The sequence below is a fragment of the Spermophilus citellus genome (assembly GCF_964194105.1).
Source record: "Spermophilus citellus genome assembly, chromosome: 15".
Taxonomy (NCBI): domain Eukaryota; kingdom Metazoa; phylum Chordata; class Mammalia; order Rodentia; family Sciuridae; genus Spermophilus; species Spermophilus citellus.
In genome coordinates this window covers 63,376,180-63,664,537 of record NC_138195.1, presented here as the reverse complement: position 1 = coordinate 63,664,537, position 288,358 = coordinate 63,376,180, and the positions used below count along the sequence as shown (strand labels likewise).

At 41.5% G+C, this 288,358-nt stretch overlaps 2 protein-coding genes, 1 long non-coding RNA gene and 1 pseudogene across 8 annotated transcripts; 1 reads left to right on the top strand and 3 right to left on the bottom strand.

Annotated features, from left to right (window-relative positions):
• Positions 1 to 2,538: 2,538 nt before the first annotated feature.
• LOC308634664 (small ribosomal subunit protein eS6-like) lies at positions 2,539 to 3,270 on the bottom strand (annotated as a pseudogene). The gene has a single exon. The product of its transcript is annotated as a small ribosomal subunit protein eS6-like (transcript).
• A 14,497-nt stretch (positions 3,271 to 17,767) lies between these two features.
• Positions 17,768 to 39,283, bottom strand: CEP55 (centrosomal protein 55; the record flags this gene model as incomplete). The annotated part of the gene is made up of 9 exons (XM_081267377.1): positions 38,331 to 39,283; positions 35,647 to 35,841; positions 32,902 to 33,177; positions 30,101 to 30,169; positions 23,595 to 23,745; positions 21,963 to 22,267; positions 20,669 to 20,740; positions 19,569 to 19,694; positions 17,768 to 17,968 (listed from the first exon to the last, which is right to left on the bottom strand). Exons 2-9 carry the CDS (start codon positions 35,827 to 35,829, stop codon positions 17,768 to 17,770), a joined length of 1,383 nt encoding a protein of 460 aa, XP_081123503.1. The 5' UTR covers positions 35,830 to 35,841; positions 38,331 to 39,283.
• Positions 39,284 to 51,443: 12,160 nt separating this feature from the next.
• On the top strand, positions 51,444 to 201,778 carry MYOF (myoferlin). 5 transcript variants are annotated; one of them, XM_081267373.1, is made up of 54 exons: positions 51,446 to 51,721; positions 71,419 to 71,474; positions 73,718 to 73,809; positions 92,844 to 92,952; positions 95,708 to 95,795; positions 107,819 to 107,985; positions 108,872 to 109,000; positions 109,480 to 109,542; positions 109,632 to 109,682; positions 110,772 to 110,802; positions 111,298 to 111,413; positions 112,153 to 112,279; positions 113,504 to 113,607; positions 116,196 to 116,264; positions 116,360 to 116,403; positions 119,105 to 119,187; positions 122,005 to 122,043; positions 126,240 to 126,364; positions 127,886 to 128,002; positions 136,247 to 136,424; positions 137,965 to 138,089; positions 140,709 to 140,815; positions 143,010 to 143,202; positions 144,714 to 144,869; positions 147,860 to 147,991; positions 150,753 to 150,916; positions 153,116 to 153,230; positions 155,105 to 155,210; positions 156,329 to 156,474; positions 157,933 to 158,106; positions 158,991 to 159,099; positions 160,742 to 160,819; positions 163,207 to 163,388; positions 163,481 to 163,639; positions 163,753 to 163,851; positions 164,782 to 164,943; positions 166,814 to 166,979; positions 169,869 to 169,945; positions 173,277 to 173,288; positions 175,043 to 175,141; positions 176,793 to 176,918; positions 178,777 to 178,932; positions 179,423 to 179,514; positions 182,855 to 183,025; positions 183,707 to 183,855; positions 185,886 to 186,025; positions 188,418 to 188,506; positions 188,594 to 188,689; positions 191,824 to 191,965; positions 194,537 to 194,636; positions 196,898 to 197,088; positions 198,964 to 199,073; positions 199,453 to 199,600; positions 201,130 to 201,774. In XM_081267373.1, exons 1-54 carry the CDS (start codon positions 51,634 to 51,636, stop codon positions 201,166 to 201,168), a joined length of 6,186 nt encoding a protein of 2,061 aa, XP_081123499.1. In that variant the 5' UTR covers positions 51,446 to 51,633; the 3' UTR covers positions 201,169 to 201,774. The 5 variants fall into 5 exon arrangements, 4 of the variants coding, with proteins under 4 accessions (XP_081123499.1, XP_081123501.1, XP_081123500.1 ...); XR_014018918.1 differs by lacking the exon at positions 198,964 to 199,073 and having other exon boundaries at positions 51,444 to 51,721; positions 201,130 to 201,778; XM_081267375.1 differs by lacking the exon at positions 109,480 to 109,542 and having other exon boundaries at positions 201,130 to 201,775.
• Positions 51,887 to 121,948, bottom strand: LOC308633951. The gene is made up of 3 exons (XR_014018919.1): positions 121,369 to 121,948; positions 54,363 to 54,466; positions 51,887 to 52,041 (listed from the first exon to the last, which is right to left on the bottom strand). It is a non-coding gene; the product is annotated as an uncharacterized lncRNA (long non-coding RNA).
• Positions 201,779 to 288,358: the final 86,580 nt, after the last annotated feature.

Genomic DNA, 288,358 nt, shown 5'->3' with positions numbered 1-288,358 from the left:
AAGAAGGAACCTACTCCATGCCACTCTGACCTGGCTGAGGAGGCTACTCCTCTATGAAAACTCAGGGCAATGGGGTCCAGGAGTCTTGAGGAGATGCGGAAGCAGAAGCAGGAGGGGACTTAAAATCTTTACAGAGAGAAGAGTATCCTTGGCATTCTGCTGGGTAATAGATCCTGTTTAGTTTTGAATATGAAAAGGAACTGAAACGCTAGCCTTCCCTTTCGCTCACAAACCAGACTGTCCATATTTACACTTGGCGGGTCCTCGTCTCTGTTTCTATGGTTTTATCTAAGAGTGGAAGAGGCAAAGGAGCACAGTAATAGGAATTAATGACCATGAGAGATAAATACGACTTTCACAATGAAGGCTCAGCCCTCCGCTGTCTAGTCTCGGAGGAACATGTGAGGTCGGTCTACCCTCGTGACAGTGTTTAGCTCTGGGGATGAAGAAGGATTGCAGATGTGAAAACTGGACCCACGTCACAAAGCTGAGCCTGACCTGGCAGGTTAAGGGGTTTACAGAGGCAGTGTGGAAACCTATATGGGAAAGATGATAACAAATCTAGCTTTTGCTTCTAGATGTGAAACCACAACACAGTAAGCAGTAAGAGATAAAGTCATGTCTCTAGAGTATAGGGTTTCTCAACATAGTGAGTTAGACAGTTTTTTTTTTTTTAAATAAGAAACAGGTTCTCACTATGTTACCCAGACTGGCCTTGGATTCAAGATGTTCCCTGCCTCCATCTCCCAAGTAGTTGGAACTATCTGCAAGCATCACCATGTCCAGCTCTGGACAACTGTTTGTCTGGGGGTGCTTTCCTGTGCTCTGCAGGGTATTCAGCAGCATTCACTGGATACCTGTAACAATCCCCCAGAGTGAAACCAAAAGTGCCTCCCGGTATTATAAAATATCACCCAGTGAACCTCAAAGTTGAGAAGATGAATATTGAACTTTTAAAGTGGTGAACCTATACTCTACCTACCTATTGGGAGATAACCAGGTAACTGGGGGTGCTGCCCTGAGAGGGAACCCTGTTTTGTTCCTATGAGAGTGAGTTGTTGTACATAGAGCAAGCCTGGCCCTGAATGCCTCTGGCCTCCCGTCTCACTACATGATCTCTTCCACACTCTTCTGCCATTGTGATCCCATCTTCCATGAGGCCCTCACCAGAGGCTGAACAGATGGGACCACCTGATGTTGGACTTTCAGTCTCCAAAACTGAGCTTAAAAGCTCTTTTCTTTATAAAGTACTCTTGTGTTGAGGCAGACTCATTAAAATTGACTGTCCTGGAAATATGAGGGGTGGTGGTGGTGGTGGTGGTAGGTTTTAACTCAGAAAGGAAAGTGGTGTCAGCATGGTCTCCCACTGAAGTGGCAGTGTTTCTCTGTAGGCTCCTCTTGGCCAGGAGTCACAGTGGCTGGCCTAGTTAGGAAAGCGGATCACTCAACACGCACCACCTGAGCACGTACTGCATGCCACCAGGCACCGGGCCCAGCCCTAGCAATGTGAAGATAGTAGGTAAGTGACGCTAGCACAAGCCTAGCAATGCCTTCTGCAGCCCAAGATGTGGCGTCACTGAAATTCTGCAAGTCCCAAGGAGACCACTGGCCAAGGTCTTGCACAGTATTACGCCATTTCTTGGGTTTTTTTTCCCCTTGGCTTTTTAAATCTATTCTGTTTCTGATTACAAAATGTAAGAAGTAACTCGGAAAAAAAAATAAATTTACCCATCATTCTTCCATGTAGAAATAACCTTGTGGGATTGTGTTGTATTAAACTTCCGGTGTTTTTTCTGTGTATCTGGGACTTATGGGCATTTTACAAAATGGGGGTCATGGTGCATACATTATTTTGTAGTAGGCTGTTATGGTTTGAATGTAACCTTTGCAAGTTTGTGTTTTAGATGAATTTTTGGTCCACTTCTCCAAATTTATATGTTGATGGTAGTAGGAGGTGTGGCCTTTGGGGAGGCCTAAAGTTGGGTTTCCACAATGGCTGCTATGAATTCATAAAAAGAAGAAGAGACCCCCACAGTAGACACTTGTTTTATCTCGCCATGTGATACCCTCCACCATGTTATGATGTAAAAAAAAAAAAAAAAGAAGGCCCTTAAAAGATGTTACTGCCCAGAACTGTGAGCTAAATTAACCTCTATTCTTTTAAATCACCTGATCTCAGGTATTTTGTTATAGCAACAAAAAATGGACTAAGACATAAGAATTTAAAAATATTTTTCCCCAACATATTTTATCTTTCTATTTCATCTTTCAGTTTCCTAGATGCACATAACTGTCCCATGACATATTTAGCCTATCTCTTACTGCCCAGGGCTTGGCGGCAAAGTGGGAGGAAACAGGTGCAAACATACAAACCCTCCAGCAGTGGTTCCCAGATGTCAGCCTAGGATTGCTTCACTTTTCTCTGGTCTAAAGTAAAATGAGAAAGGTAGAGACCATGTAGTTTTTCCCAAGGCTAATCATCATATCCACTTTTGTTTTTTTTCAAGGTCTGATCTCATTTGTTGCTCTTAAAAATTTTTATTTTTGACTGGACTCAGAAGTAGACATTTTCAGAGGGGACAGCCTGCGTCTCTAGGCCATCTGTTCCTGGCATTTTTCTTTGACTTCTTTCATTCTCTTGGCCAAAAGTCTGGCATATTCTGCTGCTGTTTCTCCAGAGCAACACAAGCCTGAACTTGTGTTGTAGGGCACATGGAGTAACAAGATGCTGAATCTTCTTTGGTGCTTTGGTCCTGGATTTTTTACCTTCCTTGTTTAAGGTTTTTCTGACCACATATTGGTGGAATCATCTCCCTCAGAGAGATTGAAAAGTTTGAGGGTCCCAGGAGCTCTTTGGGGTCTCAGCCAATAAGGCCCAGTAGTATCCGTAAGTACAGGAATAGCTTTCTCTCCTTTTTTTTTTTTTTTCCTCACAATAACCAAGTTGAGAATGCTCAGATTGGCATCCACAATGCAACTTTGAACAGATTTTTGCTTTCTCTCTCCAGTTCGCCTTGGTCTATAACAGGCATGCCCCTTACTCAGTAGCAGGTGAACACGGCCATGGGTCAAGACACCCTGCTTCATGGAGAAACCTTGTTTGTTGCTTCTGCTGGCTTTGGACCACATAACCCTTCCATTATTCACCCTGAGCATCAGTAGGAACTTCTGTGGCCATACACTTCTCATAAAAAGTATGAAGTTGCGTTTATCATCCACTTCGATGAGTTTCTGGCAGCCAATGGCTGGGAAGGAGATATTCAGCTTCATCTTGGTGCAACTGAATGCCTACCCCACATCCACTTTTTTTTTTTTTTTTTGGTACTGGGGATTGAACCCAGGGGTCCTCAGCCACTGATCCACATCCCCAGCCTTGTTTTATATTTTATTTAGAGACAGGGTCTTGCTGAGTTGCTAAGTGCCTCACTAAGTTGCTGAGGCTGGCTTTGAACTCACAATCCTCCTGCCTTAATCTTCTGAGCTGTAGGGATTAGAGGTGTGCACCACCACATCCAGCCCCACATCCATTTTTAATTGCAATATTATGTCCTGACTTTTTGTTAAACTCTTACTTTTGGGACAAGTGTTCATGGAAATTATTAAGGGAAAAAAAAGGAAGGAAGGAGAGAAAGAGAAAGGAAGGAAGAAAAAAGAAAGAAAGGGAAAGAGATGGAGGGAAGGAGGAAGGGAAGGAATGAGGAGAGAGGGAGGTTGACACCTTGACACTCATTGAGTTTTATAATAGAAAAACTGATTCTAATCTGTGCTTGTGGCCTCCAGGAGAACTCGGTCAAGGCACAACAGCCTGGCACATGGTTCTAATAAGGACACATATATTTATACAAAAAGACCTCAGAACTTTAAAACCCTTTCACATTCATGCTGCTACCTCCTCCTGAATTCAGAGTCTGCCATTTTATAGGTGAAGCAGTGTTAGAGTTGAGCATGGCTGGGATAGATGGTCCAGCTCATATGGCTTGTCAGGCCCAAGGCAAGCTGACTCAGGCTCCTGCCTCTCAACTCAGTGACTTTGGAGTTCATCCCTGAGCTGCAAGTTTATGGTGATGCTGCAGCTGCAGAATTGAGCTAGATGGAACATTCTGGAATTCCACTCCAAGACTCTCAGCTATAATGCATTTAAGGGACCAGCAACCCAGGCCTAGGGGCGTGGGTCTCTGACTTCTTGCTCATCTCTTGGCTCTTGGGGTTATGTGCTGTATCACTCTGTTGTTACCTATGAAGGTGCAGATGAAGGGAAAGAGTCCTGAGCCATAAGCCTAACATAGGACATTTGTGGAAGGGCCTGGTCATGTGAGTGGCAGCTCTTTGGTGGGATTCCTTGTTCTGTGGCTTACTAGTGCTGCTGCTCTGTGCAAGGGACACCATATCCCCAGTTTTCTGTTTCTTTATCCATAAAATGGATAAAGAATCAGTGTACCTACTTCCAAACCTGCGTAAAGATAATATAACAAATGTCAAGCCTTTAGTGTAGGAAGAGCTTCATAAATGTAAAATTGTGTTGTTTAGCATCTGACACATAGCAGGTGCTTAAAAACATTTTTAATATTTGAATAGAGTTAAGCAGATGAATGAACAAAAAGGAAAATTTGCAGTTATGTGTACCTGCCAGATGTCTGTCTGCCATGAACGGCATGGCCCTCAGGATGCTGCTATGAGGACAGACAGGGACAAGAAGGGGAGGGGGAGAGCCACCACCATACCATCACTCCCTCCCCCATTCTCCCCCCAAAGACAGTGGAAATTAAAAAGTAGGGCCAGATGAACAGTATGCAGGAGATAAAAATTTTGGGATAATTTGTTGGGGGACATGTTCTGAATCTTTCCTAGAAAGTACGAGCTCAAATGATAGAGGTCCCAAAGGAGAGGAGACATGTCATGGGAAGGTCTTAACCACTAAGGCTGCTGGGACCCTGTGAGGCGCTGGGAAGACATCCAGTGATCAGGCCTTGCTTCTGCCCAGAAGGGAGCACTCAGTGGTCCATCTCTTCTATGCTATCTATGTGCACCAGCCAGTGGCCAATGGGCAGCCTCCCAGGAAGGGATCTGGCTGTACAAAAAGCTGCCAGAGGCTTGGCTGCATTGGGACCCTCAGACCCCATGGCGGTGGGGTAACTGTAGTAGAGCAACAAGGATCAGCTCAGGAACTGTGAGACTCTGGAGGGGATATGAGGAAGCTGGGGATATACAGAATCCATTTTCCTCACAAATGAAAATTTCAAACAAAATAAGCTCTGAAAGTCCGCCAAACAGGGTCTGGGGAAGTGTAGGAAGGCCTTGAAAAAGCTTCTCTACACTGCCCCCTGGTGGCATTTGGCTACCATAACCATTATCGCTGGAAGCTCAGGTGTTTTTCCACCCACCCATCCATCCACCCATCCACCCACCCATCCATCCTTCCTTCCTTTTCACTCAAAAACACTAATAGGTACTCTGCTAGTTGTTGAGGGCACCATGGCAAATGGCACACTTACAAATATAGATAAATATGAGACTACAAAGCAAATATTCCAAAGTGATGTCGGATGAAATGTCCTGGCAGGCAGGAAGAGATCATAGCTTACTCCTGGGGGACTCAGAGCAGGATGCAGAGGACCTGGTCATTTAACAGACAAGCACTGAGTAACATGCAGAAATGAATTAGGAAATGTTAGCCTCCCAGGGTGGAGGCAGGTACAAATACAGGCAATGCTTCATGGCCATGGAAATTGCTAGAATGGCAGGTGTACAACCAGGAAAGCTGAGGAAGAAGAGCATCACCCACCACCTGTTTTGCCTCCTCTTTTCCAGGTCTGTGGGGCAGGAATGGCTACCTAGTTCTCTGGAACAGGGACAACTCTGGGGCATTACCTTATTCTGCTCCCTGAGTTTTTCTGAGCTAGGAGCCTGTTGGGAGCAGTTTCTCAACTCTCACCTCAAATGGGATTTCATCTGGGGTTAGACTAAAATGCAGTGATTTATATTTATTATTTTTTTTCCTGTCCCTTGAGTTACTGGTAATGGCACTCAGGGGCACTCAACCACTGACCTACATCCCCAGTCACATTTAATCTTATTTTTATATTTTGAGTCTTGTTAAATTGCCCAGACTGTCCTTGAATTTCTAATCCTTCTGCCTCAGCTTCCCAAATTACTGAGATTACAGGCATATACCACCAGGCCCAGCAAAACCCCATGCCTTAAAACATTATTTGTCCCTGTGATTTATGTGGGCTAGCTGATTATTAGTATCATGGTGCTGGGGATTAATCCCAGGACCTCACACATGCTAGACAAGCACTCTACCGCCAAACTATACCCCTAGTCCTTCAATGGGTCCTCAGAAACCAGGGATTCTATAGACCTTTAATAAGGCCTCAGGTGAAACAGAAGGTTGAATCCTAAGGGAGAGGAAGTGACTAATCAGAGCCAAACTACCCTGTCCCACCAGGGGCCGTCTTCCCCATGGGCCTGCTAGATCTCTGAAGCATGTGTCAGCTCTTCCTTTCCCAGATGGAGAAAAGGACCCAGTCCATGTCTGGGGCACAATGCCAACCTGAATGAGCAGGGCCACAAGAAGAGGGGCCAGATGGTGCTTGGAGCAATGGTCTGAACTTAGGACAAGTGACACCCAAAGGTGGGGACTGGGCTTCCTGCTGTCCATGACAGGCTGAAAGATGGTTCTTCGAATATTTAAGGATGAAAGCATCCTGGAAGGGGGATGGTGAGACATGGGTCACTGGGTCGTGTGTTTACTTCACACGTGCACACACACATATACGAACACACTAATGTAGAAGTGTGATTGTGGAGGTATATATTATACTTGATGATTGCCCATTTGAACTGCAGCCTGGGTCCTGCCTTCCCAAGGTACAAAACTTCCCAGCCCTCTTGCAGCAAGGCTTGCACCCTAAACTTAACCCATCAGACATACTGTAAGTCTTGGCTTCATGGGAGAGGATCTGAGGAAGTTGGGGGGTGTAGAACCCATTTTTAGACAAGGGTTTAAGGCACAATCACAGAGTTTCTGGCACCCAGGGTCCAGTACCAATGGTGCAAGTTGTGCATGGTGTCAGTGCTGTGGGGGAGCAAGAATGGGGGTGCACTGGAGCCTCCCTAGGGTGGACACTGTCAGGCTGGGACACCTCTAAGACCATTCTTGGGGCCTCCTGTGGACAGCCTGTGAATTATATAATGCCCTTTTCTGTTTAATCCAGGGCATATGTGTGTCTATTTCTGTGTGTGTTTGGGGGAGTCTTGCTCAGCCTCAGGCCCCTCCAACCTGGCAATATCAGACTCCTGATTTCCTGGCCCAACAACAGCCTTGACTGAATGTGTCCTGAGTGCAGACACCATGTCCTCTTTTTCCAGCCCACACAGGACCAACGCTCTGAGTTCCAGCTAACTTTCTCCTAGTTTACTTTCCCTCTCCCCAAACTGCATTGCAAAATCAGCATTTCTGTCCTGCCAACCACTTTATCTTCCCTTTCTCCTCCTCTCTCAATTTCTGCAGTTCCTAATAATTGCTAACAAAGCAGTTCCGTTTTCCCTTGGGTCATGTATCACCAGCATCACCTGCCATTTAGAGTGTGTGTGTGTGTGTGTGTGTGTGTGTGTGTGTGTGTGTACGTACACCCATGCCTGCATGCATGTGTGATAGAGAGGGAGGGAAAAAGGTGTGGAGTTGGTGACTCCTCTGCCATAAATTCTGGAATCTCGATTCCCTGATGAACTCACCAACAGTGCTTTCTCTTTTCTTATAGCTTGTGCTATAGGAATCTAATCTCCTATTTTCTATATTTTTATGCATGAGGGATATTTTTCACTTCTTTTCTTTGAGAGAAGATGAAACTGTTTCTTAGAAATAATGGGTAGCATTTACTGACCACTTGCTAAGTGACAAGTGCTCATACTGACCCATTAAGTCCTACCACAATCCTGTGAAGGTGGTGAGCATCATTATTATTATTCTCATTTTACAGGTGAGAAAACTGAGGTTGGAAAGCATAATTGTCAGGAGTCTTGTTTATAACTAACAGGAATTTGACTCAAATAAAATAAAAAAGAAAAAGAGGAGAAAGGGGAGGAAAACCAAGGGAAAAAAGATGTACAGTAAGCAACGAGTCCAGGAGGCAGACCTACTTTTGGCACACCTGGACCCAGATATCCAAAAAAATTGGCTGGACACTATCTTCATCTTCTGACCCTTTTCTCTGAATTGGCTTTGTGTCGGGCAGCGCACCCTTCCCCTGGTGGAAGTGAAGAAGTCACAGTGACTCTTGCCTACTTCCCCAACTCAGCAAACTCTTTGCTGATGCTGTTGGCAAAATTTTCAAGCATGGCCCTTGCTGGCAGGGCTGGGGTCATAAACTTGTCTGGAATCTGCACTGAAATTGAGGGAGGACGGATTCCATAGAGAAAAATCTGAGTTCTGAGACCAAAAGACAGGGCAAGAGATTCTGGATGGGCTAAAGCAACAGGGAGCCACACCAGGAGATGAAGTAGCACAGGCAGTGGGCTTTCCAAACTGAAGCCAGATGTGACTTCAGGGTCTGCTGTGATTCCATCTGAGGTCCATGAATGACTCAGGAGATCTGGCTCTTGCCTTAAATAGCTGGGTTGACCTTACAGACCCTACTTTTTTCCATTTGCAAAATAGAAAGAATACCTGTCCAATCTCCTTTACCAGGTCGTTATAGAAATTAAATTAGACCTTGAATTAAAAAGCACTTTGAAGATTCAAATATAAGGTTTTATATTATTTCTCCCTCATACTTCCTCTTTTGCTCTTTGAAATAATCTTAAAATTCTCTACATTTTCCCTAATTCTCTTTCATATTTTCCTTTTCAATTCATTACAAAAGCAATACATTGCTGGGTGTGGTGGCCCATGCCTGTAGTACCAGCAGCTTGGGAGGCTGAGACAGGAGGATCATGAGTTCAAAAGCCAGCCTCAGCACAAGCGAGGTGCTAAACAACTCAGTGAGACCCTGTCTCTAAATCAAACACAAAATAGAACTGGGAATGTGGCTCAGTGGCCGAGTGCCCCTGAAGTTACCCCTGCCCCCCCCCCAAAAGCAATATATACTACAAGCAATTTAAAAAATATTTTTAAAAAGTGAAATAAAAGAAAAGCCACTCATAGTCCACCATTTTGAAATAAAATCAGAATTTCAGAACTGTAATTTTTTTCCCCTCTTCATTGGTAATGAATGGTCATGTGTACATCTTTAATAAAAACAGGGTAATATAATATTCTCTCAAAACATGCTTTTTATCTATAAGTAATGTTGCATTAATTATAATGCAACGTTTTATATAGCACTAAATATTTTTCTATAACATCAATTCAATGACAGAACAGTCTCTCATTGTTTAATAAAAACCCTATTAGACATTTAAATCTTCCTACATAGCATACATTTCAGCCATACTGGTAGTGAAAATCCCAACTCAACACGTGCTTCCTTCATGCACCTCACTTATCTGTCTTCCTTAATTACATTTCTAACTACTGTGCACTTTTTTAACCCTGTATCAGCCACCATTACATTGATGGCTTCTGTGGACACATAAGGGAGTCTTAACACTTTCAATTATAGAGACGTAGTTTTTATAAATTGTGAAGCTAGGCATTTTAAGTGGACTTCCAGAAGTCAGCTTCCTTAAAATAATGTTTTACCTAGATTGATGTCACTAATCAAATATTGACCTTATTTATGACCACATTCCTGAGGTCTGCTTTACAGTCTTGTTTACAGCCGTGTTTGTTTAAAGGTTGAATCATAATTCTCGTTCCTCAATGTTCTACTGGAAATTCTAAAAAATGCCAGGCATTTCTTAGATACAAATGGTCAAAGATCATTATTTCTTAATGACCCTCACTCATTTGGTCTAAAATCATCTGTTGAGGACTTACCACGTTCCAGACAAAGCCTAGGGATGAGAGATGGAAACACACCTTCTCTGTAAGAAGCTCACTGTCTGTAGGGAGGAGAGGGGAGAGAGTGACAGGCAAGTGGCAGACGGCTAGAATATTGAGAAAAGGGCAACAGAGTGCATAAGAGGCCATGAACCCCAGAGGAGCCCCTTCCCTGCCACATTTTTTTTTCCTGGTTGTAAGACCAGGCTTCCTAGTTTGATGGAGGAGCAGGTAGAAATGAGTTGGGGGAGGGGGAGAGATTCCCATCCAGTAGCCATTCCCAAGCACCTTCTTTCATGACTCTAAAGGTGGCCATAGGTGGCACATGGTATCAGATGTTCATCAGACTGTTTCCTTTCCTGGGCAAGTTGCTCTTCTCAGCCACCTTTGTAGAAGGTGGGGCCATGGGACTAAGTTCTGACCAATAGGAATGAGAGCAGAGATGTGTCACTTCTGGTCTGGAGTGTACCGCTTTCATCTCTCTCTTCCCCTTGGAAGCCACATGTTCCAGATGGCATAACTACAAGTTGATAGAGGGCCACCAGCCCACAAGAGGCTGTGAGGCAAGCAAGAAATAAACCTATAATGTGTTAAGCCTGGCTCACCTGAATACATCATGTGTGTAGTTCTAGTCAGTGAGATACAAGGGACATGTGTGTGGAGTTTCTACACAAATATTACCATTTCTAGTAAGTAAACTTTCTACTAAAAAGATAAAAAGCCTTAACAGTACTCATCCATTACCCTGGTTAGCTGTCTTCTTCTGGATTCTGAGGACAAATTTATTAGATTGATTAGTATTTGGGACTGTAGCAGCCCTGATGTAAGCATGAAGAAAGGACCAACAGAATCAGAGATGAGCACCCAGAGCCCTCACACTGTGAAACTGCTGATTTAAGGTAGGATTGTCTGATTCCCTTTTTCTTTAAAAAATATTCTGATGGTGTGAGTCTTTTCTGTTATTTGCATTTGAATACTTCTGTACTGATACTAGTTGCAAATGAGGATAAAGAATGTGGTTTCGGGGCAAGCGGTAGCGTGCTCGCCTGGCGTGCGTGTGGCCCGGGTTCGATCCTCAGCACCACGTACAAACAAAGGTGTTGTGTCCGCCAAGAACTAAGAAAAAATAAATAAATGTTAAAAAAAAAAAAAAAGAATGTGGTTTCCATGGGCTAGTAAAATAGAGGTTCCTGGGGGCAGAGAATCTCACTCTCTTCTCTCATGTTTTCTCCACCCTCATCCACATGTTAGTTATTGCTGAAAAAATTAAAATAATCCTGGACAGTATTTCTCATCTGGATTGTTTATGGCATTGTTTCTGGGTTTGTGGTGATGGAAGAGTGGTTGTATAATGCAGAGTTAATAGCTCAGTCCCTAGACACAGATACACACAGGTTCACATACTGACTCTGCCGCTATTTCTGCTTATGGCACTTTGAACAAGTGACTTAAGCTCCCCAAACACAGCTTTCTCATCTGCATAATGGAACAATTATAGAAACTCCAATATAGCATATCATGAGAATAAAATGGCACAAATCATATGAAGACACTAAAAACGATACACTAAAAACAATACCCCTGAAATTAAACTGCATTGGATATTCATAACATTCTAAGATGACAGCCGGGGTAGGCACTACTATTCCAATTTGGGGGTTCAGGAAACTGAAGTTCAGAGGGGTTAAGTGACTTGTTTAAAGTCACTTAGGTAGGTGGCTTTCTCTCTACAGTGCTGGGCTTCCCTGATGTTGCCAAAGTTATAAAACAAAAAGAGCATTTAAAAATTGAGTGCCTCCCTTCTGATCTGCAATATATAGAATCATTACCATAAAGTTTGCTCAAGGGAAGAAATTATTACTACAGCATATACACCACACAGGGTAAAACTGATTTAACAGAATTGAATTCTATAAATTGGGGATAATATACTCTGCAAGGTTTTTTTTCTTAATCCTCCATTATCCACTTTCCCAACTGACCCCCACTTTATAGAGATCAAGTGGGGTGGATACTATCATCACCCATGCAAAGTGGCACGTGCTGTTCTGCATAATTTGGAATTCGAACAGCATTTGGCTTTTTTCCCCAAGTTTTTTCTTCTTCATGAAAACCTTTATTTATCATTTCCTCTAACCTTTATATACCATTTCCTAAAACTTTGGCATTCAAAATTTTATTTTAGCTGGGCATGGTGGTGCATGCCTGTAATCCCAGAAGGGAGGCTGAGGCAAGAGGATCACGAGTTCAAAGCCAGTCTAAACAAAAGTGAGGTGCTAAGCACCTTAGTGTGACCCTATCTTTAAATAAATACAAAATAGGGCTGAGGATGTGGTTCAGTGGTTGAGTGCCCCTGAGTTCAATCCCTGGGCTCCCCCACTCCCCAAAAACCTTTCCTTTTAGCATCTTTGAGGCTATCTGGTTCTCAACGTCGAGTTACTAGGATATGGGAGAATGCCTTTCACCGGATTGGAATCTGGACCAATGCTATTTCCCGTCCCTTAAGACTTCAGACTTTGTCATCAGAAAGTGACCTGTATAACACAGGCTGTGTTTTCTTTTAAGCTTCACTTAATTATTTACTTGCAGCATAAGTTAGGAACAAACACTATTCATACTTGCATTGTCTTGTTTGGAAAGTATGTCCTCTCTCAGCCTTGGGGTGACTTCTGATGGGGCCTTTATCTCACTGTGCTATCACTGATCTGGCCTTGGCTCTGCTGAAGACAGGTTCTGCCCTACTCTTTGTCATCAGAGCCTACACGGCACCTTGCCTGCTGTGGATGTGTTAAATATTTGCTGAATCGAGTGATGAGATCAGTGTGTGGCATATTCTCTAAAATGGGTGAGATTTCTTCAGGAAGTGTGTTAGTCAATTTTAGTCACTAGAACAAACACTTAAGGTAATCAACTTATAAAAAGATTTATTTTGGCTCAGTTTCAGAGGTTTCAGCTCATGAATCCATGGGTTCCTGCTTTGGGCCTCATGATGGGGAGGATGCAATGGAACAAAGCCATTCACCTTGAGATTGAGAAGTGAAAAAAAGGAAAAAAAAAAAAGTGATAAAACAAGAAAGCGAGGGGGGTGAGGGGGAGGGAGAGAGAAACACCAGGGTTCTGCAAGCCCCTTCAAGGGAATGCCTTCAGTGACCCAAAGACCTCCACTAGGCCTTACCTTTTAAAAATTTCCATACCTCTAAATATTGCTACTCTGGGAAATAAGCTTTTAATACATGGGCAATTAAGGGTATTCCAGATCCAAGCTGTAGCAGGGAATTTACCTGTAATGCCTGTTAAAATGTTTTAGCGGGAGCTGTGCTGGATCTTGGGGTTAAATCAATATAGTGAGCCTAGCAGACCATTACCAGATACTGACTCGTTCTTTTTGGTCCATACTATTCCTTCTCTGGTTGGTTGGTGTGGGTGACACTACGTGAATTCAACTCCTTCTTCTGGGCCATGGAACACTCCCCAGGGCTCAATCCTTTCTGCACTCCATGCAAATCTTTGCTTGGTTCTGATGTCTCACCTTGTTTGGGTGTTACCACTAGACTGGCAGGTAGTAGACCCCCTAGATGCCACCCTAATGTTTCCTACACAAACATTCAAATTCAAAATATCATTAGACTCAAAAACAGAGAGCACAGGATAGAAGATAAAGAAAAAAAGAGAACTAGGCCAATAAGCCACTAACTAGACTTGCCTTAGAAAAAGAAAGCACTGGGGATCTTGGAAAAAGCAATTTTGCTAGAATAATGGCACACAAGCCATGATGGAAGGGGCTCTAACCATCACTGTCTTGGAGAGCTTGGGCCTTCCTCTCTCGCCTGCAAATCCATTATGTAACTGGGGTAAGTTACTCCCCTCTCTGGGAGCCCTTTGTGTCAGTAAGTCAGTATTGGATTACATCAGCGGTCCTCAAACTTCAGTTAATACACCAGAATGCTCTAGAGAGATTGTTAAAAATACACATGTTCCCTTATACTCTGATGTAGGAGATGTGGAGGAGGCCAAGGAATCCACATTTCAAAGAAGTTCCAAGGGTGAGGGGAATTCCTGGACCGGACCAAAGACACTAGAAGGTCTTGTGATTAGTGGCCCCCCACCCCTGACACTCCGTGTTGCTGGCCTGGAGCAGCAGAAGACAACCAGGAAATGTGAGCAGCCAGCTCTTTGTCTGAGAAGTATAGCCATTAAAAGCAGCCAGATGGCAGGTGGAAGGGAAAGGTCAGGGAGGGTCAAATTCACTGTGTCACCCAGACAACGCCTGTTCCGCTGAACTGGATGTGGGGAAACCTCAGCTGAAGATGGCAGGCAGGGACTGGGGGCCTATACCAGCTCTTTATTACTGGAAAAGGGTCTAAAGACTTTCCTGGGTTTCCTCCTCATCTCAGGCTGAGTAAGTCACTCTTTTGCTCCATTCAGATGCTCCAAAGGCAGGCCACAAACTGGAAATGTTGTAACGCACACTGCTAAAATTTTGTTTCTTTTTTTTTTTTTTTTTTAAAGAGAGAGTGAGAGAGGAGAGAGAGAGAGAGAGAGAGAGAGAGAGAGAGAGAGAGAGAGAGAGAGAGAGAGAGGAAATTTTGTTTCTGACATTAAGAAATTGTGGAGAATTTCACATTCAAAATTCCATATTGCTGAGCAAAGCTGGCCTTTCCAGCCTCCACAGTCAGCACCAGCCTGCCTGACCTGCTTAGATTACTTGCCAGGCCCACACCAGAGGGTGCTTTTGAGGTGGCCCCCCTCACTCTAGAATTTACTCTGGGATAAGCCAAGAACAGCAGAGAACTGAGCATGACCTGGCCCTGAGTGCTAGCGAGTTATCTCCGGGCCAGAGGTTTTTCACCTACATGGAAAGATTAAGAAATCAACAGTGTGGAACTCAGTGCTGTATTTATGGCAGTTGTTGAGGTTAGGGACCATCACATGGTTTCTTCCCGTGGAGGCACCTGGAGAAATGAGTTTCTTTAGTCTCTGGAAAGTGCAGTCTGAAGATAGGTAACACCTATCTTATGACTCAGCATTCTCCTTCTAAGTGTTTCTCTAATAAACAAAAATATTGTCCCACAAAAATACTTGATTAAGGGGCTGGGTAGGTAGCTCAGTAGTAGACTGCACATCTAGCCAGATCGAGGTCTTGGGTTCTACCCTCCACACTGCAAGCAACAACAAAAACCTTATGCAAGAAACAATACAAATCCCCTTCAAAAGAATGGGAAACCAAATTATGTTGTATTCATACAGTGGCATAGCTATCATTCAGCTTTTAAAACAGAATGAATTTCTTCACATGCAACATGGAAGAGTCTCAAAGCACTGATGTGTCAAAAAGTCAGACACCAAATCTATAATCCCATTTACAGGAATTTCAAGACCATGCAAAATGAGTCTGTGGTAATAGAAATCAGACTGCCTCTGGGAGGAGACACTGGACTGGAAAAGGGACTAAAGACTTTCAGGGATGGTGATAGAAATAGTACATAACTTCATTTGGCTGATGTTTACAAAGGTTTTTATATTGGCTAAAACTCATCAATTTGTATATTTTACTAAGTGTAAAGTATTCTTTAAAAGACAACACAGCAGAGAAGAGAGAAGTAATCTGGTATAGCAGCCCTAGTATGGGGGTGTGGTGGGGATAAAACAGTAAAGTGGGTGAACTATCCTCACTGGGGACGCACTGAGCTCATGTTCTATCCTTTCTTTACCATTTATTATGGTGACCTTGGGCAAACTGTTTTATCTCTATGCCTTTTTATCATCTGAAAATGGAGCTGCTACCAGCACTGACTTCACAGAGTTGTAATAAAGAGCTGGTATAGGTAAATTAAACATTTAGCAGTTTCTGGCACACAGTTTATAGTCCTCCAGATCCAAACATGCCTTAATGGTAGGTGGTGATCTTCCATGAGAAAAGATGGGCAGTGAGGGAAGGAGAACCCCATCTTTGATTGTGAAGACCTTGAGGATTTTTGGGTCTCAGAAATACCCTTTATTGATCCTTGCTTCAATAACATGATCCAGGAAAGAAGTATTCTTCCTACTCTAAACTGTCTATTTAATCAGAAATGTATAAAAACTTGTACATTGGGAGTGCGTCACAGGAGAAATACCCCATTTTGAGATTTTTCCAAAGTACATTTTTTATATTGGTGCCCAGATGTTGGTGGTTGAGGTGGGCAGGGCAAGTGCCTACCTCTAGCCCTCTGGTAAACTGAGGGTGAGGATATTGAAAACAAGCTCCAGGAGATCACCCTGGAGTCAGATTTGGGGGCTGTCAGGCTGGAGCTTCCAGATGTTTAAGTCCTGGCCAGGTGCCCATGAGACACACCCCTTGATCCCTGCAGGCCTGATCACAGGCCTGGACCTCGCAGACTCCACCCCCCATTGAAAAACAAGGCATTTTTCACACCTACAAGCTAGAGACTCTAAGGGAAACAACTTCCTTACAGCGTATATTAATAATTAAATACTAAGGTCTTTGCTGCAACATTGTGGGTTAGAATAAGAACTCTCTGGCTGAAGAGTATTTCTATCTTTTGTTCATCTATGGTTAAAGATATTGTAAACCTGGGATTATTAAAATAAGGGCAAAATTTTATCTCCATAAACAGAGCTAGACAATGTCTGTGGTCTTTCCCAAACTAAAAAACTTAGCACACTTATTATTCCACCCTTGTAACAGATAAAATCATATTTATTGATCATGAGTTGTTACCTGTTCAGCAAAAATGCCTGAAAGCACAGGCATCTTTAACCTCTTTCACAGAGTTGCTAGTTCTGGAGTTTTCTTAACTCCCTTATCATCATACAGCATTTGTTAATCTGAAACTCCCAAAACTCCTCCTGAGGTAGAAATCTTAGCATATCAATGTATGTACATATACACTAGACAGCAAAACTTATTAAATAATTTTATTCTTTTGTCCTTTATATTGCTAACAGTAGCCCAGTGTTAAGCATATTGAAAACCTGAAGAAATAAAAAAATTTTTGGTTTGCATAAAGCATATATAAAAATCTATTCAGAGAAACAAACAGCTGATAATTATATTGCCCAGTTTCAAGAGTGACAAAAATAAGAATCAAAATAAAATATATTGATGGTTTTATTAAAATTCATTTGCACAATTTTAGCTAACCAATCTGTGCTAATGAAATCCAAGTTAAAGTTATAGCCAGACAATATGAGAGAAGACACTGTGTGTGGCTACTTAAGAATATTTCTCAAAGAGAATCTGCTTTGTGCTTAGAACATATCTAGGTTTACCATTTCAACAATGAGCAGCAATGAACATTCTCAACTTTTCTAATAACCGTTCTATAATAGCAAGGAAAAACTGAAAATAAGATTACCACTTTTAACAATGGACATAGATATTGGAATTGCAGCTGTTCTAGGTGCTTAGATTTAAAAAAAAATTTAAAAAGTCAACATACTAAGATCCCTGGTTAATTATCTTTGATTTTTTTAAAAATCACAAAATATAAAATATTTGCTTGCCAGTGCAACAGGTTTAACCCACAAGCAATAACCTGAATATCTTTTCTTTATCAAATACTTTAACAGTGCAAATGTTAGTAGTCTCAGTACACACTGCTCACCACATTCTGTCTTTGTAGCCCGATGATGAATCCTCCTAGGAAGTGTCTCTGCCAAGAAAGATCTACAACCGCCAAAAAAAAAAAAAAAAATACAATGATGTGCTCGCATACCAGAGTGTCAAAGGTAGAGAGGCAGTTTTTTATATGCAAGCAAGAGGTGAAATGTATAATCCAAAATGTCATCAAGGCAATAAGATACAGTATTAAATCTTTCAACACAAAAACAAAAAATAGTTTGCTACTTTGAACAGTACTCGACATGGACTAGCAGATCTCGATGCTCAGTGGCTGGATACTGTACACTGCACTTGGGACATTCCACCAGGCTTTCGTTCAGTGCAGCAGAGGGACTTTTTGGTGAGGCAACCTTTACTCTGTTTTCAGTCTCTCCTTGGAAAGCGACTAATGGCTCTGTGAGGGCAAACTCATGGAGATGTTTCTGAAAAATAAATTTTAAATGAACACCATCTGTATATAAGGCACACTGTTCAGCAATTTTAACTGTTTCATAAATTCCCTAGCTACCTCAGCCCAGACTTTCTTCTGAACCTCTGCTCATCAATATTTTGGTGGTAATATATAAGGTGGTTATAAATGACTAAGATAATGACTATAATTACTCAAATTGCCAAGAAGAGTACTGGGGTTGGGGGTTCATATAAATGGGAGGCCCATGTGTGAGGCTGACTACATTTGCTAGTTGGGTAAATTGGGAAATGTCAGCAACAAAGAACTATATAAAATTAAGAGCAGCAAAGAATTTTAGTATATCAAAGAGACTATACACAGAAATGAATAAAATATTATATAATACCTTTGAAACTTTCCTATTCCCTATTTTTTTTTCCTGAAGAACTTAGAATAGTTCAAGTTTAAGGAGTATTTTTATAGCACACTATGAAAACCGTGGATAGTAGGAACATGAAGAAAAGTACAGGAAAATTACAAACTCACATATCCTCTGGTTTCCTATACTTTAAAAACAGGCATTAACAGAAATGATTCTAACCTTTAATTTTAAATATTATATAAGTGCCTGAAATCAATGGCATACTAAAAAAATAAAGCCAGATATATATTTTATTTTATTAATATAGAAGCTACAAATTACTTGTTTTTAAAAATCTATTGTTTTTCTCTTTCGAAAATGGAGAGGTTATATTTGTAACATTTCACCTTCTCCAAATATTTTGCAGTATTACGATAAACTGTGACATGTGCATTAAAGGGACCTACACACACAGAGGTGCAGATACACTCTCCTATCAGGTTTGATCTAAAAGCTTATTAGTAAGATGAAAATAATTGAAAAACTATTTCCTCATAGTAACAACATTATTCAAAAGGTTTATGTTTTTAAGTATTATGTTTTAAAGGTAATCTCCCAAAATATGCCTAACCTATAACATACCTAAAAAGCATATTAACAATAACAATCCATTATCCCTAAAATCAGTCTGTCTGTCTCTCTCTCTCTCTCTCTCTCTCTCTCTCTCTGTCTCTCAAAACATAATTTCAGTTCAGGATTCTACAGCAACCCCACCTTCCACCCTCTCCCCTAAATTGGGTGCTATTTAGTGCCTCTAGAATCATAGCATCTGGAGTGGGTGAAGAACAACAGTAATGTAATTATTATTTTGTGGCACTGGTATTGAGTACAGTGCACTACACCACTGAACTATATCCCCAGCCTTTTTTATTTTTTTGAGACAGGGTCTCACTAAGTTGCTGAGGGTGGTCTTAAGCTTCAATCCTCCTGCCTCAGCCTCTACAATAGTGGGAATTATAGGTGTGTACCACCACATGGGGCCTGTAATATAATTATTACCAAGAGTTGCATAATGTCTCTCTTTCTGAGCTCTGAATTGATGTTCTATGGGTAGTTGTTTCAAACAAGGCAGGGGCTTGCCTATTTATTTGAGTTAAAGTTAGCTTTTCCTTAAGCTGTATCCCATTGGATTGGGAAATAATTTCACATACAAATAGAAAGACAGCAGAAGAGAAAGAGAGAAATGTTGTGTTAGCCATTCCAAACTCACCAAGGATTCCAACTGTGTTATCTGATTTCTTGCTTTTCGGAGTTCCTTAAGAATTATATGCAATTGATGCTGCATATTTTGACGATCAAGTTTTTCATTTTCAAAGTCTACAGTACATGCCTGCATCTGGCCAGGAAAGACAATTACAACTGAAAGACATTGTCTAGATGCTTGCATTTTTTGTTTTGTGGTACTGGAGATCAAATCCACAATTGTGTGAATACTAGGCAAGAGCTCTACAATCGAGCTACATTCCCAGTCTTAAATGCTTACATTCTGTATTAGTACAAGGAGAAAACATTTTTGTACCACCATAATAAGAAACTTATCAGTGCACAGTGAGATGTTACTAAATGTGGCTGAGGACTGGGTTTATCCAAGAAGCAATGCCAAGGCTTGAGATACAGGTAATAAAGAGCAGCCATGGAAATTGCTGGTTGAAATTATCCCATCCCAATCCTCTCTGTGGGGCACTGGGGGAAGAGTGGGGGAAAGGAAGGAAATGGCTATTCCCTGTTTTGGAATATACTAAGAATCTCTGCTCTACATTTCTAGAACAGATAGTATATTTTTTAATTCTGCTTGAAGTTATAAGGTGGCCTGTGTGTGTGTGTGTGTGTGTGTGTGTGTGTGTGTGTGAGTGATACTGGGGATTGAACCCAGGGGTATTCTTCCACTGAACCCTACCCCCAGCCTCTTTTATTTTTTATTTTGAGGCAGAATCTCAATAAGTTGCTGAGGCTGGCCTCAAGCTTGCAATTATTCTTTCTTAGCCTCAAGAGTAGCTGGGGTTACAGATGTGTGCCACTGTTGCTGGAAGAAGGTGGTCTAATTAAGAGACTTTTAGGCTACGTAGAAACTATGGTCACCGGGAAAGAGCAAAATTTACTAAGGTCAACATCAACTGGTTAAATAAATTGCCATTTCACCTCAAAGAATCTGGTTTGGCTACCCATAGGAATATATGGGTACAAAAGTTCAAGTCATTTTAGAATACTTTTCACAACTTTCAAACAATTCTCTATCAAACAGTGGAAATATGAGGGAAAATTCCATTTCCTAACAATTGAACTAAATTTAGAAGCAACCCCAGTGAGTACCTGTTGCTCCAACAAAGCTACCCTCGTTTGTTCCTCTTGCTGCTTTAACAGAGACGTGTAAAGAAACTGGACCTGTTGGATGCAAAGAGAACCAACACTGTCTCAGCTAATCTTTCATCACTTGACCAGGGAAGCATGAGAAGCTCACATCACAAGTCACATCTCTAACCAGGACACCTGCTAGGTGGGTGACTCATTCCAGCTGGTGGTTTGATGGCTCTCTACCAAGTACTTCCGTGGCTCCTGAGTTCCCTGAGTCAACAGACTGGCCCCTGCAAACAACACCCAACTCTGCGGTGGCCACACCCCTTTCCTGGAGGTTCTGACATCCGCCATCATTTCAGAGTAGAAAAACACAGTGGGTAGTGCCTGGCCTCCGTGGCTGCAGAGCTGGAGCCACATTTAATCCTATCTGAGGAATCTTTCCCAAGTGTCACTTGTTGCTCACCCCATAGACAGAAGTGAGAGCAGTAAAGGTGGAAAATGTTTGACTATTAATTTTCCCTCCCCCGAGTCTTAACCTCTGGAGGATTTTTTATAATTAGCTATTATGATAGTAGTGTTAACACTGACTTTTATTTAGTTTACAGAGCACTTTTATGTTCCCTCCATTGCCCCTCACAAGAGCCCTATAAAGCAGGTAGAGGTTATTATTCATTTGACCTATGAGTCAGAGAAAGAGAAGGTAGGTGATCTGCTTAAGACCATATGTCCAGATATGGACTCCAAATGTTCTATTACTCTATGCTTCCAAACAAAATTTAAATTAATGACTTTCTGTCAAAGTAGTATTCAATTCTAATAATTTTAACTTAGTAACTCCAACATCACCAAGACATACTGGCTCAAAACTGTGAGTATAATGAGACTATGGCAGGCACTATGTGGATTTACTTGAGCACAATCTATCAAGAAGCCAGGATCAACCTTATTCCTTTCCCTACTTTACATCTTCTTTTGGCTTCTCACACATACCTACTTCCTTCTCACTCAGAGGGAATTTCCACAAAGTTACCTTGCTGGTCTTTCTCCAAATACCATTTCCTCTAACAGGCCTTACTCACCCCAATTTCTGTGTCATATCACCTAGTTTTATTTTCTTTAGTGTACTCACTTACTTGGGTCATTCTTTATGGTCTGTTTCCATGTCAGAATGTAAACTCCCATGAGGGGGCAGGATGTTATTTCAGTCCTTGCTAACTGGCTAGTGGTTAAAATACTCCCTGACACTTGGTAAGTGCTCAATGAAAACTTTGAATTATGAGTAATGAAGAAACTTTCTGGTCAAGTTTACCTGAGATAAGAGCTCTTCAGATCTCTTCCTCTCTTCCTCAAGCTTTTCCCTGGCAATATCATTCTCCTCTTTGAGTCTTTGTATTTTCTCTGTTTTATGCCTGTCATCTTCCAGATCTGCCTTTCTTTGTGAACACAACAGCTGATTTAAATCTTGAACTTCTTTTTGAGTTTCTTCATATTTTCTTCGAAATTCACTAAGTTCAAAACTCAACTGAGTTATGGTTTGTCGTTCAACCTCAAGATCTTTTTTGGCATTTGCCAAGAGGTGGTTGTAGTATTTTTGCTTCTCTTCTTGGAGGTAACCTATGATGAACAACATCATGGCAAAACTAATTTCATAAAACCCATAATATTCCTGAGAACTTAAAATTCAATCATGTTTCTATAAATGAGATCATACCATTTCTTCAGCTCACAAAATGAAGAGTCAGGAAAGGGAGCTATGGATGATATTTGATGAATTAAGAAACAGTAGTTCAGATACTTTATTTGAAGTCACAAAGAAGCACTAGAAACAGTTATATTCTGTAGGGAGATGAAGTCCCTGATGTCTAAAGATAAGTCAAAAATAGGGACAAAAGCTCATAATTTAGCATATGGAATTAATTACCAAAATTAAAGACAGAAGTATGAAGATGGGATGGAAAAGACAGGGTAGGACACTTCTGTACTGTCACTAGATTATTTTAATAAATGCTTATATTACTTTGAAAAAAAAACAGAAGGCAGGAGGACAAAGGGAGAGAAAGCGGGAGTAGAGAGAGAACAGACTCTATTACCAAATGAAAAAATTAGACTTGGCCCAGAACGAAAATCCTACTTCCATGTGCATATATAAAGGTGCCACAGTAGTAACCTTGTCCCGTTAGGGCTCAACACCTTGAATTACCTCTAGAGATGTTCCCTTGATATTTTCCTTTTAGCATTAGGTTCATTTTAAATATTCAGATGTGAGACTTCAAGATGAGGCTCTGGCATCCCTTGCTCTAGGCATCTCTTTACGTAATTCAAGGCTGCATTTCCCTCAGGGCTGTCAGCCTTTTAAGCAGTGCTTCTTTGCCTGGGGCATCTCTTTGTCCTGGCCTGTCAGCTAGAACTACAGGACCTATTTCTTCATTGGTAAAAAGAAACTAATGGCCCTTCCTACCCCACCTCTTAGAGCTGTTGTCACACTCAACTGGGATCAGTGTCAAGTGAACTGCAAAGCACTTGGCAAAAAGATAGTACCATGAGTAAGAAATTTCATCTGAAGTCTGTAGTGAGGGTCAAACGACTAGAGAATAATCAGGGGTTGACATGAATTGGTGCTGAAGGGAAGCAATGTAAAGACAGCTGGTGACCAGGGCAACTCTGAGGGAAATCAAGCTGGAGGACTGTGAAGGGGGCCAAGGCATGCACAGGCAGAGGAGACATCATGACTTCAGAGGTGCCAGTCATGACCCTCCAACCCTATCTTGTGCCCTCTTGTCTGAAAACACAAGGCCTGGAACAGACCTGCAGAATGGGATTTCTTACCTCAAACTCAGAAGACTCTTATTTTACTTTTTAACACCTATCTATAAAAACCTAAATTTGATGAATCACTCCTTTTGGAAAATGTCAGGCCTGTCCCCAAAGAACATTTTTGTACCTTCTGATTCAGTCTTTTTTATCTGTTGTGGGAGTGAAGGAGCAGCTGTTTCCGTTTTGTTTTCCAGCTCAAAGATCTTTGCTAAAAGTCCTTTAACGTAGGCCTCTCGTTGCTGATCATACACAAGCCACTGCTGATTTTTCTCCAGAGCCTTATAGTGAAGATGAAAGAAAATCAATGGTATAATAAAACCCAAAAATCTTCAAATGGACAAGGGGGTCTACCTGAGGTAATGTTAGTCTTTTCTAACACTTAAAAATTTGTATGGCCCATAGAATAATTATGGTCAACCATTATGTCACACACCTTGAGAATCCACAACAGTATGGCAAAGTCATAATTTACATGGGATTGAGTCCTGTTAATTGCTACTTCCTATATACAGCTCACCTTATGTCTGTGGACAGACACATCATGCTCTGTAAACTACTATGCTTTTGCAGCAGACAAAGAAAAGCTGCTCAGACCCCACTTCAAGAAAAAGCTTTGCCTGGCTGCAGGTAGAGGGGTTAGCTGGCCACCTCTTGCTATTAACTCCTTCAAGTCTCTCTGTGCTTTGGGGCTGAGCTTAGCCAACAGCAAATCAAGGACCTGGTGATTTCTGCCCAACATAGGACATTGCTCGGGAGTAGTTTCAGGTCTGAAGTTCCTATGGAGCTGATAAAGACCTTGTCAGGTTTTTACCAGATTGGATGGTCCCCCGTGTATTCCGGCCTCCTTCCTTTTCCTGTTACATATATTGCCCCACAATAAATCACCTGCATTTCTAACTCCCCTTTAGTGTCTACTTCCTGGAGAATCAAACTTCAATTGCTCCCTTCTCTTTATTACCAATTTCACCCTTTATATCTGTTAGAACTCAAGTAAAACCCCCAAACTGGGATTGTTCGCCTTTCATACAGGGGCTTCTTACTTGCAGGAGATTGAATAGTGTCCCCCCAACCTCATGTCCATCTGAAACTGTAGAATGTGACCTTATTTGGAAACAGGGTTTTTGAAGATACAATTGGTTAAGATGAAGCCATACTGGAGAAGAGTGAGCCCTAAATACAATGACTAGTGTCCTCATAAGAAGAGAAGACAGACATCCAGTACTCTAAGAGGGCCATGTGAAGGCAGAGGCAGAGGCTGGCTTGCTGCCACAAGCTCAAGGTGCCTGCAGGCACCAGAAGCTGCCAGAGGAAAGGAAGAGTCTCTTTCAAAGCCTTCAGAGAGAGTGTGGCCTTGCTGACACCTTGGTTTCACACTTCTGGCCTCCAGCCTGAGAGATAACACACTTTTGTTATTTAAGACACCAATGTTGAGGCCATGGTGTTATGGCAGCCCTAGGAAACTAATACATGCTTACTGATGCAGATTTTAGTAAATGTCTACTTACTTTTAAAAATGGTTTTTACTTTATCAACCATCCTCATCTTTTTCTCTGTTGTTTCTCTCAAAAAGATAATAAGATCATGCTTCTCTAAAAGAATCCTCAATCTTCAAGTACAACATATACTCAAAAGTAATGAATACTAATAAAACTAGCAGAGTCTGTTTAACTGAGCGGGGAAATGAGAAGCAATTCACTTGACAATTACTGCTAATATTAGTTTTTCATTTCCATCATATCATCCCCTCAAGAAACTGGAGATGCTCTCACAGCCTAGTGGATCACCTAGCTTAAGATTCAAAACTTATAAATCACAACTATGCTTGTCTGCAACAAGATATTGGGAAATACCTAAGAAGCTACATTAACCTTTAGTGGCTGGAACAGAGTGGAATGGATATGTAGTTTTATGAAGCACCACACAAGCCCCAACTGTGAGAGTGAGCAAAGGAGGCAAGAGAGTCTATGAAAGAATCTAGCAGTTCCTCACACACTCTAGAACAATAAATTTGGAGCAGCTCAAAAAAACTGCCCTCAGCAAGTTCTCTCTTCTTACAAGCCACCAGTATTTTTACTGCCAATCCAACCTACTGGGCATGTAACTAGTGACCTTAATTGTGTCCCAAAGATACATCTCATCTTAACTAGATCATGAGTCCCATGGAAGGTGGGGTCCAGGCTTGTTTCGGTGTTTGTTTTGTTTTATATTTCCATGCAAGCGTTCACTGCTTCCCCAGCAAGGGACTGTTTGTGAACAATGATGATAACATTAATTGGTACACAGTGGCTACAAGGACCAGCAAGCAGGACTGCACCCTTGAGTCTCCAACTGAAGTTTGAGCGTTCACAGGAGACAGGAGAGGCCAAGAATGAATCTAGCAGTTCCTCACACACACTAGAACAATAAATTTAGAGCGGGTCAAAAAGAATCAAACACTTTCAGAAGTCTATTAAATCGTCACTGATTAATATACCAAAAATGCAATAAAACCCCTTTGTAATGAAATTAAGATAATTGGGGCTGAGGATGTGGCTCAAGCGGTAGCACGCTCGCCTGGCATGCGTGCGGCCCGGGTTCGATCCTCAGCACCACATACAAACAAAGATGTTGTGTCCGCCGAGAACTAAAAAATAAATATTAAAAAAAAAAATTCTCTCTCTCTCTCTCACTCTCTCTTTAAAAAAAAGAAATTAAGATAATTGTTTCTAAAAGCTTACAAGTGTTTAATATGTACTTCTTGTGTCATAATTTGTCTTAGATCTGTTGTACTGCATTATTATCAGGGGACATGGCAAACAGGATGTACAACTCATATGCTTCAGGGCTGCCAGAAAGAGATGACACAAATACAAGGGTCTTGACAAAAGAGTTGCATGGTGTAACTTTAATCAAATAAAACATACATACTGGAATGCATCTTCAAAAGGGTTCGATTCTTTTTGAACCACCCTGAATTTGTATTAGGTATACCAAGGAGGAGGAGCTCCCCCAGCCCACAAGCTTCCATCTCACTCTGAAGGGATAAGGAGGGACAAGTGGTTAGTACTATTCTTTTAAAAAAATTTTTTTTTAATTTGTTCTTTTTAGTGGTTAGTACTATTCTTTAACCTCTACATATATAACCAGACTTTTCCCCCAAAGAACACTGGCTTTGTACAGCAGGAATTGGAACCTATTCATGTATATGGATTGGGATGGGCTATAAATCCAGGGTTCATGGTAGTTCACACCTTGGAGACCTATGACAGAATTCACAGACCTCATTATTAAATATGGATGTCAGATTACTAACTATTGGAAGAACTATACAAATAGCCCTCTTGATCTTAAAATGACCTATCATGCATGGATAAAATTCTATTTTAATCTCAACTTGAAAATAGAATAATCATGTTTCCTTTGAAAGTAGCCACTCATCCCAGGTCCCTAGTTCCAGGATGAAGCGTGCTAAGGAACGTGAAGGTTTTAGTTGTGGATCAGGAACTCTGCTTTCTGGTAAGAACTTTTAACTCTTAAAGACACATGCAGTTGAGATTCATACCCACAAAGATCTGCATACATAGAAACTCTCAAGTCTAGAGGGTTCTCTACTGCTTTGTTAGGCTTCTTCTACAAGTCCAGGTATGTGGACTTAAAGGACTTGCAGTGTTTGCTTTTTGTAGGATTAGGAGAAGGGTTAAGTAAACAGAAGCCATCTCCAGAATCAAAGACTTAGTCCAGGCCACCACCCTGTGATACTCTGCTCTCTGTACTCATAAGGCAACTTTAACAATGGTTCTTTTTGCTTGGCTTAAGAGGTCACTATCAGGGTGGAGATATTGTATACCCATTCTGTATTATAACCTCAATGATGCAAAGTTCCATGAATGGATGTTTTCATTGTAGTAAACTGATTTAATGAGTCTGTCTCTGTAGTGAAACTTAGTGATAGATGTACAATTGTCCAGTGTACTTTCTTTCAACTTTTCCGTGTGAAAGATTTCATAATAAAATGTTGGAGAAAAATAATCAGCCTCAAAGAAATATGAATACTAACATCTAGACTTCATAATAAACTTAGTATAGTTGAGAAGATGGCCAAGATTCATGGCTTATCTCAAAGTAGGCTGCAGTAATCACTTTCTTATTTAGATACACTGCAATTCCTAGTGAAGTTCTTGTTCATATTCTATGCATCTTTCAAAGAAAAGACTCACAAGGACCTTGGGTTCATGCTCAAATTTAGTTGCTACGAGAGGTAGCATTGTATATTGTGTATATCTAAATAGCTATAATTTACAGTATGTTCAACACTAAAGAAACCTAATTTTACATCAAAATTTACAAATTTACGCCCTTAAGAAGGAAATAATTTAAATCAACATCAGATGATTATGAAATATTTTTCTTTTAAAAGAACTGGTGGATACTTAACTGAAAAATAAAAGACAAAAATGCGCATTGGTATAAGATTTAAGAGGCTATATCCTAAAAGGCCACATGATGGCGATGTTACTTCAATAAAGTAAATGTTTCTTTATTCCACACTCTGCATCTGTTCTTTCTTCTAATAGTGTCAATAAATGGATATCTATCAATAAATAAATATTGATGTTATTAGTTTTTAATCTCTAATATCAACATTGTATTAGTTATCCCTGTGTCATTTACACATTTGTGCGATATGTACTTAACATTTTCATCCAATCAATAAAAACATACAATATGGGCAAAAGTGAAGTCCTGTGGAATACTGCTAATGTTCTCCCTCCTCTTTTAACAGGGATCCACTAAATATTCTGTGGGCAAAAATTCCAAAGTAGGTTAAATATGTTACCCTCTACTGGAGGAATTAAAAAAAAATGTGGGTCAATTGATAAAACTGAATTAAGGATGGTAGATTAGATAGAAGCACTATGTCCATGATAAATGTACTGAAGTTGCATTTCAAGCTAGTCATGTAAGAGAGTATCCTCCTTCTTAGGAAAGATACATTGAAATATGTCAGCTTAAAGGATGATGGATATGTGAATCCTCTCAAATATTTAAAAAAAAATACTATGTGTCTGTGTGTGGGTGGAAGTAAAAGAGAAAACAAGAGTACAAAATGGGGCAAAATGATAGTAATAGTTGAATTTTGATAAAGAGGATATGGGCATTATATGTACCATTCTCATACTTGGAACTTCTCTGTTCATTTGAATTTTTTCAGATTTAAAAAAGTTAGTTATTGTTTATTTCCCTAAATTCTGTTTAAAAATCAGATTGTTAAACTTAAGAGGAAGAAATACTTATTAAAACTTTCTTTTAGCTATTTGTTCTATCTAGCTGGGACATTTGACAATGTTTACAGCATTAACTCCAGGTAATGCATTATTTCAAAATGTTGGTCAGATCTAAATGGTAGCTGAGGAATGATACAGCTAGACCTTAAAAAAGGTATACTATTTTTAAGGGTTGTAAGTAAAACAGATTGTAAGCTTCAGTAATACAGGATTGGGAGAGGGGGCAGAAAAAGGCAATAGGAACTATCTGAGAGCTATAATCTTAGACAATGTAGCATTAAAAAAACCCTGTCCCAGCCTCCCCCTAGAAAGTGATATTACAGAAACTTCATGAAGTTATCTGGGGGAAGAGCATCCCTGTCAGAAGGAACAGAAAGAAAAAAGGTAATGCTTTCAAGGAGTAGCTGAAAAACCAGCATGGTAGAATTAATGGGAAACAGAAGGTGTATAAAGTAAATCATTCACAAATATGCACATCTAGCAGGACTAATACGCATAGAATGTGATAAAGTTCAGTGTGATATATAACACAAAAAAGCCTATTTTTACAGTTTAAAAATTATATTGCTTCTTTATTTTAGTTACCTCTAGGTAAATCACTTTGAGAAAGGTACAGTAGTGCCCTGTCAGACACTCAGGAGATCTAAATTCTTTTAAAGATCAAATAGACTTCAAGGGACACTTACCAGATGAAATAAAGCAGGAATCTTAAGAGCATGCTTATCAGGGTAGACATGCCAGTAACATTTCTGCAATCAAAATATCTACCTACCTTTAATATATCTATTATTAAAACTTGAAGAAACATTGATAGCAGTCATATGTCCTCAGTTTATTCAACTCCTCGAAAAACTTACCTATCCATTTAAGATGTAAGTTTGAAATAACACAGCTTTACAAATATACTTAAAAAAAAAACTCATATCAAATTCTAGAGAAAAGAGTACTGAGTGTACACAGAATGTTTTTCCTTTTCAAACCATAAAAAGCAAATCCTGGTTCCAAAAGAAAGATTTCAAAAAAAAGAGAGTATACCTTGCATGGATAAACAAAGAGAAGAAACCATAAATTAAATTACATTATAATAATAAAATAGTTGGGCAAATTAGATTTAGGTGGAGAAGAGATGTTGTTGAAATATGTATTAGCAGCAGGTAATTTCTAGGGCTTTCTAAACTAAACAGAGCACTTAAAGGAAATGATTTTCTTGAATGCTTGGGAAGAGACTTAGGCAACGACCACAAACCACTCAGTTCTCCTGTTTTACAACTATATTTTTTTCAATACTCATGTTTCAATTTCTATGAAATTTAAGAAAAGATGAATAAGTCCTCTTTACCTAGTAATTAACAAAAAGAAATAAACTTACATCTTTTAGCTGTACTTCCATCTCATGAATATTACTCATTGATGAGTTGAAGCAGTTTGCAGCCACAGTCTGTAAATAACCCAGTTATTAGTTAAAGGTATACTTTTAACAACAGAAGTTTCCTTATTATATTTATATTTAGTTCCATAAAAATATAGTATACTTCTCTGGGGAATCTCAAAATCCAGATCTGGTACGTGATGGTAAAACATCAAGTGATAGTTACCAGAGCACTACTGTCAGAATTAAGATCTCCTGGAAGCTTCCTAAGCAAGCTGTAAAGCCTGAGATTTCAAATCTCATTTGACTTCCAAGATGCTCTGGACCCCAGGATCACCACAACAGCTTTTCATGCATAAGAATAAACTAGTGGTTTTTACCAAAAACTGTCAAAACAAAACAACTGCGCTATTTCAATGAAACCTGGAAAATATAAATTGTCAAACAAAAAATTAAAAAGTATTTTTATTTTTCAAGAATTATATTTTGTAGGCTGGGCACAGTAGTACATGCCTATAATCCTAGCATTATTGACATGGGAGTCCGAGGCAGGAGGATTGCAAGTTTAAGGTCAGCCTTAGCAACTTAGTAAAACTCTGTGTCAAAATATAAAAAGGATGGGGATGTAGCTCAGTGGTAAAGTACCAGGTTAAATTCACAGTACATAAAATAATAATAATAATAATAATAATAACAACAACATTAATAAAATAATATTACTATTTATAATAATCACAATAATTAGTACTAATATTTTAGATTATTACAGGTTGAGTTATCTCTTATCCAAAAATGTTAGGACCAGAGGGGTTTTGCATTTCATATTTTTTTAGCATTTGGAATATTTGCATATACATTATAAGATATCTTGGGGATGGGTCTCAACTCTACACACTAAATTCATTTATGTTTCACACACACTTTACACACAGAGCCTAGGGGTAATTCTGTACAAAATATTGAGTGTGCCCACATTCTGACTACCACCTTAGTCACAAGGGTTCAAGTGTGAGAATTTACACCTGTAGTGTCTTGCTGGTGCTCAAAATGTTTCAGATTTTGGAAGCATTTTGGATTTTGGGATTAGGATGCTCAACTTGAAATAATATTAATTAGTATTAGTTCATACAAATTATATAAAACTCAAAAACCTAATTTCTCTCCTCTTTTTTTCTTCATTTTCTCATACAGGAAAAAAAAAAAAAAAGATGGGAATGTACCCAGGCTAGCCTACAAACTAAAAAAAAAAAAAAAAAAAAAAAAACAACTATATTTTGGAGTGTTTGGATTTTCTTTGGCTTTTTTTTTTTAATATCATATATAAGGAAGCCCCAAATATTTTTTTTCCCTAAAGATATTCTATTTGCTCACATTAATATATAGCCCTTTCTTGTTCAATTTAGCCTTCCAGGTAGGAACTATGACAGAGAGGTTTCACTAAATACTTTTCTTTTTTTCCTTAAACAAACTGTAGACTAGTTTCCCAGTCATCCCTGGGGTTAGTGGAACCATGTGATCTAATCCTGTCTAATGTAGTGTAGGCAGAAGTGAAATACGCCACTCCCAAACCTGGCCCCAAACTCTCCCAGGCAATTCTCTCTATATCACAGCTGCACACAGAGCATCTAGTGGAAGACTCCCTCCCAAAGGACAGTAGAGCCACTAGAAGCTACTGGATTTCTGAATGATTCTGTGGAGCAAAGCCTCCTACATTCCAACCTGCCCTGGATGGTGACAGGAGGAAAAACAAAAATCAACATTTCCTGTGAAAGACACTAAGCTTTGAAGGCTATTTATCACAGCACCTGAACATACTGATGAGGAGAAATCAACACCAGACAACCCACAAAATTATTTAAGAATACATCTTTAAAAGTTAAGAGTTCTACTAATGTTCACATCTCATATTAAAAATACAGAAAGAAACTAGCTGGGTGCGGTGGCACACACCTGTTATCCCAGCTACTTAGGAGGCCAGCCCTGGGAACTTAGCGAGATCCTGTCTCAAAATAAAAAGGGTTGCGGAATGGAGCTCAGTGGTGGGGGTTTCTAGGTTCAATCCTCAGTACCCCCAACCCCATCACCGAAAAAAGGGAGACGAAGATGGGTAAGGGACTAATTCTTAAACTTCTAAAAGAGATTTTAGAAGCATTTCAAGTCTGACTATAATGTTTCATGAGTTTCAGGTCTGTGGAGTTCTCTAGAAAACTTCAGCTCTTTGCACTCTTATGGAGAAACACTCAGTTACCTATATATGAAAGTATGCACAAATGTATAGGTCAGATTACTAAGTCCACTCCAAAGGTGAGATAAAGTGCAAAGACATGACCATTAATAGCATTGAGACATTATATATTCGAAAGCTACAATTATCTTCTATAGGTGGTATTAATAGCTTTACTAATATTAATCAAATTTTCAAATTTCCAAAAGAATCAAAAGTTTGATCAATAAGTAATCCTTTACAGAACACTCAGTATTGCCAGGTACTACGGTAGGCACTTTACACTGTCACATTTAATCAGTATTCTTATCTGGTTTTACTAATATGGACACTGAGGCTTAAGAAAGAGGTCTGGAGAACCCTGTCATTGTCTCTAAGGTAGAAGTTAAGGAATTTATTCAGTCACACAGCTAGCAAGTAGCAAAAAATCTTCTGGACCCAAGTAAGTGACCTGTATGTTTACTATGCTATCTCATCATCTAGCAATTATACTTTAATAAACTCACTTTTCCTAAGAATTACAAATTGTATTCTTATAATTTAGAAAAACCCTTAAGTTTAAAGAAATTATTAGCACCTGTGATACACGAAGTGTGCTGGCTTTGCTTTCAAGTTCAGCAAGTCTTGCTGTTGTAGCAGACAATTGTTTTTTCAAAACATCTGTTTCTTCAGTTAAGGACTTCAACAACTGTTCCCTCCTTTCACCTTCTTTTGTTTTCTCTTCCAGCTGTTCAAGCAATGCATTTGTACTATATCTGGCCTTCAGCTGGTCTCTGAGTCGATGTATTTCTTTGTCCTTCTCCATGAGGTGATAAGCATTTTTCTCCCTCTCAGCTTCAAGAACTCGAATTTTCTAGATATAAACTAAGAAGACTCTTAGAACAAAGCCAGGTCAAACATTCAGTGAAACAATGTAATTCAACAAGCATTTATGAAATGTTTATTATATGTCAAGTTGGTTTTATGATACCAGGATCAAAAAGGAAGATAAAACCAAGTTCTATGCTCAGCTCCAAGAGATAAGCCAATACATCAATTTATGCTCTAGGTAACATACATATACAATGAATGGGCACAGACACAGAGAAAAGAAAAACCAAGGGTGGGGAGAGAAAGCTAAAGGAAAACTGGCACTCATATGAGTATTTTAGAATCTTCCCTCCAAAATATCAGCTTTTATAAACCTAAATGCCAAAAGTGGGTCCCCCGAGATATACATGTTTTTTAGTGAACTTGAACCAGAAGAGTTGAAAAGTTATGGACTACAACTTAAAGATGAATTAATTAGCCTACTTATGACAGGTAAATGATCTGGTATTAAATCTAGAAAGTGATCTTTAAAGAAGTGTTCAACATTTTCCAAGATCTGAAAGTAAGTACACTATTATACTGCTGCTGGCTTAAGGGGGAAAAGCCAATAGAAAGATGATAGAAACAATTGTTTGAATGACTAAGCAAAGAGTCAAATTAAAATTTGCATTTAAGGAGAAAAAAGCAATTATTCAAATAAAAAACAGGGAAATTAAAGTTTAGGTAGAAAATTAAGAGGGGATTTTAGTTGGCCACAAGCTTAAATCAAATAAGTAGTATGATATAGATACAGAGCCAGACAATTTCTGGTTTTAGTAGAGTAAGGTATTCAGTAAGTACATATAATAGTACCATTTCAATTTGTTTGCCAAAAAACATTTGGGGACTGCTCTCAATTTGGGGTGCATAATTCAGAAGGGATACAGACAAACCACAAAGTGTTGAGGATGGTAAGCCAGAGAACGTGTTTTCTGCAGAAAAGCAAAAGGAAGCAAGATTTCTTCAAATGTCTGATAAAATGTATATTTGGATAAAGGATAGACTTGTTCTGTTTAGTTCTAATGGGCACAATTACAACATATGGGAATAAGTAACAGAACTTGAATTTCAACGGCTTATAAAGGAACAAAGCATTTAGTGCTTGTCAAAGGAGCAATGAACCAGAAAGACATCTCTCAGGAAAGCTATAATATTCCTTTACCAGAATGCAAAATAACATTTGTTTATAAAATGGTGATAGTTCATTTCTCAGTGCTTAAGTAATTTATGTTGTATAAAAGTCAATAATAATTCAGTTCTATGATGTGCCTATAAATGAAATTTAAAAGAATCAAATGATACTCTTTAATCATTTGTTCACTAAATTTGAACAATAAGAGCACTTTTGTAAAATAGATGAAAACCAAACTTATGATTTTTAGATCCTCCCAGATCTAATAAGTTCCCTGTGCCATACAAATTAAAAATTAGAGAATCTGAAATATAGTTAAATAGCATGCAAAATGCCAATGTGTGGAATAATTTTATCTCAAAGCACCTAAAAGCAAAGGTTACATGGAAAACAGCCAATATGCATGATAAAATAGGTTTTTAAACATTTACAAATAAATTGGAATACTATTTAACATTCTGAAATGAATAGAGGATTTAATATCCTAAATGGATAAATTTGATTTTTTTTACTTTTAATGAACTAATAGAAAAAACAGATAGTATGATTATTGCATAAATAATCCTATAGTAAAAAGAGATATAAGAATGGTACAGTATCCTTAAAGTATACATCAATGAATAATAGATCCAGTATTCCAAAAAGCATGAAAATACAACACTTATAGACAATTAAAAAACAGGGGCCTGAAATGTTGCTCAGTGGTAAAACATTTGTCTAGCATGCGTAAGTTCCTCAAGGAGGGTTTGGGGAGTGAAAACATTTATATTTGAATATCTTAAATACATTGTGCCATAGTTTGAATGTGTCCCTCCAAAATTCACTTAATCTTCAATGTAATATGTTGGGAGATAGAGCCTAATAAGAGGTGAAGGAGATAAACCAAATAAATCTTTTTCCTTTTTAACTTACTCAGTCTGTGACATTCTATTACAGCAGCAACAACAACCAAAACAGACTAAGACACAGCAAAACAAAAATTATCAAGAATATTCATGTCATTAAGCTAAATAACCAAAAAGCTATAGGAGGAATTATGAATTAGGTTATAACTTTATTTTACGTAACTGAAAAAGAGACTACAGTATTGTGTTGAAGGTGCAGAACTATTCTTTATTTCTGAAACAAACTTAGTATGTGATAATCTCAAAACACATAAGCACTGAAGTATGTCTAATAGTTAGCAAAGTCGAACTAGGAATTTAAGATTCTAAATCCAAGGGTCAACTTTCTAAAACTAAAGAACTGAGTGGAACAAGAGTAATGGTGGCATCAGAAAATCATAATACATCATTTTCTAAGAAAGCTTATTACAACCTAAAGGGCTAAAAGATCATGTACCTCCAAAAGTCTGTGTTTGTCTTTATCAGTCAGTTTGCCTTTTCCACTTGCGATTTCATCCACTGATGTTTTTAAAGCTGCAATTTCTCCCTTAAATTTCTCTAATGCAGTTTCTGATTTCGAGTTACCAGGCTTTGTTCCCCATTTACTCTTCATCAACTCTTTGGGACTTTTGGAAGACATCTCTGAAATGGTCTATTAAAGACAAAATTCAATTGTATTTTATAAGTCTAAGAATTTAAATCTCAGGTTTGAAATTAAGTAGAATAACCTACTTTGGTCTAAACTGAAATAATATATCCAAACCAGTGGAGTATGAAATAAAAGATGGAAGAAGATATCTGGAGTGTTAGGATTTTTTTTTTTTTTTAAATCTCAGCAGACACACTCAGAGTAGTAACCTTCTAAAAATATCAATTTGCATACTTATGTTTTATGCAGTATTCTGCACATGTGGTAGAGTATAAGTTTTTGTTTGAAAAACAATGGAGGGGTCCCCACAATCATTACAATGAAGCCTGAAAGAAGTAGGCCACAATCAAGGACATATCATATCCAAGTATAAAAAGCGGTAGTAGGGCTGCGCTTGCCTGGAATGCATGGGGCTCTGGGTCCGATCCTCAGCAGCACATAAATAAAATAAAGGTGCTGTGTCCATCTACAACTAAAAAAAATTTTTTTTAAAAAGCTGGTGGTAAATTATCTATTTCTGAATTTATTGGTATTGAAATACCTTTACTTAACATAATGGTATATCCTCTATTTTAGAAGATATGATTAATTCAGCTCTATCTTAATAGCCATTTGAGAAATCATAGAGGGAAGAATTGAGGAGAATCTAAGAGGAAACATTTATAGGAAAAGAGGCACAATATTCAGGGATTTAGGCAAAGAAAGGAATTAAAACAAAGGGTCAAATTAAGTCTGATAACCCTTCTAGATGACATTTTAGAAGGCCAAATATATAACACAAACTAAACAGGCAAATATATTGTGTAACATACTATACATATAAATAGTACCTAAAAATGGCTTTAGGCCTGGGGGTATAACTCAGTGGTAGAATGTTTGCCTCAAAAATGCAAGGCTCTGGGCTTGATTCATAGCATTACGAGAAAGTAATTCTTCATTAAGGAGATTTTCAAATGCCATGTATCTCATGGTAAAATAATGGCAATGTGATTAAGGAATCTAGAAGAGTATAAGATCTTTAATCCATTGAAAAATTACTATAGAATATTCTATTTATTGAGTAGCCTAATGATACTAGGTAAAAATAGACAAAAGAAAAAAAGACATGTTTCCTGTTCTTGTGGAGCTTATGATGCAGTAAAATAAGCAAACAATAACGGGAAACAAACAGATTAGCAGATTCTTTTTTTTTTTTTTTTTTTTTTTTTGGTACCAGGGATTGAACCAGGAACACCTAACCACTGAGTTACATCCTCAGCCCTTTTTATGTTTTATTTTGAGACAGGGTCTTGTTACATTGCTTAAGGCCTCGCCAAGTTGTTGAGGCTGGCTTTGAACTTGGGATTCTCCTGCCTCAGTCTCCCAAACTGCTGGGATTACAGGCATGTGCCACACACCTGGCTAAATTCTCAAGTTGTAATAAATACTATACAGGAAATGAACAGAGTGAAAGTGCAGTAAAAAAAAAAGGGGGGGGATCTACTTAGAAAGGATGGTGGGGAAGTGACTTATAAAGTTGTTCTGGGTGAAATCAGAAAGCCTAAAAATACCATAACTGTGTTGTCCACTTAATTGAACAAACCACATATCTAATGGTTGGTCCCAGACTTTTGCCCATTATAAGGTTTAAGACTAAGGGAGCTAGTAAATCTGGTGTCAAATGCAAGGTTATGGTGTCTCAGGAACCTGCTGTCATGTTAGTTCCTTCTTATGTGCTTCTGTTGATATCACCCTTTGAACTTGATACACTGGGTTACAGGACAAGTCATTAGAACAGAAAAAAATATGATCAGCAGAACTTGACTGGAGATATTTGCTTCCTAACCTTTAAACACGGCCTGCAGTGAATGACTATAGTTTCCAGCCTCTGGCCTATCCCCACTAGCATCTCCCCAACCATCTACAACTACCAACCACCTTTCCCTGAATTTTCTCAACAGGGTCCCCGGTTCAGACCTTGCCTGGCAGTGTCATCTTCTTCAGGAACCCCTCCCTCTATTAACTCTAATAAGGGATGCCTCCCACAAAGCAATCTGGCACCCAGTAGTATCCTTCCCCAGCCCTTTTTTTTTTTTTTTTTCAGACTTCAATAATTACTTCAGGGGCTGCATTTTGAAAAATAATAATAATAATAATTAGGTTATCTATGTAGCCTGACAGCAGGTTCTCAGAAATAATTTGCTGAATGGCTGAAGTGATCTGTATCAATCTGGACAGAAAGGTAACCACAGAATTTCAATCCAGTAAACTGCACAAGGCATGTATTACAGTACACGTATTGCACAATTTAAAAAGTTTGTCACAAAAGATCTCACGTGGACAGAGAGACACGAAAAGCAAAGCTTCAAAAAGACACTAGTTTTCTCATCTCTAAAATGAAGGCGTTTGTAGAAGGGACACGAAAGGGTTTGCTGATCAGTAAAAGCTGTATACCAACAAAAAAACCTTGGCCAAGTCACTTGGCCTCTCTGTAAGGACGTGATAATACGCACCGCAAAGTCCAAAGGAGAAATCGATAATACGATGGTCGAGAGGCGCCCACCCGGGTGCCAGGCACTAAGCCAGCAACAAGAAAAGGGGTACAGATCAGAGCCGGCAGAGATTGCGTCCGGGGGCCGCGATATGCCCACCAACCCCGCCTCCCTCACGGTCTAGCCCGGCCAGGAGGCCTCGGCAACACGCCGCTACAGCCACCCTTCGCTGCCGACGCCCGGGGCTCAGCTAACACCTGAGGGGAAGTGCAGCGCTCGCGTCTGCCCCGCCACACCCTGCGGTGCGAACGCTGCTTCCGGGAGTTTGAATCCCGCGGCTGAGGGGCGGGGCACGTCACTGCCGGCGGGTCGCGGCTCCCGGATTGGCTGAGGCTCCCCGATCGGCGAGGGGCGGGACCTGAAGTCTGAGGCCGGCAGAGGCGGGCCCAGGCCGAGGTGAAGCGGCATGGGCGGAGCCGAGGCCGAGCCAGGGGGCGGGGCCTAAGGCGGAAACTCCTCCTCCCGGGTACGCCACCCAATCAATTCTGCCTTTCAGTTCTCTGCGGACTCAGGAATTACTATTCTTAATGGGATAAATCTAGTAAAGTTGGACTGGTTCAGTGCGCTTGAGCTTTATTCACTCCCAGGACCGGCTCTGGGAGAACTGGATTGCACAAGGTAGCATAGCCTCCCTGTCTATCGCGTGGGCTGACCCCTTATTCTGCTAAAAATCCGAGAAGAGCAATGGAGAGTTTAACAATAAAGAGCTGATAGGTAACGCCCAGCTTGAACGCTTAGATTATGAACCCCGGAACGTCAGAGCATTAGCTCCAGATTCCTGCCCGATGCCGCTCTATTGGTCAAGTCTGGATCTTGGTTAGCCGCCTTGAGAACTTTGTTGCTAAAAGAAGAAAAGAAATGGGCTGGGGTTGTGGTTCAGTGGCAGAACGCTTGCCCCTCCCATGTGAGGCACTGGGTTCATTCTCAGCATCAAAGTACTGATATCGTGTCTCTCTCTCTCTCTCTCTCTCTCTCTCTATATATATATATATATATATATATATATATGCATATATATATATACATATATATATATATATATATGCATATATATATATATATATATATATATATAAAAGAAAATGAGGCACAGGAAAAAGACCAAGCATAAACTCACCAGAAAATTAAGACTGTAAATACACAGTAGTAAAGCATCCTAGGAAAACTGTGTTGTTACAGGGGTTAAACTCTAGGACTATCTGAGTTTAGTTTCTGACTGCTTCTTACTAGTTATGTGAACTTGCTATTTTATTGAACCTCTCAGAACTTTTGTTTCCTAATCTGTAAAATGACACAAATAATATCTACTTCATAGAGTGGCTATATGAATTAAATGAGATAATCCAGGAAAAGTGCTTAGCATTTAGTAAATGCTCAGTTGCTGTTAGCCATTATCATACAAAAGACAACAGACTCATGTTACTGGATAGAATGGATGAAAAACCAGGTAGTGAATTTTAAAGGATAAAAAATGCAAGAAGATGTTGGTACCTGCTTCCAAGGAATTAAACATCTGGTGGGAAAGACAACACTCTTGGATTTGCTTTATATCTATTGCATTCAAGTATCAGATGGAATTGAAATGGGAGAAAGCCTGAAAAAGTTAAATCAGGTTGTGAACGTTTTTCATTGCCCAGAGTGGCAAAATTTGTTTCCAGAGAAATTTACTAAGAGAAAGAATCTCCCTGCTCACCTTAGATCTAAATGGGGAGCAAAGAATGGAGAAAGGGGAGTGGAAGGGAATGTGGAGAGGGGTGGTACCAGCAGTCTGACAGCTAGGCCAGGTGACATGCCCACTGGGCCAGACACTCCAATTCCACACCTGCTCTCCAGAAACCTTCTTTTTTGGCTCCCTCTGTGAGTAGGGACCCTGAAAAAGAGGAGCAAACAGGAGACTCATTGGCCTGGGAGGCTTTGTAAAATTTTGTAATTACCCTATTTAGACCATATTTGCTCTTTCAGAGGCATGCTGCCAGTCATGAACTTGTGTGAAGTTGGTGGTTTCCATGAGGTCTCACAAGGCCATTGCACTTTGATGTTGACATTCACTCAGGGATATTCTAGGACAAGGATTCAAACTCATCTTTATTCATGAGAGAAATGGAACAGTCAAGAAAACTAGGTCTTTATCTCAGCAGGTGAGCTCATTATCTTCCCAGCAGGAAAGTATTCTTGAGAAACCCAAACAGTATCAAAGAGCTGCTGCATGGGCATAGAATTATTAAATGGAAATAGAGAGGTTGTTGTGATTGAGAGTGCCTGTCACCTTTAAAGGGTTACATCTTCCAGAGGGATGCTAATAAATGCACAGGGCCTCATCAGCTAATAGACCTGCATGTCCAATAGAACTTTCTTCAGTGATGGAGAGCTTCTTCCTGTTCTATTCAATATGGTAGCACTCACTATTCATATATAGCTAATGAGTGCTTGAAGTGTGTCCACTGTGATTAAAGGACTGAGTTTTAAATGTACTTAATTTTGTTTTAAAAACTGGTAGTTGATTCAGTTGCTAGAAAACTTTTAAGTATGTTTAACAACTTGGATACCTACATTTTTTTTCTAATTTTCAATTTTATAAAATCTAAATATAGATCAAGTATTTCTAATGAAACTTTTTGTGTCCAAATTGAGCAGATTTCAAAGATTTAGTATAAAAAGGAATATAAAGTATTGCATTAGTATTTGATTATATTATTACATGTTAAAATCATAACATCCTAGATATATTAGATAAAATATATTGCTGTAACCAAAATACATGATAATAATAACTTAAAGAGGAAAAGTTATTTTGGCTCACAGTTTTAGAGGTTCAGTTCATGGCTGGCCAACTCCATTGTTCTAGTGAGGCAGAACATCATGGTGGAAGGACATGGGAAGAGAAGCTATCGGCTCCTTGCAGCAGGAAGTAGAGGGAGGAAGGGAGGGAGGGAGGGAGGGAGAGAGAGAGAGAGAGAGAGAGAGAGAGAGAGAGAGAGAGAGAGAGAGAGAATCCCTAAGAGTATACCCTTAGAGACCTACTACCTCTAGCCCTGAGAGAGAGAGAGAGAGAGAGAGAGAGAGAGAGAGAGAGAGAGAATGAGAATCCCTAAGGGCATACCCTTAGAGACCTACTACCTCTAGCCCTACCCCACATCTCCAGTTACCACTAGTTAGCCCATTTTAATCTATCAAATGGTTTAATCCACTGATTATGTTACAGCTCTCATAATCTAATAATTTCAGCTCTGAACATTTCTGCATTATCTCACACATGAGCTTTTGGGGGACTTGGCATGTCCAAACCACAATACTCCCCTATTGTGTTTTACTTTTTTAATTGACTGCAAGAACATTCAAAATGATAAATGTGATTTCTGTTGCATTTCTTTAACACAGCTCTTGAATGCACACAACAAAATTTCTTTAGATTCAGAACTGGTTTTTTTCTAGGTTTATTTTAGAACACATGGGTTGAACGTGTAGTTCAGTGATAGGTAAATGGGTCCAATCCCCAACACCACCACAAAAGAAAGAAAGAGGGGAGGGTGCAGGGGAGGGAGAGGGAGAGGGAAAAACAAAGGAAGGAAGGAAGGAAGGGGTGAGAGAGGGAGGGAGGGAGAAGGTGCATTAGTAGCTCTTTAGAGAAGGTCGTATTTATTCCTGTCTTGTATTTAGCTCCTTCAAGTGCTGAGAGCCATTGCCAAGTAGGAATGATGCATCGAAATTTTCTTGTCAGCCTACCCCATGTTGCTTAGAGGAAGGACTTGCCTTGGACATTGGCAGTGACATTGCATGTATGTTTGAGTAAGATGACCTTGCTCAAGGACCAGAGCAGATCCGGGTTTAGGGCGGATCAGGTTTTAGGGAGTATCCTGTCCTTGGGTTTAGGGCGGTTCCAGGTTTAAGGTGTATCCTGCTGATTAGAGCCTGGTGGAGTACGTGGATTTTGCAGAGAACGTGGATTTCCCCAGAACGTGTGTAGAATGCTGGTGTGAGTTTGGGAATAAAGAATTGCTGTTTGAATCTACAAGGCTGTGAGTGGCTCGTGATTTTGTGCCCAGCCAGACTGCAGCATTCAAGTACTTTGAATAACAGTGTGATGAGGCCAACTGTCATGAAATATTTTGTCTTCTCCCATACTTTGCCCTCTTCTCAGTCACTGTCAACCACATTTTTAAAGGAAGGACATTCAAATACAGTACATACAGTCAGCCCTCCATATTAACAGGTCCCATATCCACAACCAATTGCAGATTAAAACTATTTGAGGAAAAAAAAAAACGCATCTATACAGAACATGTACAGACTTCTTTCCTTGTCAGGTTTTCCTAAACAATGTAGTATAATAACTATTTACATAGTATTTACATTGTTTTAGGTATTACAAGTAATGTAGAGATGATTTATAGGAGGATGTTTGAGTGTTATATCTAAATAGTACCTGATTTTATATAAGGGACTTGAGCAGCTGTGGATTTTGGTATCTGAGGTGGATTTGGAACCAATCCCCTTGGATACTAAAGGACGACTGAATGAAGACTCTTAAAAAATATTGTCTACCACTGTGAAAAACCCTATAATTAAACTACTAAAAAATAGTATTTAGTTCTACAAAGCATTTTAATTGTCAACTGAAATAATTCTTGAATAAGTGTTTCAACAATCAGATCTTGACAGTGGACCACCTATTTGTACCAGTTTGAAAATTGCTGTTAGGTAACACATCCCTAAAATTCTGTAAAACTGGAATTGGGATAAGTTGTTATGAAGTTATATTCATTGCTTTCCACTAAATCCTCTTTGTTACCCCTGTTACTTTACTCCTTGTGTCTAGATTTTTGTGTGTTGCATTTTCCTCCACGTATTTTTTTTTTCTTTTGTTCTCTTTTGCTCCAGTGTTCCAGGGCAGGCCTAAGACCTCTCACAGAGGGTTAGTGCAGTTTATTTAATTCATGGAGAAGTGAGGAATAATGAAAGAGAAAATGAGATCTCAGCTTCACCTCAGCTGAGATCAGGAGGATTAAACTCAGTTAAACTCAGAAGACACTGAGTTTGAATCCTGGTTTAAGATTTTAAACTGGGTGCACTGTGATCTCAGGCACTTGGAAGGCTGAGGCAGGAGGATCACAAATTCAAAGTCAGCCTCAGCAACTTAGCAAGGCCCTAAACAACTTAGCAAGATCCTGTCTCAACATAAAAAATAAAAAAAGATGGGGATGTGGCTCAGCTTAAGCGCCCCTAGGTTCAATCCCAAATAAAAAAAAAAAAAAGATTTAAATTCTTCTGAGCCTCAATTTCTTCAGCTGTGAAGAAGAGTTCAGGGGTCCTATCCTATGGAATTGTTAAAAACATTGACTGATAAGCCTTGTGAAAGTAAGGCATGTTGTCTCCATTAGCTGGGGAGCTCCATCGAGGTAGAACTTCATCTGCCAGTTCCTAACTCATGGTCTATCTCAAGAATTTGTTGAACAAATAAACCCCATTATTGATGAATAAATGATTGATGTTCACTCTATATCAATGTATTCTTTCATGATTTTTCCAAAAGGAAATACTTTGGCAGCCTCTGAGCACCTTGCTCATCCTTAAACACCATCTATGACTTTTCCTGCCATTGTCTCCTACTCTTTGTGTGTTTCAAGGCCCCCCAGCCCTGCTTTCAATGACACACAGCTCTGAACTCCTGCTGAAGTCTTGTATCTTAATCCTCAATATATTCCTGCAGAGCTCTCCCCTATCCTGAGGTCAGAAGCTCTGACTCCAGGACATATCTCTCAACTGTCATCTTTTCTGCCCCTTGGCTTTAAGTCACTACTTTCCAAATATCTTAAATTTCTCCTCATGTATTAATCCCTGATGATGGAGATGATGGTTTTTTCCACAGCATAGCCATTGTAAAGCTTTTTAAAAAGAGGACTGGTGCTTTGGCTATGTCTTACCTGTCTCCCACCTCTGTTTATTGAGGGCTATATAAATCAGTGCCAAACAGAAGACTCCAGGAAATACTAGGGATTGGGGAGTGAATCCTTTTGATGATTTACTTAACAATTTGACAGGATCCTGCTTTTGGATATATCTCATCAAATATACTTAAGTGTACCTTATGCCACATTTAAAATAATATTTTTGCTGTAAAACGTTTGAAAGGATTTTAAATAATTATGCTGTTGAAAATCTGGATTATGATTACTTATAAAGAGCTGTTATTTCTTGATAGTTATGCATACTCTGGACTTCTTTCACAGTTTGAAAATCTAAGTTCTTTTCAAATTAAATGAAATCTTTATGAATACAAAAAAAGTTACTAATTAATGAAGCAGTCTTTCTGGTTTTGTTTTTTCCATATTTTTTAATAGACTTATTTTTTTAGAGTGGATTTCAGTTCACAGTCAATTGAGCAGGAAGTACAGTTTCCACATATATCGAGATCCCTGAAAAGGTCCCTTAAACATCCCCCCCCACCAGAGTGGTCCATTTGTTACAATCAATGAAACTACATTGAGGGCTGGGGATGTGGCTCAAGCGTTAGCGCGCTCGCCTGGCATGCATTCGGCCCGGGTTTGATCCTCAGCACCACATACAATCAAAGATGTTGTGTCCGCCAAAAAACTAAAAAATAAATATTAAAATTATCTCTCTCTCTCTCTCTCTCTCTCTCAAAAAAAAAAAAAAAAGAAAAGAAAAGAAAAAGAAACTACATTGATACATCATTATCATCCAAAGTCTATAGTTCATGTTAGGGTTCACTCTTGATGTTGTTATTCTATGAATCTGGACAAATTTTTATAGACATTGACCCACCATAATGATATTGCGCTAAACACTGTAGTTTTACTATCCTAATAAAAAATCCTCTGCGCTCTGCCTATTCATCCTCCTTCACTCTGCCCCTGGCAACCACTGGTCTATTTATTGTCTCCATAATTTTGCCATTTCCAGAAAGTCATATAGTTGGAATCATGTGACCTTTTCAGATTGGCTTCTTTCATTTGATATGTATCTAAGTTTCCTCCATGACTTCAAAACTCACATATTTTTAGCACTGATTAATATTCCACCACTTAAATGTTTCACAGCTCATTTATCCATTCATCTGACACCTTTGTTAGGCAATGTTTTTTGGAAGGAGCATTTCCTGTGAAAGGGAAGGGAACATACCCCAGAACTCATATTTTCCCCTTGCTGATTGAGGCCCTATGATGGTATGCCAAAGACCAGGTGCATGTCTCTTACAATTATATATCCAGGGACTGGGGAGATGTCTCAGGTGTGTCTGTGAACCCAGTATATCCACTGTGAGCCAGACCTACGTAACATTCCATTTAACACTGGCCCCCATACGTCCCACTCTAATGAGGGGAGTCAAGGTGACGTTTTGGGTCTCTAGATATGAATGTTAACTTGAGTCTTGTATTCAAAAGTCCTCAAAATGTTTGAGTATTCCCTTGTTTTCCTATACAATTACCTGAGTAGATGTCCATAGGTCCCTTTGGAGATCACTTTACGTTTTCTTTAGTTAGTGAACTCCACGTCTTGTGGCTGGACCATGGGCAAGGGAGCCTGATTTCTTTTTCTTTTTTTAAGAGAGAGACAGAGAGAGAGAGAGAATTTTTTAATATTTATTTTTTAGTTGTCAGTGAACACAACATCTTTATTTTATTTTATTTTTTTATGTGGTGCTGAGGATCGAACCCAGAGCCCCGAGCACGTGCCAGGAGAGCGCGTTACCGCTTGAGCCACATCCCCAGCCCGAGCCTGATTTCTTAAAGGGGTAACTGTCCTCAGCCTTCTAATTTATTTGGATTATATTGAGCAGGACGCTTGCTTGCCGTCCTCTGCTTCATTCTGGGATTCTGTGTTCTGCTAATTGTTTCCATCATTTTGCGTGTACTGTAGCTCTCCTCCAACCTGGATGTTTATTATAAATGCTCCTACCTGGCCTCTGACAGTTATGTACCTGCCTTCTATTATTCTAGTCTTCTTCTTGTTATTATTCTCATTGCTACTAGCCCAGCTCTGTACCAGAACCTCTGACCTTGGTCCTGGTCTACAGTGGACAGAATTTCTTAATGAAGATGATGCCCCTCCACCATCATGTTCTCTATTGCCTTAATGAATGATTATCTTCTAAGCCCCAGTAGGGAAAGCATAGGCATCTGGATACCTACCCTACTATGCTCCTTTTGGAGCATTCTAATCCCTACTGTCTGCCAGAGCAAGCTAGGTATTTCTTCCTAGCTTAAGACTGACCTTTGCTGTTTCCATGTTTCTATGAGCCATTCTAGAAGCATACTTAGACCATCATCAGGATCCTTGCAGAATGTGAAATTCAGTATCCTGGGGAGTGCCCATATCCATAAACTCTTTTTTACCAAATTTATTTTCTGTATTTCTTCTTGATCCACCACTTTTAGAATTCAGCCCCACATGTTTTCTTCTAGCTCCTGTCTGTACACGTTGGCTCTGCCTTACAATTTATTTAGGGTGTTGTTCCTTCCTGTCTGTAGGAGGCCTTGCCCATCCCCCAGGAGATAGGTTGGGATTTAATTCTGAATATTGTCCCAGTGTCAAGCCCCAAATCCATATTAGAATCTATTTTCTTGATCCAAACTTTCTTGAACCACTTCTGGTACCAACTGTGACAGACTGAATTCCCCAGGGAAAAATTCTGAAATGTAGATTAGTCATATAAGACATTTCTTAGGACATATTCTTGAGATTGGCATCATAGAAGGGAGGAAAAGGAAGAAGGATTTGAAATGATGCAGTCCTGACACCAGCCTCATGTGGGGTCAGGGTCTAAGATGGCCCTCAGATAGTCACCACTTGGGATAAGGGGGACAAACCTTTATGTCCCTGCGCTGATCAGCCTTGGGAGGTAGGCTGCTGCTGGAGGGAGACATGATCTTGGGTGAGACAGCCGTTATTCAGGACTGGTAATCTCCAAAGAGGTCTAACAGCTGAGATATCTGGCAGACTTCCCAGCAGCTGGGGATAAAAATTCTTAATTCCTGGAGGGTATGTGGGTGGTGTACTGTGGCATCTATCACACTCTCAAATTCCACTAAAGCCAGTCCCACAGCCATGTCTGCCACTAATGGGGTGGAGAACAACATGCTTCTCATAGAAAAACAAGCAAGTCACAGAGCAACAGGTGGAGAAGACATGTGATATCTCCTAGAGATGGGGAGCTACATGGGAAGCCAGAAGACAAAAGAGCAATGCTTTCAAATAATGGGAGGCAATGCTTTTGAACTTGGATTTCGGTGCCAGCCAAACAGTTGATTAAATATGAGAGAATGATGCTGTTGAGACATAGAAGGTCCATGCTTCAGCAACACAAGAAAATAGAAGACATAGAACCCCAAATAGGGAATAGACAATGGGGAAGGGAAGACTGGGGACAGTAGCCATGCAGCGGCTCAGAGCAAAACCACTCCAACCACAGGAGTTCAGAAGACTCTAGGAGAGGATTCTTCAAGAACATAAGATTGATATGATTCCTAACGAGCTTAGACATGTGGGGAAATTTGCACAATTGGAGAGAGTTTAAGTTATTAAAAAAAAAAACTTCAGAAAGAAATAAACAGAAAAAAAACATGAAGCACATCATAGTATACTTCTCAGCTTAGTTGTGAATAGTGTTTACAGATTCACAGTAATATAAATATTTGAGGGCTGGGGTTGTGGCTCAGCAGCAGAGCTCACCTAGTATGTGTGAGGCGCTGGGTTCCATCCTCAGCACCACATAAAAATAAAATAAATAAAACAAAGATATTAAATATATATATATATATATATATATATATATATATATATGCATTTGATCTAAGCAAATTTGTGATATATCTACTTAGGGGAGAGAAGATACAGGAAAGGTAGGCATACATGGGCAGATTAAGGAGAGGTGGCAGAAGTTAAGTAGGTCTTCACTTTCTTTATTAGGAAACAAATAGATGATCCTGAAAGGGAAAATTTTTTTTAAAGTAGAGCTGGGCATGATGGCTCAAGTCTGTAATCCCACAGTTTGGGAGAGTGAGGCAGGAGGATCACAACCTCAAGGCCAGCCTTAACAATTTGGCAAGGCCCTAAAGCAAATTAGCAAGAACCTGTCTCAAAATAAAAAATAAAAATTAAAAAGCGCTGGGGATGTGGCTCAGTGGTAAAGTCTCCCTGGATTCAATCCCCAGTACCAAATAAATAAATAAATAAAATATAAAACATATCAATACCAAAATGATCTGAGGAAAGAGCTCAAAGTAGGGAACTCTGGGAGTGGAAATAGCTGCCAGAATAGAGGAACCACTAATTTTGTAATAACCTGGTAGGATTTCTTGATTCTTTAAAATAAATACATGTACAGCTCTTATAAAATAACTTAGAAATAATTCCAAATTCAAAAACTCTCCCAAAGAATAGAGGAAGGAGCAGCACATGCCAACTCATTCTATGATACTAGCATAACCTTGATTGATGTCAAAGCTTGACAAGGACAAAAGGAGGGAGGGAAATTACAATCAATCATATTCATAAACACAGATGCAAAAGTTATAAATAATATTTAAATATATTAGGAACCCAGATTTAGCAATAGGAAAGCATAAGATAAGAGAACCAAGTTGGGTTTATCTCAGGAATGCAGGTTAGTTTAACATCAAAATATAAATGTAATTCACCACATTAAACACAAAAATAATACGACCATCTCAATATATTGAGTAAAACCATCTGATAAAATGCCACCTCACTTATTTTATAAAGTTTTAGCAACCTAGGAATAAAATAACTTTAGCCTTAAAAAGGCTAATTATGAAAAGCCTATTGCAAACAACATGCTGAATAATGAAATGTGGATATCTTTCCCTTTGAAACAGGGAAAAAGTATAGGATGACAGTAATGAGAAATCTCACCCAAACAGAAATAAAAGGGAAAAATAGAGTAAGCATGAGGATTGGAAAGAAAGAAGCAAAGCAGGCATTATTTGCAAATTACATGATTATGATGAGAGAAAATCTGTAAGAATCTACTGCTGATTGCACCACTCACCAGCAGTGTGTGAGACTCCCTGTGGCGCTGCATTTTGTGGCACTTGGAAGTGTTGGGCCTTCCCATATTAGGCCATCTGGTGACTATAGAATAGTATCTCTTTGGTGTTGGAATTTACATTTTCCTGATTACTAATGAGGTTGAGTACCTTCTCATATTTTCATTTACCTATTTTTCCATTGAGCTCTGAGTGTTTTTCTTACTAATTTGCTGGAGTTGTTTATGTGCTCTAGACACTGGCCCTTTGTAGTTTGTGATTTTAGTATGATTGAATTTATCATTATTTCCTTTATAATTTTTTCCTATTAAAAAATACTTTCCTACCCTGAGATCATAGATGTTCTTCTGTATTATCTTTCAAGTTTTTATCTTCCTTATTTAAATTCCAACTATAATTTATTATATATCATGTAAGGTTAGAGATCATGTTTCTTTTCCCCACATGAATAGGTAAAATGCAAATTAAATATCCAATGAAATACTGCTATATGCTCACCAGATGACCACATCGGTAAAAATCTAACATTCTTTAGTGTAACAAAGGTGGAAGAACTACCAGAAGGCTCATACACCACCTGCGTTAGCATAAACACTGCAAGCACACTGGAATACAATTATAATTGCCCAGTAAAGGTGAAGAAATGCTTGCACTCTTTGCTCAAGCAATTCCACTAAAACTCTTTATGTGTCCACTAAACTCAGTAATGTTTAATGTGTTTAGCATTGGATAATTGGGTTCTTGCTTTATGTGAGGGTTTTTTTTTTTTTTTTTTAATCAATGCTAGGGATTGAACCCAGGAATGTTTATCAGTGAAGGACTACATCCCCAGCCCTTTTAAATTTTGAGGCAGGCTCTCCCTAAGTTGCTAAGACTGGCCTTGAATTTTCAATCCTCCTGCTTCAACCTCCAGAATTGCTGGGATTACAGGCACGTATGCCACCATGCCCAGATTGTGTAGGGCTTTGAGAAATTCACTGAGACAGAATTCTGTAGGTTAAAACATAGTTTTTCAGCACACTAGAAATGTTTGCTTACAGATGGGTCTTAGGTGTATGTTCATATGAAAAGAAATGAAAAGAAGTTCTATGTTTCTTTACCATGATTTGTCCTTTTAATCAGTGATAACCTGAGTTAAAGCCAACTTGCATTAATGATAAGGCTATGAAAATCATGAATAAGCATGGACTTCCAGGGTTTATATGTATAATTGACTGCGTGCTTCGTGCCAGTCCCCTTTATCTTACAACTTTATGTCTATATTACAGACAGGGAAACTGAGGAAGAGTAGTGGTTTTGAAACTTGCGGAAGTGATGTAGCTCCAAGAGGTAAAGTGGGGACTCATGTGTTAACCCCACATCTTCTCTTGTGACCTTCAACACCAGAATGTATTGCTTTACTGCTTCCTCTGGGACTGAAGGCACTACTCTACTCGGGGTAGGTCCAGAAACAGCTCCAAGAGCCACTTCCTTCATTTCCATTTTCATAGAAGACTGTTAGCAGCATTCAATGGGCCAGGATTTGATGGACCTTCTCTTCTGAAAGTAAATCCTTTTGTAACGCAAAGGATCAGCCCCGCAAACACCAATTTTTGTAATCCCGTACACCCCTGTGCCTGGATTGGGTTTATTTGCCATAGACAGTTGTTTCTTTGCCATACTGCAGGGGGCGACTTTTAACTGCTTTTCAAGAGCTGTCTGTAAGTGGTTGCCGAGTGGGTGTGTCCAACACTACGAGAAGAAATGGCAAAAGTAAGAATTTTTTTAAAACGACTAAGCAAAGTTTGAAAACTGCATGAAACTCAGTGAAGAATGAAAGAGGTGACAGAAAAGCAATGAATTCTGTTTCAAGATTTATTATTAAAAAGCAGCAACATTTAGTGGTTTCCTGACCTGCCTGCATTTATTAGCCAATTCCATTGAAGTTTCATTTGCTGCACAAAATTATTTTTCATTGAGGTTTTGTCCATTTCACTTCCACATTTTCTGAATTCATAAGTCGGTGCCTGCGGCACTGCGCAGACCCGGGGAGCGTGGGTATCAGTTTACACACACAGCCTTCAGTAAATATTCCGTCAGAGATCCACCCATTCGCTTTTCCCGCTTCGCTCTTCTCTGGGAGAAACCCTCCCTTTCCTCTGGGAGACAAATTCTGTCTCGGGTGGAGGGGCCGGAGCTCCAGCGCCGCGCCTTCCTAACTTCGTTCGCTGAAACTTACTTTCTGCCAAGCAAGAGCCATGCTCCGGGTGATCGTGGAATCCGCCAGTAACATCCCTAAAACGAAATTTGGGAAGCCGGATCCCATCGTTTCTGTAATTTTTAAGGGTAAGGAAAAGTTTTCTTCTCTTTCTGAAGCCCTGTGCCTGGGTCACATACTTTTAAAAGTCTGCCTTTAGTTGGCTGAGAAAGCACAGCCTGGGTAGGTCAGGGGAGAGGACTGTCTGCTGTGAAGGTTTTAGATTTTTCCCCAGGGCTTTGAGGCTCATTGAATGACCTGATATCTTAGTTTTAATAGTGTGATTTCGGTAAACCCTTGGGAGAAAATGCTTACTTGCTAATCCCTTAACTTCAGGTGTCAGTAAAGTCTGCGTGGGTTCAAAGTGAGAGTTTCAACAGTCTTGCATGCATTTTTCAGTTTTCTCTGCCTTGGAGAAAGGGATAAATAGGAAAAAGAAGCCATTAAATAAACTGTTGGAGGAACCATTACTCTATTAAGCAGCCCCATGCTATTTTTATTGTCACTGGGCTTCTGGTGGGTTAGGTGAAGTTAACTTTTTGAATTAGTTTGTTTTTGCCTTATTTTGTGCCTCTTTGTACTTGTTCTCCATTTCTAAGTGGTTTTGGGGGTTTTCATAGGTTCTGTACCTTTTAAACTGCTTAGAGAAGGAGCTTTGAACAGCACGTAGGTGGCTTGGGGATCTGGTTCTATCTTGTTGAATGACCTTGGGCAAGTGACTTCATTTCTCTGAGTTTTTCTTCTGCAATACCGGAGAGGAAAGTTTAGACTAGATCATCTTAAAAAGGCCCATTGTACTTGCAAGCATATTTTTCTGTAACATTTAATAGTGATGGCAGTGAAGGGGGTCGGGTGTGGCTGGTATGATGGCCTGTCCCCAGGCAGTGTGATTTTTTTGGCTTTGGCTGGAGAGGTGTGTCTAAATCTGGGCTTGGGGGCTTTACACTTTTTCTGTTTGCCCATTTCTGTTTGGTCATGATAAGATTGCCAGCTCACTTCTTGGCAGGGGTCAGGGATGAGGCAGAGAGAGTGGGAGTTTTGATAGGCACATTTCCTGACTGCTCCTCTACCATTTTCCTCTTCCTCTAGGAGCTTGCCTACTTCTCTCTTATAATTTCTGGATAATGGATCCCTTTCTCGGTTCTTGTTTCCGTTATTTATCCCTAGTTTTATTCTTAAACCTTTAATTCTCAGGATGAGCAAGAAAATGAAAGATCTGAAGACTTTCCTCCTCCTCCTCCTCCTCCTCCTCCTCCTCCTCCTCCTCCTCCTCCTCCTCCTCCTCCTTCTTCCTCTTCTTCCTCCTCCTTCTCCTTGGACAGGAGACTGAAGCCAGGTTCTTGCACTTGTTAGGCAATCAATCTACCACTGAGCTACATCCCCAGGCCTTTTTAAATTTAAATTTTATTTTGAGATAGTATCTGACTGAGTTGCCCAGGCTGCTTGAACTTGAGATCATATTGCTTCAGCTTTCTGGGGAGCTGGGATTACACATGTATAATGCTGTACCTGGTCAAAATTTGTATTCTTAAACTAGGATGTGGTTTAAACATCTGGCCAGCGAATATCTTGTAATCATGTTATGTCAGAGTTCATTTGCATGTATTAGTTATTTTCAAATCTTTTTTTTTATACTAGGGATATAACATGGAGTGTTTGCATCCTTCACCATTGGCATGTAAAGACATGTAAAAATATATTGGGCTCAATCTGGTGATGTCATTGTTTAAAGCAAACGATATAGATTATAAAGGAGTTAGAACTAACGTTATTGAAATCTGATTTGTCAGATGTATATGTCTTAGTTAAAATTTTTAAATGACTAAACCTATGTCTAAGGCTCTGAACATAAAAAACACGTAGTGGAAAATGGAAAAACTAATGGGAAAATATAGTCTATCCAAACAATTGCATTTGCTAGATTATTTAACTTTAATGTCTTTTCTGGTATCTTTTGGTTGTATACATGGAAAGGTAAAGTCATTCATTCATTCATCTAACAAGCAATCTGACACATGAAAGAACATTGAACTCAGTGTAGGAACATCTGGACAACAGCTGACTTTTTAGCTAAGTATATGATGACCTTAGTTAACCCAGATTTAACAGCTGGATCTCAAATTTCTCAGCTATGGAATAGAGGGGATGGATTCCATGTATTGAACCTAAGCTCTCAGCAAGACATGGGAGATGTTCCTTAGGTGCTGGAGGGGTTATAGCAATGAATATGGCATTTTTCTTGCTTTCAATCTTCCCCAGTGGCTTACAATACTAGTGATAGCAAATCCTTCCCAGTTGTGCCCCTCACAACTTTGAGCATTGTATAAAATTAAGTAATATTAAGTCTTAATAGTTCTGAGGATACTTACATTATATCATGATAATGTTTATCACCGGAACTTGGAGCAAAGCCAGATGTGCATTGTGGTGTGGAGTGGGGTAGCGTGTAGTTTGGAAGATATAGAAGCCCTAAGAGAATATCAGTGTGTCACCAAAGAAAGTCCATGTGTTAACTGAAATGTGTAAACATTTTGCCTCTTGAGTACATAAAGCAGACAGATCCGAGCAGTAAGCAGCTCTTCTCAGACCATAAGATGACAGGAAGCACAGCCAAGAGGTGTGTTAGTGCTTGTGTAGACACTGTGGGGCTGTGTTAGTCATTTTTCTGTTACTTTAACAACTAACCCTAGATGATCAACTTATGAAGAGACCAGATTTATTTAGACTTACAGTTTTGGAGGGTCCAGTCAATGACTGAGCAGATCTATTACTTGTAGACCTTTAACGATGGTGTCAGAGAGTACATCATGGTTGGGGCAGGTGGCAGAGCAAACCTTCTTACATCATGGGGAAGAACAAAGAGAGAGAGAGAGAGAGAGAGAGAGAGAGAGAGAGAGAGAGAGACAGACACACACACACACACACACATTCAGGGCCCCAACAATCTCTTCAAGCGCATACCACCAAAGATCTAAAACCTCTTACTAGGGCTTACCTCTTAAAGTTTCTACCTTTTCCCAATTACACCACAGAAAACAAACCTGTAACATGTGCTTTTTGGGGGACACCTGTCCAAACCATAGCAGAGACTGTAGCTACACTGCAGCTGAGAATGTGCTGTACTGACAACCAACTGATTTGGAATTGACCTCAGTCTTTTGTGTTCAGGCTCATCTGAGGCCTGAACACAAAAGTTGCTCAAGGTCTGGTATGAGCCAGGAGGATTTGGGGGCTACTGCAATCTCTGTTGTGCAACTGTCATTGGTATTTAGTGGGGCCCAAGTAGATTATGGAAGCCACCAGGCTTCTCTCTCTTTTTTTTTTTTTACTTCCTTGTCCATGCATCAGGTCAATGAATCAGCTCTGATCTTAAGGCCAGAAGGCCTATGAGCCAGAGGTGGCCTTTCTCTCTTGAGTTCCACGTAGGTAGCTGAGCTACAAAGCCAAATCCAGCAGGAAGTAGACTACACAGGCTTCTGGGACCTCTATCAACCCTAAGACATTACTATTTTCCAAGACATGACAGGTTTAAAAATTTTTTAAACTTAAATAATACAATATTTTTGAACCTTTTAAAAAAATTTGCATTGTATTATTTTTCTATGATTTCAGACTTACAGAAAAGTTGCAAAAGGTTTATACACATATACATAGAGAAAGAGGAAAAACTGGAACAAAGATTCCTGGTTTCTATGAATCCTGCAGATTCCTAACATGTCAAAATTTTACTACATTGTCTTTATTCTCTCTCCCATGTTCACTTTGTTATACATATCACATACACATATTCATACATAAATGCAAACTTACATATATAGAGAGAGAGTCTGAAGCATTAGGGTAAAAGGACATCATATCTTCAAGCTATTCTTAAAACAGTCAGAGAAAAAAACTCACACATCAGTTAACAATGGGGACATATTCTGAGAAATGTGTCACCACTCAGCTATGAACACAGCTATGATGTCACTACGCAAGATTATCTTATGGGAACACCATCATATATACAGTCTGTTGTTGGCTAAAATATCATTACTGACTGGGCATAAAATCATTTTTTAAGTAAAAACTAATGCGTGTAGGGGATAGGAAAGGTAGAAGAATACAACAATTACTAATAAGGCATTATGTAAAATTGTGGATGTGTAACCGACGTGATTCTGCAATCTGCATTTGGGGTAAAATTGGGGGTTCATAACCCACTTCAATCTAATGTATGAAATATGATATGTCAAGAGCTTTGTAATGTTGTGAACAACCAATAAAAAAAAATTAAAAAAAAACCTAATGCGTGTAAAAATAAAGCAAATGAACAATCCAAAAGGGATTATATGTTCCCACCCCATCCTCCCTACGCTTTCTGTCTTCCACAATTACTACCTGCTGACTGATTTGATTTAAATATTTCTCAGTCTTGTGCTATAGACATGCAAGTCACTGCTACCTGCTAGCAACAATACAGCAGTGGATGTCCGTGAAGTGCCATTTTTGTGAATGTTTGCCTTGCTGAAGGACTGACTCTGTTGTCTATGGTCTTGCGTGAGTGGATATTGCCATGAACTTCCATTTCCCCTTTGGCTCCTCCTTGTTCTGTGTCAAATCTCTTGAACAGTTGGTCCAGAGGAACTTTCTTGTATACTTTATATTGTTGTGCATTCATGATGTGGCAGCATGTGGCAACATTACATTCATAAACAATGTTCATTTCCTGGAGAAAGTGGTGGTTGCCACTGTAGCAGTTTCCTCATTCTGTCTATTCCATCTGCCAGCATTTTCTCTTGCTTCTAGCTTCCTGCAGATCTTTTCTTGGAGAGATGACTGCTGCTACTGTCTAAATGGCCACCAAGTGTTAGGTTATTACTTATTTTTTGAGATTCTTATTATTTCATTTGGACTTTTTTGTTTTTAAATATCAGGGATCAAACCCAGGGATGCTTTACCACTGAGCATCCCCAGCTCTTTTTATCTTTTATTTTGAGACAGGGTCTCACTAAGTTGTTGAGGTGCTCACTAAATTGCTGAGGCTGGCTTTGAACTTGCAATCCTCCTTCCTCAGCCTCCTGAGCCACTAGGATTACAGGTGTACACTACCATGATTGGCTTTACTTGGACATGTTTTGGGAGTGCAAGCCTAGATATTTCTATAACCTCCTTCTAATTAGTGTGTCAAACTTTGTAGTCTTCAGTAAACCACTTTACCTTCCTGAGAATCCTTTCTTCTTCTTTCAAAAAATGGGGCAAGCCGGGTGATGTGAGTGCAACTCAGGAGGCTGAGGCAGGAGGATCTCAAGTTGGAGACTAAGCATGGCCTCAAGCAACTTAGTAAGATTCTGTCTTAGAAAAGAAAAGAAAAGAAAAAAGGTTGGGACATAGCTTGGTGGCAAAGCACCCCCAAGTTCAATCCCCAGCACCAAAATATATGGGTCAGTAATGGCTTACCGGAAAGGGAATAATTCTATAGAGATCCTCAAAGGCTGTGATTTATCCAATAAAGACTTATCACTTCTCTATTTTTAATTAAATTATCATTTCTCTATTTTTAATTAAATTAACTAAATAATTTATTTGTGGTACTTGGAATTGAACCCAGGGCCTCACTCATGCTAGACAAGTGTTCCAGCACTAAGCTTACATCCCCAGCCCTGAGACTTGCCTATTTTTAGCAAGAATCATTTTATTATTTGAAATTGTACAGTTGATTTTTTTTCCACTTAAGGACATTAACACTGAGAGGAAACAAACAAACCATATATATATTCTTATTCCCTATTTTAAAAAATTGGTTTTGAATGTGCTTGTTTTGGTTGACACACAATAATTACGTATTAGTGGGGTTCAGTGCAACATTTCAGTATATGCATATAATGTGTAATGTTCAGATCAGGATAAATGGCAGATCTATCACCTTGGACATTTTAAAATTCTGTGTTAGGAATATTCAAAATCCTGAATACTTTTTGGAAAAAACACTTTCATAGAAGCACAAAAGCTGCCAGATTCCATCTAGAACCATTGGAGTATGATGGGAGAAAGAGCTCATGGATCTCGTTCACTGTGGTCTGTGAAGGCTCTCAGTGAATTACCCACATAGAAATTTGGTTACCCAGGACACCTCAAGGAACTAGTCCAGAAAATTTCCACAGCTCAAATGAGAGCCACGGCATTCAGGTACTTTAGTAGGACCAGCGTATTGTATTGACAAAACACTCAGGAAGGCAAAAGTGTTTCATCTACTGAGTCATTCTGGTCACTTCCGGGAGAACAGGGCTTGGAGACTCACCGCTAAAGGACAGCGGCCCCACCCTGTCAAAGAATAGAAACTCTCAAAGGTACACTTCCCAAAGGCACATTCTGAGACTCTCAGCCATTTACAAAGTCCCAGTAGCCTTTTAGAAATTGATTAATATGCCTTGTTTTCCCTTTCCTCCTCCACAGCATATTTTACCTTCATCTTCTCAGCCAGAGATGTTGATATTTTTCGGGTTTTATGTTTCTTTTCAGATTATTGATGAGTTTTTCCATCCCCCTAGGATCTGGCCCTGTCACGAGGCATGGTGTTTTTATAATTTCTGCAAACCTGACACATCATTGATGTTTTATATATATATATATATATATATATATATATATATATTAGGTATCGCCCCTGAAAGCAAAGAGCTGGCTGGAGATTGGAGACATCTTGGTGTAATAAAGTCATTGATTCTTAGTTGTGAAAGGGACCATGGGAAGCTAGCCAAGCTCCTCATTCAGCCAGAATTACACTTACTGTTCTCTCAGGTGCTTTGTGGATGAGACTTGGCAAAGAGCCACTTCACACATTCCTGAACCCTGAACACAACCAGTTCCCAGCACCTGCTATCCAGGAGCAAACTAGTGTCTTAACACTTTGCATTCTTGTTCCCAGTGAGAAAAATGTGTTGAAAATTCCTGTGTGAAGCATTCAATGGTCTATAATACACACACTACTCATAACGCCATGATATGACACTAGTTACCTTACCCACTGTGTGATTTCCATTCAACAGCTGTTCTGTTGGACAAGGGTGTACTCTGAACACAGTTCTCACTAAGAAATAACTATGGGACATCTGGTAACGTAAGCCTTATCAGCTAACTTCTTATTGGGCGTTAGAATGCAAAGACTCTGAGCTTTGGAGCCTGGGATGCCTGCATGAGGATTCTAGTTGCTACCTCTTGCCACCTAGTTATTCATGATCAAATACAATCTCCAGCCTCAGTGTGTTTTAATAAGGCTTCCTATCTCCAAGAGTTGTTTGAGGATCAAATGAAGATACATGTGACTTTACACACGGGAATCCCTAAATTGCCCTAAATTTATTTGATAACAGTTACTTCAGTATGTAAGGAAACCAAGGCTTGAAAAATACTCATGACATGATTCTAGATCCAGAAGACCAACTAGTTAGAACTCTTGGATGAATTAGGAGAATAGACATGCCAAAATTATAATTTAAAATTAGATGGAAGAGTGAAGAGCTTTGTGAAGAAAGTGTCATTTGACTTGGTCTTAAAGGATGAAAAGAAGACATAAAGAATGGGGAAAAGAACTTTCCAGGTTTGGGAACAGCACAGAAAGTCCAGAGGCCATGTTCCTCTGTGGTGAGGTTGACCATGGGGCCTGGTATGGCCACGGCTTGCACTGGACTTGTCAACCACTGGGGAGCCCCCAGGCAGTGATATATGAGTAACTGATGAGAAATAGTCAGGGAGACAACTTAGAAAGTTTACAAGTTGAGACAAATGTTTCCCAGGGCAGAGGGAGGTCATTCTTGGGCTGGAATCAGAAGGAACTAATAAAGGAAAGTTACCAAGGAGGAAGCTGATTGAATTAAATCAATAAGAAAACATATTAGGCAGACTGAGCAGGCCCTCCCTCCTCACACTGCCTGGCCTCCTCTCAGTCAGGTGGGCGGCACTGTAAGAGGTCAACATGGGGGCTTTAGCCGCCTGAGACAGGAGGGAAGGAGGCCATCTGGAGATAGAAGAAAGGCTTAGAATTTGACAGTGATATTTGAAAACCAATTTTCTGTCTTCCCAAAGGTCAAGCTAAGATGAGGGTCTCATACATAGAAGATCCTCCTCTCTCTCTGCCACTGTTGGACCCAGGACGGAAGGTGTCATGGTCTGGAATTGTTTAATGACAAGGGACACACTCAAGCTGGTTCAAGAAAATCTTGGGAGTTTTTCTAAAGTTAGAGAGAAATCTCTCAGAATCCAAATCCTGGGCCTCACGGGAGACATCATCATGTCCGGCAAGAAGTCATTAGTACCCTCTCCCTCTCTCCCAGAGACTGTGTAGCCTCAGGCCTCAGTTTTTCTCTGTACGGGCAGCCTTTACCTCTCTGCACATTGGCTACCTTACTGAGGCCTCTTGTGTGGGTTTTGGGTCACCACCAGGTGACTTGATCCTGACTGGACCCTAACTACACTGTTAGTGTCTCCTCATTGAGGTCTTTGAGAGACAGACTCTAGTTGGCTCCATTTTGATCATATGTTCATACCTGGTCCAATCAGCTGTGGTTAAAGGACATGGAAGCCCAGGACAAACAGGTATACCAGATGTGTCTAATGCACAGGATGAGCTTCTGAGGGACTAGAACTCAGTCCATCTCCTAGTTCAAGGATTTGACCTGTTCTTTGCTCTGTTTTTTTGTTGTTGTTGTTGTTGTTTTTTTGTACCAGGGATTGAGCCCAGGGTTACTTTACCATTGAGGCATATCTCCAGCCCTTTTAAATATTTTACTTAGAGACAGGGTCTCACTGAATTGCTTAGGGTATTGCTAAATTACTGAGGCTGGCTTTGAACTTGTGATCCTCCTGCCTCAGCCTCCCGCCTCAGTCTCCCAAGCTACTGGGATTACAGGTTTGCACCACTGTCCTGGCTCTTTGCATCTTTAATCTGCTAATTGACCTAACATCCCACATGAAGAGACTCCTTTTTTTCTATGATCAACACAATATATGGAAAAGGATGACCTTAGGAATAGGCAGGTTAAATATCATTTCTGGTTTTATTACTAGGAAATTGTCACTGGGCAACTGTATTTCTGAACCTTCATTTCCTCATCTATCAAGTGGGGGGGATAGGATATAATTCACAGAAATAATGTAAGGACGGGGCTGTGGTTGTGGCTCAGAAGTAGAGCAGCCACTTGGTGTGCATGAGGCACTGGGTTCCATTCTCAGCACCACATAAAGTAAAATAAAGACATTGTGTCCACCTATAACTAAAATTAAATATTAAAAAAAGAAACAGTGTAAGGATCAATAGAGAGAAAATATCTAAAGCTCTTACCATAGAGCCTGGCACATAATTGTTATATGACAGATGCTCCTTTTATACCCATTCCTTTCCCACTGCTAGGATCATACAGAACCCTAACGGACCTTTCTGAGCAGTGGCCCAGGCTTAGATTTCAAAATAAGTGGGAAGCCCTTTGGTTGTGGCTGCACAGGCATCTTGAAGGCAGAGCCCATGTCTTATTTATTGATAAGAGTGCACCATGGCCTCTCAAATAGGCACATAGTGGGTTCTTTGTTTTTAGCTGTGGTAAAAGATGCATAACATTTATAATCTTAACCATTTTAAAGCATACATTTCAACCATCAACAACACCATCCATTCACCAACAGAACGCTTCACCTTGTAAAACTGAAATTGTGTCTGTACCCATTAAATAATAACTGCCCATTCCCATTATCCCTAACCTCTGGCAGTGACCATTCTTTTTATCCCTATGAATTTGACTACTCTAAGCACTTCATATAAGTGAAATCAAACAGTATTTGTCCTTTTGTGCCAGACTTATTTCACTGAGCATAATGCCTTCAAGGTTCATTCATGTAGCAGTATCTCTCGGAATATTCTCCATTTTTAAGGCTGAATAATATTCCATCGTAAGTATATAGCACATTTGGTTTATCCATTCATCCGCTGACGGGTGCTATAATAAATAATTCTACTACAAACAATGGTACAAGTACCTGTGTCCCTGATTTCAGTTCTTTGGGACATGTACTAACATCCTGAAGAGCTGCTCTACTGTTTCCCACAGCTGCAGCACCATTTTACATTCTTAGAAGCTGTGCATGCACAAGAGTTCCAATTTCTCCACATCCTTGACAACACTTTTGTTATTTTCTGGTTTTAATAATGGCCATCCTAATGACTATGGGCACAGTAGATTCTTAGCAAATCTCCACTGACTTGGACTTTCAGCTCACACTTGCCTTGTTAGCTCTGAGTGACAATGGCTGCAGTTTAGCCGGCCTTTTGAGGTCCATGTGACCAAAGTTGTGCTGGGTACCATAGCACAGCTGAAGGCATGTGGGAAATAGCCTTGGTCCCCTGAAGTACCAGGTCTTTTTGTTGGTCTGGGCTCCTGAGGACAGGGCTGGAACCAGAGTTCACCCTGCTCCTCCCAGAAGCACATTGTGGGGAGATCAGTTTTCCTAAATCAGTTGCCCTGACATGCTCTCTCTCCTGACATCCTCTACTCCTTTGTGGCTTATTGAATTTACACCGACCCTTTCCATTAGACCACAAGCTTTGTGAGAACAGGGCCCATGTCACTTTCCCTAGCACCTGGCTTGATGCCTGGTATACAGTAAATAATCAATAATAAGTTACTGAATGAATGATTGTGGCTCTTCTACTCATTTGGATCAGGGATTCATGGACCATAGGCACCATATGAGACCAGATCTCTATGCCCACAAACTACAAAACTGATCTTAAGTATTTAAGACTTCAGGTTTCCACCGGCTGGTTGGAATCCATGAGCTGCATCTCAACAAAAGCTGAAAGTCAGAGGAGCCCCAGCCTACCTCTGACCTTGACATAGGCTTTGGTCTTAATTAATGGCATGGAACCTGCAGTGGGGATATGATCTTCCTCTAAAGGTTATAAAAATAAATAACATGATGTACTTAAGGTGTCCAGACTTAAAGTAGATGTTTATTCTCCCTCCACTTCTTGAAGTCTGCCTCCCTTTGCACATTGCCAAATGAAAAATTAGTGCCCCTGGTTATGTGCTAAAGAAATAGAAAGATTACAAATCTAGTTAGGGTAGCCATACAGGACCTTTAAGCTCCTGTAAAGGGTGAAGCTGTAAGTCTGGAAAAGAGGTCTAGACTGGGTTCACATTGTGTCTAAACAACTAGTCAGTTTGGTGAAAATAAAACAGACTTTTTAAAAAGCTTTATTCACCAATCACTTTCTATATGTGGAAGATTATTAGTGCAACATGTTCACAAGAACCTCCTATGATGGGGGAAATGGTCAAGATCTGCCCTGTCCAATGTGGTAGCCACTAGCCACATGTGAATATTGATCACTAAAAGGTGGCCACTGTGACCAAGAGACTGAAAATTTAATATTAGTTTTAATTAATTTTAATGCACATAGCCACATGTGCTTATTGAAGACCTAAGCAGGCAGCACAGATAGCAACAGACAGCCACAGTAGCCCAGTCCAGGCTGCCCACTCACTGTGGCCCAGCACCTGTGGACCTCACTTGCCTTATCTGTAAAACGGAGTGGTAATAGTCCCAACTGCAAGCAAGGTGCAGGGATTGGCATGAGTACAGTGTAAGCACATAGGAAGGTCTACGCAGTTATTTTGATCTTCTAGAGACTGTGGGCTGGATGCACAACCCGAGTAATAACAATTACTTGGCCTTCCACCATTTATTCAGCTCTTACTCTGTGCACACACCTGCATGTAGTACCTAACCCTCATTTCATTCTTAGGAAGAAGGTGTTGTTTTATCGCCATTTTTTCTATGGGGGAGCTGGGGCAGAGACAGGGCAGGGTTTTACTAGATTCCAGACTGTATTTGCAGAGCTCAGGATGAATGAGGAGATGGCACAGTACCTGGACCACAACCACCACCGAGTCAAGTGAATGCTTCCGCCCCCTTCACTGATAGAGTTGTTCAGTGTGGGGGACATTTGGATCCAGTCTGCAGGAGGAAGAAAGTGCACGAAGAACAAAAGAATTCTATAAAAAGAAAAGAAAAACAAAACCCAACCCTCCTGGGCTGAGCTTGCCACAGGGTAATGAAACCTTTATGGCTTGCAGTGACTCAGAGGCTCAGAGGTGACATAGCTTAGGAGTGAATCAGTTCCGCTGGTAATCACATTTGAGCCATTTTATCAGTGGGAACTAAAAACCTAACAGTGTATGTAAAGTATTAAAAATCTAATATTTAACTGTCAGGATGAGGTGTCATTTCATTTTACGTATTTGCTGGTTTGTTACCTTGATCATCTTTTTCATCCTAATAGTAAAGCTTAGAAATTGGAAAAAAAATTTCCCCTTATCTTTCTTTCTTATGCAAATAACATAAAAAGTTATATTTTTTGCTTATCCTTCCTCACTGTCTGAATTCACTGCCTAGCTACTTCCTGTCTCTCCCTGATTTGTGTTGTTGCTGCTTTCTCCTTTCAAACATGCATCCATTCAAAAAGCAATGATGGAGGCTTAGGCACAGGCCCCAAGAATTTAACCCAGGGACGCCCAACCACTGAGCCACATTCTCAGATTTTTTTTTTTTAATTTTTGAGGCAAATTCTCTCTAAATTGCTTAGGGCCTCACTAAATTGCTGGGGCTGGCTTCAAACTTGTGATCCTCCTGCCTTAGCCTCTGAAGTCACTGGGATTACAGGCATGCACCACTGCACCTGGCTGAGCTAGACACCCACCTTATGATGGCTTCCCATAGTGACATGCTTTGTGAAAGTCACCCCTCTCAGACCCCTTACATTGTATAAAATATTTTCATAGGATTGATCTTCCCAACACCAGGTGGTGATGAAGACAGGTATTTATACCCCCTTATTCAGGTGAGTGTATTGAGACTCAGAAAGATCAAGGGAGGTCAAAGATGCATAGCCCACAAGAGGCAGGGAATAAACAGAACCTGGGTCTTGAGATTCTTAGTCCAATACATTTTACCACTGCTTAGAAAAATGCATGGCTCGCTTTCCCTGTGCTTGACATCTCTCTTGCTTTAGTTCTACCCTCTGTCCCTGTCCCAGGCTCCACTGACAGACAACAGCCCACAAACACTCCTGACTCCCAGCACTCCTGCAGGTTTGCAGCAAACAACCAGCTCACTAAAGAGCCCAGAGGTCAAAGCCACTTACAGCATAGGAGGGAGGTCTGAGGAGAGTGGAATAAAACTGCTGACAATAGCGAAAATCCTGTTTAACAAGATTATGGAATGTCAGCATCTTAGGCCCAGGGCCCATGGAGCTCGTCCTTTTCTGCTTAAAAGGGATGGGATCTAATTTTCAAGATTTTTGACTCGTTCTTTGCTTTCAGAATTATTTTGTGTGACTGTTGAATCATGCTTGTCTGATGGAAGCCATTGCAGGTTGTGCTTCTAACCCAACATATAGCAATGTCCCTTGCATCCTGGGCACTTTCTTGCTTTCTCACTTGATCCTTCCTCTGCCAGTGGACTTTTTAATCCCCTTGTTATAGGACGTTCAGGCCTAGAAATGCCTTCTGGACCTCATCTCCTCTGTGGAGTTAGCAAATTTGTCAAGAACCAGCCTTAATTCATTCTCTATAAATTAGGTCTCAGAAACATGCCACCCAGAAGCTGGAGTGGCTAGGAGTCTCAGGAAGCAGAACGCCTACATTCAAATTCTGGCTTTGTTTCTTGAGAGCAGGTGGCTCTGGACATGCAACTTAACCTTATTATGCCTTGAAATAAGAATAATGATAATAGGTGACATCTACCAAGCTCTTAGAAGAGTGTGTGGCAGATTACAAGTCCTATATATGGTAGCTATTATTCCTGGCATTAGATAGCAATTTTTATTAATGAATAAATCTGGACATAGGAAGTAGCCCAAAGTCACACAGCTGATAATGACTGAAAAAGCCGCAGGTGGCCCTGGAGTTAAGAGGACAATGGGAAATGAAGCAGACTTGGGACTAAAGCTCGACTCTGCCACTTAGTAGTTCTGTGATCTTGGAGCAAGTCAGTTAACACCACTGAGCCTCAGTCTCTTCATCTGTCAAATGGGCATGCTGACACTTCCCGTGTTTAAAGTACCTGGCCCAGAATGGATGCTCACACACAAGATCATCACCGCAGCAGCCAATTCAGGTGTCTGGCTCCACCTGAGCCCTGCAGGTGGCACAGCCAGGATGGAACTGCTCCCTAGGGTTGGCTTTCAGGGAATAGCTTCCATGAGTCTTTCAAATTGACAGGCCTCACTGCAGTTGCCTGGGAGGATCTGGGTTTGATTTGAGAACTTGCTCTCCTGGAAGGGTATCTCCAGAGGCCTGTGGGGCATGGGGTGCAGAAAGGGGAGCAGGAACCTCGCCTGCCTCTGCCTGGGCGTTCCTCTGTATCAGCGCTATCAGCAGCTGCTAAAGAAATGTACAAAACAGCCTTTCTTGGTATCATGGGTCCCACTTGGCCCAAATGTTTTTCTCCTGGAACCCGTTTGGCAACATCGTTCCAGAGCACTGGAGCAGACAGGGTTGGAAAGCGTGAAGTCAGAAATACTACTCCAGTAGGTTCCCCTGGGTAGTCCACATGACTCTGTGCCCTTCCCCTCCCCTGTCCCTCTCAAGTCCTGAGGGATGAGACATCTCCTGCTTACCCTTCCCAGAGCCATCTCTGGGCCCTAGTTATTGTGGAAATTACCCCATGGTCATGGCTGCCAGGCTATCTGCCAGGGAGGACGTCGCTGCCCACATGCCAGCTGCCCCAGGCAGCCTCTGAGGCCTGGAATGGAGCCACGTGGAAATTATTCCATTAGGGCAGTCCCTGCCTCACTGGGCACACCCTTTTATACAATAGGGAACCCTGCAGTATGCAAAAGGAGGCTGCTCTGTTGCCATAATGAGAAATCATCTAATAGCTCATTTGTTTAGTGCTTTCTGTAGGCTGGGGGTTGAGCACTTTGTATTCAAGCTCTAACTTAATCATGAAAGCAACCATGGTCATAATACTTATGTGAATTTGTAAAGTCCAGTTCACTTAAATCATGGAGAAATTATCTAGTAAGCATTGGCTGAGGGCTGGGGGTGGATAACAATATTAATAAAATATACTCCCAGTCTTCAAAGAGTAACTGCTTAGCCTTAATCCTCCAATGTTGGAAACTGCTCTGTGTCTCTTATCTGCCAGGTTTGAATTCCAGCTCTGTCACTTTCTAACTGGAATAAGTTACTGAATCTCTCTGTGCCTTGGTTTCCCCCTTTGTAACTGGGCATGATCATCATAGAACTTAAGTTGTTGTGAAGATTAAATGAGATAACTCATGGAAAGTACTAGGAGCTCTGACTGGTTCAGAGCACTGAATAAATGCTAGCCACATGTGGATGGGCTTCAGGGGGTCTGTGAAATTTTAGGCAAATGGTGGATGAATTGATGTGTGACTGTTCATCTCTCAGAAGAAAGAGGCCTTGACCTGGGAACCTGAAAAAGGTGAAATACTCCTGACATCAAGTTCAGATGCACGGCTGATCCTGGAGACCCGGTTGATTCACTTTACCTACTGAGGAAGGCTTTGAAAACAGCACTCGCTTCTTTTCCTTGAGCCATTTCAGAAAGACACCACAATCTAACCACTCAGGATTTGGGGACACCTCCTGAGTTTCATGTCGCACTAAACTTGGAGGACACTTTAGATATTATCTCATCTAAAGTCACCAGTTTACACATAAGAAGTCTGAGCTGGTGATTGAGTTTTACTTCTTCCAAAGACAATAGCTCAAAAAATGGAGAGTTCACTGATTTCCAAGTCCGGTCAGGAGAGGTGGGCCAACACCTGTCCTTTTCCCTTCAGGATTATCAGAATCAGAAGGATATGGTGTATTTGAAAGGACATAAAAATGTGTTACCATTGTAGGTGTTATTATTTCCATGGGCTCCTGCTGTTATTGGTTAGGTTAGACAGGATTCTCCAGAGAAACAGAACGAATAGAATGCATCAGTGAGTGTGTGTGTGTGTGTGTGTGTGTGTGTGTGTGTAGAGAGAGAGAGAGACAGAGAAGGGAATGAGCTTCTGTGGGGACTGGCAAGTCTGAAATTTGTGGTGCAGGCCAGCAGTCTGGAAACTCAGGCAGGGTTTCTATGTTAATGGTGTTGAGGTGGAATTTCTCCAGGAAACATCAGCTTTTACTCTTAAGGTCTTTGACTGTTTGTTTGAATGAGGCCCACCTACATTATAGAGGGAAAATCTCTTACTGTAAATCAGCTGATGGTAAAGTGTTAGTCACATCTCTACATCATAGCTGGCCACCTGGCACAGAAGTGGCAGTTAGTCTTGGGAGACCTGAACTGCAAGGCTCTTGTGTACTGTCTGGTCGGTGACCAGCAAAGGAAAGGGCTCCGTGAAGAGGGTGAATTGGCTGTTCAGTCCCCTGGGGACCTCATTCGGGTTAATCACTGCATTTACGTTAATCACTGCACTGTTGACCTTCACAGAACCTAGTGAGAGGCAGGCGTAGCTAATCAGAAAACAGGAAACGTCCCGAAGAATGCCCTCAGTCTTGGTCCAAAGTTTCTGCATTTGAGTCAGTTGTTTTGTTCAGGGCTGTAAGTACTTAATTCCTTTCGATCCTTTCCATCGGAAGGAACAGTCATCTTAATAAAATTAGAGGTGGCGGCAGAGGAGGTAGGTGATGCAGAGAAGGGAGGAGGGTTTCCTGTGGTTAATCAGATGTTTGGTACCTGCATCTTTGACCTTGAAGCATTTGACCAATCAAATAATTGAATAATAGTAATATCTGACTCTGTGGCTGCTGATAAGGAACTAATTCATCAATTTTTTTGTTTGCTAACTTTTTTTATGTGTGAGAATAGGATTTTAATAAAAGATAATGCATTCACATTTTTAATTCTAATCAGGGACTCCTCCTTGGAAGGGTTTGGGCTGGGTTTCCCCAGAAGGGGAGGAGCTCATGCTAACTATGTTTTCCTTTCTAGTCAAGGAAATAGGAGTGTGCAGGGGGCAAATATAAGGGCTTGGAGTGAGACTAGACCTGGTTAGAGGGCTTCCTCCTAGCCCTATGATCTTGGGCAAATTACTTAACCATTCTGGACTCACTTTACTTATCTGCAAACTGGAGATAATAACAGTGCCTACCCAACAGGTTTGCTAGAAGGAATAAGTGAAATGAGGCATGGAAAGGGCTTAGCAAAGCCTGGCTTACAGTGAGCATCTCCTAGAGGGTAAGACCTTCAGCAGCAGCACCCTGCACCTAGTGCCTGGAGCTACAGGAAGTTGCTCCTTAGTAGCTCCACCCAGTCTGTGGTCAAAGGCTTCTGCTGAGACTTGACTTCTCCCTTTTGTTCTTAATACAAAACTGAATCATATGTCCAGGAAATGTATTAAGAGTCATTGGCAACTGGGTTTTTATCATTGAATTATGAATTTATTGAATTTTCTTAAGCCCATACTCTAATATCCTCCTCTTTTGAGAGACTCCTATCAGTCAAATGAAGCTTAGTGGAAATTTAAGACTTTACAGTATGACCATTACCTCTCCCGTAGCCCTCTACTCCTTTCCACAGCCAGTTGTGTGTGCAGAGTCCCCAGACATAACCAGCTCTCCCCTCCTCCACAGCTAACCCACCCACCTGGTGGCCTCTATCTGGAATGAGCTTTTCTTCTTAGATCTGCATTTTCAATCCCTCCTTGTCAATCATTCCCAAACTCCGCCTCTGCTTCTTGGGTACCCAGGTTGGATACATAGTTTACTACCTTCACCTTGAAGGGAATTTTTGGATTTGCCCATTTCTCTCTTTGGACCTTGAAGGTCCAAAGACCTTCTTTATGACTTAGTTCTCACCCACCAGTCCCTGGTTAGTGGTACCATTTTATGGTTGTTGAATGCAGGGATTCCTAACCTTTTTCAAAGGTCACTAACTCACTTGAGAATCTGTGAGAACAGCGAGTTCTCTCCCACGAAAAACTCAGAGGCAATATTTTGTATATTAGAACAAATACTCTTTAGAGAGTTTCATGATGCCCTGAAATCTGTTCATGGGCTTCCCTGTGGTCCCTGCCCAAGAATCCAGGTTCCTTATATTATATGCACATATCTTCATTATCCAATATTCTGACAGCCTCCAAAGAGGTGCTGTGGTGTGTGGAAAACCCTCAGGTGTTGGAGCCAGAGAGATGTAGTTTCAAAATCTGACTGTTTCCCATTAATTGTGTCATCTTAAGCAGGTTGATTGCTCTTGGTTTTCTTGTCTGTAAAATGAGGGTGACCTTGAATGTATCATAATGAATAGACACTGCAGCAGACACACAGCCTGGCACCTAGAAATGATTACTTAGATGGAGTTGCTACAATTATGTGGAGAAATCATTTTGCCCAATTCCACTGTAGTTAAAAATACTTTGCATGGCTCCTCTTTCCTCTCAAGAACATGTTCTCCTCCTGTAACCAGAGGAGAGAAGAGTTTATGTCAGATGAGAAGAGAGATGGGTGGGTCCAGTATGGAAGTGTGGGAGGGATAATTTCTGGACAGCTTACAGGTGGCAGCAGAATCAAATCCAGTGAGAGGCCCAGTTGACCTCATAGACAGACCACAGTTGGAACTAGCCAGTGAGGTCTAGGCACGAGCCCATGAGTAGGATCATGCTGAAGCTTAGAAAGGGAAGCCCATTGGACTATATGATGCCCACTCAAATGGAAAAGTTAATGCTTAGCAGAGTGAGGGTCATGACTCATGGCCTTGCAATGTTGAGGTCTTGGAAGAATGAGGTGGTTAGTCCCACAGACAGCTGGGAGCCAAAGCAATGTGACATTCAGATGAACAAAACCATCTGCCTCCTATACTCCACAGTGGCAGAGGGGAAGCAATGGCCCAAGCATGGTTCAAAGTGTCACCACTGATGTGACACTGCCTGGGTTCAAATCCTAGCCTTGCCCCTGACTGATAGGTGATTTTGAATATGGTATTTTAACTTCTCAGTGTCCTTAGCTGTGAAAGGGGAGTGACAATAGTAATATATACCATTTTAAGAAAATAGAATAATACTTCTAGCATTTGTCATGCAGAGATTAGCTTTTATTTTGGTAAATCTTTTAGAGACAGGCTCCCAGGGCTCCCAAGAGAAGCCCTTGCTCTTTGGACTTTGCTCCAAGGAAACTTGAAGCACTGGCTACATTTACTTATTTACTTCTCTAGGTAGGGTCAGGAGTAAAATGATCCCCAAATCCATCATGCTGGTCCTAGATAGTGCTCCTCTTCTAATTCCCTTGATTTCAGGCCTGTGGGAGGGAGTCCTATCTCATCTTTAAGCTGTGTTGAGGTTTTGTAACTCTGGAAGTCAGGATGGGCTTCAGGGCTGAAATTCCAGGTTTCGGTCAGGCACCCTTGAGCTCAGACACATTTTGTAACTCTGAAACTCAGTCTCCTCATCTATTCAGTGGTGGTACCAGCATCTCAAAGGTCATCTCTGTTGGCTTCTTTCTGCAGCAGGCAGGAGATACAGAGGCCCCAGGAGACCTGCTTGAGGGAGGAGCAGAACATCACAGCACTCCATGATTTTGAATCCCTTGAAGACCAGGGGATGCGAAAGATGTTTTAAGCCAAAATAAAATGTCATTTCATTGGGAAGGCAGATAGATATCAAGTGGTCCCCATCGCAGGCAGATGAATGAGGAAATGTAGGCACATATTAGGCTTTCGGCTAATGTTCTTTGAAGGAATGAATGAATTTTACATGCTCTTTATTTTTCATTGATTGAATCTGTAATTTTTTAATTTGCAGATGAGAAAAAGAAAACAAAGAAAGTCGATAATGAACTCAACCCTGTCTGGAATGAGGTGACTTTGTGATTTTTATTTTTTTTTTCAACTTTGCTTTAATGGATAAGCTACTTCTTTGGATCAGAAGCTAACTCTTCCCTTTGGAAAGAGAATTTCCACCCTATCACTCCAGCTCCCCTTCTTTCCCCAAGACAGTAGCACACTTCAAAGAGGTTGGCCCACCAATGACTGTCTCCTGCATGGGGTGGTGTGGTGACTAATCCTGGACTGGGAATCAGGAGGGAGGAGGCCTCTCCTGGCTCAGCCGGGAGCTTGCTTGTGAATATGGTCCACTTCTGTGGCAAGAGGGAGGACTAAATCATCTCCAGAATCTCAGGAAAAAAGCTCATAATTAAAAACATATCTGCGTGTGATAATCAAGAGCATATCACATGATACTTTTTGTGTATCTAGCTGAGTAATAAAGTTGATTTTTTTATATTGAAAACAGTGATGTATAGTTAGTATAGAAATTTTGAAAACTTCAGGTGAACATTATAAAATTAACTTTGATCCCACCCTCTAGAAGCAAGTAGGTAACATCTGTGTGTATCAATAAGTGTTTTTGAGTAAATACAGTTAATGAAATATGACTTCTGAAATACAAACTATCAAATACAAGTTCCTATCCTACTTTTTCTTGCTATTGTATCCCAAGCATATGCTTATATCATTCAATTCAAAAGCATTTTTAATGATTAGGTAATATTCTATTGAAGGGATATAATATAACTTATTTGTCTATTCCCCACCCCTCTGTTGACTTTATATCTATTTTCTAAATGGTTCTGTGTTTAGTATTTTCATAGATATGTGAAATTTTTTATTTTTCCTATTGAGTAGGATTTTCCTACTCTGAGTAATTTTTCAAAAGTTGATCTTCGGCACCATTGTTTATTTCAAAAGCTGGGGCCAACCTCCCTGCACAAGATCAGTAATAAATGTCTTTGTTGGTTTCACTGAGTCACCAGGCTATAAAAACTTCCCCTCCACCCACTCTGGATCCCTTCTTCCCCCAACTAGTCTCACTATCTCTCCAAGACTAGCGGAGCATGCTATCACAGAATGAGATAAAGATGAAAGCTTCTTACTGCCTATCTGGAAAGCCCTGCTTGCCTCAGGCATGTTGCAAGGGAAGTCCACATCTCTGTGATTTCACAGGAACCCAGAGCAGCCAAGTGGACCCCCAGGTGCCACAAGAATAAGAGACCTGCCTGGTCGGTGGGTCACTGTGAGTCCCTAGCACTTGACACAGAGCTCCAAGAATAGAACAAAGACAAAATATGTTTATTTTGTGTGTTTTTATTGCTTCAGGTTTTGAATCATCCTGACATGTCTATTTTTGAGCTCAATCCACATGACCAGTGGCAGAGAGATGGGTTGTCATGTGAACTGGCATGTCTTCTACAGACTTCTTCCATCTCATTCCATTTTGCTTTCAGCATGGTTTTTGGTTTTGTTTTTTTGCTCATATTGCAAGTTTACTTATCAAGTAAACTTTCCAACTACATTTTATAACTGAAACCAAACCCAAATGAAATGCCAACCTCAAGCCCATGGGGATTGGTGTATGTGTTCTCATGTTAAGTTCAACACAAGTTTTCCTTCCATTCCAAACCCACTACAAAGAGCCTCAAACCATTATTTGATTTATTTAATGTGTTTATTACCTAGCCAATCAGAGGCATCAATGGTGTCTCCTGATTTTCTTTGCACTTTTATTAGAAAGCAATCCATTGCATTTAAAACAGGAAACTTGGAAAGGTCTTAACTACAGCATTGACCACAGTGGAACTTCAAATAAGGGTCTGATGAATTTTAGAAAATGCTTTCTTAGATTATTCCTCTTCCTTGTGTGATAATGATATAATTAAGACCAGCAAATCACTTTAAAATAAGCTTTGAAGAAAGTATTTTCACAGATAATATTCCATCTTATTCTTGCAACAGCTGTGGTAGGTGTTAAGTCCAGTTCTGACCATGAGTCAGGGGTTCAGTGACCTGTCTGAAGCCACAGAACCGAGGACATGGGAAAGTTGGAGCCACCTGCAGGTTCTCTGAGTGGAAGGCTGGTTTGAGTCTCATACCCATCAGCAGCCTCCAGGCATAGAATTTAATAGTTTCTACCTAATTATAGAATTGAGTAATTTGAGACACTGTTGTGGATGAAAATATTGTCCCAACAGGCAATACTGTGCATTTTATTATGTTCTTTGATGCTCTCAACAGCCTTTTTATTTTCATAACCTTTATGTGAACAGATTTTGGAGTTTGACCTGAGGGGTATACCATTGGACTTTTCATCTTCCCTTGGGATTGTTGTGAAAGATTTTGAGACAATTGGACAAAATAAGTAAGTTACTTTCAACAGCTTTTTCCATTCTACATATCATCTCAATATTGTTCATTTTGTTGACAATCACACTTGATAATATTTCCAATGTAACAGTGCTTTAATTCCATGTTCCTACTCCCTTAGGAGCCAATATCAGATATGACTAATCAATCACAGCACTTTTTTTCCAATGACTGAAGTATGTCAAAGAGTCTGCAAACACCATGAGTCTATCCTGCAACTTCTTTGTTAACTGTACATAGTTGCTTCTCACTTCGGGTTGTTTATCTGAGCTGTGGCTATATTGGACACAACACCAATTCTTCCTTCTTCTGATTATGTGTCGCCTATATACATCATTATACTGTATCTTTCAGATTCATATGGGAGTTATCATGGTAGTGCCCAAGGTGACATCAAGGATTGTCTTCTGGGTAAATTTGGGTGGGGAAGTTCCAACACTGGTCCCCATGAGACAGAATGACCTTATTAAATTCAAACCAGTCCTGGAGCTGTACTTTGGTCATGTAGACTTAGAACCTAGACTTATTACCAGTTCAAACTAACCAAGTTCCCAGGAAACTAATACTTATAACCAGAATACCTACTTGTTGTTTTGTAATGGGAATCAATTGCCTGATGGGTGGGCGTGGCTACCCTCTGATTCATGAATTTTTTTTCAAGCCATACTACATAATAAGCTAGATTACTCTGTATCCTTGATTGTAAGTATCATGGTTCATAAGATGTGCTATTAAATTAATAACAGGTTTGGGAAGAGAAAAAAGGATGAATATTTAATACCTACATCAATTTAAGAAGCATTTCAGGTTTTTATAATTAGTGCATTTAAAAATGCATGTCTTATGGGCTGGAGTAGTGGCTAGGTGGTAGAGCACTTGCCTGGCATGTGTGAGGCCCTGAATTCAATCCTCAGCACTGCATATAAATAAATAATATTCATTGACAATTGAAAATATTAAAAAAATATGCATGTCTTAGTTCAGGCACATTTGGTACAATCAGAAGGCTGTAATGAGAGCAATAAAGTAGGATGAGTTAGTTGAGTTAGAGTGACCATATGCTCTAATTTGTTTGGGACAGTCCTGGTTACTGTCACAGCTCAAGGATTAATAATGTCCCTTTTGCTGTCAACAGTAGCTTGGTTTGGACAGGAAATCAGGTGGTCACCCCAATCACTGGGGTCTTCCACTTAAGGGTGTCAGACTCAGCCTGGTCAGACATCTACTCCCTAGAAAGTACACTTATAGAAACTGTCATATTTGTCTTTGATGTGATCCTTTCTTCTGTGTTCAGTTGCTGGCCAATGCCTTTTGTGGCTGATTTGTTGTTTTTTTTCCTTAAACTATACATTCTGGGAAGTTCTTGTCCCATCAGTCTTACAACGAAAACTACTCTAGTTTTTTAAGGTTATATTGCACATCTCAGCTTTGAACCATTATGTGATTTTTTTTAAATCTCCCACCCCAAAACCCAGAAGACAGTTTTATTTCCCATATTTCAAAGTTCTGGGGAAGTGGGCACTAGAGCCTCACAATAACCTCTAATTGTTACTAATAATAGTCTTTTCTCTTCTTTGCTTTCCTCTTTCTGAGAATGGAACCACTGTTAATATGCTAGGCCAGCCCTCTCCAATAGAATATAGGACAGAGTGTACATGCAACTCAAAATTTTCTAGTAGCCACACTGGCAAAAATAAAATGAAAACAGGTGAAATTAATAATAATTTTTGTTTGTTTGTTTTGGTAGTTTTAGGGACTCACCCATGCTAAGTCACTGAACTACATACAACCCCAGTCCCTAATATTTTTAACCCAGTATATCAAAAATATTATCATTTTTTGATGAGACTCAAAGATGCCAAAGATCATATACTGTAGGATTCTACTTATATAAAATGTCTAAAAAAGGCAATTTAGAGAGTCAGTGAGCTGATTAGTGATGGCCTGTGTGGAAATAAGCAATGACTGGAAATGGACAAAAGAGAACTTTATTTTGGTGGTGAAAATGTTCTTGCATCAATTTTGGGGAAGAGTTGCATAATTGTGTAAATTTACTAAAAATCATTGAATTGTACACGTGGAACCGATGAAATTTATGGTAAATAAAGTACTTCTTGGTATATCCATTAAAAAAATATTATCATTTCTACATGTATCCATATTTTTAAAATCATCCAAAATATTTTACATGCTTTCTTTTCCTTATTAAGTCTTTGAAATCTAGAATGTGTTTTACACTTACAGCACGTCCAATTTGGACAAACCATTCTTCAAGTTCTGCATAGACACGTGTTTGGAGGCCACCATATTGGGCTGGTTCCCTACCACTGGGCTCAAAACTCAGACCTCTCTGGATCCTCTCCCTTTTGCTTCTTGTCCAATATGTTTCCAAATCTTATGCTTCCTTCCTTTCTGTGATCCGTGCCATGTGTTTTTATCCCTGCTCATAGCTGGCAGTTTCTGGTTCAGATCTCCACCATTTTGTGTCATGGCTATTTAGCATGGGAGCAGAGCCTAGTGGTCTGCCTCCCAGCTCCTATCTGTCTTCAGCTAAGTCCTTGCTTTCCTGTAAGTTACACATTTGAGGGAAAGACAGAAACAAATAACATAAATATGTACCTAGTCAGGTATACTGTGAAGTGCTATGAGCTTAGGAGGAAGCTGTTATATCCTATAAAGAAGAATAAAGCAGAGTAAAAGATTAGAGAGTGGTTGAGGTTGGGAATCAAGGGGGATGCAATTTTATATGAAGTGGTGACAAGGTTAAGCAGAGACCTAAAATGAAGGAATGAGCTGTGTAGCTCTCTGGGGGAAAATAATATTCCAGGCAGTGGGAATGGCAAGTACAAAGGCCCGGAGGCAGGAGAATATTTGAGAAACTTGAAGAGTCCAGTGAAGTTGAAACAATGAGCACAAAGGGGTGGAGTTGGGGGAGGATATGAAGTCAGCAAAGCTATGACACCCATGGCTTTGTGAGCCCAGCATGGGCTTTGGATTTCATTCTCAATGGAATGGAAATTGGGACTCCATTGAAAGGTTTTGAGTACAGTCTGACTTACATTTGTAAAGGGTCATTCAGGTCTTGTGTGTAGAGACTGGATTTATAGGAACCAGTTAGGGAAGAGGGGAAATAATACTGGGAGCCCGTTAGGAATTTATTTTACACCACATGGAAACAGTGGGGCGCTGGATGATGGCAGCGATGGGGAGAGGACAAACCCAGCTGGGCTCACCCTGGCACCCTTTCAGGTGCTGTGTGCGTTTCTGGAGAAAGAGCTGATGTGCAGTTGCTCAGAACCTGGACATTTTCTTTTTCATTCTGAACAAGAGCAAAAAATACTATCAGTTCTATTGTAAGAGGGTCCTTCTAAAGTTTAGGACTGTGCATCCTGGAGAGACACCACAATGTCTGCTGAGCACAGGAGACCAAATGAGCATGTGGTCACCAGGGTGCTACGATGACGGAGGAATTTTTAGGTGTAACAGAAAAAGGTAAATTCTAGGCAAAATATAAAGTAGATTTCCGTCACTCTTTCAATCTTTCCCTCCCCACCCCCTCTTCCTCCCACTGATTTTTCCTGGGCGCCCAGTGTCCTTATTTTCCAGGGCTTCCTTGGGGACACCTGCTCAGCCTGCTCTCTGAGCCATGCCCAGCACTCTCTGCCAGTTGCCTTTCCCAGAAAAACTCACTTGTCCTGTGGCCCAGCCTTCAAGGTCCTGTTTTAAGGTGCTGAGAAGTCAACCTGAGGGAAGGTGTAATGGTTGCTAATAGTTAACTGTGTGTTTCTTTTCCCACAAACACTGGCTTTTGGACTGAAGCCAGTCGCTTACCTGGAGAGGTAAACAAACAGGACTTGTAGGCCCTGTGGCAGGGTCGCTGGGGCAGGTGTTTTTTGCTAAGAGATTTATTCTCTGTTCTGCAAATTTCACTGCATAGTGAAAGCCTGGCCCCAAGTCAGCTCTGTGACGAACAGAGCATGATGGCACTATCACTCTGTCACCTCTGTCTTTACTGTACCAAACAAAATGCCTCCATCATTGGAGGGGTATCATGACCTTTGGCTTTGTTTCCACCAACTGAACACTTCATAGACCTTGGCCAAATTACCTGCGCATTTTAGAAAAAAAAAACAAAAAACCTCTAGGAATAAGATATATGTTTGTCTGAAATATTTGTGTAGTTTGGCCCTTTGGCTCCAGATTGTCTTCTGGGCTTTTCTGCTAAAGATTTGGCCTTGAGGCCTCTGCCGACTGTCCAATGTGGGAATGCTTCTGTCACCTGAAAGCCTGGGGTGGAATGAAGCATTTTTCTTCCAGCTTAAGCAATGTCCTGCTTGCTGATTAGCCTGTTGCCATGGAGACTGGCTGCTGCAAACACTTCTCTCACTTGGCATCTGTTTGCCTGTTAGCAAACAGGGCCAGCGGCCTGGGTTGGCCTGTGCACCATGACTACACCTTGGACAGATTGGTCCCGGGTGGTCCCTGCACTCACAGCCCTGGTGCCGTGGCACTGCCCCTTCTCAGGTGCCAGGAGACAAGTGGGTTGTTCAGTGCCACTGCAGCTGTCTCTCACTTTACAGTTATCCAATCAGCTTTGCAGACTGAAGAAGGGTGACAGAAGAGTCAGAGGAGCTTCTTGATCACATGATAAACAAAAATGATATTTTTGGCTATAATGACAGAGTGCAAGAATTTTCTCAGTGACTGAAGAATGAGAGTCCCCTTAGCAGACAAGGCTGTCACTTAGGACTAACCTATTAACTCATCTTCACACACACCCTCTGACACAGGTCTGTTTTTCCTCAGAGAGGGTTAGTAACCTGCCCAAGATCATACAGCAGCACATGTGTCAGTCAGATAGCTCAGGTACAAGCCCGTGCTCTTGACTTATGTTATACCGGAAGCCTCTGAGCACCAATAGGAACCAAAATGTATATTGAATGGTCAATGATCTCTTTGCTGAAATAGAAGTAGTTTTTCTTCCTAATTTTGAAAATAAAAAGCTATTAATATCAGCGTATAGGTTCCTCTCCAGGTTAAAATCCGCAAAATTTTTGTTGTGTTGAATAGGAAGTCACATATGCTCATATTCTACATTGGACATGGTTTGTTGAGAGTTTATATCTCATCTCATTTAATTTCACAATAACCTTGAGAAGTGGAGAGGAGACTTGAGGCTCAGAGGATTGAGGCTGGGTCTCTGATTCCTTGGCACCCTGGATTTGCTGCAATCCACTTGAACTCCTCAAGAAGAACCACTTTCAGGAGGCTGGACATGTAGGAGTGAAGTGAATGTACAAGTTTGTATGTGTTTGCACCACATGCGTGTGAATGCATGCACATGTGTGCCTGTGCAGGGGAAGAAAAGAGGCACCGAGCAGGGCTTCTGCATGTGGTGTTCTTTCCCTCACGCTGCAGTAGATATAAAATCTTTTCACTGGGCCTTAGCATCTCTGATCACCCAGCCCAGAACAGCCCCTCCTGGCTGCTATCCCTCTCATACCCTATTTTATTTCTTCAGAACCCTTCTTTCTGCGAAGTTCTAATGAGCACAGGAATGATGTAGGGAGTCTCAGTGGGTAGTTGGATGTTAAGGCTGGGGCTGGGGCTGAGACAAGTATTCAGAGTATGGGCTGGGGATGTGGCTCAAGCGGTAGCGCGCTCGCCTGGCATGCGTGTGGCCCGGGTTCGATCCTCAGCACTACATACAAAACAAAGATGTTGTGTCCGCCGATAACTATAAAATAAATATTAAAATTCTCTCTCTCTCTCTCTCTCTCTCTCTCTCTCTCTCTCTCTCTCCCTCTCCCTCTCCCTCTCCCTCTCCACTCTTTCAAAAAAAAAAAAAAGTATTCAGAGTATGTGTTGGTTTGCATATCTGTATCCAGCTCAGTGTTGGATCTGCAACGTTCTTATCTAGTTACTTCATCTGTTCCTGCTTTGCTGGACAGTAAACTCCACACCCATGTTGCTCAATGCTGTACCACCAGTCCTGAGCAAGGGCCTGGCATATGGAAGGCTCTTGGTAAATGTTTGTTAAATGAATGAATGAATGAATGCTCTATGATACCACCACATGAATGAAACTTAACATTTAAAAATCACTTCATGGAGAAAATATTTACCACATGCATCTCAGATACAGCATTAATCTCCAAGATATATAAAGGACTCAAAAAACTTAATACCAAAAAAACAAATAACCCAATCAATAAATGGGCTAAGGAACTAAACAGACACTTCACAGAAAAAGAAATACAATTGATCAACAAATATATGAAAAAATGTTCAACATCTCTAGCAATTAGAGAAATGCAGATCAAAACTATTCTAAGATTTCATCTCACTCCAGTAAGAATGGCAATTATCAAGAATACAAGATACAATAAATGTTGGCAAGGATGTGGGGGAAAAGGCACACTCATACATTTCTGGTGGGATTGCAAAGTGGTGCAACCACTCTGGAAAGCAGTATGGAGATTCCTCAGAAAACATGGAATGAAAAACCATTTGACTCAGCTATCCTGCTCCTAGTCATATACCCAAAGGACTTAAAATCAGCATACTATAGTGATGCAGCCACATCAATGTTTATAGCAGCTCAACTCACAATAGCTAAACTATGGAACCATAGTGCCCTTCAACACATGAATGGATAAAGAAAATGTGGTATATATACACAATGGAATATTATTCAGCCTTACAGAAGAATGAAATTATGGCATTTGCAGGTAAATGGATGGAGCTGGCGAATATCTTGCTAAGCAAAATAAGCCAATCCCCAAAAACCAAAGGCTGAATGTTTTCTCTGATGCACATGCTAATTCACAATGCGGGGTGGGTGCTAGGGAAGAATAGAGGAACTTTTTCTTTCTTTCTTTTTTTTTTTTTTTTTTTTTTGAGAAAAAGGGAAAAAAAAAAGGTTTATTGCTTTGCTAGCAAAAGAGAAACACCGGGGACTCCTGTCCCAGAGGCTAAGATGACTGTCCCCATCAGGAGAGAGGGTGGGATGTTTAAAGGAACTCTTCAAGGGCTAACATTCCAGGTGTGCTCAGGTAGGGGATCTCTGGGCACCCTGATGGCCTGTTAGGATTCACTTGTTAATTTGGGAGTTACTCACTTCCCAGATCCTAAGCAGGCATCTCCTTCCTGTACTGAGTGTGTTCAAGGGCAATTAACTAGGGGAAGAAAAGATAACACTGTCTCCCTAATCTTGTTAGGGAGGAGGAGAGGGAAGAAGAGAGAAAAAAAAAACCATTTTTTGAAAAGATAAACTTTTGAGCAATGAGGGCTATATTCAGAAGGTGAGGGGACAACTGTTACATTTTCCCACTGTCAATTCTACCTTCCATTTCTATGGAAAAGTGGGTGACCAAGACGTCTCCAAGCTATTTTCTGCAGAGAGAGCAAGTTGGGGGAAAGTGACCCAAAGTCCTTGCTTTCTGTCAGGTGGGGCATGGACAGTTAAGGGTATTTACCATCACAGCAATCCAAAGGCCCATTGTGGCAGTTGGCAGGTGACTGGACAAGGATACCTAGGTCAAGGTTTATGCTAGTACTACAATAAACAAGACAGCAAAGCATTACTTTTTTGGTAAACAATTTAAAATGAAAACCATTAGTATTTCAGCCAGTCTCTGAAATTCAGGACAAGCTTGTGTTTCTAGAGTTCTTTGTGATAGATAAATATTAGGCACTCTCATAATTACCCCTCCTTTATAGACTCCAGCTTTACTTACTTTGGTAGGGCTGACACAAGTGTCCATCTTAAGTTACATTAAAAAGCAACAACAACATTGTCTTTCCTTTTAGAGGTCCATGTGGGACTGTGCTCAGGTTATATTCTCCTGCCAGGGGTTTAAGACCAAGTTGTTCAAAACTGACTTTGTTCCTATCTACTCTTAAGAGTCAGCTGAGATTCTAGAGGTACTTTGAATTAGGCAGAGGGGAGTGAAGGGAGGGAGGGGGTATGGGGATAGGAATGATGGTAGAATGAATCGGACATTATTGCCCTATGTGAGTATATATATGACTACACGACCAGTATGATTCTATATCATGTACAACCAGAAGAAAGAAAAGTTATATTCTATTTATGTATGATGTGTCAAAATGTATTCTACTGTCATGTAAAACTAATTATTACAAATTGAAAAAAAAAAGTAAATTCTAACAAGGAAAAAAAAATCACCCTATGGCTGTCACATTAGAACTGTTTCTGGGGGCTGGGGTTGTGGCTCAGAGGTAGAGTACTCGCCTAGCATGTGTAAGGCACTGGGTTTGATCCTCAGCACCACATAAAAATAAAATAAAGGTATTGTGTCCACCTGCAACTAAAAAATAAACATTGAAAAAAAAAGAGCCATTTCTGAGGAATCTGCCCCCCTTAGCTCTCAGAAACAGTTCTGATTCCAGCTTGGGTTTAAACAGCAAGCAAATGCCTCTCATAAAGCTCCTGTCCCTTGGTAGAGAGATGTGAAACATCACTGAGCTCCCAGGAAGGTGGAAGAGCATGGTGGCATGGTGGGTTCTGGAGTCAGACAGAGGCTGTTTAGAGACCCAGTTCTACCATCCTGTGTGAGTGATCTGGCGCAAGTTACTTCACCTCCCCAGGCCGCAGAATTCTCAGTCACTGTAGTGTAGCAGTTCCGCTTATGCTAAGATGACAAAATGGGGATAAGATTTGCCCACCCACTGACATGACTTAAAAATTAGACCAAATGCAGTCATTTCCCAATATCAGATGTGACTAGCAGAGACAGTGCTTCCTGAAGCAAATGAGAAGAGCCTATGAGTTACTCTGAATGCCTAGCGAGACTGGTTCCTGAGCCACAGTGTGAGGAGAGGGCCCTGATTGTCTTCCAGAACTGGAGAGAGATGGGGGTGGGGGGACCTAGAGATGCCCAGGTGGCTCAAGGACCAAGAGGAGAGGGCTACCTAGAGAAGGGGGGACAGAGGGACAGAGACATCCAGAGAGACACAAAGCAACAGAGAGACAGAGACAGAGCTCCCCAGAGATTGGCAGAGAGTTCCCCTTGACTCTTCAGCTGAGAGCTGATCAGTGAGGAAACTATTGATACAGGGAAAAGAGCCACCTGCCAAGAGGCGTAGTCCTCAGGACTCGCACAGGACTGGAAATAGTTTATGTTCTTACCACCCAGAGTGGAAAAACTTTGTCATTCATGGAGAATGATTTTATCTCAGTAATGTGGAGGGAAAAAAATCCCTGAAATGGCACAGAAGATAACATTAGTAGGCGTGGGAGAGTGAAGAGGCTGTGTATTACATTCCACATATTCAAGTGCTTGAGCATGAGACGAGGAAGATATAAGAAAGTTCTAAATTGAACTGATGGAGATGAAAATTATAATGTCTGAGATAGAATAACCATAATTAGCTCTCTAAGAGTTTGCATTTCTAGTATTCCTTCCCACCACATGTTTGTGCTTGTGCATGCAAAACCATCATCCCAGGCACCCACACACACGCAGAGAAGTCAACAACAACATCTGAATCTAAGACACTGTGCATGACATCTGGTATATTGTATGTAAGAGGGAGATAACACAAACCTTAACAATATATCTACAAGGAAAATTATCTAAGTTCTGCATAAGAGGTGTGGGCAAGGGTCCACCTGTTGATCTTGAGATTAGGTGGGATGTTGGTTCTGCTACTTACTGGCTGGGTGAGTCTTGGCAAGTTTTTTCATCTTTATAATGGGGACTATAATACTTCCTCAATAGAAGCTAGACGGAAGAGCCCATCTGATATAATTAAGGAAACATTTCAATTTCCTGATGAAAACATAATAGCAAATGTTTTTGTGGGTTTACTAAGTACGAGCGATTATGCTAAAACTATTCTACACATAACCACATTTAATCTTTATGACAACACTCAGTCAGACAGTCGTATCCCCAACTTATAGATGAGAAAAACGTGGCTAAGAGAGGTTTGCCAAATGGGACAAGGCCACTGAGCTCTATAAGGGAGAGATCAAGGAATTAATGTATATTCAAATCATCATACACAGAGCCCAAACCCTCCAGGTAAAATCCTTCTCCATGAATGACAAGGTTTTTCCACTCTGGGTGGTGAGAACATAAACTATGTTTTCCTTTCGTGTGTGTGTGTGTGTGTGTGTGTGTGTGTGTGTGTGTGTTAAGGTTGAAGACTAGAGTACCAGAATGTGAGAGGACAGCATAATAAACACACAGAGACATATGTAGCAATTAGGGAGCTATAAAATAGAAAGTGAAAAAGTGAAAGATTAGATTGTGGAATATGGTAACTCCTTGGGTCAAGGTTTTTCTTTCTCCTCCTCCTCCTCCTCCTCCTCCTCTTCCTCATTATTATTATTATTATTATAGGAAACACAGAGTGGTTGAGAATGAAATTAGCTTGCTGGGGTGAATTGTGGTACTACTTGTAAATTTCCATTTGCTGGTATGCCATAGATCTTGTCTTCCAACTTTTATTGCTATTATTCCTCCTAGTTCTGAGACTCATTCCTGACCTGGCTATGAGTCCACGTGACAGTGGGGTTTATTTAGGTGTCCCCTTCCTCTGTGGGGTGTGGTGAAGAGGCAGACAGCCGCGGCTGCTTTTCTGACTGGAGCAGCTCTCAGGCTGTGTACAAATCTGAATCAGAAGCAGATGTTACTGTGCGGCAGAATTCTCACTTCTTCTGATTTCTTTTTCATTCCATATTTGCAGCAGAGCAACAAAACTATGAAAAGATCATGGCTGGTTAGGGCTGGCTATCTCTGGAGGCTGGAGAGGTTGTACTGCAGTACCTGGGGAGCCCAATTAAGTAGCTGAGGTTCTGGGGCATCTGTTATACTCTCGTGAGTGATGGGGACCACATACCCAGAAAAAGATGCCCAGGGAAAGAGAAAGGAATTTCATAATGACAGACCTGTAATTCTCTTTGCATTGAGGAAGCTTTGTTTTGACAGTTATGGGGGATTGAACCTAGGGGCACTTAACTATTGAGTCACATCTCTTGCCCTTTTTATTGATTTATTTTTATTTTAAGACAGGGTTTCCCTAAGCTGCTTAGGGCCTCCCTAAGGCTGGCTTTGAATTTCCCACCTTCCTGCCTCAGCCTCCTGAGTCCCTGGGATTACAGGCATGTGCCATCACACCCAGCTACATAAGTTTTATTCTTTTATTTTTTGTAGTACTGACTGAACCCAGGGCCTTTCACATGCTAGGCAAGTGCTCTATCACTGAGCTATATATCTGTAGCCTCTAGGACAGAAAGCTTTTATAACTTGCAAGGTCATTGGACATCTTCAATGATGTACCAATTCATTTATTCATTCTATAAATATTTACTAATGCCTATTCTGGCTCATGAATGGCTTTGAGAACTCATTGGGGGAGCCCTATGTCTTTCATGGAACTAATATCTATTTGGCATAACTACACATCTAATAATATCAGATGGTGATAAGTGGTAGAAAGAAAATAAAGCAGAGTACAAAGAAAGAAAATGACAGGGTAAGGTGAATGTATGCTATTAGATAGTTTTTTTTATTGTTTTTAGTTGTAGATGGACACCATATCTTTATTTTATCACTTATTTCTATGTGGTGCTGAGGATCAAACCCAGTGCCTTACACATATGCAAGGCAAGTGCTCCACCACTGAGCTACAACCTAGCTTCTTTGTTGGGTTGTATATTATATAAGGATGATTCTTCTATAATGAAACATTTTATGAGACCTATGACTTGAAAAACTTTATTCAGATTCCAATAAATTGGATTTCATGAATTTTCAGCTGCTGCTGAAATTTTTGCCTCTGTCTAACTCTGAGGGAAATAAAAGTTACATCCCAGACAGATTTGTGGTACCCGTGACCCATGCGTAGGGCGGGGGCTGTCTGTTATGGGTAAGAGAAAGGGCTGGTCCTAAGAACTTGACACAGTGCTTGTACAGAAATAGATGTGGGCGGTTACAAAGGATTCTTGTGTGTTCATTCATACTCGCCCGCCCCCTGTGTGATGAGCCCCGCCCCCTGTGTGATGAGCCCCGCCCCCGTGATTGGGGCTGGGCCTGGGTTCAGATCCGCTTTCCCTGAAAGTACTGGCCTGAGCCACATCCTTCTATGCTTTTTAAAAATGGCTTTTCTAGAATGATGTTGGAAGAAATAATAAAAGGTGGGTGTTAAACACTTGCCATATCATCCTTTTAATCCTTATATTGATGCCATCAAGTAGAAGCTGTCACTATCACCATTTGCAGACAAGGAAACGGTGGTGGCTCAGTCAAGTTAACAGGTCCACAGCCCACAGAGCACAAGGAGGAGCTGGAGCTGGTCAGGTCTGCCTACCTCCACACCCAGAATCACTATGCTGTGCTGCCCCCTTACCTCAGAAGGCTCAGGGGCATGAATGGATCAATAAATGCTCCAATGAAGGAAAAGCTATGACTGTGATTGTGATGGTTGTGGGAGCTGGACTGACCCCTCCGAGCGGGCAAGCGTGGATTGAGAACACTGAGCCTGACTGAACAGGGGAATTGGCCAGACGGAAATAGCAAAATTAGCAGGGCACAGTCCTTTTATTTACAAAATACTGAACCAGGTGTGGTGGCGCTCTCCGGTAATCCCAGCCACTCAGGAGGCTGAGGCAGGAGCATGGTAAACTCTTGGCCAGCCTCAGCAGCTTAGTGAGACCCTGTCTCAAAATAAAAAGTAAAAAGGACTAGGGTTGTAACTTGGTGATACCAAAGCACCCCTGGGTTCAATAGTGATACTGAGTGTCTTTAAGCTCCCAGGCATTAGGCTGGTCAGTCTGCTCCTTGCAGCCACCAGCTACCCACCTGGATACCTTGCTGACTGGGAGCTATTTGGTGAGGAGACCTGTGCTCCCACTCAGCTCTTTCCCCTTGTTAAAGAGATGCGACTTGTAGCATGAGAGGCAGGGAAAAGGAGAGCCGCTACTGCCATGCGGCCATGACCTTTGGGCTGGGTCAGTGCTTTTACAACCAGGAAATGGAGTTTGTTGAAAGCATAGAGGAGACTTGTGCACAGCCAGGTTTGGGAACACTTTTGAGGACCAGTGCTCCTCTATTCTCTAAACACCATGCTTGCTTTTTTTTTTTTTTAATCTTTTAAAATTTTTAGTTATACATGGACATAATATCTTTACTTTGTTTATTTTTATGTGGTGCTGAGAATCGAACCCAGTGCCTCACGTGTGCAAGGCAAGCGCTCTGCCACTGAGCCACAACCCCAGCCCCCATGCTTGCTTTTGAGCAACGGGAAATAATCCTCCAAGTTCTCTGACAATTCTGGTATGGAGGGAAGAGGGCAAGCCCAGGGAAGGGCTTCTCATTGGAGAACTGTGCATAGAAAGCCAATCACTGAACGGAACAAACTGCAGTAAACAAAACTCCATCAACCTCTACTCAGCAGGCCTGCAACCCAGTGAGAATCTGCACTATCACGTTGGATGTTTTCAGAACTCCGCATGCCCCCCCCCCCCAGTCCCCTGATCCTGTTTTGCCAGTTGCTTTTTCTACCCCCACCCCTGCACTCACCCTCCTCCTTCCTCAGGCTCCCATTGAAGGTTACTGGTCTAACTCATTGTTTCTCAGACTTCCTGGGTATAAGAATTATCTAGGGAAAAAGTCTGACTCAGGGTCTTAGGAATCTACAAATGCCCAGGTGATGTTGATGCAGGGAGCTCCAGGGGAGACACATTCTGAGAAACAGCTCAGGAGATAATCCAGAGACTGACAAGGTTGGGATGGGGGACTGGGAGGTAAGCGGATGGCAGGTATAGGCAGATGCTCTTAGATGGGATTTTGCCTTGACAAGGGATTCTTGCAGTGTTCTCTGCTGCCCTGGCTCTGTTAGAGAAAAGGTTATTCAGTGACACTCGTTAAAGCATAGTAAGGAAAATCAGGACCATTGCCACAGTCAGAGAGAGAGAGAGAGAGAGAGAGAGGAGAGAGAGAGACTGGGCTCCACTCCACAGACATCATGGACAAGGAGCAGGGTAGGAAACAGGGGATAGAAAAGTTCTAAGAGGAAATATCAGGGATAAGGGGGATTCTGGCTAAACCAACCTAACAGGATTCTTGCTGAAGGCAGGCCTGGGTGATCAGATGTCATGTGGGAGATGGTGGAAGATGAGGAATCTGATCAGATATGGAGTTGCTAAACTGACTTAGCAGGGTTTTTTTGTTTTTGTTTTTGTTTTTTTTTTTTTAACTGAAATGGCACTTTATAAGAGAGTACACAAGAGAAGGTTCCAGAGGCTGACTGCAGTCTGGCCAAGCAAAGAATGTGCCCCTGCCTTTCCTACTAGTTTAGTTCACAATAAGGAGTGTGCTTGGCTCTCCTACCTATTGGCTTGGGACACTGGCTCAGGGCAGGGATAAGTATAGGGAAGGGAGTTGGAGACCTAGCCTTGGAGTCTCAGGGCCCTACAGGCCTGGGCAAAATGACAAGGCCCACCCTGTCAAGAGCCCAGTGCTTCAAAGGATGGGAGGTCAGTGTCTTCAGTTTCTCCACAAGGGACCTGGGGGCAGCTTGGGAATTTTTTTTTGTCCAAGTTCAGCTTCCCAGAGGACAGCAAGATGACACTCTACTACAGTCCCCAGAGGCAGAAACAGCACAATGTGTGGTTGATTTCCCAGCCTCCAACGCATTTTTCCTTTTCTTTGTGAAGGAATTTCCCTCCTGCAGTAATTAATCCATGTGGGCTGAGTCCCGGCTGCAGAGAAGTCTTGGTCTATGAGAGCTCCCCTGCTTAACAACCAGCCAGAGGAGGCCTGACTCACCACAGAGGCATGTGGCTCTCCATGTTTGCACCAGTGCTAACGGGAGAACATTCTCCATTCCTCTCTCTCTCTTTTTTTTTTTAAACAAACTACACTTTGTCTATTTTAAGATAAACAAAATATTTAAGGAGGTTCTTAACCAGCACTTTCACAACTACGTTGACTGGTTTACTATTAAACTCTTTTATTCTCCCAATCCCAATATCTAAGTTAGGATTGTTGAGTCGTTGCTCCCATTGCTCGGGATTAGTTCCATGCCACATAGAAACCCAACTCCACATCATATGACATTTATGGACTGAAAGGAAAAGGAGCATGACTGGGTTTTTCTTCGTTTTAAAATACATGTGCAACTTATTAATTCCACAAGTAAATCAGGGGAGCTGAAGAGCCTTTCACTGCAGTTTCCTGTTGAGCCTGATCTGCCCTGTTTTGGTGGGAGACTGATTTTTTCCATGAAATACAAGGCAATTTCCCCACTACTGTCGCACCATCATTTTGGCCTATTTATAGCAGTAGTAATATGAAAGAAAGAAGGTTCCAGGTTCAGTGTCACCTCCTTTTAAGGAAATTGGCTGTGGTCAGACTGAGCTGTTCCAGTCCTCCATGGAGGAGGCCAAGTCATCATTCCCAGTTTTTCACAATAATCTGTATCCAGGCAACACAGCAAATTGGCCCAGCCAGGCCTGCCTGGGAGTTCCTGCAGGGCTGGGGCTTGCCCATAGGGAATGGCTCCTTTGATTTACAGTTAAAGTTCTTAGAAGTTGTAACTGTTGGCATTTTTCTTCAACCAGCCTAGCTGTGACAATGTCTCTGGGATTATAGTTTTTTAAAGCTTCCATCCAAACACACCATCTTTACTTCGGGGAGAAAAAAATGTAGTTTCTTTTACATGTTGCCCACCAACAAAAGCATCAGAATTTTATGATGAAAACCGAAGGTTTCTAAAAGAAGGAATGGAGGTTAAACTTTATAATTGGCTTCTTTTTTACTTTACCCCATTCCTGGTCAGTGATCTGTTGCTACTGTCTCATGGGAAAGCAAAAGCAGAATATACTGGTGGAGTCAGATTGAAGGTTGTGAAACCATTCAGGATCATAAATGATCAGCAGAAAGGCTCTGTGTTTTAGCTTGTTCTCTCTGGTTAACCACAAGCCCCACCATTCCCTATTGTATTACATAATGCTGAGTGTGTTCCACATTTCTATTATTGGCCTAACCTTTTCCCCTGACATCCTATGTGAATTAGTTTTGGTCTACAACTTTATAGGCCAATATTCTTGAAGGCAGAAACCATGCTTATCATTTTGGGTTGCCAAACACATTTTAGGAGAATCCTCTTCCCATAAATTAGACAGGAAGAACTTCAAGATAAAGAACTTTTAGAGCTGAAAATTATTTACTTCCACCCACTTGTCTGCCAATAATGAAGTAGGTTTAAAGGGATGAGTCACTTAGGCCGGCCTCAGAGAAAATTGGAACTCAGAAAGTTAGAGCTAAAGCAGGAATTGTTCTCAACCTGGGGCAGTTTTATCCTCCAAGGAACAACTAGCAATGTGCTAGTTGTTGCTAGTTGTTGGTCACAGCTGGGTAGGGGCGCTATGGGCTTCTAGTGGGTAGAGGCCAGGGATGCTGCTGAACACCTGCAAAGCACAGGACAGCTCCTCACTGCAAAACAAATAAATAAATAAAAATTTTAAAAAATTAATGGGTTCAAAATGTCAGCAGTGCCAAGGTTGAAAATGCTGGTCCAGAGGCTGGGGAAATAGCTCAATGGTAAAGCACCTGCCTAGCATGCGTGAGGCCCTGAGTTCAATCCCCATCACCACATTCAAAATAAACAACAACAATAAAAAATGGTATTTAAAAAAAACAAAAGAGCCATTCATAAAAAAAATAATAAGCTGGTTGAATCCCAGGCCAGGCCTCTTTTCTTTCAGCATGCTACGTGGTTTGTGCTAAGATTTATTTACTGCTGATTTAGAGAGTTAGGTCATTTTGAGTTTAGCAAAAGCAAATCAGTACATGTTCAACTGTGCAATGTCATTATCTTGATCAGAGTTAGGCTATGAATCATGCAAATGAGAGGAATAAAGTCATGTTTGTTTCCGTGTCTTTCAAGGCGAGCATCTCGTTGACACATTTGACAACAGCCAGATGACTTTTTAAAACATATACTTTTCACACTTTCTTCTTCTTTAAAACTAAATTAGCCAACCCCATGGCTCTATTTTATTTTATTTTATTTTTGTGGCGCTGGCAATTCAACTCAGGGCCTCATTCCTGCTAGGCAAGTGTTCCACCGCTGAGCTATGTCCTCAAAGCTGACTGTTCTATTCTAACACCGTAGAGATATTCTGAAAGCATAGACAGCAATTCTAGCTCTCTGTGGGGCCAAGGGAGAGATATTATGGCTCTCACCTTGTGTTGGAGGAACACTTTGTGGAGTAGCCAAGGAGAAAAAATACTCTAAACAATATACCGAAAGAATAGACTCATCTAAAAAATACTCTGTAAAATCGCCATCAATTCTCAAAATTGCCTGGCAGATTTAATTTCTGTGTTGATTTGAAAAGAATGAATAATTCACTTTTATTTCTCCAGAGACAATTTTTTTCTTTTCTGTTGCTAACCACAGACTGGGCTTATCAGATGAGAATCTGTCACAGTTGTTGAGCACCGTGTGTAGTTCTCTGTATGAGAACATGCCCTCTTCCAAGAAACCATAACCACTGGGTAAATGGAGTAGAACAGCTCTGTAGCAATTTCCTGGTTTGTGCAATAAAATAAATCTCTTCAGAGAAAGTGAGATCACTGAGTATTGTGGAGTCACTGATGTATGTAATTGGGTGACAGACCCCAGTTCTACAACCTAGACCTTCTTTTGAGGTCTGAGTTGGAGAGAAGAAAATGGATATATATTTGTCACTTCAAAAATTAGGTGCCCATGTTGATATCAACTTTCACTTCCTGATTTTTAAAGAAACTGTTACAAATTTTAAGATAAGTTGTTTCTCCACAAAATGAAACTTTCCTGATGATTAGTTTTGCCCCAAAGCCTAAAAGTTACATAAAAATACTCAAATATAATTCCCTCACCCTGGATTTTTTTTTAATATGGAGAATCTCTTCTATCACTTTAAGGGCTCAATGTTCATTTTTCTATTTTAATGCTAAAAGTTTTCTGTTCTATCTCATTTGCTATGTATTAGTGTAAGTGGTTGCAAAGGTAGCAAGGTCTAAGTAACATGAAGACATTCTTACTATTCCTTTTTCCTTTCTCAGTGTCCACACTGAGATGAAAGCATACCCCTGGGCTCCCTTGCCTTTTTAACTGCCTTCCACAAAGTGAACTTCTTCAACTCTCCTACTTTGATTCCCATTTCAGGTTACATTCTTTCCATTACATACTATTTTCCATGGTTATGATTGTATGGTTGACCATCTCTCTGGCGATGTGTTCTATACATTTTTTAGTCATGTGCCTTACTATAAAAAAGGTTTCAGATATTCTTTAATTATTATTTTTTTTCCTTCACCCTGTAAATATCTTTTAAGTACCTACCACGTCCCAGGTAATTGGGTTAGAGTAGCGGACAAAACAGGAACAATCGGAGCCTCTAGGGAGCTTCACTCCAGGGAGAGGGACACAGTGCGCTTCTGTTGCAATATGTACCATGGAGATAGGTGGGTGAGGAATAGAGGTTCAACCCAGGCAGATAGAATGGTGCACACATCCGAATTGGATTGCTATTCCAGTATTCATCTACTGTGGGGTAGCAAGTTATCCCCATCAGTAATCCACCAACCTTTTCTCAAAGTAGACATTGGGGTGGGATGGGTGGGGAGAACCATACATTTTCATAGTGGGCAGAATTCTGTGAGTCCTTTTAAATTCCCATTACAGAGGAATACTTTCTTCTTTTACTGAGTTTTGTCCTGCTGTTCTCTCTGGCTCTATTGGTCTTTCCTGCTGGTCCATCTACATTGGTTATGACTATTGGAATTTCATAGGCATTATAGTTAGACTCTTGAGCTGACTATTTGTTATGGAAAAGTGGTGGCAGATATGTCATGTTTACTGCAGAAATATCCTGGCCCACATCTCATTATGAGTTGATTTAAATGGTAACAATGAATAGCAGGGAGCTGGGGAGGGGTCCCATGATCCAATGGATGCCAGCCCCCTACTTACACCACTGCCTGCTTTTTTTTGTTTCCCCTGCAGATTAATTGGCACAGCTACCGTCTCCCTGAAGGACCTCTCTGGAGACCAAAGCAGATCACTGCCCTACAAACTCATTTCCCTGCTAAACGAAAAGGGACAAGACACTGGGGTAAGCATTTCCCTCTTGTTGAGAGGTATCCATGTGAGATGGTTAAGCAAAAGTTCATTGGGGGCTGGGGATGTGGCTCAAGCGGTAGCGCGCTTGCCTGGCATGCGTGCGGCCCGGGTTCGATCCTCAGCACCACATACCAACAAAGATGTTGTGTCCGCCGAGAACTAAAAAAAAGATAAATATTAAAAATTCTCCCTCTCTCTCTTTCTCTCTCTCTCTCTCTCTCTCTCTCCCTCCACTCTCTCTTTAAAAAAAAAAAAAGTTCATTCAGAAAAAAGCATGGGTTGACAATTAGCTCACTATAGTAAAAGCAGAAATCTGGTTTTGAGGTAAATGGGTTCATTCACATACCACCTCAAATGGCCTTGTCCTCTATTTTCAGTCACAGAACGAGCAAACTTGAGATTTGATTATCCATAACAGAATTCTGTAGAGTGAAAGGGACCTCTCTGGGTTTGGCTTTGTGCTTATCCATGTGGACATTAGTATTTGTGTGGCATAGCTCTGTGTATCAGACAGCCACCAAAAGGAGTGTAGTTCGTGCGTATTACCTTGAAATATCATGATCTGTATTATTGTTTGGGTAGCAATAATAAAGTTTGTTTTCTGATCCCAGCCTCTCTAAATAGGTACATATAGTCTGATGTCCAATCAGAATTCAAATATGTTTTTTAAAAAACAGCTTCATGTGGTTTACTAACAAGTGCTCATAGAGCTACCACACTCAGCCCATCACCTCTAACCACTTCATTTCCCAATGAATTTATTTTGCTTGAAAGCCTGGGCAAATGGAAAAATGTATACATACCAAGAGAGGGTATCTCTCTAGGCAAGAATACAGGTTAGGCTTCTCAACATCCACGAGAGTGTCAATTGTGCTGGTCTGGTCTCCGAAATGACCAGTTTTCTATGATTCAATATTCTGATCAGGAAACATAAATTCAAAATGTCATCTGACATCCAACTACCCAAAACCTAGCCGAGAGAAATGATATTGAGGAAAGATTGTTGCCAGTGATCTTCTTGGCTTCTTTTCATTTCTTAAAGTGTGGAAGAAAGCACATGTAGAAAAATGGCAGAACTGCTGTGGTTGAATGGAGTAGGGAATGTGAAGGCCTAGAGCTCTGCCCCTGAGATCCCTTAACCCTGCTGGGGTCCTAGAGCACATCTGGGCATCCAAAAGCTAAATGGACCACAGCAGGAAAACAACTGAGCCAGCAGATGAGCCGCCCATGTGATCTTCTGGGTTTTGATTCTTTAGACTAAGTTTAGCAACTGAGCCCCTCCGTGTTCCCTGTGTTTGACCTTGGTGCTGTGGCCTTGGTCTTGGTAATAGCATAAGATGCTTCTCTTACAATCCTGCTACTCCCCCCGCCCCCGTCCAGGTTACTGGGGTTGAAACCAGGGCTACATGCATGCACTGAGCTATCTCCCCCACCTTTTGATTTTATTTTGAGACAGGGTCTTGCCAGGCTGGCATCAGACTAGTGAAGCCTCAACCTCCCGAACTACAGGATCACAGGCAGCCCTATACCCAGCTTCTGATGATTCTTTATTTGCTATGGGGCTGTGGACATGCATATTTTTAAACTCCAGTATCCCCAAGATCAGTAGTTCTTTTGTTTTGTTTTGTTGGTACCAGAGATTGAACCCAGTGTTGTTTAACCACTGAGCCACATCCTCAGCCTTTTAAAAACTTTTATTTAGAGACAGGGTCTCACTGAGTTGCTTTATGGACTCCTTAAGTTGCTGAGGCTGGCTTTGAACTTGCAATCCTCCTGCCTCAGCCTCCAGAACCCCTAACATTACAGGCATGTGCACCCTGTGTGACTCTCTAGATCAGTAGTTCTAAGTCAGTCCATCCGTGATCTCATCCATGAATATTGACTGATAAGCCGTCCAAGGAAAAAATAAGAGCAATGCAATGTATGTGTACATGCATGTGTACAAGCATGTGTGTGTATGTGTGTTTTGTAGGTCCATGAAATATAAAAGTAAATAAATTCTATCCTAAAATAATATCCCATGTGAAAAATTTTTTTCTGAGATTTTTATAAGCAGGAATAACTTTATCTCCTGTATGGATCTAATATATTTCCTTCTTTCTGGTAATGAAAGTTACATAAAATGTTGTTTTCCTACTTGTTTAGGATTTTGGGATCATGGTTTAAGTGAGAAGGCTGGCAATTATGTTGAACTTTATAATCTGCATACTTGCTTCCTCAACTCAGACTAGACTTCCCTTTTTTATCCTATTTTATGAATCACATTGTTATATGCATTTTTGTTGGACCCTTAAAATTCTGTATTAGACAAAAATGTGAAAATAAATCTCAGCAATCAATACTCATATAAGTTAACTAGCAACAAACGAATTAGCCATTAAAATTGAGCAACTGCAATTGGATCTCTATAAGCAGAGGCCACCTCCACTCTAGCATGGAGCCTAGTTCCAAGTTCACACTTGTTTGTTACAACTCGATTCCAGCCTCTTAGGGATGACACATTTGGCAACTGTAACAAGGTAGCTCCTTTCCCATCCCACCTTGGCTCACGTGTGGGAAAATAGAAATAGGCCTGCACATGATGTCGTTGTTCTCCCTATCTTGTCTGGCTTTCCTACTTCCCTGCTCATCCCTTCTTAGAGTTTTACTCCTGCTGGGCCGACTGGCATTGAATCAGTAACATTCCGATGCTCTGCACTGATTCTGATGCTCAACACTGATTCTGTGATGAATTTGTTTCTATGCAGGCCACCATTGACTTGGTGATCGGCTATGACCCACCTTCAGCTCCCCATCCGAATGACCCAAGTGGAACCAGCATGCCAGGCACAGGAGGTAAGCTGATCCTTCCAAAGGCTAGGTCACCCCAAAAGAAATCTGCTAACACACACCAGGAGGGGCCCTGGAGAAAGTCTGCAGCTGTAAGGCAGGAGGAGCTGCCTGAATTGGGACATTACAATTATTTAAGAATTACCCTTCAAGGCAGAGGGGAAAGGTGAAAGAGTCTTTGTAAACAACCTCTTGCAGACCAGCCCAGCACACACCTGGACTGCAAAACCATGTCCCAAGCATGGTGTTTCCTCTTATCTTTGAAATGTAAACACTCCGGAGAGTGTTCCAGCTTGTGGGGTTCATGGAGTGACCTCTCTGCTCTCTTCTGTCTGTCTTCTTGCCTTCCCAAAAGTGTGACCACTGGACTATGCTCTCAAAGACCAATCTCATGGTCAGTGCCCTTGGACTGGGGCCTCTTTCTCTGTCTCCCTTAGCCCTGATCCCCCTCCAAACCTCAAACAGCCCTTGATCCTCTAGTTAATTGCTTCCCTTCAGAACAACCCACCTCTTATCCTCCTTGATCTCTGACATGGGTTGTCAGTCATTTGGGGTCAAGAGATCCCACTCAAGGTGGGGTTGTGTGAGGCTATCAGGGGAGGGATTTAGTCCTCAATTAGAGGGAGGGTCTACATGATAATATTTCATGGCCCCGAATTGTAACTTGCCTAACAAAGGAGACCCTGAGCTCCATTGTTGCAGGGGACAGACAAGGAAAGACACCAAATAGGAACAGAAAACAGGTTTATTTGGTTCTAGCCAGGTTCAGAGGACAAAGCTTTTGCTGTAATCCATCAATCCTCCTGAACCCCCAATTCAGGCAGTTTCAGAACTTTATACCTAGCGTGTAAGGGGAGGGGCTCAGAAGTTCACAGTCTGCAGAAGTTCACACAAAAACTTTTTCTTTCTCTGTTCTGGGCAAGTTAACCCTTCAAGGACAATACCTGAGAAGAGGAGAGCTTCTTCTCCCCTTTCTTTCTTCCCCTTGGCAGCTGTTACCAGAGAAGACCAATTAGTAACTTCTTCTCTTATCTTTGAAAGTAAACATCTCTGTGAAGCTCCAGTCCAGGGCCAAAGGCCTAGTTAAAAGAATCTGGTTTTCTTATTATACTTTGCATTTGCAAGCACACTTCTAAAACCTATTATATATGTTGTTATTTACATAAAGTAGTCAATAAATTTGTGCAAAAAACTAGTAAAGGGGTGTTCAGCTCCTAGGGTGCTGATCTCTTCCAAGTCAAGTAAGATAGAGCAACAAGAAATAAGAAGTTTAAGTACATTGAACTCTTTAGTAGAGATTCTTGTACTGATAGTCCTAAGGTCAATTATGGTAAAGATTTCTGGAGAAGTTTAATTAAGATTTTCCTGTGTAGTAGGGGATGCCACTACACCATCTCTAGTACTGCACCAAAAAAAAGACAATCTTTCACAAAGCTGACTTGACCTCCTTTAGTATTTTTCTAGAGTGATGTGATGCAAAAAGTGTCAACTTCTGTCCTGAGATGTGTTACCAAATTCCCGTTCAGTTACCCCAGCCTTGGCATGTGCCCCAGGAAGGAGGGACACTATTCCAACACACTCAACTTGAAGTCCTCCCTTAGGAGGAAGCTCTGGTACTTGTTCCTTCTCCTGTGTTCTTGTTTCCCTTGCTTCTGAGCTCTGCTCTCTGGCCACCTGATGGTCTCCCCAGTAGAGAGCACCTGTCCTTTGTGCCCTGTGGCATCTCTGCCCCTTTCTTGCCTGACTTCTTATCCTATCTCAGCCTCATCTCAACTGCTGTCCCTGCTTGAGCATCCAATACTAATGTATTGGCCCATTTCTTGAGTAAGTAGTTTGAGTTTCCAGCGAGGGTTAGCTGGTCTTCTCTTACTTGGTGCAGATCAGGACTGACAAGACCCCAGTATATCAGCAACACACTCCACTTGTTGCCTTCTGCCTAATGGCACCTTGAACATGTCACTTAGTCCCTGAACTCTCTAACTTTCAAGAGCCCTGTAGTGACTCAAGAATGTCTGTAACTTCTCTATGTCCATAGCAGGAATGACCAAATAAAAAACCTGAGACAGTCCAAGACTGCCTAGCACACCCTGAGGTGTGGAACCGAATGGTCCCACCCTTTTCCTTCCCACCTTATCTGCTGATGATTGTTGTTGCCAACATTTGCATCTGCCTGGGAAAAAGTAGGCACTTTCTGGCCCTCTTGAGGCAGCCCCGTGGCTGGGCTATCTGAAGTAGCCTCTGATTGGGAAAATTTTACACTGGACCCTGTGTATTAGTTTCCTCTAGCTGCTGTAACAAATACCACAAACTGATAGTTTAAAGAATGTAGATGTGTTCCCCCTCAGTTCTGAAGAGTAGAAGTCTGAAAGAAAGTTTTCTGTAGGACTGGTTCTATCCAGAGACTGACAGAAAATCTGTTCCAAGCCTCTGTTCTACCTTCTGGTGGTTGTTATCAATCCTTGATGTTTTTTAGTTTAAAAATGTGTCCCTCCAATCTCTGCCTCTCTGCTGTTCTCTCTGCCTGTGTCAGGGTGCAAATTTCCCACTTCTTATAAGGACAATACTGTTAGAAATTCTGGGTGCTGCAAGAAATCAGACACATACTAAAGAGGTACTCAGCAAGACAATATTTTACTTATGCAGAAGAGTGTGCTACCAAAAAAAATCTGGCAAGCAAGCATACTGGGTGGGATGTCTGCCCAGGTTTTTAATCCCTAACACAGCACTGCCCCTTGCTCGGCTTGGAGGAGTTCCAGGTATCAGTCTATACAATTGACTAGTTTAAAATTGGGGAGGGTAAAGGGAAGGGCTATAGTTATGATTGTATCACCTAGTGCATGTAGGCATTATGATTGGAAGACTGAGGACAAAGGGGCCACTCAAAATGACTACATTTTATTAGAAATAAGAGGTGCTGCAAGAAATCAAACATGCTCAAATGTGAATGGGCAAGGCAAACCTTTATTCTGCCCAAAGGATATGCTACAGGGTATCTGATTAAGCAAGCTCGACTGGGTGGGCAGTCTGCCAACATTTATCCCTGACAAGGTACTGCCCCTCTCTCTGGATAGGAAGAAGTTGGGGTTACAATCTACGGGATTAGCTAATTTTAGAATTAGGGTGGGCAAAGGGGAAGGCTACAACTGATCCAATTAAGGCTGAATACAAGATTTTGAAAATGAACCACCAGACTTTCTATTCCTCACAATTTCAACCACATAGTTTTTTCCTAATTTAAAAAATAGCTCCATCGAACTACACGCAGTGAAATTTAGGTTTTAGATGACAGCAAACACATTTTTGCTACATATTAGGAAACTCAGTCTACAGGTTTAACATTGATGGAAAAGAGAACATTCACTTTACAATAGTCACTAGATTAGGGCCCACCTTAACCCAGTATGACCTCATCTAAGAAGTCTTTTTCAGAATAATTCATCATATTCTGAGTTTCTGGGGGAGTATGAATTTGGAGGCAAGGGGAATAATATTCAACCTAGTACACTGGCATATAAAAGATTACTTTCATTATGTCTATTCCATTTTAAGAGCCAAAATGTTAAATGGATTCCTTGGTGCTATCCTTTCAGCCAGGCCTTTCAATAAAAGAGCAGACTTACAGAGCTTGGTGCCATACCTTATTAATATATGTGGAGTAAAAAAAAAAAAAAGGATTTCTGGGTTTCTTGCATGCTGTTGCTCTGTGGGGAAGTGCAGGGGGTAACAAATGCTTTAGGACACAGCTCCTGCCCTCCAGGCACTTTGAGTCAGATTTTATGACAAGACTCTTTTTTTATCTTGGAGATAAAACATCACCCATAAAAGGAAGGGCTTTGAGGTCAGCCTGGCCTTGGCTGGATTCTGTGACCATTGTTAATTTGACATGAAACCTAGGTAAGTCCCTTAACTTCTCTGAATCTCAACTTTCCTTACTGCAAAGCAAGAATTATAGTAGCGTGTGAATTATAAAGTAATGAGGATTAAACACAATAATGGCTGCATTAATGGTAGCTACTATTATTATTGTTGCTATTATTACAAAAACAATTGTGGATGACTTATAATCATAGCTCAGCTGGGTAACACAGTTTGTATGACTCCAAATTATTTCCTCTGCAAAGCAGAGCTTCTAGAAAAGAATTACTTTGTTTGGCCCAGAGTCAGACTTAGATGATCAAATGTTTTCACTGTAAAAATATTTTAAAAAAAAATGTTTTGTCCCAGTGGAGCAGAAAGTTTTTTGAGAACAAGCAGTTTGTTTAAGCTACAGGGAGAGAGATCCTATCTTCTCAGATTAACTCAAATGAACCCAAACTCAGAAATGCAAGTGCCACAAACATAAGATTTCCCTGGAGCAAATTTCTGCCTTCTTAGATATGAGCAAAGCAGCAACTCTTGAACTTTTAACCCCACTGCAGAGAAATCCTTGTCACCAGAGGCTCCCTTTCCCTGAGGCTCCTCCTCACAGCTTGGCATAGCGTCAGCTTGGGCACCTAACATCCTAGCAGCCCTGTGGACTGAGAAAGTCTGCCCACACCCTGGAAGCTGACCCCTGGCTGGCTCAGCAACAGCCACTGGGCCAAGGCACCTAAGGTCTTCCTTAGAAGCTCTCGGAATCCCTGATACCACTGGACAGACATGGAAATGATCCCTCACTGGGGTTTCTTGCATTTGGCTGTCAAAAAAGTGCTGCTGCAAATGAGCCAGCTAGCTCTGCAGAGCAATTTGATTTTTTAAGTGTTAAAGAGGACAAACTGAAATTTCTTTATTTAAAAAAACATACAAGGTTCTTTGATCTGGAAGTGCTGTTGATTCTATAAAAAGAACATTTACCAAGGCTGGGTCAAGGGTGGCACTCAGAATGTGGGCTTTATGTTCAGGCTAAGAGAAATTTTCTTTGAGTTCTATACTAAGAGAAGACAAAGGGAAGGGAGAAAAGAAAGAAGAAAACAACGTAGGGGAAGATAAAACCAAGAAGCATGAAACAGAAGTAAAGCAAGAAAACCATACCTCTTGCTATTGCATGCCTTGATGCCATAAACAGACAACTGGCCCATATTAGGTTTTTACCCTTTGATAGACAAAGAAAGAAAGAAAGGAAGGAAGGAAGGAAGGAAGGAAGGAAGGAAGGAAGGAAGGAAGGAATTTAACTACTTTATATAAAAGAAATGTCTGTTTTCTCTACCTTCAGATTTTTGAAATTTTACTTGTTTATCATTATTTGAATACAAAAGAAGTATCTGCTCATTAAAAATGTAAGTAACACAGAAAAGACACTTAAGACACACAACAGAAAATTTCTCACAATTCCATCCTCCTGAGATAACCGCTGTCAAAAACTACCTGGTGTTGATTTTAAATACCACCATTTACAAAGTGAATCCTGAGGAGAAATGTAAAATATTAATAACAGAATACAGAAGTAAAGATTTTCTGGAAAACTGACCACTGCAAGTTAAAGAAACAGATTATGACCATAGACTAAGGAATCGAACCCCTTTCGGGCTTATTTAAGGAATGCTTTCTTGGAGTCCTTATGTCAAGATGACTTGAAGGTACAGCTTCTGGGCCACTGGGAGTTGACTGAAAGTGTGTGATGTCAAAGATGTCCCTTTCCTTGACTAGCTTGGAGACTGCTGCCAAGACAGAGGGGTGGGCTGACCCAGAATATAGGTTTGGCCAGCTGAGAACCTGTTACCATGGTGACTTCACTCATCATCTTTCAATCAGCTTGATTGGAGCCTACCTTCCTATAGCCGGAATGAACTATTTTTAAATCCTCATGTCTATTTTTGAAGAACCATCTGTTAAATTTGTGCTTTGTCCAACCCTAGGAATGTAAAAATTCATTCATAGCCAGACTTCTTTGCTTCAAATTTATTTCTTTCCATGAACAAAATTCTTTTGTTTGAAACTACATTTGATCCAGATCAGAAAACACTTACTGATGCCTGTTTATGCCACAAGCAGAGGTGAGAATGGCATTGTTTGGCCACCAAGAAGCTTGTAGTCAAAAGATAAGATATTAACATAATAATGATAGTCAGAGCTGAATATAATAAATTCCTCCAAAGAAGACAGAGCAATTTATTTGTGTTTATCTGGTTTACATTGTATTGCCCAGATTCGGACAGAGCTCATGGGGCAACATTCCCTAGACTAACTCACAGTTCTGGTTCATCAAAGGCAGATGCTTCCAGGGTAGCCCTACAAGCCTGTGTTTACATCACTGCATTTTAGAGACTCTTCTGTAGTACTTTTGCATGGTCTACATATTAGAACCATGCCAGAAGATTCTTGGGGCACATCTGGAGCTATTTGCCCAATAATTGGAGTGGAGAGATAAAATGAATTGCTCACAACAAGACACATTTATTTATATAACTTCCAACATTTTAGAAACCCTCAAAAGTTATAACTCCACATTCCAGATGAGTCAGCATGCTATCTCCAAAACATTACATGCTTTCTTCCTTCAAAACTAACTCTTTCTCATTCTGGGTTATATTTTTCAACTTACACTGAAGATCATGTTATACCAGCCCTTTGTTCTAGTTTATAGTGACTTGATTATGCATTGTTCAATGTAGTAAAAATTCTGCATTGACCAGTACCACCACCCAACAAGACCTGAGCATGAGAAGGAAAACTGATATCACAGGCAGAGAAAGGCATTCCCTCTAGAACTCTTGCAAAACAGACTGAAACAAAACCAAACAGAAAATATTCTAGAAAGACCTCTCTATTTAGGAATGGAAAGGAATAGGTGTTTGGATAAAGGGCTTTGCTGGTAGGGGTGGAGGTTCTGTACTCCAGGCTAGGAGGAAGCCGCTGGTGACTAAGCAAACAGACCTCCTGCTGTCATCCTAGGAGATGGCTTCACTGGGAACCTCTAATAGGTTCCATTCCCTGGCAAGGTATTGACAGATGGGGGAGATGGAATAAAAAAAAAAAAAGGCATGGCCTGCAGATCTGGTGACATCTGAGGGACGGATAGCTCATTCTCTTCTGCTTGATAGGAGAAGTGCTAGAGGTGAAGAACACGAGATCCAGGAAGAGGAAGAGACGTTGACATCCATTGGGAAAGGCATGATTGGGGGCACCAACGGAAAACATGATGATAACATAAGGTGTCCTAGGGCTGCCAACTCTTCAGCACTGAGTGGGCAAACAAAGTGTCACTGACACAAGTGACTTCACATAGGGATGGCTTTCCAGAATGTTGCTGTAGAACTTTTGGAAAGAGGACAGTATATCTTAGGAATTATGAAGATGTGTTTTGTTAAGCTGCTGGAGTTGTGATGGAGAGACTTCTTAAATGTTAAGTGAAGCATTACTTGTAATTAAGTAAAGGTCACATGGGGGTTACTGACGTTCAGGAAGAGGACAGAGTGTGACCCAGTGACATCATGATTCTGGGGGAGGCAGGCTGGCATTTGTACAAGGGAATGTGGAGAGCTTGTCATAGCTAGAGAGGGACTGTAAGGACCCTGAACCATAGTGAGCCAGCAGATTTGAGTTTGAGGCTTGGTCCCACTGTCGGGCTGTCACTTAACCTCTCTGATCCTCAAATTCCTTAGTTACAACATCAGGAGATTGGGTTAAATGGCAAGCAGGGTCTCCTCCAGCCCTGATGTTCTAAGATTCTACTAAAATGGTCTGATGAAAGCCAAAGTTCATGTAACAGATGAGATGATGGAAGTTCCCATAGTGGTTACCTCATTCCAGATGCCAGGCTTTGTTCCAGATGTCTGGCTTTGTTCCAGTGGGTTGAATCCAAGAGCAGAAAGCGTTTCAGGAATTAAATGAACAAATGCTGTGGAGAGTCGGATAAAGAGGAGACTTGAGACAAGACCGTTGAATGACCTGATGTGATAGCCTTTGGTGACCTTGGCAAGAGTAGTTTTATTGGAGCCATGAGGTGAAGACCTAATCAGAGTGAGCTGGAGAGAGGAAGTGGACCATGTGAGAAAACATTCTGAGCAGTTTGCTATTAAGAGGGGTGGGAAAACAGCAGTGGCTATAGGGGGCGCTGTGGAGTCAGTGCAATTTTGCATGTATGCAGCAGGGGATGGGGGAATTGTGATAGTTCAGCATGTTTGTATTTTGATGGGAATAATCCATTAGAAAGGAGAAAACTGATGAGTGGATCCAGAAGCAGGTGTTGCAAAAGCAAAATCTTGAATAGCGAAAGGAAAAAGGTTCTGTGCAAACATGGATGGCTGGCCTCAAGTTAGGGAGCATAGATATTTCAGGGATGGTAGCAGGAGAGAAGGCAGATGAAGGTAGGATGCTGGATTTGGAGCTGGAAGATTGTGGAAAGTCTCATCTGACTGTTATCTCAATGAAATAAGAAGCAAGATCATTGGCAGACAATGAGGCTAAAGAGAAGCTTAAAGTAAAAAGTTAAATAAAAAATGGGGAGTTGGGAAAGCTGAAGTGATTGACCTTGTTGGTTAATTACAGCTATCTCAGATCAGGACCCAGCAAAGCTTTGAAACAGATGCCTTGGAGATGTGGTAGGATGGCCAGGCGACCCTGTGAGTCCACTTTAGGTTTGTGATCATAAAATTAAAGTGAAACCCATCAGTAAGTGTGTGTCCTCAGCCAAGTTCAACTGCGTGGGTGTAGTGGTGGGGGAAGTACAGGGTCAAAAGTGAGAACATGGAAGTTACAGGCGGGGAGGGGTTAAGGGGAAGATCGGGAGCGATTGCAGTGTTGGACCATGGACTCCCATGTGGGATGGGAGAAAAGTGAAGACATGAAGGAGATGGGGGCAGGGAAGGTGGTGTGGTCAGTGGATTGGGGGCTGCCCGCGTGGTTGGAATAATAAAGCAAATGGGAAAGATTAGAAAGATTCAGGGGATTGCCTCTCAAGTGGATTGAAAATGTTCCTTGAAAAATTCATGTCTACATGGAACTTCAGAATACACCCTCATTTGGAAATAGAGTCTTTGCATATGTAATAAGGAAGATGAGGTCAGCCAGGTGTAGTAGCAAATGCCTGTGGTGATTTGGGAGGCTAAGGCAGGAGGATCACAAATTGGAAGCCAGCCTCAGCAACTTAGCAACTTAGTGAGACCCTCTTTAGAATAAAAAATAAGGACTGGGAATGTAGCTAGTTGGTAAAATGCCCCTGGGTTCAAAAAAAAAAAAACATGAGGTCAGTAGACCATGATCCCTCATGAGAGGAGGCAAGGAGACAAAGACACAGAGGGAAGAAAAGTCATGTGACTTTTTTTTCCTTCAAAGCCAGAAGGGGTGAAGTGGGGCCTCAGCATGCGAAGGATTATGGAAAGATGGTTAAAATGGCATTTTGAGTAAGATAAGCAAGGTTTGCGAAGGTATCCAGTTAAATAAGCCAAATTCAGCAGTGTAGAGACACCACTCGGAGCCATGCTTGTTTAGTTGGTTTGCTCCAATTGCAGCAATTGAAGTGATACAGCTGTAAGCCGAGTCATGCTAAGAATTGGCAAGAGCTCAGGGAAATGTGTCCCTACCAACGCCTTGAGTTTGGACTTCTCGATTTTGAAACTGTCAAGAGAATAAATTTCTATCCTTTTAAGCTACTCGGTTCACAGCACTTTGTTAGACTGTCCTTGGAAGCAATTACAACCAGCAACTTCTTTTTCGGTCAGTGGTTCCCAGCCTAGGGTTGACCTCTGGTCATAAAAGACTCAATCTTTGTAGATCCACTTGGCTGTGATCAAATTCATGCCTGGTCTCATGAACAGGGCAAGCCAGAGCAGCCACTAATGTTTGATAATGAAACAGATTACGCTGTCTACCCCTCATTCTTTGTGGAACACTTAGTGTAGCATTGTTTAATCCTGTGTGGCTTCCTTGGCATAAAGAGATTTCCTGCCCAGATATCCCTCTACTGTGGAGCAGAGATTCTGGTTCCCTCTGATCCATCCCTTTGGCCTGAAGTCTGAATAGCAGAGGGTGTTTTCAGAAGCCTTGGGTTCTTCACTACCCACAGTCTGCTAGAGTATCCATCTGGAGCTTAATGAGTGCATGTCCAGAGTCTAGCCCTGCCCTACTTTTCTCCTGTTTGCTGCCATAATTAACCACCAACCTCAAGGGGAACAATTCACAGCAAGGAGGAAGTCCCACTTGGGCTCAGAATGATCCAAGGAAGTTAGGCTTCGTTGTCTAGAGGAACCTGAAAGCCATCTGCCTCGACCATTGCTCAGCCTGGAACAGGTTTGCAGAAGGAGTGCTGACCCTCTGTGCTTCCCTGAGGCTGAGCGAGCACCCTTCAGCTTTTTCAGTTCTCTTTTCTGAGAACTGTGCAGTAGTTTTGCCAAACTGTTGAAGAACTCCAGAAGGCATGTGCCGGGTCAGATCTACCCCCCCCCCCCCGCCCTCCATTCCACCCTCTCAAGCCCCTTCCATGTACCAAGATAGGGGTAAGGCCTGGGGGAAGTTACAAAAAGAAGGAAAGGTCAAGTTCCTGCTTTTGAAGAATATATGGGAGAGGGGGAGGATTGTGGGTTAATAAGTAGGTACCAGACTCTGCGGTGAGGACCAGAAAGAACAGTGTGCATTGGGACAGAGAGGATGTGAGGTGAGCAAGGCCTATTGCAAGACAGTCCATATCACCTGAGACTTGAGGGAGGAAAGGAACTTGCCTGTGGAGATTAGGAGGAAGGACATTCTGAGAGCCTGGATCCAGGCAGCAGGCAACACCCTTTAAAGCCTCTTCAAGAATAGGAAAAAATAGGAGCCCCTGCTAGATTATCTTGCAGAGGACAAAGGGAGCTGTTCCCCCTCTTTGGCTTCTGTGGGTCTCCCTGATATCTTAACAAAGATGTTGATGCACTAGGAGGCTAGCACCTTACTCACCTGAAGCCTGGGTTTAAACCTAGTTTTAAGTCAGCAAAGCAGGGCAAAGACTTGGTCCTGGGTTTAACTCAGCTCCAAATAACCTGCCACAGACAAGCACTTCAGCTTCTGGGCCCCAGTTTTCTACCTATAAAATGGGATAAATGGTTACTTGGACTGAGGATCCCTAAGGTCCCTTCTCGTCTGACATCCTGTGGGGTTATGGAGCCCTGAAGGAAGTGTGAAGTGGGGATCCGCAGAGTGTCAAGTCAAGGAGCAGAGGGCGGGGGAGGAGGTCACATGTATTGGTCAGGAGTCAGGTAGACGGGTCCGAGGAAGACCAAGAGGATTCAGAGGAGTGAGAGGAGAGCCACAGGGAGCCAAACATGCATCCATGGCCCAGAGCAGGCCCTGAGCCTAGCAGGAGGTCACAGCTGACCTTTGGAGAACAGGAGCCAGGTGAGGACAGGCTCAGCAAGAGGGGAGGAGGTTCACCCTGGCTCAGTGGTGAAGCGGGACGTATGAGAGGACTCTTTCCTCCTCTGATCCCTCTCCTCCCTCTGCACCCCTTCTCCCCTTAATCTGTGCTGCTCACTGACTGCTCCAGCTCCCCCGAATCCCCACATTGCTGCTTCCCAGGAAGCATTCTGTGCAAACCAAGGGGACAAAGGGAGAGCAACACGACCACCTTGTTCTGCTTAGGAATAAAATGACATGGATTCAGCCTCTGCCACGAGGGTAAGAGGGCATTTGTGAATTAGGAAGCTCAGTTGTAAATGAGCCAGGGCAGCTCACGAGCCAACCTCTGGAGGAAGACTCGCACCAGGAAGGGTGGGGGCTGAAGTCTCTCTTTGCAAGTTCCAGTTTTCCACTGCATTTCTTCATCTCTGTGTCCCTTTGACCTCAAGCTAGCTCCTGAGAAGCCAGTGATTCCTGCTGGATCCACCCTCCTCTATGTCTGGGATCTCTGGCTTTCTTTTGGTCTCTTCCAAGGCACCCAAATGAGTGCAGTGATACACCTTGAGCACATTTCCCTAAAGAAACTGTCTCTGAGCCCCAGGTCAGTGTTACCAAGAGCATTTCCTTTTGCCACCTTGGAGATTCTGAAAACCTAATAGTAGGCAAAACTCTCTGTGTCCAGAACTGGAGTGTTCAGACATTTTCAGGCCATGGACTAATTGGATTCTCTTTTTATATTTCAGGAGAAGAGGAAGAAGACGCAGGTGATGAAGACAGATTGGATGGTACCGTCAGGGGCCCGGGGCCTCGGGCGCCGGCTGGGGCGGTTTCAGAAGCGCAGCTTGCTCGCAGGCTCACCAAAGGAAAGAGCAACCGGCGGATGCTGTCCAATAAGCCACAGGACTTCCAGGTAGATTCAGCCCAGGTGCTCTGCATCCTCATTCAGCCACCCCATGGCCCACATTCCAGTAATTGCAGTGACACTGTGATGGACCTATTTCTATGGGCAATGCCTTATCTAGTAAAAAAAAGGAATGTCAGGCCAGACGCAGTGGCACACATCTACAAAACCCAGCTACTCAGGAGGCTGAGTCAGGAGGATCACAAGTTCAAGACCAGCCTGGCAACTTAGAAAGACCTTGTCTCGAAATAAAATAAAAAGGACTGGAGGTGTAACTCAGTGGTACAGTGCTTACCTATCATGTCAAGGCCCTGGGTTCAATCCCCAGTAATGCCCTGTCCCCCCCCCTAAAAAAACAGGGGGATGTCAGGGTATGAATCCAATAGGTGCTCTCCATCTTCGGCATGCAGAAATAGAGTTAATCAAACCAGATGGGGTTCTCCCCAGGAATAAAACTAGAACTTCCCTCCTCTTTGGAGGTAGGCAAGAGCTAATCATAGAATAGAAACACAGATATTATGTATTGCATAGCTCTGGTTGCTGCTTCAGACTGAGAGCTCGGGAGTAAGGGAGCATATCACCAGGGCTCAGGAAGGCTAGGTAAGGGCCTGGAGTCTGAGCAGTGACCTCAGCCCCATCCCACCTTTCCCAGGCCAACTCAGAACAATTTCAACCTGCCGAACCGCTCTGGGTTTCTGCAACCCAATCCCAATTCCTATCTTGGGAATGATCAATGGAGGCTTCTCCCAGTGTGTGAGAGCACCAGGACATGGCCAAGCTGTCCTGGCCTGCTTTCAGCCATCCTTGTGGGCCAAAGGGCAGAAGCAACCCCCCAGGATTCTCCTGCACCACACACTGGGAAAGGATCAGTAACAACACCCCTTCTGTGCTGCAGATCCGAGTCAGAGTGATTGAGGGCCGCCAGTTAAGTGGCAACAACATAAGGCCTGTGGTAAAAGTTCACGTCTGTGGCCAGACACACCGAACAAGAATCAAGAGAGGGAACAATCCATTTTTTGATGAGGTAAGTGGGCAGAGAATGAATGCACCTGCTCAGCAGGCACATCCTGTTTATGTGCCTCTCTCCTGCCTCCTGCCATCTCTGCCCTGTCCGTGGGAGGGGGTTGCAGATATGTGAGCAGACGACATGTAAAGACAAGGCAAAGGTCAACTGTTAAACCTACAAAGTTAAGAACCACCTCGACATGGTATCACCTGGTGGGCTTCATCATTGATCCTCAGAGCAACATCTTTCTGATGTTTGTACAGCAGTTTCACCCCAATGATAGAGCAAGTGATGTCACCTATATCTACCTTTGTTTTTCTAATTACAGATGTCTCTGAGGGATGACTCTGTGTAACTAAATAATCCATTTTTTAAGAAGTGGGAAAACTTCCTCGGCTATAAAAATAATACACGTTAGAAGAAAACAATGACAAGCAGATCCCACTAACCCCAAACCCCCCATTAACATTTAAACATGCTTTCTGTTGTTTTGACAGTTATTTTTCTACAATGTCCACATAACCCCATCTGAACTGATGGATGAGATCATCAGCATCCGGGTAAGGGGCCCAGGGAGTGGGAAAGTGCAGCTCACTCACTAACTGCCAGACAAAGGCCATCATCTTTCTATCACTCTTCTTTCTTCCAGGTTTACAATTCCCATTCTTTGCGGGCAGATTGTCTGATGGGGGAATTTAAGGTGAGTGACAATAGTCTTCTTCACTGAACTTACATAAGGATAAGAACTTTCATAATAGTGAGTCTGCCTCCAAGTCAGGTCTGAGTACCCATCCTGGTGACATCTTAGGGTTATGTTTAAGGGATCAACAGCATGATTCGTGCTGAGGGCTGCCTGGACCTGGTCTACTTCTAAAGTGGCTCTGGAACTGCCGCTTCAGGTCCCTGCCAGCCTTCTGCTATGGATGGAAGCAAATCCATGGCTACAAGGGGAAAGAGAGCTTGACCTTGGCAAATAGTCCACCATTGCACTCCCAGAACCCTGTCTACAAAACCTGTTGTCATAAATCTGGAGTCTGGAAGGAAAGCCAAGCTGGCCAAGAGAATCAGCATGATTGCCAACTATTCTTACTGGAATTAAAAAACAAATAGACTTGGTTGGCTCCTTCTTAGCAACTCTACAGGGAATGTGCTGCCTCGTGAAAGAAGCAGCTCCGGTCACTAAAGTCCCACAGGATGATATGGGTCAGGTGGATCTGTGTTTGTACCCTGTCTGCCACCAAGTACCCCCATGTCCTGGGGGAACTTGCTTCCTCTCTGATCATTAGTTTCTTCATCAGTAAAATGGGATCACTGTGAAGATTAAATGATTTATACATGTAAAGCATCTAGCATAGCACCTGCACATTAAAGTGCCTAATTGATGGTTATATTAATATTAGCCTTAGTGTTAGCTGAAGGAGGAGGAATGGGCAGGAAGTTGGGCTAGGTAAAATCCTGTAGGGTGATTAATGATCTCAGTTTTCCCGGGGCTATCAGTGCTAAAAACTAGGAAAGTCTCAAGCAAACTGGGACACATTCTTCACCCTACTTTCATGGTCCCTTCCAGCTTAAGAACAGCTTATTTGTTCAATAACAAATTGTTGGTTGAGGGTCTTCTCTGTGCCTCACATCAGGCATGGGGGATGCAAAGAAGGTAAGCTGTAAATATTGGGTCTCAAGCAAATTTAAGCCTAGTCAATAACATTTCATTTAAACATGATACTGATGTTTAAGTGACTAGACTGATTTTAAAATCTACTTAAGCTACTTTAAATTATTTTTTCCCCAGATTGATGTTGGATTCGTTTATGATGAACCTGGTAAGTAATGTTCTCTTCATCAATCTGAAGTCTCATAGTAATTCCTCCTAACTCTGAGGGAGATGCTAGAAGTCAAGAAAATTTTAGAGATCAAGGGATCCAAAACCAAAGGAATTTAAAAAAATGTTTTCTTATTGGGGAAGGATGTTTACTGGAAATGAATAACAGTAGCTTAGTGGGGATGTCTATTTTTTTTGTCTTAATATTTGTAAATAGGCAATTTTCTATGTTTTGTGAGGATATCTTTATCAAGATCAAATTATCAAACCAGTTAATAGAGTTCAGAGAATCGTACTTGAGTCACACCTGGACAGCGAGGGGGTGGGGACAGGGTGAAGAGAGCACAGAACAGAGGACGTCGGCATGCAGGCTTGCCTGCATGGGGAACTTGATGTGTCCTGATGAAGCTTCCAAGGAAATGCTTCTAAAAGGCAAAATCACAGACCCACCAGCATCTCTTTAGACTGTCCCTGTCCTTCTGCTCCTTTGTTTTAGGTCATGCTGTCATGAGGAAATGGCTTCTTCTTAATGACCCTGAAGATACCAGCTCAGGTGCTAAAGGCTACATGAAAGTCAGCATGTTTGTCCTGGGAACCGGAGATGAGCCTCCTGTGAGTCCCTAAATTCTCTGCCTTTTACTCGTTTCACGAAAAAGCAGATCAAGGACTAAGCTAGAGGTCCCCTGTGGTTGCCTTCAGTTCATCACCTTCCCCACTCCGATTCCTCCATTCCTGAGAAGCCGGTTTTTCCTCCGTGATAGATGATCATTCTAGCTCACTTAGTTCCCTTCCTGGTGTCTATAAGTGAGTGTTTAAATCGGGACACACGCATGTTTGCGCAGTGTCCTTGCAACATTAGAAAGATTGGTTTTTACCTACAGAGTGTGACTTACTCGCAGAATCAAGCAATGCTACCTAAAGGATTGTGATGATTCTGGGAAAATGGGCAGCAAATGGAAAGTGCCAGAGAAGAACACACACACACACACACACACACAAACATGTGCTCATGTGTGCGCACGCACACACACACACACACACACACACACACGAAAGTGCCTAATTGATGGTTATATTAATATTAGCCTTAGCATTAGCTGAAGGAGGAGGAATGGGCAGTGAAGAACACTTTACTATTCGGTGCTCATAAGACAACAAACACACACACATATCAGCATTGATTGTATAGAACAGCTTATAGGTGGAAGGGAAACTGGTGCCTGAAATCTTAAGCCCCAAGCATAGGAAATCCTAGTGGAAATTCTGATTGGGTTCATTTTACAAGCATCTGGTTGGCTTTTTAGAAGTGCTGCTGTTCTGTATGTGTAATTTAATCATGTGCTTCCAACAGCCTGAAAAACGTGATCGTGATAACGACAGTGATGATGTGGAGAGCAATTTGTTACTCCCTGCTGGCGTCGCCCTTCGGTGGGTGACCTTCCTGCTGAAAATCTACCGGGCTGAGGATATCCCCCAGAGTATGTATGGATTTAATTTTTTCCCAGTCTATCAGCTATGGGCATAATGAGATACTGATTGGTGCTCCCTATCATAGGTTTTTCTTCTGAAGGGTCTTCAAGGGCTTATTTTCATTCATCTGGCCCCATTGAAAGCTCCCTGAGCAGACTCCTGGGCAGCTAGTGCTGCTGATCCATGGTCCTTGTTGGCTCATTCTGCCCTATCTCTTCTTCCTTCAATGCTCTGTCTTCTTCTAGAGAATGCTAAAGAAAGGTGAGCAGTCAGCACTTCTAAATCTCTTTACCCCAAATGAAAGCATGAAATTTTATAATCAAGTAAGTGTGTTTGCTATTTGGAGTGTTAGAAATAGCTGAGCAAAGGGTGATAAAGTGCCAATAACCAGAAGTCTGTTCCTATTGTAGTATGAAATGTTTAGCAGGAGACGACTGTTCACATTTAAGAAAATGGTTTACAGTGATTCCATTTATGAAGACCAGTTCAGTCTCTCTTGTCCTTGCTGACAGCCAGCATCCTGCCTGCTTTGCCCAACCTGTCTGCTTCCTGCTGGGCTCAGGGACATCTAAATCCACTGGAGGTAGTACCCACTGCATCCACCATGGATCTCTTTTCCTGGAAATCCTTCTCCCTTCTTTTAGACCCTAGAATGTCCTCCATACCATCTTTCCCTCCAAAATATCTTAAATAAAGTAAATTAAGCTTCACATTATACTTCCTATACTAACCTGTTCAGTTGGTCTCTGTTCTTTCAAGTTTGTTAAAACAGAGAGATCTCTCTGATCGATTTGATGTGCTACAACTATGTTATTTACGAGTATGCCAAATCTTCTTGAATTTCTCTACAATGTCAGAACTGGACTTATGTCACTTTGACCTGAAGCATCTTTTCCAAATTAAAACCAGACCTAAGTTTGATAATTGACTCTTACTCTGACTGGACTGTTTAAAATTCTACTTTCTTCTTCCATAAATTATCAGTTCTCAACATCATAATTTATGGGTTTATTTTTCAAGGTGCTCTATAGGTTTTGAAATTACAAGAAGACATTTTCTCCCTCTTCAAGTAAGACAAAGGGAAGTTCTGCCCCTAGTGCTTACCACTGCGGGGAACGATTCTTACTGCAATTGTTTTCCCATATAGAAGAAATTTTACAATTTTACTGAATAATTTCCATTTTTTAAGAGGATCAGATTTAATCTCTGCTGTGTGACATATTCCTTTCCAGTGGATGATGCCTTCTCACAGACGGTAAAGGAAATATTTGGTGGCACTGCAGATAAGAAAAACCTTGTGGACCCTTTTGTAGAAGTTTCCTTTGCTGGGAAAAAGGTTTGTATGTGATCCTCTCAGAATAAACATTTAAAGCTTTCCTTGGAGTGAATTCCTGCTTATTCTTTGTTAAAATAGCCCCCTGATGAGTGGGCTGCTCTGCAGGAACACAGATTATCTGAATCGGAACACACCAGAATTCTCCACAGCTTTATTTTGGAGTGGAAAGTATGCAGGACTCAAGTTAGAAAATTCAGCCTTTTGAAAGACTGGAATAGTGAAAGCTACCATGGAATTATTGGAATTATTTCCCGGGTCTAAGTATGATCTTTCTCTTAGGCAAGCTTCCAAGCCAACCACAGTCATCCCTGGTAAATATGGTGGAGTGTAGCCCCCAGGCTCCCAGCTGCCCCCTTCTGCCACATTTCTAACCTGCTGTTTTCCCCGCAAGTGGCTGAAACCGGAGACTTGTGCAGGGACACCCTATCCCAGTCTTTTGGAAAAAGCTGGAAGACTGTTGGTGTAAGGGAATCTGTAACCACCCAAAGTCACACACTTCTGACTTAGTGTTATTTCCTCAGGGAGTCACTGGGGCTGTGGAGGGAAAGTCCTCACCTCTAGGTCAATTTAAATTCAGGTCCGCCCCATTCCAGAGGCAGGTGGGAACATTTCTTAATTTCTTAGTTTAAACTTTCTGAACTGTGGGCAATAATAATCTTATAGGATTTTTGAGAGGGTTAATTCATTTGAGAAGTAGTGATTGTGAGCCTACTAAGTACCAGATACTGTCCCATGTTCTGAGGCTGAACAAATGAGCCCGTGGGATAGCCATTGTTCTCATGGAGCCTAACAGATGGACTGACTTATCTGTTTCCTGTTGCTACAATGAAATACCTGAGACTGGGTCATTTCTAAAGACTGTAAGTTTATTTTGCTCATGTTTCTGAAGACTGAAAGTCTAAGAGCATTGCACCAGCATCCGCTTGTCATCTGGTGAGGGCCTTCTTGCTATATCATGGGGAGTTGGGGGGAGCATTATGTGGAAAGACACAGCAAGGATCTAAGCTCAGATCCCTCTCCATCTTCTAATAAAGTCATTAATGCCACCAGGGGGCCTCACTCTCAGGGCTCATCCAATCCCAATTACCTCCCAAAGCCACCATTTCAAAATACCATTAATATGAACTTAGGGCCCAAAGTGGTGGTGGTGGTGCACACTTGTGATCACAGTGACTCAGAAGGCTGAGACAGGAGGATTGCAAATTCAAGGCCAGCCTCAGCAACTTATCCCTTCAGTAACTTAGCAAGAGCCGGTCTCAAAATAAATAAAAAGGGCTGAGAATGTACCAATGGCAAAGCAATCCTGGGTTCAATTCTCTGTACAAAAAAAAAAAGTATGTGTATGTGTATGCATATATATGTGTTTGTGTAGATATGTGTGTGTGAGTGTGTATATATATATTTATATACATGTAAATATGTGTGTATGCATATATTTGAATTTAGGTATTAAGTTTCAACTATGAAGTTTTGGGAAACACATTAAAACCATAACAAACAAGCAAAAAAACAAAGTAATTGAATAATTTTGTTTTCAGATAGTGCTTAGAACTACAGAAAAGATGTGATTGATGTGGGAGGGGTGTCTAGTAAGGTTACCAGGTGGGACACCTTTCAGGAAGTGACATTTGATCAGAAGCCTGGATATGAAGAGATCTGGGAGCAGGGGCTTCCAGACAGAGAAGAGTAATGGAAGGGGCCCAGGAACCATGTTTGCAGTGAAGGAATGTCTGTGTGGCTGGAGAGGAACAAGCATCAGGGGTGGGGATAAGAGATGAGGTCAGAGAGATGTGAGAGATGGGTCAGGTTGTGCTTTATTAGCCAGGTAGGGATCTGACCTTATTCCAAATGCACTTTGAGAGCTCACTGAAGATGTTACAGGTGGAGTGATGCGAAAGTTGGAAGGCAAGAGAGGAAGTGGGGATTCAGTTAGGAGCCAGCTGCAGGTGTCTGAGGGAAAAGTATTTTAGGATGTACCCGAAGATACAAGCATCAGGATTTACTGTTGGATTGGGAGGGACTTGTTAAGGGGAGAGGGATATTGTGCGACTTTGGTTCTAAGGCCCAGTGACTAAATGAACAGAGATGGAACACTGGGACAGGAGCTTTGGGGTAGTGAAGAATCTGTGAGCAAGATCCAAAATCTGTTTGGATGTGTTAATGATGAGCTGCTTCTCAGACAGCATATGATAAATTCTCAATAAACCTAACTCTTATTGTTACATTAATCTATTAGTAGACATCAGGCTATTAAAAACAAACTAAAGACATGAATAAAAACAAGCTATTGGTGCACAGAAGAAGCAAAAATCACTTTAAATCCATGTCACATTTTACCAAATCATAATCAAGAAAAATAAAGTTTGGAGGCTGGTAGTATAGCTCAGTGGTAGAGAGCATGCTTTGCCTATACAAGGCCCTGGGTTAAATCCCTTGCACCAAGGGGGAAAATGTCTAAAATTTGACCAGGTCACTAGTATATAACTAATAACTAAGCTGATGATATCATAATCCAGTGTGAAAATATTGTTAACTTTTGGCAATTAGAAACCTGAATACCTACAGTTTTGCTTTGGTGATTGTTACAGGTTTGCACAAATATAATTGAGAAAAATGCAAATCCAGAGTGGAATCAAGTCGTCAATCTCCAGATCAAGGTTTGACTTTCTTTTCTTTCAGAAAAAGTAAAAATATTTACCAGCTACTAAATAAATGAAGAAATAATTACCCTTTCTCTGTTTCATTTTAACAGTTCCCTTCAATGTGTGAAAAAATAAAACTAACAGTATATGACTGGTGAGTTGAAAATAGACATGTCTAATTCAACAGTAAAGAACTAGACATTTGAATATTGTGGATCTTATGGTAGATGGTCTAACTTATACTTCTTGGAATATTTGCTTTTCTTCCATAGGAAGAAATAAAAACATGCTCCTGGAACTGGGAGGTTTAGTTTAAAAATAAAAATTATTTTAAAAAAAAGAAAGAAAAGAAAAGAAAGGTTAGCAGAAAAGCTTTAGACAGGGGCTGGGGCTATAGCTCAGTTGGTAGAGTGCCTGCCTTGCATGCACAAGGCCCTGGGTTCAATCCCCAGCACCAAAAAAAGAAAAGAAAACCTTTGGACATCTTGGTTCAATTGCTCATAACAGAAGAAGAGGGAATTATCTGAAAATGCTCAAAGATAAGAATCCCAAGGATTAAATATCATTAGGCTGTCCAAAATGACTTCAGAAATAAAGTAATCCCTTTTTTGGGGGAAGAAACACCAAAATATTCTGAAAGCAGAGTATTTGATAGAAATACTTTGAGCATTGTAATTATTATTTTTTTAAGAGAGAGAGAGAGAGAGAGAGAGAGAGAGAGAGAATTTTTTAATATTTGTTTTTCAGTTTTCGGTGGACACAACATCTTTATTTTATTTTTATGTGGTGCTGAGGATCGAACCCAGCGCCCCTCGCATGCCAGGCGATCTGGTTACCGCTTGAGCCACATCCCCATCCCAAATGTTGTGATTATTAGTAAGAAAAATGGATAAATGAAAGGCAAAGAAACACTTAAAAATGTTCTGATGGAATTTTGACTAAACCAGCCTCTCAGCACTGATTGGCTACAACAAGACCATTCTTAGAATGTTCTGACTAGATGGAGCATTCAACTCTCAGTCTTTGGATCTCTGAAAGTGGAAACATGGCAAATATCACATTGTCTTCATCATCATCATCATCATCACAAATGCATATTATGTTGGCTATCATTTTCTGAGCACTGCCAAGTGCCTGGCCTACATTATCCCAGTTAGTTTTTAGATTAACCCTGTGTGTGTGTGGGGGGGCGGGGTTGAGTTGACTCCTAGATTCATTTTACAGATGGGGACACTGGTGCTCAGAGAGGTCAGGTAACTTGCCCACAGTCACTTGGACGTTAAAGATCTGGTTGGGCCAGGCTGTCTCCACAGTCTCTCTTTTGTCCGAATATATTTGACTCTCGTTAGTATCCTATTTTAATACTGACAAGGAGGTGTGTGGGAGGAGAGTGGGGCTCATTTGTTCAGTGACTACACCACAATTAATGGAGAGTCACAGTAGGGCCTTCAGCACAAAATACTCCCTTCTTTAGTGACAGAAAATTTTAAGGCATTTTGGACCTCAGGCCACAATAGAAGGTGCTGCAGGGGCCTCAGGGACCCTTGGGAATATAGGTAGCTCAGATGACCACTCTGATCTATGGACTCTACAGTGGACCATTTACTAATTGAACCATCCCAGAGTTTCCTGTGGTCACTATAAAGGTGGGTTTATATCTGACCTAGGCTGCCCCTCTCCAAAGCAACTAGTGTAAGTTAGAATGAATAGAAAGACCCTGCTTACCTGAAGAACACTGGGAACCAGATCTTAGGTCACATATCCTACAGGGTATTTGAACAACTGAGGGAAAGCTAAAGATTCTTCAAATATAGTCTGAACCCACTGAGTGAGCCAAAAATATTCAGACCCTATACATGTGATTCAATACACATAAATAACATTTTCTCCAGCAAATTATATTTTATTAGTCACTTCCTATAATCTAATATACTATTCTCTAATCTTTCCCCCAAATACTGAGACTTTGCTTCTTCCCATGGTGCCTTTGACTTCAGAGGGGACATGACACTAGATGGAATAAAAATAAGAGATCTAAAGCAAACAATGTTCATAACATGTGCCCAACCTGAGACCGTTTCATGGTTAGGCTCACAGGCTCCTCAAGATACCCACAGAAGGATATATGATATTTTATTACTTGTAGAGAGCGTGGACAAATGTGTCCCTACAACATAGGCAAGATTTAGGTTTCAGGCAAGCAGACACACTCAGAGAAACAGCAGCTATCACATAGTAGGTGCTTACTAGATATTAGAATTGAATTAGAAGGGAATTTTTCTTCCTGTGATACGTCCTTAGATAGAGCCTGATGTGTCCTTAGATAGAACCCATTGTGATTGTTAAGCCATCATCACAATTAGTATGAACATGGTCAAATAAGATACATAGAACTATTTTATGCGATATAATTACATTATGCTCATAATGTAACGTGGCTATAATCCATTGATTCATCTTATGACAATGATATTAAGTGTAGCCATAGAAAAATCCAGTGACCTTTCTGTAAAATTTTTCTTTCGAACCTGTTGAATGAATTGTCCAGTTAGATCAGTGTTTCTAAAGGGTGGTTAAAAAGCCATCTGCATCAGAATATACTTAAAGTGTACACTCTTGGTGCTTAACCCAGGTTTACTGAACCAAAAGCCTGGACAGGAGATGCGGGTGGGGAGTTTTATGATTTCTGAGGTCTGAGGTATTTTCCAGTCCTTTCTTTTAATTTTTTAAAAATATTTTCAGTCTTTAGTTAATTATTCCTTCAGGTGGGTATGTATTGGTATCTTTTTCTTCTTTATTGTTTAAATGAAGACATATTTTTATAGATACAGGCCTTAACCTGTTCTTGCACACAGGGACCGTCTCACCAAAAATGATGTCGTTGGGACAACATATCTATACCTCTCTAAAATTGCTGCCTCTGGTGGAGAAGTAGAAGGTAAGACATTCAGCAGATCTGGAACGAGACAGGATACAAAACTTTGGAGGAAGAATGAACTGGGAGCCACCTGGAAATAGGCTTGTTTTCTTAAAAGCCGAATATGATAAGCTTAATGATCCATGTCAGTGATATTTTGGTGATGACCAGAAGAATAATTAATAATCCAGTCAAAAAGCAGTTCAACAACTTTCTTGCTCCTACCCAAAGCCTTTTGTCCATAGCTGTTTCATGAAGTTTTAATTGTCAGTACAGAGTGTCAACAGCTGATTTTTCATAGTGGCATTGATACAAGTTCACCCAAATGTAAAATAATATTCCCGTCTCAAAGGATTCTCTTGGTGGGAATTAATGAGGTCAGATGTCAATGAATCATGTCATCTCCCCTCTCTAAGTTGTGTGTGTTTTGTTTTCACTCTAACAGGTGTTAAAACCAGTACATTTCTCCTTTTACCATTTTCTACACTTGAGCACTATTTACCTGAACCTGGCATTATGGTTCTGTGTGAAAGCCAGAAGTTATAGTAGATAATGAAGGAAAGAAAGCTAAGGTGATAAGAGGAAAACTTAATGATAATACATTAATACCATAAGCTTATTTTTGTTACCAAAAAAAATCTTGTAATTGCAAATATGTAAAACATATTGAATAAAGTGGAAGAATTTGAGACAAAATTTTGTCCTGAGAAACTCACGTTTCCTCTCTTCTCATCTTAAGACAGGACTCTATCTGGTTTTGTTTTGCTTGATTTTGGGGGGAGAGTACTAAGGATTGAACTAGGAGTGCTCTAAATCACTGAGCTACATCCCCTGCCCTTTTGTATTTTTTGACTCTGAGACAGAGTCTTACTAATTTGCCCAGGGTGGCCTTGAACTTGCAATCTTCCTGTCTCAGTCTCTCTAGTAACTAGGGTTACAGGTATATGCCACCGCATCTGGCTAAAAAAACAATTGTTAATCCTAACCAAGAGCATGTATAAAAATCTGGAAGATATTCAAGAAATGGCAAAAAGAGTATCAATTACCTAGCTCAAGAGTTAAAAAGAAAAGCAATTATAAATCCTCCCTCCAAAACCACAAAGAAGTGAACAAAACAGATATAGTTCAAATAAAAAGCCATGTGTGTCATTATTTTAAGCAAATGGTAGAAGGTAAGAAAGAAATCTTATGAATGTTTTCTACTGAGTGGCATGGAGATCATAACACCAGAGCTTCTCAGTAAAGAAGTGTAATCACAACCCTTTCCTTTCCTCTGCAGAGAACAATATTTATATGGCAATGAATACATATACATATGTATGTATATGTTATAATATTTATACAATATATGTATATATAATATATAATATAATGTATAATAATAATATATATAATACAATATAAGCACTATTTATTCTTTCTTTAATTTTTTATTGGTCCTGGGGATTTAACCCAGGGGTGCGTTACCATTGAGCTATATCTCCAATCCTTTCTTCATTTTTTATTTTGAAACAGGTTCTCACTAAGTTGCTGAGGACCTTGCTAAATTGCTGGGGCTGGCCTCAAACTTGGGATCCTTCTGTCTTAGCCTCCGAGTTGCTGGGATTATGAGCATGTACAACCTTGCCCGGCTGTTATTTTCTTTTCTTTTTTCTTTTTTGGTACCAGGGATTGAACCCAGCGCCACTTAACCACTGAGGCAAATCCACAGCCCTTTTTCTTTTTTATGTGGTGTCAGGGTCTTGCTAAGTTGCTTAAGGCCTCGATAAATTGCTGAGGCTGGTCTTGAACTCAAGATCCTCCTGCCTCAGCTTCCCGAGTCACAGGATCACAGGTTTGTGCCACAGGAACCCATATTTTCTTAATTTTTATAAAACTCATAGCCCAAGCTCTGAACAGAGTGTAAATGTCATTTCCCATTACAATGTAAAAGAAGGACAGAAAAAGAGAGGTTAGAAGGAGAAGGAGGTGGAAGATAGGAGCACCAGTACCCTCTTCTTAGAAAGTGAGCAATCCAGATACCACTGCAGATTCAATCACAGAGAGAACCAATAGAGGAATCTATAATCATGCTATGACTATATGCAGGGAGGGTAAAAAGGACCTAAATCCATTTATTATAGCAGGAAGATATCAATTAATATCTAAACATACTTATTCAAGAAATATTTGTAACTACTGCATTTAGTTTAACAGACTCACCATTTAGTTTAACAGACTCACTCCCATCCAGAAGAATTAAAACCAGAAATGGTTAAAGCAGTTTCAGCCCCTCTCCAAGACCTTCTCACTGTAGGCCCTGCAGTCTGTTAGTGTCTCAAAATAACAATGAGCTGTCATCCCGCCCTCAGAAGAACAAACCATGCTTTGAATAACACGATGTGCCATTAACTACAAGCTTAACTACAGGCGTTTGCTTACACAGCCTCAGACTAAATTTACTTGGATATTCTGGCCTTGGTCCCAACTAAGTCAGCCATAAGACAAGTAAATGTTTTATTAAAAAAAAAAAAAAACAGGAAGCGTTGGTAACTTCACCAGACCTTCCTTGGTGGTAGGAAGCTGGCTCTTCTTAGATACCTATTCCCTGGAACTGGGGAGTGGGGTCATTTGTGTGTGGTGGCTCTGAAAATTGTCACAAAGTCTTGAACCGTTTTACATTTAAGCCATAAGACTTGTATAAATTACAAGAGTGTCATGTGATTTGGGTCTGAATTTGGGATTTTTCTGTTGTTGCTTGATCACTTACCTGGCACAAGGTTTGATTAACTTTTCAGTGTCTGTTTTATAATGCCATGTTGCTCTTGTTTTTTAACCAATCATATTTTTACTATATAGATTTCTCATCTTCGGGAACTGGGTCTGCATCATATACAGGTTTATGCTTTGTAATTTTGCTGTCTATTAAAGCTTTCTATCCACTATTACCTTACTAAGAATATATTAATTGATTGCCTTTAGAACCTTTTTTTTGACATTTTGCTGCTTCAAAAATAGTTTTGCTAGAGTAATAGTTTTCTTATGAGTATATGGGTGTGTTGCATGGCTAAGCTTAAAACAAATTTGCTAATCAGACATTGCCACATCTTTCCTATTTTCCCCTAGATGCACACACCTCTCATGTGGTTTCATTGCAGATAATTATTTGTGAGATATAACATTTTTTGTCATTGTTTATGTTCAGTAGGTAGAAATATGGGGCACTAAATCAATTATTCTGAAATGATGATGTAGCTTTTCCCCACTTCCAACATGGATCTTTAGGTTGGAAGATATGAACATTTTCCACTTTTTACCCTGAAGGTCACCTCCCGAATATAAGGCATCATGCCATGTACTTTGGGTTGTATAGCACTCGCCATTTTTTGCAAGTTTGCTCAGTCTTGGTTGTCACAGTTCTCCCAAGGCAGATGTTATTGTTTCTCTAATTAACGAAGATTCTGTGATTTAGAGAGGTCATCTGGCAGATAAATTTGGTAAGGCCTGCTATGCTAATTGCCCAAGGTTGTGTGAGAGGGTGAAAAGATATTGCACATGTAAAGCTTTGCAAACTCTCAAGGTCAGTGCTCCTCTACAATGATATCTTCTGCCTTTATATAGCTGACACAATGCCCAGTTCTTAATTGTTTTAAGAAATAAATTTCATCATCTTGTAATCAGACTTGGGAGGAACACAGAGCAGTCCTTAGGTTTGCAGGTTGGACAACACTTAGTCCTTCATTTGTTCAACCAACTAACAGAAATTTCTGTAGCAGTACTCTGTAGAAGTAGTACTGGGTGTTTAACCTGCTTAAATCCTGCCACTTCCCTTAAAAGGAGTTTATACCCTAGTCACAGGGATAAGCAGTATCTAAAGTTCTAAAAACTAAAATGTATAGTAATAATTTGTAGAAGTCAAAAATGTCAATGGCTTCAGAGAGGCATGAAAGGCATGAAAAATACTGCTTAAGAAGTAGATTGTAGGGCTGGGGTTGTGGCTCAGCAGGAGAGTACTTGCCTAGCATGTGTGAGGCACTGGATTCGATTCTCAGCACCATATAAAAAATAAATAAAGGTATTGTGTCCATCTGTAACTAGCAATATATACTTTTTTAAAGAAGTAGGTTGTAGCTAGATCACAGGAAACTCAATGACCAAGATAAAGAATTTTTACTTTATTTTTTATGGGCTCTTCAGGAAGGACACTGGGAAGTTTGAGGTGACAACTATGCATAAAATGGGTTAGGAATATTTGATGGCAGGAGGACACTTAGCTTGTGAGAGAATAGCTTTCCCAAGAGACCATGTTGACATGTTTTAGTCAGGTTTCTCACTGCTGTGACCAAATGACTTGACAAGAACAATTTTAAGGAGGAAACAATTTCAGGAAACAGTTTCAGAGGTCTTAGTCCATGGACCACCGGCTCCACTGCTGTGAGCATGAGGTGAGGCAGCACATCATGGCAGAAGTGTGTAGAAGAGGAAAGCAGCTCAGAACGTTATACCAGAAGCAGAGAGAAAGAGAGAGTTTGTCTCACCGTGAACAAACTATGAACCCCTAAGGCATGCCCCCGATGACTCACCTTCTCCAGACATACCCTACCTGCCTATAGTGTACACCCAATTAATCCTTTCAAGTGGATTAATGCACTGATAATGTTAAGGCTCTCATAACCCAATCATTTCACCTCTAAACCCTCTTACATTGTCTCTCACATGAACTTTTGGGGGACACCTTACATCCAAATCATAGCAACACATGAACACATGAAAGGAGGGTTCTTCATGTTAGTACCCAACTGAACAAGTCAAAAGGAATTTTAAATATTTTAAACTGGAAAAGCAATTTGGTTGGACAAAAAGAATTAAGCCCTGGGTATAAAAGTGACCTGCAGTGGGTCATTATTGACAATTTGTGTCTCCATCCCTAAAGATCTCTAACAAAAGGCAAATATTCATGACAAACAGCATAGTCACCCTTGGGAACCAGGTGGAGATGAGATGAGAGTAGAATGGAGGAGTGGATGGTGGTGAAAGGAGATCTTGTCTGAGCTTTGAAAATCAAGATCCAGACCTTAATCTACCAATTTGTGAGGTCTTTGACAAGTCACCTCACCTCTGTGAGCTCTAGTTGCCCATCCACATTGTGACATGAAGGGAGCAATAGCTTTAGCGACCATTCCAACATCAACATTGTGTAATTCAACATTCTGATATTCATCTTCTATAAATTACTTCTTTTCTTCTTTATGAGTCTCTGCTTTAATCCCTTATTCCTACCCAACTTTCCTCCCCCACACTGAAATATCTTAGCATAAGAAAAATCTAAGTCCTACTTATTAATAATTTGCAATGTTCTGGATGAAGCCAAACCAATTTGTATGATTTGATAGAATAGTCATTTATTTCATCCAGCTTATTTTTTAAAATATTTATTTCTTAGGTGTAGATGGACTCAACACAATGCCTTTATTTTTATGTGGTGCTGAGGATCAAACCCAGGTCCTGCCGGTGCTAGGCAAGCACTCTACCGCTGAGCCACAATCCCAGCCCCAATCATACAGCTTTTTTTTCTGGAAGACGATAACATGATTTACAGAAATATCTGTTAGGAAAACTGTTGATCCTGATTGTGTTTCACAAAAAATTCCCAAACAGATATGAAATGTTATACCCAGGGTGTTTACTAAGTGACATTCTTAAACTATCATGTATTACTTTTCTACATCCTAAGTTAAATGCCCCTCCCTTGCCTCTCTTCACTGAGATTTTTAGTTGGCTAATTTCTTCTAGCATGCCTGGTTTCTACCTCCCTCTGAAAGTGCACACTTCCATTTAGACATGCAGGGAGCTTCACCTAGTGAAAATGACAGTGAAATACATCTATATGGTTAGGTCAATTATTCATGGTCGTTCTGCTCACCTGCTACTTCACATTTAACTTTCACCCTTAGTTTTGAACTTTAAGTTGCAAATGTCCATTGATGTGATCAGGTCAACCTCACATCCATAACAGGAATTATCTTGACAGACCAGAAAGCCTGAAAGACAGAAATCTTTGCTTCAACACGTCTTTTGATTACCCCAATGTCATCTGTTCATTGTTTGACATCTCTAATTCATAGAACATTCTTCCTTACACTGAGTGAACCAAAGTTGGCCTCCATATATCTCCCAGAAGTAGTCCTAACTCTGTTTTTGTAGACAAGTTTATCCCTTTTACATAGAGATCATTCAGATTGTTGGAGATAGTTCTTATGTTTCCCAGCCTTCACTACAATTTCCTCTTGATTTGACTATTTCCTTACATTATCATTGCTCTTTAATGGTTAGTAGTCTTGATGAATCCAAGCAGCAGAAATTTAGAGTTTATCAGATGATAATCAGATATACAAAGTCAGGAAGGGTAATTTTTATATACCTCCAATTTATTTATTTATTTATTTATTTATTTATTTATTTATTTATTTAATGTGGTGCTGAGGATCCAACCCAGGGCCTCACACGTGGTAGGTGAGCACTCTACCACTGAGCCACAACCCCAGCCCTGTGAAGTGTAATTTTTATATCACTTCTGAATAACATTTTATTATTACCATAAGCAGGTAGTTCATTGTTACACACAAGTTTTTAAATGTATTTTTAGCAGCATCTGCCAGATTTACACTAACTGCTTGAGGTTAACCGATATATTTTTGGAACAAATTAAGTTAATCTGATGTTCAATTTAAAAGACCTCTCAAAACAATGTAATCTTTTACCCCAATTTTCAATTTTGTGTTTAATACCATGCCATTTATAAACTTGCAAAAAATGTGATCAACTTAAAAATCTTGTTATTTCTTCAACTGAATAGCTTTATCTTTTTGTAGGAATATATTTGCCCAGAATACCCCCCAAATGTTTTTATTTCATATCATAATAATAACAGAAAGGATATATGGCAAGTCACACGAGTGCTTATAATTTTCACTAATACAACTAACTCATGAAGTGGAGAAAAATAACCTCTCTTAACTAGCTAATAACTAACATTTATTTCAATATATTGAATGTTAAAAGTCTGAAATCCAATGATGATGTCCATCTCTCAGCAAATACAGGAGAAACAGAAGTGGGCTTTGTTCCGACATTTGGACCTTGCTACCTGAACCTTTATGGAAGCCCCAGAGAGTACACAGGATTCCCAGACCCCTATGATGAGCTAAATACTGGAAAGGTTAGTCTCTCAATTAAGGAACTTCTTATTAATGAGCACTGGGTTAATGTGATTCCTTCTGATAATGTTGTAATTAATATCCTATTTAGGGAGTATCCCCTGCACACACGTATGCACACAGACCCACCACACAACTGATCAAGTGTTGAAGGGTTAAGTCTTGCACTCCTCAAGTCTTAGCATGTGAGAATAGGAAAGAATCCTGGAGATCATCTAGTCTAATTTGGTGACAGCAAATGACATTTCTTCCCTTCAACTTTTACACTTACAGAAGACATCAAGGGTCAGTGTTGGCTCTCTTTTCTCATAAGACACCACGCTGCCTTGCAATTCTTTTCAACACCATATTCCAGGAATTTGCTAACAATTGCAGTGACATGCATTGCCTGCTGAAACACTTTGCTATCCCTGACCTGATCCAACTCTTTCTGTTCATAGATGAGAAGATGGGGCCCCAGAGATGAGAAATGCTCTTTCTATTATAATAGAAGCTGAATGTCATTTCGTTATCTCCCATGGTTCAGGAAAGGGACAAAGCTAGAGAGAAAAAGTCCTAGGAAAGAGAGGTGGGAGACAGCTGTGGAATTGGGGTGCTCTCTCCGTCTCCATAAGATTCTACTGCCAATGCTGCGGTGTACTGTGAGACGGGTGCCCATTTTTCATCCTCATTTTCCACCACACCCAGAACTTCTTCCTCCTTTACTTCCTGGCTACTGAGACTTGCCCCAGTTTCGAGCATGGCAGCCTCCTTATTCTAAGAAGAGGGAAAAAAGAGCCAAGTTAACACAGATAACTGCAGAACTATTCTGCTTGAGTAAGATGAGGGAAGCTTATTCGCATTCACCTCCACCTCCCTGCCTCTTGGACCCCATACCAGATTCAGAGCATGGCTTAAAAGCCTCTGTCCTCAGACATGGCTAAGATTGCTTTTGGCCCTAGAACCCCATGTCACTCTTTGGGACTCTTCTTCAAGTAGATGGCTCTTCTTTCAGAATCAAAGACATGATCAAGGGCTTGGTTGGTAAAATGCTTGTCCTGCAGGCACAAATCCCTGGGTTCAATCCCCAGCACCACAAAAAATAAAAATAAAATACCGGATTGTTTTCTTTTATATGTGGAAGCTAAGGAGAAATAAGGAATTAAAAAACATGAGTAAGAAGCCCATGAAACTAATAGAAGGGACAACCCTGTAGAAAAGGAAGGGGAATTAGGGGTAGGAAGGAGGGATGGGAATGAGGAGGAAGAGAAGAATAAAATCAGCCAAACTCTGTCATGTGCATGTATGAACATATCACAAGGAATTCCAATTTTATGTATGACTATAATGTACCAATTAAAAATGAATAAATTTTAAAAAAGAAACCAAAGACCTGAATCTAGCTGCAAGAGTTGCTGACAGATCTATTTTGGAGGTTAGACCCATGAGAAGGAGATTGTAGCAGTATTAGACTGACCAAAAGACAGAGTTGTGTTTGCTGTTATCCATGTCTGGTGGGATAATCTTGTGTTCTTGCCTTTCAGGGAGAAGGTGTTGCCTACAGAGGCAGGATCTTGGTTGAATTAAGCACTTTCCTTGAAAAGACACCACCAGATAAGAAGCTTGAGCCCATTTCAAATGATGACCTGCTGGTTGTTGAGGTAAATGTTAGAGTATGAATAGTTCACCGAATGGAAAAGGGTATTTTAGAGGATCAGTGGTAAAAGGGCTGATATGGGCCTGCCTGAACAAACATACCTAGAAGGGACCTCCAGGGACTGAAGGGTCAACTGTGGAAGAGTTGGAGAAAGACTTGCCTCATAGCAACTGCTCAACAACCTCTCCGTGTATGTCCAGCAGCCCTATGAGAGTGAGGAGATGTGAATCCTTTGAGATGTTAGTACTCTACTGAAAACAGGCAAAGAGGAGAGAGATACCTCGAACTGAGTGTGCCCTGTTTTCTAACTGAGGCTGTGGAGTCCTGAGGAGGTTGCCATAAGAGCCACCACTAGTCATTTCCATTTTCATGGGCAGCTGGCATATCTCTGAGCCCCCCTTTCTCCTTGAAAACAGGAAGTCTTCCAAATTCACCTTCCTAACTATTTTTGAGAATCCCAGGTTGATGCTCTTGGGTCCCACAAATCTGGATTGTTGGCAAGAACAGCCTGCTCACTGTCACTCCTCTGCTCAGGGCCACTTCTTGCTGCTTCCAAACCACCTGGCCTGCCAGCTTCCTCAGGCTGTTCCTGCCCTCTCTTAACCCTCCATCCAAACACAGGACAGGCCTTGCTCTCATTTTTTATGGAGAAAACAAACAGTAACTTTCCAAAAGCTTTCAGCTCTGGGATAAGAATAGAGAAACACAGTGGAATGGAAACCACAAAGTAGCAGATTTCTGGGTCTCCCAGGCTCTCCTGTCTGCTCCCAGCCTGCCTCAGCTCTCATCCTCTCTGGACTTTGGTAGTGCCCTGAACACATCATTTCAGAGTCCAGTTCCAGCCTCCATGAGTTCCCAACTGAGCAAAGGCTGTTCTCTTCCTTCGAGTTCAGGCTTTTCTGGATGATTGACAGGGAGAATGTTCACTCCCTTGAGAGAAAACTCTCCCTTTTCTCCCTGAACAATGTAACTTTGCTTATTGAATTCCAAGAAAATAATTATATTGGGTTAGCATCCAAAGCAGTATATTCTTGGATCCTACAGTCAGTCTTCCAGCATGTTTGGAACATCCTTAGTCCAATTTTCGAGCTGCACCAATTTCAGTTCTTTGTTTCCTCCTTTAAGAGGAAGGGATCATGTTCCACATTCTTCCTGAGATTGCTTTTTTCCACCCCTCATTTTGCCTCACCCCAGAAGCAAGCTGCAGGGGATCATCCCAACTTCACACAAGGAAAGAAAGATTTCTCCCCATCGAGTTAGCAAAGATTATAATATAGCCCTGGCTAAAACATGCACTTGAAAATTTGTGTTCCCAAATTAACGGTTCAATTCAGGTTATTTAAATTGTGAAAGAACAATGGTAGGTGTTTGCTTTCCATTATAGTTAAGGATCCATTCAATGATTTTTTTTCTAAAAAAAAAAAATAACAATGGTCCATCTTGATGTGAATTTATATTTCTGCCTCTAGAATTAGAAATCATTTACAGCTTTTACATGACAGTTTTTCCAGTTTTTTACATTAGTGCATCTAGTTTTAAAGTCTTCAGATGGATTTATTTACTGAACCAACCTCATACAAAAGTGAATATAAAGGCCAGGTATTTACACTAGCTCAATGGGGGATAACTCTCAAAAAATTAGTGAGTCCTTCCACATCACCCTACTCCCCATGTCCCCTTACACAAACACATATGCAATTATGCAATTGCATAATACTATTCTTGTATTTAACATTAAGGGTTTTGATACTTTTGAGTTATCCCAAAATTCCTTGATGTATAAGGACCACTTGTCTTTTGACCACTCCTGATGTGTGCTAATTTGAGAATTTAAATCATAAGTGAGAGGCTGGCATTCGAAATGCTAGTCGGTACACCTAGCCAACCACCAGGTGTGCACAGTGAGTGGGAGGCTGGTGTTCACTGTTCTTGGCACTGGACCAGCAACTCTAAATTAAGATATAAAAGTCACCCCTCCTCCAAACTTTCAGTTAATTTGTTTTGGTTTCTAGGGAAATATTAGAATATTATGATGCTCTTGAATTTTGAGGATTCCTGTAATCTGAGGAAGATATTCCTTACAAATTGGTATGGTCTGAATATTCACGTTCATGTGTTGAAACCTAACGCCCATGGAGATGGTATTAGGAGGTGCATAGATCATGAGAACTCTGCCTTCATGAGATTAGCACCCTTTTAAAAGAGGCCCTGGAGAACTATTTTGCTCCTTCTACCAAGTGAGGCCATAGTCAGATGGCCCTTATCAGACACCCAATCTTCTGACACCCAGATCCTGGACTGCCCAGCCTCTAGAACTGTGAGAAATACATATTCATTATTTATAAGTCACCCAGCTTATGATATTTTTCTTTATCAGCCCAAGCAAACTAAGACACAAAAGACCAGTCCACATAATATAATACCAAAAAGGACCAAGAGCAGTTGAAGATCTTGAGTGCTGGACTTATCCTGACTCTTTAAGCCAAATTCTGAAGAATAGGTCAGATACCAAGAGGAGCCTCCATAGGGCAGATTCCAGGAGTTTCTGTGAGATCACAAAATGCACACCCGTTTCATGTCCTTTTTATGTGCTAAAGAGACACAGAACAGATCCTCTGGTCACTGAGGTCCTGGTCAGCATCTTTTTATCCACTCTATAGTACTATCAACTCTTTAAAGTCTAGGAGTTACACTAGACCTTGAAGACAAATTAAGAAAAAAGAAAAACAGGAGAGGGCAGATGGAAAGATGAGGTAACTTTCATGCTATTTACTGCCAGAATCATGTAGAAAGATGGCTAGGAACCATCTATAGGCCTCCAAGGAAATGCACAGAGACAGCATGTAGTTTTGGACTTGAGTAGTTATGGACTTAAGTTGGCTCTTAAAGATGTTAGCTGGAATTAAAGGTGTGAAGAAATACCATGGCGGATGAACATTCTACCATTATGATGTCTCTCTACATTTTTTTTGCTCCATCACCTGAACACAATTTAAGTCCATGCTTCTTCTCTTTGTTTCAAATAACCATAATGAGAGGAGGGGAAACATGGCAAGGAGAGGGACCTAACAAAGGATAAAATAAAAACCCTTTATTAACTGAAATGCAAAATCAAATTAGTTTTCTTTAGTGCAAATAACACCCACACACATATACACACAGGCAAACACACACTTCATTCATTTAATGAAAATAAAAGCAAAAAAAAAAAAAACAAAGAAAAAACAAAGAGCCAAAAATATGTATTGTCCACAGTATGTGTCAACAATATAAAAGAATAGCTTTTTATTAACTGGCATATAAAAGAGAGTTTATTTTTTTAGCTCCAAATTATTAAACACAGACAACAAAATAGCTTTTTATGAATTTAACAACCACAACAACAAAAAATCAGATATAAAAAAAATGAAACGAAACAGAAATGGAAGAGTCTAACATCACTAAAAGGAAAGGAACTGAGATTCTGAGGACATGTCCACACTTGAAGCAACCAGGAGCCCTAGAGGAGAATGAGACTGGCACATTTGTGCCACTGCCAGGAAGATTAAGTTAATTCAGTCAACCTAGAGTGCATATGTCCCTTGTCCACCTTACAGAGGTGCCACATCCTGCGTCATATGCAAATACAAAAATTTTTGGTGTGGCTCAAAAGGCCACAACAAAAAGGCAACATGATTGCTAGAGGATCAAGAACTGCCCCATCTCCCTAGAGCAGAACTGAGCTTGCTCCAAGTGGGTCTGGGCAGGGGATCTTGCAATGCAGTGGGTACCACAAGGGCCAACCTGGCAGCTTCTACAGAAGGAATCAGGCAGACATGAGATCAAATGTTGCAGACCAATTATTATTCAAGCACCTGCTGGCTTCTGGAACCTCTGCCCCGTCCCAGAAGGACCCTGTTTTTTGGTCTCCATCTTCAGGAATCTGTTCTTGAACCACATCCTCCCTGTTCCTCTTTCCCCAACTCCTGTGTGCGATTTAACATATTCTCGTAGCACTTTTTATGGAATCGCATTTTCTCTCCCCCTCAGCTGAAGCCTCCTTGAGATCTCTCCTTGTTCTGGCCCACTTTTAGGGATCCATAAATATCATTTGAAACAGCATGTTCAGATTCTTCCACCAGCTCCAACAGTGATCAGCCACCTTTAATAAACAGGTCAAAGATGTCAAGTTGGGCAACTTTCTTTGGAGCGTATCTTCCTTGTTATTGACCTTTAATGTCTCAAGTCTGTACCCTCAGCCTCTTTCAAAAACGGTTACCTTGTATCAGTAACCGGCTTAGCAAAAAATCACCTCCTTCCCCAAAATGACTTCTGAAATCCTGCCCTATGCCACCTCATCTATTGTGTTTGCTTGTCACTGAAGATTAGGAGAACCCCCAAGCCTTACCCAATAAAGAAACATCCATCCATCCGGGTCCAACAGACTATAATTTACATTCTTTAACTTTCCCTCTCAGTAAGCAGTTTTGCCCCAAGGCAACTAAGGGAGGGTCCTGAACAAAAGCTGAGGCTCACAGCTTCTCTAAAATGGTGTTTATTGTTTTTTCCTTTCTCCATCTCTTTGTGTTCTTAAGGCAGAGGGGAAGTGGGAAAGGTCTGGAGGCAGGCCCATTTCTCAGCTGCCCTAATGTAAGGCAGTGGGGCCCCTGGGGCAGAGGAGCAGATGCAGGGATACTCTTCCTAGACTCTGGACTTGCAGAGTATCCGAGGATGCTCCATGGATAGCAGTTTGCTCACAGTGTGTTCCTCTATTGGGAGTTTTGATGGCCAGAAGCCCAGACTGTACTTTTCAGAGCTCAGAATCTCTGGAGTGAGGGTCCTACCAGGGCTTCTGTGGGTGGCTGCAAATTGTGCATGAGAGCATCCAAGAAATTCTAATGGAATGGCAGACCCAGCCAGACACAGCATCTCCACCCTCCCGAATATCCCCGTGAACTGTCTGTCCTCCGCAGATTCTGGCTTAACAGATAGCTGCTTCTGTGCCCTGACTCAGGCCCCAAATTATGTTTCCTATTTTTAGCTCCTTCCCTTCTCTAGAAGTTATACTGACTAATACAAACTACTTTTTAATTTTTACACAATTTAGACTCAAGTCCACAATTTCTACACAGTTCTGAAGTATGAATAGTTCAAAGGGCTTAGTTTTGAGTAGTTAAAACAGAGATCCTGACAAGTAGCTTCAATCCCCCAAATCCGCTCTACAAAAGTGACAGTGGACCAAGATAGGGAAGCTTTTAAACTCACAATGCACAGGCTAAAGCCCCATAGGTGATTCAGTGTGCAATTGAGAGAAAGACTTCTTCTTCTGTTTTGGTACCAGGGAATGCACTCAGGGGCACTTGACCACTGAGCCCCCCCACTTTTTTTAATACTTTAATTTAATTTATTTATTTATATGTGGTGCTGAGGATCGAACCCAGGCCCTCGCACGTGCTACACAAGCACTTCACCGCTGAGCCACAACCCCAGCACCCCCAGCCCTTTTTTTGTATTTTTGTTTTGTCTTACTGAGTTGCTTAGCGCTTTGCCGTTGCTGAGGCTGGCTTTGAACTCACAATCCTGCTGTCTCAGCTTCCTGAGCCACTGGGATTACAGGTGTGCACCATCACGCCCTGCTAGAAAGACTAAATACTAAAGCTCAGAGGGGTTTCTGACAAAGTCTTATTGGAAGTTTATTATGCCATGTCAAAAATTTCCTTTAGCCAAAATGGAGACTCTAGTGATGGAATGTCCAGGGATTTTTCAAGACTACAAGCTACATGCACTGCTAGAGTTTCTTAAAACATTCCTCCAAAAATGAACAGTAGAATTACCCTATGATCCAGCAATCCCACTTCAGGGTATAGATGCAAAAGAATTGCAAGCAGAGACTCAAACAGATATTTGCACACCCATGTTCACAGCAGGATCATTCACAATAACCAAAAGGTGGAAGCAATCCAAGTGTGCATCCATGGATGAATGGATAAGCAAAGTGAGGTATAGTCTTACAATGGAATGCTATTTGGCCTTTAAAATGAAGGAAATTAGCTGGGTGCGGTGGTATATGCCTGTAATGCAGTGACTCAGGAGGCTGAGGCAGGAGGATTGCAGGTTCCAAGTCAGCCTCCACAACTTAGGAAGGCCCTAAGGAACTTATGGAAACCCTGTCTCAAAATGAAAAATAAAAAGGACTGGGGATGTGGCTCTATGGTAAAGTGCCCCTGGGTTCAATCCCCAATACCACCCCCCCCAAAAAAAAAGAAAGAAAGAAAAGAAAAATTCTGACACATGCTACAACATAAAAGATATTGGGGACATTCTGCTAAGTGAATTAAGCCAGATGAAAAATGACATACAGCCTGATTCCATTTATGTGAGGTATCTAGAGTAGTCAAATTCATGGAGACAGATAGACTGAAGGGAGGGGGAAATGGAGAATTGTTATTTGAGGAGTACATAGCATTAGTTTTACAAGATAAAAAGAGTTCTAAGTGTGGATGGCTGGTAATGGTAGCACAACTATATGAATGTACCCACTGCCATTGAACTGTACACCTAACAATTTTTTTTTTTAGTATTTTACCACAACTTTTAAAAAGTTTTGAAATGATTGCATGAGTACTTCTACAATTATATGACCACATTCTTGCTTCATACAAGTCAGAAGACGCACCTATAATTGTGATTCATTTAATTGAATAAAAGCCAAGGTACAGATGGGCAATGAAGGAAAGATAATCAGTTAGCAAACATCCTACTGGGTTCAAGTAATTTTTATTAACATCCTGGAGGTGAAATAGGTCACTACTTTCCTATCTAGATGGTAGCCCAAAATTGCTAGTGAGGTAGCTTTGGAAAGAAAACAAATACAACAACAAAAAGTCATTCTATGCCAAAGTCTGATACCGCCAATCTCAAACCACAAGTCTGGATGCTTCTCTAAGGGCTTTTGAATTAAACTGGCTACATTGAAAAATTTGTCAAGTCATTTGTGGGTCTCATAAGTTCACCAATGGAGCATAGAATGTGTGGCTGTGATGATAAACACCGAAGTTCTCACCTCCTACTGGGGCAAGTGTGCACAGAGACTGGATACCAACAGGGTGCCAGGACAGACTCTGGATGCAGGCAATAGTAAATGGCAGAATGCCTCACACATGGCAAAGTATGGCTACTTAAACCATCGCGTAGCTGTTTGACTGAAGAACATAAACTACCTAAAGTTCAGCGAGGATATAGGCCAACAAGAAGGAGAAATGTCATGTGAGCAAGGATTTGGGGCAGCATGTAGATTCAAGAGATTTTTCGTACCCATGAAGGAAGGCCTGAGGGCTCAGGGTCATTTCTGTTAAGCTGATAGACTCAGTGTGGTTCTTGTTGGCTGTATCTTCAACTTCCTCACACACATGCCCCTAGCAAACCAGTAATTTAGAGAAGGGGAAGTTTACCTATTTTCACTTATTTAAAAATCTAACATTTAAAAATCTTTATTGTGATTTCTTTTTATTATAATTATTATCATGTATTAGCTGTACAAATCAATGATTTTCACGGTCGTTGATCTTGTCCCCCACTCCTTTCCTTTCCCCCCACTCTTATCTCCCTTCTTCCTTCTCCCCATCATTCCTTTTCCAGACCATAATAGTCCCTCTTCTACTTTCAGGGCATCTTTGTTTTTTTAGTTTCCACGTGTGAGAAAAAACATGATATTTGTCTTTCTGCGTCTGGCTTGTTTTGCTTTATTGTTATTTCTAAACTAGAAAAAATAATACTTAAGCAATTGCAATAAATAAACATATATAAATTAAAAAGTAAAGTTTGTATAATCTGTCTTCTCCAATATAACTACTGTTAACAATTTGAATTATATTCTTCCAAACCTCCTTTGTGACACTATTTAAAAATATATTTAATAAATTCACTTAAGATACATCCTTTCTCTATTTTGCACTTATGTCTTTGTGAACTTTCATTCATTTATATGACAGTAACCTGATTTGTTTAACCTGTGGCCTGCAGATAGACTTGGTATTGTTGCCGCTTTTTACCCTTATTCCAGTCAACACAGTGATGTATATCTTAGCACTTCTCTCTTTGCTCATTTGTGAGAGTACAAGGGGAATTCCTGGGTCCAAGAACATTCTCCACTGGTATTTAATTCAGCACTAATCAATTGGGTTTAAAATTACATCTGTTAGAAATCCGTGTGCAAATACAGGCAAAAGGAACTTCACTGAACTTCACTATGTCTGCTCACACTGTATAGAAATATCAGCGAAGGCGGAAGTACAGCCTGTCTGCCGTGTTCCATTCAGCCACCATGCTGCAAGATGTTGGCGAGGCCATCCAGTTTGAGGTCAGCATTGGGAACTACGGCAACAAGTTTGACACGACCTGTAAACCCTTGGCATCAACAACTCAATACAGCCGTGCTGTCTTTGATGGTAAGATTGACACTAACCATTCGGTCCTATGCTTGCTAACAGTGAGTGCATCCCAGGACAAGAATCATGCACTCTGCTGTCACTCTGGCAGCCATTATCCTCAGCACAGCATTAGGGGAAACGAAAAGGTTAAATGAGGAAGAGAGTGTGGCTGGAGTTTAGGCATCTTCAAGAAAGCTCTAACCCAAGAATTTGCAAATCCCATTGCCAAGAGCTGCCCCCACCAACATGCCCGGCTTTAACACCAGCTCTGCCTTTTAAATTCCCAAGATGGCAACTCTGATTAATACCGAGCTCCTAAATCAGCTCCTACCCCCACTATTCCCAAATCTTTCTTGGATTGAATAGGTGAAGTAGATGGGACTCAGGCTCAGGCACTGGAAACATCAAGCCTCTGGTCTTCACCAGCACTGTGAACCTGACCACATCACCTAATTCTAACCTTCAGTTTCTTCATGTTCTTCAGAAGTGCTGTGAGGATGAAATAGCAGTCAGTATTTGAACAAAGATGAGTGAGAAATGGTCCCTGCTTTTAAAGAGCTTCTATTGTAGTATGTAAAATACAGTCAGCCCTCCATATCCATAGATTTGCATCATTGGATTTGACCTATTATGGACTGAAATATATGGGGGAAAAGCATCTGTACTGAACATGTACAGACTTGTTTCTCATCATCATTCCCTAAACAATACAGTCCAACAACTGTTTATATAGCATTTACATTGTATTAGGTCTGGTAAGTAATCCAGAATGATTTAAAGTGTGCAAGAGGATTGCAGGGGTTACATGCAAGTATCACATCATTTTATATGAGGGACTTCAGCATCCCTGAATTTTGGTATCAGTACAGGGATCCTGGAATCAATCTCCTTAGATACTAAAAAGCAACTGTAAACCATATTAGAAGACAAAGGTATAAGAACACCCCAATAAAAGTATCAACAAATGATTTGACAGCATAGAGAAGGGAGAGATGAATCCTGGTCAAATACCCAAAAGGCATTGCCAAAAATTTTTTTTAACCTAGCTTTTGCATAAGCAGTTTTACAACAAAATGCCCTAGAAAACATTAGCTATTAATTCTTTATCACAGTATAGTTCTAATTAATACCAAACTCCATGCAAGCCCTACAAAGAACATGAAAAACACTTTTTTCCCTCCTCCCAATAAAAATATTTATTTAAAATTAGTTTTCAGGAACAAATATATTCAACCTAATCTCTGATGTTCTATATTTTCTACCTCCATGCTTCGTAATCATCATTGATGTTCAGATGCATGATCCCAAATAGCTAAAAAGATCCTGAGGTCGCTGGGCTTAGTGCACAGGGATAATTTAGAGAAATGTTCAAAACATGCTAAATGAAAGAGAGTTTTCTATCTCTGTTACTTAATTGAATAAAAATAAAGAACCCAATTATCCCAGGTCCTTCTGCAAGCACATGGATTAATCAGTAGCTCAGTCTGCACATCTCTTTAATAAATATGTTGTCTACCTTAAGGGTCCAGGGTCCATTGACTCCTCATGTCTATACCAGGAAACTACTATTATTACTTGCCTTGGGCCCACACAAAGCCAGTTGTTACCCTGACTTCATACTGGGAGGATATTAGTCACCGCCTGGATGCAGTGAACACGCTCCTAGTCATAGCAGAACGGCTGGTAAGTTTATCTTTTTGGCATTTCCTTTTCACCAGAGTGAATTATGTGTCAGGATGCAATAGGCCCCTGTAACATGGATCTCTAAATGCAGTGGTCCAAGAAGGCAAAAGTGATTTCTGTAGTAACAGTTGAGGTAAGTGATCCAAAGCTGATAGGGAAGTTCAATGATGTTGGGGACCCCCTTGTTGCTCTGCCATCACTAAGAATTAGCACTGTCTGCAGCTCACCATGACATTCACCCTCAAGCCTAAGGGAAAGGGAAAAGAGGGGGCATAAGATGACAGAGACCTTACCCTAGGAAAGACCCAGAAGTCATACACTTGATCTCTACTTACTTTCCATTATCCAGAACCCAGTCATGTAAACACATTCTAACTACAAGGAAGGTGGGGAATGCAGTCTTGTGCCTGGGCAGCATATGCTCAGATAAAAGTGTTCTTATTGTGGCAGAGGGAGGATGCAGGGGGTGAGGTGACTCATAGTTTCTGCTGCAATTTGTGTAGGAAGAGTGGTTCATTCCAGTAGCAATATGGAACTTTTAGGGCTTTGCTATTAGTACAGTAGAAATCTTCACTATAAGAAGAGATGGCTTAGGGAAACCAGTGCCCGATATTTTCTATTCTTGCTATAGACTGGAGGAACTACCTTGTTTGGAAGTTGGGGATTGGTTTCCTTTGGTGGAACTGCATAGACATGATATCTGCCATTAGCCATCTTGCTGACATTGATCAACTAGGTTAGTAAGGAAAAAGAAGATATGTTTGGGATATTTCTAATTAAGTCTTAGATGCTAAGTTATTCCTATCACTTATAGATAAAACTCATTGAGCATTAGTGTTTTAATTTCAAAATTAATGTTTGGTGTAGTAGGGTGTGGAAAAAGTGTGGTTATATATGATTTATACATGTATAGAAATATCCCTATTAATATGTATAATTAAAATGTACAAATAAACACAAAAATGTGTATTATTGTTAGTTTTTCATAAGATCTCAACTACCAGAGCTGGACAAAGACATATGGGATTATACTTGATCTAAAACTCTGACAAATTCTAAAAATATTATTTGATGTTATAAATAAAATATGGAAAGAACATTATGCAATTTAAATTAAGTATAATTGTTACCACTGATATGCAATGTATTTGGAATATTAATTTCCAATCCCCTTTCTTAAGGGAATTTGTGGAGAATTAGTCACATTTTTATTCTGGAGAGTCTTCAGCTTTTTGCACCCTCGTTGTTCTTATAAACTCTCTCCATCCACCAGTCTATCCTAATTCCATATTAATCTGGCCAGGATGGTAGCTTTTCCTTGTGGTGGGCATTCCCTCACCCTCTGAGTTGGCAGATGCTCAGCATGGCTCAACACTAGTTCTGGGAATATCTTGTATTTTGACTGCCCCAGCCCTGGAACCATGATTTCTCCAAGGACTGTGGCTCCTTTAGTGAGGAATGACATTTAAAAAATAAGATCTGGTGTGGGCTCGGGCTATAGCTCAGTGGTAGAGAGCCTGCCTTGCACGTGTGAGGCACTGGGTTCGAGCCTCAGCACCACACACACACACACAAAATAAGTAAAGATATTGTGTCCATCTACAACTAAGAAAATATTAAAAATAAATAAATAAGATCTGGGTACTAAGGTGCTTACTACTCCTGATAGATCATTATTTCTAGGACATCTTGCACGTGAACACACATACACATAAATATGTTTGTTTCTATATTTATATAAATGTGTATTTATCCCTTTATCTATCAGTATACTAAAGACTATGGGTTCATAAATATACCCCAATTCCAGTCCAATACCATTTATTCTCGTGTTTCTTAACAGTGAGAAATTTGGCCTCTGTTATCCTTAATATATTCAGTAAGTTCAAACTTAAAATCCACAGATAAACCATGGTGAAAAACAAGCCTACTAATTAGAGTTTGATATGTTTATGATTGTTTTTGTCTTTCACTAAAGAAGTATAGTCAAAATATTGTATTTGAAACAGTTACCTGGGTAGGATCAGTGTAATTATGTTATTTTCATCTGAAGTATGATTAGGTCCATTTTTTTCTGTTTATAGTCCTTTTTAGGGTTCTCTCTCTTACTCTTGCTGGTTTCTATTTATTTATTTATTTATTTATTTATTTATTTGGGTACCAGAGATTGAACTCAGGAGCACCTGACTACTGAACCATATCCTCAGCCCTATTTTGTATTTTATTTAGAGACAGAATCTCACTGAGTTGCTTAGCACCTCAGTTTTGCTGAGTGTGGCTTTGAACTTGCAACCCTCCTGCCTCAGCCTCCTGAGCCACTGGGATTAGAGGTGTTTGCCACTGCACCCTACTCTTTTAATTTATTTTTTGAATACATAAAATACTTAAATGGTTTCAAAGGCCAAATAGCATTTTAACGTTATTACATTTTGAAGAAAAATAAACACTGCTAAACTATGGTGAGTATTCTTAAGTGGGAAAAAAAAATAACTCTGACTTTTCTATAAAAAGTTTTTTAATGGTTCCCCCCCACCTTGGAAATTTAAGTGAAGACTTTGCTGAATATAATGGCATAATGCACAATCATCAACTATTTTTTTCTCTTTTTAAATTCTTTAGCAATCCAACATAGAGGCTCTAAAATCAGGCATACAAGGTAAAATTCCTGCAAACCAGCTGGCTGAACTGTGGTTGAAGCTGATAAATGATGTTATAGAAGACACAAGGTATAGTGATCTTATTCCTATCTCAGCATTCCTAGCCCACGCTCCCCTTCCTGAAATTCTAAGAGTGCAAGAGCTTCTAGAATTGTCTTAATTATTTGTTTAAACAAATGAATTTGAGCTATTTGGGCCTCTTAAAAGGCCCTTACTGGGAGGAGTCTCAGAATCACCACCAGGAAAAGCTCTGCTTTGTGATTTGGTGCCAGGGGAGGTAGAGGCCCCACTCCAGGAAGCGGCCCTAGGCAGATTGGGGAGGGGTGGGTGTGGGGAGGAGGAAGCAGGTCTCTGCCTGTGCTTCCCCAAGATCCATGATGCCCACCGCCCTGATTAAGGGAGACTCCTGGCTCCCTCAAAGAATAGCATCTGGGGGTGGAGGATCCATCTTGCTTTTAGAACAATATTCCTAATTCACAAACATGCTTTTAGAAACATTTTTTTTACTTGCTCTTTTACTGAGTGCCTAGTGAACACTGTGGCAAAACCAGTAAATAGGACCTGAGCCAGAGGACGCATCACAGCTGTGACTTGGGGAAGCAGCTCAGATCTGTTGCATTTGGAAATCAAAGGGGGGAAGTGATTCACTCCAAGATCATTTTACATATGTTAATGAAGCAGTGGGCAGGGAAGTTTTGAAAGAAAAGCATTTTGAGGACTTTTCCTTTAACAGCAGGAGTCCTGCACTTTTCCCCCTCTAGGGTACTGCCCTAAGTCACCCTGTCTTCTGGTGCCTTCTAGTGGTTTAGCTGGGTCATTGAAAAGTAGTTGAAATCAAAATAACCACCAGGGAGCTTATTTAGCACTCAGAGAATTTTATAACTGAGTCCTAATGGATCCTCTCTTAGTCTCCTCATCTTATGGGTGAGAAAGAAGCCCAAAGAGGTAAATTGATACCTGGAATTGAGTTCACCCTCTCAGGCCTTCTTCCTGCCCTGTGCTTCACAGTATCTATTTTACACAGGTCTCAAGTGTGACTTCTGAACCAAAAGCTTTCATGTATATTTTGCCTTACAGAATCATTCCAAGGTCTTCATTTGCCTATATTGCCATACTTATTAATGAAATAAGACAGAAACAATTAGTAACTTTCATGTAGAAAATTCTTGGGAACTTTAAGGTTTGCTAAGGCAAACAATATGAGCTGTTTTTGAAGAATGCAATTGGAATCCTTTTTAACTTTATGTGACAGGAAATTCAGTGTTTAAGGGAAATCATTCGAGGATTTCCTTCATTTAAGGAGCTGGGTGAAATTCAAATAATTAGAAATTCTAGGTGGAGACAATGTGCTTAGGACTTCCTGGAATTTGTGACAGCCTCACCCTATGGCCCTACTAGCTGCCATAGTGAGAGGGAAGAGCTGGTGGCAGAAGGCTAGTCTGGGCCCCATTTTCTGTAACCCTTTGGGGTTACAGAAGTCATTAGACTTCCCAAGTCTTATTTTGAATGAGGTCTTGGCTTGCACAAGTGGTTCTTACTCTTTTGGAACTTGTGGGCCCCTTTGAGAATCTGATGAGATGATGATAATGATGAAGACCAGGGTGAGATGATGATGGTGGCGATGAGAGCAGTATTACTTAGACTTTATTGTACAGTAGGCATGGATCTGAATGTTCTCTATAAAATAGATATCATTTTCCCACATTTGAAGATAGTAGAATAAGAGATTGAGTCAAGAGCCCAGAACTAGTAAATGGTAGAGCCACAATTTACTAGCGTACCCAGATAAGTAGCTCTAAGGCTGCCTATTGTTAATCGTAAGTATGTCACCCTGCATGTTTTCACAGACATATATGCTTTTCTTAGACCGTCTAAGGCCCACCTGTAGACAGCCTAAAGGTTCTTGGTCCCAAAGTTAACACTTCATCTAAAGGACCTCTAACTTCCTCCATCATTTTGTGGATCCATACAAATATTCTAGGCAGCAAAAAGGAAGGTCACTTTCTCCCAGCTGCTGCCATATCCATCTTCTTCCCAGTGTGACTCCATGGGCCTTAGGTCAAACCCAAGGAATTGCTTCAGAATGTTAATCCCCTTTTCTGCTCTGCATATGCAAGATATCCTCAACTGCAGCTGAAACCAGGCAATGCTTCTAGAATCCCTGAGGAGACTGATGTGGTTTGCAAGATGGAAACCAAAAACAAGTGACTGTTTTTCGACCTAGAGTGTTATTCTTCACTGTTTCTTCTCTTTCCTTCTTTAGATACACCTTGCCCCTCACAGAAGGAAAAGCTAATGTCACAATTCTTGATACTCAGATCCGGAAGTTGAGGTACAGATCTCTATCCCAGATACAGGAGGCAGCTGTGAGGATGAGGTCTGAAGCCACGGATGTGAAGTCCACATTGTTAGAAATTGAGGACTGGCTTGATAAATTAATGCAACTGACTGAAGAGGTAAGACTTTTAAACTACACACAACCATGGAAGAAGGAGTCTGTGAAATGGCCCCAGCATAGGGGTGGTAGATGGTATATCTAGGATGTCACATGGGATCAGTGAACACATAAAAAAATAAAAAATTTATTGGACTTGGGATGCTACTGGGTGGGGAGGGGGTGAAAGTCAATTGAAATCAGAGCAGGAAAATAATTTTGAGTTGGTTTCTGGAAAATTTTTTCAAAAGGGACAAATTATGATTTCCACAGTACTAAGAGGATATTTTGAGTGATACTTTGAGTAGTAGCAGATCAGTGTAGTACAGAGGATTAAATACCATCAGCTTTGGTTGAGGTTAGAAAGACCTGGATTTAAATCCTGAATCTATCATGTATAACTTAGGGCAGTTTATTCAACCTACCTTAGCCTCAGTTTCCCCTCTATAAAGTGGAGATGGACATAGTACGTGGCATTGCTGTGTGAAAATTTAAAGATGGTCATGTAAAGTTTTAGCACAGTGTAGGGCACATGGTAAATGTGGGGTAAATGCTAGCTGCCACTCACCTTGGTGGCCCAGAAGAACAAGAGAGTAAAAGGAACTCTCCTGTCAGATGTAAAGGGATGTCTTAGTTCCTCTTGCTATAACAGAATATCACAGATTGGGTAATTTGTAAAGACCAGAGACTTTGTACAGTCTAGAGGTTAGGAAGTCCAAGATTGAGGGGCCTGCCCTGGTGAGGACTTTCTTGTTGCCTTATTCCATGTTAGAAAGCTGCAGGGCCAGAGAGTGTGAAAGAGAGAAGCAAGCAAGAGGGGGCTGAACTCATGCTCATAACCAACACACCCAAGTTATTGAAATTAATCTATTAGTGAGGGCAGAGCCCTTGTGACTTAATTATTAGGACCTCTTATTAGGCCCCACCTCCCAACACTGTTATTCTGGGGACAAAGTTTCCAACAATGAAGTTTGGGGGACACATTCAAACCATAGCAGGTACATGGTAATATATTTGTGGAAAGAAATATATTTTAATTATAAGTTATTTTTATTTCTGATTTTGTATGCTTTGGTACTTTTAAAGATTTCTATAGTGATCAGAAAAAAAGAGGGGGTTAAGAACTAAAATTTTTAGATTTGGCAAATATTGGATTATGGGATATAGATACTCTGTGTTCTATAAAATACATGCAACCTGTAGCCCTTTGCTGCTGATGACTTTCTTCAAATGATAAGAGGGAACATTTCCTAAAACACCTCCCAGAGCAGAGCAGATAGAACTCTTTCTGGATGAAGCTCCCTCTGATTCTCTCTATTCCCTTTGGCCAGCCTTGGCCTGCCTCCCTGCCCTGCATGTTCACAGTGTGGTTCTAGAAGATGTGAATTTCAGGAACTTGGGACAGAGCCCTTATCACAACACTTCTTTGCTGAATGAGGCCCTGGGAGTCCAGCCTACTGCATCTCCTCCCATCTCTCTGCATCTAGACTAACCATTGCTTTGCTTCCTTTTCCGTCCATCTCATATGCCCAGCCGCAGAACAGTATGCCTGACATTATCATCTGGATGATCCGAGGAGAAAAAAGACTGGCCTATGCACGAATTCCTGCACATCAGGTTTTATACTCCACCAGTGGTGAGAATGCATCTGGGAAATACTGTGGGAAAACCCAGACCATCTTTTTGAAGGTACATGTCTTCCACTTATAGTATAAATACTTAAATGCAAAACTGTTATTCTGGAGAAGAGACTTCTTTATAATTTACTAATCACTGGGTGGCTAGGGTGCCTGTCATCACTTCTAGTCCATTCTGGCTAAGATGGCAGCTAGACTGGGCCAGAACGAGGGGTGATAATTCTCAGAGTGATTTGAGGTAGACAGGCGGTTATGGACACCTCCCTAGATGTCTTTGTGTTATTAATATCAACATGGCATTGTAAGTGCTTTGCTTTCTGGCACGAATTGTCTACTTACTCTAATGTCTCATGTCAAAGCATGCCTTTCTTCCCTTAATTTTAGTGAGTGTTTAGGGGAAAAAAAGAGAAAGTGGTATGCTAGTCTTTGGAATCTATTGCTCTAACCAAGCAAGTCCTCGAATTGAAAATTTTTGAGAATTGCTATGTTAGGGCAGAGTTCTGAACTTTTTTTAGAGTCATAGACCCCTTGAAGCGCTTGGTAAAAACTACTGGACCTCTTCCCCAGAGAAACGCATGTCATGCCTGCACCTGACATTTTTGCACCAGCTCTGAGAAAGTCCCAGAACCCTGATGAAGAACCTCTGTGTGCATTTGGAGAACCAAAGGAAAGAAAAAAGGAGAATTGAGGAAGAGGGTTCTCTTAAAATAAGGGGATATCTGCTAACTTTTAATAAATGTACTCATTGCTCTTTATTCAGGAAGGTGTAAATAGAATCCGAGTGATTATCTTCTTTCAAGTGTTTTTTGCAGAATAAATCTTACTTAAGATAGAGCCACAATGATAATTGACCTCAGCAGTGGGTAGAAGCAAACTGATTAATAAATAAAACTTCACAGGGGGCAGGAGACAAGGCAGAGAGGCATTCTCTGTATTAGGTTTTGGAACTCACTGGATAGACAGCAAAATGCTTTTAAGAAATTGCTTTGTAGCTTTTCTTTGTTAGTACTCATTATCCAGCTTAAGAATCCATTTAATTCAGTGGGTTTTTGGTTTTGAGACTCCTATAAAACTTTTAAAAAATTATTAAAGACCCAGAGAGCTTTTGTTTATGTGGGTTGTATATATCAATATTTGCCAAAATAGAAATTAAAACAGAAAATTTAAAAATTTTTATTAATTCATTTAATAATAGCAATTGCTGGGGCTGGAGGTATAGCTCAATGGTAACATGCTTGCCTAGCATGCACAAGCCCTGGGTTTGATCCCCAGCACCACAAAACAACAAAATAACAACATAAACTTCTTGCATGTTAACATGAATCATATATTTTTATGATATATTCTGAAAAAAAATCAGAGAACAGAGTGATACTGTTTTACATTTTTGCAAACTTTTTAAATGTCTTAACAGAAATAAAAATGGATTCTCAAATCTGTGCATTTAAACTGATGGGATAAGTTATTTGATGTATAGGAAGAAACTCTGGTCTCATACAGATATATAATTAGAAAAGGAAGGATTATTTTAATAACCCTTTCAGATAATTTTGGATCTTCATCTTTGATAGAACACTAAGCTCAAGTGGTAGCTTTTGAAACATTAATTTCAATGTGGAATTGAAGCTGTATCAATCAATTTGCCATCCTAAGCTGTGTTAAAATCCATTAGTCTGTCCAGAATTTGACTCTTTCATTCAAGCATATTTTGTGATGTTACCCATGGTCATTGGGAAGATATTTGTTTGCTAAGTTGTGCAGATCTTCCTGAGGTTGGAACTTTTCATTGTACAGTATGAAACAAATTGAGAAAAATCACATTTTTAAATATTTGTCTTATCAGAGAGCCTCTATGTGTTGGGAAGCTATCCAGTTCACCATGCCAGATACAGTTTTTCTAAAACTCTTTTGTTTTTACTTGAAAGCTTGAATTTTGTCATTGGCAAATTTTTCTTGAAATGATAGGCTCACTTTGTTTACAGTCAAGAAAACATCTGCTCCATATCCAAATCTAAATGGCCATATTTGTCTGTCAGTTGTTACTTCAGGCAAAAATGGTATGTCATTTAAAAAAAATGTAGTTCAATTCATGACTCACACAATTGTACAAGTTTTCTCAAGACAAACATCATATATCAATATGCAGCTGAAGTGCTATCCATTTTATTATGCTAAATATTAAAAAGATATTGTACTCAAGTGTCAAGATTTAATAAGACTAATTCTTTTTAGCTTAGTTTTTGTTGTTTTGTTTTGTTTTGCGGTACTGGGGATTGAACCCAGGGGCTCTCTACCACTGAGCTACATCTCCAGTGTTGTTTTGGTTTGTTTTTTGTTTTTTCATTTGTTATTTTGCTAAGTTGCCCAGCTGGCCTTGAACTTGGGATTCTTTTGCCTCAGCCTCCCAAGTATCTGGAATTACAGGGATGTGCCACTGTACCCAACTGAATTTTCTAGTTTAAAAAAACAATTCAGGGGGCTCAGGATGTTGCTCAAGTGGTAGCGCACTCACCTCGCATGCGTGATGCACTGGGTTCGATCCTCAGCACCACATAAAAATAAAATAAAGATATTTTAAAAAGTTCAGGAGAATTCTTTAGTAAAACTGACATTTCATTTTTCTTACTCAGGTATGAACAGTTATCATACTATTATTGCTGTCACTACTGGGTATGGTCTGGTGTTAATGCCTTGATGCCTATTGTGGTTTTATCCACCATTGCTTTGCACCATCAGTGCAAATGTCAATATAATGAAGAAGATAAAGACTTTTGTTTGCTCTCTTAGGAAAATTATTTCAACCTTGTGGGCCTCCTAGTGGGACGTACAGGAATCTGTGCATCATACTCTTGAGATCCACTGCTTTAGTTGTTTTTCAGTCTTTGCTGAAGGGTCATTTGGAAATATTTTAACTAAAGCAACAGACAATTTGGCCAGTGAGAGCAATGATTAGATGATGTTCAGAATGCTTTTGGCTTTATGTTAATGTCACAGTGCATCCAACGCCCAACATAACATGGCCTAACATTGTTCCTCCCACAGTATCCTCAGGAAAAAACAAATGGACCCAAGGTGCCTGTGGAATTGCGAGTGAACATCTGGCTGGGCTTAAGTGCTGTTGAGAAGAAGTTCAATAGCTTCGCAGAAGGAACTTTCACCGTCTTTGCTGAAATGGTACATTTTATGACATCCTTATCTTGTCCAATTTGGTGGGGAAGAACTTTTGCTTTTCATCCTTAGGGAAAACATTCACATACCAAAAATAACTACAGCTTTCATTACAACCACTTAAAATCCCATGAAAAAGAACTGAATTTAAGAGGATGGGAGAAGATCCTTTTGAGGTCTCTCAACATTAGAACAATGAGGGTGATTAAGACGTTTGTGTGATAGATCCAAGAGATGCTCTCAGCCAGCAGTACTGAAAGTGGATGCCCTTTTGAGCTCTTAGAACTTGAACTCAGGAATATCCAGTCATATTGGTGCCTGATGGTAGGACACACTGAGTACACACACACACATACACACACACACGCACTTATGAGATGTTCAAATCTTCAAACACTTGCTTGGAGTGAGAGGTCTTTAAATCACAGAAAACCCATTTCCCACTTAGAGGAAGCTTCCAATAGGTTTCAAGGGCAAAGAATATGCTACTGGAATATTTCAAAAGCAATAGAGATAACTTGTAAAACCTTCACTGAGGTTTAAACTTACTTAGTTACTTAAGTCTGATTACAATTAAAACAATAAAAATAATTTCATGAAAATATAAAGCTAAGAGTAGAGTTATTTTGATTTCCTTATTACACCATTTTTAACTTCAAGTGCTTCTTGATTTAAACTTACTATATGTATTTGGTGGGTCTCTTCTGATACATTCTTGGATGAACTCTCTTCTACAAATGGGTTTTTATGTTCAAATAAAAGGAGGGGAGGACTATCTTCATTCTAGCTAATTTATAAGGGTATTCCTGCAACAGCCATCTTTAATTTTTACTTTTCGATCATTTGGTAGTACCTGGAACATAGTAGGTACTTATGAATATTTATTGAATTGATAAATGATGATTGGATTCATTCTCCATTCCTCCATTCACCTATCGGTCCATCCAAGCTTTTAAGGAGCAATGGTTTTATGCCAGACACTGAGTCGGGTATTGAGGATGACCAAGAAGCCAGGCCTTGTCCCCAAGGATCTCACAATCTGTTGCAGTGATTGCAGAAACTGGGTCTTTTATTGAACATGCAGACTCACAGGGCCATCCTGGGGATTCAGATCTGTAGCTGAGATAGGGTTGAGCATCACAGATAATTTCAATGTGGAAGGTATGGGGCATTTATGGGTCACTCTGTGAAACAGTGGAACACATAGACGTGCTCATGGAGATAAATAGAAGATTGCTGGAGTCCCTGAGTGGAGGATGTTAATGTCCAGCCACCTGAGCAGTGTGGAGTAAGGACTTCAGGGCATATGTAGGAGAGGCTGCCTGCAGGATTTCTTGGCATCCACCAGCCCTCCAGCTCTGTGGCTGCTAATAATCCCCGAGAAACAATCAACCAGCCCAGGGCTCCTTTCCACTTTTTTCTATTTCCAGACACTTCCCTACAGAGCCGAGCTCAAGCATCAATTCATGTAGAGAGATTTTCCTATCCATTTCGGTTGTTTTGTGTGACTCTATAGTTTCTCCAGGCTCTACAGCCTGTGAAGACCAGGGTGGGCACATTAGTAATGATAATGGAAATATCACTGTGTCTTACCTTCATGTGCTAATACCAGAGTTTGCTTCTCTGCAACATTTTACTCCCAAGACTTCTAGGAGTTCTTCAGGTGTTTCACATGTGCTTGTTCATGAATATTTTTTCTATTATCCTGCCTCCACTGCTGCTAGCTAAAGACCATAGTCCTCAAAGCCAATTAAGTTCCCCACCTCTACTGCTATGTTGTTCTTTTCTTCATATTGAGGTCCTTGCTTGGACTTTACTAGAAACCATGCTGGCTTCCTAGCAGAAGTGGCAGGAACATCTTGTTCCTCCATTTCTAAGTTTCAGGGCCCCTTGTGACAACAGCCCATTTAGTTTCTGTTGAAGCGCATCTCCCCTCCAGGCTCAGAGCCCATATCTGAGACAACATTACTGTGCTCTTACTCAACCAACAGGCTCTTACTCAAATTGCGTCCCTCCTCCTTCAGCCCCAAACTCTCCTATGGCTTATGAACTCATCTTTTCAGTGAGGTCATCAGGAGAGAAATAGAGATTCCAGTTTGGAACCAAACAGGGATACAAGCCAAAGTCACTAAACCTGCTTCCTAGAAACATCTTGGTCTACCTGCCACACTCTAGAGAGGATTAGGGCTCAGAACTTTTAGAGTCCATAAGGTCTGGGTGCCAAAAGACCGTCATGTTTCAGATGTGTTCTTTGTGGAATACCTGGGAAATAATCCATCAATTATATATTATTTCTGTAGGGGAAGGTGTCTCAGATTCTAAGCAGTAAACTTAAAAATAAACTTTATGGAACCTGCATATTTATAAGTTAGGGATTTTGTTGGTTTTTAGAAGATATGATTCAGAGAACTACTTGGAGCCATTAAAATAATAAAAATAACTAGTATTAGATAGCAATATCTAATACTATTCACACTTACCTGCACTTCTGAATTCCAGAATAACTTTATGAGGATGGCAGTATTATCCTCAGTTTATAAATGAGGATAATTTATAAACTTCAGCCCCAAACTCTCCTATGGCTTAGAAAAATGAATGGCTTATCCAAAGCTGCATGATCAGTAACAACTCAAGTTAGGTCCATACCTCCTGAGCCTTTTCACTTCCTGTGGTTGTCTAGCTTAATCCTAGATGGACTTGAAAAATGTATGGACTGGCTTTATTTCTTGCTCTCTGATAGTGTTTCGCTAACTTTATTTTTTGACAGTATGAAAATCAAGCTCTCATGTTTGGAAAATGGGGCACCTCTGGATTAGTGGGACGTCATAAGTTTTCTGATGTCACAGGAAAAATAAAACTCAAGAGGGAATTCTTTTTGCCTCCAAAAGGATGGGAATGGGAAGGAGAGTGGATAGTTGATCCTGAAAGAAGGTAAGTCTTTCATTCTCTGAGGAAAAAAAGGATGGCAGTAAAACCTTCCCTTAGAAATTTCTAAATGGGTTGTCTCCATCGTTATACTTCAGGACATTTATAAAATACCTGCTGAGCAGGATTAAGTCCACAGAAATTCATAAAATATTAAAAGATGTCATCAATGTCCCATAAGACAGACAAGTATAAAAAGTACCTGATAAATTACAATTATCATGATTTATTATGTGTGAATGTGCCAAGCAGTGTGTTGAGCACCAACACCATTTTAGTTTAACTACATCCTTACCAGATAGGTAGAGGCAAGAATTGTGAAGAGCCTGGGGTTTTACATTATTTGCACCAACTTGCTTGCCACAGTTTTATGGATACATGACTCCTCATTCACAGACAAAGAACCTTATTGCCCAAGCAATAGAAATAGCAGAGCATCAACTTTTGCTCTAGATTTCCATGCCCCAGTTCCCACAGGTTGATGTAAGAGGGCCTGATGACATTTGCACTTAATGGTAGATTGCATTGCAGAAGAGGAATCTTGAGCTTAGGGAATCCAAATCTTTTATAATGAACTGTGAACTTGCTGGCCCTTTGCTCTGGGGAGAGACACTATCTTTGCCTTCCAGGCTGTTCCCTATATAAATATCCTTGAAAAGGAAGTCCATGATAAAGGCAATCAGCTCAGCTGCACCTCAGTTGGTAAGATGTGCAGAAATGAAAGATGTTCATGGAGAGATTAAGTAACTTGTCCAAAGTCACAGAATCTGTAAGTGGTATAGCCAGGGTTGGAAGCTAAGACGAGCCAGGGCATCCAAGTCAGCACTCAACCATTATGCTGGAACATCTGCAAGAAACAGTAGAAGGCAGACATTTAAGGGTGAATCATAAGGTATGTGAATGATGTCTCAAAACTGTCATTAAAAAGAAAAGAAAGAGTAGGGTCCTGGAGTCTGGAAGAAACTAAAGCCTGATTCTGGAATGTTGCCAATAGCATTAGAACCCGAGCTTGAGTTTGGAGGAAACAAAACTGTAAAGTTGTATTTTAAGGCACCCAACTGGAGTCTGGCCTCTCTGGCACTTGTTTCTTGCCATTGCGTAGCCATTAAGGAGAGAGGGACATGAGCAAGCCAGCCTGGTAAGAGCCAGTGCTTGCACATCAATGCTTTTGATCCAAGACAGATCAGCTTGCTTCAGGTGGATTTGGGCAGGGTTGGTGAGGAGAAGGAAAGTGGGATTTGAATGGCACAGAAAGAACAGTGGGAGGAATTGTGGTTGGAAAAATAAAAGGTCAAAGCATGTAAGGGCTGGATAGGATCCTAGAGGGAGCAGCCAGGGTTTTTATTCTCTTTCTCTGGGGCCATAAAAGTGAGGGATGAGCCCACTTTATATAAATAGTTGGGATTATTTATTTTTTGATACCTCTCCAGTGCTTGACTCTAGAGGAGGATACAGAAGGAGAAGATGCAGAGATAGTAAAGAAAAAAGAACCCTCATTTGAGTTGGTTACTTGGCAGAAAGCTAGAATCAAATCTCTGTGTTTCTTCTGTGGGTTTTAAAAAATGCTTCCAAATCCAAGAGGAAAACTGGCAAGATAGAGTTATTATGGATTACTCCAAGGTCCAAATGGAGTTTGGAGTCTTAAATGACTTGGTTTGGCTGTCAGTTTAGGAATCATGGAGAACATTGAAACTCCTCCCTTCAATTTGTGTTGCGTAGATCAAGTAATCCATGAGTCCACATTTCCATACTTGGCTTTATGACAGGCTCCACTTCATTTTTTAAAATAGGAGGGGTACAAAGAAATGATTCCCCATTCTTTTGAACTGTTAGCCAAAAGTTTCGCTGAGAAAAAGCTGAACAGCCCTGTATTTCTGAAACAGAAATGGAAGGCGCTGTCTGGGATCCCCGTGAGAAGCTGCCCACAATACTTTTCCTTGTCCTCACCCTAATTACTAAGAAGGAGAAATCACACTCATCTGAGCTCTCTGCAATTTAGGTCTGGTTGTTTTAGCAGGCCCTTTCTCCAAGGAATTGCAAAATCTGATAGTTCAAATGGGAGTTTGGAGCAGAGAGCCCACAGGGTTAAGTGGGGAGGGAACTGGTAGCATTCCCAGGGTGTAGGTGCCTCCCCACCATTGGCAAAACTGGGATTACGGGTTACCCTTTCTCCTTGGATAACATGAGTGCTTGCCCGTTCCGCAGCTTACTGACTGAGGCCGATGCTGGTCACACAGAGTTCACAGATGAAGTCTACCAGAATGAGAGCCGTTACCCGGGGGGCGAGTGGAAGCCCGCGGAGGACACGTACACCGATGCGGTGAGCTGCCTGCTCTCCAGAGCAGTCCTCATGTGTCATCTCTAAAGCACGAGCTGCTGGGAACCCACCACCCCAGGCTTGGGCTTCACCCTCTTTTTATACATCTTCTGTCCCCAAATAGTCTTCCCTTCACAATTTAACTGGCACTGCTGCACGATCGTTACTTCTGCAGAAAAGAAATGGGACCTAGGTCACTAGATGTTGCCACGTGGTGATGTGTAGGTTGTTCGGATTTTTAGGCTAAATATTCATCTATCATTTAATTAGTTTTTAAAGCCGTAACAACATGCTCGTGTCTTTTTAAACATCCAAACATTTTTAAAGAAAACCAAGATGAGTTCTTCTCCCTGACTAGTATCTCCCCAAAGGTAGCCATTGAAAGCCATTTTCTGTTCATACGCAATTCTTTTTTCCTCACCTGAATGAAATTGTGTTGTATACACAGTTCTACAACTTGATTTTTCACATAATAATATATCTTGGTCAGCTTTCGATATCAATACATATATATTATGAGCTTTAAAAAAATGCCTCTAGGGTATTTTATTATATGCACCTACTATACTTAATTTAGCTAAATCTCCTTCTCATAGGCCTGTAGGGTTTGGAAGTGGAATGTTGTTTTGTTTTGTCTGGTTTTTATAAACCATGTGACAGTGAATTGACAGGTGACAGGGGGGATTCATTGTATCATATTTGCATATGCACATAACATAATTTGGTCAATCATTCCCCAGCACCTTCCCTTTCTTTCTTCCTTCCTAGATCCTCTTGCTTTAACTCTACTGATGTCCCTTCTATTATTGTTATTGCTTTAATTGTTGCATCATAATTTTATATATATAAATACATATACACATACGTGGGATTCATTGTGGTCAGTTCAAACATGAACATAGCATAGTTTGGTAGATTTCTTTCATCAGTACTCTGCATGCCCTCCCTCCATTTCTATCCCTCTCCCTTCCTCTACTCTATTTTAATGAGATGCCCCCCATTCTCTCCTTGTCTCTCTCTCTCCCTCTCTCTTACTTCCACATACATTTTTATTTACTTAAGAAGGTTTACCTCTAAGAAAGATCTTGGATTTGCTTGGTCAAAATTTAAATTCATGTAAGATTTTTATAAACATTGCTAAATTGCTTTTCAAAGAGGTTGCATAAACGTGTTCCCAGCAGCAGTGTGAGAAGACATTTGCCCAAACACTCACATCCCACTGTGTCAGCTTTGCCAGTATGTGAATAGAATGCACGGCGGTTGTTTCAGTTTCCAGTTTGTTAATTTAAAGTGAAGCTGAGTGTTTGCCCATGTTTATGGGCCACCTTTATTTTCTTTACTTATGAACTTTCTTCTTCATGACTCTCTTAGTTTCTATATAAACTTAAGTCAATATTTTATATAAACTTTGCTCAGTCTTACATGATCGTGAACCTCCGTAGCATTTTCCTGTACTTGAAAACAAGTGTCTTCAATGTCTGATCCATCCTCTGATGGGTTCTTTCCTGTAGAACCCCCCATAAAAATCAGTTGTGCCATTTCAGAGTTGAACCATGTGAAATTGCTATTCTTTATTTATTTTTATGTGGTACTGAAGATGGAACCCAGTGCCTCACATGTGCTAGGTAAGCGCTCTACCACCGAGCTACAACTACAGCCCTCAAACAACTAATTTTTATGTAGCAATTGTGCATTAATAAAGATTGGATATTTTGCTGAGCTAAATGAATCTCTAAGATAGCATCTATGTAAACATATGGATACATAGTAAAGTCTAAGAAAACGTACCTTTGTATCTTATTACCTCTCTCTCTCTCTCTCTCTCTCTCTCTCTCTCTCTCTCTCTCTCTCTCTCTCTTTATTTTATTTATTTGAAGAATGGTGAAAAGGCAGCATCACCCGCTGAGTTGACTTGTCCTCCAGGCTGGGAGTGGGAAGATGATGCATGGGTATATGACATAAATCGAGCAGTGGATGAGAAAGGTAACATTTTGCATCTATTTAGCTGAATGCAGGTTAACCAGAGTAAGGGTTTCTTGAGAGGAAAGTCCTACTTCTGTTCGTCTATGACAACCCCATTATGTGTTACTATCTGTGACTATTCAGATGCAGAATCTAAGGAATAAGCAAATATCTTAGCAGGTGTTGGGTGGGAGATGTTAAGAGTGAAAAATGGCAGGTGCTAGGAGGTCAACTAGTTAGGCTTTGAGATACCTGGGGATCCAGGATGAGAAATTAGGAGAGAGCTGGGTTTGGATTTTCTCTGTCCTAATCATATTTCGTGATCTTCATGGGAACATAACACTCAGGGTCCCCAGATCAGAAAAGAGAACTGTAAAATGCCTTAAAAGTCATCAAATTCAGAAATAGGGTAGATTATTGACATAGCTTCAATTAATAATAGCATTTATCTTTTTCTATGAAGAGTAATTCTAAGTTGAATTATCAAGAGAGAAAATTTGTTTGTTTTTCTTATAAAAAGGCACACAGAATAGAAAGGACTGGCATTGATGTAGAAGATTTCAAATAAAAATTGAAGTTCTTTATTGGTCTTGATGCTCACATCTGATCTTATAGTTACCATTGATTAAGTAATACCAGCACGCTAAACATGATCCTGGTATTTGTACACATTACTTTGACTGTTTAAAAATAACCCTATATAAAGGTATATTTTACCTTTATGATGAAGAAACTGGGCCATAGACAAGTTTAGCAAGTTTCAGGAAACTTAATAAACAGCCAGCACATGGGAAGTCCTGGGATTGAACCCAGGGCATGGAACTACACAGTCCACACCCTTCTTCTGTGCCCCTCTGTTCCTTGAGCTGTGCTTTATTCTTAGGTGCACTCAATTCTCATGAGTGACTGGAGCGTGCAATAGAGGAGAACCCCGTGGCCACTACGGAGGGTGCCAGGGAATGAGGCTGCTTCAGTTAGGCTAAGTTGCAGCATGTGAAAGCAGCACACCAGTCATGATAACAGAAAGCACGTGGGGGCAGAGACAGTGGATGTTTCTGGAAGCTTACTTGGAGATCTGGTAAATGAATCTCTTTTGAGAAACTGAAAAACAAACAAACAAAAATAAACCTCTGTTCCAGGCTGGGAGTATGGCATTACCATTCCTCCTGATAATAAGCCCAAATGCTGGGTTGCAGCAGAGAAAATGTATCACACTCATAGGCGGCGAAGGCTGATCCGAAAACGCAAGAAAGATTTAACACAAACCGCTTCAAGTACTGCTAAGGTAAGAGGAGCAATAGGGGCAGGAGATGGGATGTGGATAGGGGTAGGCGTTGCCTTCCACACAATCAAGTTTCAGTGGATGAGGCTCCTTCTAAGAACTATTTGCAAATCAAGGGCCTGAGGTGCTCCAAGGTTCTCCAAGTACACCTACCCCCGACAGCCACATCCTCATTGCCTGGGAATTTGCTATAACTTCTTCACCCCCAACCTACTTCTTTAGAAATCTCCGGGGGTGGACCCAGCAATCTGTATTTTGACAAGTCCTCCAGATGATTCTGTGGTAAGCTAAATGTTGAGAATAGCTATGACAGTAGTGATAGACACTGAAATTATTCACAGAATAGCATAGTAGTGGCAATAGCTCAGAACTTGGAACAAGATGTAGAAAGATTCAAATCCTGTCTGTCTTTCTCATCTGCAAAATGGGAATACTATCTATACCTATGTAATTGGGGCATTATAATGCTTCAAATGGAATAGTAATATCAGAACAATAATAAATGACATGTTTTATGTGCCTTCTACCATGCAAGGCACTGAATGTACATCATCTACAATCTGTAAGCTCTGGATTTCACGCCCATTTTACAGATGATCTTCACAGAGATGAAATAGACTTCCTCTAGTCATGTGTCTAGTAAGTGTCAGAGTTGGTGTTAAACAGGATTTTCGACACTGAAATGTCAGCTACCTGAAGGCAAAGGCCCCGTCTGTCTTTTTCTTCATTGCTTTCTCTGACTTTAACACAATCCCTGCCAGATAGCAGGGGCTCATATTTGTTGAATGAATAGAATAAAACATTGAAAAATGACATTATTTATGTATAAAATAGTGTTTAAGCTGAAAAATACTAAGTAGTTGTACAGATGTAGTATATTCTAACCTATCATTTAATTATGAGTTCTGCAAGACATTTATTGAAACCTTGAGGAGGGGGTCTGTCATTTTTCCCCTCTGTATATAAGACTGAGATAAAAACGTTTTCTAAACGATAGCACAAAAACACTTTCTAATGACCTGATGAAGTGAAACAATACAAAGCAATTTGAGAAAAAATCCACTTGCTTTACCCCATCCCCAGGTCCCAGTGAGGAGCCCCTCCATGCATTTCCTGTTAGTTAGTTTGTTTTTGAGTTCTGGGGATCAAACCCAGGGCCTGGCACATGCCAGGTATATGTCTGCCACTGAGCTACATCTGCAGACCAAGGTGCCCCTCCTATGGTATATCCACCACATGCCAACATTTCTTTGCACTTTAATTGTCTAGTTTTCTCTCTGTATTGCCATCAGCTCTGCAAGAGCAGAGATCCTATTTTGTTCTTGGCTGTATTCCTGGCTTCTACCATATGCTTGACAGAGTGGATTTTTATTACTACATATTTTACGATTGACAAAATAACCTGCTTTTTCAATATAAGGAATATAGTTACTATCCTTAAATGTTTTACCTCTGTTTTAGGCCATGGAAGAATTTGAAGATCGAGAGGGATGGGAATATGCTTCTTTAATTGGCTGGAAATTTCACTGGAAACAGCGTAGTTCAGATACTTTTCGCCGCAGACGCTGGAGGAGAAAAATGGCTCCTTCGGAAACACATGGTGCAGCGGCCATCTTTAAACTTGAAGGCGCCCTTGTAAGTAATCAGTAGCCAAAGCCCAAATAAAATAGAAAATATATTAGTGTTGGGTGCAGCACCACCAATTCCGTGGAGGCGCCTGTAACCCCAGAGCAATAAGACTACAGATAGGTTGAGGGAAAGTCACACATCCTAGGTGTCCAATATTCTTCTAGAATGACTAGACTATTAACATGCGAAAGGTTCCAAGAAATACTACTGTAGACACATCTATTCCACCTAGCATTTTTCAAATATATCTGTTCCAGAACCGTTTGTTCAGGTAACATCTATTAACATCCAAGGCACAAGTTGCTTGGATCATCCCTTGGAAATTGCAACTGTCCACCCAACCAAGGTTAAATATACACATGTGAAGGAACAGAGGGATAGCTCACACAATTTGAAAACAGTTCAGATAGAAGCACAATAATAATAATATGCAGGGATCTAAAAAGGAAAAAAAAGTAGGCAGGTGGAAAGAATGAATAAGATAATAGCAATGGATGATCTAAAACAATATGGCGGCAAAAAACCATCTCCAAACATAGCTGGGTTTTTTATTTCTGTACTGTGATCCCACTATATTCTTCTGCTGTTTTCTCTACCTCCTTTCATCCTTTTATTTTCCTTCCATATTTCCCCCTGTTTTCCCTTGCTTTCAGCAGCAGGGTTTGGTAGACCTGAACTTGAGACAGAGGGGACTTTGACCTCCTGCTCTCTTGCACTCCTGCTAAGTGATTGGGGAAGTCACTTGCTGTCCTGCATTTAATTCATCTTCAACAATGGGGTGATTGAATGATGAAATCTCTTTTAAAAGCCACAAATCTAGTTGTGATTCTTGCCTCTTGGTTGGTTTGTTTTTAGACCATGTTAACTGATTTTTCTGCCTCCTACTTCAGGGTGCAGACACCACTGAGGACCAAGATGAGAAGAGCATGGAAAAGCATAAGCACAGCGCCACCACGGTGTTTGGAGCAAACACTCCCATTGTTTCTTGCAATTTTGACAGTGAGTTTTAAATGTGTCTTTGTGAATTCTGCTTCTAAGACTTTTATCTCAAAGAAACTTTTCTAATCACTAAATATGATAAAAATCTCTTTCTGAGAACATGACTTTCAATTTCATCCCGTGATGAAGAGGAGTTTTTTTTTTAATATAGTTTTTAAAACTGTATCATATTTGGGGTGAAGGGTGATCAAATTGCTGATTTTAACATGTCTATCCATAGCTATTCATTCAGTTTTGTACATACTCCAAATTATTATTTGATTAGGAAGAAAGTTTCAAAATTTAAATATAGGTTAGTTTCAGGAATTTCGGAAGGAGGCAGACCTACTCTATAAAAATAATAGCAAATACATAGGCCTTAGCATGCACCAGGAACGGTACATACAGAAGCTCATTTAATTCTCATAACAACCCTAGAAGGTAGGTGCTGTCATTGACTCCATTTTGCAGATGAGGGAACCAATGTACAGGATGATTCAATAACTTGCTCAAGGTCTTGAGGCCTATAAATATTAGAGACAAGATTTGAACTCAAGCATTCGGGGTCCCAGAATTCAACATTCAATTCCAGTGTTCCTCTCTCCCTCTCAAATTATGTGTTCTTGTGTGTGAGGGGGCTGTGTATGTGCATTAATATAATAATAAAGAGCAGGAGTATATGGATTTTGAAATGTTAAAGAAACTTTTGGTAGATAACCGTATTTCTGATCTGGTGCTCAATTAATACAGATAGCCCTATTTTTATAACTGCTAAAGACCTCTCGTTTTAAAAGTCTGTATTCTGACAAGGAGTAACCTCAATTCAGGCCTTGTACAACAGGAATAATGTTTTCCTAATTGACACCTGTGTTGGGCATGCTGTACTATTTTTTTAAAAATGGAATAGTTCCCCCCTTCTCCATGAAATATACTGTTCTGAGACACCCCAGTGGATGCCTGAAATTGCAGATAGTACTAAAACCTAAATTACACTAACTTTTTTCTTATACATGTACGCCTATGATAAAGTTTAATTTATAAATTAAGCAGAATAAAATGTTTATAACAGTAACTAATAATAATATAGGATAATTAAAACAATGTATTACAATAAAATTGATATCACTACTCTTATTCTTTGGAGCCATTATTAAATATAATAAAAGGTACTTAACATAAGCAAGGCAATATTGATATCAGGACAGTCACTGATCATTGAGATAGATACTAACAAGTGGACAATGTATACAGGATGGAAACAGTGGACAAAGGGATGACTCACAATCCAGTTGGGATGAAGCAGGATGATTCAAGATTTCATCACACTGCTTAGAATGGCATGCAATTTAAAACTTGTGAATTGTATACTTCTGGAATTTTTCATTTAATATTTTCAAACAATGGTTTTCAGTGGTAGGCCACTGAAACTGTGGAAAACAAAACCACAGATCAGGGAGACTACCATAAATTTTATTTTACCAAAAGCAGGACTACTTTCAGGGGAACACATCATCACTATTATGTGTGCTCTTTACTCTAGGAGGCTACATCCAAGTGACCCACTTCTTCAAAACATGTATCACCTCCAAAATATTCCAGAAAAAAAAAAGCCAGAATACAGTGTTATAGTTCTTGTATGTAATCTCCATCTTGTTCTTTTCAGGAGTCTATGTCTACCATCTGCGCTGCTACATCTATCAAGCGAGAAATCTCATGGCTTTAGACAAGGATAGTTTTTCAGGTAAGGGAAAATAAACCAAAAAACCATGCCACACATAATTACACAGCCACTCCTTTTCATCAAGTGGATGTTTTCTGTCATTTCTAACAACAATAAAAAACCATTTTGTGTTGCAACTAGTTTGGTGTAGTGGAGGTAAACTGCTCACTCATTAGATAAAGAATTCCTGAGTGCGGGAGACACACAGGAGATGCATGGCCCTTTAATGCAAATAACACCTGATTAATTAAAAGCACCAAGAAGAGCAATTTCTGCTTTCTATTTTTACACCTGGGTGTGTTTTTATCCCTGGGCCCTTGGTTGATTGGTAAATTAAGATCCTTTATGTTATTTGTAGCTCCCTCTCAAGGTGACAAGAAGAGCACACATTTACCCATCTGCCTATGTAGCATCAGGATTTCAGCACTGTGGAGTCCCTTTTGACCTCCTCTGCTACCTGCTCCTTAGTCCAACACCATGAAATCATAAGGCTAGCTGGGCCAGGTGGCATATACCTGTAATCCTAGTGCCTCTCGGTGGGAGGATTACAAGTTTGGGAGGATCACAGCCTAGGCAAATTAGAGAGATCTTGTCTCCAAAATTAAAAAAAAAAATACAGGTCCTGGGGATGTAGCTCAATGGTAGAGTACCCCTGGATCCAATCCTCCATATCAAAAAATAATAATAATGATAATATATAAGCTGGGTACAATGGTGCACACCTATAATAAGAGACTCAGGAGGCTGAGGCAGGAGGATCATGAGTTCAAAGCCAGCCTCAGCAATTTAGCAAGACCTTAAGTAACTCAGTGAGACCCTGTCTCTAGACAAAATATAAAAAAGGGCTGGGGATGTAGCCCAGTGGTTAAGTACCCCTGGGTTCAGTCCCTGGTAATAATAATAACATATGAGGTTAAGCATCCTTCACACTGAAACCCTGGGTGATTGTGTTGCCTTTGGCCTAGTTATAAGGGGAAGGTTGTTGGGAGGGGAGGGACGGTTGAGGACTTTCCTGCCTTTGGATTTGTGCTCTTGGCCCTGAAGCTGTGATTGTTCCCAGGGCCATCCTGGGCTATCAGGAAGCATTCTACTTTGGGACTTGAGGCTCAGCAGAGCTTCCCTGTATCCGCTATGGAAACAGTGTTTAAATCATTTTCCCTACACTCCAGTGCCCTCACATCAGTTCTGGACTGCATTCCAAGCAGAATATTAACTAAAATATGTTAAGGGATAAATTAGTTATCCCTACACTGTAATACACAGCTCCAAAATGGTTTGGGGGGACATTTTCAAATATTGTCCACCAGGGGGCACTCCATCACTAAAAGTCAAAGTTCGAATTCTTGCAAAATTCTTGACCAAAGTTGCATAAAACTCTAAGCAGTTTGAGATATGTAAGATCCACCATCAGGGCAAAAGCAAATAATTTCATTCATAGAATGATAGCTGCCTGCGATACTAAAAACAAAGCACCATTTGACATATATAGGAACTTCAGGTAAAACATTATTTTTATTTATTTGTTTTATTCTTTGAGTTGGGATCTTGCTATGTTGCTCAGGCTAGCCCTGAATTCCTGGGTTCAAACCATCTTCCCATTTTGGCCTCCCAAGTATCTAGGACTACCGGCACATGCCATTGTGCCCTGCACTTACACATTATTGCTCCAATAGGTGAGCCTCCAGCAACTATAAAATAGGTTGCTGTGATTATTTATCATGTATGAAAACACAGATTACTTTTTTTTGCACATAAGATTTCTTTCCCTGCATTTTCTAGTACATGGAAACAAAGCTTTCTACTACCATACATTGTAAACGCTATGCACATCTGAGTCTTTCTTTTTTACTACTACATTCTTGAGCCCTGGCACTCAATAAATATTTGCTGAATAAATGGATTAGCAGTGAGAGTAGAAGCAATGATGGTAACTGGCTTTTGTCAGTTGTGCCCTCTATGATGAGCTCTCTCCTAAGCAGTTTACATTGTTTACTCCATATCATCCTTTGAACACTATGAAGCAGTTACTACTTTTATTTTATGGAGGAGGGAACCAAAATTTAGGAAGGTGAAATACTTTTCCCTGAGATCATATAGTGGAGTGGAAGGGTTTGAACCCAGGTGTGTCAGACTGCAGAGCCTATGCTCTTAATCATGAGCGTGGAAGATTGTGTGTCCAATTAACCTTGGTGGGGATATACTCCAGAGAGGGAAAATCTTCAGCACACATCAGGGCCTAACATCAACATGACGCCCACTTCTGCCACACCCTGCTCTCCAGAAACCCAATCCCCACGTGGGCGGTGGGAGTTCCTGATGGTTGTATCCAGAGGAAAAGCGTGAGGTTGAGATGAATGATCCTAGGGAGCTAGACTTTCACCATGGCTCCACTTTTATTTCTATTTTAGATCCATATGCTCATGTTTCCTTCCTCCATCGAAGCAAAACCACCGAGATCATCCACTCAACCCTGAATCCCACATGGGACCAAACGATTATATTTGATGAGATTGAAATCTATGGGGAACCCCAAACAGTTCTGCAGGATCCACCCAAAGTTATCATAGAACTTTTTGACAATGACCAAGTGGTAGGTGATTTGGAATTTCTGAAGGACTTGGGGGATGAGGGGGATTTGAAGAGGTGTTTGTTTAGGAATTTGAGGTTTGTTTGTCTTTCTAGGGCAAAGATGAATTCTTAGGACGAAGCATTTGCTCTCCTCTGGTGAAACTAAACTCAGAAATGGATGTCACCCCTAAACTTCTCTGGCACTCAGTCATGAATGGAGAGAGGGCCTGTGGGGATGTCCTTGTGACTGCAGAGCTGATTCTGAGGGACAAGGTACACTGCTGCTTTCCCACCTGTGTTCTTTCAGCTGCTTAGAATACTTATCGATGATTCTAGGCACTCTTTGAACCAAGGGGAGGCACTGACATTCCATGTTTGTTTCACAGGACGGCTCCAACCTTCCCATTCTTCCATCTCAAAGGGCACCAAACCTGTACATGGTCCCCCAGGGTATCAGGCCTGTGGTTCAGCTCACTGCTATTGAGGTACGCCACTCTCTAGGTTTTATTTGATCAAATCAAATGGATGTAGCTACAGAACATAAATCTTTTATAAAGGATGACATCCTGTGGCCCATTTTTTTTTGCTGTTCTCTAGCTTTCTATAAAAATTTTCCAAAAACTTGAAATATTTCATCATGGAAATTGAAGGCTTGTTAAAGCAACAGGAAGTCAATTCCAACATTATCGAGGGAATCTAGAGTCTTCATCTATTGAGATTCAGCAGAGCTTTTCAGGTCAGTTAGAGAATTGGGAAAGCAAAGGTGGCCCAGGAGAAGGTGCCTCTGTGTGTGCAGGGTGTGGCAGGCAGAGAGGACGGTGAAAAGGGAGGAATGGGCACTGGTGACATGTTAGACAATTGGGTCAGATACAGACTGATGGAGCTGACCAGGTAACTTGAAGGACAGTGGAGGGCCTGTTCTCAAGGCCTCCCCCATCCAGTTATACAGCAGTGACTGAGATTTCCCTTCTCCAGCTGCCTTGCTAGAAGTTCTCCAAGACTGAGGCAGGTAGCTTTAAACAACAGGTATCATTGTTTAAAGCTTATGTGTCAGACACTGTGTTGAGAAGTTTCCACTTGATCCTCAGAGTAGTCCTGTGATGGATGACACCTTCAGGCCTGAACGAGACAGAGGTAAATTTGTCAGCATTCACTTGGCTCAGCTATGGCGCAGCCAGGGCTTGATTCCTACACTCTGAGCTGCTCTGCTTTTTCTATCAGCTCAGGCAGGAGAAGGAAAGGGGCAAAATTCTGCATTCTAGGCTTTCTAGGTTAACATTGACAATCACGTTAGGCAAATCTGTACCGACCAATCTTGAAAACTTTACTAGTGAAGTTAAATCGAATTTTTCCTTTAGAACAATATTTCTTAATATGTTGAGTTTCTTTCTCTTCTCTTTAACTTGCTTTCCCAGATTCTAGCTTGGGGCTTAAGAAATATGAAAAACTACCAGATGGCTTCTGTCACATCCCCCAGTCTTGTTGTGGAGTGCGGAGGGGAAAGGGTAGAGTCTGTGGTGATCAAAAACCTTAAGAAGACACCCAACTTTCCAAGCTCCGTTCTCTTCATGAAAGTGGTACGGAATCCAACGCTGCAACAGTGTGTGTTGAGTAGCTGAATTTTATTTGAAATATGAATGTATATCCCCCCACACAGTATATTTATTTCCCAAATTTGACAAACAGAAAACTCCTGCCTTGTGTTCAGCTTGTCGGTGACTTTACCCTCTTATGTTCTCTCACTCTGTAGTGATGGTTTCTTAAAGCTTCAAACAACTCCAGGGATATGGAGGCATCTGTGACCAATATTTACTGATTTCTCCAGTAAACCTTCCATTTATTCAGTTCTCTATTTATTATAGGCCCTTGGTCAGCTCCCCAAAGGTGGAATATTAACCCCCATTGTGCCCCTACAGAGGCATATGGGCCAGAACCCTCTGGATAGGGACTGTCTGTCTGGGGAAGGGGCAGCTGTGGGGGAATCCCTAGGGGGTGATGGGCCGTTTTCTTGACAGCTCGTGACTGTGTCCCTGGGATGGTGCCTTCTTTATTCCATCACCGTTGCCTATGGTTATTAGAGGTGGGAAGCATCAGAGACACTTCACAGTCCTCTACCAGAGACCTTGTATTACTTGGAGCAAGAAGAGGTCACCAGGACTTCTGTTTTTAAAGCAGATAACTTTTACAAAATGAAAAATCTTCCTTTTTTACTTCACTGTATAAAAGAGGCATCTTCTTAGCTTGAAGGAATGGAAGGCCTAGAACCTTCCATTTCTTGCCCCACCCCAGTCATTTTCCTGCCCGCGTGGTGTCTCCAGCACATGCCCTTGAACACTATAGCCATGTGGCTTAAGCTCTCATTTTGCAGATGAAGAAAGTGAGACTTAGGAGAAACGACTTGTCCAATGTGATTGCAAATGTCAGGCTGCATCTTCCATGTGACAGTGACTGTACCCTAATTTCATCCACTGCTGTGGCTCAGTGCTAGGTGAAGGCAGTTGTTAAACTGGCAGGGTGGACATTTTTACCCCTCCTCCCTCACTTTGGAGGCAACAAAGAGCTTAACTAGTGTACACAGGGGAACATGGCTAGCAAGTGGCTGGCCAGAGTTTGGACTCAGGTTCTTCCAACTCCAAAGCCCATATCTTGCCCCATAATGCTGCAGATGGAGAGCCATGTAGATGCTTGGAGCCCGAATCCCTGGTCTCCCTTGGGCCACTGCACTCATTCTTGTTTACTCTCCACCCCCTCTTCTACCTTCCCCTGTCTAGTGTAGTCAGCAAAAAAGTCATTCAGTGAACCCCAGCTTCTATTCTTGTATGAAGTCAGAGATAGAAATTCACCTGAATCACAAGGAGACTCATGAACCAGCCCATGATGGACAACCATCAAGGCCATCAAGGCCCCCAAATTCCAGGAGTGGGCAAGGAAAAGTGAGCACCTCACTTTGACCTTGAACTTCTAGGGCTATAAGACTCCTGGCCACTGTTATTTCCCTGGGAAATTTAGTTTTGTCTCGATCATTTCTAAATTCTGCTCAGGACTTGGCTAGTAGTTGACCAAAGTTCTGGGCTCATCAGTCTCATACAAATCCCCTCTCAGGAAGCAGAGTACAGGGTCAGTGGTAAAGAAAGGCAATTCCACATCCTGTTACCCAAGACAGATAGTGTTATCGTGGGCCAGGTACCATTCTAAGCACTTCATGTATATTAATTACTAGGCATGGGGTGGAGGGTTTTAGAAAAGTTCCCTGAAGTCCTGCAGTCCAGGGTGGCAGAGCCAGCCACTCGTCTAGCACATAACTCACTAAACTACTTACTCTTCATCCCTCATGCTGTGCATAGTGAGCAAAAATAATCTGGGTTGGTTCCTTCAGGGAATTTATTAGCAAAGCTGCTTTTGTTGGGTCTTGCAAAAAGAAATGACACCCATTCTTTTGACCCCCAGTTCTTGCCCAAGGATGAATTGTACATGCCTCCTCTGGTGATCAAAGTTATTGACCATAGGCAGTTTGGGCGGAAGCCAGTGGTCGGACAGTGCACCATTGACCACTTGGACCGTTTTCGCTGTGACCCTTATGCCGGAAAAGAGGATATTGTGCCACAGATAAAAGGTAAAATGTGAATCTGTAAATTATAGTTGGGGGCTTGTCATGCATGGTCTGATTTAATCTACATGAACCTTCTCCAGATGAGTATTCACTGTCTGGATTCTGCAGAGGAGGAAACGATAAAATTTTCGGTGGACCGTGTAACCCTCCCAAGGAAATGCAGCTAGTTAGTGGTGGAGCAAGATTGGAATCCTGGCCTCGATGTGGGGCCCAAGAAGCATCTTGTCCCTAGACAGACATCAGATGTCTTTTGAGGAAGTGTGAAGCACTTCATGAATTTTTTCTTGCCTTTCAAGAAGCAGCCTGTTCAGGAACAGCTGTTCCCACATCAGTGACAAGGATGAAGTAAATTCCTTCAACCTTCCGCAAATGGTTATTAAACATTCATCAAACAGCATTCATCCACCTAAATTCTGGGAGCCTGAGGAAACCAAGACAGCCATGTTCTCACAGTGCAGAGTCCAGCAGGGTAGATAGACTAGGAAAGGAGTGATTGCCATCCAGCATTATAAGTATTTTGATGGAGAGATTCAGGGCATCACCCGCTCCATGAGTATTGAGGGAGGAGGAGATTTTTATTTCCAGTTACTTTTCATCTGTTGATCTCACTTTATTAATGCATGACTGAAGTGCTGTGAAGTATTTGAAAGATATCTCATGGTTATCCATAGAGGAAAAGTTTAAGGTTTATCTGATCTTGGGCCATATAATTAATATGTAAATTATAGAGCAGGGCATAATGCCTTAGATTTCCATATTATATGATAGTGATATACATCTGCTATTACCTATTCAATAGTTTCTTTCTTTTAGCTTGCCATGTGCTCAGGAATGTACTAGAGGATGGGGGTTCAGTCACTTTAGTGCACAAGATCTCAGCTTCATGAGATTAGAAATCAATGGAGAACTAAAACACCCTTCACAGACCAATTCTCTTTCAACTTGCATAAGTTTTTTTTTTTTTTTTAACAGAGCTTCTGAAACTGATCTTCTGTGTGGGTCTAAGCATTCTGTTTCCCTGATTCAAAGAGGTGGAAAAAGTCCACAGTCACATTTAAGCAAAACACTACATGGGTTTATCAAAAAATATCCCAGGCAAAACATTTTATGTTGAATTGATGGTGCCTAAAACTGCAACATTTTTCATAACAATGAGGCTTGTTGTAACTGAAGAACTCGTTTCATTTGGGATTCCTCAATGGAGAGAAACAATTTGCATAGTATTTTCCCTAATTTTTGTGACAGGTAGTTATTTGGTCCAAATATGGGAAATCATTAGAAGGTACAAATGTTGCAGACTTTGGTCCCAGAACACTTACGTGGACCGGTTTTTCTCTACTGGTCAAAGGTCGGTTGGACCCAAAGGAGAGCTCTCCTGGTTAGAGATTAAGGAGGAGTGTGGGCAACACTTCAGAGAGCCCCAGAAGAGGGAAATCTGCTACGTTCTTAAAACCGATGATAGGGTAAGACTTGAGGAGTGAACCTTGCCTGGTCTGATGCTGGGAGCACACTCAATAACCCCTCCCCCAGGCCTCCAGGTTTTGTTTACATGAGGACGATAGAGAAATGAAATGTAAGGAAGAACTTGCGTTCAGTTATGTTCATGCGTCCCTGCCCACGTGACTCTCATGTTCCGTGTTATTACAGTTGTCTAGAGTCGCGGGTGAACTCACCTTGGAAGAGACTGGTTATAAACCTGAGCACAGCAACTGGTGTATCATAGATGCTTAATAAGTATTAGTCTTCCCTGCCCCCCACATTCCTCTGAACATTTCTCTGACATTTATTGAGCATCTACTCTTCTCCGGGTTCTTTTGAATGGTTAAAATACAAACTTCAGGGTCAAAAGGACCATCCACTTACTACTAATGGTTTAACCTGAAGCAAGTGATCTTCTTTCTCTTAGCTTCAGTTTGTTAGTTGTTAAATCTTTTAAACAGAATTAATGGTAGATATTCTAAAGGATTATTGAGGGATTAAATGAGATCATCTAGGTAAAGTGCTTAGCCCATGCCTGGCACATGGTGAGTACCTAACAAATGCATCTTCCCTCCCTCCTTTATGCCATATGTCAGCTGCCTGGGTGGCTTAAACAGAAAGTTCTTTTGGCTTGGCAGTGTTTGTTCTGTCTGGGTTTTGGCTTTCTGATGAATGTTTGATTGCCTGATGCCTCTTCAATAAAAGGGAGAGGCGCACCTATCACCCCAACCCTGGCCCACGCTGAGCCTCTGGCACCCGCTTTCAGCTGAACCAAACCTGGGGAGCTCAGCAGGGGGTCCTGATCCCCAACCCCTGAGTCACAAATACCTGAGGAATGATGCAGAAAGTCAGGGCTTGTGCCTTTTCCCCAGAATATTCTGTGAGGACAACTTCAGACCCCAATTATGCAACTGGCCACCATGTTTTCCCTCCCTCCCCTCCTCTCTCCTCTCCTCTCTGTCTTCCTGCTCTCATTCCCTCCACTCTCTTCTCCTCTTCTTCTATTATTTTCTTTATTTTATGCGTCTTATGAACAAATCCCCAGAAAAGAAGGCTCCTTAGGATGTGGGTTTCCTCCCTCACCCTGCTCCCGCATCCCGTGAAGATACGTATGACCCACTGTTCTTTTGTGGGTGCTTCCTATGTCTAAGGATTATGCTAATTGTGCAAAGTGGAAGAAAAAAATGGGCCATGTAGCCTTCTAGAAAAGTCTATAGCCATATTACGTTTTGGGGAAAGTGATGGATTGTTGAGTTATTTTCTATGTTCAGATGTGGTCCTCTCCATTCAGAAAGCCTCATTCAGGAATAAACTCGACCATCCATCCTGTGGCTGTTCAACTTGAACTTGGAGGAGAATGTTCACTGCTGTATTTTTCTAAATATCTCAGATTATGAACCTATTTGCTTGTAGCCTCCCTGATGACTGCACCCCCCTGCCGGGATGTCATTGTTGAAATAGAAGATACCAAACCGCTGCTGGCTTCTAAGGTAGGCTTCAGAACTGACCCTCAGATACTGTCAGTTTTATCTTCCAGATGTCCAAGCATTTGGTGGACTCAATTAAACAACCATGCAGTGATATTAAAATAATAGTCATGGAACCAATCGATTGAGTACTGAGTACAGACAAACATCTGAATCATGCATTCATCCATAGTTTAGATGATGTTGTGTAGACTAGTGGCCCTCGGCCCTCACTAATTAGTCACCCAGCATACTTAGAACATTATTCACACCCAGCCCCCACCCCACCCACCAAGAGGGAGAGACACTCAGACTCTCAGTGTATTTTCAAACCTCCTGAGATGATTCGGATACAAGCGTGCAAGTCCGAGAACCGCTGGTGTGGGACCTTCCAAGTGATTCCATTCTCTGGAAAGACAAGTTTCAGGAGTAATTTAACAGCATCACAACATTCAGAAGAACAGAGATACATGAGGCAACCCAGGTTTTTGTTTTGTTTTTCTCCTTCATGAAGCAGAAATGTCATAAATTTAATGTCCCTATTTGTCAGTATAAAGGACACCCGAGACTTTATATTCACTGTGGTTTTGAAGCAATGAAACAGTTGGAAATAGTCACTCAGGACCCTATTTTAAAACCATTCCAGCCCCTTCCATAAGAAGGAAAGAAAATCTTAACCTAGAAAAAAAGAAAACACCAACTATCTTACTGTTTCTTTGGGCATTTAAGATAAACTCTCACAGCATGTTTTAATATGCAAACTGGCCCAAAAATGCACATGATTGGGCTTTAATATGTTATGACCATAAACAGTGCCTTTAAAAAAATCCACTTCCTTCCCACTATGTTAAACTCACTAGCAGTTGGACCGAATTACATGTGGTCTCCATAGCCAGGCCATGGCAGCCGTGCATTTGATTCTACTATCTGGAAATTCTACACGGTCATAAATGAAAATATCACATTCTCCATTCCTTAGAGTAAAATGACAATTTCCACCTTGTAAATAGCCCCAGTCAGTCTCAATAAGACAATAGTAGCCTTGGGATAAGGAAAGCATAAGATATTTAAGATTCCTTATGTAGATTTTCATAATTACTCCAGAAAAAAAGGTAGTGTCAGATCTTGCTCAATAATCTACTTCCAACTTTACCATCTAACGTTGTCAGTCAATTATTACTGCATGCTTTCTGGGTGCACCGTAGCCCTAAGTACCACCGGGAGCAAAGAAAAGAATACATCAATAGTCTAAGTCATTACTTGACAGTAGTTAACAGATGTCTAGGCTACTGTAGCAACCCATCGTGAAAGGTTAGTTTGTAGCATAGCAGGATTGGGGATGGGAGTCGTTCCCGCTGCACAATATGTGACTTTAATCAGCTTGCTCTCCTCAAACCTAGTTGAGGTACACTGTGCTGGTAAGAAAGGATTATTAGAATCTCCTCGGAACTCCTGAGCCCACCTGTTCATCCGGGTAGACATTGTACATCCCTGTAAAGTCAAATGAGCAGCGTTGACCTTTTGGAAGAGCCAATGACAAACTTGCTGATGTCCTTCGTGACACGTATATGTAATGTACATAAATTACCACTAACTGAATTCAGGCCTTGTATCTGGGTAAAATAAGGGAGTAGGTCAAAACTAACCATGCTGTTGCTGGGGGCTGGAGACTGTGTCTTTAGGTGACAGCATCATGCTCTGGATACTCATGGCATTACCCTGTGATGTCCATGAGAGCTCTTAACAAGTAGGCTCAGCACTATCATGAGAAATAAGAACCTGGGGCAAACTGCTCAAGTGCTAGCCAGATGACATGGACATGTCTACATGCCATCTCAACAACTGCCTTCCAATTCCAGTGCTTAAGCAGTATGTCAACAGCACTCAGCAAAATGGCCTCTCCAAGGACAGTGCATGTATGTATGATAAGAAAATGCACGAATCTGTCTGGGACTGTGGGACTTGATCTGAAGACTCTTATTCTTTCAGATTCTTTCTACTGGTAGATTTTGGAGTGAAGGGTGATCTTTAAACACATAAGAATGTTTTAAGACTAAGGGAAGAATCCCCTGTGCCCTTTAATAATAACTTGACTCTGATTGTGAGTCCCGTATAGATATAATAAAGTGTTTCCCACCAGCTGCTTCTGTTACTTTTACAATAATGAGCAAGTGGGCACAAATGACTCCTACCATACTAATCCTAGATTTTTAAATCATCAACTTGTCTTGAATGACTTTCTTTTAAAAAAATAAAAAAAGGCACACACTCTTCTTTGAAGCAGTTTGGTATAACTGAAAATAAATGTGATTAAACCCCCTCTCTCCAAAATCTCAGTCAGCTGTGATGATTTAACCCTTCATCCTGCTTTGGAATGAATCTAATAGGAAGGATTGACACATCTATCTTTCTCTCTGACACTCTTAGTAATTCTGTTGTGTGGGACAAAACTCAACCTGGACGTGCAGAAGGGAAACCTGCGGAGACCTGGTAGTCCTCTCACACAGCACGGTGGGAAGTGCCTCTAGCAACAAGTTGTTCTCTCCACATGCTAGAAATTAACTTGAAGTTAGGATTTCTGAAAGGGAATCTAATTAGCATTTCTTCAAACTGCCCCTGAGGGTGAGCTTGGCTAATGTCCCAGAAGGTGCCAAAAAATAACTCAAGTTCCTACATTCTAGTTTTCTCTTCTCACATCTCCTGGATGTGCCTCTAGATCAGGGGTGAAATCTCCATGCAAAACTCAAATGGAAAGATTTGGCCAATGAGAAACTTGACATCCTCATATTAAAACAATTCTGACGAATGAGCATTTATTTGGTGCTATAACATAGGTACGGGGGGCGGGAACAAGAAAAAGGTACCTACATGATAGTATTGCAATCACACACATCTGTGACAGGAGAGTTGTTGAAGGGATGAGAATTCGAATTAGACCAGGTTGGGGACATACTTCAGGTGCTAAGTGGAATGAAAGGTCTGGGGCAGGAAGATGAGCAGCTGCACAACTCTCTCCTGAGCTGACCATTCTCACAGACTGTGAGACTGTCCAACTTCTCTGAAAACATGCAAAAGAGTTACACACAGTAACAAACAAAAGGCTGAGCAGTAGTCACTCACATGCTGTGCTTTCAGCAGGGTGAATGTATATGTGTATGTGTTCAATGATGAGAACACCTTGATTAGAATAATTTAAAGAATGTCTCAAAATGTGGATAAACATAAAGCATGAGTGAAACATAATTTCTCCTTCTCTCTTTCTCTTTGAACCTAATGTTGGCGGGGTCTTAAACCTAATATCTGTGTGACCTGTTATATGGTTTGCCCTCTTCCTGGCCATACACGTGCATTGCAGCTGACGGAAAAGGTAACTATACATTTTTTTAGGTTTAAGATTCATGTATTTTAGCCTATAATTGATATACAAATAAAATTTTTCTAAATCCAGGGGGAGGAGGTTGCTGATCCATAAAGGGGAAATAACTCTTTATAACTGTAACACACACATTAGTGTGTGCCTTCATATATATATAGATATAGATATAGATATAGATATAGATATAGATATAGATATAGATATAGATAGATAGATAGTATGTGTATATATGTTAGCATGTAATGTAAGTATATACCTATATATACATATATGTGCATATATATTATATTTACAAACATAAATAAGAAATAGACTTTTGTGAGCTTTGTTCCTCACTCCCAAAACTCAATAGGAGCTATATCGTAGGTGACACTTGTATTTTTGGCAACATCACTATTTCTGAGACAGATTAAAATAAGCAATGAGTGTCTGATGGTTTGTTTTTTGCTTTTTTTGTTCAGTACTGAGGACTAAATCCAGGGGTACTCTATCACTGAACTACACACCTTGCCCCTTTTATTTTAATGCTGAGACAGGGTCTCCCTAAGTTGCTGAGGCTATTCTTGAACTTGAGATCCTCTAGCCTCAACCTCCCTAGTAACTGGATCTGTTCTTGTTATAAATCTGAGTGGGAGGGTTTCTGTAGTTTGAAAATATTCTGCAGGTGACTCTTATTGTCTCTTTTGCCCAAACAAGAGCCATCAAAAACAGAGATTCCCTTGGGTTAGCTCAATAGTGCTTGCCCAGGCTGGGGATGTGGCTCAAGTGGTAGCGCGCCCACCTGGCATGTGCAGGGCACTGGGTTCAATTCTTAACACCACATAAAAAATAAAATAAAGATATTGTGTCCAACTAAAACTAAAAAAATAAATATTTTTTTAAAATAGTGATTGCCTAGCATGTGATGCGCCTTGGATCAATACCCAGTAATGGGGAAGAAAAACCCTGAAATTCTCAGCCCTGACTACACATTAGAATCATCTGGGGAACTAATGAGAACATTCTGGATGCCCAGGTCTTAGCCCATGTTGATTGAATCAGAATCCACAATGACAGGTTGGGACCTGGTCTAAATGAACCATGCTGCCTTCCTACTTGTGTTTCACGCTTAAACTTTTTGAAAGCTCTTCCTCTTAATGATCTTATATGATTTCCAAATCAACTCTCTGAGGTAAATGGAGAGATGGAGGCAGATTGTTATTATCCCACTCAGTGGATGAAGAAATCTATGCTCAGAGATGTTCAACAACTTGTCCAAGCCAGTGTGGTATGTAACACACGGGTTTGGTTATAACATAAGGTTGGAACTTGAATTAGAACCAGTTTTTCCAACCCTTAGATTAGTGTACAGTGTGTTACAATACATCACTGGCTAAATGAGTTGGGGAAATGAGAGAGGAAAAACCATACAGTAGAGGTTTTATTTTAATTTATTTGCATATATAAATATCATCGGGTAAAAAATAATAATAGATTTTATAGAGAATGTAAGAAGATCATCTAGTATAGCTGTGGATATTAAAACCAAATACATCCCATTGTCTGGGGTGGTCATTTCTCTAACTTCTAAGCAGAAACATCATGAATGTTTTGTCCGCAGTGTGCATTAACAAAGGTATATAAGCTCACTTTAATTGTGTCAGAAGTACCTGTCTCTCTTACCTATTTCATTGTTTTCCTGCATAAATTGGAAATTCTAGTCATGGGTTAAAACAATTTTTTTTTTCATTTTGACTTATCTTTAGGAGGAAGAAATTGTTGACTGGTGGAGTAAATTTTATGCTTCCTCTGGGGAACATGAAAAATGTGGACAGTATATCCAGAAAGGCTATTCCAAACTCAAGGTATGGACCTATGCTCTTGTGGGTGGAGGACTCAAGATCCATTAACTGGCCCCAGGCAGAGCTAAGAAGACTAAAGGGCCACCACGGCTGCTGATGGGGAGGGGCCAAGAATACCTCTGGCCTGCCAGAGAGCCCTCTCGCAACAGGTTTGGCTTTGCCAAGATTCCAGGGCTTGAGGATAGCTGTGGAGTTAGGGTTGCGTGACTGCCACTTTGGAGCCTGGGGGCATCTGGCAGAGGGTTGGAAATGGGTTGGTACCACACTAATTAGGCGAACAATTATCCATTTTTGACTCAGGGAGACCCAGAAGTCATGGTGCTCTCTGCAGAACGGCATTGGTTGTCAACATGCTTCATTCTGTTTCCTGAATGAGGATGGGTTTTGCTGGCTGAAAAGTTGATTCAGTTACATGTATCCAGCATAAAATCACAACCATGGGCACATGTGTCCAGGAGAAAAACAAACTATTGAGCTAGGCAGGGCTGGCTCTCTCTGATCCGTCTGTTAACATTCTAAATTTTCTAATTCTTCATTCAACTTCTCAGCCTCTAATGTGCTCAAGTAGATGCAAATGCTAAAGTAGTTTGAGAAATGTGTAGGAGGAAAAAAAATTAAATGAGAAATAATCATTAAAATACTTTTCCCCATCAAAGTAGAAACACCGAAATCTTTTTATGTTATTGTCATAATGGCTTATTGCAGCCTAAGAGTGTTAAAAAAAATCACTAATTTAGAAAAAGGATCCAACTGGGTTGGGACATCCATCTCACACTCCAGCTCCCTCCCTCCTTCCCTTCCTTTCTTTCTTCTTACCTTCTCTCCCTCTTTCTCATCTTTTCTCCTCTCCTTTTCTATACTGTTTAAAATAAAGGTATAATTTGCATGCAATAAAGTCATTCATTCAACAAGTTTTGATTGTACACACCCATGAAAACCACCGCCCAAAAAAAGACAAAGAACATTTCTATCACCATAGAACACTCCCTTGTACCCCTTTGCAGCCAACTCCCCGCAACCTTCACTCTTTTTTGAGGCAACCGACCTGATTTCTATCACCAAAGATTGTTTTTGCTTGTTTTTATACTTTATACGAATGAAGTCACACAGTATTCATCCTCTGTGTATCTGGCTTCTTTTTTTAATATTTTAAAATTTTTTAGTAATAGATGGACACAATATCTTTATTTTGTTTATTTTTATGTGGTGCTGAGGTTTGAACCCAGTGCCTCACATGTGCGAGGCAAGCGCTCTGCCACTGAGCCACAACCCTGGGTGTCTGGCTGTTTTAGTCCCATGTGTTACTTTTGAGACTGATCATGTTGTTATCTCAGTAGTTTGTCCTTCTTATTGCCGAGTAGTATCCTTGCTGTACGTACACCACATCGTGGATAATTTGGACAGGTTTTCATTTCCTTTCGATTAATACTTAGGAATATAGTTTTGGGATCCTACCATAGGTAAATATTTAACTCCATCAAAAACTGTCAGACTTTTTCCAAAGGGGTTGTATCATTCTACACCCAAAGCAGCCACAAGAGAGTTCGGGTTGCTCTACCCATATCCACGTGACCCTTTGGTACTGTGGGTCCTTTTGGTTTTAGGTTCTGTCTGTATTGTAATAAGAAATGAAGAATCTCTTGATGGTTTTCAGATATATGATTGTGAACTGGAGGAAGTAGCAGACTTCGAGGGCCTGACTGACTTCTCAGATACTTTCAAGTTGTACCGAGGCAAATCAGAGGAGAATGAAGATCCTTCTGTGGTAGGAGAGTTTAAGGTGGGTGAGTTTAAGCGTGTTTTCACTCTGGCTTACAACCCACCTTTATTTTCTTCATGAACCCAGAATAGAGGACACCCAACCTCTGGGCAGCATCCTGTTCTCTGAAGGAAGAGAAACTGCTAAGGAGGGAATGGCACTGGGGAGAGCCAGGTTGCCCAAAGCCATGCTGACTGCCCCCTCCTTTCTGCCTGCTCTTGCCAGCCAGTCTTGAATCCCAACGATGCAAACCTTCCCAAGACCTAATTCCTCCTCCCCATTCCACTGCTTTTCAGGCTTTTAGCAGGTCCATTATGACCATCTCCCACTTGACTGTCCTTTCTCCTGTGAGTCCATCCTCCTTGCAACCAAATCTGCTTCTGCCTCTTGATGGCTTAAAGACATCACTTGGGTTTCCACAAGATCAAGTCTCAACTCCTTCCAAAGGCAGAGCTGGCCTTTCATAAGTGACATGTCTCCCCTCCACACCTCCCTCATGGCCCTACCCTTCTGCTCAGAGAACCTCTCCCAAGCCCCAAACACACCTTGTGTCTCACAGCTCAGAGCCTTGGGACAGGCTCTTCTTCCTTCCCTGGATGCCTTCCTTCCCTCTTTGTGGTCTGACAGAGTCCTACTCTTGCTCTAAGCACCAGCTCAAATGTCATACTCTTTGTCAACAGTTTCCTGATTGCCTCAGGTGCTGTGACTCACTCCTGCTCTGGGCTCCCAAAGGTCTGGGTTCCCTTCGCAGTGAAAGCACCTTTCACATTGTGTTGGGGTTTATGGCTGCCTCTCCCTCAACCACACTTGGCAAAGCCATGGCAGAGATGCTGCCTCTTCCTAATCCTTTGCCAATAGCAGACATGGCTGATGGATCAGGGGATTATACCCTACACACGATCTCAAATCCTTCTTACAGCCTCCCACCTAGCAGTCAAGAGGGCATGAGAATCAGGCAAAGCTAACAACCCTGTGCCATCTGCACTCCTTGAGTTTTGGGTCCTCGACATCTAGCACATAGTAGGTGCTTCCTTTATGCCATTTGCCTTAATGAAGAGAGATGGAACTTAGGCCCTCATATTCCAATTCCAGCTTCAGTAATTTCCCCTGTACTTGAGCTGGTTTCAGGATAAGAGAGATGACCTCTCCCGCTGTCCTCTCCTGCTGGCCTGCCGGTGCGTTTACTCAAAAAGCATTTGTGTCCCTACTAGATGCATATCCCCAAGTTAGACCCAAGATGGCCAGAACCTAATGTCTCCACCTTAAGTAGCTCCCAGTCTAGTGGAGGATGTAAACAACAGATAGATCATTTCATCATGGGTTCAGTGCGGTGACAGGCCTAGCACAAGGTTAGAGGTGAGCACAGGAGAGGCACACCCACCCCTGGGCAGTCCAGGAGGTGTCCTGGAAGAAGTGATCCTTTTAGCTGAGACCTGAAGGCTGAACAGGAGACTCCTAGGAGTGTCCCTGGGTGTACAGGGGTGAAGGGAGAAAAGGGAAAACACCCTTTGTTCCTCATTGAGTTTTCTCCTCTCTCTGTGTGTAGCTTTTCATTTCTTCTTGCCACCACCACCCTCACAACGACCAGAGTCACCTCCACCTGCTGCCCAGGTTATTGCTTGCTCTTCCTGCTCAGTCCTGCCCTCTCTTTTCCCCTGCTATCCCTCAATGACTTGATAGTCATTTGACTTTCCCTACAAGAAACACACAAAGAGCCATGTGGTTTTTTTTTTCTTTTGCAAAGACAGCCCCTCCTTCGCCTAATCCCACCACCCTGGCAAGCTATCCCCCGAGCGCCCTGAGGAGCAGGGCACATCTCAGGAGCCCTCTACCCGGGTTGTCCAGGGCCCTGTGAGTCAAGCCTGCGTCTTTTTCCTAGGGCTCCTTTCGAATCTACCCGCTGTCCGATGACCCCAGCGTGCCAGCCCCTCCCCGGCAGTTTCGGGAATTACCTGACAGTGTGGCTCAGGAATGCACGGTGCGGATTTACATTGTTCGGGGCTTAGAGCTCCAGCCCCAGGACAACAATGGCCTGGTAAGAGTTTGGGTGTGGGGCCTTCTCCTGTAGCAAGATAATTACAGTCATCAGCCACAATAATTGTCACGTTCTTTCTTTCTGGGCGTCTGCTATCTCACTAGGGGAAAGATACTCTATCAAAACAATGTATTCAGGAGGATTGTCCCCATGGGGATTTACCTAAGACTCGAAGGGGCTTAAGGCCCTCTGGTTCATCCTTCTCATTTTACAGATGTGACCTGGGACACTTTTGCTCCAGTCACAGGGCCAGCAGGGGCAGAGTCAGGACCCCACCCCCACCCCACATGGCTGCTCTGCCGGCTCGCTGGCTGCCTGCCACCCAAAGGGGAACGTTGCTCAGGGCTCCTCCCAAGCTCATGGGTGCCACAGAGGCCACCCTGTCATCAGTTAGGAGAGGGTGTGGCAACAAGCTCAGTCTATCCCAGAAATTGACTTCCACTTGCACCCGATGTACATGACATAACATCTCTTCTGTCTTGTCCCGCAGTGTGACCCTTACATAAAAATAACACTGGGTAAAAAAGTAATTGAAGACCGTGACCACTACATTCCCAACACTCTCAACCCCATTTTTGGCAGGTAATGTACATTTTTAAACATTTTTTTTTCTTTATGGAATATGCCCTGAGGATGTAATGTGTGCTTATCCCTGGGCTAGGCCCTAAAACTGTGGTGATGAATTCAATATTCTAGTCGGGGAAGAAGTCAATAAATAAGTAAATGCACAAATGAAAGGATTTCATGAAATTGGAAAGTGCCTTGAGGAAAGTCAGTCAGGAGACGCGCTTCCCTGAGGAGAGATTTGCTTTGAGACCTTGGGAGGTGGAGGGACAGGGACCATGGAAGGCCCAGGAGCTGGATAAGCTTGTGCATTCTGCACCAGAAGAACAGGTGCAGAGCTTTAGCTGTAGTGAAATTCTAGTCTCTCTTCCAGAATCCAGTTTGAGCTCTCTATTTTGGTCCCACCAATTCGATCCAGAGATTGTATTATTGATTCTGTCATCCAAATCGAGGAGGATGCAAAAAGTTATAGGGTTAAAATTTCCTGCTCCATTTGTCTTCTGTTTCCAATGTTTCTTGAAATAGCATTATTTTCTTCGTGGTTACAACCTAGGGCTTGTTTCTGAACTTTGCATTTATTTCATGGGAACCATCTCAAATGATCAATATGAAGTCATCTCTAAGTAGGACCAAAAGTTCTCACCTACAAATGGCTCCACATTTAATAACAGCTGATATTGACTGAGCATACAGTGTGCAGGCCCCATGCAAAGCCACTCAACTAAAACATCTCAAAAGTCTCACAGAACTGAGGTGCTGCTTTTATCCCTATTTCACAACAGAGGCAACTGAGGTTAGAGGGGATCTGTGCATACCATACCCAGCTGCTAAGGGCAGAGGCAGAATTCAGGCCCAGGTCATATCACCCCAGCACCAGAGCTGCTTCATCACAGAACTCTGTTGCTGCCACCATCTGATTTTTAACCAGGTCAAACTTATTTATGGGGCAGGGCAGGGTTTAGCAGCCCAGCTTCACATGTGAGGAAAGAGGTCCATCACAGAGCCCAGGTGTAGGTGGAGTTCCTGACTCCAAGCCCCAGGCCTTTCCAGCACCCTTGGCAGTGCTTTACATTCATGGCAAAGTCATCATTTGTAGAAAAATATTCTTTGTTCAAATATTTGTGAAAATAGTGTTGCTTGTACAGAACCTTGCTGAGTGGAAGACTACTCAGTCTTTGTCTTGTGTCCTATATTTGTTGGTTTGTGCCCTTATGCATTCTCTCTCTTTCTCTCTCCCATGCATATATGCATGCACACACTCACACACATGCACATACACACTCACACACTCAAGAGTCTGCCACTCAAAGTCTCTCAGGTTCAACACACTCTTCTCACAGTCAGTAATACGCTGTGCACACAAGACCACACACTCAGCCCCCAGGCATGCACAGGGTTACACACACACACACACACACACACACACACACACACACCACACACACCCTGGGGCCACGTGCTGGAGCCAGGGAGTGGAAGTAATCCTCTGGCATGGCAATGTGATCGTTTTCCTTTTCTTCCTCTGATCCAACCCCAAGGTCTAGACAGGAAAAGGCACGCAGGGCAGGAAGGAGGGCCGGGGAAGTGGGGAAAGCCAGCTTTGAAGAGAGAAAGGCAGCCCTGTCTGGTGGCTCGTCTCAGAGGAGCCAAACACAAGCTTAATTAAGTGGCAGGAAAAGTATTGCTCAGAGTCACCCTGGGAGGAAGTGATGCTGTCAGGGTCTGTGGCCAATGGCTGTCTGGCGGTGCGCAGACTTCCCCTCATCCAGCAGGGTGGAGCCAAGGAGACGCTGGCTTTGCAGTCCCTCAGGTGGCTCTGGTCCATGGCCTTAGACTTAGGAGGTAGCTTTCTTCTTAGCAGAGACTCTTGAGGACTCTAGACAGGAAATCAGGAAGGAGTAACCTTTCCTACATGCTCGGCCATCGTTCCCCATATTCCTCTCAAATCATGTCATTCTCCAGATTACATTCAACAGAATATCAGTGTTTTTGGTAAGATATTGATTGATGTTCCAAGGGGTGGGGGAAGTATTCCTTAGTCAAATCAAGACACCTGGGTTAAACACATAATAATTACAGGGGGTTTTTTTAGAGCCTATAGTCCAAAATAAGTGGCTCTCAACCTTATTTGATCAAACAATTTTATTTTCTCAAAGGACACATATGACCTATTCTTTGGATTCCAAGATGGGAAATGTGATGCTATGGGGCATCAGTGGGTATGATGCTTCCTTCCCCTGTCTCCTATGGTTATCTGCCTCATGCAGGCCTCAGGGGAGCTACCACAGCCTAGAGAAGTCACTCAGATTTCCCTAGGAACCATTCCAGAAGTTTTTCCAAAGCCACATTCACATACACCCTTCTGCTAAGATGGATTAATATCCCTGGCTCTTTGGGCAGAAACCAGTCCACACATCAGCGTGCATGCCACACGGGACATGAAATACAGGGGTAGAGGGGCCTTGCACAGTCTTTCCTTCACAAAACTTATTGATCACTGTCTATGAACATAGTAACTCTGTGGACAGTGCAAATACAGAGGACAAACCCTGCCCGTTTGGAGCAGATGTGCGCAAATTAGCATTCTCTGGATCATGTTGCTCACTTGCCACAAAAAGTACTGCTGGTTATTTCTGTATCTCAGAACTGTCTGCATTTTATAGAAAAAAATCTTGAAATTCCAGAACTTAAAGCAGAACCAGGGGGTGTATCACGCTGTATTGATGGAATTCCACTCACACCCCTCCCCCACCTCTGTGCTCTTAGGGTGGATCCACTGTGTTCCATGGGGGAGGGATCTCTGTTGAAGCAGAGGAAGGAACAGAGTAGGGGCACAGATAAAGGGCTGCAAGACAGTGTTCTGGTGCCATACTCCTTTCCCTGCTGTGAGAGATACTCAGGTGCCCTGGTAAATAGGAATGAGATAATAGTGAAGTTAATGATATTATGATACTTTATCATTATTAAGTAGGTTATAATCCTGCCAAATGCTTTCTAAACATTTTTTCACTTGACCCTTCTAACAATGTAGATGGTGTGTATTCTCACCATTTTAAAGGAGAAAAAAATGAATGCAGAGAGATTAAGTAGGTGGCCTGGAGTCCCACAGCTAGCAAGCAGGAGCTGGGATTGGGAGATAGGCACTTCAGCTCATGCTCTCTTCCTGAGTGAGCATGTGTTCTCTTGTTTATTACTGTCACTTACTACCTGTCAAGTCTCCTCACCCATCCTAGTTGTCCTGGTCTGTTGTTCTCCAGCAGCCATAGTGGCTGCCTGGGAATTCTTTGCATGGAGCCCTGGTTCTGGTGAGTTGCCTGGATGGACTGTGGCGATTCTAACCCTACATTTCCTTATTTAGAATGTATGAACTGAATTGCTACTTGCCTCAAGACAAAGACCTGAAAATTTCTGTCTATGATTATGACACCTTTACTCGTGATGAAAAAGTAGGAGAAACCATCATCGATCTGGAGAACCGCTTCTTGTCCCGGTTCGGGTCCCACTGTGGCATCCCCGAGCAATACTGTGTGTAAGTGACTCTGTGGAGGCTTTGCCTCTCCACCTCAAGTGCCTTTCTTCACTGGGCCACTGCCCCTTTCAGTAAGTGACATGCCATTTCTAATGATAAGCTTACTTTAGGGAGAATCAAGGCCACCACGTTTCCCAATTCACATTGTGGTCTGTGTAAGTTGGTGGCCACTGGAGAAGGGCAGTGCCCTTTGGGAGCAGAAGTGGCAGCGCTCAGAGAACCAGTTCCCCCTGCCCCTCTCTGAGCCCCCTCTTGGCTGTCAGGGACTGAGGCTGGCAATGTGTGAAGGCAGGAAGGAGTTCTCTGCCCTGTGGAAACAAGGATTCGCTGTCCTCCCTCCCCCAACTCGATCAGTTCTGTGATGTCTCTCTTCCCCTGATTGCTTTCTAAGTATCCACAAAATTTGGAATCTCTAGTTTATGAATAATCTCAAACTCCCCATTTCTATAGTGGAGGAAACGGAGAACAAAAAATAATAATGATGAGTAAATAATAATGATGGATTTGGTTGAAGCCAAAATAACATGTGGATTTTAGGCTTTGAAATAGATTTCTAGGCAAAAGTCAAAGTGTATAGCACATTCCCTGCTCTCATTATGCCTAGTACATGCGTACAGTACATGTGTGTTGAGAAAACCTTGGGGCCCTGCAGTAACTCTGGGCATATGATGTTATTTATAGTTCTGGAGTAAATACATGGAGAGATCAATTGAGACCAACGCAATTGCTTCAAAATGTAGCCAGATTCAAAGGCTTTCCACCACCCATCCTTTCTGAAGATGGAAGCAGAATCAGATATGGAGGGAAAGAATACAGTTTGGATGAATTTGGTGAGTGCAGAGCTGCGGTTTGTAAGCAAACTATAATAACCTATTTCTGTTGCTGGGTTTGGGGAAGGGAGATGGATGGAGCCAGAACCCTAGTTGTACTCTATGAGACCCTGCACACGTGACTCTAACTAACAAAAGCCACATTATAGTAGAGTTTTGCTGTCTTGTCAAGCACCAGCATGGACATTCTCCTGTCTGCCTTATGTTTCATTTGCCCTTTTCAGGTCACAGCCATTTGAGCTTTGAACACCAAGTTCTGGTAATTAACTAATTTCTATGTAATACATAATTCATTCAAAAATGCTCAGATGACAGGCCAAGAATTTATCTTCTATGTTTATTCCATCATTTATTCCATCCCTTCTCTAAGATGCCTCATGGATGTGGGAGATGGTTCAAGAGCCAGCTAAGTTCCATATGGCTCATGTCCAAGTTTGGGGTCTTTCTCTTTGTCATGCGATAATTTGTAACACAACCAAACCATCCTGACACATAATCAACTAGCCACACCATGACCAAGACTGAAATAAGTTCCATAGAGCATAAGAGCTACAGTATGCTTCCATGTTTTGTAGGGGGAAGGACTTCCACATGGGGTCCTGGTGGGGCCAGCCTTGAAGGGCGCATGGGAAAGATGAGCACAGATGCATAGGTGTAAAAGGAATTCCTGTTCCTCAGCTTAATTCTTGACACTGTAAGAAACGAGGTTTTGTCTTTCCATTTTGAAAAGGACTTAGTCAAGTGCAAAGATGATTAGATGTTTAAGAAATGTTGGTGCTGCAAATACTATTGAGAATAAAATGGGAAACATCATGGTCTGGTGGTTAAGGTTACTTCCAAATAATCAAATAGCTATCCCCCCACCCCCAAAAGCTCTATCAGTCATGGGGATTGTTTACAGACCAAATCACCCCCCAAAAAACTTAACAACTGAAAACAATCATTTTTGTTTTGCTCAGTTGTGTGGGTCAGGAACTGCTCAGTTGAGCAATTCTTCTTTGAGGTCTCTCATGGGGCTGCATTCATTTGAAAGCTCAGCTGATGGGGATTGGCCAAGATGGCTCACACACATGGCTAGCAGAGGATGCTGGCTCTCCCTGAACTTACAACCATAGCACCTAAACGGGCCTTTCCAACTGGGCAGTCTCTGGTACTCAGACTCCTTACCTGATGGATGGGTTCCTCCAAAGTGAGTGTCTCAAAAGAACCAGGCAGGAGCTTCATGGTCTTTTATGCCTTATAAGTCACACAGCATCCTTTTCCCATACATTAGTGTTTCAATATGTCTTCAGATTCAAAAGGTATGTATACAGAACCCAACTCTGGCTGGGAAACTTGTCCAAGAATTTGGGGCCATGTTTTTAGAATGCTACAGTGATGCTAGAAGCACTAACAATTGAACTCCAAAATTTCAGGGGCTTAACACATTAGAAGTTTATTTCTCACTAATTCAAATTAAGCATTTCCACAGGTGGATGGCCTTCTCCCAGGCAGTATTTCATGGACTCAAGGTCTTTCCATTTTATAGCTCTGCCATTCTTCAGCAAAGGCATCTAAGGTGGCTGTCCCCCTCCATATCCAAAACAGAAAGGCATACAGAAGATCCTACATGACAGATATTTATGGGCCAGGTCCAGAGGTGATATACACGTCACTTCCACCCATGTTACATTCTAGTTGAATTTGGTAGTGTGGCCACATCTGACTACAAGGGGGGCTGGGAACCTGGCTATCAGCCTGTGCTGCAAAAGTAAATACAGACTGCTCTTGCCATCCTGGGTGTGTTTTGGTCCCTTTGTCCCTTGGGAGTCGAGTGTGTGAGTGTGAGCAAGTTGAGTGTGAGCCTGAGAGAGGCAGAGCCCCTAGTGAAGAGCTTTCTTTATCCACTGTTCCTGCAAGTCAAAGTTGACACATTGGCAGTGCCTGTCCATTGTTGCAAAGTCTGGGGTAAAGTGCTGTGAGCAGCTCAGGTCATTCTTACTAACCGTCCCAGATACCTATCTCTGTTTCAATGCCACTTTCCATTCCAGAAGTCAACAAAATCCTGCACCAGCACCTTGGGGCCCCTGAAGAGCGCCTTGCCCTTCACATCCTCAGGACTCAGGGACTGGTCCCAGAGCACGTGGAAACAAGGACTTTACACAGCACCTTCCAACCCAACATTTCCCAGGTGAAGGAGAAGCCTCAGCATCCTAATGCAATGGCTAACACAGATTTACCTCTTGTCTCATGATTGAATACTTGTAGATACACGAGAAGTAGAAATGACAGTCAAATTAATTTCATCCTGAAGGGGAATGTATTGTACAAATTTTCAGGGAACTCACTAAATGTCAATGGAGATTGTCTGTGACTCAGAACAAACTTGATCTGGACTCTCCCTCTTGTCCCTGTTTCTCTGAATCTATTTAATCTCCTTTCTTGCTGTGGTGACCTTCCTGTGAGTTTAAATATTACAGATAGTTCCTGAGTATTTTTGTGTTGTAGCCCCATCTAGTTCCAAATGTATAGGGACTAGCTGTCCCAACCTGGCCCAATTGTCCACCAAAGGACCACTCAGCTGTAGCCAGGAGGACAGGTTCTGAGAAAATGACTGAGCTATGTCAGGCCTGGGGAGAAGTTACCATTTGAGACTAAAGAGTCAGGGAATCCCAGCTCCCCTTCCCCCAAAAAGAAAGAGTCAGGGAAGCAGTCCCACAGGACACCAGATGGCAGGTCACAGGGACCATGTACACAGTGATGGAAGCAAGTCAGCTCCCAGAAGATGGGGAGCACTTTTCAGGGACGCAAAGCAAGGCCTGAACAATGCCAAAATAATCTAAGTGGAAATGTCTCATAATGAACATTTCTAGGCCATTTCTGCAGATATATGGATCCAGTGAGTCTGGATTAAGGCCAGGAATCTGAATTTTCACAAGTTCCATGATGGATTCTGATGCAGGTGGCTAGGATATCCCATTTCAAGAAATGTCAATCTACTGGATGCACATACTGTTAAACCTACTGCAGGACTAGGCACAAGATCATCACGGAGGAGTGGGCACAATTGGCTGGATTTACTAGGTCATTTTGTCACTTGCCTCTTGCTTTCATTTTGTGCCACATTTTCATTTTTTCCATTTCTTACTCTTTTTCCTTCCACCAAAGAACCTATTCTTCTTCCTCTCTCCCCTCCTCCCCCTCACTTGCATAGTCTCAAGAAAATGACAAAGTGAAGGTGGAACGACAGACCATTATGTCAAGCAAAATAAGTAAAAATAGGACCATGTGGGGAGGGGAGGCTAGAAAGTGACATTGACCAAATTATATTGTGTGCATGTATGAAGAGATAACAACAAATCCCATCATTATATATAACTCTAACGCAACAATAAAAAATTTGGTGAAAAAAAGAAATGACAAAGTGAGGAAGATTTCTCCCTTGGAATCCCCAACCCACTGTCATTTCTGCCTATAGCATTAGACACAAACTGGCTAGGTCTTACAGGACACCTGGACGCCTCATGTTCTGCAACATGTCTGATGTATTATAGAGCCCTGAGCCCTAGACCTTAGTTGGAAGAGAATCAGGCTCATAGTAAAATGTATCTCCTTTCAAGAGCTCCGGGTAATTCATTTTGATCATAATGCATTAGGAAGCCAATCTAGTGGTTTCCTTGGCAACCTTCTTGAAGACCAGTCTGTTTTTGTCTGAAAGTAGAGTCTACAGAACATCCAAAATACTTTGGAGACTATAAATTGGTTTGTATGGTTGATATAGTTTTAAGTGGCATTCCCAGCCTGTCTGGAAGAACGTTCCAGTCAGATGAATAGGCCCAGTCTGCGGCAGCCAGAGAGTTGAGCAGGGTCTCGCCAAGATGGCAGCACAAGTGTCAGAACAGGCCTTCACCCTTCCTCCCTATGAGCCTCTTACCAAGTGGTGGGCTTTGATGAGCCAGTGTCTGGGAACCACCACCTCTGGGGAACAGTAACACTCTTGTCATTGTTTGAGTCCCACCTTTGAAAGAGCCTTATTGTAAGTTTTGGGGTTTTTTTTTTCATTTACATTTATATTACTATAATTTTGTATCTTGAGGTAAGTGGAGAATCCCTTGAGTATCACAAACCTGAGACAAATATCAAGAGGTATTGTGGTGATGCATAGAGTGACAGCTGGAGAATTGTGAGAGGGTGAAGGACCCAGTTTAAAATTGTTGTGAGAAGGGATGTGTGTGTGTGTGTGTGTGTGTGTGTGTGTGTGTGTGTGTGTGCTCGCTTTAGTGGATGTGGTGTTGGGTAAGTAATGGAAAGTCCCTCATTTTACTAACCAGGAAAAACTCAAACTATGATATAAATGAGCCTGTGCAGCCATCAGAGTCCCCTGGTGAGAATGGAAAGCAGGTGGCCTAAATAACAAAGCAGATATAAGATTAATCTTGACTGGCTGTCCTCCTCTTGTTGCTGCCCATCTGGACTAACAGATTAGCACACTTGAAGCACTAGTTTAACTTAAGAAATGTGATAGATGATTATGATTGTTTTACTTACAACTTCAGTCTTCTTTTCATTTTTGGATGGTTTAGGGCAAACTTCAGATGTGGGTGGATGTTTTCCCCAAAAGTTTGGGACCACCAGGCCCTCCTTTCAACATCACACCCCGGAAAGCCAAGAAGTAAGTAATCTCAAGATTCTGCTGCCTTGGATTTAGGGTTTAGTCCAGAATCGGAAGAAAAGTAATTGAAAAATGTGCTCCTTGCAGATACTACCTGCGTGTGATCATTTGGAACACCAAGGATGTTATCTTGGATGAGAAGAGCATCACCGGAGAGGAAATGAGTGATATCTATGTCAAAGGGTGAGGTAGCATGCAGGAACCTTGGAACAAAACGGGTGTCCTCCTTCACTAGATGCCTACTTCAATAGAGTCCCACTCTAAGATTCTTGGCTACCTGAAGTTATTTTATCTTATTAATTCCCTCTGCTTAGAAAACTCTAGGAAAACACAGGTGGGAGAAGGGGAAGAAATCAAAGATAAAATTATATAGACCTTGTTTATGAGCAGGAATAGCTAATGACTCTAAAAACCGATATTCACTCCATCATTTCTCAAAGTAGGTTTTCTTCAGTTTATTAAGCAAATTTGTTATTTCTGAGACATTTTAGTCCTCTTTGACACTTTGGATAACTCGCCTCAGAAAATAAGTAAAGTTTTCAAAATTTGTTTTTCTCTATATTTTATTACCAGCAACCAAATGTCAGGAAAATGAGGAAATACTGGCATATTTTTTAAGAAAATAATTCCTCTCACTAACATTTCCTGAGTGCATCCAGTGCATAAAATGCATAGTTGTTCATTACCCTCCTTTTGTGTGTGTATGTGTGTGGTGTATGTGTGTGGATTGAATCCAGGGCCTTGTGCATGCAAAGCAAGCACTCTACCAACTGAGCTATGTCCCCAGCCCAGTTGTTTGCTACTCTCTTGCTTGTATATTCGTTTTCAAACAGTCCATATTGATGTTACTTTCTTGTTATGCCTTGATCAGAGAAGTTGAGTGCAATACAGCATTGTGATTAAGAAGTCAGACTTTGGAGTCAAAATATCTGGGTTGAAATCCAGGTACTTTCCCTGCTAGCTGGGCAGGCTCATAAACTCACTGTCCCTCATGCATAGAATGGAGATAATGGTAATGCCTGCTTCCTTGGGCTATCCAGAAGAGTCAGCATTCAGGATGGTATCTGGCAGATGGTGTGCACTACATGGGTGTTAGCTGCAATTATTGCTATTATTCCACATGGACGGAGTTTGGTTCTTTGCTATGTAAAAGATAAGACTTCTTGAAATGTAATGTATTCATAAAGTGAGAACAAAGTTTCACTTATGGTCCCAAGTGACCTTCAATCAAAACTTAGTTCAAGACATGATTATTATTATTTAGGTTCAGTGTAAACAGGGAATGTTTCATCAAGTTCTTCATTATTCTTTCTCATTTCAAGATCTCATTACCATTCCCCGAGGAAAACTAATCCCAGCTAATTATATATATGCAAATTCATTTGACTATCATAAGCATTACTTTTTTTTCAAATCAAGAAAACAAATTCAAGTAATACTGGATTGAAGGAAAATTCTTCTAAGCAAAGAGTAAAGCTCAACTTAAAGTACCATGTAAAATTTGGAATTAAAATCTAAATGCTAAGGCTAGGAGTATAGCTCAGTGGTATAGGACTTGCCTAGCATGCTCAAGGTCTTGGATTTGATCTTTAGCACTTGAGAGAAAGAAAAAGAGATGGGGAGGGGATTCTAAATACTATATAGAAAAAAATGACCCATGCATAAATACCATGCCTGGCACTACATACATTCGGGTATTATATGCAAAGCTATAATGCATGCACGCCAATACATACAATTAGAGTTGTACATACTTGCTTAGCTTGTCTTAAAATTAAATGTGAAAAAATTTACCAAAAAAAAAAAAAAAGGCAGCACTACCAGAGTGAGCAATCTAGAAAGGAATGATGGTGACATTTTAGGGATGGATCAGGAGGTGAAGCCATCAAGATCATAGCCAAGAGAATGTAATCTCTCTTGAGTTGGTTCAAAAGTTAACAGTCAGAAGGAATCTTTCAACTAACTTATCTAGTCAGTGAATTGACTAGCAAAAAGGAAAATAATTGTAGTTGATGGATATTAGTACCACTACTCATACTAGGAATTAATGTTAGAACAAGACATTATAGTCCCCATGGTCCTTTGAGGCAGACTTCGGAGTCAGACTGACCTAGGAGTGATACTTAATTCCATCAATTACTGGCTATGTGAATTTGTAAAAGTTAAATCCTCTCTGAAGCTGTTTCCTCATCTGTAAAATGGAGACAGCTGCACAGTTGTTGAGAATAATAAAATAACACCTGCTAAGTACCCAGTTCATAAGTGATGATCAGAAACCCTGAGTTAAGGATTTCCCCCTTCCCACTCTGCCCCTTCAAGGCATGATTTCTCCTGTCCTCATGTTGACCATGTGCAGAGAGCACAGATGGGAGAGGAGGCTCAGAGAGCGTCACAACCAAGACCACCTTCTACCAGGCCTGGTCCAGGCATCAGTACTTTTAAAAGCTCCATGGTGATTCTGATACAATTCTAATGCACAGTATAGAGAGCCACACATGCATTCCACCATTTTGCCTGTCTAAAACCAAATGTCACCACCTGGTTCCAAACCACGACTCTTCCCAGTAGCAGGCAGATGTGACAACAACTTCCTTCTGGTCCCATTCATTCATTCATTCAACAGGTCCATGGGGACTAGAATCATATTTATTTAGTGTCTATTGAGTGCCAGGCACAAGCAAAAGGAAACATTTCAAAATGTTAGAAGATGTGATGTTGTTACCGAAATGAATGCTCCTAAAATAAGCCTGTGGAAATAACAGCTTACATCCTCCGTGCTAGTCTCATTAATAAGATCAGGCAAATTTAAGAATAATAAAAAAGGAAGCTGCAAGATTACTTGATTCATGCCCCCCCCTTTTTTTTTTTTTTGGATTGCTTAAGTAAGATATGGGAAAGGAAATGCTAACATTTTGAGCTAACTCATATTCATTGAGCCTATCAGCAGTGATGACAGACGCTAATGAGTCATAGTTGTGAAGACAAAAAATCATAGCCAGCAAGCTTCAGTATACCTGAAATAGAAGCTACATTGTTGATATTTTCCAGAAAACTTCACCTTAGCCCTATTAACTGAAGTCTAAAGGGTTTCCTGCTTTGGTTTTAGAGGAATTATATTTTATTTGGCTCCAACCTGTGTTGGATGCAATAGAGAGCCTCCCCTTCATAAATCACCCCCGGCTCCGTCGATAACTGGAACCTGCCCAAGAAAAGTGCATTAATTCTCTTGCTCTTCGCGCCCCTAATCACTGCACAATTTTGCGGCCAGATTACTTGTCAATCACATCAAGCTAAGTCTGTTTGCCTCTGCTTTTCAGCTGGATTCCTGGCAGTGAAGAAAACAAACAGAAAACAGATGTCCATTACCGGTCCTTGGATGGTGAAGGAAATTTTAACTGGAGATTTGTGTTCCCGTTTGACTACCTCCCCGCCGAACAACTCTGTATTGTTGCTAAAAAAGTGAGCTCTGAAATAGGCCAATGAAAGTAGATTCTTGGGCCTTCCGTAGCTCAAATATTCAGGGAAGGTCCAAGCTGGTCAGGACTTTGGAGGTCACTGAGTCCAGCTCCCTCTTGGTACAGATGGGGAATCTGAGACCCACAGAGGTATAAAGCTGCTTGCCCTTGCCCAAGGTCACACAACTGACAGGTATTTGTGTGATTAGGAAGTAGATGGGAATTTAACTGGAGGTTTGTGTGCCCATTTGACAACCCCCTATTAAACGACTTTCTTCCCCCTGATATATTTCATAGGGCAAAAGATAAAGGATAGAAAAAAGAGTCTTTCATCCGAACATACAACGACCCATGAGTGCTTTTTATGTCATGGGGAAAATGATCTTTCCCCATGATAGGCAGAATTAATCAGAGACCAAATATTAAATGCCCCTTTTAATCCTCCTTATTAAGCTTCAGTATCTGCCTCACCTCCTTCAGAAGCACTTCCGGGAAGGCTCAGGGTCCTTGTTGTCTTAATTAGTAAGAATTTCAGTTACAAGACTCAACTCAAACTGGCCTAGACCTAAAAAGTGATTTATTGGTTCACATTCCTAAAAATTCCCGTGTTGGCTGGCTTTAGGCACATCTGGATCCCACGTTGAAGAGATGTCTTTAGACATTGGTCCCACACTCCCTACCCTCTGCTCTGCCTTCCTTTGTGGGCCTCCTTCCAGGCAGGCTTTTCCCTGGTAGAGGCAAGAGGGCAGCCAGTAGCCCCTCTTGTCCTGTCCTCTCAGAAAACCTCAGCAGAAAGAGAAGAGAGTCCCCAAGGCACCAGCCAGCATTCTGGAACTGGGCATTGCTTTCTATGCCTGTCTGAGATCATGTGCCCTTGTGAGTCTGTGCTCTGATTGGCCAAGCTTGAAGTTAGCCATTTAGTCCAGATTGAATCCATTGGGGAAGGACGTGCTTTCATCCAATAGTGGGGCCTGAAAGCTGGATGGACAGTAGCAAATGTCCCCTGACCCATTCCTTCCTCCTATATCCATGGCACCACACCCTATCAAAACACACCTGCTGGGCTGAGGATGTAGCTCACAGGTAAAGTGCTGGCCTAGTACACATGAATGTCTGGGTTCAATTCCCAGGATCACACACACCAAAAACAAACCCTGCCCCCTGCCTGTGCCCCATTGGGTCAGGCTCTACTCAGTGCTGGTCCTACTCAGTCTTGATGCTATCGTGAGCACTTTTTCTGTGCCTGGGGGGATGGATGTCTTCTGAGGAGACTTTCTAGAGGCACAGAGGCTCAATATGATATTGAATCACATACACTTTCAAATGATGAGGCAAAATGGCAGGGGATGGCATCTGAGTCAGGCAATGCCCTTAGGTCAACTTAATTTTCCTGTTTGCCCACATCTAGAGTTGGACCTTCCGTGCCCTGAATGGTACTTGAAGCATAACCCTACAGGACAGTCAGAAGGATCAAAGGACAGTAGCAGAGAGGGTTTCCCAGTCCCTCAGAGCCAGGCCCTCTCAGTTCTGCAAAGGAGAACATTCCAGGAATATGAAAAACAGGATACAACCCAACGATCTTCGTTAAAATTCCCAAAACATTGGGTGTATTCCTGTCCACCAGGGCCAGAGGAACATAGTCATAACTGGGCTGTGGAGGTGTTATTCTTGGTTAATATTGTCTGAGCAGAGGCAGGGATCACAGTTGAGAACTTAAAGACCCTTTCCTAGTCCTCCCTCCGAACTTTCAGTGTGAGAGATCTGAGGGCCTTAGTTGACTACAAACATGTAAAAGCCAGAAATATTTTTCAAAACCCCAAAATATTAGGACTCTGTGTGTGTGTGTGTGTGTGTGTGTGTGTGTGTGTGTGTGTTACTAGGGATCGAACGTAGAAGTATTTTACCACTGAGCTACATCTCCAACCCTTTTTATTTTTTTATTTTGAGACAAGGTCTCACTAAATTGCTTAGGGCTTCACTAAATTTGAGCCTGGCCTTGAACTTGTGATCCTCCTGCCTCAGCTTCCCCAATAGCTGGGATCACAGGTGTACGCCACTGCACTCTGCTTAGAATGTTTTAAATCTGTACTGATAAGAGAGTAGAATCTGGGCCCGAGTCTCCACTGCATGTTAATTGAGAGTACGCTCTTACATCAAGTCTAGTAGGATGGGTGGGAGATGGCTGCACAGAGGGAACACCGCAGTAGGTGCTGCTGTGGGCTGGCCTAGAACATCTGGCTTTGGGAGAATAACCTGAGCAGGCCATAGTGGCTTTCAGGAAGGAGATCAATTTCTTCCCACCCCCTGGGGTGGCAGTAGGAAGTCACACTGATAAAAACATGGCAGGCAATCTGCTTTTGGGAATTGCCTGGGACATCCTTTTTGTCACTCAGTTGGTGGCCTTGAGACTTTCTGAGGAGACTGACATGAAGTGGAAGAATGGGGCCAACGGGAAGGGGAGGGCAAGGAGATAAAGGCCCCATGCCTTAATGCTCCATCCAGGGACCAAAGGGGAGGGTTTCAGATCCCGCTAATCACTATCATTTAGGTTTGTCCGTGTCTCTTGTCATTTTAGGAGCATTTCTGGAGCATTGACCAAACAGAGTTTAGAGTCCCACCCAGGCTGATCATTCAGATATGGGACAATGACAAGTTTTCACTGGACGACTACTTGGGTATGGCTTACTTACTCACTTAGAATCGAATAATTCTAAGAAACTTGGCATTAGTGAAATCAACTAAAGCTTGAATTGCTTAAATCTCTACTGCTGGTCAGTAATAGGAGAGGGATGTCCTCTGGGCAGTGTGGCCTGAATGGGGAGTGTCACCCTTTCCATGGGCTCTGCCCACCCTAAGGGCTGTCATGGAAGGGCTCACACCAGCTCCTGTCTCCCCTGGAAGGATCGAGTCTGTTTACTGGGGTGGGGGGAGGGTGAGATGCCACAGTCCCACCACCTCACCCTGCTGCTTGTTGACCTTCCCACCACTGCTTTGCCCTAGGACATCTCCTCTGTGGCTGAAGGCACTAGTCACAGGCCCCACTCAGCGCCCTCCCTTCTTGGCTCTTTCTTCCTTCCACCCTTTAAAAAGCAGCCTTCCCTGAAGCGGCCCGGGCTCTTCTCCAGCCACCCTCCTCACTCCAGTGACTTATGCCTTCTCACCTTAGTTGAAGGTGGAGTTCCGTCCTTCAGCTTTCAGCAGATTATGGCCCCTGCCCCAGGAGGTGTAGCCTGACCTGCCTTAGTGCCTCATAGAGTCCTAAGAAACTATCACGACGATTATTCCCAATTCATCCATTCACCTTGTACTTGTCTGTCCCCTAAAATTTACCATAACTGAAATCAAACTGGGCATTTCTTCCCTGACCTCAGATCTGCTCTCCCCATGAAATTATCTCACCCCGGGGTCCCTCCGTTTCCCAGCCACCCAGTGGAAGCACTGGGTCCTCTGTGACTCCTCTTTTCCCCAGGACCTGGCCACCACTCAGTGCTTGCAATGTAATCCGCCTTATCATGCACAGTTCTTTTCTTATTTCTGTCTTCCACTTGCCAGTTCATTTTCTCTTGGCTGACTGTTGCAGTAGCCCCTGAATAGCCTCCCTCCTTCCAACCTGCTCCAAGGGGCTCTTCCTAGCAGAGAAATGTCCACCAATAGCTATATCTAACTCCTCCCTTAACCCATCACGGCAAACCAATAAAATTCTTTTAACTTAGTGTTTATTAAGAGTTGAACAGGGCTGGGGTTTGGGCTCAGTGATAAGGCACTTGCCTCACACACATGAGGTACTGGGTTCGATCCTCAGCACTACATAAAAATAAATAAGGGTATTGTGTCCATCTGCAAAAAAATATATAGATATATATAGTTATAGTTATAAATATATATATAGTTATTATATTTTTTTAAAGAGTAGAACAAACAAATGAGTATAGAAGTATGCTATGTTATAAGAGCATATGGGTGGAACATTCCAGAATAATAGAGAATTTCCTCCTAGAGTTTAAATGAAGCAGTCTGATGACAAATAAGGGGAATGACTATTTCAAAATGGCTAGCAAGCCAGTCACCAAAAGCAGAGACTGACTTGAGCAGGCATAAGCTCAGAAGAAGCTGAGCAAAGTCAGCTGTGGCCTGTGCCTCCATGATACACAGAAGGGCAGTGTCTGAGCCTGACAGTTTAAAGTGAATCTACCACAACCTCCCTATTGCCGCCCCTCCTGACCAGACTCCTCGGACTCTTGTTCTATTACTGTGGAGTTGATCCTACATCACAGACTCCATTTTCTTAAGAAAATGGTTCTCAGGAGTCCCCAAACCCAAAAGACACTTTTCACCTATTGCCTCAGTGGTACGAAAGAGTTAATGCCACCCCATCATAGAAGAGGTGTGCTTCTCCAGACACCCCAGTCCTGGCCAGGATTCTCAGTTCCTGGTGAGGATTTTCTGTTGAGTTATGTTCCTTCAAGCCCCCATTTCTGAGGTCAGTAGAAACTTGAACGTGAACGTTCCATGGAGCTTCCCATGTTCCGAGTACCCGTTGTCTTTATCCACAGCCAAGTGACCTCCCTGTTCAGGGCAGCTCAGAACTAAAATGAGTACATTTCAAATACAAGGGCTGTGAGTTCAGTGGAGATTTTGTCTATTGATGTTTAATTGCTTTGAATTTATAGAAGAACTCTGTTTATGCTCATGTCTTGGAGAAAGAAAACATGTAATCCTCTGTGAGAGGCTGAGCAGGGGACAGTTATTTCTTCTGCCATTTTCCATCCTATCTGGAAAGAATTTAAAAGTCTTCCGCTGTCTCTTTCTCTAACTCACCCATCACCTGTTCAAAATCACTGTCTGCTTCTCCTCTGACAAGAACGTTCTGTTCACTTGTGAACAATGGCTGATCCTCTTGAAGCTCATTTGGACTTCACGTTGTTTCCTTGGCTAGGTTTCCTGGAACTTGATTTGCATCACACGATCATTCCAGCAAAATCATCAGAGAAATGCAATTTGGACATGATTCCAGACCTCAAAACCATGAACCCCCTAAAAGCTAAGACCGCCTCGCTCTTTGAACAGAAGTCCATGAGAGGATGGTGGCCATGCTACGCAGATAAAGATGGCTCTCGGGTGATGGCTGTATGTATTTCCTGGTTGGGACTATTTATTCCTTTTATCATTTAGGTTTTGCTCTTTATCGGTAGATATACTCCAGGTTAGATAGGGCAGTGTTAAGTTTGTTAAAATGTTTGTACCTGGGATTATAAGAAAAGGTGGGAGACGCTATGAATATGTGTTTGCAGGGGGGAGGTGAAGAGGTTGAAATGATCCAAACAGTAGGAGTCTAAGTGGTTGCACAGTATTTCTTTGGGACACGCCTTCACCAGGGAAGGTTAATTTATGCTGAGCTTTCATGGCTACTCAGTACAGAAAAAGAATCTTCAAATTTGAACTTCTCTCATCAAAAAAAAAAGTTGGAAAAAGTAAGGAGTACTGAGTAAGAAGGCCATAACTTATAAACATGTTTGGGGAATTCAAGATATATTTTGAGCCAGGCACAGTGGCACACGCCTATAATCTCAGCTACTTAGGGAGACTGAAACAGTTAATCATGAGTTTAAAGACAGTTTGGACCACTCAGCATGAGTCTGTGTTTCAAAATTTTTAAGAAAATGAAAAGATCTGGGGTGTAGCTCAGTGGTAGAGAGCCCCTGGATTCACTACTCGGTAACACACTTGTACACACACACACACACACACACACACACACACACACACCACAGAGGCAGTACGGCAAGTTATCATGATCGGTCACAAAAGACTAGCTCATTTGTTGTATCTAACATCTGTGATCGTTAATTATGAACCAGGTAACATGCTAAGGGTCTTACATTCATAATCTTCTTTTTAAAAACAATTTTGGTATATAGTTCTCACAAAATAAACTTCCCTCATTCAGAGTATACAATTTGGTGAGTTTGGGCACATGTAAGCACCCATTAAACCACCACCATCAACAAGAGCCAGAACCTTCCATCACCCACGAAGAGTCCTGTGTCCTCTGCAGTTGCTTGCTTTCTGTCACTATAGATTTGTTTGCATATAGTCTTTTTGAATTCTGCTGACAACCTTGTGAAGTAAACATCATCTCCATTTTATAGATTCAAACATAAGCTGGGCAAGCTCAGGCAAGGTGCCCCAGCTTCTTCCAGCCCATACACAAAGTAGCCATCTGAGTGCCTCTGCCTAAGTGGGTATCAGGGTCAGCACTTCTCAAGTTCTCAGGAACTTAGCCCCTACTGGGCTTTCTGAGGTCCTAGAAAGTCTGTTACAATCTTAGTTAAAACACGATATAAAAGTGGACATGTTTCTAGACCTCTGACAGCCTCAGGTCCTCCTGAGGACCAGCATAGTACCTTTTGAGACTCTCGTGAGCATCACATAAGATTATCCATATAGAAAGCTTAGATGGAGCCCGGGCATCCCTCAGGAACCTTGTCATCAGGGAGGCAACATTCATTCGTCCACCCATCCATTGACTGATTTGGCTAATGCACATTAAGTACCTACTAAGTTCCAGCACTACTGCACACAGTAGGTCTACAATGCCAAGTGTGGGGAGACATGGCCCTGGTTCCTTGGAGCCCATAGTTAATGCTCCACATGTGTTAACTATTGTTTTTAGCAGTGCCACGTTAGTCTGGGTCCATGTAAAGTTACAAAGGAAGGTGTGTGAGACGGCGAGATTGATGTGGAATGCTGTAATGTCAGGAACACACAGAACAAGAAGCAGAGAAGAGAGAGAGCGGTATGTCCTCTCAGTTTCCCACATGGAGTCAGTTCAGAAACACACATGGAAGAGGAAATGTGAAGAACTCTCTTGAGGAAAATTGAAGGCAATCTAAGGATTGTTTTACAAGAATAAAAATCTTTGCTTAGGGAATATCTTGGGTTGAAATGAAAATATTTGTGAAACGTGATGTCATGTGTTTACCCTGTTCTGCTTTACTGAAGGGGAAAGTCGAGATGACATTGGAGGTCCTCAACGAGAAGGAGGCAGACGAGAGGCCAGCTGGGAAGGGGCGGGATGAACCCAACATGAACCCCAAGCTGGACCCACCCAAGTGAGAGGCCCTCTTTGTTCTCCTGGTTGTCTGATCCCCAAACACCTGTGGTTTGAAAGCCCCCTTTCTAATTCTGAATGGAATAGATTAGCTGTTGTCCTAATTCTGTACTTGAAAGTGGGCCTTGGAGAGGGGGGTGCAGAGAGGTGGGCGATCTGGCTGCATTTTAACTGTTCTCCTTCCCCACAAACCAAAGCTCGGTGTCCTCAGCATGTTAGGAGGCCGTACGGGGTCCCTGGGCCTTTCTCAGCCAACTACAGAGAATAGCATCTTTTCCTGGCTTTATAAATGTTATGATTATTCCTGAAACTGTGTTATGCTCTGAGGCAAATCAGTCCCTCCCGAATTGGGTAGGTGATACTATATTTCTACATTTCAGCCGACCCGAGACCTCCTTCCTGTGGTTCACAAACCCTTGCAAGACCATGCGGTTCATCGTGTGGCGCCGATTTAAGTGGGTCATCATCGGCCTGCTCATCCTGCTCATCCTGCTACTCTTCCTGGCTGTTCTCCTGTACTCCTTGCCGGTAGGAGGCCCGGACCTCTTGTCTCAGCTCTGTGTGGGGGTGGACTGGGCCTGGGCATCTAACTCTGTGTTTGCCTGGACCACTGCTTAGAACAATGGGCTCTGAGCAGTTCTAGTGTCGGGACGCTTCTGCTTCTGGAAAATCTATTGTGAAGTGTCCAGTGACTAGAATTGCATTCTCAGGGCTTCACAAATCACAGGCAGAACTTTATGGTCTGGGGGGGGGGGGGGGAGAAAAACATTGACTGGGAATTGGAGGAGAAAGCACTTAGGACTTCATATCGCGTTTATCTGGCACCTGGGCAGTGTTTCCAGCTAACCTTCCTGCCTTCAAGCTGTATTGTTCTAAACCATCCTGCACCCTAACTCCTTGCCCTGGTATTTGAGGATCCCCAATCCTGACTTATTAAGGTCTCTACAAACCCCATACTCTATACAGCTACAGAGTTGACCCCAAATATTTATTGCACTTACCTATCTGAATCCCTTTTCCCAGTTTGTCTATCCAAATCTCATTCTCTGAAGCCCACGTCACATATAAGCTCTCCTTAAATTTCACATAATCACCCTGGTGATAAATGGTACAAGAGCTAGCCATGTGCATAGAAGTTGCACCTTCATTCCTCCACTCAGGGAATTATTGAGCATCTACTGTAGCCTAAGAGTTAGGATGTAGAGGTAACCAAGGCATGATTTCTGCCCATGAGCACTCCATACCCTGGGATCAACCAGGCATACAATGAAGTACATTCCTGTGGGAAGCAAGCTGTTATTGAGCAAATGACCACAAGGAGCCCATTGCTGAGGATGTTTTCATCAAGGTGAAGGAGAGTGGCATTTTAAACTTAGTTTGGTGAATGGTGAAGGAATGGTCGGTCCAGGCAGAGGAAATCATGGGCAGCAGCAAGGTACGAGGCACTGATAGCTGAGAAGACATTCAAAAACTCCTGCTCCAATTCATATTAATCACAATACACATGATTTTGTGCTTGGTTACGTAGTCCTACAGGCACTGTTTGTTTCAGTGTTGGGGATCAAACCCAGGGCCCGCACATGCCAGGCACCCCCTCTACCTTGAACTATGCTCCAGTCCAGTAGCAGCTTTATGTTTTCATTGCCCCCATATAATACTTCATTTGCCAGTTGTAGAAAGTCCAGTCCATCTTTTTCCTGACTTATATTCTATGGACGTAGACCAGTGGTTCTCAACTGGGGGTAGGGTGTTGTTCCCTCAGAGGACATTTGGCAAGCTCTGGAACTACTTTGGTTGTCATAATTGGGGGGATTTTCTGGCATTTAGTATGGAGAGACCAGGGATGCTGCTGAACGTCTTGCAGGGCACAATAAGTCCCACTGCAAAGAGCCATCTGGTCCTGAATATGAGTAGTGCCAGGACTGAGAGATCTTAACTTAAATGTGTTTTTAAAATTTATTTAACATTTTAGATATATAAAAGCTATATAACATTTCATATAAATATATACACACACAAACGTACTCTTTTATGTGCTGTTTCTATTTCCTTTCTAGAACTATTTATCAATGAAAATCGTAAAGCCAAATGTTTAATAAAAGTGAAGACAACTTCTCACAAGTCCTCCAGCAACGAGGGAATCCTGTCTCCACTTACGGACCAAATCTGCATCTGATTTGGTTGGTGGCAGAAGCTCCAGCCTAGCAGCAACCTACACTACTTGACCACACTAAATCCTGGAAAGTCAGGCCAACGAGCAACAATTTTACCTTGTTACCTTTCAAAGTATTAAAAGTTATATTTTCTAAAGTTTTAGTCCTATTTTTAAGAGTATTTTTCAAGGTGGCTGGTTCCATTTATGTGTCCTCCATTCCTTGATTCAAGTTTTGGAAATTGCTGGAATGGAATTTGAAAATTTCCATATCTTGACATCATAGATTTCTTATCTGTAATCAGGAAAAAAAGACTGCATTATAAAAACAGCTAGAATAGAGTAATTCTTCCTTATGTCACAAACCACTGTTATGATATTTTGTATGAATAAACATCATGAGACTCTCTTCAATCTCTGTGATGAATGCAAATAAAACTATTTCACTTTTTACACATAGTGGTTTGTTCTATCTGTGGGCCAAGCTGGGAAGGAGGAAGTTTCTAGCCCAGTGGTCTCAGTGGACCAAATGCCATGGCACACCACTTGACCTTAAAATGTGCTGCAAAATTTTGGCCAGTGGGTCCAACTGAGGCTAATATAATATATAATAAAATCTAACACTTATTAAAGGTTCTTAATCAGGGCATAGCATCATTGTAAGTTGATATTTATTAACTCAATTGGATCCTCAAGGTAATCTTACAAACTTAGGAAACATAATTAAACCCATGTTATAGTTGCTTTTTGTTGTTGTTATTGTTTTTGTTTTTTGTGGTGCTGGGGATTAAATCCAGAGCTTTGTGCATGCAAAGCAAGTACTCTACCAACTGTGCTATATGTCCAGCCCAGTTTTTTGTTTTTGTTTTTAATGAAGCACAAAGAGTTTAAGTAACTTGCCCAAGGTCGCACAACCAATAAGTGATACAGCTGGGATTTGAAGCCAGGTACTCTGGATTCTTTTTCTCAACATCTCTTAATCACAACAATGTCTCCCCAGGGGGAGGTTAAGAGAAACATAGAATTGAGGTGCTTAGATAATGAGTGACAAGAACAGCACAATGTGACTCCCTGCCAGCACCAAAGACAGCCAGCGTGCTTGTGAGAACATTGTTTGTTGATTGACATATTAAGAGACCAGGGTGAAATTAGAAAATGGTTCTATTTAAACAGCAACCTAGGGCTGAGGGGAGCAAGAAATGGTGTGATAACGATAATGCTTTTAGACGTTTTAGACTAACTGATACTACAAAGACTACTGTGTTGGCATTATTACTAAGGTGTTGCACTTTTTTTTTTTTTTCCACATGGAGGATCAAACCCAGGGCTTCGTGTATGGTGGCAAGTTAGGCAAGTGTTCTGTCACTGAGCCACATCCCCAGTCCACATTTCTGATATTTTAATTCCCTTCAGTATTCTGCCAAAAGTCTTAGCAAAGCATGTTCAGTCACAAAGATGTTGAAAGTCAGGTACAGGGATACTCACATGTAATCCCAAAGACTGAGTCAGAAGGTTGCAAATTTGAGACCAGCCTGAGCAATTTAACAAGACACTCAGGTACTTGGCGAGACCCTGTCTCAAAATAAATAATGAAAAGGACTGGGGATGTAGCTCAGTGGTAAAGTGTCCCTGGGTTCAATTACAATACCAAAACAAAAAACAAACAAACAAAAAATTAAAAGACACAGCCCTAACTGAATGGGCATGTTCGCCATGCCCCATGAACTTTGTACCCTCCTTCCAATGAGTATGCTCATGTCATCCACCTGCATGGAGCATAACCTTCAACTTCATACCTTAACTTCATGTCAGAACTCCTGCCCTCCTTGCAGTTCCATTCAAATATCACCTTCTCCTTGACACTCCTTAGGTTCCAAAGTGATCCCTCAATCTCAGAATCAGACAAAACAGTATAGCCTTTCTGGAGAAATATGTATATTAAAAGCCTTAAAAACATTGGGTGTGAGAGTGCATGCCTGTAATCCTAGCAATCTGAGAGATTGAGGAAGGAGAAAGGCCAGCCTGAGCAACTTAGTGAGACCCTGTCTCAAAATGAAGAATAAAAATGTTCATGTATACAGGGAAACATTGAATATATGGTAAAAATAACATGTATTAGTGCAAAAATGAAAAAGCATCACTTTTTCTAGTTTTGTTTTGTTTTTTTTGTTTTTTTTTTTTTTTGGTCCTTGGGTTTGAACTCAGGGGCACTCAATCACTGAGCCATATCCCCAGCCCTATTTTATATTTTATTTAGAGACAGGGTCTCACTAAGTTGCTTAGCACCTCGCTTTTGCTGAGGCTGGCTTTGAACTCACAATTCTCCTATCTCAGCCTTTCCAAACCACTGGGATTACAGGCATGCGCCATCACGCCAGGCCACCTTTTCTAGTTTTGTTACTAGCATAGGAAAATGCCTGGTGTATGAGCAATAAATAAAGAAAATACAAATTTACATTAAATAAGGACACAAATGTGTGTATGTATGTAAAGAAATGCATCAAAATAGTAGAGATACAAAGAGTTTATGCAAAATTTGTGTGCATATTTATGTAATAAATTATGTTAGTCAACATTGGAGGGTCACTTTTTCTTCCTATAAAACTATGAACTCAAGTTTGACAAACATTGCTGTCCTTTGTTTCACCTGGTGACCATGTAGATATGGCTCATCTTCACAACTGATGTAAGATCCTTGAGGACAGAAGTAACGCTTGTGAAATCTGCACATGAGGGCGTCACAGAGCAGCAGACTTGGCTTTGCTTCCAGGACCACGCCTTAGACTCATCCAGCACATGAGCAAAATCATGCTACCTCAACCAATTGAGGTGAGGACTAAATGGAATCCCTTACATAAAATGCCTTTACCAATATGGAAGGTCAAGAGGTGCTCAATATGAGGTAGCTTTAGGTGTGACATGAGACTCCGTAAAGTCAGATGTCTTAGTTCCAAAAGCAGAACTAAGAACAGGTTTTCTTTTTCCCCCTCTATCCAGGTGAACTTTCAACAGGAAACAGGATCACCAGATTGAAGGAAAGCAAAAGCCAGATAAAAGTCTGTTTCCTACCTTCCCAAGACCCAGAGGAAGGAAAAAGGACCCCAAGTTCAGCGGGTAGGAAAAGAGCTCTTAGCCAGGCACAGTGGTATACACCTGTAATCCCAGAGGCTCTGAGGCTGAAGCAGGAGGATTGAAGGTTGGAAGCTAGCCTCAGCAATTTAGCAAGACTGGAAGCAACCTCAAAATTAATTTTTTTTTTTAAAAAAGGGCTGGGGATGTTGCTCAGTGGTTAAGCACCCCAAGTTCAATCCCTATATCAAAAAAAGAAAAGGAAAAAACAGAAAGCGGTCAGCTTTTGCCACTGCAGGCCCTGCTGTGCAGGTTCCCAGGGGGTTCCGTGGGAGCAGGCACTGGCATTGTTCCAGTGGAGCAGAAGGTGTATGTCCTGTTTGTTACTTTGGACTTTCCAATAGACCCATTTTGGAGCTGACTGGAAGATACTCTGGCTCTTGTTAAGAAGGGCCAGCTACCCACAGGTGATGCCCCAGGCATCTATATCCTTCCAGCTTTTTCAAGTCGCATTGTACCTATTATACCCACATTACTACTCTCTAACAACATCCATCATTGTGCTTAGACCTTACCTGAAGGTCTGTAGCTTACCATTCATTTAGGTGACACCCTAAGGACGAAAGGGAGACAGTACTTTTTTTTTTTTTTTTTTTTTTGGCATCTTCTTCGAGCAAAAGTAACTTCACAAAAGAGCATTGTTCGAGGCCAAGATGTCATTTGAAATTTTTCACCATGAGTACGGCACTGGCACAGACCAATCAGAATGGATGCTTCAACACATCACAATAGATAAAGGCTATTAAAAATGAAACAAACAAAAACCTTGAGCGACCATGCTAGTATGTACAGGCTGAATCTTAGCCTTCATTCCAGAGAGCCCTGCCAATAGGCTCTCCACAGTGTCTCACTCAAGAAACAGCTGCTGAGTGGGCGAAGGAATGGCTGAAAGGAGTCTTTTCCTTCGTTGTCTTCACTGTTACCTAAATGGAATCCATGAGTGTCCATCCTTTGAGTAAAGGGCAGCAAAGCTCTGTTAGGAATGAAATATTTCCATGCAGAACATTGAGCTGGGCTTTCTGGATACACCTCCACCCCACTTCTCCCCCAGAAAAAGCTTCATCTTGTCAAAGGATAATGGTCCCTCAATTGAGGTTGTAAGCTGCCTGGTGACCTATAAATGATAGCTAAAAGCTGGAACTAATCATAGTCCAGTCAGATTGTTGCTTCACTATGAATTACATAACACTTAGTCCTAACTGATGGTAGCAAGTGTCACCATTAACGTCGGAGCCTTCATTAGGAAAATAAATCTCCATCAATGCCATGGGGTGACGGGGAACTGAAAATTCTGACAGGCGAACACTTGATTTTGTTTTGTTCTTCATTTTAAGGCGGCAGGGCAGGGAAGGGGGCGGTTGTCACAATTAGACATTCATGTTGCTTTAAAGAGCTATTTGAAAAGTAGACGGAGTTCTGACATCTATTTTGGAGCAGAAGGGAGCCGAGCTGTTTGGTTTTCCAGGTGCTGGCCCAGTGGTAGCTCTTTGCCCCTCCAAGTTCACCCTGGCTCAGAGGGCTGTTTGCTCAAGGACCTGAGCTGACTGGTTTCACGAGGGGAGCAGATGTTATTACAAACACTAGAAGGTACGTGCACTTTCCAGAAACTGCCCGTTCTGTTCAGGGAGACACAGATAGAGCTAGCACAAAGTACAACTTGCCTGAACCACCAGTGAGAGTGATTTCAAAGCTTAAAAACCCCTCTGATTTAAATATTTCTTGTTAAATAGATCCCTTTGGTGAGGCTGATACCTCCAGTACCCTGAGCCATATGCACGCTGCTTCTGAAGGCAGATGGGAATTCCAGTCGGGAGAATGCTTTTGACGGTCTGCTGGATGTGGAAAGAGTTCATAACAGAGTCGATGTGATGTTGTAAATAGATTAAGCACCCGCCATCTCTGCAGCTCAGTCCTGTGTTTGTTCAGCGCTGAATGAAAACTCCCTAATCTTGCTTAGGTTAAACATGATGAGGTCCTGAGGCAGATCAAAGGCAGGCTACTTTTCCCTTGGATATACATCCATGAAATGAAACGCCAGAGTTCATGAAGTTCAACAAAAACACGAAAGAAACGTGTAACGCGGACTAACTGCAAAACCCAACTAGTCGGGGACATAATGAAAAACGCAGGCCCGCCATGTGTCCAGGCTCACTCCTACTCCAGGGGTGTGGGCTTATGGGAGATGCAGACTCCAGGTTTTTGCCATTTGAATCAACTGAACAAATATATAATTAAAAAAAAAAAACTATGATTTTTTTTTTTTAAGAGAGGCTCCTTCACGTGACACCGAATGCTTCTCAGGGTAACCCAATTTTGCCAAAATTTATCTCAGCTTCTTAAAAAGGCTCTTTCAGTCCTTGACTAGTATTAATGGGCTACTTCCATGTGTTTTCACAAAATCCTACAGCCAAACCTATAATCCTCTCCCATCATATTTCAGCAAAGTCCTGCCCTGGTAATTATCAGAAGGAGGACCAGAAATATCCAGCTGGATTCCGACGCGGCACGGCAGCCTCTCAGATGAGGTTTCACCTGGGTCAATGGGATAAACAAAATAAATTGATGGAATCCTGTCTTAGAGCAGCAAGAGCCGGGGTCAGGGGATTCCAGACGTCTGGAAGCCTGTGAGCTCACCCCAGCTTGGTCACGATGTAACCCTGTGACTTGGGGCATCTCCTCTGGGGGCCTCCATTCCCTCGTTTGTGAAAATAAGCCCCAAAATTAAATGATCTTGTCGGCCCCCACATGGTTTTATGGTTATACTTCTCTGTAACTCTGTTTCCTTGTATGTAAAATTGGGATAATAACCATCGTAGAAGCTTCATAGATTGTGAAGATAAAATGATTTAAAATATGCAAAGGAAGCAGGGCACCATGGTGCATAACTATAACCCCAGTTCCCCTGGAGGCTGAGGCAAGAGGATTACAAGTTCAAGGACAGTCTCAGCAATGTCCGGAGACTCTGTGGGCTGGGGATGCAGCTCAGTGGTAGAGCTCTGGCTCTAGGGTGGGGGTGAGATCTTTCCCTTTTCATCTTAGTCATTATCATCATTATTAGGGAACAAGATAAGCTAAACAAGTATAGATCACAAGGGGACAGACATGTTCTGCCTTTGAACTGAAGCCTTAGAAAGGGAATGCAAATCATCCCTATCCCAAATGAATCTGATTTTCCCTCAAGTCTTAACTGTACAATCCTAATTAAAGAAAGCAGGTAGATGCTGGGAATGTAGCTTCATGCTAGAGCATCAGCTTAGCATGCAGGAGGCCATGGGTTCAATCCTTAGCACAAAAAGAAAAGGAAATTTTTCCCCCAGATTAAAAGTAGGATTTTATGATACAGCAATTCTACTTCTGGGTGCATATCCAAAAGGAAAGAAAGCAAAGACTTGAAGAGATCTTTGTCTTCATATCCACAGCAACATTATTCACAATAGTAAATCAATGGAAGCAGCCTGCTGTAGACTGAAAGTTTGTGCCTCCTCACCGCCAAAATTCATATACTGAAATCCTAACCCCGAAACTTCGGTCATTAAGAAGTGGAACCTCTGGGAAGTGAGTAGATTATGAGCGTGGTGGCCTCAAGATTAGTGAGGATTAGTGTCCTTATAAAAGAGGCTCAAGACAATTTAATGAGACTCTGTTTCAAAAAATAAAAATGTTGACTATGTAGTTCAATGGTAGAGCACCCTTGGGTTCAATCCCCAGTACCGCAAAATAAAACAAGAGTAAAAGAGGCCCAGGAGTAGTCCCTTTTCCTTCCCCCATGTGAAGACACAGTAAGAAGGTAGCAAGTCCTTACCAGACAGAGCATGTGCTGGTGCCTGGACCTCAGACTTCCCAACCTCCAGAACTGTGAGAAGCTCATTTCTGTTGTTTTTAAGCCAGCCTGGCTAGGGTATTCTGGTGTATCAGCCCAAGTGTTTCATTGATGGTAGAATGGATAAATAAAATGCGGTATCTATGTACAATAGAAAATTATTCACCCTTAAAAAGGAAGAAAATTCTGACACATGCTACAACATTGATGAGCCTTAAAGATATGCTAAGTGAATAAGCCAGACTCCAAACAACAAATATTATATGATTCCACTTATACGTGGTCAATTGAGTAGTCAAATTCATAAGACAGAAAATAGAATGGCAGCTTCCGGGGAGGGGGTGGGGGCAGATGAAGGAAAGGGGAGTTGTTTAATGGGTACAGAGTTTCAATTTTGCAAGATGAAAATGTTCTGCGGCTGAATGAAGGCGATGTTTGCATAAAAGCATGAATGTACCTCATGTCACTGAACTGCACACTTAAAAGTGGTAGATTTCATTTTATGCATATTTTAACACACACACAAATATGACTAAGTAAATGAAGTCTCCAATTCCTATGAATTTAGAGACTTAACTTTTTCTCCTAATCCCTACATAAGAGTAGGTCCTCAGGCCTCAGGGAACAGGTAACATTGCTGACTGTCGAACAGGTGAACCCTGTCTCAAAGGTCACTACAGGCCTTTTGACTGCTAACTCCAGCACCCCAGAGACAGGTGGTTTGACCAAAATTGTCTTTTAAGAAAATAGCTGCTGGGCTGGGGACACGGTAGAGTGCTTGCCTAGCATGCACAAAACCATGGATTCAATCCCCAGTATCAAAAAAAAATTGTTTTTAATTTTTTAATAATTAGCAAAGGGTATGAACATATTTAATACCCTGCAAATGTATTGGCAATTGCTTCCTTAAAACATAGAACACATTTACACATACACAACCCCCACAGAGTCTGAGAGGGTTCAAGCCAGACCTGATGGCCTTTCCTCAGCCTCTCTCCATCCCTGTGGGGGGCCTTTCCCAAGCTCTGATGGCTGGACCTCAAGAGCAGCATGGGGAGAAGAGGGGCTGCCACAGGTCTGCTCTAAGGACCTCCTATGGGGACAATAGTCTCCCCGCTGTGTCTGGAGAGGCAGAGAAATCCTCCAATACCCTTCAAAAAAGAAAATGTACTTGGACACTTTTCACTTAAGAATGTGATTTCTACTAAAGAAACCCTCAATGCACTTAAAAATACCCTGAGCAAGGATCCCCAACCAGTAAACTAAGAACTACAAAGCTGTTTTTAGAGTCTCACCAATTTTTAAACTTCATATTTCTTTTTTTTTCTTCATATTTCTTTTAAAAAGAGGAGGAAGGAGCTTCGAGTAGCTTGAAAGAAAGAATTAAAAAGAAGAAGAAGAAGAAAGCAAATATGTCCATTCTGAGTCAAGACAGTCACTCAGATTTCGGTTTGAAAAGTGATTTGGAATTTTCAGAAAACTCAAGGAAAAACTGCCATATGGTTGTGTTTACCCTGGTTGGTAAAAACATATAGGTACTCAAGAAAGGGAAAATAAAGTTACTTCTTCTACCAAATAATAATAAAAATATCCACTGTGGATCTGAGAAAAGTTCCTACATTTGCTAAGTTTGCAATCAATATCAGTCAGTATTATTATTACTATTTGTAGAGTACAGAAGTTCTTCTTATAATGACTTTTAATAAAAGTCAGAGCATACCAAACACACAATCCTTTGAAGGATAATGTTGATATGGCTGACATATGTACCTACTAGGAAGAATTTAGCCTTTAAATTCTTTCCCAAATATTATGCATTTCCACCAGACTTTGGATAATGAGCTGGGTGGTGAACAGATCAAAGCCTGGCTCTCTGGGGAGGTCTGGCCTCCAGGTCCTTTGCTGCAGACTGGGGACATCTCTGTGAACCCTGCATACAGATGGAAATGGCATCCAGGGGTAGCACTGGAGGAGTGCCAGTCCTCTGTGCACTGAAGTGGGTCCTAGCCAGTGAAGTGGCCACGGGCCCTGTCAGTCTCTGACAGTTGTCCCTGTTTCAGAAGTTGATTCTTGCCATTAGCACCCCTTCTTACTTCGGGTCTGGTCACATGCCCAGCACCTGTTGTCCAAAGGCTGACTCCTTCAGAACTACATGATGATGTAAAAATGCAAATGATAAGGGCTGGGGTTGTGGCTCAGCTGTAGAGCACTCGCTTCGCATGTGCGGGGTCCTGGGTTCCATCCTCAGCACCACATAAAAATAAATGAATGGAATAAAGGTATTGTGTCCAACTACAACTAAAAAAATAAATATTTTTTTTAAAAATGCAAATGATAGTGACACTATTTCCTCAGCAATACTCCTGACATCAGAACAAAGATGCTAGTTCTGGAGACACACTAAAAGCTGATTGGGGGTAAGAAATGTAGCTTAATGGGCTGGGGATGTGGCTCAAGCGGTAGCGCGCTCGCCTGGCATGCGTGCGGCCCGGGTTCGATCCTCAGCACCACATACAAACAAAGATGTTGTGCCCGCCGAAAACTAAAAAAAAAAAATAAAGATTAAAAAAATTCTCTCTCTCTCTCTCTCTGTGTCTCTCACTCTCTCTTAAAAAAAAAAAAAAAAAAAAAGAAATGTAGCTTAATGGTAGAGCACTTGCCTAATATGCCTGAGGCCCTGGGTTCCATCCCAATACTGGGGAAAAAAGAAAAGAAAAAAAGAAAAAGAAAGGTGGATCAGATTGCTTTTAATCTGCATTTTGGAATAGAAATCCCAAAAAAGCAAATATAGCTCTTTTTGGAGATAAGTTCCCAGTAATTAGTGTCACCAGCTCATCTGGGGGTTCTTTTGCTCAATCTGTGATAAAAATCATGAAGAGGCCATCAATGCCATCTGAACAAAGCATTACTGGGGTCTGTGCACAGACAGTGCACGGGGTAGGGTTCCCAGCCTGCTGAGGATGCAGGTAGCAAAGCTTCTATAGATCCAAAGGGTAGACTCCCACGGGCGCGATCGGCTGTTGCACATCCCATCAGGATTTCTCCAATCTTGTCAAATCTTTGCACTTGACACAGCAATCTTCACAGGCCTTAGTTTCTCATCTGTGCTCTGCTGGCAAAGGATGACAGAGGTGCTCACTACCGCCAACCCAGGAAGGTCATGTATTGGTCAGGTTCTGGCCTGTTGCACCTGTGGGGATTGTGGGACAGCAGCTCCTGAACCTGGTCAATGCTGAAACTTATTATTATTATTATTATTTTTAAAGCAGCTTGCCTTACACAGGAGACCTTGCTAACAAAGGGGAACAAAGCCCTCCCTGCTTTGTCTTAAGACCTCTTTGCCATAGCTCTGGATAGTAACTTTGTGGTAACTCTGGGAAAGCCGTGGAAACTGGCTCCTGCCAGGCATTTCAGAAGGGCCCAAACAGGACTTTTCGTGTGAGCTGAGTCCAGGCCCTAGGAATATTTCTAGGGTCCTCCAAGGCCTTGGTGGGTCAGCTCTATCACCTCCTCTGAGTCTCCCTCTGCATCCTTTCCCTCTTCCATCTCTAGTTCTTTCTTCATCTCTTCTTGCCATTCCTTATCTCCTATCCACTTGTTTTTAGCCCCTACAGGCTCTAGGTATAGGTGATGCTGCTCTTTAGAGCTGGGAACTCTACCCGTCCCCACAGAGCGCAGACTCTTAGATCTTCGTGTCCCCAGGCCTCTGGTTTTGCTTGGCTGTTGATGAGCATACCAAATCTGGTTCTTGAATAAAATAGAAAGGCCATCTGTCCTGGGTTCAGTTCATTGGTGTGAGGCTGCCCCTGTATAAAGGAAAGACACGCAGGCACTTTGGAAACCGTTCCTCCAAAGTACCCCGATACACAGGGTAATGGACTTAGATCTCTAGGGCTTTGTCTATAGGTTTGAAGTTTCTTGAAAGTCTTGCTTTGGTTTATAAAGGTATTCTAACGTTTGCACTCCATTTCACAAGCCTTTTGATTTCAACAGCTTTTGATTCTGTCTAGTACTGCAAAGAACGAAAACTACTTAAAATTTTTCATCCAACACAGAGGACATGTTGGATTGTCCAACTCAAAATATACTCTCTATGGCATATGTGAGATTCACTGTGTGTCCCCTTCATCCAGGAGAGAGGTCATTGCTCCTTCCTCCCCACCCAAGCTACAAGTGAACCGCTTCTCGCGTGGACAAATCTTTATCAAATCCCCAAACTAAGCAGCAAAGAAATGTGTGCAGGTATTAAATTCATAATGGTTCACCTGAGCAGTTCTGGGAAGACAAGATTGCGTTAAAAACGAGGATGTAAATAACTAGTAAAATTACCAATGGTCACCCCACTCACAACCTTTGTCAATCTAATCACAATATATTCCAGGAACATGCCGCAGGTCTGTTCCTTGGCTTACATACCCCCGGCACACATACACTGGGGATGCCTACCCCCCAGTTGAACAGATATTTGTATTTTTCTAATGTAGCACAGCACCTTGTGCCCAGTTGGTGCACAGAGATCAATACCATCTCTGTATTTAGGGGCCAGGATGTAGTTCAGTGGTAAAGCACTTGCCTAACATGTGGGAGGCCCTGTCTTCTCCAACATCACAAAACAAACAAGTAAACAAACAAGACAATAAATAAATAAATGGGAAAAAAACATCAAAAACAAAACAAATATCAGTACTCAGTAGCTGTGATAACCCCCAAGGTGCTGCCTGTCTTGTTGGAGAACAAATTACTGTGATGTGATTACAGGTACCAATTTAGTGTCACAACAGAAGAGAAAAAACTAGAAAAAGGAAAGGGTGACATAATGGGCAAGAGTTAGAGCCAATAGGCTGGGGCTGGGGCTCAGTAGTAAAGCATTTGCCTAGCACATGTGAGGCACTGGGTTTGATCCTCAGCACCACATAAATAAATAAAATAAAGGTATTGTGTCTGTCTACAACTAAAACAATATATACATATGTGTGTGTGTGTGTGTGTGTGTGTGTGTGTGTGTGTGTGTGTGTGTGTATGGAGAAAGAGAGAGTTAGAGCCAAGCAGCAGAGCCAAATCCTGGCTGTCTTATGAGGACAGTGCCTCAACCTCAGTAACTGTGAGTTATTATTATAATCACTACTAATGATTGAACAGTAGAAGAGAAATAGGTGAAGGATGGCTCTGGAAACAGGGTCTGATACACTGTAGAGGAAAATATTCCAGCATACCATTGAGCCAAGGTCTCTTTGGGAGAAGTGGGTGTCACTTCTGTGTTTCAAAATACTGCCCACAAGATGGCAGCAGCGGCCTCGGGTTCTCACTAGGGCTGAAAGGCATTCCATGCAGTCTGCATTCCACGGAACCCCGCCCCAGACAGGCATCTTTGGGACATATTTTAAGTGGAAGGTGACCAGCACCGCATCTCAAAGATGCCCTTCCTTTCTGTAATTCTCTGGAAGTCCTTGACTAGACAGACAAAAAATGCTCTGGGCTTGTGAAAGACTGGAAACCACCCATCCATCCATCCATCCATTCATTCATTCCTTCAACAAATATGTGCTGGGACCTGCCTCATACCAGGCCTCTTGCAAAGAGACAAGGGAGAGAAGAACTGCTCTCGTGACCTCACAGCCAGTCACACACAACTGAAACAGAGGCAGATCCCAGCAACTAAACATGGCAATCCCACAGATTATCGTAAATACACAATTGAAGGCTAAGGAGAGAAAAACAGACCCCATGATAGGACATCCACAGACACTCTGCCTGATACACTGCCGAGGGCAGCAGGGAGTTCCAAGTGATAGAAGTTGGTGAAATTAAATTATGATTGAAGGTTTTGTTCCCTGTAAAATTACTTAAGTTCTTTTCTTCCTCCTCCTTTCAGTTAGAAATCTGGGCTGGCTAATGGAACCTGCCACCTGGAATGTCTGGGGCAGCCGTGCAAGGTTACATTCCAGGCTCTGAGCAAAAAAAAAAAAAAAAAAAATGCCAGCAATTTGCCTTTTGTCAACTGCAAATTAAAGTAATTTCCACGCAGAGGGTTTCTCCTGCTGGCGGTGAGCATCCCAAAACACCAGGTCTGTTTGTGGCAAGCCTTGACCTGGCCTCCCCACCAGGGCCAACACACCTGAGGCTGAAGGCATCTTGGGGTGGAATCAGGGCACAGTTTTCTTGGCTCTTTTTTTTTTTTTTTTAACTGAAGCACTAAACCAAGGGAGCCTTAGTGGGACCTGGAGGTGGGAAGCAGGGAGTCTGTCTAATTCTATCCCTAAGCTTCCTCATAGAACTTTCCAGAATGTGAGGCAAAAAGGCTTTAAATAAATGCAGAAAAGGTAAATTTTTGTGTGTGGCCATCCCTAGAGCTATGATGACAATAAAAAATAGCCACCATTAGGAACAGCGCCAGGCAGGCTCCGCATTAAGAACATGAAAATGACATATCCCCGAGTCATTAAAATGATCCTAAAGTGAAAGAAATATTACTGTCCTCCTTTTATAAATGAGGAATTTGAAGCTCACAGACGTTTCGTGGTTGGGAGAAGGCTGCCAGTAATAAATGATAAAGGTGGGATTTAAACCCTCATTTGTCAAACTCCTCGTGACTCAACCCCCATGCAGTGGTCCAACTGCAGAGATGGATAGAGAGACCTGTCTTCACCAAACCAAGAAGGGTTTGCCCCTCCACTGGTTCAGAAAGTGTTTATAGAGCACATACTCTGTTTCAGACACTGGACCTGCCAAGGTAAGTGCTATAACTGAAGAGTAGAGCGGTTTCTACACAGAGGACTTCTGCGATGACACTGTCCAAGCTTGGAGACTAGAGACGTAAATAGGCCCTACAGATCCTGTCCACCAAGGAGGAAGCCCACTGCCAAGTACCTCCACTTGCTCATGACAGGTTCAACTGGCTGATTAGAATGCCACACACACGTAGAAGGCAAGCTTTATGTCCCTGGGTTCACTAGTCACCCTGGAAGGAGATGGCTCACTGCCACCCCCACCCCCATCCCCACCACTCCTCCACACACACATATACCCCAGTCTGTACCCAAATGTCAGGTCTGGCTGGGAGCCTTGCAGATTCTGGAATCTGGAATCTCTCCTGTCCTGCACCCTGCTCCCTTTCATGACTGCCACCAGAGTCCTCCACTGTGTGACCCCACTGGGACTCTATCATCTTTCTCCATCTGAGTCTCCTTTTCCTTGTCTGTAGGCAGATGACCTGAGGTCTTTTTCAGCTGAGATATCTGAGATATCTGTTAAAGCTGCTGTTTATGGTTCCCTCTGCCCTGTGCCTGGGCTGTTCCACATTCTTCACAATCATTACCTTTTCCAGTCTTCACAGATACACAAGGAGTTTATAGATAAAGAAAACAAAACAAAGATACACCAAATGACTTCTCCAAGGTAACACAAATAAGAAGCCAGGATTAGAAGCCAGGTTGATCTGTCTTGGTCCTTTCTGGCTATTATAACAAAATACCCTAAAGTAGGTGGCTATGAGCAACAAAAATTTGTTCCTTACAGTTTGGGAGACTGGAAAGTTCAAGATTAAGGCACCAGCAGATCCAGTGTCAGGCAGCGGCCCCCTTCCTGGTTCAAAAATGACCATCTTTTCTTTCTCTCTCTCTCTCTCTCTCTCTCTCTCTCTCTCTCTCTCTCTCTCTTTTATTTTTTATGTGTGTGGTATTAGGGATTGAGGCCAGAGGTTCTTCACCACTGAGATGCATCCCCAGCCCTTTTTATTTTTTATTTTAAGGCAGGGTCTCACTGAGTTCCTGAGGCTGGTCTCATACACGCAATCTTCCTGCCTCAGTTTCCCTAGTCACTAGGACTACCGGCATGAACCCACACCCAGCAATCTTTAGTTGTGTTCTTGCATGATGGAACAGGGTGAGAGAGCTTCCTGGGGTCTCTTTCATAACTGCACTAATCCCATTCAGGCAGGCAGAGCCCTCCCAAAGACTCTGTTTCCAAATACCCTCACATTGGCAATTAGGTGTCAACATATAGATTTGAAGAAACAAACATTTCGTCTATAATAACAATCCTCAAAGCCCCAATATTCTTACTGTATCTAAAATAAAGAGGCAAAGTTTCCCTCTTGCTCTTCAAATCTTTAAACCACCAGCACTGTCTCGACTCTTCCATTGGAAACCCTTACAAATACTTCCTCAGTTCTCACCCTGGTGTCCATCCTCTTCTACCTCCCTTGGCTTTGATTCAGGACCTCAGGACCTGACTGCCCTTGTCTGCCATCATCCATTCATTATTCATGGAGATGACCCCTGACCCCATGATCTTTGACCTTCCAAGATCCTGTAACTTTCAATCTTGCCCCACTCTAAGTACCTTCCACCCGTGGCCCAGACACCACTCACATGCTATGGAAAATTTCCACCTCCAAAGTTTGGCACTCCAAGCTCCTGGTGTCCCATACCCTCCAGGCCCTGCAGAGCCAGCTCATCACCTGCATCAGGACCCAACACCGGCTCCTGCAGGTTCTAGGCCGGCCTTTCTCTACAGACAGCACTCCTGTTACCATTTCCCCTCCACCCGAGTCCTCCCAGCTCTCTTCTCCTGCCCCAAAGGGCCACTCTCTTTCCTAACTTCACTTGCCACAGTAACTCCACCAACCTCTCCTTCATCTTTGTCTCAGGAAGAGTCAAGCACTCCCAAGCCTATCTCCTTTAGAGCTGCAGGTGATGCAGAAAAGCCCTGTCTTCCCCAAACATTCCCTCCTCTTCTGGTATCTTTGATTTCTTCCTCTCCTCAAGCTGCTGACATCAGTCTGCAAACCTACCCAGGTCTCCCCGGGCTTGGGAAACTTCTTCAAGTAGAACGTTGGCAGTGCTCCTGTTTCCCCATTGAAGTTTGGGGAAGACTCTTCACATCGGATTTCCCCAGTGTCTGACCTCCTACCTACATCACTCCACTGAAATGCCCCTCTCCAGCCACTGACAAATCCTCATTTCTAAATCTAATAATTTTCCTTCAGTACTTACTCCTTGTGACCTATGTGAGTAGAACCTACTATCAAACCCAGGTCATCTTTTACTTGAGAGCCCCGGGTCTCTCCTCCACACTGCCTCTCAGTTGCAGGTTTCCTGACTTCATGAAGTCTCCGTTTCCCTACCCCTTAAAGGAGCAAAACACAAGTCGGAGCTCAGTAAATGACAACCCAGAGTGTGGGCCTTTGGCAGGCTGAGCACTTGGAAATGCAGGGAAGAGGCTCAGAAGCAAGATCTTTCCAACTCCCTCCTTCCCTTCTTTTTCCTGTGCTCCCCTTTTTTCTTTCCCAAGGTTTTCAGGAACATCAGAACCCCTCTCCCCCAAAGCCAGTCATAACACCTAGAAACATTATTCTAACTCTTCCTTGCCTTTCTATGTAAGAGCTGGCCATGAAGGAATTCTCAGACCCATCTTGTCTGATAATAGGTCATAGCTCTCATTCCAGAAGCATTCTGTCCTCTACCTGAGGAATGAATGCAGCCCAGAGAGAATCCAAACGGGCCGGCCTTGCTGGGTTTCCCCTGTTACCTTGAGGTCATATCCAATCCCATTTCTACACAGCTGCCCATTCTTCATTGAATTCAAGAGTAACAGAGAGTTTTCCATGAGTCTTTGGGTCTTCTTTCTGAAAGCTCCTGAGCCAAGTAAGACTTTTATTAAGTATGTTTGTTATGCTTTTCTCTTGCTAACCTGACCTTGTGTAAGAGTGTAGACTATGACACTTAAAATGAGTGTATAAAGGACTCACACCTTTCCACCCCTATACCAATCTTGGGGGGTTGTTGTGAGCATTGAAGCAGACACCATGTGCCTGGCCTATGGAAGACCCACATACTGTATCTTAGTTATCATTAGTGTTGCTTTCCTCTCTTATGCTGATAGAATCTCTCTGAATTCACCAGTCTTTGACGGACTCTGCCATAGCAATCATTGTAAACCTGGGCTCCACGCCTTACCCCCTTTGCTGTTGGTGATTGAACCTAGCAACTTTACCACTAAGCTACGTCCCTAAACCTTTTTATTTTTAATTTTGAACAGGTTCTCCCTAAGTTGCTAAGGCTGGCTTCAAACTTGTGATCTTTCTTCCGCAGCCTCCCCAGTTGCTGGGAAAACAGGCCTGGACCACTGATGGTCTATTGTAAGCCTCTTCAGAGCAGAGACCTTTGCGGCCCTATGAAAAGCCAGGAATGTGCTTTGCACACAGTAGGTACAGAATAAGTCACTCTTGACTGCCTGGTAACCTCCAGCTATTTCCCAGCTTTTAATTTCAATAAACCACAAATGCTTTTTTCCACCACAGTCTTCTTGGCTACTTAACGGTTTCAATCCTTTGAAAGGAAAATGACTCCCTTATTTTTCACTTACTTGCTGTGGAGCAAGAGCCCTTTGATGTTCCAAAGGCCTTTCAAGAACGCCTCCTTAGAAATAGGAGCTTGGCTTTTGCCACAGGGAAGTGAACTTGAACCCCAAAGGTTGGGCTGGGACCCCGGAGTCCCAGGCAGGCGTTTTCCTTACGGGCTCCAGGCCTGACCCCAGCCTGGAGCTGGGAGAAAATGCTATTTGCAAGCTCTTCATCCTTCTCAAAGCTGTCATTTTCGTCAGGCCCACTGGGCATTTTGACAAATGCCTTTGCTAATTACTTAATTATTTTGGCCTGTACCAAGTGTGGGAGCTGTTTTCTTAAAGAAAAGAAGGCTTAGGCAGTTCATTCTTATCCAAGGAGGCCTGAGAGTAGCCTCCTTCAATCCTATTAAAGTGTTTGGGTAACTAAGCACCCCCACCAGTCAAATTAACTCGAATACATTATGATGCAAGGACACAGAGAAGTCCTCAGTTCCCCCAGCCCCTTTCCAACCAGCCCTTGTTTTCTTATGTCTTTGGCTCATTTCTTCTAGTTCAAGCTTCTTTTGCATGGGAAAGAAACCAGTGCTTATCTTGCTGGCTTTCAATTAAAGAAACAATTAGGCTAAATGGTAAATGTGTCTCCGCTGGAATTAGCCAGGAGTGCGAGCCTGTCACCCAGTCATCAACGCAGTGGGGTGCACGGGCAGTAGGAAAGCACGGAAGAGATTCCACCCTGGGTGGGAGGTTGAACTGGCGACCCTGGGCTGGCCAGCCCTCACCTCTCTCTAAGAATCTTAGTCTCTCTAAGAAATGATCTCGCTCTAAGCATCCTCTCCCTCCCGTGCTACCAAACCACACTTAGATCTCTCCACAGGCCCTGGCCGTGTCTTCTTTGAAGCCTGGAAGAAAGGCCTTTAACTTTTTTTGACTCAGGGTCTCTGGAGGCCCAAACTATCTTACAACCAACCCCCATACACAAATTGCATTTTGGAAGCCTAAATGATCCAAAGTGGTTGTTTACCCTGATCAGAGGAACAGCCAAAGGTCCCATCCAGTAGCCACCATGGTGCCTGGTAGACACCCAATAATTCATGCGGAATAAAGCTGGTGCCCAGGCTGCAGGGCAAGTCTGGGGTGCAGTCCCCTTGAATCCTTGCAGGGGCAGGGCACTCACAGAGGGCTCCAATTAGGGTTGACCCAGGTATTTGTTTGCACAGCTGGGACCAGAGAAACTGAGCTGACCCTGGGTCTTTCTCATGAAAATGCAATGAGGGCAAAGCTGCCCCCAACACCAACATTTTGCACGTAGCTAAGGACCAATTCATGGACACCTCAGCTAGCTTTAGGTGAAGGGATCTTAAGAGTTTCTCTCTCTTCTTTACAGATGAGGAAATTGAGACATGGAGAAGATGTCTAAAGTCACGCAGTCAGTTAGAAAACAGGAGAAACATAACTGGGCTGGGGACATAGCTCAGTGGCTGAGTATTTACCTAAGGTAGTGCATGAGGCCCTGGGTTGGATCCCCAATGCCACAAGGGAAAAAAAGAGAAAGAAATGAGAACCATACATGAGAACCATGTATTTCATTTGCTGAAGGAACTGAAAGGGTAAAATTCCTAGGAATAAATCCAGTAAGGAGCTTGTAGAATCCATAAAAAGAAAACTTTAAAGCTGTAATGGTTCATAAAAGAAAAGTGAGAAAACATGCTCTTCTTTTGGATATCTCCCTAAATTAACTGAGCTAGAGCTCAATGCATTTCCAATTAAAATATCAAAGAGACTGAGGGGTTAATAAAATAATATTAAAATTTATATGTGAAAATGGCTAGAAAAAAGTTCAAGGAAGGATAATGTAGAAGGGTTATTCCTACTCAATATCAAAACACAATATAAAAAAAGAACACAATAGCCAAGTTCAGTGGTACACGCCTGTAATCCCAGTTTGTAATCCCAGCACCTCGGAGGCTGAGGCATGAGGATCGTAAGTTCAAAGCCAGCCTCAGCAAAAAGCTGGGCACTAAGCAACAAAGTGAGACCCTTTCTCTAAAAAGGTTCAAAACAGGGCTGGGGATGTGGCTCAGAGGTTGAGTACCTCTGAGTTCACTCTCCAATTACCAAAAAAAAAAAAAAAAGAAGAAGAAGAAGAAGAAGAACACAATAGTAGGGCACAGAGCATGGTGGCACACACACTGTAATCCCAGTGACTTGGGAGACTGAGGCAAGAGGATCTCAAGTTCAAAACTGGTCTCAGCAATTTAGAAAGGCGTAAGCAATTTAGTGAGACCCTATCTCAAAATAATAAAAAGGACTGGGGATGTGGCTCAGTGGTTAAACACCCCTGGGTTCAATCCCTCCTATAAACAAAACAAAACAATATGTAACAAGTTTAAAAGCTGTGGTGAAGAAAAAATAGAGTATAAGAGAATAGAAGGGGACCAGAGACAGATGAAATACATATGGAAATGTAGTTAATGCTAAAAGTAGCACTTAATGAGGAAAAGAGAGATCCTTTGGGGACCATTGATAATCAGCTGGAAAAAATAATGAAGTTAGATCCCTACTTCAATCCTTAACATCAAAATAAATTTTAGTTGGATCAAACATTTAAATTTTAAAAATGACAGCGCAAAATATCTCAAAGAAAACTTGTCAAATTTATCATCTGAAAGTAGAGAACTTTCGAAATAGACCATAAAACCCTGAAGCCAAATGAAACAATTGATGCATCTGACTATATAAACATGTACAATTTCTGCATGGCAAAAAAGAAGACTGTGGTGGGGCCTGTACAGCACACATCTGTAATTCCAGCTACTTGGGAGACTGAGGCAAGAGGATTACAAGTTCGAAGCCAGACTGGGCAACTTATCAAGATCCTGTCTCAAAATATGATTTAAAAAAGGACTGGGGATGTAGCTCAGTGGTTGAGCACAATGTTTAATCCTCACACCCAAAAAAACACTTTTTTTTTTTTTGTGGTGCTGAGGATTGAGCCCAGCGCCCTGTGCATGCAAGGCAAGCCCTCTACCAATTGAGCTACATCCCCAGCCCCCAACTATTTTTTAAATGAATGCTCTGAACAAAATAAATAACACTAGTTAAAAATTGTTTGTAACCTATAACTGATAAAAGATTAGTTTCCCGTTTTACAAAGAGTATGCATTGATCAGCAAGATCTACATGTACAACTCAATAGAAAACTACGCAAGAGATGTGTGTGAACAGGCAGTTCACAGAACAAAAGAAACAGAGTAACTAGGTAGAACTTACAATGTGCCACTCCGGCTCATTACACTATCTTTCCTCTGATTTATCTTCATCAGAAAATCCACCACTGGACTTTTTAGTTTTGTATTTGCTTAGAACTGCTGAACTATTTTTGTTCCCCTTGAGCCAGCTCTTCAATGGGAATTGTCCCAGGTACATAGGTGAAGGCAAAGCCAGCCAATGAATCCCTGCCAACCCTACTGGAAGTCTCCAGATAAACAGGTGACCAGGCTTTTCAGGTTCTATGCTGAGTGGAAGAAAGAGAAGCCCTCTAGGTAGGTGCTGGGCTGCACTTCTGCACTTGAGAAAAGGGACAAACCTATACCATCTTAATATTAGTACACAAAGCACTCACTCGTCCCATGTCCTTCTAATTCGTCATGACTCTTGGCTCACATAAATGGAGTAGACTATTAGGCCTAAGCATGGGCTTAGACTTCATGCAACTCCAACAACCCAACTGATCCTAAGTGCAGGCCAAAGAAAGGTTTATCAAACAGTGGTCACTCTTTGCCCCATACGATCAGCTCCCCATGATCCTCCTGGGTTCTCGCTTTATGCACAATCTGTCAAGACTGGTGGCCCACACCTGTAATTCCAGTGGCCCAGGAGGCTAAGGCAGGAGGATCAAAAGTTCAAAGCCAGCCTCAGCAACTTGATGAGATTCTGTCTCAAAAGAAAAAAAAATAAAAACAGCTATGGCTTTGGTTCAGTGGTTAAGCACCCTGGGTTCAATCCTCAGTACCAAAAAAAAAAAAAAAAAAAAAAAAGACTGATAGTTAATGGCTTCCTCAGAGCATAGCATGTTAAATAAAGACCACAGACTAGAGCTCTCTGACAGCAAACCGACTGGTGGGGGAAAGGCTGATCCAAGGCATAAAAAGCAGAGGGCGATGGTGAAGCAATGACTCAGTGACAGATGAAAAGAAAAACCAAATGAAGCTTGTGGTGTTGTGTTCAAGAAACAAGGTGGTATGTCATCCTCGTGGAAAAAAAAAAAAAAAGAAATTTTACCCTGGAAAGAATCATCTTCAAGGACTACCTTAAAAATCATGTGCTATGGATTATCAATAAAGGACTGATGAAACTGGAGGTCAGTAGCTCCCCCAGGGAGATCAGTGTGGAATCAAATAAAACACTGACCTGATGCACTAGGTGTTCCTTGGCAGCAGGAAACTCAGGGGACAAAGTGTGTATCACTTGCAATGTTTTCCTTTTACAAATTAACAGGTCTCCTCGGTTTCCTCATTTAGACAATGGGAATAAAAACACCTGCTTTCAAAGTTTTGTTGAAAGCATTAAGCAAGGCACGTCAAGGGCCTGAGCAGCGCCTGGCACCTGGCAGACAGGCCAGAAGCAGAAGCTGCTGTCGCTGTTTTTATCACATTAATATCCCAGGGCCCAAAATGCACCTCACTCACCTTTATCCTTGTAACGTTAAATCCCTCCACCCTCCTCTCTCTCTCTCTCTCTCTCTCTCTCTCTCTCTCTCTCTCTCTCTCTCTCTCACACACACACACACACACACACACACACACCTCTTACACACTTTAAAACACAAAGTTTCATGATCTTGGAGTTTTCATAGGTGATCACAGTCTGAAATTTTTCATGAATTTTTAACCCGCACCTTAATAATAACAGTTAACACTTTCACAGGGCTCCCCGCACTTACCAGGCCTGGTCTAATGACTTTCCCTGAATTAATTCATTTAATTTTTAAAAAAAAATTTTATTATTCTAATGTGTTATATATGACTGCAGAATGCAGCTCAATTCACATTACACACATAGAGCACAATTTTTCATGTGTCTAGTTCTACACAAAGTAGAGTCGCACCATTTGTGTTTTCATACGTGTACTTAGGGTAATGATGTCCGTCTCATTCCACCACCTTTCCTTCCCCCATGCCCCCTCCCTTCTCCTCTCTCTAATTCATTTAATTCTAATTCATTTAATTCTCACCACAGCTCTAGGGTGGTGGTAGGGGTGGGGAGTGAGTATTTCTATTTTTGTCCATTTTTTGTAGGAGATGAACACAGGACAATCAATAGCATTTACAGGTCTCATGACAAGTCAGCAGCAGACCTGAAAATTAAAATTTTGTGGGGAGAAAAAAAAAAGCAAGGTGAACAAGTGTGCTCTATGGACTGCCATTAATGCAGCACATATTTACATGTATGTGTACCTATACAGTTTTGAATTTTGTTATGCAAGTTTTACCCATCCAAAAAAAAAAAAAAAAAAACACATTCATACAGTAACTGAGAAGTTCTCTCAACTTTAGCTACATCCCTCCTCCCTGGAGTCCCCAGCCCTTTAAGCAGGTCCAGACCTGTTTCTGCACACACAGGCTGGTCTGGGGGCTGGGCGCCAGGCTGGGCCTGGCCTGCTTTGGGGAGGAGACAACAGGGCCCCAGGTTACAGACAGCCAGGCAGCTCTGGAATGGAGCTCCCTTCCAGAAGCCTTGTGGAGTATGGGAAGGAAATCAACTGTTCTGGGTGACACCCCGCCCCCCAATTAGCTTTTTCATCTGCACCAGGTTTGGAAGTAGAATGTTTGGAGGCTGGCACAAAGCAGACCCCCCTCCGCTGTCACCCGATTTCCATCGCCTACCCTTCCTTTCACGGGAGACAAAGCCTTGCATTCTACAATTAGTGACCAGGCTTTAAAATGCAAATACCTGCAGGACTTTGCAACCCCTGTGAAAGAGTTTTCACTTAGGTGTTAATTATTTCCACCTCCTTCCTGGGCAGGGCACGGGGAGAGGAAGAAAGCCTGGTTCCCCCTTGGCCAGAGGTGGTTCCAGGGTGGAGGTGAGGGTGAGTCCCTAATCCTCTCACACCCATGCTCTCCAGGCTCCAAGCAGGACCCCCAAGGATCTCATCCCTTGTGGCTACCTCTCCAGTCACCATCTCGGTCACAAACAAGTCTCCAGGCAAAGAAAGTTAGGGCCCCAGAGGAGGCAGAAAAACAACCACCCGCTGGTCTGTTTCGCAAAGCCTGATCCCACGTAGAGAAGGTGCAGACCCCAAATGGGAGACCCTAGGAGCCAGAGATAGTTCATCTAATTGAAAAATCTTGTTTCCAGTTGCCTCAGAGAATGGAAGTTGGAAACAGTGGAAGGTACCAGCGGTGACAAGGAACATGCTCCGTTTAGTACCCAGGCATTATAAATTCAGTAAATGGGCTAGGGGCCATAAATTCAGTGGTAGAGTGCCCTCACCTTTTTATATTTTGATTTTGCTAACTGTTTACCAAACAGTCCGAGATTCACAGCCTCATTCTGTCATCTACCTATATATACATTTCTATCCATCTACATAGGATACATGTATCTTTATAACTAAGTTTGGGGGAGCTGAGTCAAGGAAGATAGCTTTTGTTGGTTGTATTGTTGGTTGGTCTCAGTGTGGAGACCAGGCCATTCCCCATGTGGCCTGGGTCTGCCAGACTTTCTCTCTTGAAGGCTTAGCACCCTCTTCTGTAAATGAAGGGACTGCACTCCAGTAGCTCTGTGGTTTCTTCCAAGTGCCAGGCTTTTTGATTCTGGGCTTTGATGTATATTTTCATTATAACTTTTCATTCTGAAATGATCTCTCTCCTTCTGCAAAGATATTGTGAACCTGAATTCCTGGCTGCAATTCTAAGATGCTAAAATTGGAAAACAGAAAAGGCTTTCATTTATAGAACTGATTTTCAAGGAGAATTCCTGAACTTGCTTCTTGTTCTGGATCGAGTTGGACTTTGTGATGTAGAGAGACACAGCACGCTACTTCTCAATGGCTTGATAAGAGTTGGTGGTGGCTCCCTCATCCATCCCTCTCCCCCTTTGCCAAGAAATTTGGCTTCCTCTGCCCTGATGCTGATGCTTAGACTATTATGGTTGTCAAAGCAGACAACACCTTTGAGATCCCTGAAGCTCTGAGACCTCCAGTTGCCAAAGCTTTCTTCTGTTCCTTTCCACCTGCCACCCTTGGGTCCAATCACACCAAGCCCCTGCACTGGAGGCCTTGCCTCTCTTCTCCCCTTGAAGGTCATCCCTCAAACTTATCTATGGAACTGTGATATGTTTAATTTCAGTTCCCATATGCTCTATTTATGGAAGTTCCATTTGGTTCCTTTTTCATATCTGCTAGATTTTTAGAGTTCATTATTTGTTTTAAATAATGCCCAAGTTAACAATTTGCATAAAGAAGTATGTTTATAAGCCTTGCTGACTTCACTACCAGTGGAAAGTGCAGGTTTGTTTCTGCTCTCGGTTGCTTCTCTTAATTTTTCTTCCTGTTGCATTCCTTGTGCACAATCTTAAGGCATAAAAATAGCTTTAAGTGACACAGAAACAAGATTTCCTGGATATTTCTTAAGTCCCAGTCATTCACAATCATACTGAAGCAAGAAAAAGGGATGCATTTTGGAAATCTATGCCTAAGCCCAGGACCATCTGTCAAGATCTGCTGCAGTTTAATCTAATGAACTGTTGATCTCATCTCTTTGTAGAGCTGACTTCTTGCAACCCCTCTTCCTCATCCTTGGCCATAACTCACCCACTGCCCTCAGGCTTACATGATAATTGTATGTGATATTTGCAAAGTTGACATCCATTACTGCTGTGATTCTCCTTGCAACCTTTCAAGATAGGCAGAACTGGAGGTTGTTATCCCCCCTGTTTACTGTTTCCATGAGGTCAAAGGTCTTGCCCAAAGTCAGAGGGGTTAAGAATAGAGAGGGAGATCCCAGCCACCTGAGCCTGCTCCTCTGCCTCCATGGAACCTTTCTTGTTTGGCAGATAGTGAATCTCCAGCACCAGGTTGCAGGCAAGTGACTTCCCAAACCACTGCATTGCTCATAAGACATATTTCCTTCCAGCCACTGCGTTGAAAAACATGTTATGGGAATGAGCCGCAGCTTCCATAGCCAACTGAACCATCTGGAGGGTGAAGCTCCTCCAGCCAGGTCCTGGAAACCAGGGTGAAACCAGGGTTCCCGAGTGAAACCAGGGTTCCCAAGCCCAAGCAGCCAGAAATTCCCATGATTTCTCTTGTGCCCCTGCAAATGAGAGGAAGACAATCATTCAGCAGAGATGGAAGGAAGGAGGAGGGACAGGTCTTATTAGCCTGTTAGGCCTGTTGGGCTCAGACCTATTTGGGCTAAAAGCCCCCGAAAGAAATGTTGCACCTACTTGTAGAAATCTTTACAGCAGGAAACGAGAGAGACAGGCCACTGAGTCGAGGGCCTAGAAAATGCCTGCAATAGCCTGAAAATGGACATTTTTTAACCCTCCCCTGGGAGGCAGGAGGTAGGGGATAGTAAACACCTTTTCAAAGATGCCCTGGCCTCTCTGTCAGGCTGCTGGCGGCTGGAAAGAGAGGACTGAGATGAAACGGACCAGGCAGTTACGTCTCAGCACAGAAGTCTTGTAGGATAAAGTTATTTTCAATTGGGAAAAAGAAATTGAAGCCTTAAAGGCCAGGCAGGTAATGTAAGGAAACAAGGGGGCCTGGAACAAAGTGGCCTATGGCCAATGGGACAATACCTGCCTATCCCAAGGGGCAGATGCCACCTACTTAGAGTTGCTCATCGCCATAGGGGAATTTAAGCATGGTCCTCCCTGGTCTTTTGATTGTTTCCAAAGAATATCTGAAATATGTAAAGCGTCCTTACGTTTACCTCTTGGTCACTCATATTTTTAAAGACTGTATGACCTCCACAAAATATATCTGTGTACCATTTATCACAAGAATACCGTGAGTGTGGTTTAATTGTGAGCTTACTGTGTGTCTAGCAGTGCCCTATAAGCACTCTGTGCATTATATTTGATCTTGCAGAAACATTCTGAAGGAGAAATTATTTATTTAGTTCATTTACCTTTTTAAGAGGTGGGGTCTCATAACGTAGCCCAGGCTGGCCCCGAACTCCTGGGCTCAGGAAAGAAATTCTCCTGCCTCAGCTTCCTGAGTAGCTGGGACTATAGGCACATGAGACCACGCCAGACTAAGAGAAACCATCAATGACATTTTACCAATCAGGAAAGTGGAGACTCCCATTACAATATTAGATATGTTGGTTAATGTTCTACATGTTAATAAAACTGACCTTTGAGGCTCTTATTTTTCCAAACAGTAATAATTTACATCTTTACTGGAAAAAAAAATCCCACAAACAACTTATCAATCTTTTACAGGTTAATATTCAAAGTGAAACAGTCTGGACCTTAAGCAATTGTGTGTTAGTCAATTCAGACTGCATAACAAAGTATCACAGACTGGGTGGCCTAAACAGCAGAAACTTATTTTCTCACAGGTCTAGAAGTCCAAGATCAAGTCTTGGCTGATTTAGTTTCTAGTGAGAGCCCACTTTCTGGTTCTCACATGTTCACCTTTTTATTATGTCCTCATCTGGCCTTTCTTTGGTGTGTATAAGCTGGTGTCTGTTTTTATAAGAACTTAATTTTAGCAGATTGGGGTCCCCTCCACTTTTTTTTTTCCTGAGGTACTGTGGACTGAACCCAGGGGCACTTTACCACTGAGCTACATCCCATCCCAGCCCTTTTTATTTATTTATTTATTTTATTTTGAAATAGGTTCTAAGTAAGTTGCTGAGGCTGGCCTTAAACTTGCAATCTTCCTGCCTCAACCTCTCTCATCAATAGAATTACTAGTGTGTGTCTCCACATCCAACTAGTACTCTACTCATACAACCTCATTTGCCCTCATTAATTATCCTAGAGACCTATTTCCAAATACAGCCTCACTGGGGAGTAAGACTTCAGAGAATAGTAAATAGTCAGTAAAGCAAAATGATAATTCCCATAGCATCAGCTTCTTAGAAAATTCTCTGCTGTGATATTGAAACAAGGGCACACAATAACTTCTTTAACTATTTCTAATTTTTTGGATGACTTTTCTTAACAAGAACTCTGGGAATTGAACCCAGGGCCTCATATATGCTAAAAACATGCACATGACCACCGAGATACACTCACATTCCCTAAAAGCAAAATTCAATAAGCAATAGCTTCATAACTCAGGAAAGCCATCTTGTTCACATGAAAATAAAGTGGGCACTGAAAATTACCAAAGAGACACCAGCAAAACTTTATCAACTGATTTTCCTTTTTAAAATACTCTTTGTACCAATGTCTTTCTGACATTACAGCACTTTGGTAGGACAAGCTGAAATTTTCATGCTTTTAGCTTCTCTTTCATTGGTTACACTTCAATTGGTACTTCCTCTTGCTAAGACTTCCTCTTGTAGGCCTCTTGCTAAGAATTATGCAGTGCTCCAATGTCATCCAACAGATTGTGCACTTATTAAGCACACACCACATGGCAGGCATTGTATTAGGGCCTTTTAAATAGGCTACTTCCATTTAATCCTCCCCATAACTCTGTGAGCTAAATGTCACTGACCCCATTTTAAAGATATGAAAATTGATACTCACAGCTAGTAATAGTAACACCACGAATCAGTCTCAAGCCTTACTCCAAGTCTGATGTACTTCTTATTGCTTGGGAGTTTGGGTGCTACAAATATTTCCTGGAAAGACAGCAACAGTGACATCCTAAACAAGAATATGTTGAGGGGCTGGGGATGTGGCTGGAGAGGTAGTGCGCTCGCCTGGTGTGCGTGCGGCCCGGGTTCGATCCTCAGCACCACATACCAACAAAGATGTTGTGTCCGCCGAAAACTAGAGAATAAATATTAAAAAAGTTCTCTCTCTCTCTCTCTCTCTCTCTCTCTCTCTCTCTCTCTCTCTCTCTCAAAAAAAAAAAAAAAAAAAAAAAAAAAGAATATGTTGAGCATTGAACGTGATGTTGCTCGACACTGAGAATAAAACAACGACTATGATCAAAAAGAGGGTTTGTGTCCTCACGGAGCTCCTAGTCTAGAGGTTTGCTTATTCACTTTGGTCACTTATCCTTTTAATTTCAAGATAGTCAAATTTTATTAAGTTATCCTGGGATCTTAGGCAAGCACTATGCTAGGGTTCTTCAGTCTCCTGAAACTTAAAACATGGGCAATTTTATCAAGGGAGAGCAAGAACTCGAGAGCCCCTGACACACCTGAGGATGCAGTCACCCAATGGCACTGGTGCCAATGGCCTCCAGTGCTGGACTAGCTCAGGATCCTCTATGCATAAGAAAGGGATCTCCAAAAATATTCTCTTCTTAAACAAGGACTATCTTTCTGGGATCCACTGAAATTCTTCCTGTCACACTGAAGGGCTGATTGACAAATACTGTTTCCTTGGACTTCCAAAAGAATGACTTTTCAAGATAAAATTAAAAACAAAAATAGAATTCCTTTTCAAAGTTGATTCTCTGGGGGCTGGGATTGTGGCTCAGCGGTAGAGCACTCGCCTAGCACACGCTAGGTCCTGGGTTCGATCCTCAGCACCACATAAAAATAAATAAATAAATGAAATAAAGGGTTTGTGTCCAACTACAACTAAAATATAATAAATATATTTAAAAATAAAAAAAAAGTTGATTCTCTTTCTTGATTCTCTGGCTCATGCCTGTGAGCTCTACTTTAGAATGATACATAGAAGAACAACCACATCCAGATGAATTCCCACAGCTAGACAAAAGTCTCAGGATCGGTTGTCTCTATAAACAAAAACAAAAGCCTGGGGAATATTGAAATGCCAAAACTCAAACCTTAGCAGTTATTTCCAATCAGAAAGTCGTTTCCAGATTGACTAATTCAATTTCTCCATGATGGGAGCTTTACAAATGTTTGACTGATGGGTGAGAAAAAGGAGGGGTGGATGGATGGAGAGATGGATGAATGTATAGATGGATGGAGGATTAACTGAACTAACATTGAGGGTGACTCAGCTTTCTTCTGCTACAGAGATAAAATGGGAACATTTTTTGGTTTAGCCAAGCATAACTTAGGCAGTCTTGGGAATTTGTGTTCAGTACCAAGGAAGCATCTAAGGGTTTGCCAATGCCCTCCAAGGGGCAGAAGTAAATTGAACTTGTTGCTGCCGGTCCTAACACACATGAGTGTACCCTGACTCATGCCCATGAGTTCAGTGTCCTTTACGGTATTTTTACTCTTTATTTTGTATCCATGGCACTGTTTCCACAATCCTGAATAACTGGGCCTACTTGATTATATTTAGGATATGTCTTTACTGGCGGTTTTATTGCCATATTATTGTTCTCATTAGCCTGTTGATGCCATAGAACGAAAACACTACGTTCTGAAAAGGGCAGTGTGATTTTTGCATAAGGGAAAGAAAGAGTCATAATTGGTTTTGATTGTTAAACATTAAGAATAGGCCCTGTCATTTCTATTTAAACTCAGTGAAATGAGAAAACGATGTTCCAGCTCTGAATGAATAATCTATATTGCTTAAGTATAGTAATTATAAAGGGATAAGTGGAGAAAAATGGTAAGAAAAATAAAGGCCATAACCCAGCACACACCGAGGAACAAGAGCTCTGGTCCCCATGATGCCATTGACTAGCCACGTGTCCTTGAACGAGTCTGGGAACTCCTGAAACCTGCTTCTTCATCTGCACAAGAGGGTCTCTTCCTCTTCCAAGACTTTCCTTTTCTTTCCAGAAACTTGCTACTTACTAGCATTATGGGGATTTCAAAGGAAAAATTTTACAAGGTCCTTTTTTTTTTCTTTTTAAGTAGAAACTAGGTTGTTTTTCCTCTTCCTTTAACACCCTTCTTTCTTTTAGCCTCAAGCCATCTTGTTATATTTCAGTTCCTCCGACTGTTCTTGTTGTCCTTTTCTTGGTCTCCTCTTCCTCTTGATGTGCTGTCCGGGACATTCCCACAACTTACTACACTGCAACACCTGCCTAAGAAAAAAGAAAATAAATAAAAACAAAAAGGTTGCAAGAGTTGTGAACCCTTGTGTTGGGTCAAAATAGAAAACATATCCATGGAAAAGGTACCTGAGGTATTTAACCTCTGAGGGAACTGTCATTAGCCAGGGATTCACATGATCACTTTTCTAATATTTGAGTTTTTAAAAATGGAAACTTTATGAGCATGCTTTGGACCCAGTCCTTCTCCTCTGGGAATGTATTTGTATTCAATACCAAGGAAGCATCTAAGGGTTTGCCAATGCCCCCCATAGGGCATATAGCCCCCCATAGGGCGTATAGCCCTCCTTAGGGCTCTAGTTTCAGAAATGCTTTTGACAACATTGCTTGGAGGAGTCAAATGGAATTAACCTAGGTACTCTACCGAGGTTAGGTAAATCATGGTATACCCAGGCAGTGGGTAATCCATCTCTGCTCTGGGATAACGTGAGAATGAATGTGAGATTTTGAGGGTTGTTTCTAGGATATTGAACAGCTTGGGCACCTTATTCAAAGTCCTTTGAGGAACCTAAAAACTATAACAACTTTCTTTGCATGGAGCACAAACACGAGCTTTGTTTTTAGATATTAGTGGGGCCTTAACACTCTACTGTTTTCTGGGTAAGTGTTTATGTCTATGAACTCCTCGTGGCAAAGAACTAATGTATAGTCTCAGCGTGACCTTAAATTCTGGCTCACATTAACTCATATTTACTGAGGCTGGGGAGGTTAGGTACCAGCAGGAGCCACCAGGTTACCAGCCTTGAAAGAGTCACACAGACATAGGCAATCATTGTACCCTGTAGCATGTGCTGAAAAAGAGTCATGGGGCTATGGGACTATTTGTGAGGAAGAGGGAGATAGCTAATCCAGGTTGGCAGGGGACAGCCAGGGGTGAGGGCAGTGAAGAAGGGTTTCCTAGAGATTCCACAGAGTTCAGGCTAATTAGAGAGCTTGGTCTTTCTGGGGTCATTCATGCGGGACTGCCTTGCTCAATGTCCTCTAATTCTGCATAATACCCCATCTCTGTCCATAACTTCCATAATGCCCATTTTCCTCTTCCAACTTAGCAAGGGTCCATCCTGTCACCTGGTTCCCTTCTGCTTCCCATTCTGGCACTACAAGGACAATGTGGTACAATGGGGGTAAGATTTGAGCCTCAGTTTCCACATCTGTGAAATGGCACTTAATCTAGAATCTCACAGAATTATTAACAGTGAAAGCCAGCACAGATGGCTTATCATGCATGGAACACTATCCTAGGCTCTTCCCACACCGATTATCATTTCATTTAATTCCTACAACAACCTAGTGAGATTGCTACAATGTTATCCCCATTTTGCATACCTAATATGCAAAAGGCTCTAATACCTTGTTTTAAGGATTAGATGAGATGGTATAAATGCTTGGCAGACAGCTAGCATACAGCAAGCACTCAATAAAAATTGTGGTTGAAGAGGAGTTCCATTTAGTACAGAGACTTGACTGTTTTAGTTTACTGCAGCCCCAGTATTCTCAACTAGGTAGGCCTGCATCTAGTAGGTGGTCAAAATATGTACGTCAAATTAGTTATCCAAGAGTACTTGCTCCTGGTTTTTCTGTAGCAGATCTCTTCCTTCCCTTTCAGAGCCTGAGGTTAGCGGAGTGTGACTCCTTGGGGCAATGTTGGGACCTGATAAAATCACTGATGTGAATTGGCTTTGGTGGCTTGTTCAACTGCCTTAACTTTAATTTTCACCAGGATGTCTAAGAAGAGTCTTTGAAGAGAAATGGTGACTTCAAAGACCAAAGTAATAAAGCCCAGTGGTTGAGAAGGATGGGTTCTGGAAGGAGCATTCTCTGAATTCAGATCTTGGCTCTGCCACTCTATAGCTCAAACAAATTACTTAGCTTTATCTAAGGCTCAGTTTCCTCATTCTGTTTTTTTGTTTGTTTGTTTGTTTTGGGTACTGAGGATTGAACCCAGGTACACTTAACCATAGAGCCTCATCCCCAGCACCACCACCCCTTTCCCTTTTTAATATATTGTTTTTAGGGCTGGGGATGTGGCTCAAGCGGTAGCGCGCTCGCCCCGGGTTGGATCCTCAGCACCACATACAAACAAAGATGTTGTGTCCGCCGAGAACTAAAAAATAAATATTAAAAATTCTCTCTCTCTCTCACTCTCTCTCCTCTCTCACTCTCTCTAAAAAATAATAATAATAATATATTGTTTTTAGAGACACGGTCTCACCAAGTTGCTGAGGCTGGCTTTGAACTCACGATCCTCCTGCCTCAACCTCCTGAACCACTGTCCTTATTCTTAAAACTGAGATCATGAAAGTACCTACTGCCTGCAGGTGGAGAGATGAAATGCAACCACTGAGTTCAGTGTCTGATTCAAAGAACGGCAGCACAAGTCCTGAGGCTGCTTCAGAACTTTTTTCTTTTTTTGTGGTGCTAGGGATGGAACCTAGAGCTTCATGCACGTGTGCTAGGCAATCATTTCACCAAACTGCACCTGAAGCCCTCAGATTCCTTCCCAACTGCTAAGATTTTCCTCTTGCTCTTTCAAAGTTGAAACTCACCAAGGGGAGTCCTCTTGCATCTGCAGGTTTATATTTGCAGGTTTGCAAGTAAAGGAAAAATGCTTTTAATATTATCATATATTATTAATTCTTTCTGCCAATAGAAATTACTGTAACCAGTGTTACGCTGATAAATGTCCAAGAGATTTCCAGGCTGTCCAGGCTGTCCAGGGGAAAAAAAAAAGGAAGAAGAAGAATCCCTGATTAAAAGCATTTGTAAAGGCTGGGATTGTGGCTCAGTGATAGAGTGCTCACCTTGCATGAATGAGGCACTGGGTTTGAACCTCAGCACCATATAAAAACAAATTAAAAAAACCCAAAGGTATTATGTCCATCTACAACTAAAAAAAAAATTATATATATATATACATTTTTTAAAAAGAACATTTGTAATTCTGTGATGTAGATAGGCTTTCATGGCTGATTTCAAGTGCTGAAATCGAAGTCACTGAATTAGAGTCGGCAAGATGCTAACAGCCAGCTTCGAGCCAGCTCCAATGACTTGGAGTGTTATTTCAAACAAAGATACTCACTTGAAGAAGTATTGATTACAGCCCTCAGCTCTGCTTGACTTTTTCCTTGACATTCTAGGAAGAATGTGATATATTATACACAAGAGGCAGAGCTCAGATTGAGACTGGCTCAGTCTGTTGGGGTCACATCTTGGCTCAATCATTTACTGACTCTGGAACCCTATCTGGGCTAAATTACTCACCATCTCTCTTTTAGTTTCCTCATTTGTTAACTGGGACTAAAATGGAACTTACCTCCTATGTGCACATGGATGGTGTGTGAAGTGCTTAGCCAAGTGCCTGGCCTATGCGTGCATGACACATGTCAGCTGTCATTATTAACATTACATTAGCACAGAGAAGTTTTACTCCCAACCTAATATTTAACAGCTTGAGTTTGTCTAGCATCTCATTGTTCATAAAAAAGATTTTCCACACATTACCATATTTGACTTTTTTAATAAACCAGTGTTGAAGACCATACCCTGCCCACAGGTAAAAAATGTGACAGCCAGCATCCTATTGGTGATGCCGTGGCTACTCCATGGAACCTGGTCTTTCAACACTTGTCCTAGATTCTGACTTATATCCTACTGAAGCACATTGGAGAATGTGAATTTAAATGACAAAATTGAGTCTATGCTGGAAACTCCTATAATATCTTCAAAATTCTCAGAAATGAATTAAGGAACACATAATACACTATGTCAGAGACCCAGAGGAGAATTAGCCTTGTCTTGATGGCTCAGAGAATTCCTGTAGCTAGGTATGAACTAAATTACAATACAATTATATCTGTCAAGGCCTTCTCATAGGCATGAAGGAGACTCGTGGAGAAGACTCTGTGTTCTGTTCAGGTAAGATTGCATGAGGAGCTCCAGATGGTGGAAATATTATTGCACTAAACATCAAGAAATTAAGTTGCCAAGAAAGCAAGAACTTGAAATGTGCTTTTATGTTTCTATTTAAATATTTGTTCCTTGGTGTGTGTGTGTGTGTGTGTGTGTGTGTGTGTGTGTGTTGATAACATTCACCACTTTAACCTCTTTTTTTTTAAGTCTCATGCATGCTAAATTCTTCATTTTACCTTTTTTTTCTTTTTTCTTTTTTCCAGCACTGAGGGTCAAACTCAGGACCTCATCCATCTAGGCAAGTATTCTACCATTGAGCTCCATCCCCAGCCCCATTATTTCAATATTTTTAAAGTGTACAAGTCCATGGGATTTACATATATACTATGTTGCAAAACTGCCGTGTTACTACTATGTAATTCTTGAATATTTTGATCATCTCCAAAATAAACCTTGTATCCATTAGCAGTCATTCACTATTTCCTCCAGCCCCAACAGCCAACTACCACAAATCTGCTTTGAGTCTCTTTGCAATTTGGCTGTTCTGGACATAACATATATTTGGAATCACATAATGTGTGGTCTTTTTGACGTTTTTTTTTTTTTTTTTTTTTTTTTTTTTTCCCAATTAGGATGTTTTCAAGGTTCATGCATGTTGTAGCAAATATCAGTACTTTATTCCCTTTCAGGGGTAGGTACTATTCCACTGTGTGAATGCTCACATTTTATTTATCCATTAACAATCAGGTGTATGATGCTTTCTAATGTCTCAGACTCAGAAATACAAGAGAGATTTCTCAGGCATTCTCATAATGAGGATGGCATTTGGCTTATGCTTCAGACTCAAGATAGAAGTGATGTAAATGAGGTAAATTGAACGTTTATAGTTGATTCTTGCCAATTATCACCCCCATCTGCTCATCAAATTAGGCCTTGCTCAGCATCTTTCCTCTCTCCAACACTTATTTTCCAGAATTCCCAAGGGAACCTTGTCTCCATATATAGCAGAGTGGGGTATAGAGTGGCCTCGCCTCTGTGATACACTATGCCCTGTCCCCAACATTCCATGACTCCCTGCAGAGACGTGGAGAGTAGCCCCTTTGGGTAGAATGAAAAGAGTGTAGCGGACATTAGCCCTCTCCTGCTCAATGTGACATTCTGACCCTCAGGCTCTGTGCTTGGCACAGCCTCCTACAAACACATCTCCTTCCTACCACCAGGCTAATAGTTAAGGTCTGGCTGGGGAGACACGGAGAGTGGCTCATGCCCTCCATTCTCCCCTCCCCCCAAGCCCTTTCCCACTCTTTTCCCTCAACCAAGAACTACAGTGGGGAGCACTTCAGCTGGTGTAAACAGGCCTGGGGGGAGGAGGCCCGGCTGGGTCAGCTCCAGCTCAGCTGGGACAGTGACTTTCAGAAACACTATTTCAATCAATCCAGCTGAACTGGCTAGGATTCTCTCTTCTCACAGACCGTTAAAAAGTATTACAGCACGAGATGTTCACCATTAAAATGGAACAGACCAAATCTTTCCAGCCTGCAGCAAATTTAGTGAATTCCCATCTGCCCCCCTGAGCCCGGGATTTAGTTATCTTAAGGCACATAGCTAGGATGCCTGGACACCTGCATATAAACGGCCTTTGGGGCTTCCTTTTTCCAGCTAATTGTTTAAGAATCTCCCTGCTGATCCCCTATCTCTGTTGGCTATGGTCTTTTATGGCCCCTGATAGGATCCCAGACCACCCCCTGGTATGTAAAGGTTTTAGACAACTTAGGGTCTGGGAAAACAAGATGCCAATCTTGGCTCCCGAAAGACTGGGATGGTAGGAAGAGTCGAATCTGGCTTAGTTGTGTTGTTTACTCTGGAGGGCAGGAAGAAATGAGGCCCTGGAAAACATGGATGTCAAAAGCTTTCTATCCTGCCATCCTTTATGGATGAAGAAAGGGATTTTGAGATTTAGATAAACCTGGGTCACACCAACTGGAATGTTTGCAGTAAGTACCTGGGACTGTCATCAAAGGAAATCATTGATTTTTTTTTATATTATATGCAAACTATTGCAGATATCTTAAAATAGCATTAACACTCATCGCCGTTTCAAAATTAAGTAGTGAGGCTGGGGGATGCATCTCAGTAGTAGAACGTGTGCTCAGCCTGCACAGGGCTCTTGGTTCCTTCCCTCTCCTACCCCAAACAAAGTTAAAAGCAAAACAAAATTAGGTTTTGTTTTGTTTTTCAGTGCTAGGGATTAAACCCAGGGCCTTGTGCATGTGAGGCAAGCATTCTACCAACTGAGCTATATCCCCAGCCCCAACAAAATTAGTTTTTAGGACTGCTGCTAGATCTTCTTTACTGCATTAGAAATAATATATTTCTACATAATCATTTGTCTTTAAAAATATAATGATGAATCTGTATCAATGTAATTGTTTTCCTTTGTAATCATGTTACAATTTATATATGTATCCACATTTATATACACACACATATATATATGCACACATGTGTACAATTTATGTTTTAAGACATTACTTGGTACCTTATTTGGAATAGTTGAAAGATTTAAGCAACTCAATATCCATCGATAGATGAATGGGTAAACAAAAGCTGGTATTTTGATACAATTGAATATTATTCTACCTTAAAAAGGAAGGAAGTTCTGACACATGCTACCACATGGCCGACTCTCGAGGACATCATGTCAAGTTAAATAAGCCAGTCAAATGACAAATATGGCATAAGATTCCACTTAGGTGGGGTTCTCAAAGGAACCAAACCCGCAGACACAGAAAATAGAAGGTGGCTGCCAGAGTTGGAAGATGTGGGGAAATGGAAATGGGTATTTTAGGGTGTAGAGTTTCAGTTTTGCAAGATGAGAGGAGCCATGAGGATGGGTGGAGATGATGAGTGGAAACAAGGTGATGGACCAGCTGCCGTAGAATCATATGCACACCTGAAAATGGTCAAAGTGATAAAGTCTACCTTACATGTTTTTACCACAATTTAAAAAATAAAACCTTTTTTTTTTTTTTTTTTTTGGCTGAGAGACCCATAACTTTCAGACTGCCAAAGGATCTGGCCCCAAACAGGTTATGAAAACCTGCTCTTAAGCAAATAATGAAAATTACACACTTAATGATACAAGAGGGTCAGGGCCTTCACCTCCCATATTCTACACACCAAATTTCCATAATTCCTTGTTGCTTCTAAAATGGAAGGTGTCCAAGAGCCCGAGGACCTCTTTCTATCACTTGGTACCTTGGGTAACTCACATAGCCTCTTTGAGCTCCAGCGTTTCAAATGCAGGTGTCACCTCTGACCTCATGGGACCGAGTGGAGGTGCTGGAGTCGACAACCACCTTCACTATCCATTGTGTCCTTGACCCTCTTCACTGACTCCTCTCTCCTGCATGAAAGCCCTCCTCCTGTCACCCCTCGGAATCTCCCCTGCATCCTGCCTCTCGATGAAACCTTCTTTGGCCTTTCTGGATGATTCTATGGCTTCAAATCCATCTTCACTTAGTGGATTATCTTTCACCAATAACTGTACTCCCCACTCAACCAGCAATCGAGATCAAGGGCTTTGGGGTTAGACAGTGGCTAGATATGAACCTTGGCTTTGGCAGTGCCCTGCAGCTGTATGCTTTAGAGGGGCAGCAAGCTACTGGACCCTCTCTGAGTCTTGGTTTCTTCATCTGTAAAATAAGCTGATAATAGCCACCTCATTGCAATAATAACAATTCAGTGAGGTCATGAACATAAAACGCCTACCTCACAGTGGGTATATATATATATATATATATATATATATATATATATATATATACATTTTAGCTGTCGATGGACACAATATCTTTATTTTATTTATTTTTTTATGTGGTGCTGAGAATTAAACCCAGTGCTTCACACATGCTAAGCAAGTGCTCTACCACTGAGCCCCAGCCCCAGCCCAGCAGTGGGTTTTTAAAAAGCAACAACTGATACTTTTGCTCTTATAGTCATTGGTATTAGACAATAAATACTTTCAAAACATAGATGGAAAATTTATATCCCCTGCCAAGTCTTGAACATAGAAATAATAATTTACCAGGCTCATAGTCACATAATAAATACTAGATAACTGGATGAAGTCAGGAGAACATAATTGACAAATTATTTGTCCAAATCTTTGTCCAAGGTTATCATTCTTAGACTGCAAAACCACCTGTAGTGAGTTAAGCAGGTCTATGAGATTCCTCTCTGGGAGGCCCGAGACTAGGGTTCTAAGTGCCCTGTTCAGGACTAACCTCTGTTTAAGCCCCAACCTAGCTAAGTGACTTAATTTTCTAAACATTTGTCATCTGGAAAATGAGAACCAAGCATGAACTTTTTCTTTCTTTCTTTCTTTCTTTCTTTCTTTCTTTCTTTCTTTCTTTCTTTCTTTCTTTCTTTCTTTCTTTCCTTTTCTTTTCTTTTCTTTTCTTTTTTTTGTGGTCCCCATCCCATCCCTCTCAGCAGCAGAACCCCCACCTTCTCCATCTGGTCTAATTGACCCCTCAAGATCTCCTCTGTCCTGTCCAGTGTCCCCTTCCCCAAGGTGCCAGGCCAGGATGCATCCTCTTCAGGGACAGGGCTGAGAGGAACAAGGCTGATCAAGGACCTGCCCAGCTGGGTCAAGCAACACCTTCCTCTTTAATCTCTAAGAATCGCCCCCACCTCCACACCCCTCTGTCCACCCACCCAGCAGGAGCCTGGAGCTCCAGCTGGGAAGATAATTAGCAGCCACCATAATTGATACTAGGCTTACTGAGGTCCCAGAGAGGGCCCCCTGCAAGGATATGAGCCCATCTGGCCTTGGCTAACCTGTATCTCCCCTCGCCCCACCCCCTGCCACCAACTCACACACAGGGGAGGGGAGAGGTACCTCTGGAGGCTGGCCACAAAATGTGTCACCCTTTTTGTCAGTGAGGGTCCAGGCATGGCTATAATCATTCCCTCCACAGCCCTCCCTCCCACCATCCAGCCCTCCCTCCCTCCCACCATCCAGCCGTCACTTGCCCTCTTCCTTGATATGTGCATCCTTCTTACAGCCACTCTGCCACCGTTTGGCCATTTTTTTTTAAATCAGGTCTTCACACCTGATTTTAAAGAAACTTGCAAAAATAATGATGATGATGATGATGATAGTGATTAACTGTTTTTGATTGAGATGCTTATACTTTTTTAAAAATATATATTTTTTATTTTTTAGTTGAAGATGGACACAATATCTTTATTTTATTTTTACGTGGTGGTGAGGATCGAACCCAGGGCCTCACACGTGCTAGGTGAGCGATCTACCACTGAGCCAACCCCAGTCCTTGAGATGCTTATACTGTGCTAAGCATATAATTGCCTCATTATTTATTTTTAAAAAAACTATAAGGCGTTATTGTTACCCCAAGAGAAACTAAGCAGGGAGAAGGCGATATGCTGGGAGCTGCATAGCTGAGTGGTAGAGCTCTGGGCAGCCTGTCTCCAGAAACCACTTCTTTTCTATACTATCTGGCCTCCTATATGGGCATAAAATGCTGCTACAGTAAATGCTGGAGTTGGACGCGTCATAAAAGAAATAAGAAATAGGAAGCATAAAGCCCTTGGATCACACTTGTTCTGTTCTTGTGTATATAATCTTGGACAAAGTCACAGACTCTCTCAGCCTCCATTTCCCCTGTAAAAGAGATAACGCTGCTTAGGTTGCAGAGTTGATATTAGGATTAAATGGAATAAGGATGCCAAGTGTTTGGCACAGAGCAAGCATTTAATAAGTAATTGTTGCTTCTCCCCAACCGGAGTTGGAACCTCTTGCCCTTGGCAATATTGGGAAAGAACTTTTTTTTAAAAAAAGAGTGAACAATATAGATTCCTATTTGATGGAACCCTGGTGTCACATGCAGAAATCTGGAGGCAGAAGGAAGGGGAAGAACAACAGCCTGTGTTGGCCTGGGTCCAGGGGTGCAGAATTTGACACTGTACCTCACGGAAGGCACATTCCTGGTTTCCTGACACCCTATTTTGGATTTCCGATAATTTGTGTTCACAGGCAAAGAGCAAAGAATGAGAAATGGGGCTACTGACAGGCATGTGTTCTCTTGGCCAGAGATAGGCATACAGGAAAGGAAGGGTGGAGGGGAAGAAACGGGCACTTGAAAACCGGAATAGAGCCGAGCCTCGATTCATAGCTCAATGGAATTTGTGCAGTTTCGTGCTTTCTTCAAATAGCCTAGCTTTTTACATAGGTTCCCACACCTGCACGCTGCCCATTGAACCACCAGCCTTACCAAGGCAAGCCCAGGTCTCCCCATCACTCCACCATGCCCAGCTCAGCACCCGGCATGTCACTCCCTATCAGTGGAATTGTTGACCAGTGATCTCTTTGTCTCTCCTCTTTTTTTTTACACAACTCCATATAGAATTATAATGACTTCAAGAGGTCAAAACATTCTTTCTAGATGGCCTCAGTCAAGAACACCCTTATCCATGGCTTCCACAGGCCTTCTCTGGAGCTGCACTTGGTGCAGTGTGCAATGGAGGAGACCTGAGAGGACCGTAGGGTTGTGTTCTGGAAAGGAAAAATATAAATGTGGGTTGAGTAGACATAAAACTGAAGTTTCTTGGAGTGACAACCTGGGAATAATTAATATCCAAGCCAGGCACGCTGGATCAAATTTGCTGGGGGGGGGGGTACACTCCATCATGAACATTTTTAAAGCAATCTCATCTCAAGACTGATGAACTCTAATATTTGAGGACCACTGCCTTTGACCTTAACCAATTCACTCCAGAATTGGCTTCCAAAGACAACTTAGTGCATTGTCCCCATTTCCAAAAGGGGTCATTTCCATGCCCAAGGTGCCCATACCTCCCACATTGCTGTGGGGCCCCCATCCTGTTCTTGTCATCATGTCCCCTTACCCATTTAATTTCCCTACTGTCTTCTCATGTCTAACTTGATTGTATGTAAGCCTCAAACTGAACTTAGTATTTTAGGAATAAGACCTAGAAATAAGAATTTCTAAGGAGAAGGGGGGAAGAAACTGTAATCATAGTCTCTCGAAAGGGGGAATATAAAAATGGATATAAAAGAGCCCTTTCATCTCGAATCTCTATAAATGTTTTAAATAGGGTTGGTGATAATTAATGTTTCTATAAGTATATGCTTAAGAAGTTGCTACAATCAGCCTTTGTCTGCTGCGAGTTGGCAGCCTGGACCACTGTGTTTCAGAAGTGAATGTTTGAGGGTCATTTCACATTGCCTCACTCCTGGCAATTCGAGAGCTGCTATAATTCTGCCAAAGAACATAGAGGGTTTCCCAGTCAAGTTCCATCCTGATTTTGATTATTGTTTATCTCCAGTCCCTGTCTGAATAGTCGTAGTAAAATAGAGGAAGTTTTACTCCTGAATCCGAGGTCAGCTTGTAATGAACCATGGTTTCAATTGCAGGAACAGCTGCTTCTTTTATAAGCAAGGAGGGTTCACTTACAGTTCAGGGTAACACAGAAATAATTTAAAGAACAAGGACGCTTCTATTCATTTCTTTATTTTTTTATATATTTTTTGAAACGTTTTGACATTTGAGTGGCTGTAGAATGTGGATTATTGACCAGACTCAACAGGAAAAAAAAAAAAAAGCCAATAAAGGTTTAAAAAAAAAGAAATACAATATTCCTTGACCCACCTCCCACTCCAAACATTATATAAAATTTAATTTGTATATGGAGAGTTCAAATAGTAGCCACCTTTTTTTTTTTAAAAAGGTATGTTGGATGCTTTCAATACTTACATTAAATACCTTCAAAAAATAAAGAAAAAAAGTTTAAAACACTGTAGTGTAGACAGAAAAAAAAAAGTGGCTCTTAAGTTTTAAAATAAATTGAGAGTGTTTCTTCCCATGACTATCGTTGGATAGAAATGGAATTAGTTTAAGCTTTCATTTTTATGTTGTAAATATGTCTGGCACTAAGCCAATAATAGTATGGAACATATTCATATCCTGGGTCCATGAGGACTTTGCAGATCACATAGCCCAGCTTTCCACCTGCAGAAAGAATCGCTGCCACCACATCCCTGAGACTGAGTCACACCATTCACTGTCTAAATAAGCACATCTAGCTAGCATCAGTGGTCACTAGACAGTATTGGTCCACTTCTGCTCATCATTATTCCCCTTTTCAACTTGGTTTTATCTCTATTTTTTTTAAATTTTTTTTTAAAGATAGAGTGAGAGAGAGGGAGAGAGAGAGAGAGAGAATTTTAATGTTTATTTTTCAGTTCTCGGCGGACACAACATCTTTGTTGGTATGTGGTGCTGAGGATCGAACCCGGGCCACACGCATGCCGGGCGAGTGCGCTACCGCTTGAGCCACATCCCCAGCCCCTTGGTTTTATCTCTTAAAATTAAGAATGCATTTCTAGAAATTCATCCAACAGATAGACCTGTTCATATGCAAAACAGCATTATGTACAAAGTTCTACATTCCAGTCCCATATAAAAACAACCTAAAAAGAAAACCAGTTTGAGAGTCTGAGACTCTCAGACTGCATTGGGATATTTTAATAGTAAGAGCCCACATATAATAAATGTTACAGTGTGCCAGGCCCTGATCTGTTTTATATGATAAACTTATTTAATCCTCATGCCTATTACACTATTGTGCAAATGAGGAAGCAGGCGAAAAGATTTAGTAACTTGCTCAGTTTTATAGCTAGTACATGATGGAGATGGGATTTTAAACCAGACATTATTTCATCCATTTATTTGTCCAATTGTTTAACACATATTTTTGTGACTACTGCAATGCACCCTACCTGGCAAAAGAACAAAGTCCCTGCTATTACAGAGTTTGCTATCTAGTGGGGAAGATGAACCACAAACAACTAAATGAATGCATAAATATTAGGGCAGGTCTTGCAGGGAAGATGTATATCTAATACAGGGCAGGGGACAGAGGAAGATGGAAAGAAACATTTTTGGATCAGGTGGCTTTTTTGTCTCCCAAGTCTGAGAAGAGCAAAGGACAAGTTATGAGACTATCCAAGGGCAGTCTGACTCCAGAACAATCTTTCTCCAAGCATCTCAGCCATCAAAATGGTCAAGGCTACTCTATGCAGGTTTGCAAAGTTCTCCAAAGCATATGAGGTTTGTGAAGCAACATGTGGGACTGTGTGCAGAGCATGCAGTCTCCTCTGGACACACACATACATGTCATGTTTGTAAACACACAGCCTCTCTGGAAGGACACACAAGGGACAGAGAACACTAGCTGCCTTGAAGAAGGGACACTGGGAGGCTAGGCAAAGGGAGTAAGACCTACTTTTATGTATGTGTTCTTATACATTTGGTAAAAAAAAGTTTTATTATGGATTAGTGACACCTGTAAAATAACACGTGCAACATTTATACAATTTGTATAGTATTTTTTTTTTTAAACCAAGAACAGCAACGACCTCATCCCCCATCAATACACCCATAGAGTGAACCTCACATCTAGGACATTTCCAGCTCTGAAGAGTATACCTGGAGGCTCTTCCTCCATCCATCCTTGCATATTCCCTCCCTTACTGTCACGTCTGATATTCTTTCATGACTTTTTATAACAACTCTATTGAGATATAATTCACATATTATACAATTTACCCACTTAGAGTGTAAAATCCAATGGTTTTTAGCATGCTTGTACAGTTGTAAACCATCGCAGTTTCAGAACAAAAGAAACTCTGTATCCATTGGCAGTCACTTCCCCTATCCTCTTAGTCCTCCCCACCATCAGCAATCTACTCTGTGTTTCTATGGATTTACTTATTCTGGAATTTCATGGAAATGGAACCAAATAATGTGTGGTCCTTTGTGAATAGCCTCTTTCACTAAGCATGTTTTCAAGGTTCATCTGTGTTGTGGTGTATAGCACTACTTTGTTTCTTTTGATTGCCAAATAACATTCCAGTGTATGAATATACCACATTTCATGTAACCTTTCATCAGCTGAAAGACAGTAATGTTTCCATCTCTGGGATATTATGCATAATACTATCTCCTGCTATTTTTTAGAAATAATTGTATATATATTAATAAATACTATATTGTTTCACCTGGCTTTGCATTGGGGCATATAAAGATTATAACAGGCTATATGTAGTCTTCTACATTCTTTTTCATATCAACATTAAGTTTCTAAGATTTTTTTCCATGTTGCATGTATCAGTAGTAATTTTTCTCATTTGTCTCTACCATATACCATCCCATTATATAAAAATATTGTAGTTTATTTATCCATTTTTCTGTGGGTGAACATCCAGTCATTTTCACATTTGGTGCTTCCAAAGAGTTTTGTCCAGAATACTCTCATACACAATTCCTGGTCCATGTATATAAAAATTACTCTGGAGTACAAACCTCCAAGGGGGATAAGTGGGGTATAGAATATGTAAATGATGGCTTTTCCAAATGGCTACCCCACCAGCAGTTTGTAAGATTCTGTCTGTCTCTCTTTCTTTCTTTCATACTGGGTATTAAACACAGAGTTGTTTTACCACAAAGCTACATCCCCAGTCCTTTTATTTTTTTAAGTTTTGAGACAGAATCTTGCTAAGCTGAAGGTCTTGCTAAATTGAGGCTGAGACTGGCCTCAATCTTATGATCCTCCTGCCTCAGCCCCCTAAATTGCTGGGATTACAGACATGAACACATTTTCACTTGGTAATAACACCTTTTACATTTTGTATCATGTGCTTATAATGTCTTTTCCAAAAACAAGATAATGAAAAATAATTCTCTCTCATTCATAAATAAAATCTTCTTTTCTGGAATCTAAACAGCGACCCCCACTTTATTCTTTGGAGCTAACCAGAACAAATCTAAGTGCCACTGAACAGTGTGCCAACCCTCCACCCATTTGAAGGCAAGGATCTTATTTGCCAAATGCTTCTTCTCCAACGCACCTAGATACTGAGAACAGAGAAGTAGGTATTGAGTGTAATCTCTTCCTTGATCAGATGTGGAGCAGAATTTCTAAAGTGTCCTCCTGGTTCCTCAGGAAGCTGATAAGATCTATGTCAGAAGAGGGTTTCTGCAGGCAACAAACCAGAACTGTTGAGCTAGATGCAGAACTCCTCAGAACCTCTAATTCAACCAGTTCACACTACACATTTCTTTCTTTCTTGATTTTTTTTTTTTTTTTTTTGGTAGTACTTGTGATTTAACCCAGGGGCACTCTACCACTGAGATACACTCCCCAACCCATTTTATTTTTTATTTTAAGATAGGCTTTCATTAAGTTGCTGAGGCTGGTTTCAAACTTGAGATCCTCTTGCCTCAACCTTCTGAGTCACTAGGATTATAGGCGTGTGCCACTGAGGCTGGCAGATCACACAAATTTCTGATAGAGGTCACAGAACTTAAAATAGCACTTTTTGAGAAACACTTAGGCCAAGCTGAGGACTTGGTCTCTGATTCTCTCCACCTGTTTTCATTCACATTTGCTTCTTTTAATTCAAGTGAGTTCTTTCCCAGCAGTTTAGCCCTCAACTCCAGGACAAAAGTTTTGAGCTCAGATTAAAGAGAATTCTAGAAAGAAAAAGTAACCTCAAAGGAGGTATCAAAAACATTTTCCTTCTCTGTTAATTTCCACTCAGTGTTGTGGTCAAGAAATGCAGCTCTAAAAGGGAAAAGCCAAGTGAAATGCTGCATGGTAATGAGTTTCATCAGTGGGGGCAGATAGTCATGATGATGATGATGATTGCAGTCAGTTTAATAACAGCTAACATTTCACCTTCACAGATAATATCAGATCTCACCTTCCTCACAACCCCGAGAAATAGGCATTATCTCCACATTCCAGATGAGGAAACTGAGGTTTACTCAATCATGGAACTCCAGAAGTTTCTGTCTGGCTCCAAAGTCTGCACTCTGGCTCTTGGTTCACCCTACTTCACTACCCGCACAGGTCCTCCTGATTGCCAGTTCTACAGAACTGTTGCACATCACCACTTACTTGATCAAAGCACAAAGGCTCCTGATTGGCTCTCCTGTCGTCATCAGCCCACTTGGGTTTCTAAAATGAAATCCTCAGTTACCCTCTCTCCCACAGGAGGAACACTCTGAGCTTAATATTTGGCCTTTTATATTTTTCTGTTGGCCCCACCATTCTCTTTAGACCGATTAAACCAAAATTTCAGTATCTATACTTTAACTCACCCCTTGATCCCATTCTAAGCAGAAATATATTCTAAGTAGCAATGCCAGTAGGATCATCATGAGCTCACCTGAAAATTGCTGAAGAAATGTCTTTTCTTTTAACCTCCACCAAGAGTCCATCTTGATCCAGACTTACCTTGAACCCAGATATTTGAGATTCCAAGTGGATTCAAAAGCAGTCAAGGATTCCAGGAAATACTCCTTTTTCCCTATTTTGCTTCCATCTGTGCTTACAAAACACCACGGTTAAGAAAAAAAGGTGGGGGGCTAGGGGCATAGCTCAGTGGTAGAGCACTTGCCTAACACGTGTGAGGCCCTGGGTTCGAACCTCAGTGCTGCATAAAAATAAATAAATAAAATAAAGGTTTGGGGGCAGGGATTGGCTCTTTGGTCTAGCTCTGTCTTCTTTGGGGGAATCTCCTATCTTTCAACTTTGCTTAAGATACAACAGGTACCCACAGGGTTCAGAACTGGCCAACCATAGATATCCCCAAGGTCTCTGGACCTAATGGTAAATACCATAACAATACTAAACCGGTTTTAAACTTTGCCTCTCCATACACTGCCTTCTGGAGGAATCTGCCTCATTTGCAGGCACTGCCGTCCTTAATAGTCATTTCTACAGCATTTGACTCTGACGACAACCTATGGGAAATGGAGTAACATCTGACCCAAGGAAGAGACCAACCACAAGCCAGTCAGCAACCTACAACTTGCATGGCTGGGCTTGATTAAATGGAACAGACCAGTTGGCTTTCCCTCTTGAGAATTTAAACTAAGAGCCTCGTAAGGAAATGGACAAGTAGAAGAGATGGTTACACTGCCATTGAAAAGTCAGGCTAAACGGAGGCTAGGAAGCCCTTATGGCCAATGAGCAAGGTGAGATTTGGAGAGAGGGGACATTGAAACCACACAGAAAAATCTAGGGGGAGGCAAGAGGCAGAATAGTCATGCTAAGAAAAGCCGAGAAGTCAGGGCAGGGATAGGGGAGAGGCACCCTGTGTCGGGCTCTGGTTTTCATAAGTTTTGTCGTTTCCTTTTGGGGTTCTCACCATAAGATTTCCCACACTGAAGTCTCTTCTTTGTAACTGTAGAGACTCCAGGAATCCCCCAAACTCTAGGACGAGTGTCTATTGCCCTAGGGAGCTTGACCCAAAAGCAAACACTGCTAATCCCTTTAAATCCTGGAAGCCCCATTAAGAGAAGTAAAATTTCTAGGAAACTTAAGACCCAGGTCAATTTTTTTTTTTTTTTTTTTTTTGCTTGTTAGCTTTTTTTTTTCTTTTAAAGAAACACAGGCATGCAGCAGTTTTATCCGGTGTCTTGTAATTCCAAAGTCTTGTTTTAAGAATAAGAAAATGTATCATAAGGTACTATGTTTCACATAACATCATTGGATTTCACGGTTAACATCTAAAGTTGTATTTATTTAGACAATAACTACAAGTTGCCAGTCGTACTCATCCTCACCTCTGTTTTATCTGCTGGACTGCAGTTTCTGGGAGGTAAGGGCTTTTGGGGTTTTTTTTGTTTGTTTGTTTTCCCCCCTTCTGTATCCTTAGTACCTAGAACAATACTGAGGACATAAATATTCGATTAATGAATTTTAAATATCCATTTTTAAATGTAGCTAGGAGTCAACAATTTAAAAGGATTTCCTGTGTGAGTTTTAATTTAAAAGGATTTCCTACCCGAGTTTTTGGTGGATGTTTTTGTTTTTAGTTCACCCAAATCAGTCAAAACCTGAAAACAGAAGAATTGTTTCCACTATCCTGAAGTCCTCTCTCTCTCTCTACACACACACACACACACACACACACACACACACACACACACACACATATTTATTTATTTATTTTGAGGACAAACATACACTCAAAGCATTGATTTTTTTTTTTTTGGGGGGGGGGAAGAGCCCCAGGAAGAACTAAAGGGAGGGAGAAATCCCAGAACTTATTAAGCGTATTTTGCCATGGAGAACATGGCCTAAACTTCCTGAGTTAGTGCTCACAGCAGTCTCCACTTTACCCAATGCTTGACTTTTATTATCTTCACATAGACCTAAAAACAGGGTCGTTTCAACCAGAGATAAGCTAGGGATCTGTGGGATTGCACTGGAGCCCCTCTGAACTCTGAGTCATGGTGGAGACCCTCCTCTGACACTTCCCAGACACGTGGCAAAGCTTTCTGGGGCTCACAGCTCTCCCACCTCTAAAACGGTCAGAGGGAAACGCCTTCAGGGTTTCGGAGCTCTAATCACCTCTGATCCCAGACCCCGAGCTTTCACAGATGGATTCCGTGCTTTGGGATATTTTGTGTTTCTAGACCTAGACGGTTTTCTTCCCACATGGCAGAGATAACTTTCTTAGAAGCCAGGGGAGACAAGGGCTGGGCCATGCTGAGAAGCTGCCAGCCTGGCACGGGCAGGCTCTGCCTGGAAGGCACCCAGACCACATTCCTGATCAAACACCAGGCGTCTGTGACACTTGAAAGTACCTTTCCAACCTCCAGACCCAAGCTCTGGCTCAATTATTTAATCTGCTCAGAAGTAGTAAGTATTACATAGGTGGCCGCCTTTGAATCTTACAAAGAAGAGGTTTGTTTTCACATGGCTGGATGGACGAGAGAAAATTTCTTCCAGTTTCTTAAGTGTGTCTTTATGTTTTATTCCCTATTTTTACATGGCGAGGCACCTGGAGTAAGGAAGTTCCTCAAAGGTGGCCCGACCTATGGTTGCAATACCCATTTACAAATCACACACACCTGGGCATTCCTCTCAAAATGTGGATTCAGATTGACTGAGAAACTTGGGGTGTAGGGCCCAGGGGTCTGTGGTTTATAAGCCCTGTGAGTGATTCTGATGAGCAGCTGGGGTCAAGCTACCTGACCATGGACCTCATCTGAGAATTAATGAAATATTCATGTGAGAATATTTGTAGCACTCTGTGGTGGAGATTGGATTTATAGAAACTCAGTCTGGAGGCAGCACTTGGGATAGTGTCAGAATCCCTATTCTGGGACAGAAGGTGGGACTCATTCAAGGTGAGTTTCTGCACCTACCAGGTCCCAGGGGCTGAAAGGACTCCACCCAAGGAACTTGTGATTGGGAACTGATCTCTTGGAAGATTTGGATTCTTTGTCTCTTCCCAGAAAGTATGGCTGTCAGGAGCTGCCTGCGTGGATCAGCCTCAGACCCAGGCTTGACTGGATGAATGAGATTGTTCTTAGCATTCCTCCAATATAGTCATTCTAGCCATATGCTTGCTTTCCCCAAAACTTAAATACAATTTTGTTTTTTTACCATTTTCTTTTTCTTTTTGTGGTGCTGGAGACCGAACCAAGGTTCTTGTGCATGCTAAGCATGCATTCTACCACCGAGTAGAGGACACCAACTTTTTATTTAAAAAATTCTCAAGTCGACAGGAAAATTGAAAGGAAAGAATGCAACCCACGTCAATATATCTAGACATTTGTTTAAAATTTTATCATATTTGTGCAGAGTTGTTCCCTTCTTCTTCCATTATCTTCATATGAACAATTTTTCCTTCTCTTCCAAATCAGTGGAAAGAAAGTTGCAGACATTATAGTGCTTTATAGCTAAATACTTCTGCATTTATTTCCAAAGAGCAGGAATATTTTGCTACCTAAACACATAACCAGCTCATTCCAGAAACTTAATATCACAATAGAAGTTCATTGGATTAGACAAAGGGGAAGAAAGGGAAGGGATGGGAGATGGGAATAGGAAAGACAGTAGAATGAATTGGACATAAATTTCCTATGTTCATATAGGAATATATAACCAGTATAACTCCACATCATGTACAACCACAAGAATGGGGTCCTAATTAGAATAAGTTATACTCCATGTGTGTATGTCAAAATACACTCTACTGTCATGTATATCTAAAAAAAAATAGTACCATATGTAATATGTGGTTTCTATTCATATTTCCCATTTTGTCCCAAAATGGGCATTTTGGGACAAAATGGGGAATATGAATATATATATATATATACATATATATATATATATATATATATATATATATATATATCTCCAATCTAGGAATATACTTTACATTTGGTTATTATAAATTTTCCCTGTCTTTTATAACAGTGATTTTCTTAAGCATATGGGTAAGTTATTTTGTAAAATGTCCCTCAATTTGGACCTTGTCTGATTGTTTCTTTGTAATTAGGTTCAAGTTGAAGATTTTGGCAGGAATATAAGAGAGGTGAGCATGTGTCATCTTTAGTGCTTCACATCAGGTGGCACATGTGGGCAGTTTGTCTCATTTAGGGGATGTTAAATGTGATCATTTGGCACAAAAGTATTTTTTCCCTTCTAATAAGAGGAGGTCAGTGGGCTACAATTTGAGATTGAGTGAACATCCGTTCCCTAGTGGTTTAGCCCAGTGGTTGAGCATCCACTAATGAACTTTTACTTACTTCTATTATTAAAATGGATGACTGGAAAAGGATGATTCTTAATATTATCATTCCTTTTACATTCGTTGGGTGGCATTAGTTTATAAAGAGAGTCCCACCAGGTACAGTGAAATATACCTGTAATCTCAGCAACTCTGGAGACTAAGACAGGAGGATTGGAAGTTCAAGGCCAGCCTCAGCAACTTAGCAAGGCCTTCAGCATCTTAGTGAGACCCTGTCTCAAATTTTTTTAAAAGATCGGGGCTAGGAATATGACCCAGTGGTAAAGCATCCCTGGGTTAAATTCCCAGTACCAGAGGGAGAGAGGCACACAGAGAGAAAGACTGTATCTCATTTCATACTTGATATTTATTGTTTTTAGTATTTCAAAGGACTCATTGATTTTTTATCAGCTATGATAATATTTGTTTATTTCATTATTCTTTTTTTTTTTTTTTTTTTTTTGGTACCAAGGATTGAATTCAGGACACTCAACTACTGAACCACATCCCAAGCCCTTTTTTGTATTTTATTTAGAGACGGGGTCTCACTGAGATACTTAACATCTTGCTTTTTGCTAAGGCTGGCTTTGAACTCCTCCTGCCTCAGCCTCCCTAGCAGCTGGGATTACAGGTGTATGCTACCATGCCCAGTTCACCATCCTTTTTGATGCTTCACTTGACCCAAATTTGACCAATGTGAGCTCCTTCAAGGTGGTGCCCCTGCCTTCTTAATAGCTCATCAGTCTTCAAACACTCTTACTTCAAATACTTTCTGGCATAACAAGACATCCCAGACTCACCTTGTGTTTTCCTCTCACCAGCCCTAGAATTAGTAATTTCTTTAAGGATCTCTTGTTTAGAGCTCATGACCACTGGCCTATCATTTCTTGTAGGACTTTGGAATAAATGGAACTAGGAAATATGTATCTATTTTTAAAGCATGCATTTGTATGGGTACTTCTAACTTCGATCCAGCACCACAAGATCTCCGCTCCTTCCACTACTCCATATTTACAACTCCCTTCTCCCACAGTAAAACCCTAGTTCCCCAAGATACCAATCTATTTACTCATTTGCTGCAATATACACAGAATACTTTGGGAATTACTTTACCACAATCACCACCAACCACAAACTGCCTAAGTGAAGGTGAAGATTTCTGTAGTTTTGTAATCTTTGGACTGCATTCCACCAAGAGTGTGCAGTGAATATCCTGTGTTCAGAAGTTTCTTGGATTAGTTCTTTGTTTTCCTCTGCATGGTTATAATATGAATTTGACCTACACTTAGGTTCAACTTCATTTAATGAGTATTGAGAACAGGCCCAAGGACATAGTCACCAAGAGAACCTGGAAGGTAAAGATGTGCGTTGCCAATCCAGGGAAAGTTTGTGCTTTAGTCATTGATGGGACCATAAGGTCCACATCCTGCTGGGAAATGGGCCATGACCATTTCCTTATAACATGAAATTATGTGAAACTATCAGAAAATGAGCAGACACACCTGCAGAGCTAATGCCAATATAGATCCCAGCTCAGACCACTGAGGGTCAAGTTTGTCTCATCGTTTTAGTGCTTCTGTGGTTTGTGAAAGGAGAATACCAGAGACAGAAAACAGAAGGGATTGACGTGAGAGAAGAAGAAGCTAGAGGAGAGAGAGGAAAAAAGATAGAAAGGCACTTACTTAGAACAGGGGCCATGTGAGGTACTACAAAGCCCAGACTGACTATCCCTTCCTTAGTATTCTCTTTACAGAGCAGGTGACTTTTTTTTTTAAATTTACTTTTTAGTTTTAGGTAGACACAATATCTTTGTTTTACATTTATGTGGTGCTAAGGATCAAACCCAGTGCCTTGTGAATGCTTGGCGAGCACTCAACCCCTGAGCTTCAACCCCAGCCCCCAGAGAAGGTGACTTTGAACGAGAGGATTGGCTCTCCTCTCTGTGCTAGTAACTCAGTTGGGAGAGTCCAGCAAGTTCAGTGCTCCAGCATCAGCTAAGCCTCTGGTCCGGCCAGCCCTAGCCAGAGAGACCTCAGCAGCCCTTGGGGACATCAGGACAGATTTTGTGTTATTGAGGTGCTACAGGGTGTTGCACGTGTTCTTGTGCCAACAAGTTAAGACCTTGTCCAGATTTTTTCTGGTTATGAATTAGCTCCAACTGGGGAATCTCCCCTTTCTTGGGCCATGCCATGAGCAGGGGAGAAGAACTGAGCCCCTTCTTTCTGAGATCTGCTCTGTGCTGTCGACACAGCACAAAAATAAGCCAGAACAATCCACATGTGACTTGGCAGTGAGAAATCCAGGTGAGTGATGAGGATAAAGAGGAGCTGAGAGCTGCTGTTGATACAGATGTGCCAATCCCCCTCCCACCCAGGAGCCTGCTGATGGAGGCCCATCATCTCTCCCCATGAGGTCCTGGGCTGCAGGCACGTGGCAGAGCTCTTTCCACAGCCCCGCCACCCCGCCTGCTCTTCAGAAAGCAGTTAATACATATTCCCCCTAAAGGAGAAACTCACATGTAGTTAAAAGTGTGATCCTTTCAAGAGAATGTGAATTTCAACAGCAGATCCCTAGGCCTAGAGGTCAGAGCAATAATGGTGGGAATTCAGGCAGATTTTTTTTTTTTTTTTTTCCAGCAGAGTTGATTTTCCCTGGGAGGTGGTGGATCAGGCCGTGGAGGTCCTGTTTCCTCCCCGCCCTCCCCCCCCCCAAGAGGCCAACTCCTCATGCTACAACTTGATAAAAACATCCCCTCTGGTGCCACAGGGATCCAGCTCTGTCTTCAGAACTCCCTTCAAATCATGTCACTGGTCATTTGTAAGATTGGCTCAGAATGGAAGAACAAGGTTTGAGAGGTGCTCAATGGATTTATTCTTTCAAATTACCATAGAACTTGAGGGCCTAAATAAATTCAGAGACACCATAAAATTTATTTCAGCAACAACCTGACCAAACGATCACAAGAATTCTGTCTAAATGATTCCATGTAATGACTGTCAAAACAAAGCATTGGTAGGGTCATGGCTAAGTACAATAATATCATACCCCTGTTTGCATTTTGATAGACAGTGAAATATTGGCAAAGTCCTTCTAAGGAAACATGTAAGGGGGGGTGACTGACCTATAGGTGTGGAGCCAAAGATTCCAGGTAGAATGGAGATGGGGCTGTTACTAGCATTGAGCTTTTCTAGTTCCTTTAATTGTGGCCAGGAGCCTAGAGAGCCACAGGTCCTAGAAAAAGGTGAGAAGAGAAGAGGTAAAGCTTTAGAGGCTCTGACTTTGGAAAAATATCAAACTAAAAGACTAGCAGACAGGTTTACCAATGGGAAAAAACCATATTGAGAAATATTTTTGGTGTGTTAGAGGATGTGGGAAGACTTACCCAAAGGTTCAAAGAAATCTAAGCAAAGAACAAAATAAAGCAGCAATTAGCCCCAGGAAACTAAAAATGTTATACAAGAAAATAAATGTCATGATAGTACACCACTTGGCTCAGCATTAAACAAAATTAACTGTTTGCTTTTATACTTTTTTTAAAAAAAATTATAATCTTGTTAATATTATTTGACTTCTTAACTGTGTTCCGTTATTATTTTGATAAAAAGTTACTTTGAAAAGTTTTCAGTGATGTTAGGATCTTCTCAGATCTGTTAAAGTAAGTAGATGGGGTTTGAATTCAGTGTGGCGTTTGACGAGAAGTTATATGCTGATGTCCAGTGGTTTTGTTCTATTAGTTCTTTTCTCCAAATGCTTCAAGGTCAGAAGGAAGTTGGGGGCTTGTCATGTCACATCAGATCACATCCCCTTGGGCAATAGGAACATCCAAAAGTCACCCACAGTTTAAGACACATTGGGAGCTTCAAGCCTTCTTATGAGCCTGAATTTTGCTGGCAGAGTGGCCTGGAGCTGAGAATCAAAGGACAGGACTCTTGTACTGGCTTAGCCACCAACACATTGAGAATATGAGGTAAAGTCAAATGGTTCATCCCACAAGCTCACCCTTCACCCTGGGCTTTAGTTTGCTCAGCTCTAAAACTGATGGCAGGCAACAGGCACAACAATGATCTGTTTATCTTTGTTTGTTATCTACTGTTTCATTTAATAAGGAAAGTTTATGGAGCTCCTCCCACACTCACGTGAGTCACAGGGGTTAAACTCTGAACCTGACCACAAAGGATCTGCCCTCATACAGTTTGTAATTTAGTGGAGAGAATAACAAGAAACCAGGGGGCAGTAGACAAGGAATTATAAATTGTTGCAATAAAAAATAATGCAGGGCAAGGCGTAGGGTGCTCATTAGATGGGGCTTGCAGAGCAGGTGGTGCTGCGATGAGGAGGAGATGTTTTGAGCTGAGATTTGCAGTGATCAGAAAAAGCAGTTTGGGGTTATCCAAAACCACAGCAGGAGGGGGTTCACATAGGCTCCGAGTGGAGAGTTTGCAATATGGACTGACTTGAGTGCTTCAAAACACCCCTGTCTGCTGTGAAAGAAGAGAGATGAAATCCAGAGACTGCAAAGAAGCTGCCAGCTATAAGCTGGCAAGTCTGAGGGGGACTGGAGAAGAGTGAGTAGATTCAGGTAATTGGGGTCCAGGAGTCTTCTACAGTTTCTCCAGGTGAAACCATCTGCTTTCAATTCTCAATATGAGTTTTGCCTGGGAAGGGAGCAGGGCCATCAAGCCCTAAGCAGCAACTTGATGCAGTCTCCTAAGCCCAGAAAGAGCCTTTGTGCAGTTGTTGTTGCTGCTGCTGCTGTTGTTATTGTTGTTGTTATTATTATTATTATTATCATTATCATCATCATCATCAACAGGCATCCTTTTGGCCTTATAAACACAGATCTAACCATGGCTCCTGGTTTAGCTAGTTAGGTTGCCCTGGATTTAAGCCCCAGCTCCCAGGAAGAGGGGTGGGTATGTGGGTGCCTTTGTGCAGCACATAGCCCGACAGAGGGTACAGAGCTTCATCTTCTAGGTGAGAAGGGTGCTGCTTTGAAAGCTGGAACAGAGATTTTCCAGATTCATGAGTGACACCACAATCCTCGGGCTTCCAGGGAACCGCCAGGCTGCCCAGCACATCTGGGTGTCCTTGAGCTGCAGCCCAGAGGAATGCGGGCTGTACTTGGAGGGAATGCTCAAATGCCTCCGGGAGGGGAATTTGTGTCTTCTGCGGGAGAGGAATTAGGAGCCCTTTGAAGAAGAGATTTCCTTCCCAGAAAATTAAAGCTTAGGACAGGCTGGGAGATGTCCCCTGGCAGAGCACCTGCCCTCGCTTCCGGTCTGCACCAGCGCCTAGGCAGGGCCAGACCCGGCCAGACCCCACAGAGCACCAGTGCAGCCCCACTGCCCACCACATTCCCCAGGACCTGCAGTTAAACGCCAGCCAGGAGCCTGGCCCAGGAGACCCCAGAACCCAGAAATTCTATACCTGTAGATGGTGGGGAGGGGGTGGGGATTAAAGGGAAGACAGAGAGGGAGAGAGGAAAGGAGGAGGAAGAGAAATAAAGGGGAGACAAGGGAAAAAGACAGGAGAACAAAGATGACCCACATCTATTAAGTTTTAAGACACTGTCTGGGATCTAAACTCCTGGGGCCACTTTTCCTGTCTGGCCTTGAGTGGCCCCACCTATGTTGGTTCATTCATTCATTTATTCATTGAGTTCATCAATACTATTGAATGCCAAGCCTTGACTCAGGTGCTGGGGTGCAGATACGAGCCAAATAGACCAATACCTGTCCTTGTGAAATTTAACACAGTCAAACTAAATCCAAATATAAAAATAATACGGAGATAAGTACTAAGAAAAGAATAGCTATTCTCTGAGCACATATGGAACTCAGCATCATATTTGGCACTTCAAGGATAAGGTAGACTCCTTTCCTTTCAAATTTTTATTTTGAAAATTTCAAACCTATAAAAAAGTTGCAAGAATATTATCCTGGACTTATCATCTAGATTCACCAATTGTTAATATTTTGTCACATTAGTTCTCCCTACATTTATTTTCCTGCATCATTTGAGAGAAAGTGGCAGGCATCAGGACTCTTTGTTCCTAAATATTTCAGAACATATAACCTAAGAGCAAGAACTTTCTATGCAACCACAGTGTACTGTCTAATAAGCTTATGATTAATGCATAGATTAATATCAATACCCAAATTATAATGTGCTGAACCCTGTCCCCCCAAATTAATATATTCAAATCCTAACAACCAGCACCACAGAATGTTGCTGTATTTGTAGATAAGATTGTTAAAAGATATAATTTAGATAAAGTGAGGTCATGTGGTGGGTCTTAATCCAATGACTGTTGAGCTTCTAAGAGGAGGAAATTAAAATAGAGATGCACACAGAGGAAAGACCATGTGAGAACACAGCAAGAAGGTGAGAAGAAAGAGGCCTCAGCACACACCAAGCCTGCTGACACCTTGATTATGGACTCTAAAACTGAGAAAACACATTTCCATTATTTCAGTCAATACTTTGCTATGGCAGCCCTAGTCAATTAATACACAGGTCTCAACCAAATTTTTCTCATTAAGATTGGGATTGAACCCAAGTCCTTGAATGTGCTAGGAAAGTGCACTGGGCCACATCCACAGCCCTTCCCCTGACTTGTCCCCCTTTGAGACAGGGTCTTGCTAAATTGCCCAGTGGCCTCAAACTTCCAGTACTCCTGCCTCAACTTCCCAAGAAGCTGGGAGTACAAGAGTATGCCATCTTGCTCCAATAATATTCTTTACATTTTTAAAAAATCTAGAACTCAAGGGTCACATGTTGCATTCCATTGTCAATGTAGTCTAGGGCAATCCAGAGTGTCTCTGTAAATGTAGAACAATCTTCTCCATCTTTTTCTTTAAGGTCTGTCCTGCCAAGGATGTCTTTGAAGAAAATTATCTTGTGCGACGTCCATGTTCTTGATTTATCTGTTAGAATCCACTGTAGTTTTCCTGTAGTTTTCTGCTAGAATGTGGTACCAGTGATATTCATGGATGAGGCAGGGACTGAAAACAAGCAGCAGGCATTCTGGGTAGAAATGATCAAAGGGGCCACTCAGAGAGCAGAGCAGCACACCTCACTCTAGGCATGATGCTTACCATATTCACAGAGAGCATGAGAGACTGTGGAGGTGGAAGTACAAGCTTTGGGAGCCCAAGGGGAATCCAAGGTCGGTGAGAGAAGGAACTTAAGAATAAAAAAGGTCAATCGAGGCCAGAATATAGAGATGATAAAGGCCAAGTTAAGACACCTGGTTTTTCACTGAGGACTTGGGAACTCTGAGAGATTTGGAGGCTGTGCAGTCAGGACATGCTTGTGATCAGAAAGCCCCAAGGGTATGGGTGCCCTGTCCAAATCATGCAGAGATTGGCAGGGCTACAATTGGAGCCCAAGACTCTGAATTCCTAGGAGTTTTCTACATACTATGAACACTTTAACACAAATGTTTACTGGATGTTTAGAGCATCTTTTGGGAATCACTAGAGTCTGGCCCAGGGAGGAGGAGGAAGGATAAGACATGGCGTTTGAGCAAAGGTGATTGGAGAGTCAGGGAGCTTGCCAGTCTCCAAAGCCAGAGCCCAGACCCAAATACAGTGTATGAAGTATGCAATAAGTGCCAAAAAGTAATCTGCTTTCTTCTTTCCTCTTGTTCTTTTTGCAAACTACTTTCACATTGCCTCGTTCATTTCACCTACAGGATAACCCTGTATAGTTATTGAAAGCTGTTCTCATTCAACAAATTTGAAAACCTGATGCTTGCAGAAATTCAGAATCAGCCATGGGGTTAGGGTGGCACTGCAGATTTCCCAAGGCTCCCAAGACACCCTGTGTCTCCTGAAATTTCAAACTCCATGACATTCCTTTATATTTCCCCAATTTACTGTATGAAAATGAAGTTAGGCAACAAGTTGAAACAAAAAGAGGCCAGGCTTAGGGTTTCCCAAGGAACTTTTTTGAGGACAAAGATTCACCTTGTTTTCCAAACCCATTTGTAAGCATCTCACAGCTGTGTTGGTGAGATCTGGATTTGGACAATAAGTCTGACTGGAGACAGCGTGGGAGGGTGGGGACAGCCAGGGTTCAGCGTGTCATTTGGCGGTAACTGTTAGTTTCTGAGACACATGTGCACCTGGACTTTCCAGGGAGCCAGTACCAAGCTGATTATGGGCCAAACCACAGCCAGCAGCCTGAGGGAGGAGAAATGATCCCGTGGTCACTGGACCTAAATTACTGAAGTGAAAGTCAGTCGCTGTGGCGCCTTGAGGAGTTAGTTTATTGAGGAGAAAAGACAAGTGACAAGTAATCCCAAGATAGCTCCTGGCTCAGATCAAGAGTACTGTAAAATTGAAATATGTAAACTATGAAATTCATAGAAGAAGGGGAAAAGGAAGGAAGAAAGGGAGGAAGTTTGGGTAGATGATAAGATTTTACTGACACTTTTTGCAATACTTTGGTGTCAACAGGAAATGCCCTGAATTTTGAAATAAAAAGACCATGCAATACCACATTCTAGGTGCACACATAAGCTTCGAGCAGAGTCACAGCCTCAACTGTCCACAGCCGTATCCACCTAGGTAGACACTCAACTTCACACTGTAGCCTCAACTCCTCAAATTCCTCAGAGGTCTATGGGACCATTTAAAATAGACTTCCTGCTCCTATCAACTACCCATTCACCCAGGCACCGGGAAGACCACCTCCACCTTAGTAGCCAACTACCACCCCATCCTCAAATCATACTCTCAGATACATAGTCACATCCCTAGCTGTGCCAGATCAAAGCCCATTGCACCAGCAAAATCAAACATGTAAGAACCCCCAGATCAGATGATTAATGCCCCTCTCCTCTCTACCTTGTTCACAGCTACCCCCACTTCCTACCCAGAATCACAGTGGTGGGATTTGCTTTGCTCAAATTCCCACCCAAATGCAGTGGTCAGAGCTAGACTGATTGGGTGGAGGTGGTGTCCCTGTCTCCAGCTCCAAAGTATCAGGTGGTAGGAAACTGTTTGGGGTCTATGTGTCAGGGGTTACTGCCTTCCAATAAAAATGTCTTTGTCCTAAAAAAAAGTAGGAGGAGTTGGAAAGGAAGAAAAGGAGGGAGACAAGAAAAGAAGCAGAAGACATTCTAAGCAACAGTCTCTCACACATTGCCCTTGTAGGGAATGGAGAGAAGAACATCCCTTACAGGGCAGGCACCCTGTTCCCGGATGGGGTCCCAGGTGTCCAGATTCCATGCTGTTGGGGGAAAATCTGCCCCTCTGGATAATCTCCAAGGACACTTCCCATTTCTGTTATGCTTAGTGAGGGCAAAAATACTATTTCACATTTGAAACACCTTATAAATATGGCTGTTTATTATCTGAACCATGTGCTATCAATTCATTATCTCATTCTGCACAACTTAACTGCAATGTTCCAACTTCTGTGCAACCTTGGCTAGGAGAAAAGAGGTCTGGGTTCCTGTTATTGGGAAGGTCATTTAAACTTCTCCTGTGTCAGATCCTCACCTCTAAAATGAGGGGGATATTCCAGGCCACACTTAAGACAGTAGAGCTAGAAGAAGCCTTATGTTTCTACCAATTTAGGGCAGCACTGGCCTGTAGAAATACAATGCAAGCCACAGAGGTAATTTAAAAATTTCAAGTCATTACATTTTTAAAAAACTAAAAAGAAGTAGGTAAAAGTAATTTGAATAATGCATCTTATTTAACTCAAAATATCAAAATTTCAGCACCTCAACATCAATGTTTAAAAATTATAATGAGATATTTTATATTCCTTTTCTGAGTATTTTATACTTTATAGCACATACCAACTTGGGTGCTAAATTTTCACTGGAAATAGTTGATCAGCTTTTAGATTTTATAAATTTGTAGTCATAAAAGTAGAAGGTATGATCCACATACCTAAGTTGTTCCAGCTATATTTAAAATTTTTTCCCCAATAACTCCTGGACACATAATTTAAAAGTATCAGCTTTTAAATTAAAATTAAATAGAGTCATATGTCACTTACTGATGGAGAATATGTTGAGACACCTGCGTGTCTAAGTTATTTCTTAGTTATATGAGCATCATTCTTACACAAATTCATTCGGTATAGCCTGGTACACACCTAGGCTGTATGTCATATATACATCTTCCGGATCACAATGAACAAAGCAACATGAGATTAAACCAAGCACAAGAAAAGTGATACAATCAAGAGACCCAGGAAACAAGATGTAGGAGCCTGCAGCCCATTTAACCTGACATACTTTTTTACAGTACATGTTTTAATAAGCAGAAGAAGTACACTGTAAGAATGATCAACAGTATAACATCACAAATACATAAACCAGTAACCTAGTCATTATCACCAACCACTATGGATTGTACATAACTGTATGTGTTATATTTAACACCATGTGCAATATATTTAACACCATGTGCAATGCAGTAGGTCTGTTCACACCAGCATCAACATGAAGTGAGGAGTGTTCTGCTATGATATCACAATGCCTAGGATATCACCAGGCCATAGAAATTTTTCAGCTCAATTGCAGCCTTATGGAACCTCCATCATTTATGTGGTCTGTTACTGGTCAAATGTCGTTATGCATTGGGCGCGTGACTGACGGCAGTTTCTGCCACGTCTCAAGGGCTCCACTGAAGCACGTGGCTACCATACTGGACAGCAGTGACTGGAACACTGCAGAGCATGTGAGGTCGGTGCTACCCTCTTCTCCTCGGTTCACACTTCTCAGAGTGCTTGAAACTGCTGGGTGAGACTAAGATGGATGTGGAAAGGTGCCACCACCAATGTCATCCCAGGCAACACCTACTCCACCACACCTCTGTCTGTCAAGGAAAAGCCAGCGAAGGGGCCGACTCACCTCCCCCATGGAAACAGACTGCAGCTCCTTTCCATGGAGTGGCTGCCAACGTTTCCGCAGGCGGAGGCCACGTTTCCAGCTCAGACGCAAAGGCACGCAAAGGCACGGGCAGGCGTCTGAGCTTCCTCTCCTTGCGCAAAGGAATGCCCGCTGGGCAGTCAGCCCCGCTGCAGCCCAGACTCTACGTGTCACTTTGGGGATTTGAGTTTTATTAATGACAGTCAGTGCAGAGTGATGGCTGGTTGGTGGGGATGAGAAGGTGGTAGGGGGCAAAGTACCAGGGGGCAGCAGGTGAAGCATTAGCACCAGCCCTGGGTCAAGAGGACACGTCCGCTTCAGGCTGTGCGCACTGTTCACCCCAGACAGAGGGAACATTTCTGGATTTCAGAACACTGCCTGGAACCTAACAGCCCCATCCCAGGGAAAGCTTCAAAAGCCACCTCCAGAAAGATCCTTTCGTGCCTCCTACAGAAAAGTTAACAACTAGCAAGGGCTTCACACATAGTGTTATTCTCTTCATGGAAAAATTGAAACTCAAATAAGTAACTTGTCCAAGGTCATTCGGCCACAAAACTGAAATTTAAACCCAAGTCTGTTTGACACCAAAGTCTGCACTTTCTATTAATAATACCTAATAATAATAGGTGACCTCTACTGAATGGTGCCATGTGTCTGGCACCGTGCCAGGAGCTCTTTATAAAAGTGAACTCCTGCCAGGCACAGTGGCATGTGCCTGCAATTCCAGTCACTCAGGAGGCTGAGGCAAGAGAATTACAAGATGGAGGCCGATATGGGCAACTTAGCAAGACCCTGTCTTAAAAAAAAAAAAAAAAAAAAAAAGAACTTGTTTATATTCAAAATATTTCTGTGAAGCATAATCTCATGACCATTTTATAAATAAGGAAAACTAAGTCTCAGAGAGGTTATATAACTTGCCAAAGATCTTGAAACTTGTTTTTTTTTTTAAAGAGAGAGAGAGAGAGAGAGAGAGAGAGAATTCCAATATTTATTTTTCAGTTTTCAGCAGACACAACATCTTTGTTTGTATGTGGTGCTGAGGATCGAACCCAGGCCGCACGCATGCCAGGCGAGCGCGCTACCGCTTGAGCCACATCCCCTGCCCAAGATCTTGAAACTTGTAATGGAGATTTGTGCCTGGCTTCTCAACTCAGGTGCTTCGTCATGACATGCTGCCTCTTTATTAACGAGAATTGTTAAGGTGGCAACACAGTTGATATCCTATTTCCTATCTTCTTGATCTTCCTCTGAGCTCAGGGCAACTGAGATGGCTTCCAGCCCATAGACAGTAGCCCTCAGTACCTACATTCTGTGCCTACAGCTTTCTCAGGCACCTGAGGAAATGTGGGGGTTCTTAAAACCTTCAGTGTATATTTGAGTCAGCTTTTTCATCACTGTAACCAAAGGACTTGATAAGAATGACACAGAGGAGAGGAAGTTTATTTGGGGTTCATGGTTGCAGAGGTCTTAGTCCATAGATGGCCAACTCCAAAGCGGCCCAAGGTGAAGCAGAACATGGAGGAGGAAGGGCAAGGGAGAGGAAAGCAGCTCAGGGCATGGCAGTCAGGAAGCAGAGAGAAAGGACTCCTATCACCAGGGGGGGAATATAAACCCCAAAGGCATGTCCCCAGGTCTGCCTCCTCTAGCCTCACCTACCTGCCTATAGTTACCACCCAGTTAATCCATTCAAATGGATTAATGCACTGATTAGCTAAAGGCTCTCCTAACCCAATTTTTGTTTTTGTTTTTGTTTTTGTTTTTGTTTTTTTGGTGGTGCTGGGGATTGAACCCAGGACCTTGTGCATGTGAGATAATTAAACCCAAATATTTTGTCTCTGAATGTTCTTGCGCTGTCTCACACATGAGCTTTTTGGGGTCATCGCATATCCAAACCATAACAGTATATTAATCTCCTAGACCTGCTATAACAGAGTTCCACAAACTGGGCAGCTTACAGCAACATCAAATTTATTCTCTCACTCCTGGAGTCTGGAAGTGCAAATTCAAGGCCTCAGCAGTGTTCTTTCTGAAGGTTCTGGGGGAATCCTTCTTTGCCTCCTCCTGCGTATTGGCAGTTGCTGGTAACCCTGGGCTTGTGGCAACTTCAATCTCTGCCTCCATCTTCACATGGCCATCATTCCTCTGAAACTCTGTCTTTGTGTCTCTTCTCTTTTTATAAAGGACACTAGTTTTGTTTTCTTGTTTGTGGTACTGGGAATTAAACCCAGGGGCATTCTACCTCTGAGCTACATCCCCAGCCCATTTCATATTTTATTTTGAGACAGGGTCTCAGTTGTACAGGCTAGCCTTGAACTTTCAATCCTCCTGCCTTAGCCTCCCAAAGCCACTAAGATTACAGGTGTGCAACATCACACCCAGCTAAGGACACCAGTCTTATTGGGCTAAGGGCTCATCCCACTCCAGTATGGTCCTATCTTAACTAATGACATCTGAACAAACTTCTTTCCAAATAAGATCACATTCTGAGGTTCTGTGAAACAGAGTAAGTGGGTAGACAATGCCCTAGACACCCAATATCCTGATGATAGCACCATGCTGAAGCTTATTCCATATAATTTCCCAGGGATTTCCCAGTTCCCCAGCTGACCAAGCCTCAGTTGCCCACAAGAACCTGCTCATGTTGTTCACCTATAATCCTGGAAACTCAGTCAGACAGGAGGATCTCATGTTTGAGGCCAGCCTCAGCAACTTAGCAAGATCCTGTCTCAAAAAGTAAAAAGGACTAAGGGTGTAACTTAGTGGTGAACAAGCCCTGGGTTCAATCATCAGTATAAAAAAATAATAATTAAAAAAATTAAAAATATGCTCTTGTTGCCTTTTTATATTATTTCTGTCTCACTTTCACTTTACCCCCTTCTTCATTTGGGCTTTTTCAGATCACCTCCCAAAGAAAATACCTATTTCCAGGTTTCATTTTTTTTCCCTGTAGAAGAGGGAATCCAAATACATGACTTATTTTAGGTTACATGTGAAAAGAAAATGAACCCCAGTTGTTAAATCTGTTCTGTGTGCCCTGCCTCATATCAGCCAGCCAGTAGACTTTGCAAGGTTCTCTTTCTTGGTTTGAGAAAACTGCTGGGACCCACAGGCACCTTGTTTTTGAACCCTCTTAGGGAGGGATGGGTTTGGGAGAGTGGGATATGTCTAAAGATCATGCTATGATCACACATACAAAGGTTTTTGTTTGTTTGTTTTTAACACTTGTGTTTTCAGTATTGAGTGTTATCAGTCACTACCAAGAAATGGTATAAACATTAAAAAATGTATAAAACAAGGAAATCCTGTATACCAGCAAGAGAGGAAAGATCTAGGAAAGGTGGAATACAGAATAGTGATATTGTAACTTGGGATTTTTCCAGAACTATTGTCTATTGCGTCCACCACCTCTGTGGTTTTGCTCACAATGGGCTCATTCATAACCTAGTCAAGCACTTCTTATGATGCATCCAGTAAGGTGCTCCTAAGAAAACCATTCCTGTGATCCAGTCACACATGGATGCATTCTGGTTACTCTTTACTCTTCCTGAAGATACACGGTCCACATTAGTATGATAAAGGTTTTTAAATCTGCTGTTGAAAAAAAAATTCTAGTTTACTATTGCTTCCCAAACATATTTGGCCATGGAACATTTTCCTTATATAATACCTATTTAATGTCCAACAAAACTGGTATTCCACAGACTCTACTTTGGGAAACCCTGAACTATTTAAGCAGTCTTTGTGCAAACATATTTTTCCCAGCCCACTCCCACTGTGGAATGTGTCAGGACACAGTTACTCTCTTTTTTCCCATACCTACCTCCCTCTTAACCCCAATCTTGAATCTCCCTTTCGGCTTTTGTCCCTTTCTTCATTTTGGTTTAGATTCTTGGCAGTGAGCTAAATCCCCCACCACCATAGATAACCTTGACACATGAATTCCCTAAGTTCCCCTTGTGCAGTCTGGGCTTCTGAGGGGCTTGCTCAAAACCCTACCTCCTTCAGGACACAGACATCTACACAGGAAGGTGTCTGTCACCAGGGAGCATCCATGATCAGTCAGCAGGATTCAGATCCTCCTGCTTGGCTAGAGACAGTGAAACCCCTTTCCAAACATGAGGTCTGTTATGGGTTGAATTGTGTCCCATCAAAATTTGTATGTTGGAGTCCCATGCCCAGGACCTCAGAATGTGACCTTATTTGGAAAGAAGGTTGTTGCAGATGTAAGTAATTAAGTAAAGATGAAGTCATACTGGCGTAGGGAGGGCCCCTAATGCAATATGACTGGTGTCCTTATAAAAAGGGGAAATTTGGAGACAGGCACACACACAGGGAGAACACCATGTGAATATTGGAGTAATGTTGCCACAAGCCAAGGAACTACCAGAAGCCAGGAGTGAGGCTTGGAACAGATCTATCCTCAGGGCCTTCCAAGGAAACATGGCCCTGCAGAGACCTTAATCTCAGACTTCCAGCCCTTGTGAGAGAATAAATTTCTGTTGCTCAAGACACTCAGCCTGTGATACTTCATTATGGCAGCCCTGACACACAAATACGTAGGGGTAAAGTCTCTGTTTATTGTTCTACTCTACTTTCGCCAGCAGTGTGTTCCTGACCCAGCTCCCTCAAAATGGGAGGGATGAAAGATAGTGGACACTGAGCCCCTGAGTACCCCCCAGTTCCAGACCCTGTCTTTGTTGGGATCTGCTCAGTTCCCATGATGCCTTAGTAGCTAAGTGGATGGACTCAGAACCCTCCTTTTGACTACAGTGTATGTCCTCCTCTTGATTCTCATTGGGTTTCTAACCTCTGATTTATCACACTCCAGACGCTTATAGTCATTGGGAGTGTACCCCAAACTTCCCACCCAGGCCTCTGGGTTCATACTGACCCCCTGACAAAGCAGTGGGATGCCACCTGGCTAGGCAGGCACCCCCAAGATGGACATGCCAAAGTCTTACCCAGAGGCAGGACATAAGATCCTGGCCCCTTCAGAGATAAAGCCAAAGCTATAGGCTAACCACCTAATCAGGCTGGATCCTCTGATTTTGGTTTGTTGCCATGGAGATAAGCAGGATGTAGATGCTTATTTCCAACACCCGCAAAACCACTATATTTGGGAACATCAGACAGACCAGAGTTTCTCAATCTTAGCATTATTGACATAGAGGCCAGAGAATTATTTTTATGCACGATGTTCAGCAGCATCCCTGACCTCTATACCCTGTATGCCAGTGGCAACCTCCCCCTCCCAAGTTATGACAATCAAAGCTGTTTCCAGACTTGCCAAGTGGCCTGTGGGAGGTGCAAAATCACACACAATTGGCATCCACTGAGCTAGATCAACCTCAACACACTTATTTGCTACTCTGAGATCCTTAAAATCTGGGATATTTTGTTATTTCAATGATTCTGTGTTTCTAAAATCTTTATTATTTCTTGATCTCAATTATATAAGAAAAACCTACCAAAAAAAAAAAAAAAAAGAGAAAAAAAGACTAGCAGAAAATGTTGGCCATGATTGTCTCTGAATGTTGGGTGGTGGATTTGTGGGTTTCTTTTATTTGCTATATTGAGCACGGCTTAGTCTGTAACTAACAAAAATCTATTTGATTGGAAGTTTGGGCATTTTCATGTTAAATACAATAACAACACCTTATTATAAATAAGATTTTAAAATTCTCATTAATTATAACCAGAGGAAGGTAAGGGAGGGTAAAAAGCACAGTTTGAATCCAAGCCTTAACATGCTATTAATGTCTGCCCTGCCAAGGTGGATGGGGAATATTTATAAATCATTTATAACAGGAGGAGTTTCATAAATGGGGGCTTACACTGTTATTGGGTTCCCTTCCAGTTCAAGATTCTGGGTCTCTCTTTATTCTGTTCTTGTGCTACCCATATCTGAGGGTGATCATAAAGTTACCAATGTGACCTTGGAAGACTCACGAGGGCCTCTCTTGGTAAGCGGTCCCTTTTCCCTAACCCTTCCAACTCAGGGACTCTTCTAGAAAGAAAACAATGACAGTCCTTATTTACCATTTTATCACAGCCCACATTTTTCACAAGCGGCCTTTCCTCTTCTCAACCACTCTGTGAAACTGGAATAATAATCCTCTTTTCAGAGACAAAGAACCAAACTCAGAGAAGTTATATAACTTCTCCAAAACTACATAATCTTACAAGAGTCAGCATCAAAATCATCCAATTCCCTCCACCTGTCCAGCTTCAGGGGTGATAAAATTGAAGCTTAGGGAATGAAGTGACTGATACCTAAGGTCACCCAGTGAACAGAGCCATGAACAAGAGCCAGACTCTTTGTGTAAGTGCAATGTTGCAATGCACTCACACGGGCAGCTCCTACCTGGGGGGATAGAGAGGACGTTGACATCTCTCTAAACAGTAACTGAAGTCAGGAGTCAGGATAACTTCATGTTTCGAGAAGAGGCTCTGGAGCCAGACAGCCCGAGTTCAAATTCTGACTCTTCCTCTTACTCCAGCAGTGTTACCCTGAACAAGTTACTTACTCTATGTGGGGTTTCCATTTCTTCATTTCTAAGAAAAATATAATAATATACTTTAAAATATTTATTGGACAAATTTATTTAGCAAATAAATTAATTCATCTAAAATATACCTGCCACATACTGAACACTCAATGAATTTTAGGTATTACTAAACTTCACAAAATGAGCTACTAAGAAATCAGAGTGACTAAGTTTTTTGCTTTATTCTTGCCACAAAGTTTTTCTTTTCTCCCCTCATGATTTAAAGTAAATCAACTATCGTTGTGAAAATTTGGAAAAGACAGATCAATAAAAAGGAACCAATGACAATTCCCCATAATGGGATTGTTATAACAAAACACTGTTTACTTTGGGAAATTTCAAACATACACAAGAATAAAAAGGAGCAGTATAGAATCTCCATGTTCCCATCTGTTTTAGTCAGCTTTTTCACTGCTATGACTAAAAGACTCACCCAGAACAACTTTAGAGGAGGAGAAGTTTATCCGGGGACTCATAGTCTCAGAGGTCTCAGTCTACAGACAGCAGGCTCCATTCCTTAGGGCTCGAGGTGAGGCTGAACATCATGGCAGAGTTGACAGAGGGAAGCAGCTCCAATGATGATCAGAAAACGGCACAGCGAGATCTCCTCTTGTCCAATACAAATATATACCCCAAAGCCACTCCCCCAATGCCCCACCTCCTCCAGCCACATCCTACCTGCTTTCAATTACCACCCAATTAATCCCATCAGGTGATTAATTCACTGATTGGTTAAGGTTCTCTTAATCCAATTATTTCTCCTCCAAATCTTATTACATTGTCTCACATGTGAGCTTTTGGGGGACACCTCACATCCAAAGCATAACACCATCATTTAGATTCCTTAAATATTAACTTCTGGCCAATCTTATTTTGTTTACAGACACATCTGCTTCTCTTTCATACCCACCTTCTATGTTTTAGAGAAAATCCCAGCCACCAATAATTTTGTCTCTAAATATTTCATATGAGTCTCTGAAATACATAGATTTTCTTCATTAAGTTACAATGCCAATATCACACCTTTAAAATTAACAATCAATGTTTTTAATATCATCATATTACCAGTGTCCAAATTCACCCCAATTGTCAGTTTGAATCGATATTCAAATTGCATCCACATGTTGGATTGGTTAATGTTTCTTAAATTTCTTTTAATCTGCAGATTCCCCCTTCCCATCTTTCTTTTCCCCCATGCATTTCATTTGTTTAGGAAATGGAATCACTGTCCTCTAGAGTTTCCATACTCTGGATTTTGCTGATTGCGTCCCTATGGTATTACTTAACATGGTCCTCTGAACCATGTGTTTCTTGTAGATCAGTGGTTCTAGAGGCGTGGTCAGATTCAGGTTTGATTTTGTGCCAAGAATTCATTATGGATAGTATGATGGTTTCCACTGGGAGACACATAATGACTGTCTTCCTCTTGATCTCTTTTTTTGAGAAGTGAGCAGCCTTTGATGATTATAGCCCATAGCCTCTGATTTTGTTCAAGGTTACAAAGAGTGATATTCTAAAGTAAGTATCAGTGCTTTTTATTTATTCACTAGAGTTTCCTATTAAAAAAAAAACTTACCCTCATCATTAATATGAGGAAAAGCAGGATGAACACTTGATTCTTTTTGTCCAACTTTCAAAATAAAAATCCCAGACTGGGGATGTAGCTTAGTGCTAGAGCACTTGCCTAGTATGCACCAGGCCCTGGGTTGGGTCCCCAGGACTTAAAAAAAAAAAAAGAATTCTTTTTTAAAAAATAAAGATCCCTGGTATCATCCAAAGGTGAGTAATGAATTTTTTTTTGGTTTACTTTTGTTTTTGTAACATTACTAGTTGGCATCTATATTATTAGCTTGTAGGTACAAACATATTTTACATGTTTTATCCATTGCAGTTGGTATTATCAATGTTCAAATGTTCTCAAGATTTTCTTCTTCTTCTTCTTTTTTTTCTCTTAAGTAGCATTGGAATTATTCTATTCTTAAAGGTTTGGTAGAATGTCCTCATGAAAACTTTTGGGCTTGGTGTTTCTTTGCTGTTGTTTCATGTTTGTTTCTGACAGGAGAGTTCTTCATTTTCTTTCTCTAGTTCTTCTGTGACAAGTGGTCTGATAAGACTTTGTGTCTCTACTGAGACCAATTTAGGTAGCTGCATTATTCTAGAAAATTATCTGTTTCATCTGAGTTCTGAAATACTTTGTATAGAGTTGAGAAAAACAATCTCATGTTTTTATTTCAGATTTCCTCTGCTTTGATGGTTACTCCCACCCACCAATAGCCAGTATTTCTAATTCTGTGGGTCTGTATTTTCTCCCACTTATTTTCTTGGTGAGTTTAATTGGTTTTTTATCTATTTTGTTGATTGTTTCAGTCTCTGGTTTATTTATTAGTTCTATTTCCTAATTTATTAATTTTATCCTTATTAATTTCTTCCTTCTGAATTCCTTTGGCTCACTTTGTTGTTCCTTTCTTGGCTTTTGAATGAAGTCTTTGGTTCACTTATTTTCATTTTTATTGATGTGGGTATTTAATGCTAAACTTTCCCTCTATTAACTACTAAATAGCATAGACTCGTTTGTGTTTCCTTTGTCATTATTTTAGAAAAAAAAAAACCTGTACTGTCATGTTGTATTCCTAATAATTGCTTATGAACCTTTAAAAAAATGTTTTGTCTTGTTTTTTAGCTAAAATTATCTTTTCGGTTTTCAGTTATATTAATAAATACTGGGATCAGGAAGTATCCTTTTGTTCTTTGTAATTTATCAAGGTTTTCTTTGTAGTCCAAAATGTGGTCACTTGAAAAGATGTTTTCTCTGTTATCAGGGTTCAGATTTCTACACATGTCCATAAGATCTACATAATTGACTATAAACTGACCTGTCTTGAATTGAGAGAGATGTACTAAAATTAGCTTTTTTAATTGTATTTATTTTTTTTTATGTGGTGCTGAGGATCAAACCCAATGCCTCACATATGCAAGCGCTCTACCACTGAGCTACAACCCCAGCCCTAAAATTAACTATTATTAATAAGCTTCATTCTATTTCTATTCTATTTCTCCTCAAATTCAGTTGTTCAGTGCAGAATTATTAATAATGAATATATCTTCATCATGGATTGTTGCTTTTGGCATTTTAAAGTCTCCTTCCATGCCTTTTGGTCTGAATTCCATTTCATCAAATAGCAGGATTACAACTCTGCTTTTAAATTTTAATTCACATTTGCCTTATTATCTTTGTCTGGTCATTTATTTTGAACCTTGCAGGATCTCTGGGTTTAGATGTCTCTTGTGTAGAGCAGAGTGTTGGATTTTGCTGTTAGCCAATCTGGAAATGCTTTTTGGAAATCTTTTTTAAGTAATAATGTAAATTAAGCCCATTTACATTTATTGATATGATGGATGTGCTTGACCTTGGCTCTGTCCTCTTATTTTATCTTAGGACTAAATTTTAATATAATTTTTATCCCTGAAACTTTCCTTCCAGTCTTGTAATCCCTTGACTGGGCAAAGTTCCATACGATTCGCTTTCATTTCCACCATTCTTCATGCTGTTTTTGATGCTGTTTTCTGGTTCTCACCGATCATATATCCGTCCTGTGATCCTAAAGCTTGGAAACCTCTGGCTGTTAAATCACTTAGAGTCAAAGCGTCAGTTGCTGCAGGATGTTCATCACCAATGAAGGAGTTGTTTAGAGAGGCTCAGCCAGGCTTGCTTGACATAGGAATGAACCCAGAGCTTGGAAATTAGGAGACAAAGGGTGTTAGGAGAAGAGAGAAATGTTCCTGGGAGCGTTTCCCTTTCCTTAATGAATTACTAGGAGATTTGTGACTACCCAGTCTGTGAGGGTAAGTCTTTCAGCATGTGGACCCAGAGGTGTCATGGGCTTGCTCCGCTATATCCTCCCTGCCCTTTCCATGAACTGCGACACTTCCTGTCACCAGTTTATTTTCACTTCTCTCCTGGCAGCTGTCCACTGCGATCTGCATGCATTTGAAATCATTTGCTACTTATTCGAGAATTCCCGCTAGGGAGAAAGGGAGGAAAATAACCATTCCTGGGGACACCACATTGTCATGAATTTGAAAGAAAAGTCAACGTTGAAGAAAACTCATTTCTTTCTTTCTTTTTTTTTTTTTTTTGCCACCTCAATGACCGTGGATTAATAGACCCAGAGAATGCCAAACAAACTGTAGAAGGGAAAGAAAAGTTCAAGTCAGTTGCTGGGGTGCCTCAATAAGGCTGCCATCCCTTGAGCCCTATGCAGCGGAGGTGGCTCTGCAGCTGTCACCCTCCTTCTCACATCTGCTCTGGGGTTCAGTCCTCAACTCACCAACCACAGGCCAAAGCTGCTCAGGCTCTGGATTTCCTTGGGATTTTCTAGAGAGCTTTGATTTGGTCTCAGGAGCCTGGGTTTTGTTGTTTGTAAACTCGAAACATAAAAGTTGATTTAGGGAAGAAACCTCAGAGGAAGGCAAAGTCACAGCAAAGACTTGAGTTCCAGTAGACTTGGATCCAAACACAACTCTGACACTTTCTGTGTGACCTCCCCGAGCTTCAGTTTTCCTACTGAATTACAACTGGGAATATAATATTTCACAGGGGTTTTGCAAAACCTAAGTCAGTGGTCCTCAAAGTGTGGGCCCCCAGATCAGCATCACCTGGGAACTCATTAGAAATGCAATTTATCTGGCCTCACCCAAAGCACACTGTTATGGTTTGAATATGATCTGTGCCCTCCAAAACTCATATTGAATTTTTTCTTTTCTTTCTCCTTCTCCTTCTCCTTATTCCTGGTGCTTGGGATCAAACCCAGAACCTGTGTATAGTAGGTAAGCACTCTACCAGAGCCACATGCCCGGGCCCTCATGTGGAAATTTGATTGTACTGTGGCAATGTTGGGAGGTGGAGTTCTTAAGAGGTGATTAGATCCTTATGAAGGGTTAAGACCTTTCTTTCCCAATTTGGCTAATTCTCACAGTAGTGAGTGACTTTGTTCTCACAAGACTGGCTTAGTTACCACAAGAGCAGGATGTTATAAAGTAAGTCTACCTCTTCTGTCTTGCCTCTTATTCACATGTCTGCTTTCCATGGTTCCTCTATGTCATTATATGGCATAAGACCCCCATCAGACGAACTGTGTGATCTTAGATATCCAGCCTCCCAAATAGTAGCTAAAAAATTTTTTAAAAAAGTTACCCAGTATCAGGTATTCTGTTACAGCAATGGAAAATGGAAGCCAGACGCAGTGGAGTACTCCTGTAATCCTAGTGACTTGGGAGGCTAAGGCAGGAGAATTGCAAGTTCAAGGCCAGCCTTGGCAACTTAGCGAGGACCTAAGTAACTTAGTGAGATCTTGTCTCAAAATAAAAAATTAAAAGGAGTTGGAGGTGGTAGCACATGCCTGTAATATCAGCAGCTCAGGAGCCTGAGGCAGGAGGATTGTGAGTTCAAAGCCAGCCTCAGCAATTTAGCAAGGCCCTATGCAACTCATCGAGACCCTATCTCTATATCTCTAAATAAAATATTTAAAAATAAATAAATAAAAGGACTGAGGATATGGCTCAGTGGTTGAGCACCTCTGGATTCAATCCCTGGTATAGAAAAAGAAAAAGAAAATGGGACTAAAATACACAGTGAATCAGAAACCCAATCTGTGTTCTAAAAAGTCCTTCAGTTGATATCCACTAAGGTTTGAGAACCACTGCTGTGGATAAAGCTTCTAGCACAGATATGGCTACAGAGAAGACTAAGGTAAATTGTAGCTCTTGGCATTGCTATTGTTTAGAACTTAGCTGAACCCTGCTTTTATAGGTGGATCAACATGGGCCCAGGGAGGCACCGGTTTGTTCAGATCCTAGTGAATTAGAGGCACAATTGGGGCTGAACCCATATCTTCTGGTTTCCAGAAGCAAGCCCTTCCTGTCTGTTCTCTCCCTCTTTCCCTTTAAAAAAAAAATTAAATAATTAACCAAAGTGTCTTCTTTATACACTTTATTTTTTTTTAAAGAGAGAGTGAGAGAGAGAGAGAATTTTAATATTTATTTTTTAGTTCTCAGTGGACACAACATCTTTGTTTGTATGTGGTGCTGGGGATCGAACCCGGGCCGCACACATGCCAGGCGAGCGTGCTACCGCTTGAGCCACATCCCCAGCCCCTTCTTTATACACTTTAGGGAATAGAGGTAACAGCTGAAACTAAGACTAAAACTTATCTGCAACTCTAATCTTCCCTCCCAAGAAATAGCAGAAGTTGACTTTTGTGTGATTCTTCTCTATTTTTAATGTGCATAGATACAAGTATACAATGTATTTATATATTACATATGCAAATGATGTGTATTGTCATTCATATAATATGTATAATATATATCTATATATACATTGATATATAGAAACACAAAATTAGGTTCACACTGAATAAATTAATTTAAAAGTTGAATAGTACTGCTATGAGAAGAAGGAGGAGGAAGAGAAAGAGAAGAAGAGCCTCCTTACTCCCAATTCTTGGTTCCAGAGGCAACTACTTTCTATTTTTCCAGTTATTGTATTTTACTCTATTTTTGTAAATAACATGCTTATAATACTTTTTCTTGATTTTCTCAGATTTAAATATTATCTGTTGGCTTTCAACTATGTAGGATGAGGACTTAGTCACTGCCTAATTTTTTGTAGCTGTTATGCAAAATTTGGTAATACCCAATACCTACTGAGCATTCATTATGTGGCCAATATATTCTAAATACATATGTGGATTAGTTTATTTGTTCTTAAATATATTCTTACTTTCTTATAAATAAGGAAATGGAAGCCCACTTCAAAAAAATGTCCCCTTGCTTAAAAATTATACCCAATATCTCCCCTTGGGACATCAAATCCTGGGGGAGGGATAGTGTGTGTTCTTTTGAGCAAGGGGACATATTTTGAAGTGGCTTATTTAATGATGAATTCTTTAACTGCCTCCCATTCTCCCACAATGATGAGCTCTCAAAGGCCATCAAAGTCCCCACCGAAGGAATCTGGAATTGGGATGAAGAGAGGGTCAGAGTCTTCAGCTTTCTGAACTGTCAAAAGTACATTTTGGTGTTTTCAGTAACTCTTTGCATCTGCCCCAGAGACATCTGGTATGCAGTAAGAATGACCCAGATATCCAGAGATGAGACCTAGGGATCAAGAAAATTGACTTATCTCTGCCCTTTAATTTATTAAAGTGTCCTTGAATCTTAAAAACAAATGATCTGTCTTTGCTTTAAAAAGTTCAACTGTAGTTCTGTTGCTTACCTCCAAAACTCACTAATGAATCCATAGTCATACACATCACAGGCCAGGTGAGAACCCTACACTAGAGCACAGAGTTAGTGGGAAAGTGGGTTTATCCCCATCCTCCCAGTTGTAGTCTACAGGATAATTAGATTGGGGAAGGAAGCATGCAAAGTCAGAGGAGGCAGGCATTTGACAGTGGCTTTGTGTGGGTGGGTGAGCGGAATCCCCAGACGGTACTTGGTAGAACCAAATGTCTCAGGAGCAGTTGAACATGACTACGATGGGGCCACATGGGAATGTATAATATGAATATAGTTTGGAAGGTGTCTTGGAGTTCAAAGGAGGAGTTCTGAACTATTGTAGCTTTTGTGATTTAGATGGTTGGCAAAACTACAGAACAGCTGTTAGCTTCTATACCTTATGAATCTACTGATTTTTCCTTAAATAGTAAGTCAGCTTGGTGCAACTTACTTTTTTTGGAGGGTTACTGGCGATTAAAACTGGGGCACTCTACTTCTGAGCTACACTCCCAGGCTACACCCCCTCTTTAATTTTGAGACACTGTCTCACTAAGTAGCCCAGGCTGACCTTGAACTTGTGATCCTCCTGCCTTAGCCTCCCAAGTGGCTGGGATTGCAGGTGTGTACCACTGCGACCAGCATTCTTGCAACCTAATAAAGATAGATTTGTTCCTGGTCTAGTTTAAGTCAGAAGCTACTATCACTGAAACAACAACCCAACAAACAAAAAAAAATAATTATAAAGTCTTCATCCCTCTATCACCCTCTCGCTTCCCAACCCTCCCTGCATAGCTCTCATAACACTTTCAGAATGGGATTCTGAAAAGGCAACTATTTTATTTAGTTTTGCCTGGAGGTCTCTCTTGAGATTGCAGACACATATTGACCAGGGCTGCATCATCTGAAGGCTTGACTGGGCTGGAGGATCCATTTCTAGAGCAAGTATTTCAAGTGAGAGGGAGGCAGGTAGTTGCTATATTCTTTGATGGCCTTAGAGGCTACATAGCATTACTTCTAGCTCATTCTATTTGCTAGAAGTGAGTCATCAATGGCCCACATTCAAGGAGAGGGGAGTTGAACTCTTATCTTTTGGAGGAAGGTGTGTCAAAGAATTTGAAGACATATTTTAAAATCACCACAGCAAACCACAGACCTGTTTCCGTGGACATAGAAGGGAAGCTACTGTGACTCTTCTCCATTCGGTATTTGAATACCTACAATCTGGAAGGGCTAAGAGGACTCAGATCCCGAGCCAGTTCCCACTTATTGCTCGTGGCTTCCAAGGGCACAGTGTTGCAGAGGATGCTGAGGCCTACCTGAGCCTAGCAGGACGGAGTGCCACGGTTGACTAGTGACACTGCCATAAACACCAGAGGAGAGGGTGCTGGGACAGGAGCCAAGAACTTGTTATTTCTGTGGCTGGTGTTAAGCCCTGGGATAAGGACAAATAGGAATAGACACAGGCCTGGGGTTTCAATTGTTTACAATGTATCTATTGAAGACTGTGGTGGACACAGTGAACTACTCGCTGAAGCCCATTCATCCCTTCTTTCACAGCGATGGCAGTGTAGCCAGACACAGGGCTGCCCAGCAGACACATTTCCCAGTCCCTTTGAAAGTTAGATACAGCCATATGATTAAGTCTTCTCCAAAGTAATTAGAAATAATATATGCCAGTTCTGGCCGGATGCCTTAACACTTGGCTACACCTAAGAGATGGTGAAGAAAAAATATGGAAGGAACTGAGGTCCCTGAATGACTCTGGAGGAGAGAGCCCCCAGCCAAATCAAAACCTGCTCCCTTGACTTTTTTTGTTGTACCAGGGATTGAACCCACAGGCTGTTAATCACTGAGTCACATCCCCAGCCCTTTATAGATGTTTATTTTTGAGACAGGGTATAACTGAGCTGCTTTGGGCCTCTCTAAATTGCTGAGGTTGGTCTCCAACTTGTGATCCTCCTGCCTCAGCCTCCTGAGTTGCTGAGATTATAGGCATGTACCATTGTGCTTGGTATATTGCATTTTATATGAGAGAGAAATAAATGTTTTTGCTCTACCACTGCCCACCCCCCCTGCTTTTTAAATTTTTCTTTTTTATTTGAGACACTTGTCTTGGGGATCTCTTTCTTACAGTAACTAATACAACAAACACAGATGAGCATATAATAAACACCCTAAAATTGTCACTCTCTACAAAATAAGCACACAAAAGACCTCACAGCCTCATGTAAGAACCCAATGAGTCATATTGAGTGATGATGGTACAGACTCAACAGCAGTAGGACCCAGCTATAGATGGTAACCAGTCCTAGAATTATTGTGAGGGTTAGATAACCCTATGAAGTGCTCTTTATAATACACAGAATAATATAAATGCTCAATAAACATTAAGAGTTTGCTCTTATAAATTCACTTATAAGCACTGGTATCATATTCTGGCAACGTGTGCATGACCAGATTTGGACTTTTTTTGTTCTGTCCCGCTATTTCATCTGTTTTCATGATCAGGTCTATTTCTTGTCCATTCATCCATTATCTGATATGCAACCAGGATGATGTCTGGGGCAAGAAAGCTAATGCACAGCACAGACACGGCCTTGGTCTCTGAGGAGTTAATTGTGGTCACAGAAGAGTGAGAGTCTGTTCTTAACATTGAAAAACTAAAACCATGGAAGGAATTTAAAGCATTAGAAGTAAAATCAGTAATTCCAGGTCTGAGCCAAGGCAGTCTGAGTATGGCAGGCGTATTAACGCTCATGAGCAGAGCTGCTGCATGACCACTACAATTTGCATGAAGCAATGTACTTAGTGGAGAAACACCCGGAACATCAGCATATGAACCATGGCAGAGACACACCTTCTCTGTATCTCAAAGATCATTTAGAAGAAGGGACAATGCAATTATCAGGAATTATATGCTTAGTTCTTTCTCAGCATGAGGAAGAAAGACATCTTTTTCCTCTTCACATTCTTTTGAGACCTGGAAATGGGTGGAGGTCACAGTTGTGGGCATGAGACAAACTATGTGGCTGGTTCCTGTCCTCACAGTAAGTTTGTAAGTGTATGGGAAAGACGAGTTCTCATTGGAGAAAAAAACCCACAGCTAAGGAATGGTTAAATCTCACAGCCTGGGCTGAATGTTATGGGAGGCAGAATTTCGTCTTGTGAACAGGGTTAGCCCCATTCTTAGTTAGAGCTGCAAGAAACCAGTGGCTTGGTACTGGATCTCTTCTGGCAGTTAATAATTGGTTATTAGTCCAATTCCTGCTTGTATTGTATAACAACAGACGTGCCAGAACCAGGTAGAGAAGGACATTCAGCAAAGATTGTTTTTGGTCTGGACAATGAGAGGGACTCTTTAATGTGTCGCTTTACAGGAGGAGGATGGCAAGAAAAGGGAGGAGAGGGAAGAGAAGAAAAAAGAGAAAGAACTTTTGTGTTCTACCTGGTTCAAACCTTCAGAAAACCCCCCAACCTGCTCTGCACCTCCTCTTCAGCCTTGGGTTGATTCTTTCTGAGTCTCTATTCAAAGAGAATCAAATGAATGTGTTTAACGTGTCATGTGGACCTTCCAATATATTTGTTTTTACTTGTATGTAAACTTTCACAGGATTTCTCACTGGGATTTGAAGTTTTCAGAGCTGCCTTCTATTCCAAAGATGGCTTTGTCTTTTGAAAGTCTGAGAAACATCTTTTCAGCTGTATTTGAGATGTAAGAGAGTCAAGTTGGGTTAAAAAAATTTTTTTTTGTAGCTTAAAAAAAATTCTCAGACATTTTTTGCTAAGCCATAAATCAACAGTGGTTGAATTAAAACAGATCAAGCTTGGCTTGGGTTTAGACCTCCATGAGGTCTCTGGCTCAGCTTGAAGGGAAAAAAAAAATAAGTTAATACTTTTTTAAAAACCAGCTCCTGTGCATGTCCAGTTGGAACAGAGCAAATCCTGCTTAACGAGAGCCGGCCCTTCTAATCACTCCATTTGTATCTACAGAGCATTTCTTCACATTGACCCCAAACCTGCTTTCCTGGTCTGTTCCTTACATAGGCACCAAGACTTACAGAAGATTGGAACTTACTTGGAGAGTCCAGAGTCCATCTTTAGACAGTGTGTTTTGCCCACAGAATTGCCATCTAATCTTTAACTTCAGAGAGAACTAACTATACATTGGCTCATTGGACTCTGGCTTTGAGCAGCAGCTTACAGAGAGAGGGAGCACCATCATGGTTCATTCCCCGAGACAGAATGTCTGGGCCAGATGCTGGAAGGAAGCTCCATGGGAGGCTGATCATCTTCACCTCAGTGGGTAAAATCTAATGGAAACATCTTTGTTTTCAAAGGCAAAAGCCAAGCCTAAGAATCATTAGAGAGTCACCTGTGATTTGTCAGATGTGGCATCTGCACAGAACCATGACCTCAACTGTTTTCATCGCAAATCTTTGGGGCATTTCTCTGAGAAACAACATAAAGAAATTTCCAGAGCCATTGGATTTTTGAGGATACATATTTCTTCCCAGGCACCACAAGCATTTGATTCTGTGGATCTACAACTTTGGAACTTGTATGACTTATGTAATGTAAGCATTTTAGAATTGCATGTGGTTTCCCTTCCCCTATTTTCTTCTATTTTTTTGGTAATTTTATTATCCATGCTTAATATTTGAGGATGTACCTCAAAAGGAACCATATCCCCATCCCTACCTTGAATTGTAACCATCAAGTGATCGGCATTGCTTTCTTGTTGGCTAATGTAATGAACAAGTTATTTCATGGACAATTTAAGTCCTGGAAAGCTAAAACCCAGAGAGAAACTTACCAATGTTTATAGAAGACAGACAAATATCCATTAGGCTTAAGAATCTCTAGTTAATTCACTTATCAAACATAATTATAATGACATCATGTAAAGAAAAGGGGAAAAAATCTAAATACCAAGAAGATATACATGGTCTCTGACCTTGACTGTGAACCTGTTGCTTTGTCTCTTCTAAGCAGAGTTTCAAAGGAGAAATTCTTTGAAAAACATATTAAAACTATTTAGCTGTCTATAAGATGCCTGAAGCCCACCATGTCCTCAATGTGCATGCTGATTCTTCCTAGGTTCTTAGAGCATCAAATCTGCTAACTTCCTTTTTTCCTGAAACAGTGTCTGTATCAGTTTTTCCTGGAAGTCCTAAAGCTACCCTCCTACACTCTTTCTTCTCTCTCTCTATATATATATAAAAGCTTAATTATGATCATTTAGGAAAGAAAGAGCAACCAGATAGGGTCTTCATACATTAAATGTAGATATTCACCAATTCAAAAATTTAATCAAAACTACACCATTACATACATTAAATATATATTTAGCAGTTCACTAATTAAATTTCAAAAGGATGTTATTGTTAGTGTGTTTTTGTAGGGAGCCACTCTGGAAATACACACTCTTAAGTCCTGAGCAAGACATACTGAACAATTACTGCGCCCCGCAATAACTTGGGCTTTACCTCCACTCAGATAATGGAGCGTGGCTCCAGGAGTGGGAGACACCCAGCTGGTGGGGTTCCTTTGTAAACCCACCCCTTGCCCTTTTGGCGATAGAATGTTCCATGGAAACTCCTTGTGTGTCCCCTATATAAGACTAAAATATTCCAGTGGCTCTCTCTCTTTCCATGGACCCCTAAGTTTGGAGAGCCATCCCAGATTGTGAAAAGGTACTTCTGTGTGTTTGCGTGCTTTCTTTACCATTTTCTTAACTTATTGGAATAGTCAGATTTGTGAACCCAGGTCGCCAGCTAGGATAGATGGCAATAATTTTTTTTTTTTTTTTTGCAGAGACCATGTTATGAATGATAAATGGAGGTCAAATGGCTCTTAGAAATGTGTGTTTTTATTATCAAACTGAATGATAATATTGCTTTCTTGCTGGCTATGTAATGAACAAATTATTTGTTCATTACATTACATTATAGGTCCTCTAGTTTTCAGTTATTTCTTTATTTTACTATAAATCCAAATTTCAACTAACAAATCCAAATACACCTTTCCTCATGCAACCCAAAAACCACTTGTCAAATCCCACATTGAATGCTTCAGTAGCAAAACAAATTTTTTCCCTCTTTCCCCATGACAGTTCAGAGTCAAAAGAGGATATATGATGGTATCATTAGAAAGACATGAATTGGTTCCTAACTCTACTGCACACCAGTAGTAGAGGCTTCCAGAAGTATGCAAATATGCTGAACTTCAGTTTCTCTCCAACAAAATGACAATAATAACACTTTCTGCTCTGATTTGAAGACAATAACAACTACTCACCAGACTGTTCTAAGAATTAAATGAGATCACATATAGAAAGTCCAGTAAGTACATGATACATAGCTGCTATGATTTCTCATCCCCTGGGTCTCCCTCCCATGTGGTCTTGGTGAAGGAAGAAGACTCCATTCTCACTTAAATCTCTCCAGTCTCTTGACAATGAACCTTCCTGAGTCAGGAGCCCACCCAGGACCACCTGTACTGTCTTTGCAGTGAAACTTTTTGCTAGACAAAGTCAATCATGGGCAGTCTTCTGAGTTAAGACAAACAAACAGAAACCACTGGCTGGGTTTATGAAGAAGGTTGAGTGAGCCACAGCTGTTCATCTCTGCTGCTCGTGAATTCCAGTTGACAAGTCGAACTGGTGGTCAATGCAAGGTCCTTGGCCGGAATAAGGAGTGGGGGAGACTAGGGCAACATCATTGGTTGAACCAGTTTGGCTTTCTCCAAAAACAGCAAAATGGTAAGACTGGTATTTTTGATGATGACTGAAAAATAAGCATTTTAGAGCATCTGAACCACCCTTTAAATAAATTCCAGTGCTGGGTCTAATTTCAAAATAGTTTCAAAATATTATGTGGGATAGAGCTTTCCAAACTGTAGTGTAAGCCATTAATATAGTATGAAATCAATTCAGTGGGATGTTATCAGTATTTTTTTTAAAAAGAAATGAATATAATATAGTAGAATAGAACACTCAACTCCATTCAGAATGGCAATTATCAAGAACACAAGCAATAATAGGTGTTGGCAAGGATATGTGGGAAAAGGTACACTCATACATTGCTGGTGGGACTGCAAATTGGTGTAACCACTAAGGAAAGTAGTATGGAGATACCTCAGAAAACTTGGAAAGGAACCACCATTTGACTCAGCTATCCCACTCTTCAGTTTATACCCAAAGGACTTAAAATCAGCATATTACAGTGACACAGCCACATCAATGTTTATAGCAGCTCAATTCACAATAGCTAAACTATGGAACCAACCTATATGCCCTTCAACAGATAAATGGATAAAGAAAATGTAGTATATATACACAATGGAATATTATTCAGCCTTAAAGGAGAATGAAATTATGGCATTTGCAGGTAAATGAGTGGAACTAGAGAATATCATGATAAATGAAATAAGCCAATCCCCAAAAAACAAAAACGAATGTTTTCTCTGATAAGTGGATATTGATCCATAGTGGAGGGAAAGGGGAGGTAAGAATGAAGGAAATTTGATTTGTGTAGAGGGGAGTGAGGGGGGGGTGAGGCTGTGGGGATGGAAAGGACGGTAGAATGAGACAAATTATTACATGTATGATTACACTACTGTATGATTACATGTATGATTATGTATGATTACATGTATGTATGATTACACTTCTGGATGATTACACTACTGGAGTGACTCTGCACCATGCACAGCCAGAGGAATGAGAAGTTGTGCTCCATTTGTGGACAATATGTCAAAATGCATTTTTAAAAATATTTTTAGTTATAGATGGACACATGAGTTTATTCATTTATTTTTATTTAGTGCTGAAGCTCGAACCCAGTGCCTCACACATACTAAGCACCCTACTACTGAGCCACATCCCCAGCCCCTCAAAATGCATTTTACTATCATGTATAACTAATTAAAACAAACTAAAATAGAATAGAATAGAATGAACAGAAGAGAATGCATCAAAATAAGGTAAGTTTTGGGGTTGTGGCTCAGTGGCAGAGTGCTTGCCTAGCATGCGTGAGGCACTGGGTTCAATCCTCAGTACCACATAAAAATAAAATAAAGGTATTGTGTCCACTTACAATTAAAAATAAATGTTTAAAAAATAATGTAAGTTTTGTTTTATAAAACTGGGTTGAGATATGAGTTTTTTACTTTTTATTATTTGAGGTACTCAATTCCACCATTAGGCTACATCACTGCCCTCTTTTTTTGTGTATGTGAGACAGGGTCTTGTTAAATTGCCCAGGCTGGCCTTGGACTTATGATTCTCCTGCCTCAGCTACCCACAAGTAGCTGGCATGTGTGCTTAGCTAAAAATTTTTTTTTTCTCTTTGGTATCAGGGATTGACCCAGGGGTGCTTAATCACTGAGCTTTATCCCCAGGCCGTTTTTTATATTTTATTTTGAGACAGGGTCTCACTAAGTTGCTTAGGGTCTCACTAAATTGATGAGGCTGGCTTTAAACTTGTGATCTTCCTGCCTCAGACTCCTGAGCCCAGGATTACCACTGTACCTGACTAAATGCATTTTTTATTGTTTTCTGTAGTGAAGAAATTTGAAAGCCACTAATATAGACAGACTCTTAGAAAGGACTGAGTTCACTGTTGTTCTTCAGTACTGGGGATTGAACTCAGGGGCACCCTACCATTGAGTTACAACCCCATCCCTTTTATTTTATTTTTTAAAATTTTGAGATAGGGTCTCCCTAAGTTGCCCAAGCTGGCCTCAAATTTGTGGTCCTCTTGCCTCAGTCTCCCAAATAGCTAGGATTATAGGTGTGTACCCCTGCTTCCAAATGAAAAGACTGTTTTATTACTAAAGTGTTGTCTGTATTCAGCCAGAACAAGTTTTATTTTGAAAGTTCTTCACAGAATCAAAATTATTGCCCCTTACAAAAATATTGCCATCAGCCCCTCAAATTCTAATCCAGAAAAAAACTATAAACTTGCTGTTAAATGCTGAGAGGTCTTGGGATTCAGTGGTCCAGGACAAACTATCAAGTCAAACAAAATTGAGATTTACCAAAAAAGTAAAGCAGATGTGGTTACATAAACACTGGTCCAAGCAGAGAGGATTAATTGGAATTTCACTGAAACATGGGAGGTAAAATAATCCCCATGAATAGGAATGATAGTTGGAGGACAAATGAAACCTTCTCCCAATACATAGTAGGTACCCAATAAATATTCTTGAATAAATTAAAATGATAATGTTACAAGGATAACTACGTCTTTCAGAAGCATTTGGTTATGGGGGTTGGGGGACAATCCACAATTCTTGGGAGGTTTGAGCAATAAAAAACGGCATTTAGCAAGAGAGATGGAAAACAATACTGAGTGATCCCACATTCTGGGAATGAGAATTAGTACCTGCGCTGGTTATTCTCTGAATTCCACCCTTCCCTACCCAACCCCTTCTCCACCCTCTTCTGCTCTATTCTGTGTCCTGGGAGAAGTATCTGGAAGCCTTGCCTCATCTGTCTCCTTTGACCTCTGGCTTCTGGTTGGGTGTGATGGATGGACATGAGCTGGCTGGGGGAGAGAGAGGGTGCTCCTGTTCCTCCTCAGCAGCCTGACTCTCTCAGAGGCCGCTTCCCCCCAGTGCTATGGCTCCTTCCAGCTTCTGCCACCATGCTCCAACTCTTGTTGCTTTCCAGTGACACTGGTTCCTCTCCTGGTCCTTTCAGGCCCAGCTTTCGTACGGTGCCTCCACTTCCCTCCTGGGTGCCTTCAACACTGATCATCCCTCTACAGGGGGTCATTTCATTTAAAAATCTAACAAACTTTCTGGGATTTTTTTTTTCTGTTTCCTGTTTGGACTCGGAGAGGTAAACATAGATGAATTAACTTTTTTTTTTTTAAATTGAAGAATGGCACTAAGCATATAAGCACAAACTTTTCAAAGCATCATTTCTTCTATCTTTAATAAATTAGAAGATACTTTAAGTTCCTGAGAAGTGTTGAAATCATTGTAGATAATGTTTCTCTCTTTTTTTTTTTTTAATTTTTCTTTTTTGTACCAGGGATTAAACCCAGGGGTGCTTAACTACTGAGCCACATCCTCACCCATTTTACTATTATTATTGTTATTATTATTATTTTGAGACAGGATCTGACTAGGTAGCTTAGGGCCTCACTAAGTTGCTGAGACTGCCCTCTAACTTGTGATCCTCCTGACTCAGCTTCCCAAATCACTGGGATTACAGGGTCCACTACCACCCTGGTAAGTTTTACTCTTATGCAGCATACTGTGAGTATCTCCATGGTTAGGCTTCTAGTGATTCGGTTTCTGGATAAAGAGAAACATAATGTGATGATGTACGTGATGTGAGGTGAGGCGAGGGTTGGTTAGACCCACTGGGCCAAACAGGAAAGGGCCTCAGAGGGAATATGCAGGTCTTTGGGGCAAGAGAATGCCTGAACACAGGGAGTTTGATGGTCACTAAGGGAAGGAGAGGATGGATCTGGCTTCTTTTCCCTGAAAGTTCCAGCAAGGAATAGAATAAAAGAAGAACCTTCAAGAATAGTGCAGTGGGCAATGGCAGAGCCAGAAGAACTTCCTAGAAAGAGACTGAATGTGGTCCATGTGTTAGCTTTCATCACTGTGACCGGAATACCTGGTCAACTTAAAGGAGGGAAGGTTTGTCTTGGCTCATGATCACAAGGTTTCAGACCATGGGCAGCCAGCTCCATTGCACTCTGAGGTGAGGCAGAACATCATGGCAGAAGGATGTGGTGGGGGAACACTGCTCAGCTTCCCTTCAGCAGAGACAGAAAGGGAGATAGAGACGGAGAAAGGGGCCTGAGGCAAGACACAGTCCCCAAGGGCACAGGCCCATTTACCTACTTCCCCACCTGCCTACCATTTCCACTACCTCAGCAGTTCATTCAATTATTAATGGATTAATCCACTGAAGAGGTCAGAGTCCTTAGGATCCTATCACTTCCCAAAAGCCCCACCTCTGGACATTGCTGCATTGGGGACCAAGTCTTCAACACATGAGGACATCTCAGATCCAAACCAGAGGATTGGATGTGAGGATTCACCAAAGCCTGACATGGCTGCAATGGTAGTTGTGTTTGAATTCCTCTCTCCTCTTCTTTTATTCCTGGTAAATTGTTGATATTGACATCAATACCTTCACTTCAGTCACTAGATAAACTCTATCAGATATAGCTCTCTTTTCAGTATTACTGGGCTTGTAAACCCTAGTATTTTCCAGTGTTTTGTTTCCAAACCAGCATGTCTAAGGTGACAAAGTGGTTGGTACAATCAAAGGCCAGATGTGCACCAAATAATAGACTGGAGTTAGTGAGAGTAGAAAGTTATCAGTCTGGCCCCCCAAGTATGAGCTTGCTGAGGGCAAAGATATCTATCTTGTTCATTTCTGCTCCCCAGTACAGGGCACATAATAGATGCTCAATAAA

Excerpts from the sequence above, each read along its gene's own strand:
- MYOF (XM_081267373.1), top strand. The coding sequence starts at position 51,634 with ATGCTCCGGGTGATCGTGGAATCCGCCAGTAACATCCCTAAAACGAAA. Across the intron at positions 122,044-126,239 it reads TGGGTCTGCATCATATACAG|CAAATACAGGAGAAACAGAA; the intron begins GTTTATGCTTTG and ends TCCATCTCTCAG. Across the intron at positions 183,026-183,706 it reads ATCCCCGAGCAATACTGTGT|TTCTGGAGTAAATACATGGA; the intron begins GTAAGTGACTCT and ends TGTTATTTATAG.